Raw genomic sequence first — 288,358 nt, 5'->3', positions numbered from 1 at the left:
TACTTGGGGCGAGTTAATGTGATTGATTTTGGTGATGTGCGGACACTAACTGATACATGCTAGTCGTTTGTATCAGCAGCTACTTGTAAAAGCAAATTTAAATTGCTGTTACTGAAGATGAGACTGATTTATTTTCATTTTTATTTTAGTATCATTCTACAAGTGTGGATGTCATGAGCAGCTAAATAAAGTCAGCAAATCACACGGACTCTGACATCGCCATTTCGGAGTTTAGCTTGCTGTTAGGGTTGCGTGAGCAAGGAGGGGATCCCAAAGCAGTCAGCCAGTTGTGAGGAAGGATATTTTATTGGTGAACACAAATATTGATGACACGAGCGTCGAGGCAGAAGGCGGGTGACGTCAGGCTTGGAGGGGTTAGCAGGGAGGCGAAGCGGGGGCTCGGGAAGAGGCAGGCGTGGAATCCGACAATCGGCGCGCATAAGACAAGTCCTGGGGCAAGAGCAAAAATGTCAGCAACGAGTAATCAAAAAACGATGAATCAAGGAAATGCGAGATGCAACTGACGGAAGTAACCAGACGAGTTGATCGGGCGACGAGGTGGTGGCGTCCACTGGCTTTTAAGGAAGGCTGATTGTTAGTTGCCCTCACCTGTGGCCACTCCACCCGTCTCAACCTGTAATCAGATAAAACATGTGCACCTGCCCAAGGTGGGTTAGGTGTCAGGAGGGAGGGGCGGAGGCCCTAACAGGACCCCCCCGCCTACGGGCGCCACCCGGCGCACGACGAACAGCCCCGGGATGGGCACGGTGGAAATCTCGGATGAGCGCACGAGACAACACCCACCGGGCCGGGATCCAGGACCGCTCCTCCGGGCCATAGCCCTCCCAGTCGACCAGGTACTGGAGCCCCCGGCCACGGCGGCGAACATCCAGAAGCCGCTCCACCCTGTAGGCCGGATGCCCGTCGACCGACAGAGGCGGCGGAGGGGGCGGAACAGGGGGGGCCAAGGGACTTGTGGAAACCGGCTTGACGTGGGAGACATGGAACGTGGGGTGCACCCGGTAATGAGCAGGGAGCCGAAGATGCACGGCGTTGGGGTTCACCACCTTGATGACCTCAAATGGGCCGACGAACCGGGGGGCAAGCTTCGCCGACTCAGTCTTCAAAGGCAGGGATCGGGAGGAGAGCCATACCTTTTGGCCGACGTTGTAAACCGGCGCGGGCGCACGGTGACGATCGGACTGCGCACGGGACTTCTCAGAGGCACGGAGGAGCGCCGAGCGCGCCTGCTCCCAGACCTTGGAGCAACGCTCGATGTGACCCTGGACCGAGGGGACTGCTATATCCCGTTCCTGCGTGGGGAACAACGGGGGCTGGTAACCCAACGAACAAAGGAACGGGGACATACCTGACGAGGCATTCGGCAGAGTGTTGTTGGCATATTCCACCCAAGGTAGGTGATCGCTCCAGGTGTTGGGGTGAGCTTGCGTGATGCAACGGAGGGCTGCCTCCAGCTGTTGATTTGCGTGCTAACACTGGCCGTTGGACTGCGGGTGGTAACCGGAGGAGAGGCTCACACCCACCCCAAGGGCTGTGCAGAATGCCCTCCAGACCTGCGAGGTGAATTGAGGTCCTCTGTCGGAGACTATGTCCGCCGGAATGCCGTGTAGACGAAAAACGTGGTCAGTGAGCAGGGTTGCGGTTTCCGTGGCTGATGGGAGCTTGCGAAGAGGGATGAAATGGGCGGCCTTGGAGAATCTGTCCACTACAGTGAGGATCACGGAGTTTCTTTTGGAAGGGGGTAGACCAGTGACGAAGTCCAGGGCTATGTGGGACCAGGGCCGGCTCGGGATGGGTAGCGGGCAAAGGAGTCCACTGCTGGGCCTGGTGGATGTCTTGCTGCGAGCACATACGGTACAGGCCTGGACATAGGATCGTGTGTCCTCTTGCATGGTTGGCCACCAGAATCGTTGGCGCAAGACATTCAGAGTCCTCCGGATGCCGGGGTGGCAGAAGAGGCGGGATGAGTGAGCCCACTCTAACACTTGTGCACGAAGCCCCTGGGGTACAAATAGGTCAGATTGGGGACTGTCTCGAGGATCTGGGTGCTCACCCTGGGCGTCTATTACTTTACGCTCGATATCCCACTCCACGGAGGCAAGGAAGCGGGTTTGTGGGAGTATCGGGGCAGGTTCTTCCTTATGTTCGACAGTCTGGAATTGACGTGAAAGGGCGTCGGGCTTGATGTTTTTGGATCCTGGAATGTAGGACAGGGTGAAGTCAAAGCGGCAGAAAAACATTGCCCACCTGGCTTGTCGTGGATTTAATGTCCGCGCTGACTTGAGGTACTCTAGATTCTTGTGGTCAGTGAGCACGACAAAGGGTTGTGGGGTGCCTTCCAGGAGGTGGCGCCATTCCTCCAGAGCTAGTTTGACTGCCAGGAGTTCTCTGTCCGCGATGCTGTAATTCTGTTCCGCGGGTGAGAGTCTGCGGGAAAAAAAAGCACACGGGTGGACCTTGCCATCGGCAGGCTGGCGTTGGGAGAGCACAGCGCCCACCCCCGTTTCTGAGGCATCAACCTCCACGATGAACTGCAAAGATGAGCTGGGGTGGACCAGCACCGGGGCGGAGGTGAACCGGCTCTTAAGGTAACTGAAAGCGGCGTCCGCAGCGTCTGACCAGAGGAAGGATTTGGCAGTGGAGGTGAGAGCCGTGAGGGGGGCAGCTATCCGGCTGTAATTGCGGATGAACCTTCGGTAAAAGTTGGCAAACCCGAGGAAGCGCTGCAGTTGCTTCCTGTTGGAGGGGCGAGGCCAGTCCAGAACCGCCGTTACTTTTGCCGGGTCCATGCGTAGCTCCCCCTTTCCTACGATGTAACCAAGAAAAGTAGTCTCCGGAACATGGAATTCACACTTTTCAGCTTTTACATACAGCCGGTTCTCGAGGAGCCTCTGAAGGACTTGACGGACATGGATCTCATGTTCTGATTGCGTGTTTGAGAACACTAGGATGTCATCCAAATATACTACCACGAACCTGTTGATCATATCACCCAGGACGTCATTAACCAAGTTTTGGAATACCGCAGGGGCGTTAGTGAGCCCAAAGGGCATCACTAGATACTCGAAATGGCCCAGGGGTGTGTTAAAAGCAGTCTTCCACTCGTCACCCTCCTTAATACGGACGAGGTGGTAGGCGCTACGTAGGTCTAATTTTGTAAAGAGGGTAGCCCCGTGGAGGGGGGTGAAGGCAGAATCCATAAGAGGAAGAGGGTATTTGTTTTTAATTGTGACGTTGTTCAGGCCTCGGAAGTCGATGCAGGGTCTTCGGCCACCATCTTTTTTACTCACAAAAAAGAACCCCGCACCGACTGGGGAGGAAGAAGGACGTATAATACCTGAGGCCAGGGACTCCGTGATGTAAGCTTTCATTGCCTCCCTCTCTGGTAGCGAGATGTTGTAAAGCCGTCCTTTCGGGAGAGTCGCACCAGGAAGCAGAGTGATGGCACAGTCGTATGGACGGTGAGGAGGGAGTGACATTGCCTGGTCCTTACTAAAAACTTGCCCCAGGTCGTGGTAGCATTCTGGTACCGCAGAGAGGTCAGGCTGCTCCAGTTCGCGGACCGATCGGGTAGGCACTAGGGCAGATTTCAGACAGTGAGTATGACAATATTCACTCCATGCCGTTAACTTGGGGTGTCTCCAGTCTATGGTGGGGTTATGAGTTCTCAACCAAGGCAAACCAAGGACCAAGGGTGTACAAGGACTACGGAAAACGAAAAAGGAGCTCACCTCTCTGTGGTTGCCAGATAAAAGGACGTCGAAGGCTTCAGTCTGTCGGCTCACGCTGAAAAGGGGCTGTCCATCAAGCGCAGTCGTCTTTAACGGGGCAGGAAGTGGGTGTGTCTCCAGCCCCAACTGGTTCACCAGGCTCTGATCTATGAAATTTTCGTCTGACCCACAGTCTACTAGGGCTGTGACTGTGCGGGAGTGACCCCTCCAAGAGAGTGTAGCGGTGAGCTGGAGCCGACGTGAGGAATTTTGGGAAACGTGGCTCACCAGTAGTCCCTCTTCTATTGGTGAGTCTAGCAGTTTCCCGGACGCACCGGGCAGCTGCGTATAAAGTGCCCCCCCGACCACAGTAAATGCACAACTGAGCAGCATACCTGCGTGTGCGCTCCTCTTGGGAGAGCCTGGTGCGACCCAATTGCATGGGCTCGGGCTGGTCAGCAGGGGGCGGGGTCGCCGGCGCAGCGTCTGTGACCTGTACAGGAAGTGGAGGCGGGGACGGAAGGGCCGTGAAGCGAGTGCGCGGAGCGCCCGGCTGCTCCTTGCGTTGTCGTCGTCTCTCCCTCTGGCAATTATCGATTTGAATCGATAATCGAATCAGACTGTCCAATGAATCCGGCTCGTCCCTCGTAGCCAATTCGTCTTTAAGAGATTCGTTCAACGCGCCGGTGAAAATCTCCTGGAGCGCCGCGTCGTTGAAACGGCTTTCAGCGGCTAGTGTCCGGAACTCGATCGAGAATTCTGCGACGCTCCGAGACCCTTGACGCACGGACATAATTCGCTTAGCGGCCTCTCTGCCGCGAACGGGATGGTCAAAGATTTTGCGCATCTCCTCTGTGAAGCGGGAGTATGACGTGCACAGCGGGGAACCCTGCTCCCATATGGAGGAAGCCCAATCCAACGCGGTCCCTCGCATGCTACCAATAAGGTAAGCTATCTTTGCTCTGTCCCCCTGATACATGGACGGCTGTTGCTAAAAAACAAGGCTGCACTGGACTAAGAAAGCCCGACACGTCCCAAGGTTACCATCGTAAGGAGCCGGTGCGGGAACGTGGGGTTCTCGACCTGTAGCCGATGACGCTGGGTTAGCAACGGGCATGTGGCTTGGCGAGGCGGTGGGGTGATGTAGGGGTGACGGGGCCGTGCGCGCCTGAGGTAGTGGTGTGAGTTGCGCCTGGATGGATTGGAATGCATGAGTTATGTCCGTTACCTTACTGAAGAGATAGTCTATAGCTTGGTGGTGGTCGGCGAGTGACGTGGGTGAGCCGGCTGTGTTGTCCGCGGGATCCATGGTGGCCCGATCAATCTGTTAGGGTTGCGTGAGCAAGGAGGGGATCCCAAAGCAGTCAGCCGGTTGTGAGGAAGGATATTTTATTGGTGAACACAAATATTGATGACACGAGCGTCGAGGCAGAAGGCGGGTGACGTCAGGCTTGGAGGGGTTAGCAGGGAGGCGAAGCGGGGGCTCGGGAAGAGGCAGGCGTGGAATCCGACAATCGGCGTGCATAAGACAAGTCCTGGGGCAAGAGCAAAAATGTCAGCAACGAGTAATCACAAAACGATGAATCAAGGAAATGCGAGATGCAACTGACGGAAGTAACCAGACGAGTTGATCGGGCGACGAGGTGGTGGCGTCCACTGGCTTTTAAGGAAGGCTGATTGTTAGTTGCCCTCACCTGTGGCCGCTCCACCCGTCTCAACCTGTAATCAGATAAAACATGTGCACCTGCCCAAGGTGGGTTAGGTGTCCGGAGGGAGGGGCGGAGGCCCTAACAGCTTGCTGTCTAGCGAGGATTCCAACGTCTTGGCGAGGACAGTACATTCATTCATTCATTTTACATGCCGCTTTTCCTCACGAGGGTCGCGGAGGTGCTGGAGCCTATAATGATGTATAATACATGTTTTTGGATAGTTTTTTTTTTTTTTTTAACTCAGAGGGTGTTTAGAGGTATGTAAAGGGTTAATTCTAATTTACGCAGAAATCCGGGTTACATCGCCTGCGCAGGAACGGAACTCATTCGTAAACTGGGGACTAACTGTATTGCATTATTTTATTTTTTTTCTTCTTTTAATGGTACTTAACCATTAGTTTAGGTTCTGCCTGGTTAGGCATTAACTTAATTAAATTAATTAATATATAAATAAATGTTACATAAGGGATTATATGAATTATCAAATCTCTCACTATAGAAATTATCGCCAAAAACTGATTTACACTACAGTGATATTTTTGACATTTTTTGTGTATACAGTTTTCTGTAATACAATTAATAATGCAGTAATTTGAGCTTTGCTGTTTTTGTGCAGGCAAATACGGTGAAGCAGCCAGTGAAACATTTTCTTAACGCACGCGAGAAACTAAATGAGGACAAAAAAAGATGTGGGAGAATTTAGTATGACTTTGCACATGCACACACACACAGTGTCACACACAGAGTTGCTCCCTTCCACCCTCAGACGAGGGCCCTCTTTAAAAATTCATTCAGTCAATAATGACCTTTCACCCTCCCAGCCTCTCCTAGGAGCTCGCATCGCTGCCTCCTCCCACACACCCTCTGTGTCTCTCTCCATCTCAGAGTACTCTCTCACTAACCCATGCATGCAATCTCTCTCTTCGTCCTTTCGGCCCAAAACCCTGAAAATGCACAAATGACTTTTCTTGGCAGTGGAACATCCTCATTATTTGGGTGAGCAATTCAGTCTCAAATCCTTGTAACAGAAAAAAAAAAATCCATTCACTTGCCAGTTTATCAGTTAGAACATAAACTAAAACATTTTGTGGCATTGATTCGACATGGTGCTGGAAAAGGGTACAAGTTATACCATGGATTTTTCAAAGGATTTCTACAAATGTAAGGGTTCTTTCATAATATATACGGTATTAATTTATTTATTTTGCTGTATGCTAATTAAAGTATGTTTTAGAATGTATGAATAATGTAATGCAGTGATTCCCGAGTACTACTGGTGGTACACGAGCTCCCTCTAGTGCAGGTTTTGGCAACCTTAGACCCTCAATACTTTACACTTAATATTTTTGTAGGATATATATTTTTTTTAAACAATGGTATTTTTTTTCCTAAGCACAAAGTTATCTATATGGACTGTTGTTACAATGATACTGTACAATAATACATTACAAAACCACATCAAGCCAAAGGAGAAAAAAAAAATCATTGAATTCCGACGAAAGAAAAAAAAAAACATAAATGAAGCATTATTCGTCCAAAAAGCATGAGTGACCTCTGGTGGAGGAAATAGTTCCTAGTTTGAATAGTGAAGAGTTCCTTCATAATTACCGTATTGGCCCGAATATAAGACAGTGTTTTTTGCATTGAAAAAAGACTGAAAAAGAGGGGGTCGTCTTATATTCGCAGTGTAGACATTATAACCATTCATGAAGCTAGATGGCGCCAGATATCATTGAAGTGATGTTCTGTCATGACAAATCCCAGCTACTCTCCCCATTCACGATGCTAGATGGTGCCAGATATCATTGAAGCGATGTTCTGTCATGACAGATCTCAGCTACTTCTTTTAGTTTAACCAGTTTGCATTATTGTATTGCAATGTTTTTCCTTATTCAGACTTGTTTCAAAACTACAGTTACAGTTAGACTTCACTTTGATGGTTGATGCAGTTATTGCAATTTTGTTGTTTTATCACAACAGATTGGTTTATTTACATTTCAAAAACCAGAAGCCATTCATTTACAAATGTGATTGCACTTTAGTTTACATATTTAAATGTTCAGATATTAAGATTTGAATGAGGCAAAATAACATGCTTTTTCTCTCAAATATATTGTTATAATCATTTGTTTCGGATGTACTGTAATTATTTTCTGTATAAAAATTGATTTGGTGTTCAAAAAGTATTTTTTCAAACTTGTGTCTTGAAAAAAAGGAGGTCGTCTTATAATCAGGGCCATCTTATATTCGGGCCAATACGGCTAGAAAAGGATCATAGCTCTGGTTTTCCGTTGTCAGTTGGTGCCAAATAAAAACTTGGAGAGAGGTTAAAATCCGCACTTTCGAGTCATGTTGAGGGCAACGCTCTATGTAACATACTTCTTTTTTTACGGTGCTTTAAAGAAACCACATGATTGAAGGTTGGCGTGAAGATAGAACGGCAAGCTTGCGTCTGATTGGTATAATGGAGTCATGTGATTATTGTTGCGACGTTTCATTGGTGAAATCCGCAGAGCTCCCCCGGTAATACACCAGGCACGTCTCTACTCTTGGCAACGCTGGCAAAAAAAAAAGGCATTAAAAAAAAAAAAAAAAAAAGTAAATTTAATATGTAGAATCAAGAGGAAAAATGTAATGACTCTTGTGTAGCCTAAAGTAGCGGAGTAAGAGTAGCGTTTTTTATTCACAAATCTACTCAAATAAAAGTAAAAAGTATAGCTTAGAAAACTACTCTTAGAAGTACATTTTTCTTAAAAAGTTACTCAAGTAAATGTAACGGAGTACATGTAACGCGTTACTACCAAATTTTGGTCGTTCTTAACATACAGGTGTACATATGTGTGCTACACTTTATAAATTTTCAAAAGTGAAGGAAATAAAAAGATTCAAACAGCGCAATTGCCTTGTTTGCTGTCTGTAAAGCTGAACAACATGTTTAGTGAGGACAGAACATGTCATATTAAAGCAACACTTCAACTTTTCAATTTGGTCGAAGACTGCATTTTTCATGAGGACCTATGCACATCCGAATAGTGTCGTAAAATCATCAATGAATTAAAAATCTATCTCCCGGTCGCCTGTAGATAGATTAAACAACATTTCTGTTTCCAACGGCTGTGTGAAGGACGAATAGTAATAAGGTAATAAATCCAAACAATACCATATCACGGTTAGCAACTGTGTGGCTTAATGTGGCTAACCCCCCCACCCCATCCCGAACTTGTCAGCGCTGTCACGCCAGCGAGTGAAAGCCAGGCCAATGTTTATTCTGTATAGACAAGTTTCCGAGGTACTTCCACTTTGCTTCTGTATGTCTGCTCGCAACTTCCGTTTTAGAATTTCTCCATCCAAAACAACAGTGGAGATGGAGTAACATTACTCATCAAAATCCCTTAAAAAAAACAATTCGGAAATACCGCATCCATCTGCCATCATCACGACAGGGGCGGACAACATACTCATGAAAGTAGATGTGGAACCAAGCTCGTGCCACCACAAAGACTGGGTGTTTTTGTAGCCATGTTGCCGCTGTATTATGGAAGGTATGTTCTTCTTATCCCCACATTTTCATGTGTCCGGTGCTCAAAAAATACTAAAGCCAAAATCTTGCGCATGAAACGACTTGTTACCTTCGATATTGTTATTACGATGATGTAATTATGTTGATCTTTAATATTATTTATTACAGCCACTGTACTGCTGTGGCTGCAGCACATGCAGGCTGCTAGCCTGTTGCTAATGCATAAATGCAAGTGTTACAAGTTTTTTATTCGTTTGTTTACAAGTGGAAAATGTTGGTAGTCAAGGGAAGACAAGTTGATGTGCCTCACAACAACACTTACTGTACGTTGATGGACATATATTGAAACTACGCGCGTTCTACTTTGATGACAGAAGGCTCGACTTATGCTCCACCTTCGTTAATAATTTCATAAATTGTGATTTAATGATCTGTTTTGCACATGCACCAATCGTTTTAAATAAAACAAGAAATGGAATCATGTTGTCGAAATGATTTATTGTGATCAATATCTGCAATAAAAAGAATGACATACTATTTTTGTTTATATGTACAAACTGTACCTTGTAGTATTTACTTGTAACAACAAAATACGTGTCTGCCCTTCAGCATTCGTTAATGTAATAAATGTAATATTACATTACAATATAAGCAATATACAATTACAATATAAGCCGACATATCAATCTTCACGTCAACACAGGCTGACAGGTTGGTTTAATTTTGTCCACGAATTATCAATTAAGTAATAAGAACAATCATACAATCTTTTAGGTATATCTTTAGGTTTAAATCACATCCTTAACTTCTTGTCTGCAGCTGGTTTCGATTTAAGGCGTATGGCGAGGGAGATCCACATTGCCACTTTAAAGCTTGCCGCTGATCAGAACTTTCCACTTATATATGGCGCTTCCAGGAGCACAGCACAGAATGTCTCGGAGTGTAATTTACATTGTGCTGAATCAGTTTTTGGAGATTTCGTGGGTTCCTCTGGTTTCATTTTGCAGTTTTAACTTTGTCAACACACTGCTTACTTCTACCGCAATTCATGTTGTTCTTTCTAAACGGAAGTTCGGAGCAGACTTTTTCCATGATGGCGCCCATGTTTCACTCAGGAAACTTGTCTATATCCTGGTAGCCTCTCTTTTTTTTCCCTTCTCAGACTAAACTTTTTGTATCTTGTTGCTCTGCCATCTTTGCAGGATTTGCGCGAAAGCGTTTGTATCGACTTTTGTTTTTAAAATGAATGAGGAAAAAGGGGAAGTGACATATGCTGTAAAGCAGTCAGCACATGTGTAGGTTTTTGGGGGGCAGGGTTCCTGCCACCCTCCTCAAAGTTAATAAGTGCCGGTGAAAATGATACACTCCCTCAAGCTATAAAAGAGGTGTCATTCAACTAGCTGTCAGTTGACATATTATAACAAATGTTATGAAAATATTTTACAAAGGTTCAAAAGTTACTTAGTGTTGCTTTAATAAAGTAAATTAAAAAATAAGATACCGTGAGGTACAATAATTGACTGTTTATCACCTTAATATAAGAAGAAAAAAACGGTAACACTTTATAATAACTATCCATTTTACTAGTTAATAGATCATTACTGTACTGTTGATAAATAATTTATTGTTGATTTGTGAAGTATTTGTTAATAGTTTGTTAAGCATTTACAGGGTGTTCCAATATGGTTGACCCCATTCTAAATGCCCATGCTAGTTGATGGATCTCAATAAAACTATATACACTTAATGTTGAAGGTCATATGTTTTATTGGTTAAATATACAAAGAAAAGTACAAATATTTGTTGGTTGTATGGCAGATTTTCATAAATGTGCAACATGAGTGCTGCCTGCAAAATGCCTTATCAAAATGCCTCTTTTGAAGTGAACGGCATTTCTTAACCTGAAAAGATAGAAATGCCACACGTTACACACAAAAGCTTGAAACGTTTCTACACACTGTGTTTCAGGTTAAGAACAATGCTGTAAATGCTTAACAAACTGTTAACAAATACTTCACAAATCAACAATAAATCATTTATCAACAGTTTACTAATGATCTATTAACTAGTAAAACGGATAGTTATTATAAAGTGTTACCAAAAAAACGACAGGATACAAAATGGCGGACGAGACTTTGGCGTTGCCAAGTCCAAATCACGTAAGTACGTCGTAACCCGGGGACTACTTACTGGACTGTCTCAGAAAATTAGAATACACAATATTCTAATTTTTTGAGACAGTCCTGTATATATACACAGGACTGTCTCAAAAAATTAGACAGTCCTGTATATATACACAGGACTGTCTCAAAAAATTAGAATATTGTGTATTCTAATTTTCTGAGACAGTCCAGTATATATGAAATATATTTAAAATTGAAAGAAAAATGTATCCTAAACCAAACTCTGCTGACATTCTTCACGATTAAGATTTGACAAGCATTATATTTAATGTCAATATTCAACAGTATTTTCTAACCATTTAATTGAATTTCCTCTTCATTCATGTTGACACAAAGCCTCATAAAAGCAAATTCATTTGAAGCCAGAAAGCACAGGGGAGTTTTGACTTAAAACACATTATTCACCTTTGACTCTGCCTGTGTCTGTTCCCATTACCACCCATTACTACTGCTCATATCGCCAAGAGGAGGTCCCCAGGTGGAACCCTGTTCCCAATACGCACAGCAGGACGCCATTCTCCTCAACATCCCTGCCTTCTTCCATTCATCCATCATGAGTCGGCTGCTAAATGAAGCAAAGCACCTCGCCTTTGACCCCTTTCAATGAGCCATTAGGTCTTCCATGGGTGCAACGCTCCTGCAGTCCAGACGGGAGCGATTTGGAGTAACCCACTCGCATCAGTAATGTCCCAGAGCATTCAGGGTGCATTAAGCCTGTGGACATCCCCTCCATCTCGACTGCTCCCTCTTCCCCTTTGCCTTGAGGCATCATCTTTCTCTGCATTCATTTATTCTCTTCTTTTCACAACTGTGACTGTTAGGTGAGAATAGGAGAGCAAAAACAGATGAGTTAAAAGCTGCTGTCACGATCCAAACCATTTATTTGCTTTGCGGCGGCCAGAAGAAAACACTGCAAGCATGTAATAGCTGTATTAAATCAATTTTACCTAACTCCAAATGCTAATGCATCAAATAAATGAAAACAGAGAACGATAATGGTTACATAGGGGTTATTTTAAATCAATTAGAATTCAATTTATAGGTTCTCGACTTAAATTGGAGGAAGCATTGGCAATAAAGTTTGTTGACAAGATAACGTAACAGTGATAATATTTCAGTAATATGTTTAGGAAAGAAGATGTCGGTGAAATCATAGCTGTATTTTATATGGGATTAAACCCTTGGCTGTTGTTTATGAGATGCAATGTACTGCTTATAAAAACATGTTCTTTTGGTCAACTAATCAATTTACTCTTCTCTGGTAAATACACTAGTATGTGTTGAAACTGCTAAAAATAGCACCAAGGGACATTGAATTGTCCCCTGGGGTATTCTTCTATTACCCACAAAGCATCACTGCATCGTTGCTTACCACTTACTCGACCACCTGTCCATCCTATCAACATATTGTCCTCCTGCCGTCCATCCGTTCGCTTGTCTTGCTTCATCCATCAGTGAATGTCTTCTTTAATCTCAGCCCTAAGTCAATCCTATTTTCCCTGGGTCTATTTATCTTCTCCATCCTTTTATGCATCCTCGTTCCATTCCTCATCCTGTCGCCTCGTCCGTTCCTCTTGTTAAGTTCTCAGGCTCATTTGGGATTTGACAAACCAGAGATGAAACCAGACAAACGGAAGAGGGCACGATTTAAATAGATGGCGAAATTACCGTATTAGCCCGAATATAAGACGATGTTTTTTTGCATTGAAATAAGACTGAAAAAGTGGGGGTCGTCTTATATACGTGATCTAGACGCTATACCCATTCACGATGCAAGATGGCGCCAGATATCATTGAAGTGATGTTCTGTCATGACATATCTCAGATACTCTCAAGTTTAACCAGTTTGCATTACTTTATTGCAGTGTTTTTTCTTATTCAGATTAGTTTCAAGACTACAGTTACAGTTAGACTTCACTTTGATGGTTAATGCACAATAGATTGGTTTATTTACATTTCAAAAACCAGAAGCCATTCATTTACGAATGTGATTGCACTTTAGTTTACATATTTAAATGTTCAAATATTAAGATCTGAATGAGGCAAAATAACATGCTTTTTCTCTCAAATATATTGTTATAATCATTTTTTTCAGATGTACTGTAGTTATTTTCTGTATAAAAATGAATTTGGTGTTCAAAAAGTCTTTTTTCAAACTTGAGTCTTGAAAAAGAGGGGGTCGTCCTATAATCAGGGCCGTCTTATATTCGGGCCAATACGGTATTTAAACACAGATTAGGACAAAGGGGGTCTCTAAGGAGCTATGTTAAACAAATTTGAGGTCACATGATATTTTAGTTGCTTCAGTGGACAGTATCCTTACAATACTTGAAAAATGTCAGAAATATTCATTCATTCATTTTCCATGCCACTTTTCCTCACAAGGGTGCGGAGGTCAGAAATATTAAAATGGTTAATTTTCAGTTTACCTATTCAATTATACATTATTTTGAATTAATACAGTTAAATAGGTTAGTTTTGTTATTTATTAAGCATGAAGAATGCAAATTACTGAACTTATACACAGTATGATAATGATGGTTATTATCATTGTTGTTGTTGGATTTAAATGCAAAATCATTATCATATACATTCAGTTAATTAATTTTCATCCATGAAGCTGAAGTAATGTAAAAAGAATTGACATCACATCAAGATGGTGGCAGTGGTGCAGGAAAATGGCTCATGGTTGTCAGCCAAGGCTGCCAGATCAATCACACTGTGAAACCCCAGTTTAAAAAAAGAAAAAGACAGTGATGCTTCCCTCATAGAACTCTATGTATAATATATTTTCGTCTTTCCATAACTAGTAAAACATTAACCCTTTAACAACAGATGTGTCACCGGCGACACATTTCCGAATGTGTACTTTGAGCTACCGTAACTCCTAAACGGTTTGTGCTATTGAAAAAATTTCAACGGATCCTGAAAGCTGAGAAGTTGCGCTTGACAGTCAAGCAGGTATCGTTGCTGTGATCTCACTCTCCTACCGCCAGAAAACCAGTGAATCAGCTTCTTTATTCTCTGACGTGCTGTCATTGGCGCATTTACGCACGTGACCCTTTGAACTTATGCAATGGACACACAGATAAAGAAATCAGGACAGTGGCAAAAACAAAACAAAAAAAATGCGAAGAACGGCAGGTTTTATTTTCATTTTTTTTTGCAAGAAAATGCCCGCAAGACAGTCATCGAGAACAATTAAACCTCCATAGAGGTTCAGTGAAGAGTTTGGGAGCAAAGGCGCAACGGAAGGAGCAACTTTTGGTCAAGAGAGGTATTGATTGTTTGTCTGTCTGTAGTTGAATCTCTCTGTACTTTTCTCAAGCTCATTTTTACTTTGTTCACTGTATTTTATGTATAAAACATGTTTGTATTGTGCGTTGACTTACAGTTCAACAGTGTAAATGTGCAAATGTGCACATGGCAATCTACTATATATGAAGCATGCCTCATTGGCTTAGCAACCATATTTGAACAGTGTAACATTGTCAAAGTCTTGTTTAAAGTATATGGCGGAAAACACTCAGGTGACTTGAAGTTCCGCTCTGAGACCCCCAGTTTGGCCAACTTTCAAAATTGTCCGATATGCATGTGTGATACATCATTGGAGAGCTTAAAATCTCAAATTTCTGGGGTAATAAAATTTTTGGACAGGAGGGCATTTTTTAAAAAACACAAAAAACAAAAAAAAACATTTTTTAAACAGCAAAACCCTATCTGGAGGTGAGAGCACGCAAGAGCAGAATTACAGACGCCATGACTTTAACGAGATATTATCGCATACTTACCTTGTTTCGATCCAAAAACTCCATGTAGCATGTATCGCTGAGTGTCAAGACACAGCTGTGGATGGCCACAGCAGGATTTTTGGGGGATTTTATGGGTGAAATATGGTAATATAACAAGGGTCGCGATGCAGAAATCGCAGACATCAAGGAGTGGTCGAGATTTTCTTTTTCATATATTTACCCTTTTAAACGTTTTTTCAATTTTTCTTTGTTTGGATCGATTATTTATCATCTAACATATCGGAGAAAATGCGACAGTACCAAAAAAAATACAATTAAGCGAAAGTTATGAGGTCAATAACCGTGAGTCTTTTTACACACGCCATTTTTTTTCACGGTGACATTATTTCTTTAAAAGTTTAAAAAATGTGAGTGAATAATTTTTTGAAGTCGTTTTTTTTTTTTTTTAACGAAATATGAGACATCAATTAATGATTCTAAGCTAAAAACGACAGACATTTTGAATAATAAATATAATTAATTACCTTCGTTTCATGGCTGGGTTGAAACAAAAGCGGTTGCGTGATGTCTGTAAACGGGGGTTTTCAGGGTAAAACGGACAAATTAAAAATAGTTCGGGGGGCTTAATGTGCCATGAATCTGCGATGGCAGCATATAGACATATTGTTGTATGAAACATAACAGTTGTTTTGGCTTACAATATCGCAGTTTCGTTTATAAAGAAGAGAGTAAGAGCAGAAACTGCTATTTCAGTCTTGTCTGTGTTTTCCGCCATATATAAAATTATTGTGTTCATGTATGAGCAGTAATCCATACATTGTTAGTACTATACAGACTACTACCCCAATCTGCTAGAGTTTGGGTTGTGATGAGGAACAGCTATACTGTGTATGTGCTATGAAATGACAATAAAATAAGTGCAGTGGTACCTCTACGTACGAAGTTAATTCATTCCAGGACCTTGTTCGTAAGTCAAAATGGTTTTATGTCGAGCAGGATTTCCCTATAAGAATACATTATAATTCCATTCGTTCCACAGCCCAAAAACCTACACTAAATCCTTAATATTGCACATAACAAAACAAATAAATCATAAATAAAAATTAAAATAATAACATAATAATACTAATAATTCCTGTAATAATATAATGAATCGGGTTTTAATGTGGTGGACATGTTTTACTTAACCTGAACAACGCATGGCTGACATGACAGAGCGAGGGAGCGGTGCGGTTGAGAGTTTACTTTCACTTAATGTTTTGTTGAGAACACCGTTAACGCCTACTGTCCGCCGCAGCTTTGTGTTGTACAAGTTCATAAATTAATGAAGAAACCTGACGAAGCTGGCGATTTCTTTGGCAATGTTACCACAATAATAATTGTCACCTTAACTTATAAAGACTGGCGAACGGTGGTCGGAGGAGGACCGTGGAGATCGTAGACATTCTACGGCCTTACTTTTGAGCCAGTTCACAGATGCACACCCCACGCTCATATTTTTCTACCATTTGCATCTTCATTTCATGGCAAGCGTCACTTTTTTCCTTGTTTCACCACATGTACCAACCTTTTTGAAACCTGCGTTGATTTCTCTCAAAAGAAAGTGTGTCCGTCTGCAAGCTGTCATGTCATCGAATTTTGAGCATGTCGTTGGATTTATAAACAAATGGCAAGTCAAATTTTACGTCGGATGTCGAGAAGATTGTGTGTCCAAGCGATCGTATGTCGAGGTACCACTGTACTCATCTTCTTCCTCAAGTGACCTATGTCCTGAAGAGGGCTGTGGAGAGGCTTGAGCTGGAGATTCCGGTGTGGTCATCGATCAGAATCGCAGAGAGCCAGCATAGGGCAGAAACGCTGCAAACTCTGTCAAAGGAGTACTGCCTGGATGTGTGAGACATGCAATGTGCGCCCGTGTCTCCAGCTGGAGAGGAACTGCTCCTGGCAGTTCCACCAAGGCCTCTGAGGAATCAAAGACTTAAAAAAAGTATATAGTTTTCATTTTTTGGTCTGTTTTGCACATTTAGAGGAAAAGTATCTCATGAAGGTTTTTGTAAATAGTTTTCATATATATATATATATATATATATATATATATATATATATATATATATATATATATATATATATATATATATATATATATATATATACACACTATTTTTGCACTGTTGGTCTCCTGTAAATAACCATATGTAGAAAGGACAAAACGCTTCTGACCACACCTGCGGTTTTCTTTGAATTATCAAACATAAAACTAGTCTAATTTTTTTAACTGATGAAAACTGTCAAAACCGCCATTTTTTTTTTTTTTTTCAAAATTTGTGCAATTTTTTTTAAATCCGCACAATGCATTTCTATCCCAACTATAGTGCTGGAAAAAAGGCCTATTGGGAGGGAACCCACCTAATCGAGCAACACTGCTTTCGGCTACCCCTGCATTTCTGTGCTCTTAGTACTAATTTAGCTATTATGCTTTGTGAATACATCTTATCCATGTACTTTTGTGAAGGATTCATAGCATAACACAAGACAGTTATCTTAAAATATAATTGACAAATTCATTAAATTGAAATATCCCATTTACATTATGCGGAAATGAGATTAAACGCCATTTGAGTTGGCTGCAGGTTTTGTAAAAGCTAAATAAGATTGTGTGTGAAGAACAATCAGACCCACCCAAATACAATTATCAGACAAGCACACAATCAGCGAGCTTGCTGCAAAGCTCTTGGTCCACAGCACAGTAAGAGTAGCAAACACAGTGTCTGTGTCTCCAGAATGTAATTGAATCCTCTATTGTAATTTGCCAGGTTTTAATCAAGGCACATAATTGCTGCTTATAACTCTGCATTAGCACTCATAGTCTAAATTATGATTGCACAGGAAAATTATGATTATTTGCCTTGATCTTACCTCTCGCTGCTGGGTTCATCAGAGCTACTTATGGATGCAAGGAATGGCAAGACAACAGCCCTCACATCAGGCCATTTTCTACCTTGTTCCACAGGTTTCTACGTTCTTTGTACAAATGTGCCAGAGCAGCACCACACAGAGTGACGGTAGCGGTGGATGAATGTGGCAATCAGCGCTTGGTGACTACGAAAGAGTCATAGAGGCTGATTGCACGGTGGGGAGCGGCGAAGCAGAGCTCTTCAGACTCTCTCCATGCTTCGAATAACAAGCTCCATCGCCCACAGTGTGAAACAACAGACTGCTAATTGGAATCAGCGTGGCTCTGCCTTAGCTTATTTCGACATCTTCTGGCTGCCTACTTTATGCTATTATAGGTAAGGTGTGGGAGTGTACAGCTGTTTTGGTGTATGACGCAGATTTCCACAGCGGCATATTTATTAATGATGCATGTGATGATCTCTCATTGAACTGATAAGGAAATCCCATGCATTGTAGTCTCGACAACCACACCCATGCACCCTGCCTTAATTTGCTTCTCATAAATTTTGGAAGGGATTTTCCTCAACAATGCAATTTCCACCATTTACAGTGATCTCTCGCTACTTCGTGCTTTAAACTTCGCGCCCTCAGTCCATCGCGGTTTTTTTTTTCAATTAAAAACAATAAATAAATAAATGCAGATGAGCCGTCCCAATCTGATTACGTAGTCTCCCTCTCCCTCCTGCTGCTTTTCTTGGTCTAGCAGTGCACTCGAGTTGCTAATTAAAGTTAACGATGATTGACCGACGTTTAGGTTTGATCTTGCCAGAGACACTTGGAAGCCGAAACTTCAAAGCACCACATGCGTCAATCATCGTTGAGCTTGTTAAACTGTTGCTGGGTTGTGTGTAAGTGAGCAGCTTGATCAGACTTGAGTGGACTCACTCAATGAAGCATTTAATAAAGACAAGCATTTTTTTTACTTTATTCTTATTTAAAAATAATTTGGTGGGACAGTAACATGTTTAAAACTTATCATAATTATTACATTTGCGTTTATTTACATTTACTGTAATCTGATTACTTTTTCCAATAACGAGCAATCTAACGCATTCCTTTATCCAAACCAGTAATCTGATTAAAGTTAGTTTCCTTAGTGCCTTTGCGTTACTACTTTGTTTTGCCTCATAATGTATGTAGAATGAAGAATACTGTAGTCTATGTGTAGTCACATACGAAGAACTTTTCGAATAGAAAATGTTGCTAGGAAGTGACATCACATGTCACGTTTTCTAATCGGAGGACGAAAAAAACGGGTCATGTGTATTACCATGCCGTGTGAGTGCTGAGAGTTTGTGGCCAAAACAACATAGCCTAGCTCCCTTGTCATGACGCCACAAAAGAGGCCGAAGAGATACTACAACAGGCTTCATTTGCTCACTGGAAATACAGCCATTACATCACATTTTTATCCAGTAAAGATGACAAAAACATCTCAGTGCGTTGCAAACTTTGCGCTGGCTCAAAAAGACTGCTGATTGCTAAAAACACCCAATTCATGGAACCACTTGGAATTATAGCACAGAACAACTCGAAGCACAGCCTGCAGGTAACGAGAGCACATCTACAGTTTGTAACCAGCCTTTAGGTACATTTTATTGTCACTGTTTGTAACCATAGGTGGAGTTTGACTTTTGTGAGGGGGGTGTTGGGAGTCGGTAGTTGGGAGTCGGGACCATCATTCGTATTGCATTGAATGAGGTGCGTCCAAACCTTTGGCCTGTACTGTATATACAGTAGGCCTATATGGCCTGTACTGTATATACCAGGGTTCCCCAACCGCCGGGCAGTGGACCGGTACCGGTCCATTAGCCTCGTACTCCAGACTCACCGCTGTTCCAGCTATTGAGTCTGGCCACCATTAAGCGGATAAAATTTCCAGGGCTGAGCAAGTCACAGCAAACAGACAGCGGAGTGGACCAATTAGCGACGGGCGGATGTGACGTTTGAAACACGACGAGGGACTTGCGCGCGGAAGTAAACATACGAGGAGAGCGGAGTTTATTCAACATGGCTAGCACGAGACAGACTGTTGTCAATGACTTGTGTCGATGTGTTTTTGGTCATTTAAAACTGATTTTACCGTGGATTGGAACATATTCTCGGCTCTCCCGTTCGCCATCTGTGTTGTTGTGGAGACGACTTCCGAAGTTCCGACGCAGAAGAGTGACGTTGCTCGTTAAGAACACGTCACGTAAATAAACTAATCTGATTTGACGATTGATTTTGTACTTGCTCGAGAGGCCGTTAATGGGCTGGGTCCCAGACTATTCTCTCAGTGTTTGAAAAATACAGGGAGAACAGTTTGGCCGTGCCAGGCAACCGGCCCATGGCGCATTTGCTACCGGGCTGCACAGAAATAATAGCTTATTAACGACTACATTCTGGCCAAATCAACTTTGGCGTGTGCCCCTTAACACACCAATATCCCTGTCTACTCTAAATATATTAGTACAGGATAGAATGTCGTCATAGAAATCCATTGAGTGGACTGCTAGCAGTACATCTTGTTTTGTATATCTATGTGCGCTTGTCCTCGATAATGATGTATGACGTAGGGCGGGCGCATCACATTTGTTCCCGGAAATAATTAGCCCCCGCACTAAAATGACTGGAAAACAAAAACTGTCTTTGGACAGATTTTTTACAAGAAAAGGGAACCTGACAAGCCAGAAGATGAGCCTACAACCTCGAAGAAAACAAAATCTATGCTACTTCTTTATCACAAAAGGCCCACGAATTGCGAAGGAGTGGATTCGTGACCTGTATGTGAATAAACCGAGTGATTCGAGCATGTCTGTGCAACAGGAATATCAGCTTGTAGAGATCGCAAATCACAGCAACCTTAAACGTACATTTGAGACAACACCTCTACCGAGGTCCTGGATTAATGTCATTTCGGAATATCCTGACATCGCTAGGAGAGCACTGAAAACTGTGCTACAATTTCCAACATCGTATCTTTGTGAAGCGGATTCTCTCACTCTCTCATCTCATCTCAACAAAACAAGCTCAGGCCTCCCACAGATTCAGCGGGTGAGTTGTATTTTCCCTGCACTGGCGGAGCTAAAAACAAATATTATTTTATATTTTCTGTATTTTTCTGCCACACATTGCCGGTGTTCTGACAAATTTAGCATGCGTGTAACGTTTAAAATGACCACGAATGCAGTGATTCCAAAGTACACACTACAAACTTTCTCTAAAGAAAGGAACTTGCGTTTGCCATGTTAGCTGCACACAACAACTGCTCGCAGCTCTCTCACTTTACGACTTCGCCTTGTCGTTAAGTATTAATTTACGCCATTTTCGTGTTGCACATGTATGTTTATGATGTACATATTTTTTAGCACCATTGGATATAATTGAGAGTCCAACTGAATATAAAAGAGGCCTTTTTTCACTGCCACAAAAGCTTTGGGAGCAAAATTTAATAAGGGTGCAAAATTCGACAGAACACCGGTTCAATGAAAAAAAGACCCAAATCACACCGGTCCGTGGCGCAAAAAAGGTTGGGGACCCCTGGTATATACAGTATATACTGTATGTATACACATAAAATGTTATTTTTTAATTATGCTTTGGGGAAAAAATCTATCTCGTTCCAATGCTAAATCTGAATAAATACATTGAACACACAATTTTTTTTTGGGTGCTACTTCGCGGTTTTTAAATTAATGCGGCGCGTTCTCGTCCCCATTAACCGCAAAAAACGAGGGATCACTACAATCGATTTTCTGTATCGATTTGCCATAATTAAGGAGCCACATGCGAGTCGGAGAGTCACTGATGAGTTTGGGCAAGCTGTGCGGTACAACCTTGGACTGATCACCAACCATTTGCTGAAGTAGCACACTGTAATTCCTAAAATTTTAGATTTCTAACAAATGTAACGTGTGTGCTTACCACGTTTTTAGCGTATCGCAGTAGGTGTTTGCACAGATACAGGGATACTCGTGAGAGAAAAATAGCCAGGTACGAATGTAATGTATTTCCAAAAACTTCTATTGATAATTAATAAATATGTGAGGTCATTGATGTGAACTTTGCAACTAGTTGTGGTGGAGCATACTATATTGGACACTGTGCTATGGCTAGGATAAGGTAGTTTAATAAATACTGTATGAAAGTAACCAAAGAACAAGTGATTATTATCTGATGGTCTCTAAAATTATATAAATTGTATTTATGCATTTACTGTTAACGGTTCTCTAATAAAATTCTATTTCTAATTGTAATACACTGACTGTCATTGCAGAGATGACACATGCATTCAATGCAATGGGGGTGATAGGTAATAGGAGATTGCTGGTGGGGGAAAAGTTTAAACTGTAGAGCATTTGAAAAATGGTTATATTGTCTGATGATTCCAGAGAGAGGGCACTGCAGTGTGCCCTTGGTAGTCTTGTTGTTCACACAGCTCACCGTTAGGCACAAAGTGTAGGCTCAACTCAAAGTGAATTATCTTTAAAGTCATTCAGTAAATTTCTGGTGATCAGATGAAATTGCAGCTGGATGTGTTTTGTATATGAATACACAGAGTAAATGGACTGACTGACGTTTACTTTAAATGTATGGACGTGGATAAGCAGATGTGTACATTATGCATTTAAAACTAAACAATTTGAAAGACTGATTTTGAAAGGAACAGTCAATTCTAATGTAGTTATACGTAAGATAAGGTAAGGAAGGTAAGGTAAGATTCAATTCTATTTTAACCAACATCGAGCAGCTGCACATATTTTGAGACTTGTAGGGACTCGCGTTAAACATAGGAAGCTTTATAACTAATTAATTAGTTGATCTAAATATTTTTACAGGATATTCTTTTTATCCAAGTATTTTTCCCCAATAGCTAAATAATGGCTTGAGAAGGACCAGTCAGCCCGTTGAGGGGGAATTCTTCAGAACGAGGAAAACGCGACGAAGGGAGCTGCAAAATGTCATTGTTTCAGTCTCTCTACTCCAATATTTTTACAGGATATTATTTTTATCCAAGTATTTTTCCCCTATAGCTAACTAAATGACATGGTCATGACAAATAACAGTCTTGTGCTAAATGGAATATGAAATAATAAAAATGCATTTATTCAAGACGACATGGCAACATTATTCCATTATGATCAAAACTGTCGACTTCACCTTTACTGTCGCATCTCCCTAACGATATCTTAGGCCACCTAAATCGGGCTTATGTCATTTCCCTTCCTCGGCTTCGGAGAATGTAAACAAACCAAGAGGCGTGACAGCTAGCCGACATGCTAACCCGAACTGAGTGATGTTTCAAAGTCTTCGAAGCGGAAAATCACGCATAACTAGCCCGGATAATTTCACATGACGACTGGGTTGTCGATTGCTTATGCTGATCGGCAAACCGCCCGGCGGAGAGATATTTACAGCTCGTTCCCCTACTACTACGGACAGGAGAGCTCGCCAGGGAAGCAGCTGGACAATGACCACTGAACAAACCGGCCGACGTAGAACGAGTGTGTAGCTGCCAAATGGTCAACACGAATATGGCAAAATAATGCTTTACTACACAGCGAAGACGTAAAAAGTCATACGAGAGCATCTGCGGTTGTTGTGCAGCTAACATGTGCAGCTAATGTGTATGAGGAGAGCTTTTAACATGCCTATCCATGATCAAATGAAAGTAATCCTTTATTTAAAGAAAGTTTGTAGTGTATACTTGGTAATTGCTGTATTCGCGGCTATTTTTAACACAAAGTTGCAATTTCTGATCGGTCGGAAAATTTGACAGAACACCGCGCACATGAAGAGTGCAATGAGCTGAGTATAGTGTTTTCCCGGCTGGGGGATGTGTGACAAGCCACAAGATCCCAGTATTTGACATAATACAAAACACAATGTTTACTCACTTCCTCGTAAGTCCAATGGTCCCACAGTAATAGGCCTTGTTTTGGCCAATATCCACTGTTGAATGGGAACCTTTTGAAACCCCAAAAAGGTGCACACGCCTCTCCCTCGTACAGCAAGATTTTTCTGCAGCCGTTTGGCTGGCGTGATGCGAAAAATAACGCATTAATCCGCAAAATCAGCTGAGTCCTTAGTCCTTCTCATACAACAGTACGGCTGTATAGTGAAGAGAACTCCTTCCTCCGTACAAGCCACAGCGCCCTCTTTCTCAACTCGAGACTGTTGCCGGAAGTCACTCATTTTCATGGCGCGGGATTAAAAAAAACTAAATAAATATAGCGATCGCTTCCACACACATCCAAGCAGTCCATTTCATACAGGAGCATAAAATACCACGTGTATTATGAAATAAACATGCTTTTTCGTGTCGCAGGCACTTTAAGCTCCTGCAGCTAAGTATCTCTCTTGCTTTCTGCCACTGGACCTACAGCCCCTCACTTTATCCATCTGACCTGTATCAAGGTTGAGACCTTCAAGTCCCTGGGAATTACAATCTCTTAGGACCTGGAGTTGGCAACACCAACTCCATCACCAGACAGGCTCAACAGATGATGTACAGTACTTCTCACGACTGTTAAGGAAGCTGGATCTGCCACGAGAGCTGTTGAGCCACTTCCGTACTTCCATTCTTGGAACAAATGCCAACTGAGCACTTCTTTTTCAGAGCCCTTGAATGCACCACTCTTCGCACACGTAGAGTACGGAGCTAGAACAGTCTTAAAATGAGCACACATTTTCGATTTACATACACATCTGACACGAAACACACACAGATTTTCGATTTAAACACACATCTGACACGAAACACACACTTCCGATGCACACACACATCTGACACGAAACACACATTTTAGGATTTAGAACCGCATCTGACACGAAATACACACATTCATCAAATGTGTGTGTGAGTTATCTTACACGCATTTATAATGTGCTTTTAAGTTGAAATTTGCTCTCACAAGTGTGCAGATCTCATTTCACACAACCGATAAACACACATACATTTTTTTCAAAACGGAGCCTATCTGCAGCCAATCGGATGTCTCCTTCCTTTACAGCCAATCACACGGGCTGGGGTGTTGTGTAACGTCACTGCTGTGCGCCCTCAGAAGGGGAAATGGCGTCATTTCAACTTAAAAGGACATTATTAATGCACGTAAGACTTGCCTGGCACGGCCAGACTGCTCTCCCTGTATTTTTCAAACACCGTGAGAAGAGTCTGGGACCCAGTTCCTTATTGGCCTCTCGAGCCAGAACAAAATCATCCTTGCAATCAGATTCGTTTGTTTGCGTGACATATTCTTAACGAGCAATGTCACTCTTGCGCGTTGGAAGTCGTCTCCACAGCAACACAGATGGTGAACGATAGAGCCGAGAATATGTTCGAATCCACGGTAAATTCAGTTTCACATGACAAAAAAACACATCGCGTCGCTAAAACCAACACCCTGTCTCGCGCTAGCCATGTTGAATAAACTTCTCCGTTCTCCTCGTATGTCTATATTTCGATGTGCTAGAGTTTTTTTGTCGCTTTACCAACGTCACGTCTGTCCGTCGCTGATTGGTCCACTCCACTGTCTGTTTGCTGTGACTTGCTCCGCCCTGGAAATTTGATCCACAGAATGGTCGCCAGACTCTATTGCTGGAACAGTGGTGAGTCTGAAGTTCCAGGCAAACATAAGACAACTCACACACACATTTGTTGAATGTGTGTGTATTTCGTGTCAGATGTGGTTATGAATCCCAAAATGTGATTGTGTTTCATGTCAGATGTGTGTACATCGGAAATGTTTATGTGTTTGTTGTCCGATGTGTGTGTGCATCGAAAATATGTGTGTTTATTATGAGACATAATATGACATATGAGCCATAGGAAAGTTCTGGTATGGAGCTCAAAAGTAGCTTAGTGTAAAATAATTGACTTGACTTTATAAACGAAAACAGCTATCGATCAGTACTAAAATTTAGGAGTGACATTTGTCTATGGGCAGATTACAATAAGGAAGCAATCCACAAAAGTTGTAAAAGATGGTCAGGGCTTCTAATAGAGGTTGAGCCAGCAGAGAAGGCTCTGAAGACCATTGTAGGCCAGCTTGAGATTAGCAGAAATGGCGAATGGCACGTGTGTCTCATAGTTGAGGGTTTGTGACTTACCTCGTTAATACTTAACCCTTTAAGGTCTGGGCCTATTTTGTCAGATTTTGCATGCCTTTGAAGTTGCCTTTATATTTCAAAGAAAGAATTGTTTACGATGGCCTGGTTTGGTCCCTTTTTTTGTGACACCTTGAACTTCATGTCCAAACTGTTGTTTCCTTCACTGACCAATTATAAATCATCATTTTGGGCCCAAAAAGACCAAAAATTCCAAAATCGTTTTGTGAAAATTTTTAATATTGATGTCCAATTGACAACCAAACATGCGTAACGAACCGTTTCGAAACTTTATAATATTTATTCAACATGTTAGGATGAACATTCAACCAAAAAAATTTAGAATAAATAGTCTTATATTTGACAATTCAACATAAACAACAGGTATAGCCATAGGCGTTTTTTGCTTTTATACATGCTCTAGTCCAGGGGTTTTCAACCCAGTCCTCAAGGCACACTGTGGGTCCTGGTTTTTGTTCCAGCCGATCCAGCAGAGACAGTTGAACCAATGAGGCTTCTGCTAAAACAAGCCACACCTGACTGCAATCAACTGATTGCACTTGTAAAACACCAGATTGGGGAAAAAGTGTTGTCATCTTGTTTGGTAAGAATGAAATCCTGCACCCACAGTGTGCCTTAGTGGAATAGGTTGGGAACCCCTGCTCTAGTCAAAACAGGTTATATGCAGCAGACCAAACAGTGAAGAACAGTGAAAAATATATACCATCTAACACAAAAAGTGTTTAGAGGCCATCTCTTTATGAGTTTAGGTATTGCGGCCCATCACCTGATGAAAACTATGTACACACAATCAAGCTTCTTGAACACGCATTTATATACACAAATTGAGAAGACTGATTGTGGGGGGAAAAAATATATATAGCACTGGAAAAAAAAGTATTTTCAAAAATATTTACAATAAACAAGTTAAATTTTTTTCAGGCATGCCACTCCGAAAAGCTGTTTCGTCCTGGAATTCCTTGCCTTCCAATAATCTTGCACAGTTGGAAGTGAAACCAAAGACATGTACAAGAGGAGTCCAATAAATTTTTCAAGCTCCTCCGCTGTAGTGTCTGTCCACACAAACTTTTTCCCAATCTCTTTTCGGACTCTGCCATACTGGTTTGTGTGTTTGCACATATTCATCATTGTCGATGAGGTGAAGAACAGGTCAAAAAGTTCTTTTGGGGTGTATCCATTGTCACGATTCACCTGAGGTCCTGGTGGTCTCCAGGGTGTGAACCGGCTGCACTGTGGGGCAGTGTCTGTGTCTTGCTCTGTGCTCCATGGCACAGGTGCAGGCTGAGCCAGTGGTGATCGGCTTCTGCCGCGCTGACTTCTCCAGCCTCTCCTCCGCTGACATCTCATCGCTCTTCCGTGATGACCCCTTCTCCCTCGTCCTCTTTCCATTCGGGCAGTGAATGTAGATTTTTCATTGTCACTATAAATGTACATGAAAAAAAAGTCAGTACTTATGAAAATAATAAAGTATAAAATAAAAATATATACAGCAATAAATAATAATGGAAATCTATATGTATGACATTAGAAAGAATACCATAGCAATACCATAGCTGATGAATATGTGCTACATCCCTAATCTTCATATAGAAAGAAGAACACAAATTATAAATTCCTGCCTGGGATACACACAGTGCACATACGACTTTGATCTGATATGCACATTTTATTATTATATACACAAACACACACTTATATTGCATCAAAATTAACTTTGTCTTGCAATATCAGAAGAAACTTTCAAAAGAAACTTTTTCAGCATTAAAAAAAAAAGTGAGTTGTCTTACCTCTGCTCGTCGATGGCGTCACCCACGTGTTCAAATCCGTCACTATCTTCACTCGAGGACTCTTTCAAAGAAGACGATGATGACGAATTTAGACCATCCTCTTCCTCAAGTTGATCAAAAAGCACAATTGCTTGCGCTAAATTTAGTTCTCCGTTCATTCTCAAAGTCGCACAAAGTCGCTGCTTGATCCAAACGGCCGTCGCTCGACACCTCGCTGCTTCAGAACACTCCTCCCTCTCGTTCGGTGGAACCTCGCACGGCAGTTTTATTTATTTTTTTTTAAAAAACGCATTTTGTGCTTCCACTGTGACTTCGAAAGGGTTCGTTTGATTTGTGTTTTTTTCATGGAGCTTCCGTTTTGAAAAAGGACAAGAAATGATCGAAATATAGACAGAAACAAATGATCCATGCAGCGTTTTAATGTTTTTTTGAGAGGACAATAAAACGATCAAACTTAAATGACAATATCTCACGTTTTAGTTGGTCGATTGACTTCAAATAATAACGAGAGTAAACCGCAACTTCCGCACTTTAAAACGAGACCAACCCACGGCATGTGGGTGACGTAATTAAAACGTGAGGGCGCTTCAAAGACGACGTGCGCTGAGGACGCGCCGGCGCGTCCTTCGACTCTTAAGGGTTAAGGTGCGTATGCGGTGTGTAAGCGTTGCCGCCATGTCAACGCAGTGAAATGCGGCCGTTAAAGTCAGCAGCTAGTGCACACCAGTTGCAGAGCATCAGCGTTTCAGCGGCGTCCCAGAAGCAGTTTAACATTTCGCACCTGAAACGAATGGCAGAGTTTATGTTTTTTGTCACGAGACGCAATCTTCCTTCTTCAATCGAACTTGGTAGGGCAGACCGGGAGTCACTCGTGTGTAAAAATACGGTGGATCCGGAGGATTTTCATGATAATATGTAATTAATTTGATTAATTTCTGCGTGGCGCTTTAAAGAGAGAAAATTAATCAATAAAACCTTTTAAAGCCTTTCACAAGAAAAAAAACGATTCATTGAGGCATTTGATTTTGAAAATACATGTTAAAACTTTGTCATTGCAATTGTTTTTTTTCTTTAGCATAGGACTTCTTTTTTACTCTCTCAGACAGAAAGCTGACCAACACAAGGGGTCTGAAATGCAAATGGTTGTCGTATTGTTACCTTTAAATACTCGCTACTCTCGAACTCTCGCGCGAACCGATCGAGTCGATTCAGAGAAGCTGTGCTCTTAAAACGCATCCTGTTGAAATTTGAGGTAAGCGTCAGCGGTGCGTTGCTGAGGTGCCACGGACGCGCCTGCTGTTAAACAAGGATTAAGCCATAGTGTGAATGTGAGCCTAAATGTTATCTGTAATGAACTACTCAAAAAAGGATGGGTTAGATTGTAGCCCATCCCCTGCACTGATAAGGGTAAACAGTAGCTTTCAAATTGCCATATTGTTTCACCTTTTGGAATTTTTTTTTTTTTTTGCCTTTTTGTTTTTGAGAAACTGACGCACAAGACACAAACAACAACTCCAGTACACGTGAAACTTAATTCATATAAATTCATATTTCTATATTTACAGGAGATAATTAGCTGTCAGTGAATCTCATTACTTCTTGTCAACTGGATCTTCACAACACACATCCACACAACACAATTCTTCCCTGGCATAGCTTCATCATGTGTCGGCTCCCATTATACATTCTTCCTCTTCCATGAGTGCCAATGGTTTGAAAGCAGCAGCTGACATTTTATAAATGTGTGTTGCTCAGCCAGCATTATTTGCATGTAAAAGAGCAGTTTAAAGAACACAGTGTCCCTGCGCTGCAATCATAAACTGATCCCCCTTGTCCTCATAGCAAAGTAAATCGGCAAAGTTTTGTGTTTACAAATTGTTCTGTGTGTACACATCTTCACGTCCAAAAAAAGTCCTTTGTACTTTATCACAAGTGAAACAGGTTCCCTCCCAGTGTAGATGGACAATCAACTGAAGCTGTTAAAGCAACTAAATACATTTTTTTAATGGACAAGCCATTCAAGAGCTAAATCCGATTGAATATCAATTTAACTCACTGAAAATGAAATAAAAAGGAAAATACCCCCAGGAACGGGCATATATACAAACTGTTGCAATTTCTACACATTTCCCCTGATTCAGACATAAAATACAGGAAGTCCCCGGGTTACGAATGAGTTCCATTCATACGCTTCCGACGTAACCCAAATTTCCACGTACACCGGAATTAACCCTTTTAAAATTCAAAATAACTATCAAAAAAATCCAAAAGTATTGTATTTTGTTTAATGGTGGAGGATACTGCCCTCTGGTGGCCGTTGGGTCTGGCTGGACTGTCGTTCAATAATGCTTCCATACAGGAGCACTCAGACGTCTCACATGGATAAAGGACAGCTGCGCTCTGGTTTGGCCCACATAAGGCTGTCAGTTGCTTCAGCTAATATATGTTTGTGTATCCAATTTTAATTAAGTTTAGAGCTAGAGTTTGTGGAGATTATGTGTTAGCGATTTGTACATATGTTAGCATTCGGAGCATTTAGCATTTAAACTAGCGGACTTTTGTGAGGCAAATTAGGCTAATTTAATCTATTAAATATACATATTGATCAGACTAGATGGACATTTGAACAATCGTTTTGTGTCGACTGCTTTATTGTAAAATGTGTGTCGTTTTGAACAGACATACATATGTGTGCTACAGCTAGGAATGTGCCGGTATGATATTCTAATGGTATGATAACCTTAAGCCAAAATATCACAGTTTCACAGTATTTCTTTTGTTATTAATTTTATTATTAGTAGTAATAGTAGTGGAATAAATAGAATTTTTATTTTTCAAAACATATCAGCAAATTGGAACATAAGTATAATGTTGTCACTAGTGATGGGACGAAATGGGCCGAGGTTCCGAAGCTTGTGTCGAGTAATGGGAGGGGTGTTTCCACGAAGCTTGTAGCGAGGCGCGCGTCATTTCGGCAGAACCCGGAAATGGTGACGTGAGATGTATGCTAATGTACACTTCGGATGTGATCCGACGTTCGGCGCGCATTGCAAACACAGTAGGCTACAGACTACGGTATAAATTGGTTGCAAAACGCAATGGCGATCGCCTGTTATCTCACATTTTGTGCATTTCGGGCTCCTGTACTTGTTACATGATCTGTGCGCAACACTGCAACCAGTGCAATCTTTTTTCGAGCCTTGTTCTTTGCTTGCGATGGAAACTGCGCAAAAAAAGCGATCCTCCCCTGTATGGGAACATTTTCATTTGACTGCTTTCAATAAAGTAAGGGAGAAGAACTACATTAATATAAATGTGAGTGTGTGTACCTATCTGAACCAAACATCAACAGAATGAACAATCCATTAGTGTACTGGGAGGCACAAAAGAATACCTACCCAAATGTATATAAACTGGCACTCACATTTATCTGCACCCCAGCTTCATCTGTGCCTTGTGAAAGAATATTTTCTAAAGCTGGTGAAATATTGTCCAAAAAAAAGAAACCGTTTAAAGCCAGCCACTGTGGGAAAGCTATTATTTCTCAACAAAAATGAATAACAAATTATCCTTAGCACTTGTTGTATTTTGTTCACATACTAAATTACTAACATAAGCACATTCATATCTCTGTCATAATCAAATAACCATTGAATTCTTAACAATGTTGACCTCTTGGGCTTGTAGACCACTTGATGGCGCCATAGAGTAAATGAAGCACAATGAACCTTTGCTACATGTGCAAACCAATTGGCTGTAAAGCTTCATTGCTTCATGAGGCTTCATTTGGCCATCCCTACTTGTCACGAAGGGGCCAGTTGCGTATCGCAGACACAGGACTTTACAACAGCCAACAATCAGGTCAAGCGATAATGGACAGTTGACACGCCAGCGTGCTGGAACGCTGACGACCTGACACTGAATGCTATTTGTTTGTGCCTTATATACTTTTCTCAGTTGTTCTTTGTGAGATATTAAGGAGCGCACAGTCCTTATGATGGAAACCTTTGTGATGCATGAGTGATGCAATATGGTTGCACATGACAGAACAGACTTTGTGATGTAAGCCCGATGCAATATCAGGCAATATGCTAGCAAATGAGCGCACGTGACAGAACTCCCCTCTCAAGGGATGGCTCCAGAATTCCCAAGAATTGAGCCCACCAAGGGCTACTAATCCAGGATCAGAGTCAGATACAGGCATGGGGTTAGAGGGTCTATCGGCTCGATCTCCTCCTTTCCAGTGGAGGAATCAACTACCAATGGCACAGGATCGGGTTCAGAGTCAGATACAGGCATGGGCTGAGAGCAAGCTGTCAGATTATCAGAAACAAAGAGGCTATCAGTGGAGCAGGGCAATGGCTTCATCAAGGGTGCTGGGTAATTCATAGGCGACGAGTTCATCTTTGATGTAGTCCGCCAGGCTGTGATAGAATGCGTCGATCACGGCTTCCGTGTTCCAGTCGCTCCTTCTCACCGGAGTTCGGAAATAAATCGAATACTCAAACACTGACCGAGTGCCTTGATGGATGGTCATGAGGGCGCGGGATGTCTTGGGAGTTAGAAAAGCCTAAGTCGAACACTTTGATCATTACATCGGCGTAGGCACTGAAGTTGGTACAGGCTGGTGCTGGAGTTGTTGCTGGTGTTCATGGCCGATCTGGATTAACGATGCAAGGTCACTAGACATCCAGGAGACCTCCTTTTCTGTTTGGTGAAGATGGTCCAGACTAGAGGGTTGATACGCCGGTTCCATGTTGGTCAGGTCATACTGTCACGAAGGGGACGGAGGAATTAGTTGCATATCGCAGACATAGGACTTTATTGATGTTGACAGGAAAAGGAAACAATCAGGTCAAGTGATAATGGACAATTGACATGCTAGCGTATGCTGGACCGCTGACGATCTAACAATGATTGCTATTTGTTTTTGCCTTATATACTGTTCTCATTTGTTCTTTGTGACATATTAAGGAGCACACAGTCCTTATGATGGAAACCTTTGTGATGCATGAGTGATGCAATATGGTGGCAAATGACAGAACAGACTTTGTGATGGAAGCCTGATGCAATATCAGGCAATATGCTTGCAAATGAGCGCACGTTGAGCGCACGTGACAAATGTTTAGGTAAAATAAATAAATAAATAATACATTAAAAAAAAAAAATTCTAAATAAAATTTAAATAAATGCAGTCCTTTAGGTGAGCTTAAACCCACAGCCACACCTCAACATTATGATCATCAGAACAAAAATAATTGAATTATTTTCCATAAAAAGCACGTGCGTATGACTCATATCATGTTTACATTATACACACACTGTCTTTCTCAACACAGACAGTTGCCAGAGGGGAAAAAAAAAAAAAAAGCAGGTTTTACCAACGCTAGACACACTAGAAACGCTGGAGTTAACTTTCGTAGCTGGTGGGAAACGTTCCTGACAGTGTTTGCTAACCTTTAATTTTGTATAAATGCGAAATCATGTTGGAGGTATTACCTCTTTGGAAGCCACACTCTACAAACATGTTTTACATGTCGGTTGGCCCTCCTCCTCTAAGCCACGGCTGTCTGTAAATTTTCTGTAACCGAAGTATTGCCATACCAGCGACTTCTTTTTCTTTGATAGGGGGAAAAGTTCAGGAGTTTCACCTGATCCAGCCATCATGTAGCACAGCTGACCCATTGACACTGAGCCACAACCGGTGGGGGAGGGTTGTTGCCTGGTACACCAGACTCACCGCTGTTCCAGCTATTGAGTCTGGCTACCATTCAGCGGATACAATTTCCAGGGCGGAGCAAGCCACAGCAAACAGACAGCGGAGTGGACCAATCAGCGACGGGCAGACGTGACGTTAGTAAAACGACGAGGGCAGGACGAGGGACTTGCGCGCGGAAGTAAACATACAAGGAGAGCGGAGTTTATTCAACATGGCTAGCGCGAGACGGACTGTTGTCAATGACTCGTGTCGATGTGTTTATGGTAATTTAAAAAGGATTTTACCGTGGATTGGAACATATTCTCGGCTCTCCCGTTCACCATCTGTGTTGTTGTGGAGACGACTTCAGACGCGCAAGAGTGACGTTGCTCGTTAAGAACACGTCACGTAAATAAACGAATCTGATTTGTCGATTGATTTTGTACCTGCTCGAGAGGCCGTCAATGGGATGGTTCCCAGACTTTTCTCTCAGTGTTTGAAAAATACAGGGAGAACAGTCTGGCCGTGCAGGCAAGGAGGGTTGACCCTTGCAGCTGCAAGCGAGGGATGCCTCCATGCATTTTTGGGACATAAAAAATAGGTAATACCTTAAAGACGGTTTGACAAAATTTATGCGGTTTTGAAACCTTGACGTTTTCATACCACGGTATACCTTGAAACCGGTAATCGGCATTTGTCTAGTCACAGCTTTAAAAATTGTCAAAAGTGAAGGAAGTAAAAATCTTCAAAAAGCACAAATGGTTTCTTTGCTGTCTGTCAAGCTGAACAACGTCACATTTAGTGAGGACAAAGCAAGTCATGTTAATAAAGTAAAAAATAAGAGATTGTGAGGTACAATTAAGTACTGCTTGTTCAACTAAAAAAAGTAAATAAATAAACTGGAGACAAAATGGCGGATGAGACTCCGGCGTCGTAAAGTCGAAATTGCGTAAGTCGACGACGTCGTAACCCATAATACAGCTTGTTTGTTTCTTTACAATCCATTGATTTGCTTTTTGGTGTGAAAGAGGTAGGAATTGTGTCAGTGCTGCAATATTGATGGAACTGACTGTGTTTTGCCAAAGAATACTTTGATATGATAAAAGGCGCAGGCTATTGAGCCTGCAACAGCATGGTTAGGAGACCATCAGAATGGCTCAAAGGCTGACCTTGCAGAGTTATAGTGCATGTCTCATTGAGATCGCGTTTCGCCTCATGGACTAGTGACTGAGGATGATAAATTATCCGATTTTATGGTGTTTCACATTCACCATTTCATCGTTTCCCAAAAGCGTAAGAAAATCACATGCTGTCGTATTGTAAATGAATGAGGAGGGCAGGGAGTCATGGGGCAGGTTGTGCTTTGGAAATCGCAACTGTAGTTACATGCATGCGTCCTGTGGCATTTGCTTTCTGTGCATTCTCCGAATATGCATGGAATACTTGTTGAAGGGTAGACTGTATTTGTAAGGATATGTGTGAGTCACACTCCAGCTGCCAGTGGAGATGAAATCCAATCCAGTCGTGTGTCAGTGTGTGTGCGTGTGTCTGTTTGAGACTGCCCCTCACAACCATTATGATCCTATTGATTCCTCATTAAAGCCCCTGGCTAAAAATACAGGCGCATGTTGCCGTTGAGGGACGCTGTATGTGTGTCATCCACCTGAAGAGCGGAGATGTGAACTCTGCACGTGTTGCTGCGTACGCCTCCGCACTGCTTAAATTGCCAACCACACACCTGGCACACAACTACACGCGCATACCTGTAGGCACTCTTCGCGAGCATCTTTACAACGGCTGCACTTTGGCACTAAGTCCTCCCTTCTGTATGATGTGTGCATGTTCCCCTCCTTGTTTTTCCCGTGCCCCCCTCCCCTGCTTCACCCTTTTTTAATTAAAGCATGCAGCGGGTGTGAAATTAACTCTCTCCTACACCAGTCCTGACAGCTCTGAGTGGGAGGAGGGAGAATGAGACGCCTTTGTCTCTCCACATAATTACAAAGATGGAGGGAAAAAGGAAGGAAAGAAAGAGAAAAGAACAGCCCACAGATATAAAAGAAAGACAGGACAGAGACATAGAGATTGAGGGACTAAAAGGTGGGGGTTGTACATGAGCAAAGATGATGGCGAGGGTGAAGGAAAGAAATTGGATGTATGCAGAGGGGCACCGTGTCCACATTCACATTCCTTGGGAGAATTTTGAAAAACAACCAACTTCTCCGCTCGGCTTGTTTTGTAGTCAGCAAAGACAAGCTAGAGAACAAGGGAGAAACAGAGCTGAGGAGAGAGGGAGCAAGGGAAGAGGTGGCAGGAGTAGCGGTGACTTGCTTGATCGATGGTACAATTTGGAAAAGGAGAGAGGCGGGGAGTCTTATGAGTTTAAGAATTGATGAAGATAAAATGGGCCTGGGTAGCGGGGGTAATAACTAGCGAGGCTTTACGTTGCTCCTTATGGGCCGTGTCCCGATTCGGCCCGCCTCTGATAGACAGTTTCCCCCGCTCCCTCGGTCTGGCTGCACCTACCCTCTGCAGCTGAAATGAAAAAGGGGAGGAGCAAGATATTATTTTGAAGGGGAGAAATGGCTGGGTGCAGGGGAAAGTGAATCAAAAATGCAGCATGGAGAGTTCTCACCATTACAGCCTGGAGTGGGAACCACCAGGTGCCTCCTGATAGGATCATGATAACGATGATCTCAAAATATGGCCATACAACAATTACACATGTGTCAGGTATCAGTGTATCATTTGTTCATCCAATATCTGTTTTAGAATCCAAAATCGGAAAACGGATAACTACGTCTGTCGCGATATCGCATGGTAACTAAAAATCAGGGAGGAAATTTTCTCGGCTGCGATTTATTGCCACATGCGTGCGTGCATACATTCGTGCATGCGTGTGTTTGCATGTGCTGCGTGCACTCGGCACATGTGTGTTGACTGCATATGAGACTCCAGTTCCTTTCACAGATGTTTATTGGTCATCAACACGCCGTAAAATTAACGTTCAGACATACAAAACACGGAATCTATTAAACATTGTAAAACATTAGCATTGAGGCTAATGGTAAAAAGACGTTGTATTAACCACTTTAGCCTGCTACAAATCATAGGCAGTCTTCTTCAAAACGCAAAATGTCACTTAAAAGGTGACACTTCAAATATGAAAACTTGGTTTAGATGTTTAGATATGCGAACGATTCAGAAAAAAAAAACTATGACACCACACGCAAGACGAAAAGAGTGCACTTTTTTTTTTTTTAATGGAGTGTAAAGCTTACGGGTTAGCAGCTTAGCGGAAGTATTTCCGGTGAAATTTCAAAATAAAAGCATGACATGTTCAACATGTCAATAAACACTTCTAGAGTTAATCTCACATTTTTCAGATTCTAAACTAAGAATAGCTTTAAAATAACACCCCTAATAAAAATATAATTGCAGTGAATAATTTGGCATCAAATTTGCCAACACTTGACATTTTGGATCCAATAAACACTTTTGATGTGCTGTAATAGGCAGAGAACAAAAATGGGCGTTGGGTTTCTCACCTATTTCGTATTTTGCACTTAGCTAGCTTTCAAATGACTCGTTATACATTGTGTGTGTTTTATTTAATATTTTTACAGGCATGAAAATCTCTCACCTTTTGGCGAAATTCAGCGTTTTTAAGTCAAAAAGAGTGACCTACGTGAATTGTGTAGATCCGAGGACAACATTTTTAAGGGTGGGGCAAGAGATTTTTTTAATGTTGGACGTTTGGTATGCAAGCCGGGAAAGCAGCACAATGCCAAAAAAGCTCACCAGAGTGGCCAAAACATTGACTAATTTGAATGAAACGAAGGAGGATACATTGTCGTGTCTTGTCTCTTCAATGCCAAGCTCGGCTGTCACGCACCCAATGCGTCACGTTTTCAAAAGTTTAATGACAGGACCAGCAGGGCAGGTGAAAAGACAGCAGTAGTCAGGTTTCCTAAAGCAGAAGGCAGGTCGAGTTACCAGGGCAGGAGAGAAGGCGGCAGTCAGGCAGGTTCAGATTTGGCAGCGAGAGTCAGATTCCGAGAGGTAGGCAGGCAGGCAGGTAAAAGGCAGGCTTCGCAGATGGTGTGACAGAGTGGAACTGAAAAATCAAGGCTTTATATACACAGGTTGATTGCTGAATGAAGCAGTGCTATTGGCTGGGCTGTGAGTAGGTGAATTGAGGACAGGTGGGGATAATTGAAAGCAATTAGGCAATGCTGCAGCAGGGGCTGAGGCCATGACATTGGCTGCATGTCGGCCGTGAATGAACACCTAAAGCGCCGTCACCCAGTTGTAATTTTGGAAGTCGCCGACAGATCGTAAGTTCATCTAACTAACTAACGATATTTTTTATTGAAGTTGCTAAACCTGTCGCGATATGCAATAAGTCCATTTATCGTACGGTAAATAAAAATGAGGGTGGTAATTTCCACTGCTGCATTTTATCACCGAGTGCGTGCATGCTTGCATACATTCTTGCGTGCGTGTACACGTGCGTGTTGATGGCATATGAGACGCCAGTTCTTTTCACAGATGTTTATTGGTCATCAACACGGCGTAGAATTAAAGTTCAAGCATGCAAAATGATATATTAAACACTGTAAACGTTAGCATTGCTACATTGAGGCTAACGGGGAAAAAAGACAACCTACTTCAGCCTGCTATAAAACATTGGCAGTCTTCTCCAAAACGCAAACTTGCGGTTAAAAAGTGACACTTCAAACATGAAAAATCGCTGGTTAACAGCATTTGCACATGAAAAAATGGGGGGAAAATGATTACTGAGACCACAAACAATGACAAAAAAGCTTTTTTTTGCTGAGTGTAAAGGTTACGGTTAGCGGTTTAGCGCACGTACTTTCGGTGAACATTTCGAAATAAGAGCACGTCATGTTCGTCATATGAATAACAATTTCTGTAGTTAATCCCACATACTTCAGAATTCAGATTCTACACTAAAAATTTAAAGATAAGGTAGTCATAACATGCCCTAATAATCTCTGTCGCAAAGACAGAACATTCCAACTGCTGATATACGCGAATGCGAGCTTTGATTAAATATGCAACAATTGTGTACAATGGAGCTGCTAAACTGGTCACTAAGTACACTGGACAGGATTTTCTCAACAATGCGACCTACATCGAGCCAACGCCCATGTCCGGCCAACACTTTCACGTCTGGGTTAACAAATCGGACAAACTCACCCTAATCAATGAGCAAACAGATGACTGACAGCTTTACCCAAGTGTTACGTCGAATCAATGACTTTTGGGAAGAAAAGTAATGTGAAAAAAAGCAAAACGAAAAAAAAAAAAAAAAAACTGTACGTGTACCACAATGTGAAATGCCTAGTCTATCATGTAATGATGTGCGTCCTTGGTCTAATAGGGACGGGATTTGATAAACGCAGGCTTCTCCCGTCAGCTCGTCTTTTCTTCGGTTTTCTTCGAGTTAATCTGATCACAATGCTATCTTGTAACCGTCAATGATACCGATGATGATGACAGTAAACAATAGCTTTAAAATGACACCCTTTATGAAAAATCTAATTGGCAATGAATAATTATTATACTACTATTACGTATAGTAGTATACTAAAATATTAGTGCTAGATATTTATTTTTAATTATTTTGAATCATGTAGGAAAGGCAAAGTCAGTGTTCTGAATCTGTTTACATTCTATTCTTTTGCACGAGTTAATGCTTTCAGCATTTGACCTCATTGTTTATTTGTGATTTATTGTTGCTATTTACATGTTTATTTGTACTTTAATAAAGAATTTAAGTGTTCCAAAATACTTTTGTGAATTAGTAAGCGTCATCAAAAATGTCATTGCTAAATTAGTAAAACAAAAATTTAAAAAAAAAAAAAAAAAGGGGGGGGGGGTTATTAGATTAGTCGACTAATCGTAAACATAGTTGGCTGACTAATTGGGAGAAAATTAGTCGTTTGGGACAGCCCTAGTTGTACAGTGTACCGGAACATATTTCCTCCACACCTTTTTAACCCCTGACCCATTTTCATGCCTTTTTTTTAAACATAGTTTGTTTTTTATATAAGAATAGCAATTTATTGCATTTGAATGGGTGATTTATTAGGATGTATTGTTACTACATTAGTGGTTGAATTGGTTTAAAAAAATTATCGAATATCAGCAATAATTCATGAAAATTACTAAAATTTGTTATTGTGACAGGCCCTAGGATAATGACTTATTTCGTTTCTCGTTTTCAAGTCCAAAATATCAGTGTATCATACGTTCATACCATATATGTTGTAGAATCTAAAAATGACTTGTTATTGCATTTCTCGTTTTCAAATTAAAAAATCTGAAAACAAGTGACCGACTATTTTTTGTTGTTTTGATTTTGTTTTGAAATCAAAAATAGAATATGAGACAATGGAATTATCATGGTATTCATTTTTGGTTTGTATCATTTTCGATGTCTTGTGACCCGGATGTTTTTGGCCTTTTTGTTTTCTCAGCAAGGTCAGTCAGCCTTTACTGGGTGATTCCATTGATGGGTGAATCGAGCAGCACGATAGCTAACATTTTCGATAGGATTTTGTCAAGGATAGCGGACATGTACGTGCTTTTTAAAGAGGGGAAGCGTGTCACTTGTGTGGTGTTATTCTTTGCATAATTCACCTAGAGGAACTTGTGCGTGTGTTGTGTGTTCTGCCGGGACCTCATGTTTGAGTGTCATTGGCGGCCCAAGAGGACCAATTTATTTTGACTGGAATGGGTGAACCTTGAGGTCGAAATGAATTGGACATCTAGCACCGTCAATGGCAGCCAATGAGTGAACATAGACTATTTTAATGGAAACTATATGAAGCAACCTTTTAGTTCCTTTATCAAACAGTAACATCTTTTGAAAAAGTTATATTGATTCTTGGCGGGAGCATATCGATAACTTTGCAAAATCCATCCATCCATTTTTCAGTACTTTTCCTGGTCAAGTAACTACAGCCTATTCCAGATTGGCCGTCCACCAAAAAATGGCACATGAGACGATAAACACTTCAATTGCATTTTTACAAACTACACACAGGAAATATATGTCTGGGATTCAAATACAGAACGAAACTATAAGTGTGAGGTGGATGTGCCAACCATCACCCTTACAGTGCTGCCAAAAAAATAAAAAATAAATAGTATACAGTGACTTAAATGAGAAGAATTGGTAAATACTCTGTGGAGTGCAGGGTACATCTGTAAAAGTCTGTCTTTCCCCTGTCATAAAACTATAAATTGCACATTGTAAAACGGATTAGACATTTCCACCTCAATAGTCAAAAGATGGCAGTGAGTCACTGCACTGCAAGAGAGCAACTATCCAACCACCTTGTTTTATCGTCTTTATTTGCTTTGCTTTTTGTCACTACACAGAAGTAGTATGACCACCTCTGACCGTGTAAATGCACGTAAATTTCGCTTTGTTCCTTCTAAATAAATAATTCAATGCAGCTGTAATGCTTACAAAGGGCATGACTACACAAACTTTAGTAGGGATTGGCTGTAAGAGCAGTCTTGTCAGCTATCAACTACCATTTTTTTTTTTACATTATCAATTTTTAACTTATCAGCATTTAAATACGTTCTCATTCAGATGTGAGGAAAACCTATTCTTGAACTCAAGAATAGTTCACCTAAACCATCCGTTGCGTGTTGCTCTCTATTAGTATTTATATATTTTCTAAACTGCATGAGATGGAATACAGTGAATATTATCAGCTCAAATTATAACTTAAATTCATATTGATCTTATAATCACTGTTAATATTATCAAGAATATGTCCGTACATGCAGTAAGCTTGATGGAAAATATAATTTCTTAAATCTGATCAATAAAAATAAAGACTCAATTATGTTTTTTCACTAAAAAGTTATTTAAAGGGAAAAACATTTCTTGCATCAAATGCTTTTGTTTAGTAAAAAAATTACAAAGTCTGTGATATAGTTTATATATACATATAGTGGTACAATCGCTTCAACACATGATCTTTTTCGACATCCAACGTAAAATTTGCTGTTGTTCGCCATTTGTTTCTACCTACATTCGACAACATGCTTGGAATACTACGATTTATGACAGCGCGGCAGTTTCTTTGTTTCTCGGCAAGACTGACACACAGCGGATTTACTTGTGAGAGAAATCAACATAGGTTCCAAGAATGTTAGTGCAGGTGGTGAAAAAATGAATAAGATAAGGCTTACCATTGAAATGAAGATGGAAATTATAGGAAAAAAATTAGCGTGGCGTGCGCATCCATGAACCTGCTCGACAATACCGCCGTAGAATGTATACGATCTCGACGGTCCTCCTCCGACCTCTATTCGCCAGTCTTTATAAGTTAAGGTGATCATTATTGTAGTAACATCGCCCAAAAATTGCAAGCTTCGTCAGGTTTTAAATAATTTATTTCAGAACTTGTACAACACATCATGCCCTCCGTCTGCTGCAGCTGAACATGAAAATGGAAAGCAAAAAGTTCTCTCTCACTCTGGCACGTCAGCCACGCGGTGCGTTTAGATACACCACGCAAGACACAAACACCACATTAGAACCAGATTTGTTACATTATTATAGTTATTATTATAACTATTATTATTATTCCAATGTTCATTCATCATTTATTTGTTTTGCTCTGTGTAATTGCTATTTGCAACATTACAAACAGTATCTATCAAGTATTTAGTTTAGTTTTTCGGGCTATGGAACCAATTAATGGAATTATAATGTATTCTTATGGGAAAATCCTGGTCGACATAGGACCATCTCGACTTACAAATAAGGTCCTGGAACGAATTAACTTCGTATGTAGAGGTACCGCTGTACCTCGATATATCTAATATCTTCCATCCATCTTCTTCCGTTTATCTGAGGTTGGTTCGCAGGGGAAGCAGCTTCCCTCTCCCCAGGCAATTCATGCCAAATTGCTTTTGGTGTTTGCATTCTTAATTATTTTAATCATCCATTCATTCATCTCCTGAACCTAAAATCTCACGAGGGTCGCGAGGGACTAGAGCCCATACCAGCCAACAACGGGCAGGAGGCACGGTACACCCTGAACTGGCAGCCAGCCAGTTGCGGAACACAAAGAGAGACAACCATCCACGCACACTCTCACTCCTACGGACAATTTGGAATGTATTGTCGGCCTACCATGCATGTTTTTGGGATGTAACCATAAGCCAGAGCAACTGGAGGGAACCCACACAGGCACAGGGAGAACATACAAACTCCACACATTGATTGAACCAACAATATAAGAACTGTGAGGCAGACGTGTTAGCCACTCTTCCACCACACCACAATTATTTTATGTGTTAAAGATTTCTTGAAAAGATCATTAAAACAGAAACATTGTAGTAAAGACTGATCATTTCAGTTATAATCACAGTTTTTGAAATGTCATCTCAATGATGTGCAATGAGGTCTGTGGCTGGTGAAGCATTGAGAGTCAGATATACACATTCATGAGTCAAACATAGTAGTGCACTTATCAATAAATTAGCAGCCTGACATAAATACAGATAAACTGGTATTTACTGACCTGATATTCAAAACTACAATATTTAGCTCTCATTCATGACAAAAGATAAGAATGCAAAGACTGCAGCTGCCTCATGATCACAAAAACATGCTTACACCACCTTTGTGAAGAAAAATCTGCATGAGTGCTTTAAAAAGATTGCCTCACTCATTGTTGAGAAGGGAGTAAGGAGCAGTAGAAATGATAATGAATATGGGGGAAGATTCGTCTAAATATATGTAAATATGTATGTATGTATATGTCCAAATATACCCGTGAAAATCACGTTTAGTTTTTTTTTTTTTTTTTTTTTTTTTTTAAATAATGATGTGCATTTATCGTAACTTATCATTAGTAAGTACAGTCCCTGACAAAAGTCTTGTCGCTTATCCATTTTGTAGAAAAGATTGCTAATAACCTGACTTTTATTCAATTGGTTTCAGAAATGGCTCATATGAAAGCTAAAACCCTCCCAAATTGTGTTGAATGTACACAAATATATTTGTTTCACTGAAAAAAGATTTATTATTTAATGAAGAAATAAAGGTCAAATTTTGGCAAGACAAAAGTTTTGTCGCCTACAGAAAGCAGTGTGAAAATTGAACAAAAAATGTACTTCAAAGACAAAAATATGTTACATAACATAAGCGAATTAAGTTGTGGTACTGTGAGATTCAAATTTAATATTTTGTATGACTTCCATGGGCTTGAAGGACTGCATCCATGCGGTTCGACAAGGATTCATACAATTTATTGATGAAGTCATCAGGAACATCAAAGCAATCTTGCATGCCTCCCAGAGTTCATCAACATTCTTGGGTCTTCCATGCTTCCTCTTTCATCCTACCCCAGACATGCTCAATGATGTTCATGTCTGGTGACTGGGCTGTCCAGTCCTGGAGGATCTTGATTTTCTTTGCCTTGAGAAACTTTGATTGAAGTATGCGATGGAGCACCATCCTGCTGCAGAATTTGTCTCTCTTTATGTTTAGGAATGTAAGAGTAAGCTAAGATTTGTTGATATTTCAGACTATTTATGTTCCATTCCACCCTGCAGCTCTCTCAGGGTGCAGACAATTTAAAAAAATGTGTGGCATTTGCCAAAGGCCCACAGCCTGTCAAAAGGATGGATGCTGGAAAAGTGGCAAAAGGTGGATTTTTCCGATGAATCTTCCATTAAATTACACCACAGTCGCCGCAAATATTGCAAGAGACCTACTGGAGCCCGCATGGATCCAAGTTTTACTCAGAAAACAGTGAGGTTTGGTAGTGGCAAAATCATGATCTGGGGTTACATCCAGAATGGGGGTGTGCGAGAGATCTGCAGGGTGGAAGACTACATAAATAGTCTGAAATATCAACAAATCTGAGCTGCCTCTTACATTCCTAACCATAAAAAGGGAAAATTCTGCTGCAGGATGGTGTCCATTGCATACTTCAATCTCTACCTCAAAGTTCCTCAGGGCAAAGAAGCTCAAGATCCTCCAGGACAGGCCAGCCCAGTCACCAGACATGAACATCATTGAGCATGTCTGGGGTAGAATGAAAGAGGAAGCATGGAAGACTTAACCCAAGAATGTTGATGAACTCTGGGAGGCATGCAAGACTGCTTTCTTTGATGTTCCTGATGACTTCATCAATAAATGGCATGAATCCTTGCCGAACCGCATGGATGCAGTCCTTCAAGCCCATGAAAGTCATACATAATATTAAATTTGGATCTCACAGCACCACTACTTAATTCGCTTATGTTATGTAACATGTTTTTGTATTTGAAGTACATTTTTTGTTCAATTTTCACACTGCTTTCTGTAGGCGACAAACTTTTGTCTTGCCAAAATTTGAGCTTTATGTCTTCATTAAATGATAAATCTTTTTTCAGTTAAACAAATATAATTTTGTACTGTCAACATAATTTAGGAGGTTTTTAGCTTTTATATGAGCCATTTCTGAAACCAATTGAATAATTAAAAGTCAGGTTATTAGCAATTGTTTCTACAAAATGGATACGCGACAAGACTTTTGTCAGGGACTGTATATCCTTGTTTCTACCAAAGACGTGCCTGTTCAGTCAACAGTCTAATTTGGTTGCATGCAACCATAAGGTACAATATTCTAATGACATTCGATCGCAGTGCTGGCATATTACTGCAGCATTTAAAAAATAACACATTCAAATTGACAATCCAAACTTAATCAGGCACTTAAAGAGCATACGACACCAGAAAAAAAGTCTTAAATGGCATTATTATGTGAATTAGAATCATATTTTGAGACGATTCGACCATATACAACAATTTAGCAAAGCGCAGATGACGAGAAATTAGTCTTTTAATCTGCCGGTTAGCCACGCCTACAATTATAGGGCTTTAGCGTCCCCAACAGGTGGATGACGTCAGCGGTAGACTAGGCTCATCGGTTTTACTATTCAGCCCATTGAGGGGGAATTGTTCAGAACGAGGAAAACGAGACGAAGAGAGCTGCAAAATGTCATTGTTTCAGTCTCTCTACAACCAATATTTTTACAGGATATTCTTTTTATCCAAGTATTTTCCCCAATAGCTATATAAATGGCTTGAGAAGGACCAGTCAGCCCGTCGAGGGGGAACTATTCACAATGAGGAAAACGCGACGAAGAGAGCGGCAAAATGTCATTGTTTCTGTCTCTTTACTTCAATATTTTTACAGGATATTCTTTTTATCCAAGTACTTTCCCCAATTGCTAAATAAATGGCATGGTCATGACAAATAACTTGTGCTAAATGGAATATAAAATAATAAAAATCCATTTATTCAAGACGACATGGCAAAATTACTCCATAATGGTCAAAACAGTCGACTTTACCTTTACTGTCACACCTGCCGAACGATATTTTATGACACCTAAATCGGACATATGTCATTTCCCTTCCCCGGCTTCGGAGAATGTAAACAGACCAGAAGGAGTGACAGCTAGCCGACATGCTAACCCGAACCGAGGGATGTTTCAAAGTCTTCGAAGTGGAAAATCACACATAACTAGCCTGGATTATTTGACATGACGACCCGGTTGTCGAGTTTCTTTGCGGATCGGCAAACCGCCCAGCGGAGAGCAATTTACAGTTCGTTCCCTGGAGGAGGGTGGCTGGAATTGTTGTGTAGCTAACGTGCTAACAGCTAACTGCTAATGAGCGTGAGGATAGCTTTTTACATGCCTATCAATGATCAAACGTAAGTAGTCCTTTATTTAAAGGAATTTTATAGTGTTTACTTTGTAATCACTGTATTTGTATTTGACATAATACAAAACAAGATGTTTACTCACTTCCTTGTAAGTCCAGTGGTCCCACAGTAAATATCCACGGTGAATGGGAACCTTTTGAAACTCCAAAAAGGCGCATACGCCTCTCCCGCATACAGAATGATTTTTCTGCAGCCGTTTGGCTGGCGTGATGCAAAAAATAAAAGTATTAATCTGCAAAATCAGCTGAATCCTTCGTCCTCATACACAACAGTACACTGTAGCGTGAAGAGGACGTCTTCTACCGTACACGTCACAGCGCCCTCCTCCTCAATGCGAGACCGAAGCCGGAAGTCACTCATTTTCCTGGCGCGGGATTCAAAAAACTAAATAAATATAGCGATCGCTTCCACACACATCCAAGCGGTCAATATCATTCAGGAGCATAAAATACCGCGTGTATTATGAAATAAACATGCTTTTTCGTGTCACAAGCACTTTAAACTGTCCAAAGTGTAAAATGCCTGTCAGAGTTAAGTCAACTGGTCACTTGCCTTTTATTCTATGCCATTGATCTCGGCATCTATGGTCTTTTTGTCATGTTTGCAGCATTTCACAAGCTGTCATCCTCCTTCAATCCTTGCCAAAAGCCTCCTGTCCAGTGTGTCCATCTAAAAACATAACGTGCGCCACCCACTTTCCTGCATTACGATGTACTGTACACCGAAACCGAGGCGACCTCAGCAGAACCAGACAGCCAGCATCCACCCATGGCTCCGACTATCGATTGGTTCTTAATGGGCATCTGTCTCCTTATTGTCTAATTGGCTAAGTGATGAGATTGATCCTCAAATTGTTGGCTAAGTTCATTTGCTGTGGCTGCCATCGAGGCCAGAAAGTGGAATGTATCGCATGTTTAGAGCTGTTGGGAGCTGTGCAAGTCATTTTGTGTAATGGCTCCGCAAGTGAAAGCCACAGTGGGTGGGGCTGGATACATTAGTGGCAGAAGATGCAAAGAGAATCTTGATTAAAGCATGTAATGGGCATTCTTATGTGATAATCGATCACAGTGCATGTGTTTTTATGATCCGTTGTATGCTTTGGAAAAAAAATAACAACCTTTTAACATGTAATGTAACTCTTCACTATTTGCAGCAAGTATGTTGGCAAATTAATTCCCTTCCTCCCCTTTTTATTTTTTGAAAATGTCCTGTTTAGCTGCTTAGATATAGAGACCCAGCTTTAATTACATTTACCGTAATTTTCGGACTCTAAGCCGCTACTTTTTTCCTTCATGTTGAGTCCTGTGGATTATTGTGCTGTTTCTTTTTTGTTTTATTTGGGTTAATAGGTAACACTTTATTTGAAAGTGGCATCATAAGACTGTAATGAGACTGTCATACTTATGACATGACACTACCATGGGTATTACTGATTGCTTATGACAGATGTCATTAAGTGTCATCTGGCAAATTATGCCACTAATTCCATTGTGTCCAGCTCAGATCTTTTACAGCCAATCAAAAGTGAGATAATTTGCCAGATAACACCAAATGACATTTGTTATAAGCATTCATTAATGCTCATGGCAGTGTCATGTCAAAGTTATAATGGTCTTGTGACAGTCATATGGGCGCCACTGTCAAATAAAGTGTTATGAAATACTATAACTAGCAATTAATGAAACAACTAAAACAGTAACTGAAGAAATAATCAAGACAGAACATGAATTTTGATCGTAATTTACATCTGTAGTGTTACAATGCATGCTAGCAGGTAGGGCTGGGCGATATGGCCTTAAGTACGTATCACGGTAAATTGAGCAGATTTACCTCGATAACGATAAATGACGATAAATTCGCTCAAGCGGACTTATATAATTTGAAAATTTGAATGAATGCATGAAATACAAATTAACCGTTTCTCGTTATTTACCAGCTTTCATTTTAACAATTGCACACGCAGTCTAAACATTAAGTATATAAAAAAAAAATTGTAAACAATAAGAATTCTAGTGTGAACATTTATAACAGCTTGTATGACTTGAAAAATGTCCAACATTATAAAAATCAATCTGAGGACTGTGCAAACATGTCATTGTAACAGAAATGACTTGCGGTTTTAACAGTACACTTCAGACAACTTATTGGTAATGGCTGCTGTGACATAATTATTCAACACAAGTGTTTACGTCAAGGTTTCAGGTTTTTTTTTCCAAAACATTTTTTAATACGTGCACCCCCCACACAGACACAACCACATTAAAGCTTTATTGCTCTGATGCCAATGAAACATTTAAGATTTTATGATGGCAGAATAAAGCAAACACACACAGGAAAAATAGCTGTGGTCATTAAACTGTTATATTATATATAGGCTTCATTGTTGGATTATACTTTATGCTGAGTGCTTTACCATCATGAAAGCCTTCAGAGAAATCACACAGAGATACCAAATAACTCGACGTAATGATTGCGAGATGAAGCCCGTGCCCAGTCCACTCATTAATTTCAGCCGTTTCGACAAGGTTAGAGGCTTAGAGCCGCTATCCGACTCCATCACGTTCATTTGTAGCGTTAGCCTCTAGCGTTAACCGCTAGCGTTAGCCTGTGGCTTGGCTACCAGAAGAAAGCAATGAAAGCATCCTCTCCTGAAATCGTGAGAACCAGGGAGGACAGCGGGTGAAAGCCGGTCTGGAACCCGCCAAGAGTTTACTTAATGTCGGGTGAAAGTTTGGCGAAGCTCCCTTAAGCCCGACTCCATCACGTTTGCTTGTAGCGTTAGCCGCTAGCGTTAGCCTACCGGGCTTCTGTTTGTTTGGCTTCCTGAAAACCACGTGACTCCATACGTAAGCACACTGACTGCTTTCTTAAAGGGGAATGAACATAGCCGAACAACACAGAGTCAAAGCGGGATGAAAAGACTATATTTTCTTGTTTTATTAAATTACCGAATTTACCGACATGGTCAAAATTACGTCGGTCATCGTGAAGAATTTCGGTAACGGTAAATTTTCGGTTTACCGCCCTGCTCTACTAGGAGGCATGTTGAACGACAACAGTGTTGACAGCAGGTTGCAGCAGAGGTTGACTGCCTCCCACAAGGGAGCAGTAATGGCCAAATAATGCTTCCTGAAGCAATGAAGCTTTGAAGCCAATTGGTTCAAAGCTTGACGCCGCTGTCAAAGAAAGTGTTTTATCTTTTGGTGTAAATATGCCATAAGGACAGCTGCGGTTTATAGTCCAGTGCGACTTATCCATGGACAAATATCGTTTTCATGTCAAATTTGGTGGGAGGCGGCTTATAGTCAGGTGCGCCTTATAGTGCGAAAATTACGATAATAAGGCAGATTGTGATTTTCTACAGAAGTCAGATTTTATTGTCATACATTATGTAGTTCAATCTCGCCCCTCTTATAATGTCAGGATGACTGAGTGCTCATTCAGCTCGGTGTCTGAACAGGGACTAGAACACGCGTATCTCCACTTTTCTTCCGAAATGTGGCCAATTGCAGTGACAATTTTTTGATTGAAATCAATATTTGGTAAATAACAGCACAGTGATGTGAGAAGAGGAAGTGCTGAGTTTTTCGTGGCGAATGACTAACTGCCTCCAATTAATTCGTCAACACTTTTCTTTTGTCCCAGGCAATAGTAGGTGGTGTATTTACCTAACATGTTTTGGTGATCACTTCCGCCTTCGTCAGAGGGTCACTGATGTCAGAATGACAGGCGAGTCATGCCCTCTGCTGCCCATTCACTCTTCCAAGATGCTGTTCCAGGTCGTAGAGAGCATGTACGCCCCCTCGTCCCTGTTGATGGTCCTCGGGCTCCGCTCGCGGATCTCAATGGCCTCCCTGATCCAGCGCTGGTGATTGTTTTCTTCAGTGCGGATGACTCTGGCCTTTTCTCAGTCCATGATGTGATTTTCCCTTTTGCAGTGATTGGTGATGGCTGATTTGTGATGTTCTTGTTGTGATTGTTCTTTTATTGCCCTTGTTTGTCTTATTGTTGTCTCCTTTTCACATTCCTTCCTGTGTTCTGTTTTTCTTGTAATGAAGCTCCTCCCTGTCTCCCCGATGTATGATTTATTGCATGATTTTCAGGGTATTTCATATATTGAGGTGCATTTGTTTTCTGGATGGATTTTGTCCTTTGGGTGGACCAATATCTGGCGGAGTGTTGTGTGTGGTTTGACCGGTGTGTTCATGTTGTATTTTTTTCATGACCCTTTGGATACATTCCGTGACCCCCCTCACATACGGCAATGTTACCATATCTCTGTGTTCTTGTTTTGTTTGTTTTTTCCTTCCCCCCTGTGTTTTGTTGTTCTTTTTTTTTTACCTGTCCTGCACCTTTTTCTATTGCCCACTGTGGATACTGACACCTTTTTAATGTTTGTTGTATGTGTTTTTCTTCCTGTGTTCAGTCTTCCAGGTCCGTTATTATTGCCATACGTTCCTGTTGTGTTCTGACTACTGACAGTTTGTGGATAGTGGGGTGTTCCGATGTCCATAGGAGGTATTGGTCAGTGTGTGTGGGTTTCCTGTGCACTTTTATTTTGATGTCGCCGTTGTCTGTGTGATGTATGTTTATGTCCAGAAAGGCTATGGATGCAGAAAAGGCGTTTGTCTCCGTTAGGTGGGCCTTCTTATACAAGGTATTATACAAATTTAATTTCTGGAATATATAATAAACCATTTCCTGGAATAAAAATTGATGGGGACCTCACGGAGTCGATCATATTACACAGGGGAAACAGACAAGGATGTAATCTCTCTGCACTTCTCTTTGCGTTATTTATTGAACTTTTTGGTCAATGGATGAGGCAAAGAAGAGATATTAAAGGAATTAAAATAGCTGGTGAAGAACAAAAACGCTAACTATTTATTATTAACATGAACCCAACCTACACAAACATTACCAATAACGATTAGAGCACTAGAAGAATACGGAAACTCCTCTGGTTATAAAATTAATGTAAATACAACACAGATATAAACTCTGAACTACAATCCACCGCAACATGTTAAGAAGGAATATAAATAGAATTGGGATGTAGAAGTGGTCAAATATTTAGGTATTATATTACATAGAGATTTCTCACAGATGTATGAACTTAATTATGGACCTCTAAATGCCAAATTAAAAGCAGATCTCCTAAGATGGAATGTGGTGCCATTTCTAGATCTCAATTCCAGAATTGAATCAATAAGAATGAATGTCCTCTCTCAATTGCAGTATTTATTTCAATGTCTACCATTCTTAATACCACATAAACAATTTTTGGAATGGGATAAATTGATATCAAGGTTTATTTGGATGGGCAAAAAGCCTAGGGTAAAATATTTCACATTACAAATGAAGAAAGACAGGGGTGGTAGAAACCTGCCTCGTTTAGATGAATATTTTTTTGCTGCCCAGTTGAGAACACTTGTTTGTTTGTGCTCCCCGATTTACACATCAGGGTGGAATGATCTCGAGTAGAAGACGAGACAAAATACTCCATTGAAAGCTTTACTATTTGACGCAAAACTACAGCAGGAAACTAACTTTAAACAAAAACTTTCCAGTATGATGTTTGTAGCATTAAATGAAATTATTCAAACATGCAATTTGGAAAGGCAATCAAAAATGTACAGATGGTGTGCCTATGACTCTGAATTCACCCCCAATAAGTATGATAGCAGATTCAAATTGTGGATTACAAAAGGATTAACAGACTATAAATCATTCACCCACGAAGCGGCACTTCAACCGTTTGAAGTTTTAAAAAAAAAACATGGATTGGGCTCTGATGATTTTTTCAGGTATTTACAGGTCAGGTACTATATAAATCAAAACATTAAGAAACGATGTTACAGACATTTATATCTCTAACGAAATCAACTCACCCAACAAGGATACTGTCTAAATTATATAACGATCTACTGATGAGTAAAGGGGAGAGCACACATTATGTGAAGGAGAAATGGGAAAAAGAAGGGAGTAATATTATTACAGAAGAAGAATGGACTGATATGTGTAACACACAATGGATTACGACGAGGTCAAGAAACTGGCGTGAATTTTGTTGGTAGAACACAATGAGGTTTTTTGTTACACCGGTCCAGAATAAATATCAAGGAATGGGAGATGCATGTTGGAGATGCAGCAGTAGCAGAGCAAATCATTTTCATATATTCTGGGAATGTGCGGTTATTCAGGAATATTGGTTGGACATTCATTATCACCTACAAAAATTTTTTAATTTTGACATCCCCATGTCCTTTGCTACCATGTACCTATGTAAAATAAACGTGCAACAAATTAGCAATAATGAAAAGAAACTCATTGATATCTTATTAACTGCAAGCATAAAAGCATTGACAAGAAAGTGGCTCAAACCTGAAAGACCAACAACAGATGACTGGATTGAGGTCGTTAGAGAGATTTTTATTATGGAGAGGCTCTCCTATTAAGCTACAACTGGACATGTTTTATGTGATGTGGACAAAAGGGACAGAATATGTTAAGCCTGTACGAAGTGATTTTGACTAATATATGCTCATACATAATGATTTCTTGTATGTTAAAAGTATAGTGATGTAATAGGTTCCCTGCTCCTTGGTCTTTGTTTTTTCGTTTTGTTTTGTTTGTAAAAAGGAAAACCAACAGAAATCTGTAAAATCTCTTCGTATTGTACATTGAAAGAACAATATGCTTTTCAATGACAAAAAAACAGTCAATTAAAAAAAAAAAAAAGAAAGAAAGGCTATGGATTGATCTATTTCTTCTTCATGGGTGAATTTGATGCTGCTGATGGTGCCCATGGTGTTGAGGTGGTGAGTCGTTGTGTATGTCCTGTTTTTACTTTTTCCAGAATGTCATCTACGTAACGTTTCCATAGTGTGGGTCTGTATTCATCCGGAGCTGACGAGAGTGCTTTTTGTTCCAAATTCCTCCAAAAAAAACCACACATGATGGCAGACAGTGGGTCTCCCATGGCGAATCCTTCTTTTTGTCTGTAAATTGTGTTTCTGAATTGGAAGTATGTGGAAGTGGCGATGAAATGAAGTAGCTGAGTGATGTCCTGTACTGTTAAATTTGTGCGTTTTTTTGAGTGTTCTGTCTGCAATTAACCTGTTGTGCACTATATGTATGGTGGCCTGTGTGGGTGTTTTGGTGAAGAGGGAAATGACATCATGTGATATGAGCATTTCATCTTTCCGTACTTTTATGTTCGTGAGTTCGGTGGCAAGTTGTTTTGAGTTTTTGCAGTGTTGATCTGTCAGTCTCAGTAATGGTTTTTTTTATTTCTGCGAGTGCTTTCGAGAGGTTATATGTTACTGATCCTTTGCTGTCTACTATAGAGCGGAGAGGTGTACCTGGTTTATGGATTTTTGGTGTGCCGTAGATCCTGGGGATGATGTTTGCTGTGGTTAATAAGTAGTTGTACGACAGTTTGTCTATTTTATTTAGTAGTGGTTTGAGTAGCTCTTTAAGTTTGTTTTTCTTGTTTTCTGTTGGGTCCTTTTTTAACACCTCATAGGCATCATCCTGTAGTAACTGCTGCATCTGCTCTTCATATGTGTCCGTGTCCATAATCACTACTGTTCTGCCTTTATCTGCTAGGGGGATTGTGATATCTTTATTTTTTGATAGTGTTGATATCGCTCTTGCTTCCTGTTTAGCAATAAAGCTGGGTGGTGGTTTGGCCGTTTTTAGTATTCCTGCTATTTTATTGCGTAATGCTGCTTTTTGCCTTGGGTTGTGTATTTTTTCGCATGCTAGTTCCGTTGCTAAAATAAATTCCTCTAGCGATATCTTTTTGGGTGTGCCTCCAATTCATATAGTATTCATCAGGGGTGAAAGTGGCTAGAATTTCTGAGCAGAACTCCCTGATATGAAGGTCACCACGGAGCCAGAATACTTTTTGTTTTTTCTCTCCTGAAACCACTGAAATGCAGATAAAACTGCTTTTAACACAGTTATTCCTATAACACATCCAATCAATAAAAACTGATTTTCATTCAAAATTCTTTCAATGATTTGCAAACTAAAAGTTAAAAACAGAAGTAATCCCAACCTCCATCTTCTCATTTCTATTTACCCTCATTTCCTCACATCTATATGCAAAACCTCAATTTTAACTACTCAAGTACATTGAATGTACAGTGGTACATCTACATACAAAGTTAATTCGTTCCAGGACCTTGTTTTTTAAGTCGAAATGGCTGATGTCGAGCAGGATTTCCCCATAAGAATACAGTGCCTTGCAAAAGTATTCGGCCCCCTTGAACCTTGCAACCTTTCGCCACATTTCAGGCATCAAACATAAAGATATAAAATGTTAATTTTTTGTCAAGAATCAACAACAAGTGGGACACAATCGTGAAGTGGAACAAAATTTATTGGATAATTTAAACTTTTTTAACAAATAAAAAACTGAAAAGTGGGGCGTGCAATATTATTCGGCCCCCTTGCGTTAATACTTTGTAGCGCCACCTTTTGCTCCAATTACAGCTGCAAGTCGCTTGGGGTATGTTTCTATCAGTTTTGCACATCGAGAGACTGACATTCTTGCCCATTCTTCCTTGCAAAACAGCTCGAGCTCAGTGAGGTTGGATGGAGAGTGTTTGTGAACAGCAGTCTTCAGCTCTTTCCACAGATTCTCGATTGGATTCAGGTCTGGACTTTGACTTAGCCATTCTAACACCTGGATACGTTTATTTTTGAACCAATCCATTGTAGATTTGGCTTTATGTTTTGGATCATTGTCCTGTTGGAAGATAAATCTCCGTCCCAGTCTCAGGTCTTGTGCAGATACCAACAGGTTTTCTTCCAGAATGTTCCTGTATTTGGCTGCATCCATCTTCCCGTCAATTTCAACCATCTTCCTTGTCCCTGCTGAAGAAAAGCAGGCCCAAACCATGATGCTGCCACCACCATGTTTGACAGTGGGGATGGTGTGTTCAGAGTGATGAGCTGTGTTGCTTTTACGCCAAACATATCGTTTTGCATTGTGGCCAAAAAGTTCCATTTTGGTTTCATCTGACCAGAGCACCTTCTTCCACATGTTTGGTGTGTCTCCCAGGTGGCTTGTGGCAAACTTTAAACGAGACTTTTTATGGATATCTTTGAGAAATGGCTTTCTTCTTGCCACTCTTCCATAAAGGCCAGATTTGTGCAGTGTACGACTGATTGTTGTCCTATGGACAAACTCTCCCACCTCAGCTGTAGATCTCTGCAGTTCATCCAGAGTGATCATGGGCCTCTTGGCTGCATCTCTGATCAGTTTTCTCCTTGTTTGAGAAGAAAGTTTGGAAGGACGGCCGGGTCTTGGTAGATTTGCAGTGGTCTGATGCTCCTTCCATTTCAATATGATGGCTTGCACAGTGCTCCTTGAGATGTTTAAAGCTTGGGAAATCTTTTTGTATCCAAATCCGGCTTTAAACCTCTCCACAACAGTATCTCGGATCTGCCTGGTGTGTTCCTTGGTTTTCATAATGCTCTCTGCACTTTAAACAGAAGCCTGAGACTATCACAGAGCAGGTGCATTTATACGGAGACTTGATTACACACAGGTGGATTCTATTTATCATCATCGGTCATTTAGGACAACATTGGATCATTCAGAGATCCTCACTGAACTTCTGGAGTGAGTTTGCTGCACTGAAAGTAAAGGGGCCGAATAATATTGCACGCCCCACTTTTCAGTTTTTTATTTGTTAAAAAAGTTTAAATTATCCAATAAATGTTGTTCCTCTTCACGATTGTGTCCCACTTGTTGTTGATTCTTGACAAAAAAATTAAATTTCATATCTTTATGTTTGAAGCCTGAAATGTGGCGAAAGGTTGCAAGATTCAAGGGGGCCGAAAACTTTTGCAAGGCACTGTACATTATAATTCCATTAATTCGTTTATAGCCCGAAAACCTACACTAAATCCTTAATAAATGCTGCTGTTACTATTGCAAATAGCACATACACAGAGCAATACAAATAAATTATGAATAAAAATCGGAATAATAATATAATAATAGTTATAATAATAATAATAATACCTGTAATAATGTAACGAATCGGGTTCTAATGTGGCGGATATATTTTGCGTGGTGTACCTGAACGCAACGCGTGGTTGACTTAACAGAGTGAGAGAGGACTTTTTACTTTCACTTTTCATGTTCAGCTGCGGCAATAGGCATTAGAAATGTCCCGATCGATCGGCATCCTGATTGATCGGGTCCGATCACGTCATTTTAAAAGTATCGGAATCGGCAAAAAAATTTCGGCCATGCCTTTTTTTAATATATATATATATATTTTTTTTTTAATTAAATCGTTTTCTAATTGTATTTATCGTTACAGACATAATATGTTACACTCACCCAGAGTCTTTAGTTTAGGCTTAAGGTAGGGTTATCAAATTTATCCCAATAACGGCAGCACAGTCATGGTTCCACTTCTGATCATGCATTTGGCCATGGCTACAGTACCATTTACTGAAAGCTCAACAAATACTCTAGATGGCAATATTTAGTCACAATATACAAAGTCACAAGTCTTTCTATCCGTGGATCCCTCTCACAGAAAGAATGTTAATAATGTAAATACCGTCTTGAGGATTTATTGTTATAATAAAAAAATACAGTACTTATGTACTGTATGTTGAATGTATATATCCGTCTTGAGTTTTATTCATTTTTTCTTAATGCATTGCCAAAATGTATATGATCGGGAAAAATTATCGGGAATGATTGGAATTGAATTGGGAGCAAAAAAAAGCAATCGGATCGGGAAATATCGGGATCGGCTGATACTCAAACTAAAACGATTGGGATCGGATCGGGAGCAAAAAACATGATGGGAACAACCCTACAGTAATAGGCATGTTGTGTTGCACAAGCTGTGAAATAAATGATTAAAAACCTGACGATGCTGGCGATTTTTTGGCGATGTTACCACAACAATAATTGCCACCTATACTTATAAAGACTGGCGAATGGAGGTCAAAGGGGGACCGTCGAGTTCGTAGACATTTTACAGCAGTATTGTCGAGCCAGTTCACAGACACACACACCACGCTCATATTTCTCTATCATTTCCATCTTCATTTCAATGGTAAGCCTCACTGTTTTCCTGTTTTCGCCATCTGCACCAACATTCTTGGAACCCATCTCAATTTCTCTAACAAGGGGGAAAACAGCGAAACTGTGGCACTGTCGTAAATCGTCGTATTTCGAGCATGTCATCGGATGTAGACACAAATAGCGAGTCAAATTTTACGTCGGATGTCGAAAAGATCGTGTGTTGAGGTACCACTGTACATTAAAAAAACTTTTAATAAACAAATAAAATTTAATAAATAAATAATACATAATGGTGGAAACAGATGGTGCTACACAAGCACTATATTATGCGTGTCGTTAACACTTGTGCATGTAAATCCGACGTTGGTAGAGTGTTTTGTTCTTGTAGATGAGACGCGTGTGTAGCAGCCTGGCAGTTTTTGGTTGTTTTTTTTTACATAGGGTTTTGACAGTTGCCGTCATATGTTCGGGTTCAAAGCACCGTTCGCACGCTGCATTCGAGAAAGGTGGGAAGTCGGATTTATCCTGCTCGGAGGGGTACCAGTCGCGATCCCAAAGCGTTCCAAGTGAATGTAAACAGCAAAGATGGCTGATCGCGACAACTTGTTTTTTATTTTGCCCATCAAAAGGCATTTTGACCTCCAGCAAACCTGCCATTTCGTAAGCGACCAAATTTTTTCACTTTTTTTTTTTTTTTTTTTTTTTTTTTGCTTTTAACCAATAGAGACTGTTTTACGTATATATCTATAAAGAATTCAGGGATTTAAACATTTATGTGCAAGAATTTACAACATAAAAGCTCTTTTGTCTGTGTTTCCACTCGGTCAGCTTTGATAGGCACCCTATTAATCGGCCCTGCACCCCGTGTCCCGTCAATACCTTTATGAAGTCGATGCCTGAGAATAACAAATAACTAACAAACTACACGGAATTTGTTGAAATCGACTTCACCGACTAATTAAACCCTTGCTAACTCGAAGATTAAGCCTGATGTCAAAAATCCTGAACTTTCCCTTTCAGACTACCTCTTCGGTTGCTTATTAAAAGTGGAACTTTCTTCCACCAAACTGTCAGTTGCACAGGCATGTCCAGTGTGCTAAATTTCATGAGTGACGTGGCATATGAAAGAAGGGCCTATATGTTAGTATCCTAAAACTAACACAATGGTGTTTTTAGTAGGCCTGCGCAATATATCGTTTGAACATCGCCATCGCAATGTGCACATGCGCAATAGTCCCATTTTTAATTTAAAAAAAAAAAAACATTTTAATGTAAACTTTATTTTCCTCTTCATAAAAGCAGCAATCGTGCAGAGACATGGCTTCCTGGATCACTTTTATATACATAAAAGCAGCAATCGTGCATAGACATGGCTTCCTGGATCCCTATTATATACACCAGTCGTTCACAGATAAATCCCCTTTGTCTTGATAAAACGGTATTATATGAATGCTAGGGATGTCCCAATTTTGTCGGTCAGCTGATTTTGAGAATCTGCTGATACAGAGTCCCGATCCGATACCGATACCGATTTTTTTTTTTGCTTTGACGTTCACGCTGCCGAAAACAGCCTCTCTCTTAAACAAGGAATGAGCTGGCACACCACACTTCGGACTTTGTACCAAGATTAAAGATTATTAACACATTGGTGCCTTTGATTGTGGAGCTCCTGAAGCATCTCTGGCCAGATCAAAGTTACAAACCTGTCAACTATTGTCAACTTTAAGTACCAAATGCCAGCTGCAATGGTGACCAAGAAAAACAGTTTGGTCGCACTGCTTAGCAGGAGGCAGGGTGAGAGGCTTAACGAGCATGAAGCAGAAAAACAATAAAACCCAATCCTTTTCACCAGATTCCAAACCTCTGAAAAATGGGGTGATCAGCCTGATTTCCGATCATGTGATCGGATCGGGACATCTCTAATAAATACAATGAGGTCATAGTGAGTCAACCAAAGTCTTACCAAACAGGACTATTCAAGTCATCTGGAGAATATTTTTCTAGTTTTAATATCGCATAATATATCTCACTGTATCGCGAACCCCTCAAAAATCGCAATGTCATTTTTTTCCTAATATCATTCAGCCTTAGTTTGTCGTATAGTTTATCATTTTTCTGATAAGGAGGCAAAACTATTGTTTTAGAAAACAAGGACACCAAAAGGGCTATGCTTTCCTGACAATGTTTGTTTACCGATGGTTCACTCAAACATCTGTTAGCTGGATTAGATATGCCCTGTAGGAGTGTCCATCTGTCTGCGTCTGTGTTACACAAATCCTGCTAATTGCACAAAAGAGCTCCAGCAGTGTGTATTTTTCCATTTGATTTGATTTGATTTGTTTAATAGCCTGTTTGAAGTGATTTCATGCAAGTCATTGATTTGCTTGTATTAAAGGATGCCTGAAAATTGTATTATTGATATATATAAATGGTATTCTTAAGCCAAAGGGGAAGTTCAGAATTTTTGACATTAGGCTTATTCTTCGAGTTAGTGGGGGTTTAATTAGTCGGTGGAGTTGATTTCAACCATTTCTGTGCAGGAAGTTAATTATTTATTAGTTTCAGGGCTCCGGAATGGTTAAGCTAGCCTGAGTCAATGAGCCCGTCCCAGCATTCCAATAAAAAACAACTTATGCACGCATAAAAATCATCGATGACCCATGCAATCAATAGTGTTGGCTATGTTTCCAGCATGAAGTTATTAAAACTTACCGTTGCATGTAAATAACTGTAGTATGAATAGCAATATTTGTAATCCTGAGTGATATTTTTTCCACCGGTGTGTTTATGTCGCAGCCAGCAGCAAGTATCCACAGTTTGTATTATTCCTTGTTCTTCTGAAGGAATTTGTGGAAACTCTCATTTGCCCATTTCTTCTGTCTGTTTCCACAGCCTCTAAATGCACGTTTCACTATGTTGCCGTTCTTCAGTCAAGACTCCGTAGACTGATGCTGCATTCGAAGAAGGTGGGAAATCGAAGTTTTCCAACTTCCGACCAGGATAAATATCATTGAAACGCCACTCGAACTGGGTCGCAAAGTCAGAAAAAAAGTACCAGGACTTCACGAGTTACTTCAATCAGATGTCACTCTACAAAATGTGCTGCCTGAAAATCAGACCATCAATAGTAAAACTAAAGAAGGCAGTGTGGTCTATTTACCTTAGCTGTCGTTTTTCCTCCAATATTTGATCACTTACGAGAAGCTATTTTTGCTGCAGATCAACATGTCTTTTGATGGCCAAAATAAAAAACACTTGGAACACTTGGAGGTCGCAACTGGTACCATCCGAGTGGGATAAGTCCGACGTCCCACCTTTCTCGAATGCAGCATGAGCACGAGTGGCCGAAGGACTCCTCTCTATAGCAGTCGCATTACGCATCTAAAAAGAAATAGTCCTGCAGAAATAAATTATGGCAGTTTGGTGTGACATTGTTTTGGCTGCCTGGGTATTTTGAGCAACGATCTGCATTTAATTTATTTGACTATGTTAGATCTGTCAATATCGGTTTTATTGGCACGCTAGGAAGGGACCATTGACTCATGCTAGTTTAGCCATTCCGGACCCCTAAAATTAATAAATAACTAACAAACTGTACAGAATTTGTTGAAATCAACTTAAGCCTAAGTCAAAAATTCTGAACTTCCCCTTTAAGCCAAATTTAGCAGAGTGAGAAGACATTCATCATGTCTCAAACTCCAAATTCTGCAAGCACCTAGCTTCTCCTATAGTAATAACACAACCTTACTGTAACTCCATTTCCTTCCCTCGAGTAGTATGGGCAGCTATAGGGTGAGGTAGACAAGAAGGAATTCTATTGTTACACTTTTTCCTGCATAGTGGCATGCTTGCATACACACACATTGTGAGTTACAGTGATTATAATGCATGTACACATTGGCGTAAAGTGTGTGCGACACTCCTCTGCCACCTCAGTGCCTTATCTTCCTCCCATATGTGTACCTGAGGGCCGTCTACGGTCCCGGTAATAGACTCTCTCTGTCCCACAGAGTCTCAGTCATAGCTGGAGGGGCTCAAGGGAGGTGTGCATTTGTTGTGTGGGTGTGTGTGCGTTTGTGTGTACTTGTGTGTCAAGGCCACACTTTTCAATGCTTGCCTGTCTGTCATGTTCGCATTAAACAATTAAATCCCAACCCTTACTTTACTCTGCCGCAGTTTCCCGCAGTGACTGCGACAGACATGCGTTGCAGCTTATTCACATGTGCGTGCTTGTGAATATGTACAACGCTGTCTCCCACTGGTAAGCTCTGCTTTCACGCATAGTCGTCACCATTAGCTTTCTACACCATCCGCCTCATTATATATCGTGACTCATCGATGTGACGTGATGCTCTCTATGAATAATCTTGTGCTAATTTATATTCAGGTGAATGCTCTTCATCTATCTATGATCCTTTGCGCAGATGGCGGCTGTATCTGAAAGGGTTCAATGCCCCTGTCCGTGTTAACTCATTGGTTTCCTGTACACACAACAGCTGGGATGCCTAACATTGGCATTTAACACTACCATAACTTGCTATTGTTCACATATGGAATGATAAGCCTGGAGGGGGAACATTTCCACAAGGGAGAGGGGGTGTAGATGAGGACAACACAAAAAGAGTAAACATAGGAGGGTGAGACAAATAAAACACATCGATGGTGCAGTATCGTAGAGAAAGAAAGGTTAATCTGTTTAAAGTGTATATGACATGACAAAAAAATCTTAAATAGCATTATTATTGGAATTAAAATCATTTGAGACGATTCAACTGTATACAAAAAATTGGCAAAGTGCAGATGATGAGAAATGCGTCTTTAAATATGCCGTTTCGCTCCTCCTGTCATTATAGCGCTCTGGCGCCTCCATCTTGGAGATAACCAGGGGTGAAAGTGGGCGGGAACGGTCAGGAACGCACTTCCGGTATAAGATTCAGGGCCGGAACGCAGTTCCGGTATAAGATTCAGGGATGGAACGCTGTTCCGGTATACGGTGTTTTGATTCCGAAAATATGACGGCAACTGTCAAAACGCTATGTAAAAAAATACAAAGCTGCCACACATGCATTTCATCACCAAGAAGAAAACAACCTACCAACATCAGATTTACATACACAAGTGTTAACAACAAGCATAATAAAGTACTTGTGTAGCGTAATCTGTTTCCACCGATATTTATTATTTATTTTATTCCACGGACGGCATGGAGGTTTCCCCAGCTGCTGCAGTTATCTGAGTCTGACGATGACGAGTCACTTCAATGTGCAAATGCAAGCAAAATGCCTGGGCTCATTTATCCGTTTAATTGGCTAACATACTGATATGTGGTCACCAGATAATTAGCTCTGATTGGTTCAAATGTGCATGTTTTCTGAAACAGCCAAAAAAAAAAAAAAAAGAAGGGCAATGCAACAGAAAATGGATCAAATCTTTAAGGGCAGGGAAAGAGTTAAGGTGGCTTATTTATCATATTTAGCTTTATTTGCTCTGATGGGGAGGTTCAGAACATCTTGGATGTTAATGTGCACTTTGGGTATATTTGTTCATTTATGTTAGGCTACTTATTCATTTCCTTATGATTTAAAAAAGTCAATGTTTGCGCGATCTTCAAAATATATTCTATGTCACTCTGCATAATATGTCATTTGTACTTTTTTTTCTGAATGTATGTTCCTTATATCTTTTTTATTAAAAAACACAACAAAACATGTTTACATTATCTTCAATTTTAATATACATCCTATGTTATTAAGTAGTTAAAATTGAGATTTGGCATTTAGTATGTGAGGAAATGCGGGAAAATAAAAATTAGGAGATGGAGGTTGGGGTTATAGCTGTTTTTGTTAACTTTTATTTTGCAAATCATTGAAAAAATAGAATTTTGAATGAAAATCAGTTTTTGTATGTGTTATAGAAATAACTGACCAAAACAGTTTTCTTTGCATTTCAGTAGTTTTTACCCCCACCCCTCAAAAAATAAAAAATAAAATAAAATTTCTGGCTCCGTGGCGTCCTTCATGCCAGGGAGTCAGAGAATGAGCAATTTCAGGGGATTTAGCGTTAAGCCCAATAGAGGAGGAAGCGTTTTTAAGTGATTCAAGTTCAAGTGTGACTCTTTCAAGTGATATTGTCCATCCAGAGGAAGCCTGTAGCATACAGCCATATACTGTATGTTCGAGTTGTATTTGGAGGAGGAGGAAGATTCAGAACAAGAAAAAGGCGACAAAGACAACAAACATGAGGCTGATGACTACAGCAGACTGCATGGGCAACACAAAATGTCAACATTGTTTTATCTCTCTACTCCAATATTTTACAGGATATTCTTTTTATCGAAGTATTTTTCCCCAGTCTTGTGCTAAATGGAATATGAAATATTCAAAATGCATTTATTCAGTACGACAGGGCTAAATTACTGCATAATGGTCAAAACTGCCGACTTCTTAAACCTCCCGAACAGTATTTTATGCCACCAAAGTTAGTCCGGCTCTTGTCATTTCCCTGCCGGCTACTCGGAGGCAGAGGAAAGAGCGTAAACAAAGGAGGAAGCGTGAGAGCTAGGCTACATGCTAACCCGAATCGAACAGCTCTTCCAAGTCTCTTCCTTGCCTTTCAAGCACGAAAAATCACACAAAACTACCCCGACTCATGTCACACATGGGAGTGATTGCTTGGGAGTAATTGCTTTCACCGATCTGGCAGCCGCCGGCAGTGAGAAAGTTTCAGGTCATCGTTTCCCCGCTGCGGCCCCGGCAGGCAGTCCCGCCAGACCCAGGGTAATGTCAGCGGGCGTGCGGGAGGAGTGCTCATCGCCGAGGACGCAGCAGGGGAATGAATGCTGAAAATGGCGCATTCTCGGTGGACATACCGGCCAACGTTGAAGCGCGTGGCTGCCCGAGCCCGAGCCAAGTATGGTGCCCTCTAGGCGGGCACACGAAGAGGGCCGAGTTGGGGTGGAAGTATCACCACAATCGAGAACCGTAGACGAGAGCAGGGGGCTCCCCCGGTCCCAAACTGACGATAGTGCTGTCTAGGCAGGCACGCGAGCAGGGCCGATGGGGGTGGAAGTCTTGACACAATCAAGTACCGGAGGCGGGAGCGCGTGGCTGCCCGAGCACGGGTGCTCCCACTCTCATTAGCAGGCGACCATGGTATTCGACAAGCCACCGGTCATCAGCCAAGGGAGTCGGGCATTCCAACCTTCTCGGTGGACAAACCGGCGGCTTGTCACATGACGTGGTCGCCGGCCGATGAAGAGAGGCATTCCCGCCTTCACTGTTTGACAAGGAGAATTGTTATCCATAAAATGCAAACCATCTCCTGATTAAAACATGTGCCATAATCCCAATATTTGACATAATATAAGGCACGTAGCTTACTCACTCCCTCGTCCGTCCATTGGTCCCTCAATTGTTTTTCCCATTCTTTGCGGTGAACAGGATATTTTGGAACTCCAAAAAGGCTCACACCACTCTCCCTGGTGTAGCAACAAAAGCCTGCAGAACATTGGGCTGGCATATCAGCATTTTTCCTCAACCTGAAACTCTAGCTGGAAGTCACTTATTTTCATGGCGCGGGATTCAAAAAGTTGAAAAAAATACATCGATCGCTTTCACACATTTCCAAGCGGTCTATTTCATTTAGGAGCATAAAGTAACACATGTAATATGAAATAAACATGCTCTCTGGTGTCATATGCACTTTAACTCAACGAGTGACATTGACAGCGAAGTAGGCCCAATCCATTTGAAGGGGGAGATCTGGCAGCAAATGAATGCATGGATTGGATGTCTACTAGAGATAAACTCATTTAAATTCTTCCACAATGCTGCTTTACCCTTTCTGCAATGTTGTGTTTACTGCACTCAATTATCCTCAGAGTCAATGAGGGGCTCTCATTGTGTCTACATGTAATGATTCACATCCTGACACTATGGACAATGCTGTACAGTATGTAGGTCATTGTGACATTAGCACATATGAAGCATCTTGACAATTAGACACTGATTTAATAGCTCCATAATGGCCATTGTTCAAATAGCAATGAATACCACATAATGGTATCAAATCATGTTTAGCTTGAATGTGTACAGATTACAGGGACAAAGTGGGATATTGGATGTTAACCTGCAAGGATGTCCCTAATGCTTTGTAGGAGCCAATATTTATGCTTCCATAAGGGAAACAATGTTGAAATAATTTAGCAAATACATTTGGCAAGCCCACATCTGATCATGAATGCAATATTCACTATTCGGTGGGTGAATTGGTTTCTTTTGAACAACTGCCATAAGACATTGATGTCAGAAAGTCTGCTTCATTATCCCAACACCAGCCAACACACCTTAAAGCAAGCAAAACATGGGAAAACAAAACAAAATTTCAGGGTTTCATCAAACATTGGACAATGAAAAGAACCCCACTGAGTTCCAACAACTTCATGAAATTTGGAGAGCTAGCTGATTTCGCAAAATCAACGGTTACAGCGCTGAACAACGTCCAAAAGTCTGTTTTCACACTCTTATGTCTTCCACTGAAAAGCTCTAGAATATAGCCAATAGCCAAATCCACAATGGGCACCACAGCCTCCTTGCTTTTAAAGCCTCAACAAAATCCTGTCTGTAACTGGCTGAAGTGTGTTTCAACCTGAAAATTCTCTTCAACCAGCCGTGGTAAAAAGAAGTAACCACATATTTGGTTATAGACACTCACAGCTGAGCCACACACCAATGTGGACTGGTTTGGTCCGTGCCGAGCCATTCAACAGTCATCACCAAGGGGAAGTGGGTATTTACCATCCCAATTCTTAATATACCAAAAGGCTTGTGTGTATTATAGCTCCTTAGAAACAGCCATTTAGAGGTCTTTTAACAGCCATGGCACATGCCAAGAGTTCAGATTGCTTCCGTGCCCATGCAATCATGTGGAGCAAAGTCTCATTCATCGCCAAATGGACCAAGCTCTGTACTTTGTCATGGTGATGCTGGCTCATTTCTTTGGGTGTGATGTAAAAGTACATTGTGATTTCATCAGCTTCAGGAGAAGGTCAGACGAATTGCCAAGAAAGCAAAGTTTTGATGGCATTCAAACAAGGAGATTTGCTGGGAATTTGGATCCTGTTGAAATACATTTAAAATGGTGGATCATTTTATCTAATTTGACATTCTATCGTCACCTTAATTAGCCACACTTTGAATTTTTTCCACAGAAAATGAAATGGATATATATCCGTTGCATAATATTGCAAAACCACTCCCCCAAATCAAAAAAGTCGGACACCAGCTGTAGTGCTGCATAGGAATGTACTCTGTGGTTGTGACTTAAAACATATTTTTTCAAATTTTAAATTGCAAAAACCCGATGGTTTAACGCTGTGCGTGGGGAACCTGTAATTCCGACACCAGGTACCCTAAAATGATTGCGAGGATGAATTTTTGTGTTCCTTTTTCAAAGCCTAAAAGAAAGCTCCCCAAATGCAAGCTATGGATAAGGCTGTCGTCCCCCACTTAAACAACTGAATGTCAACACAGTCACTCAGTGACACTTATGCTTGCTCAAAGGTAAGCTAATGATCACTTTGTAAAGAAAAAAATTATATACGTATTTGATAGCATGTAGTTGAAACGTAGACTTTACTATTAACGTTAGTCTGCTAACATTTGACTGCCTAGTTGTTTACTAGCCTGTCACTACACAAATAGGATAAAATATGACTAAGCTGTCAAGAGCCAAGCACTGACAGTCCAAAATAAACACCACAAACCTCCAATGAAAAAAAAAAAAAAAAAGAATATGTACTTACGTTTGGTCACGGACGCACACCAAGGAAAGTTCTCCTTTACGTCATATTCACGTTGCACATGTATGGTTATGATGTAAGTTGTTTATTTCGCACCTCAGGATAATATTAAGAATCCAACTGAATGTAAAAGACTGCTTATTCATCGCTACAAAAGCATCAGGAGAAAAATCTGACAACACATGACAAAGTTACTTAGTAGCTAACGTTATACAGTGAAGAAAATACTGTAAGTATTTGAATACCCAGCTATTTTGCAATTTCTCCCAATTAGAAATCATGGATACGTCTGAAATTTTCAGTGTAGGTACATGTCCACTGTGAGAGAGATAATCTAAGAAGAAAAATCCAGAAATCATAATGCATGATTTTTTTAACAATTTATTTGTGTGATGCAGCTGCAAATAAGTATTTGAACACCTGTCTATCAGCTAGAATTCTGACCCTGCATGACTTGTTAGTCCACCTATTGAAAGTCCACCTCCACTCCATGTATTATCGTGAATCAGATGCACTTGTTTGTGGTCGATAGGCAAGGCAAGGCAAGGCAAATTTATTTATATAGCACAATTCAACACAAGGCAATTCAAAGTGCTTTACATCACATGAAGATCATAAAAATCACATTTAAATCAATACAACGTAAAAAACATAAAAATCGCATTTAATCACAAATAGAATAAAAATAAATAAATAAAAATAAAACAAAAACTACTACTACTAATAATAATTGAAATCAGCAATGGCGATAAGCACAAGAGGAATAGAAAGCAAGTAGATTGAAATATATAGACAGTTATGGATATGCAGTGCTAAACAAAACCGTTTTTAGCCCTGATTTAAAAGAGCTAACAGTTTGAGCATACTTCAGACGTTCAGGTAACTTGTTCCAGAGGTGAGGAGCATAATAACTAAATGCTGCCTCACCCTGCTTGGTTTTTGTTCTTTGAACATGCAGGAGACCGGTTCCAGATGACCTTAGGGGTCTAGATGTCTTATAGGAATCTAACAAATCAAGCATGTATTTTGGCAGCATAAAGCAGGGGTTTTCAACCCAGTCCTCAAGGCACACTGTGGGTCCTGGTTTTTGTTCCAGCCGATCCAGCAGAGACAGTTGAACCAATGAGGCTTCTGCTAAAACAAGCCACACCTGACTGCAATCAACTGATTGCACTTGTAAAACACCAGATTGGGGAAAAAGTGTTGTCATCTTGTTTGGTAAGAATGAAATCCTGCACCCACAGTGTGCCTTAGTGGAATAGGTTGGGGACCCCTGGCATAAAGACACCTGTCCAGCCCATACAATCAGTAAGACTAAAACTTGTTACATGGTCGAGACCAAAGAGCTGTCCAAAGACACCAGAGACAAAATTGTTCACCTCACAAGGCTGGAAAGGGCTACTGAGCAGTTGCCAAGCAGCTTGGTGAAAAAAGGTCCACTGTAGGAGCAATCATTAGAAAACGGAAGAAGCTAAACATGACGGAGTGTCTCAATCGGAGTGGAGCTTCATGTAAGATATTACCTCGTTGGGTCTCAGTGATGCTAAGAAAGATGAGGAATCAGCACAGAACTACACGAAAGGAGTTGGTCAATGACCTGAAAAAAGCTGAGACCACCGTTTCCAGGGTTACTGTTGGTAATACACTAAGGCGTCATGGTTTGAAATCATGCATGGCATGGAAGGTTCCCCTGCTTAAACCAGCACATCTCAAGGCCCGTCTTAAGTTTGCCTTTGACCATTTGGATGTTGCAGAGGAGTCATGGGAGCAAGTTTTGTGGTCAGGTAAGAGTAAAATAGAACTTTTTGGTCAAAATTCCACTAACCGTGTTTGGAGGAAAAAGAATGAGTAGTCTTAAGAACACTATCCCTACTGTGAAGCATGCGGGTGGTAGCATCATGCTTTGGGAGAGTTTTTCTGCGCATGCGGTAAGAGGAATGCACTGTATTAAAGAGAATATGACTGGGGCCCTATATTCTGAGATTTTGGGGAAGAACCTCCTTCTTTCAGTCAGAGCATTGAAGATGGGTCGTGTCTGGGTCTTTTAACAAGACAACGACCTAAGCACACAGCCAGGAAAACCGAGGAAGCACAACAAGGTTCTAGCATGGCCAAGCCGGTCTCCAGACCAAAACCCAGTAGAAAATCTTTTGGAGGGAGCTAAAACAGCCCAGAAACCTCACTGATGAGTGGGGCAAGATCCCTCCTGCAGTGTGTGCAAACCTGGTGATAAACTCCAGGCAACGTTTGACCTCTGTAATTACAAACAAAGGCTACTGTACCAAATATTAACATTCGTTTTCTCAGGTGTTTCAATACATATTTACAGTTGTCTCACACAAATAATTTTAAAAAAAAAATCCTACATTGTGATTTCTGGATTTTTTTTAGATTATTTCTCTCACAGAGGACTTGCACCTACGATGAAAATTTCCGACCCTTCCATGATTTCTAAGGAGGAGAACTTGCAAAATAACAGGGCGTTCAAATACTTATTTTCTTCACTATAGCTAGATAGATATTCAGCCTGTGGGGTTTCTCTTTTTTAAGTTGCGAGTGGTAGTGCAAATTCAGAAATTTGTCCTCCCACCATCATTCATGAATTGTTAGCTCACTCAGTCACTGTAAATGAGAGAATTAGACAGAGCCTTGGGTTGTCCGAGTTTTCCAAGGGGTAGGTCTTTGCAATAGGTCCATTGATATCTGCAATGTAGAAGATGGGACCATAGTGGATTGTGAGTCTGAGGTGGGAACAACCATTATCGGGGTGACAATGAACCACGGAGTTGGTCCAGCTGCCGTGTTTGTGCCTGTGTGTACGTGCATAAGGTCATAACCATTAATGTGTCTATGTTTGCTTGTCTGGATTCCAATTACAGAGAGGACCGAGAGCAGCAGCAGTCGCTATTGGTCATTACTGTTATACGGACTGTGGCTGGTTCCTATGTACATACACTGTTTAATGGAAATCAGCATGTTTACACCATTAGGCTTCTGTTCTTTAGCCATGCGGTCATCATGCCAAGAGACGAATCCTGAACTATCTGGACATAAGACATCGTTATGGTCTTTTCTAGATGAAGCAGTTGAGTATACGCGTGTGTGTGTGTGTGGTGGGAGGGGGGGGTTTGACAAGCGGAGGGTAACACTTGGTCGATGATAAAATCTGCAAATGGATGCCACCTTTAGCAGCAAGAGGACAAGCCGGCTAATGGAATTTTACAGCACGGGAATACAGTATAGAAGAGACTACCTTATACAGCAGGATCTGTACTGCAATGTGGTGGATTCAGATAATTTTATGTGTTCCTACATGGCAGCAGACAATACAGTACTAAATGCCAACTAAGGTTAGCATTGATGAGAATTAAAATCACTCTGGTCAGCCCACTGGATGAAAGACATTATATTTTCATTTATTAAATACGTTATATATTTTTAAAGACCAGTAGGACACTTTATACTTACAAAGATAGGGCTCAGACCAGAAATACACTAATACTCTCACTGTCTTACATTTTAACAATTCATATTTCAGCTGAATCTCAGATTTGTTGACGTCACCACACGACAATGTTCATTGAGAGCGATTGAGAGCTTCATAGGGCAGTGCAGTGGCGTAGCGCAAGTAACACATCGGTTTTGCTCGTTAATATTCATGACGTTAGCAACTGTTGCTAGGCAGGTCAACCTCCCGTTTGTTCTTAATAGTAAAAGAATGGCAATAGTGTACGAACGAGATGTTTACCTACCAATTCTGTCCAAAAATGATGTCCCTGATGCCAAATTAACTGGTAAAGATGTGGAAGAACATAAAAATGTTCAGTTAAAGAGATGGTTTGAGTGTCGAGGGCTGAAAAACATAGGAAAAGGAGCCGACCTGATCCAAAGTTAGCCTATATATCATCACCTTTTTCTTGTGTGCATTGCCGTACGCCACTGACAATGACATTGTCCTGTTTCAACAATCTATCCTTTACAACCAAATGCCCTGTCTTTCATATATTTTATATCCTCTAGTTGTCTTACGTCTCTGACCGTTCTTTGGGGCAATTTACATTGCTATTTTTGTGTATTGTGTATTATTGTATTGTGTATTGATCCCAAATGCTACTCAGTGACAGCCAACGAGCATTTTTAATTTTTTCATTTATAACAAATCTGAATTCTATAATTTATTTACACTTCCACCTTACTGAAGTTGCTTTTTACAACAGAAAACGTAACAACAGTGGCAGTCAGATACCATTTTAATTTTTTTCAGGTCATTCATTGTCAGACAGAAGCAGCATGGCAAAACCCCACGCTAAAAAATAATTAAAAATATCAAAACGGCTTACCTCTTCATCCTCTGTAGGACCATGGTCCCCCAAAAAATGTTTACTGTATTTGAAATTTGAATGGCTTCTCCTTGCCGGCGTTAAACTGGTCATTTGGACGTCCGCGCAAGTTTATCCATTCTTCATATTTTTTCCTCCGAATTTTTGGTTTCGGGAAACGTATGAAGAAAACCTCCTCCATATGTTGTAATGTCTGGAGTCGTTTCTGCACGTTCCATTGCAGCAGTGTTTGCTCGACATGTTCATTTTTGAAAGATTACCAGAGATAACAAGCAGAAATAACATAGATTGAGGCGAGGGCGTCTATAATGTCCCACTTCCGCGTTACAATGACGACGTCACGGTCTAAAAATAACAATCGTCCGGTACGCTATTGTAACTACCAAGCTCATGGAGTTAGGAGGGACTACTTTAACTCATTTGCTCCTAAAAATGTATAAATATGTTCTATTTTTAATTGTTTCAGTGTCCCAAAAACGTATTTATACGTCTTTTACGATTTTTTTGACAAGAGGCATATCTAGGTACTGTTGCACCTAAACTGCAATGCACAATGCTCAAAACTCATTTTAAAACAATAAAACTGGTCAATGGAGGGCATTAGCGCATTTTGTAAGAACTTATCTCAGGCCAAGAAAGGAAGTGAAGAAAAATAGTCAGGAAACGGAAGTTGGAGGGAGCTTGTGAAGACGCATGAGAATTTGAGAAAAATGTGGAGAAAGATCGGGAAAAAAAAGGCAAACGACACTGGAGGAGTGTTTTGAAAAGAAAACGAAACCATCGTCAAAGAAGGATTAAAAAAAATTATCTTGATGAGACAGACGTTGATGGCCACAACAGCATCAGGTTCCACACGCGAGCTCACGTTGCGTTACTCCTGAGCCCGAGGTTGAAACCAACGATGAAGATGATGAAGATGATGAAAGAAGTGAGACCGATCTTGATCCGGACTCATCAGATTACTGGGAGCCACCTCATTTAACCGGGAGCAGTCAAGAGCCTTCCCCTTTTATATGTGCGCAAATAGTTCAACAGCTCAATAGACCCTACTCACATGACGTCACAACCACGCCTCCGCGCCATGTTGTCCGTCTACTTGTCGTGTATACGCATTACCGCTTCGTAAATTCCTCCTATTATGGCGTGTTTTTCTGCTCGTTAACATTAATAGTCATAGTGGTGAAGGCGTGTGTGGCGGTTGGTTGCAGTAACAGAGAAGATAGACGGAGAGACTTGAAGTTTTACCGTATTCCGAGAGACCCGGAGAGGAGAGCGAGATGGACTGCTGCAATTCGACGAGAAAACTGGGCTCCAAACGATTACCACGGATTATGTAGTAGTCATTTTATGTCTGGTAAGATGCATTTATTATATATTTAGAGGGTATTGGGCTGACAACCACAATTAAGATCATTGCGAGGCTAATCGCCGACAACATACAGTTTCAAATTCAAGATGCTTATTTCTTCCACCATCATTACATTTTGAATAATATTTAGCTGGTACCAAGTGAAAGAAGCTGGCCTCGTCTACGGATCATCAGTTAAACAGGTGTGTCCAAACCTTTTGCAAAGGGGGCCAGATTTGGTGTGGTAAAAATGCGGGGGCTACCTTGGCTGATTTACATAGAACAATATATTTACATTATACATTACATTATATTTACGGATACAGCGACACGTCATTCTGTGACGTCGGTGAGTAGGGTCTATAGTTTAGGTATGTGTAAATAAATTGTTACATTGCGATCAAAATCTCTATTTGTCTTGTTGCTTATGTTATTTTGTAGAACGAAAACATTATTCAGATGTTTGGGATGTCACAAAAGCGAAAAATAGCTGTGGTGAAGTCAAAGTTATGTTTGAAATGTATGCTTTTACAAAAAGCTCAATTTCTTTGTTTTTTCATCAGAAATTGGAAAATTGCTCAAACTATTTGCAAACTAATTGCTCAAGCTATTTTCTAATGCTGATTTCTAAAGAATGGAAAACTATATGAACTAACTTTGTTTTTTGCTGAAAGAAGAGAGTCTAATCTTTCTTTTGGTGGGTTCCATGTTTATATAGCATTAGAACAAAATTTTCTATGGGCCTTGCAAAATCAGTCAGAATCTTGTAAATCAGCCAGGAGCGAATGGCCTTGCTCCGGTGAAAATGGCTGGGAGTGAATTAGTTAACAGCAATACTAAATTCATCAATGAGCCCAGATTGAATGACCTGGTCAGAAAGTGATGCACGTTCTGAGGATGGAAATACAGCCTCTATTCAGACTTCATGTCAGCCAAAGATAACAATACTGTAGCATACAAAAAAATAACGACAAAGTAGTTTTCTCAAGCTTTAAAAGTAACACAGCATAGAACACGGCGACGGGCTGTAGCGATGACAAAAGAATCTAACTAGCTAACGTGTTTATGAGTGCCAGAGGATGCGTTAAGGGATGACACTGAAAATGCAGTCTTAAAAAAAAAATTCAGTAACCCACAGAACACATGCAACCTGATTTGTTACAACTTAAGTTAACATAGTCCAATCCATACCGCTGCTACTGACGTTTGTATGCTCATGTGATGTCCTTAGCCTAGATAGCTGCAAGACCCGCGATCATAAGTTGCGACACTTTTCACCATTCCGTTAAATGAGAAAGAGTCTCAAAAGATTAGACTAAGGATGTAATTATAAACACAATTTCAGGCCAGCTACATTAGTTGTCAACATTGATAGGTTTCAGAAACAGTGTTGCTGGAAAACAGCACCACTCTACTCAAGCGTTTCTTACACTGGCATGGATCGGAGCCCTCTATTAATGGGAGTGTAAAAGGCCCATCATTTTGTGCAACAGAACAGACTGGACTAGTCCCATAAAAAATAATAATTTCTACTTATGAGGAAAATCAAATCATTCTACTTACTGTATGTAAAAGGTTCCTGATGATCTTACTGCTGGTCAGTGCACTCCATTTACTGATGTGTGACATCAAAACTGATGGGGTCAGCAGGCTCAATAAGGTGGTGTGGAAGACGTGGAGAGCTATAAGAGTTTGAAAGGAGGACAAAGAAGAAAATCAGTGCCATCTTGAGCCACTCTTTTAGATCTCTACACAAAGAGCTGTGACTCCTTTAACCAGTGCATCATGCCACAAAGGCGCAAAACTGCGCACCATTGTGCCCACTGACATCAGACTTGACAAAAGCAATGGGGGCAACAATTTGTCAGGACACTCACCTCAGCTCTAACCTCTAACAAAAAGGCCTGCCAGAAACTGACTCAATGTTTGCCTTTAATTTGCTGCAACCATAATAACGTTCATTTTTTTCATCTACCCATCCGTCTCCATCCATCCATACATCCATACATCCATCGATTTTACACACCACTTATCTTGTTCAGAGTTACTGAGAGCTGAAGCCTGCCCAAGCTTACTTCAGATAAAATGTAGACTTAAAAAGAACAAGCTCCAAACTGGCATTCTAATCTACAGAGATGTATAGAGTTGCCAATTAGTCTCATGTTTTTTGAATGTGCGAGAAAGTTAAAGTGTCTGGGTAACATTGATAGAAGCCTGCTAAATGAAAAGGTAAACTATATAAGTAAGGTTGGCGCATAAATTCGGACAGTAGCACTGAGAAGCAGATGCACCTTACACTCCTGCAAATATGCATTCAGAACATACAATTTAATACAAAACTGTAAATGTTTTTTGTCGTTTCTTATTCATCATTTCATGTGTCAGACACGTGTTTTTGTAGCTTCAAACTAGTGGCATCAGTACTTTTCAAACTGGAGCCTTATTATGGTCAAAAGTAAAATAATGTCAACAGCCGGTGTACCGAGTGTACAGTCCTGTTAGCCCGGAACTCCAGACTCACCGCTGTTCCAGCGATTGGGTCTTGCGACAGTCCGACGGATCAAATTCACAGGGCGTGGCAAACCACAGCAAACAGACAGCGGAGTGGACCAATCAGCGATGGGCGGACGTGACGTTGGTAAAGCAATAAGAAACTAGCGCGAGCGGAGAATGAAGTTTATTCACCATGGCTAGCGCGAGACAGACTGTTGTCAATGCCTAGTGTCAATGTATTTTTGGTAATTTAAAACTGATTTTACCGCGGATTGGAACATATACTTGGTTCTCCCGTTCGCCATCTGTTTGTTGTGGAGACGACTTCCGACGCCCAAGAGTGACGTGGTTCCTTAAGAACACGTCAAGCAAATAATCGAATCTGATTGGACGGATGATTTCGTTCGCCTCGAGAGGCCATTAAGGAGCTGGGTCCCAGACTATTCTCACAGTGTTTGAAAAATACAGGGAGAACAGTCTGGCCGTGCCAGGCAACAGTCCTGTATCCAGTGAAGTGCAGTGGTTAATGAGTAGAAGTTTTGTCTTGACGTGGACCCAATGGAATTGAACAAGAATAAATAGCGAGTTCCACTTCTCAGATCCAAGTTCGTTTATTTGCAGGCGGTGACTACCATCTTTAACCCATAACACTTATCTAATAAAATAACAAACCAGAAGACTCACAAATCATATTCACGTTGTAGATAGCACACAAAATTCTCCACCGCAGTCAACACTGGTACAGTCAAAAATGGTTTTGCCTCCTAAATCGCAACAAATTTGTCTTGATTAGCTGTCATTATAAAGCCTACCGGGCTGACCCTAGGTCAGAGGAAAAATACAATTTACTGCCCTTAGTGGCAAGGAGTAAAATTACATAAAATAAAACAAACAGGAATATGGCTCTTACAACCATATCTGATGCAGAGTTGGGTAGAGTAGCCAAAATTTTTACTCAAGTAAGAGTAGCTTTACTTCGAAATAATATTACTCAAGTAAAAGTAGTCATCCAAAAATGTATTCAAGTACAAGTAAAAAAGTGTCCAGTGAAAATAATACTGAAGTAATGAGTAACATTTTGAGTACCTGCTATTTTTTTTCTAAACAATAGTATATTTTTTTCTCTCAGCACAAGCTTATCTATATGAACTGTTGCTATAATGATACTGTACAATAACCCATTACATAACCTCACTAAGCCCAAAAAAATTAAAAAATATACTGTATATATTGAATTCTGGCAAGTGAGAAAAAAAAACACAGAAATGAAGCATTATTCATCCTAAGAGCATGAGTGGCCTGCCCTCTAGTGGAGAAACTAGTTCCTAGTTTGAATTGTGAATACTGTAGTTCCTTAATATATTTACTATTATGAAATTAAAAGAATCATATCCAGGTTTTCCGTGGTGAATGCCAAATAAAAACTTGGCGCTTTAGATTCATGTTGAAGGCAGTGCTCTATGTCAAATAATTCATTTTTTATGGTGCCGTAAAGACACCACGTGATTGAACAGCCTGGCGTGATCATAGAACGACAAGTTTGTCTGATTGGTCTAATGGAGTCATGTGGTTATTGTTGCAATGTTTCATTGGTGAAATTAGTAGCGCTCCTCTTGGCAATGGCATCGTTAGCAAAAATAAAAATAAAATAAATCTAATATGCAGAATAAAAACGGAAAATGTAACGACTCTCATGGAGCCCAAAGTAGCGGAGGAAGAGAAGCGTTTTTTCTTCACAAATCTACTCAGGTAAAAGTAATAAGTATGGCTTAGTAAAACTACTCTTAGAAGTACCTTTTTTCTGAAAAAGTTACTGAAGTAAATGTAACGGAGTACATGTAACGCGTTACGACCCACCTCTGATCTGATGTGAGACAAAATTCGATTTTTTACATTCAGATCAGAAATGTGAATAAATAGAAATCGCTAATGTTACTAGAAAAACAAACACAAATTTTACAATTGAGTCATTATTCAACAATGTCTGGCAAAATGAGCACTGTCTGGCAAAAAGATAGTTTCAAGTGTTATTTGTGCTGCACTTAAGTATGGATGCCAGCCTTCCGGACATCTAATTTATGGCTGCCATTGCCTCTAAGTTGCCTTTTAATAAGCAAAACAGAGAGTCATAAATAACTCGAAGATCCACTAAATCATTAGATGCTAACCACCTTGTGTGTGTCTTGTCAGATGACATTTATAAGTGTTTATTGTGCCCCATAAAAGGCTACTGAGAGTGCCACGGAGATCAATATCTTTTCTGTATACAAGTTCAGCAATAAATCATTTTAAAGAAGGCAAAGGATTCAGATTCTTAACCCTTTCATAATGGAATTAGCAAGAGTCACTATATTGAAAACCTCATTTCAATGATGAATGGAACTTTGAAACTGACAAAGGGCAACATTCATGGGAAATTAATATGTTTGCAGTCTGTTTAGAGTAATTAAGGTACATGTTTTTTAGAACCCCAGAGGGAGGGCTCAAGGTCTCACTCGCTTTGTTCTTCTTCAGCTTGGTGAGGACACTAAGGCTAGGTTCATACCGCAGGTCTTAATGCACAATTTGCACATTTTTTGTCCTATCTGTCTTTTTGGCGTGCTCGTTCAGACTGCCTTTTCCATTGAGCCCGTTCAAATATCACGCATGTGCACTAGGGTGAGCATATTCTGATTTCCAAAAAGAGGACACAAATAACACAAATAAATAATCCCCGTTTGGTCTCATATTTAAAGTTTATATTGACTGATAGCATGCACGTACTGTGCATGCATGACGCACAAATAATCGGACAGTTTGCCCCGACTGTCGGCCGTGTAAGCGATCTTGAAATATTGTTAATTCGGAGCACAGATCCTCCCCACCCCCATTCAATTTTTTTATGACCTTAAAGCCTTTAAAGCCGCATTCAAGATAGGCGCTAACGCTGATGCACAGGTCCATCACTAACGTAGCACCCTCACCCTCGTAGTCTCTCTTGCTCTTTGCTGACGTGATTGCTGCATGAATTCCAATTTGGGAGACTTTACAGTTCAGACTGCAGCCACATTCTGGATAAATGTGGCCCAGATCCGATTTTAACCACATACAAAGTGACCTAGTAGATCGGATTTGAAATCCACTTTTATGCGACCTGTCCCGTTCAGACGGTCACGGTAATGCCTGACTCGAGTCGGAAAAACATGAAAAAAATCTGATTTGTGCATTAAGACCTGCGATATTAACCTAGCCTAATTAAAATGGCTCCTCCATTATTTGTTGACAAATCAGAATGAAATTTAATAGGTATATTGTTGGGAATACTCATCGATCATGGCGTCTGATTGTTTAATTTTGTCTCCGGGCTGATTAATTTGATTAATTCACTGAGGACGTATTGTTGTCTGTAGATTCCAACTTAACCAGTAGATGTCATTCGCACTCTTCAGGTGTGTTTATTACCTCACTGGGCTGATCAGAAGTTTAGGGTGCGAGCCGGGCAGTCATAGACTTTAGCTTTTCATTCAAGTTTTTGTTTGTTTGTATGTTTGTTTTATTTCTATTTCCTGTTTGAATTGTTTTGTTTTTTGATGATATGTTTTTTATGTATTCTTGTATTTGTGTTTGGGGATTTTTATGTGATCAACAAACAAAAACAAAAAATTACCTTGGCTTGAATTCTGCTATACAAATAAATTTGCCTTGCCTTGTGTTGCACTGCCTTAACTCAAATCACTTGTATCTCATTCATCCATTTTCTCATTCACCCATCTAAGCTCCCCCCAAAATGTAACCTATTATTAATAAGAAAAGAATCACACAAGAAGACAGCAAATTACATTGTATAGGAAACCTAACATAGAAAGCAAAAACTTCCTTACCTAGGTCTTGTAGAATACCTACAATTTGGATACAGAAATTGAGAAATTAGGCAAATTTAATTCCTGGACACTTAGGGATTTATCTACTGAATTCATGAATTGGAATGGATCTTGTCTATATACAGTATATCTTGGCTATTAAAATCCTTGGGACCTCTGAAGGTATGTTCATTTATTTTAAGAAGATCTTGAGAAGCAAAATAAACCCTATAAGAACAGTTTCATTTTCTCTGCTGCTGACCATCATCTTCCTTTCCTTCTATGTAGGTTGAGCAGCAGAAAGATATGAAATCATTTTCAATCTCAAACTCATTTCCACCCAAAATGTGTCTTACAGCCCCCTGACCTGGAGTGTTGTGTATCTCGGTCCATCTGCCGACGACATCGCCGCAATGGCGGGTGTTTTTTACGCAGTCACAGATGACCCTGAAGACACTGAGCCAGCAGCAGATGTAGGGGCCGTGGCTGGCCGCTGGTGGCCCAGCCCAAACAGCTGTGACACTAAAGGTGGGTAGACTGGCTCTCAATGATGGATGACTTTGGCCAAGTTGCCCCAAACCAGCCAGCTCAACAACTTTCTGCAATATTCAGTAACAATTTCAGTTTGGCACAAGGTTGAATTTAAAATAGGCATGTCGGTTTTGTTGAAAAAAATCCACTCAACCAGCCATGGCCTATACAGTACTAACTTCTGCTTTGTGGTCACAGTTTAGTACTCGCACAGGCAAAAGCGCACACACACAAATGCATGAGCACACACAAACAAATCAGATAAAGAACATCTACAGATGTTTTGAGTATCTGTCATCTGTTAGACTTGTACTAGAGTACCTGTGTGACACGAATTGATTGTTCATGATAAATATTAAGAAAGTATAAAAAGATAATAATACATACTCTATATGGGAGGCATAATAAGACGATTTTTTTTTTTTTTTTTTTTTACATCATGTTTACATTGCTTACGTTGCATCATGGCAATACAGTGGTATGAAAAAGTATCCGAACCAAAATGCTGCTTTAACTAAAACCACCCAAACATTTATAGGTTTTCACATTTTAATGAGAATAGCATGCAAACAATGACAGAAAGGGGAAAAATAAGTAAATGAACCATCCGCCTAAGGAGACTTAAAGAGCAATTGAAACCAATTTTTACCAAATAATTTAAGTCAGGTGTGTGCCCAATCCTAACCCTGCCCAATGATGAGTGGTTTAAAGCTGCCCTACCCACTATAAAACATACACCTGGTAAGAACTGTCTTGATGGGAAGCATGGGAAGCATTGTCAGATGTGCATCATGGCTCGGTCAAAAGAGATATATGAAGACTCGCGATTGTCACGTATTAATGTTTCTGCCATTAATGTCTCATCTTCTTGCATGTGTAATATTTCAACTAGTAATGTTCACGTATTAATGTTTCTGCCATTAATGTCTCATCTTCTTGCATGTGTAATATTTTAGCTAGTAATGTTTCATCATATTGCTTCACACTCATACATCACAAAACCCTTTATTATGTCGCTCCACACTCATGCATCACAAGGTCCTTTATTATGTCATAAAGAATAACTGAGAAAACTATAAAAGCCTCGAGCAGACAACATCCAGTGTCAGGTCGTTAGCGATTAAACATAGACCTGCATGTCCACTTGCCATTATCACTTGACCTGATAGTTTTCCCTTGCCTGTCAACATTAATAAAATCCTGTGTCTGCGATACGCAACTGGGTCCTCCGTCTCGTACATGACAGTACGACCTGACCAGAATGGAAACAGCGTATCGACCCTCTGTTCTGGACCGTCTTCACCAAACGGAAAAGAAGGTCTTCCGGATGTCTGGTGACCTCGCATCGTTAATCCAGATCGGCCACGAACATCATCAGCAACTCCAGCAACATCAAGAACAACTGATTCAGGTGATCCAAACTCTCACCAAACTTGCAACTCCATCGTCGCCACAATCCAATGATCTGGTTCCAGAAGCCCCAGTTCCGGTAAACCCAGCCTTGGCTATTGACGCTCCTGAGCCCAATATTGGAAACCCCGAACGCTTTAACGGCGATCCAACTCAGGTACGAGCCTTTCTGACAAGTTGCAAAATCCAATTTTCCCTGCAACCCCGGACCTTTTCAACCGAAGGGGCTAAGGTTGGATACGTCATCACCCACTTGACTGGTTGAGCTCGGCTTTGGGGAACAGCGGAGTATGAGAGACAAACACCAGCTTGTAACAACTTTAATGCCTTTGCCGATGAAATGATCAAAGTGTTCGACCCGGGCTTTGCTAACACTGAGACATCCCGCGCACTTATGACAATCCGTCAAGGCAGTCAGTCAGTGTCGGAGTATTCGATTGAATTCCGAACTCTGGTGAGGCAAAGCGAGTGGAACATGGAAGCTGTGATCGACGCATTCTATCACAGCCTGGCGGATTACATCAAGGATGAGCTCGTCTCCTATGATTTACCCAGAACCCTTGATGAAGCCATTGCCCTTGTAAACCGCATTGACCGTCGGATTCAGACTCGACGGCGAGAGAGGGGAGGTCGGAACGCACCCGCTGCCTCTCAGCCTGTTCCAGTAGCTGCATCTCAGCCTGTTCCAGTTGCTACTCCCAGTCATTTAAACCAGCCTGTGCCCATGGAGATCGGTCGCGTTGCCCTAACTCCTGAAGAGCGCCAGCGACGTTTCTCCTCTAACCTGTGTCTGTACTGCGGAGGTGAGGGTCATCGAATCGCAACCTGCCCAGCAAAAGCCAGAGCTCACCAGAACCTGTGTCTGTACTGCGGAGGTGAGGGTCATCGAATCGCAGCCTGCCCAGCAAAAGCCAGAGCTCATCAGTCATCGAATCGCAACCTGCCCAGCAAAGGCCAGAGCTCACCGGACGTCGGGGAGATTCGGGTGAGCTCAACGTGTCTTCTGTCTCCCCCCATTCGTAAACCCTTGCTCCAAATTCGCCTCCTGCTGACTGACACCATCCATACCTTGACCGCTCTCGTCGACTCTGGAGCGGAGGTCAACATCATGGATGTGGATCTGGCCCAGCAGCTCGACATTCGACGTCACCAACTTTCTCCACCTGTTCCTGCACAAGCTCTGGATGGACATCTACTCGGCACAGTGACCCACATCTCAGCCCCGGTGACCATGCTTCTGTCCGGAAACCACCACGAGTCCATTCAGTTCCATCTGCTCCGCTCACCAGGTCAGCTCTCATCCTTGGTTATCCTTGACTGCGCCAGCACAACCCTAACATAGATTGGGAAACTGGAGTAGTACAAGAATGGGGCAGGGGATGCCACCAGACCTGCCTGAAGGAGGCGGTCATACCCACCAACCCTGAACCTATCGGTCCTGTTAACCCTGAACCTGTCAGTTCTGTGTCAGATATCTCCAACGTGCCTGCCTGCTATCATGGACTCAGTGAGGTCTTTAACAAGACCAAGGCCACGTCGCTACCCCCGCACCGACCGTATGACTGCGCCATAGACCTCCTGCCCGGCACGGTGCCACCAAAGAGCCGTCTGTATTCCTTATCTGCACCAGAAAGAAGCGCCATGGAGAAGTACATTAATGAATCACTAGCTGCCGGGTTAATCCGTCCATCGTCCTCGCCTGCTGGAGCTGGATTCTTCTTTGTACTGAAGAAGGATGGCTCTCTCCGCCCATGCATAGATTATCGTGGACTCAATGACATAACCATCAAGAACCGTTACCCCTTGCCACTCATGTCATCTGCTTTTGAACTTCTCCAAGGTGCCACTGTGTTCACTAAACTGGATTTGAGGAGCGCTTATCACCTGGTTCGAATGAAAGAAGGCGATGAGTGGAAGACGGCATTCAACACGCCCTCAGGACACTATGAGTACCTAGTCATGCCCTTTGGCTTAACCAACGCACCTGCAGTATTTCAGGCCCTGGTAAATGATATCCTGCGAGACATGCTCAATATATTTGTGTTTGTGTATTTAGATGACATACTGATATTTTCCAAAACCATGTCTGACCATATTAATCACGTCCAGCAAGTTTTGCGCCGTCTCCTGGAAAACTCCCTGTTTGTCAAAGCAGAGAAATGTGAATTCCACGCCAGATCGGTATCATTTCTGGGGCAGATAGTGGCAGAGGGAAGGCTTCAGATGGACCCTGCAAAAGTGACGGCAGTTACATCCTGGCCTGTACCGGAGAACCGCAAGAAGCTGCAGCAATTCCTGGGCTTTGCCAACTTCTACAGACGATTCATCCGGAATTACAGCACAGTGGCATCTCCCCTCACTTCGCTTACCAGCACAAAGGTTCCGTTCAAATGGACTCCAGCAGCTGACAAGGCCTTCGAGACGCTTCACTTCTGCCCCGATCCTCCAAATGCCCGACCAAGAGCGACAATTTGTGGTAGAGGTGGATGCGTCCGACGTGGGGGTCGGGGCAGTGCTTTCACAGCGCGCAGTATCGGACGGCAAGTTACATCCGTGCGCCTTCTACTCTCGCCGACTGTCCCCGGCAGAGCGGAATTATGACATTGGGAATTGCGAGCTGCTGGCTGTAAAACTCGCTCTGGAAGAATGGCGACATTGGCTAGAAGGATCAGCCGTGCCGTTTCTGGTGTGGACCGACCACAAGAACCTTGAATACATAAGAACAGCTCGGCGGTTGAACTCGCGGCAGGCCCGTTGGTCCCTATTCTTCACACGTTTCAATTTCACCCTCTCTTACCGCCCTGGTTCCCGAAATGCAAAGCCCGATGCCCTCTCTCGAGTATTCCAGAAGGATGAAACACCAGTGGGGGATTTTGAGTCCATTCTCCCGGATTCTTGCCTAGTTTCCACGCTGGCTGACCCTCCTCGCCAAACCTGTGCCATCGGTAGTTGATTCCTCCACTGGCGAAGAGGAGATTGAGCCAATGCCCTCAGAGGATGAGACCATGGACTCTGATTAGTAGCCCTCGGTGGGCTCATTCCTTGGGACTTCTGGAGCCGTCCCTTGAGAGGGGGGTTCTGTCACGTATTAATGTTTCTGCCATTAATGTCTCATCTTCTTGCATGTGTAATATTTCAGCTAGTAATGTTCACGTATTAATGTTTCTGCCATTAATGTCTCATCTTCTTGCATGTGTAATATTTCAGCTAGTAATGTTTCATCATATTGCTTCACACTCATACATCACAAAACCCTTTATTATGTCGCTCCACACTCATGCATCACAAGGTCCTTTATTATGTCATAAAGAATAACTGAGAAAACTATAAAAGCCTCGAGCAGACAACATCCAGTGTCAGGTCGTTAGCGATTAAACATAGACCTGCATGTCCACTTGCCATTATCACTTGACCTGATAGTTTTCCCTTGCCTGTCAACATTAATAAAATCCTGTGTCTGCGATACGCAACTGGGTCCTCCGTCTCGTACATGACAGCGATCTAGGATTGTTGATTTGTATAAAGCTGGGAAAGGATACAAAACCATCTCTAAAAGTCTGGGTGTTCATCAATCGACAGTCAGAGAAATTGTCAACAAATGGAGAGAGTTTTGGGCACAGTTGCTTCTCTCCCATGGAGAGGCCGTCCACCAAAAATGACTCCAAGAGTTTAGCGCAGAATGCTCCGGAGAGAGGTATAAAAGAACCCTAGAGTGTCTCTTAGAGACTTATAAAAATCACTGGCACAGTCCAACATCTCTGTGCACACATCAACTATATGTACAACTGTGGCCAAGAATGGTGTTCATGGGAGGACTCAACGGAGGAAGCCACTGCTGTCTAAAAAAAAAAAAAAAAAAAAAAAAACATTGTTGCTCGTTTAATGTTACTCAAAAAGGCACCTGGGCACTCCACAGAAGTTGTGGCAAAATATTTGTGGACTGATGAAACTAAAGTTGAATTGTTTGAGAGTGGCCAAGTCAAAGTCCAGACTTGAACCCCATTGAGATTCTGTAGCATGACCTAAAGTCAGCGATTCATGCCAGACATCCAAGGAATCTGACTGAACTATAGCGGTTTTGTAGAGAAGAATGGGCCTGGATTAGTCCTGATTGATGTGCCAAATTGATCTGCAGCTACAGGAAGCATCTGGTTGAAGTTATTGCTGCCAAAGCGGGACCACAAAAGCGGGACTGTATGTGATGAGAACCACAGAAGCAATTTTTAATTAATTATTTTTTTTTGCCAATACATATTTTAAGCTTCACTCTACCTTCTCTGGTCTTCAGACATTAAAGTGATTAGATAGCGGCGCCTTCACCTGCTAACTGTTCGTTGCGTCTTCCCTGGCTTCCATTATGTTTGTGACTTCTTGCCACCCAACCAACTGTGCATGCCTTGAAGATAAAGCTGTTCCTACATTTTTAAAATACCACAGACAATGGATATGTTTCCAACGTACTGTCTAGTCCAATTAGATCATATTTTAAGAATCAAGAGTGGAAAATAGATGGGGCAGTTACACCCCTCCCCAAACCATCACTGGAATAAAGAAAGTTTCAGAAACCGAAGCATTTAAAATGGCTTAAGAGTGACATTCAAAGCAATTGTAGATTAAATGTTGCATCGAAATGTGTGAAATGTGTCACAATAAATACAGTAAGTAAAGTAAGCATATTCAAACAAAGAGTGCATTAGTGGGGTGACAAAGCTGTCAGTGTGGGTGGAACAAAATTGGAGGAAATTCAGTAAACAGAGAAAAAAGTAGGGGGAAAAAAGTAGGAAGGAAGTCATTTTAGAGTTCAAGCCCAGAAACAAGCTGATGGGAGGGAAGGATGCTGCGGCTGCCTCTTGCTCCACCCTATCCAGCTTCTCCTCTCACCTCCCCTGCTGAGAAGTCAGCTTTCATGTTCTTTTCAAAGTCTCAGGTAATATTACCCCGGGCAACCTTGACAGAGCCTGGGGCAAAGGCAGAGGCTCGGTTCGGCACCTGTGCAAACACTCACCCATGTGGCGGGAAGACGCACACTGCAAAGCTGTTTGCGCGCAGACACATTAGCATTCATACAATCACTTCCCTAGGCCAACCCGCACACACTGCATGAGCACACACACACACTCTTCGATTGTCTCCACGCCGTCGCTGTCATTAAGACTCATTAAGGCGGATGGTTTTATTGAAGGCGGTTGTGTTGAGGCATCCTCTGAATTATTCATATCTCTTCTCTCTCATACACCGCATACACACATATTCATAGACACACTTATTACACATGCAGGAAGCTGTAGCAGAGAAAAGAGCTGCAAAGCCTATATAGGTCACTTCCTTCTCCACCCACATCACACCGAAAGTGGAACTGGAAGGCTTGAGGGAGGGAGCAATGGAGACAGGGAGCTTATTATAGCACACACACACACGCAAGCACACCCCTACATACATATATAGAGCCCCGCCATTAAAGGTGTGTGTCAACCTGTCATTACTATGAATAAAGCTCATTGATAGCAGTACTATTTATATGCTGAAACTGTACATTGTGAGAGAAACAACAAGTGTGATAAGTTAACACACCTGATGTTCGGTGTGGTATTGAGTCTGTCCGCCAATTCAAATGAACAGGCCATTGCATATGATTGTACCTATTAGAACACTTTAAGTGTACATCTAAGAAATAAAATAGATAGCCATCTGGATTCATATATTCCATGCAATATTAATCACATATGATTGGGTTAAATATTCACAATTATGGGGAGACAATAGGATGGAGGAATGCTTTGGTTAAATACACACAGAGATTATGACAATTAGAGTGAACGGCTAAGAGTGTTATTCCATTTTACGACTGGTGATTTTTAGAGTAATTCTGGGAAATTTTTCTCTCATATACAATATATCATAGTGAGCTATGCACAGTCGAAAACTATGAATATTTAAGAACTGATGAGATATGTTAATATTACATACATATGTATATGTCAGTATTAACGTTAAAGTAATTGTAAAATGACTGGATAAAATATTGAAAAACTGCGACTTTACCAAGAAGTGGACATCTATCCATATTCCTTCCATTGATGAATTGACAAGAAGAAATCTGGTAAAGGAGGCTGCCAAGGGAAACAGCAACATCGATGGAGCTGCAGAAAATTTATTTATAAGGTATGTAACCTGAATGCCCCCTGAATAAGATGTTGTCATAACAATAAAATATAATCTTAAAAAATCCTACATTGAGCAGTGTTGGGATTGAAGCCACCATTTATTTAAGCACACTAACTAGTTAGGGAGTGTTGAGCAGTAGCATCACTATTTTTAACATAGAGTAAGGGAAATAAGTATTTGAACACCATGCGATTTTGCAAGATCTCCCTCTTAGAATTGATGGGTGGGTTTGAAATTTTCATGGTAGGTGCTTGTCCACTGTGAGAGACAATCTAAAAAAAACATCCTGAAGTCATAGTATATGATTTTTTAAACAATTTATTTGTATTATACTGCTGCAAATAAGTATTTGAACACCTGGGAAAATCGATGTTAAAATTTGGTACATTAGCTTTTGATTACAATTACATAGTTCAACCGTTTCCTGTAACTTTTCACCAGGTTTGCACAGACTAGCCTGGTACTCCAGACTCACCGCGGTTCCAGCTATTGAGTCTGGCCACCATTAAGCGGATAAAATTTCCAGGGCGGAGCAAGTCACAGCAAACAGACAGCGGAGTGGACCAATCAGCGACGGGCGGGACGAGGGACTTGCGCGCGGAAGTAAACATACGAGGAGAGCGGAGTTTATTCAACATGGCTAGCGCGAGACAAACTGTTGTCAAAGACTTGTGTCGATGTGTTTTTGGTAATTTAAAACTGATTTTACCCTGGATTGGAACATATTCTCAGCTCTCCTGTTCACCATCTGTGTTGTTGTGGAGACGACTTCCGACGCGGAAGAGTGACGTTGCTCGTTAAGAACACATCACGCAAATAAACGAATCTGATTCGTCGATTGAATTTGTACTTGCTCGAGAGGCCGTTAATGGGCTGGGTCCCAGACTATTCTCTCAGTGTTTGAAAAACACAGGGAGAACAGTCTGGCCGTGCCAGGCAATGCACAGACTGCAGCAGGGATTTTGCACCAATGCTCCACACAGACCTTCTCTAGATCAATCAGCTTTCTGGGCTGTCAATGAGAAACACGGAGTTAGAGCTTCCTATAAATATTTTCTATTGGGTTTGGGTCAGGAGGCTGGCTAGGCCCCTCCAGAACCTTGATATGCTTTTTACAAAGCCACTCCTTGGTAATTCTGGCTGTCTGCTTCAGGCCATTGTTGTGTTAGAAGACCCAGTCACGACCCATTTTCAGTGCTCTAAAGGTTATGCCCCAAAATCTCACAGTACATAGCCCTGGTCATCCTCTCCTTAATATAGTGCAGTCGTCCAGTCCCATGTGCAGAAAAACACCCCAGAAGCATGATGCTACCACCACCATGCTTCACAGCAGGGATGGTGTTCTTGGGATGGTACTCATCATGCATCTTCCTCCAAACACTATGAGTGCAATTAAGACCAAAATGTTCCATTTTAATCTCATATGACCACATGACTTTCTCCCATGACTCCTCTGGATCATCCAAATGGACATTGGCAAACTTAAAACGGGCCAGGACATGTGCTGGTTTAAGCAGGGGAACCTTCCGTTCCATGCATGATTTTGAACTATAATGTCTTAGTGTAATACCATGAGTAACCTTGGAAATAGTGGTCCCGACTCCTTTCAGATCATTCAACAGCTCCTCCTGTGTAGTTCTTGACTGATTCCTCACCATTCTTAGAATAATTGAGACCTTACAAGTTACATCTTGAGTGGAGCACCAGTCCAGGGGAGATTGACAGTCATGTTTGGCTTCTTCCATTTTCTAGTAATTGCTCCAACAGTGGATCTTATACCACCAAGCTGCTTGGCAATTGCTCCGTAGCCCTTTCCAGCTTTGTAGAGGTTTACAATTCTGTCTCTGGTGTCTTTGGACAGCTCTTTGGTCTTGACCATGTTAGTAATTGGTGTCTTTCTTATTGTATGGGGTGGACAGGTGTTTATATGCAGCTAACCGCCCCCAACAGGTCAAAAAGTCAGACTCAAAAAGTCGACCTCCACTCCACTTATTAGTTTGACTTTTTAAAGGAAACTAACAGGTCTGACAGGTCCTGTCTAATAGACAGGTGTTCAAATACTTATTTGCAGCAGTATAATACAAAGAAATTGTTAAAAATAAAAAATCATACACTGTGATTTCTGGACATTTTTTTCTTTAGATTGTATCTCACAGTGGACAAGCACCTACCATGAAAATTTCAAACCTACCCATCATTTCTAAGTGGAAGAACTTGCAAAATCACAGGGTGTTCAAATACTTAGTTTCCTCAGTGTACGCAAAATAGCTGATTAAAATGATTACAACTCACTAATATCAACAGAATAAATATTAACCCTTTCAGGGACAATGGGCACTACAATACACCATTCAAAAGTTATCATTAATTTAATTAATTTACCGCCAGCACAGGTCACAGAGTGTGTGTTGTGGTAGTTATAGGAAAGGATAGGAAGTTAAATAGGAAAATTAACAACTTTACAAATTAATGCTATTTACAATATCCTTACAGTCTGAGAATACATACAGACATTCTGGTGAATAGCTTAGGACACACATTCAGGTCATTTTTCTATTATGGCATGAATGCATTTGTTCATTTAGTTAGGAAAGGACCATTTTTGCTGAGCTGTTTGTTTGTTTACTTGTTTTTCTTTGTTGTAGGTTGTCCATTGTGGTTTACAAAGTTTTACTTAAAAACATTGATGCTTGCCCTCTTAAAAAACAAACCATGACTCTCTAAACACTAAAAGGAAAAAGCCTGTGTGGTTTCCACTGTTAGTTCTCCAAGGTCATTTTAAAATGTATTTCATGATCAAAAGCAGTCAAACAACCTTTATTGTTTGGCTAGCTACCCTATTGGCTGCTCCAGTTCCATGTGATCTTGTGATGAGAACAAGGGCTCCTTCCAGCGAGAAAATAACACACCTTGAGCACTGAACAGTTCTGAATAGCAAGGCCTTCACAGGTTTTCAAGAAGAGACACAAGTGAGAGAATATCCCAGCTTGACAGGTAAACTGTGAGTTGTGTGCATGCGTGTGTAAGTGTGTGTTGTTGTGCTCACAGGGCCAATATCAAAGCAAAGGTTCAGTGGTTCTCCTTGTCACCTGGGTTCCTTTATCCTCACCTGATGTCTTGTCAGTGACCCAAATGTCAAGTGCATCTGTGTTCAAATATGTGTGTGCGTATCTGGGTGTGTGTGTGTGTTGGGGGTGTGCAACCGCATGTGCGTGTGTGTGGTCAACCTAGCAATGGAGAAGACAGATCTGGGTCAGGCAGCTCCCATGAGAGTGTCAGAGCGCTACACGGCGGATGACATGTCTGATGTGAGCGAGTGAGCAAGGAGCAGAGGGAGAGAGAGCATGAGCATGCAGCCAGACAGTGGAACAGGCAGGGGTCACAGGAGGACGACATCATCACATGATCTCACACACATTCGCAAACACACACAATCCCGTATTACGTTAAGGCACAGTGAATCAGTGAAAAAATGCAGCAACACTAATGAACGGGAGGTCTGCGTCAGGGGCATAAAAAGCCAATAACAATGACACAACAGCAGGATTTACTTTATCATCGTCATAAAAAAAAGACTAAACTTGGGCATTCCAGTGAGGGTTGGACTCTGGCAAGGCTGCATTTTGTCACAGTCTATTCATAACTTTCATGGACATAATATCTATCTGGAGCCAAGGTGTTGAGGGGGGTCTGGATTGGTGGCCTCAGTATTGCATCTATCCTTTTCGCAGACAATGTTTTTCAGTAAGCTTCATCATCAAGCCATGAGTTTTAACTCTCACCGGAGCAGTTCGTAGCCGAGTGTGAAGTGGTTGGGTGAGAATCAGCACCTCCATTGCAGAGGGTATGCAAGTCAGAGATGAGGCCCTTCAACGAAGAATAGGAATTTACGCAGTTTGGGCTCTTGTTCACGAGTAAGGGAAGGATGTAGACATATCGGTGCAGAATCTGCAGTGATGCAGTCTCTGTATCGGTCTGCTGTGGTAAAGGTGCTGAGCCGAAAAACAAAGCTCTCGATTTAATGGTCGATCCACATTCCTACCCTCACTGCAGGACTATCTGAGAAAATAGGAACTAGGTGGTTGACCAGTTCAATGCATTTCGGTATTGACATTAATTATTATGCAGGTAGGGGTAAGGCTCTGTGTTATCTGTGCTGTGTATATAAATCTTAATGGGTCGGCACTCGGCAGTAAAACCGGGGGAAAAAAAAGAAAGTACAAATGAAAGCGACATTTTATTTATAGGTTGAACCAAGGATACACTTGTGACTTGAAGTACTTGAAATCACACTCTGTAATTAAGTTTAGATAAAAAAAATAGACGCACATTTGTGGGATGGGGAGTGAGGGGGTAGAGTGGTCATGGAGTTGTGAGCGCTGCAATTGCGGCTAAATTGCTTTTAATGGATTTCATGGGGAGTCATTCTTGTGCCGTTTGATTGACAAATATGTTTGTGGGTTTGTGCAATGCACCATCGATCAAACGCATACAAACCGTCACTCGGTGTTGCTGAGAATTCTTGACGGACTTTAATTATTAGTCAGTTATGGTCACACACAGAAGTTACAGCCAAAACTCATTTTGTATCAGTTAAATACAAATATCATGGGCTAAACACATTCTGGTTATTTCTAATTCACTTGAGTATAAAGGGGATATTTCAAGAAAAAGATATTATCAATCTTACACAACAATTGCCATGCACATTTGATGATGAATCGTCTTCCACTGGTGTCATATAAACATCTTTAGTTTCCTTATAGCAGCCTCTCACACATTAACGTCGATGTCAAAATCAGACATGAGAAATGAGTGTAATTACATCTTTTGAGAGGTACGTATGGGTGCATCAGTGGCAGGCACCATGAATAATGCTGGACCTACACAATGCGTTTGCTCATTAATTAAGGTACAATGACTTCAGTTCAAGGAACTAGAGCTATGTTGCATTGTAATAATGCCACCATTTTGTTCTCTTTGACCCTAAACAAATGGGAGATTGGTCTGGCATGTATGACCCCCACACGTCTGTTTACATGAATGTTGTGACATTTTTAAAAATATGTAATGAAAGTAAAGAAGCCCTTATAAATTCTTCAATTGAACAGGATTTATATTTTTCAAAATAACATATTAGCATATTGGAACATACAGTAACTATAATGTTAAATTAAAAAATATCAAAAATAAATAAATAAATGACTGATATATTCTGCAGCCCTGCAGCTGCAAGCGAGGAATTTCTATCTGCAATTTCGGGACATAAAAAATACAAATACCGTCGGAACAGTACAGTATATGACGGAAAATTTTAGTGGTTTTGAGAGCATGACGTTTTCATACCTTGAAACCGGTAACCGGCACATGTCTAGGAAGCATCAAGTCATTGATACCTATTTGATTTACTAACACATAAAGGAGATAGTACCTTTTCTCGTAGGCACCGTCTAATTCAGACATGTCCAAAGTCCGGCCCGGGGGCCAAATGCGGCCCATGGTCAAAGTTCATCCGGCCCCCAGCCTCTGTCATAAAATCAATAACGTCTGGCCCGCACACAGACTTAATAAATTGGTCAGCAGTACTGCTACCAGCATATGAAGTAGCTTACAAACTAAATGCTGCTCTTCATTTACCCAGTAAAAGGCAACAGCACTCTAAGCAACATTACCCCGTGTGACACTTCCAATTTTCTAAAATGGCGACAAAAAAAAAAAAAAAAAAAAAAAAAAAAAAAAAACAGAAAGTTGACTGTGACGGCCGACACTTCAAGGATAGGTGGAAATTTGACTATTTCTTCACTGAAATACGCGACAACTGTGCCTGCCTCATTTGCAGAGACAGTCGCTGTTTTCAAAGAGTTCAATGTGAGGCGATACTACCTAACAAGACATGACATGTACGACAAGATTAGTACTGCAACGATTAATCGATTAACTCGAGTATCCGATTACAAAAAAAAAATATTCAAATTAAATTTTGTTGCTTCAAGTATTCATTTAATTAAAGTGCCATTTTAATGGTTTATTTTGAAACTGTTTGCAATGAGTTTTATTGATGAGGGTGGATACACTGCCCTCTGGTCTGCCTTTTTTCACATGGCTGAATCCAACTGCTCCCTGTTAAGACCAACGTAAGCTAAGTTTTTGTTTGAGCTAATGTTTTTTAATGCATTCTTAATTTAGTTTGTAGGTATATTTAGCCGTTTTTGTGGGAATTTGTGTCTGAGCCATTTGTTAAGAGCATTGTAAAAAAAAAATAAAAAAATAAATAGCATTTAAGCTAGCGGAATTGTTCTATGTCAGTTAGCCAGTTATTCTTTTGTTGTACATTGATCCTCATTTAAAAATATATATATACAGTGGGGAGAGCAAGTATTTGATACACTGTCAATGGGTTTTCCCATTGGCAGTGTATCAAATACTTGTTCTCCCCACTGTATATACACCGTTTGAGGCTCAGCTCAGGTATTTTAATTTTTCATGTTCCTTATCCGATTACTCCATTATTCGAATTAAGTAAACCATTGATTAATCGACTAGTAAAATAGTCGATAGCTGCAGCCCTAGACAAGATTACAGGGAGATACGCAACGAGAAATTGAAGAAATTGAAGCAACTTGAAGCTAGTTAAATTTCACAGCAGTAGTATTTTGCAAGAGCCCGTGAGTCAAAAGAGAACGCCACAAAGGCTAGTTGCGAGATTGTTGAAATTATCAAGTAAAAACAATAGTAAAGCAAATGTGACACACAGAATGGCTTGCTAAAATTTGCCCTAAATATATTGTTCTACGTAAAGGACGTCAGCCAGGTTCGCCCCCCCACACATTTTTACCACACCAAATCTGGCCCCCTTTGCAAAAAGTTTGGACAGCCCTGGTCTAACTGTTTGCATTATTCTAACACACTTAATATAATCAATCAGGGAATACTGTAGTATCGTTTCTCGCATTTACCGATCCACTGTTTATATGACTCTAACACACCCAATATAAAATAAATACCACTTACACCATAGTTTAAGGAAAACAAGCAGAATATAGGGCATAAGACATATATGACGCCTTCTTATCATGGAAGCCCAACGTGTGCGTCATGCAACTGACTGACCAGGATTGACGCTGACATCTACAAGCCCATGTCTGCACTACCAACTCTCGCATGGCAATCAGTTATTCCGGACAATCCAGAAAAAATGGCGGGACATCTTGTCCCAACACAGGGAACACCGAAGAACACCGACATTCAAGAGATTACACAACTGACAAGACTCCAAGAACCCCTTTGACGCTGAGGTGGCAAAATCCACAACCCTCGTTACCCTGACAACAGTAACTCCCGAATCCTCTTGTCCAATCCACAAAGAGACAATAATCCTACACAACGCCCAAACACACCCTTCTTCCTGCCCACGGCCCGCCCAGCGAGAGCCTTCAAAAGACTGAATGTTTAACTAAGCATTGTCATTTTTTCTCGGGAACCTTTTGTTGACTTGTGATATGATGACCCTGAATCCTCGCCTGGATCCCTCTGTGCTGTATGATCGCTGTCGACCTGAATAAATTGTCAACTTGTGCTTCGATGCCTTTTTCCAGCTTTCAAAATGGAGTCAGTACAAGGGGTTAAGACTAAGGTGAACGTGCAGAGTTTGTCGGGATCTCGCCGGACCGGGTCGTTGGAGCCGCGCCGCCTGGGTCAGGGGGTTTTGCTGGCATGATTCCCACAATCTAGCTAAAAGGTCAGATTCCTTCAAACAAAAGAGATTATATAGTGGTTTCTATATGTAGCAGCAATTAAGGCATCATGCATTTGATTTACTGGCAGTTGGCATCAACGGGAAGGGGTACATTTTATTTAAACAGCGGATGATTTGATTATTGCCTAATTGATCTGCAGAAGTGTGGAAAATTTGCATAGTTTCAAATGTATATTAATAATGTTTATTGTAAGTATTGTATGTATGTTAAGCAAAATGTTCTGTTTGCTGTTCCTCAACAAGAATCATTTGGCTGGAGTAAGTAATTACGTTTGGCTTGTACGTGTACATTTTTTAGATGAGTTTTATGTTTGTTTTTTCATATTTTTCCATCTGTTAATTCTAAATTCTTGGGATAGTTGTTTTAATTTAGAACAATGTCACGATTTCAAATTTAAAGAAAGAATTACTAACTTGAAACAAACGATTTAATAAAAAAAAGTCACAAAACACACACTGTAATGCAACAGTGCTTTGTTTTCTGTGGAAAAAAAAAAGTGGGATTAACACATGACAATTACACACCTGTCAACTCGAGGCCGTTGGCAATTTTACAAATAGTGACGTGTGCCTTAAAAATTGGTGACTAATCTTACGTTGAATAAAGCGTGCAATATGAAACAAAAATAAAACTCAATTTTTAAAATAATATGAATTTATTGGTAATATTGTAACATACAGTATAACCTGGTGCAACCAAAGAACAATCAATATCTTCAGCTACATCATGATTACTAAAATTTAACAGTGACTTTTGTTATAATTGTATGTAGCACTTTTGGACATTTCTATCATGTCTTGATGGCTGCACTTCATGACACTTCAGCTCGCAATTCAGTTTGACTTGAAGGTAGTTCGTTAGTGTGTCCAATTATAAATTAAAAAGGTCAATTGATAAAACTAACTTACCGATGCAATCTTTAAGTAAGGGAACATTTCTTTTGCTAATCCTGAGAAGTGATCAGCAATAGTTACCGGCAAATTGTGTTCGGCAACAAATTGGCAGAATAAAATCTCAGTTTTCATCACTTTTCATATTTATGACCAGTGTTGTTAATCCTACTTTTAAAAAGTAATTAATTACAGTTACAAATGACTTCTCCCAAAACGTAATTAAGTTAGTAACTCAGTTACCTGAATGTAAGAGTAACTGGCAAAGTAACTGGTGTTACCTTTCATGTTTTTTTTCCTTTCATTTAAAAAAAAACAAAAAACAAAAAACAAAAACAAAAAAAAACATAGTAACCTTTGCTATGTTTGGAAGTCATTTAATATTGTGAATCAACTGTTTAAGTTGTTAAAATTGCTCCCGTTTTTGCATTAGTTCCCTTCTGTCTACTTTCGACATGTGAAACAGGTCAAGATTTTGCCAACTTAGGAGTATTTCAGATAAAAAGTTACTTAGGTTCGCTAGGAAGGTTCACTACAACAGAGCCTTTCTGCGAAGTCTACTGCTTTAAGATGGCGGCTGTTTACTAACGCTGCCGAGTCCGTCATTTCGCTTGTAGTTCTATGTGCATGTGATATCTAGGCGTAGATTGTAGGCTGTCGGCTACAGTGAGGAAATATTGGAGCCAGCTAGCCTGGCATCGCGTTTGCTACAGCGTCACAACAAAAACTCTTCTCTCTCCGTGTCTCTTGACTTTTCTCGCGTCATTCAACCAACGTAGTAACGCATAGTAATGCACATTGTCTCGTTGCCGAAACGGTGACAAAATCCGAAAGGAGAAAAAAAAACGTATTGCATGAAAATTGTACAGATTTTGAACGTACGGCGTACACATTTAAAAATCAGTGCTCACTTGTACAAATTACGCCGAAACCGAACAACTTGATAGGTGTGCAATTAGACACATTCAAGAAGAGAAACTCTGTGTCATGATTAGCGATCAGGCAGCATAGAATAGGATGCCAACATATCCACACTCACAACGGTTTCACACAAATACTGGATTCTACTCTTCACATGGCTGATTTGTGTACACTTCACCCTTCCCAATTATCTTTCTGAACCCCCCCCCACCTTCTTTCTCCTTGGCCATTTGCCCCCCCACATGGCTAGCACCAACATATTCATAGTTAGTGTGGTATTTCTTGTAGTTGTTTGTGGTTCTTCCGCCTCTTTGTCCTATTCTCTTTTCTTCTCCTTCCTGTTCACTGCCTTCTCCTAATAAATGAGGCACGTTGCATGATCACATTGGGAGTATGACATACCCATGTGATATATTAAAACTGTTCAGACCAATCGGACACTCCGATTTCCATTCTCTGTGTCAAGCAGCAGAACAGGACAGGTTAAAAAAAAAATTGTGGCAAACCAAAAGCCATATAAATTCTGTGCCTCATGACTGAGTCATGTGGGTAATAGAAATGACCAATTAACTCATTCACCAATTAACGATCGCCAGCAGCCCTTGCAGTCAAAATTGGATTGGATGTCTACCACTGTCAGTGGTAGCAAATTAGTTAAACAGATGCTACTTTGTCTAAGGGTGAATAAGGAAACATTTAAACTAAAATCAGTGGTTTCTACTAAGAGTGCTGTGCAAAATTACTTCCTTCGATATCAAATATAAAATATGGCTCAATAAACCATATTTGTCCCTTCCATGTGCCGTTTATCTTCCACAAATACGATAAAACCATAAATAAGTAGCTTAGGGGCACACAGAAGCTTTTCCTCTGACTACAGGGTGCTTGTCAGTGTTAAGCACGCTTCCAACTAATATCAAAAGCGATGAGACTGTGTTTTATATAGGGACTGCAGTGTGTCGGCGCAAAGAGAAAGGGAAAAATACCCTGGCAAACAGAACATCTGCTGCTCATGTGCAAGTAAGTTAAAAAAAAAAAAAAAAAGTGTAGTTTTTCACTAAGAATATCTTTCCACATTAAAATATTATATTGTGTTACAGTACAATGGTTTGTTTTTTCCACTCCTTCATAGCCTCTATGCTGTGGGTGGAATAAAGTCTTCAGGCTTATGTTGGCAACTTTCTGGCAAAGCACCGGCCCAGGAGTCAGATTTTAACAAATAAATAATAAAACAACAAAATACAAGAATATAAGTGCTAGATCTACATTGCTGGAATTTATGAAGTTCGCATTCAACTCAGGAGAGAACATCACTCCGCAGAATATGGTTCCTTCCTCTCCTTCATGCACACATGCAACTTAACCATGGTGCACTCATCACTCCCCTTAGGTGCTCACGGCAGACCTCTTAACTCCCAGTCTCTGGCTGTCAGAAATTCTCTTCTCTTGGTCTTTCCACCCTCCAACCACCATGCAGGCAAGCATGTTAAAGCATCATCTACATTTCCAGGAGACCAAAAATCTCCTCCATGCAAATGAGTCAAACAGACACCATAGCAATTATCACCTGAAACCCCATACTTATCCTCACATGCAGCCAGGGAAAGTGGCTCCAAGTTGTTATCATGAATAGATAACTAAATGAAAGTCCAAATAGTTTTAACTTTATTTCTATTGCTGCTCAATCCATTTCCACTTCTACGTTAGAAGGAAACATTTCTGAGAAAAAACAAGATTTATTTCCCCCTAAAAACTACAAGAAAAAAGTAATCATAATTTGATTTCTTGTCATATGTCTGTGTATATTTTCAACCATTCGGATCATGATTATTTGAAAAAAACTGAAAGTCCATTTGCCTTGATTAATTCAACCTTGGGAAATGTTCTGTATTTATTATTATTATTTATTCTTCTAAGGCTCATGGGGGCGCTAAAGCCTATCCTAGCTGAAGCGGGGTACACTATATTGTAGTGTAGATTGATCAGCTGTAAATAAGTAAAACTAAATACATGAAATGAAATAAAAACATATACACTCACATTTAAACAAGCAGACTTTTTATGCATTCTTGAAATAACCTTTCATATCCAGTAGCTACCCTTAGGTGAAAAATAAAACAAATGACAGAACCATAGAACTTACTTTGTCATGTTGTACATTATGTTCATACTTTATTGAGCTAACTTAGCAGAGAATTTTGTAGCACTTTACGCACTGCATTTGAATTAAATTTACTTAATCGTGGCATAAACAGGAGAGACCCATAGATAAAGCATCCTCCTGAATCTGATGAAATCCTCATTAATCAGTGTTTTCTGAACATGCCGTGTGAAGCCAATTTGCATGGACAACAAGAAGAAGAAAAAAAAAAAAAAAAAAAAAAAACCTCATTGAGTTTAGTTTAAAAAATCATTTGTATCATTTTTCACTCATCTTGTTCCTAGTAAAATGGCTCACTTGGTTGAATCAAGTCAAATGGGCTCTATTTGATTATTGTACAAGTGTACACTGAGGCATGGGCCACTCAAACTCCCATTAAAAACTTTTTTTTTTTTTTAAATATAGGACATATAGGGCATTTTGGACATACAGGGCTATCACTACTGCTTTTTTTTGCCAATGAAAATGACCCAAAGTATCAATGTTAATGTATCCCAGTAATCAAGGGCGTAGGTTTGGTATCTACATTGATGGGGACGATATAACAGAATAACCTGTATGTAAAGTTTCTGCTGGGGACGGGACCTTAATAAGACCAAACAGATTGGGTGAATGGGGGGCAGGGCTACATAATATATAACTACGGTAATTAATTGATTGGCTAAATGATCAATGCAAAAATAAATCTGTATTGACTTATACTAACTTTCATGTGTATTAGGTCAGGTGATACACCCTTAGATTAAAACAATTGTTTTCAAAAACGACAAAAACATTTTGAAAACTTCCAGAATAAATGTCCGGCTTTTATTAGCAAATTGCAGTATTTGAACATAACTTATATTAACAGTATACACAAAAATTTAAACTTGTTAATAATCTCTTAACTATCCTGGAATGCAAAAAATAAACATTTGTCTTAAGACCACTCAACATTTTCTGTCCAAATAAATACAGTGCATCACAAAAGTGAGCACACCCCTCGCATTTCTGCAGATATTTAAGTATATCTTTTCATGTAACAACACTGAGAAAATGACACTTTGACACAATGAAAATTAGTCTGTGTGCAGCTTTTAGAATAGAGTTAATTTATTTCCCCCTCAAAATATAGCCATTAATAACTAAACCCCTGGCAACAAAAGTGAGTACACCCCTTAGAAACTACGTACATCCCTAAACGTCCAAATTGAGTACTGCTTGTCATTTTCTCTCCAAAATGTCATGTGACTCGTTACAGGAGTGCTGTCAGCATTGCTGCAGAGACTGAAGAGGTGGGGGGGGTCAGCCTGTCAGTGCTCAGACTATATGCCGCATTCTACATCAAATTGGTGTGCATGGCTGTCACCCCAGGAGGAAGCCTCTTCTGAAGATGGTACACAAGAAAGACCGCAAACAGTTTGCTGAAGACATGTCAACAAAGCACATGGATTACTGGAACCATGTCCTATTGTCTGATGAGACGGGCAGGCTTTCTTGTGTATCGGAGGGGAAAATAAATTATATAAGCTGTACACAGACTACTTTTCATTGTGTCAAAGTGTCATTTTGTCACTGTTGTCCCATGAAAAGATATACTTAAATATCTGCAGAAATGCGAGGGGTGTACTTCCTTTTGTGAAACACTGTAACTGAAATTTTTTTTAGTCTGGGAATAACAAAAATAATTAAAAATGGAGCCTTCCTTCAGGTAAAACACTTATGCTTTTGTCCACAAGCACAGCCAAACTCAACATAAAAATGAAAGCTCCTTTGGGCTGCTTTAAGACCACATAAATAAAATAAAAGTGAAAATTAGGGAGAAGGGGGTAAACCTCAGTTCACTACATTTCAATTTTAATTAATGTTAATAGGAAAAAACATACAGGAGGACACCTCTCTAAGAGGCTGATTACTCGAGTTTTGCAGGTTAGCAAATGGACACATTTTAATGTTACGCTAACTATGATGCAGGTCGGATTTTCAGTAGCAAAATTAGTGGTGTGTTTCCCACCTCCACAACAATGATGTCTTTTTACATTACTTACAGTGGCTGCTGCTGCTGGCCGAAAATACACTTGCAATATCCCTCCTCTTCGGAGGGGGAGGAGGCTGCATGTCGTCGACATGTAATTCTGTCGGGGCTGTGTGGGTGTGTGTGCAGGAGGGTTGAGGGGTCAAGTCATCAGCCAACCAAATGTGCATTTGAGGGGGGAAAAAATGGACCGCCACATTCAGCAAGTCAAAAGGGGAAAATGAAAGTCTGAACATATTGATAATAATTCCCTTAATAAAGGTAGCGTTATTTCTATACTTACAACATACTAAATTACCTACAGTACATAATTGAAGTCATTATATAATGCATATAAGGTCGCGAAAAAGTTGGTGGGGATAATTTGAGCATCCTGAAAATTTTGTAGTGTTATGTCCCTACCCTATGCAAACCTACGCCCTTGCCAGTAATGTCCACATATCGCTCAGTCTGCTGCGCAGTCATTAAATCCACAGCGGCTGATTTCATTGCTATTTTTTCATTGCAGTTGTAAAATGACAAACAAAATATGACCACAGCTTTTAACCCATTGCGGCAGCAACATGCAAACACACAGCAAGAGTGACTTACATCAGATTTACAGAAACTGGTGATCCATTTGTTTCATACTTTGCCAGTTTCCAGTTAAATAAGTGATCAACTCTGTACCACTCTACTTTGCATACACGTTCAACCCTCTCCTCATTTTTCATCACAGTGGGGCAAATAAGTATTTAGTCAACCACTAATTGTGCTCCTACTTGATAATATTAGAGAGGCCTGTAATTGTCAACATGGGTAAACCTCAACCATGAGAGACATAATGTGGAAAAAAAAAACAGAAAATCACATTGTTTGATTTTTAAAGAATTTATTTGCAAATCATGGTGGAAAATAAGTATTTGGTCAATACCAAAAGTTCATCTCAATACTTTGTTATAGACCCATTGTTGGCTCCTCTAGTGCAGTGATGTTTTGGGGCTGTCGTTGGGCAACACTGACTTTGAACTCCCTCCACAGATTTTCTATGGGGTTGAGATCTGGAGGTCTCTGTAGGTCATTCACTAGGTCCCCCCGTGTGGTTCTGGGATTTTTGCTCACCGTTATTGTTATCATTTTGACGCCACGGGGTGAGATATTGCATGGAGCCCCAGATCGAGGGAGATTATCAGTGGTCTTGTATGTCTTCCATTTTCTAATAATTGCTCACACAGTTGATTTCTTTACACCAAGCATTTTACCTATTGCAGATTCAGTCTTCCCAGCCTGGTGCAGGTCTACAATTTTGTCTCTGGTGTCCTTCGACAGCTCTTTAGTCTTGGCCATTGTGGAGTTTGGCGTGTGACTGACTGAGGTTGTGGACACGTGTCTTTTATACCGATGATGAGTTAAAACAGGTGCCATTAATACAGGTAACGAGTGGAGCCTCGTTAGACCTCTGACAGCCAGAAATCTTGCTTGTTTGTAGGTGACCAAATACTTATTTTCCACTCTAATTTGGAAAAATTCTTTAAAAATCAAACAGGGTGATTTTGTTTTTTTTCCACATTCTGTCTCATGGTTGAGGTTTACCCATGTTGACAATTACAGGCCTCTCTAATCTTTTCAAGTAGGAGAACTTGCACAATTGGTGGTTGACTAAATACATATTTGCCTCACTGTATGTTTCGGAGCAGAATCTCTTGTTTAGACATCTGAATTTGCTTTACATGCAACAGCCACCAAATTGGGCACAGCTGCAAACAGTGTATATCCCACAAAATACAACTCCTCAGAACACTGAGCAGTACTGTATCTGGGAGGCATATTCTTACAGTTATTGAGTTGGAACTCATTTTACAATGCAGGTCTACCAAATGGTTAATAATAACACACCCATTGTATATGGCCTTGGTGATGACGTCCACAAGGTCTGGACTGTACCTGCATCACTATCCCCTCACACACAATAACATACCCTAAATACTCGCGTACAGGTCACTTTAAGCTGTCCTTGCTCTGACCTTTGACCAATTTAGACCGTCGTAAATCTGAAAAAGCATATAACTTAGCATTAGCTTGGTATTTCGGCCCAACAAATGTATGCATTGTACTTAAGACAAACAGTACTTACGAACAAAACTTGCCCAAGGAATGAATGAAGACTATGATCACAACCGAATCAGCAACTGTGTATGTCGTGCAGCCATCTTGGCTTTCACACAACAAACATGTCGCCAAGCCAGGAGCATGATCTAGGAAAGCGCAAAACAACTGCTCCTTTCAGAACTTTAACAAAGGAAGAATACCCACAATGATGAGGAAGAGTTAAGACAGTTAAAATCTAAATAAAAATATAGCCATGTGATGAAAATATTGTCTTTAAATCACAATAAAATGTTCCTTGTTTTATTTGTTTCAGTCATATCGGTATTGAAAATTGTCATTGCTATTTCACCAAAAATCTCCTATATTGTGGTGCAACCTAAACGAGGGTCAACCTAAAATACCTACAGTACTTTTGAACCACAAACTAGGGGTACAACCTATCTGCTGGAGCGACCTATAAGCGAGTATATACAGTAGAATGCAGAGGTGTAAGTTTTAACTTGTGCGAAGTCTTTTGGGGAAGACATAATTTTAGGAGTAGGGTGGGGATAACAACGACAAAAGAAAGCACATTTATTCCCTCCTTTCCCCCAAAACAAGCAAACACTGTAAAATCAGGTAAGAACAAAAAAAGTATTGCACAACTTGTACTCACCGCAGGGTCTGTTTTGCTTTAACTTGACCAATGTGATTTCAGTTTGTGTTGCTAAAAATAAACAGCACAAGCAACATTTTACTGCCCATATACCATACCTTGCATAAGATATGAATAGCCTACTTCATAACTCCAAATCAATCACACTTATGGGATTTCAACCTGTAACTTTAGGAAGTAATAAGGATTTTTAATCAATTTCACAGGCCAATTTTGGAAACATTTAAGCAAGATAACCATATAAAGGAATTGTTCTGCAGGTGGCGACTACATACCATTTCCCTGCTCTCAACATCAATTCATTCATTTTACAGCCAGCTTATCCTGGTCAGTGTTGGGGATGCTAAAACCTATACTAGGTGACTTCATGCAAAGGGCCTGAAAACCTGTCATGAAGAGAAAGATTGGTGACCAACCAGGAAAGGTGGGAGTTTTTTTTGGTTTGTTGATCACATGGACACACCGTTTTATTTGTACAGAGAAAATTGAAATGCTCAAATTTACAACATAATTCTCATTCTGATTACCCAACTAAACATGGTGAAAAGTATGCAAAATATCAGATGGGTGAGCGAGGGGACAAGGAAATCCCAATCTTGTTCCAATTCTGAACTATTAATAATAACTATTAAAAAGACTATTAAAATTGCGAAAACTATTTATATTGCGAAAATTATTTCAACTTTTTTTTTTAAATACCTGAAACCATTTTTAGTGGAATACTAATGCATCCTAGACTTTCCTAGGCTCTCTCTCTCTGGGGCTCTCAAATAAGTTGAGTATGACAACTTGGCTTTATTTATCCTTACATGATTGTTACAGCAAAATGACAAATATGAGACAGCACAAGATGGCTCATAAATGTAGAATGGCGTTCTGAGGTAAATAAAATTGCTGTGTGATGAAAAGTAAGCACTGAAACAGCACATAAATAAAAAATTAAAAAAATAACATAAAAAAAAAAATTGGTAAGGAATGTTTAATTCACAGTGGTAAGTCACAAAATGTCTACTGTATTTACAGTTTTAGTGACAACATTATGTAGTTTTTTTTTTTTTTTTACACAAGTATTCGGATGCTCTGTCTAATACATAATGCATATGTCCCCCTCATAATAGGATCTGATATTTGAGGTTGCGGGGAACCCTGTTGATGACGAGGCGGCCATCATAGCTGAGTGACGCGAAGAGCCACGGATCGGCTGATGACCACTCAGCTGCATATACACTGTCTTCATGCTCCTCATAGGTGGAGACCACACTGTCCTTCAGAGGCTCCTTGCCCCTGCAGCCCAGGCAAACATGACATTTTTCCCTTAAAATTGTATATCACAAGAAAACCTTTTGGGTTTTATGAGTAGTTTTAAGATGCAAAACACACACAAAACAAAACAATAATACTAATCATAATTAAATAATGATACTTTAGAAATAGACATGGCATCAAAACAAGTGAACTCTGTTACAGGAGCTCAAACCACCAATGTTTTGTCACTGTGTGGATCCAGCACTAACTGGTCAGTAAATCGGTAACCATTGTAATGTTACAGGCAGTGATCTACAAAGCAGCAAACATTCCTATTGGCATAGGACACCAAGGAAGTGTTGGTACCTACTATATAATACTGCTTTGCAGTCAAATATTCATTAAATAGGGAGTTGGAACAATACAGATTTAGTAAAGTAGCTGATTTTTAAAAACAAGATAAAATATATGTTTTGATAGGTGTACTAAGAAAAATAGTATAACCACGTAATCATCCTGGATGTAGATTAAGGCCTATAATCTGTTGTTAAAATATACCGTATTTTTCGGACAATAAGTCACAGTTTTTTTTTTCTTATAGTTTGGCAGAGGGTACGTCTTATACTCTGGAGCGACTTATGTGTGATTATTTACGGTCGGGTCGGGTCGGGTCGGGCCGACTTCTCTCGCCAACTTTTTAAAAAATAAATATATATTCATATATTTATATTAAAACGATGTATGGATGTTAAATAAAATAAATAATTTGGATAAAACAGAGAAGGCACTGTGCATGCCTGCGCACGTGAACGCAGTGGCCCCGCTCTCTTTTCTATCTTCCCCTACAGCCCTCATGGCGCCCTCTGCGAGCATCCGGGTATTTCCTTTTCGATATGGAGCAGCATAGGAGTGAAAAACAAACTAAAGACAGGGGAATTGAAAAGCAAAAAACTGCGGTAGGAGTGGGATATGGAAAAGATTCAAATTGCTATACGGAAATCTGTGTCGGCTTGGCTGAATGTAAACGAATGTGGCGCTTTGGTCTCATACGAGAAATATATTTAACAAACTTTTCCAGCGTTATTTCGTTGTGCAAATGCATTTATAATGATCATAAAAATATGTAGGCTATTTAAACATTGAGAAACTTGCGTTTTTTTTCTGCCAACTCGAGGAGATTAAAATAAATGTCAAATCCACTAGCTGCCTGTTAGAACAGGCACACAAATAGAAAAGATATAAATGTTTATTGAATATCCATCTTACAGTCTTGTTTAACTGGGAGAATTCGTTACAAAAGACAGTCTTCACTTTGTTATCGTTATGCAGCGGCATCGTCACAAACGTCATCACACAAAATGCAACCACGCATTGCATACCCGCATTTCCTCCTTCTCCTGAGTAATCACAAATAAAACACTAAAATTTAGGGTTTTTTTTCAGGCTCGTGCCTACAAATAAAACGTAAAATTTCGGGGGGTTTTGGCCTCGGCCAAGTAAGTCAAGTTAACTGATCGGGCTCGGGCCGCGTCGGGCTTTAATAACCGCAGGCCGGTCGGGTCGGGCTGGATTTTTTAGGCCCGATCTAACTTCTAGCGTCATTTAATGTTATCATACCGTACACCTATTCAGCCTGTTGTTCTCTATTGTATTTTAAATTGCCTTTCAAGATGACATGTCTGTTCTTGGTGCTGGATTCTATCAAATAAATTTCCCCCCAAAAATGCGACTTATACTCCGGTGCGACTAATATCAGTTTTTTTCCTTTTCATTGCGCATTTTTTGGCTGGTGCCACTTATCCTCAGGTGGGACGTATAGTCCGAAAAATACGGTACTTGTTCTGTATATCCTGGCATTCAAGGTTGCTGTTTATTGACATTACAGTAGGATAAAACATGCATTACAGTAGTGTGTTGAACAGGATAATAAGAAAATAAGTATATTAAGTGTTTTGACTAAGTGTTTTGATTAAGTGACTTGACAGAATGAGAGAGGGACTTTTTACTTTCACTTTGTACAGCTGTGGCGGACAGTCGGCATGTTGTGTTGCACAAGTTCTGAAATAAATGATTAAAAACCTGACGAAGCTGGCAATTTTTTGGCAATCTTGACACAATAATAAATGTTACCTTAACTTATAAAGACTGAGGTCGGAGGAGAACCGTCGAGATCGTAGACATTCCACAGCCATATTGTCAAGCCAGTTCACGGACACGTGCACCACGCTCATATTATTCTATCATTTCCATCTTCATTTCAATGGTAAGCCACACCTTTTTCCTTTTTTCACCACCTGCACTAACATTCTTGGAACCCATGTTGATTTTTCTCACAAGAAAATCTGCTGTGCGTCCGCCTTGACGGAAAACAAAGAAACTGCGGCACTGTCATAAATCATCGTATTTCGAGCATGTCGTCTGATGTAGAAACAAATCGCGAGTCAAATTTTACGTCGGATGTCGAAAAGATCGTGTGTCGAAGCGATCGTTGAGGTACCACTGTGTATATATATATATATATATATATATATATATATATATATATATATTTTTTTTTTTTTTTCAATTTGGCACTCTGCTCTTTTGTTCCTCCAGTTAATCATGAAAAATCACTGTTTAAACTTGACAGTTTAATTTCTCATAAATTGCAAAAAAAAAAAAAATAAAAAGATCTTTCAATATGATTTCTTACTTATCATCCTGAGGGTTTTCTTCCCCCTCACTGAGATCCTCATCATCCACCAAATGGCCAAAAGGCTCTGAGGAGATCGACACCATGTTGGACAGGATGAGGCGGCTGTCACTGCTGGCCGTCAGCACCAGCTGGTCATGGCTATGGTTGTAACGGACACTCCACACCCTAAGACCAAGCACAAGTGTGCAAAAAAGAACAAAACATACAGTATGAGGAAAAAGCCCAATTATGTGCTACAATGCATGGAAAAATGATTAGGACAGCAGGTCATAATCCAAGGTCTATAATTAATAGACAGATGCCTTTCCATATTCACTTTAAACTATTGTGTGAATTGTTGGCAAAAGGTTAAGAGACCTGGAAACTGTTGAATAGAAAAGATCTATTTGGAGTAGGTAGCGCTAATGGTTTACTTAGGATGCTTTTACACCTGAGGTCCATTTGCCTTTTTTCCCCGATTCAGAGGCTACATCGATGTACAACGTTAACAGAAAATCAGTTATGGCCTTGCTATACCCCGTGCTCCCCTGATCTGCTACTTTTACAAAACCCGTAGAAACGCAGAAACCTTTTCCTGCTTGTGCACCAAACCTAAAAGACAATGCATAAGGAATGCTAGTATACACATATGTACAAACACACATACAGCAAATGTGGAGAGATATTTACACATTCACAGGTGAGTTAGTATAGAAAAAAAAGATAAAAGATGTGGTAGAGCACAATAGACACACACTCGCATGCTAATACAGGCTTATCACCGATCAGAAGTAGATGAAATCTGCAGTAATTTCGCTAGGGATAGGTTTACCAAGTTTATCTTCCTCATGAGAAGATGTGTCTTCTTTGTGTGTGTGTTTTTTGCCTTAATAAGGCAGCAGTTGTGTGCTGCAGGAGAAGCCTGGTATAGTTCCAGATATGCACACACATTTTTCAATCTTACCCAGGAGAGGGTCTCTCTCTCTTTCACTCCCTCTCATGCACACTGCTGCAGTACACTATGTTCAGCTCTTGGCACTGCCTGCAGCTTCACAGAGCAGAGGAGAGCTGGAGCAGAACTGAGGCGCATTGGGCCGAGAGTGGTTAAACCCTTACTGTCAAAAGGAGTAACTGCCTATTTAAAATGTAATTAGCGTATAACTACATTTTATTGCACCAGAAGTACTTAGGGCATTCAATTATTTAGGAGATAAAGCCATTAATAAAATCAAACACCAATCAACAGTGGCGCAGAGGAGTTTTCATCGTCTTCAGCATAGTTCTGTCTTTTCCAGAAAAAAAAAAGCAACAACAAAAAAAGGAAAAAAAAAATCAACAATAAATCACAGCATTGTGTGCCTTTTTGCTCTGTTGAAATTTTTATCAAAATATATATTATTCATACTATCAACCTAATGCTCTGTAACAATAATCATTGCCCACTATTTCAGTGTCAATGCCGTGGTGCTCTGTTTTCACCTTTGAATTTGAAAATCAGGAGAGCTCCCCTAGTTTGAAGTGATGGAATTGGAAATGATAGTGGAAGAGGCAAGTAAACATAGGTGAGATATCGCTCGGATAAATTTGGGCAAGCTAGCAACTGCAAAAAAGCTGCTTTATGTTTTGTTAAAAAAAAATAAAAAAATCTTCTTAAAAGCAAAAAGTTATTTTTTTCCCATCAAAACTAATGACATTCAATTCTGTATTGCTCGAGAGCAAATGTCCAGAACTGGTCTGATTTGTATACAAGCTACATACTGGTATACTGGTTTGATGTGTATACAAGTAAGCATCTTTCTTACCTGTATACACGCAGCCGTGGGTTATGAGATTTTTTCACTATTCGGTTGAATGCAAAAGAGTCTGAAAACCTTTGACCAAGGGTGTACTTATGCGTGATCTACTACAATATTAAATATTCAAAGTATTACAAAAAAAAAAAGGAACTTGAGTTGTACGTTAATCAGTAATTTGTAAAGTAGAAGTCAGAAGATATGTCATTTATTTGACTTGGCGCTGAAACGATTAATTAACTGGAGTAATTCGATTAGAAAAAAGTTCGAATCAAATTTAGCTCCTTCAAAGATTCGTTTAATTAGAGTGCCGTTTTAATGGTTTGTATGGAAGTGGCATTTAGTTTTATTGATTCGGGTGGATATACTTCCCTCCAGTGGCTCCAGTGAATATGACATAACTCATCTAACATGGCTGAATCCAGCTGCTCCCTGTTAAAACCAACATATAGTAAGTTTTTGTTCTAGCTAATATGTTTGTTTATGTATTTGTTATTTAGTTTAGATGTATATTTTGAAATTTCTTTGTGAGAACATGTGTTTCAACGATTTGTTAATAGCCGTGTAAAAAAATAACGTTAGCATTTTATAGCATTTAAGCTAGCGCAATTTTGCTGTTTAATTTGGCCAATTTTTAAAAAAAAATTTTTTATATACTTTTTGTACCTTTTGAGGCTAAGCTCAGGCATTTTTTTTAATGAAAGTGCAATTCTGCAAAGTTTGAAGAAACACTCAGGAATTTTATTTTGAATTCGCATTTAATGCTTTTTTGAAAGTGCAATCTCAGTAAGCCATTTACATCTTGTAAAATTTATTCTGCAAGGCATTACATTATTGTAATCCGATTACTGGATCATTCGAACTAAGTAGACTGTAGATTAACTGATGACTTAAATAATTAATAGCTGCAGCCCTAATTTGACTACATACCAACTTTTTGATGGAACATTCAGCTAAAAAACATGTTAGGAATGTTAGGGCCACTTATACTGTAAGTAATACTTAAAAAGGTACCTAGTATTTTTTTTTAAATCATGCTCATAAATTGGAAAGACCTATTTTGTCCCAATGGGACTAATTCAACAAAATGAGATCACAAAATGTGCTCCAAATGACATTAAACAGCGACTTTACCTGATTACGTTGGCTTTTCAGAGCTTAATACTTGGAAAGTCCATCAAAATTGTTAGGCATGCAAAACGGGAGGTTGAGGAAAAAGTGTGTGAGTCACTATGACTCTCAGGGCAACACTGACCATTACACAGTTCAAGGACAAAACCTTTTAAAACACATTCCCGCGCACACCAACCCATACACACAGACAGGCGGACACACACTACCCACCAATGTGAGTGCTCCTCCAGTGTTTTGATGGGCTCCTGGACATTGCGGACATCCCAGAATTTGACCTTGCAGTCGTCTCCGCAGCTAGCCAAATAATACTGCCTGTTTGGGTTGAAGTCAAGGTCACGTACCAGCTGGCCATGAGCGTTCTCGATACAGTAAATCTGACTGTTGAGGAGAGAGAAAAGACAAACTCAAGAAATACGTACGTTTTTAACTCATTTGCTCCCAAAAACATATAAATACGTTCTATTTTTAATTGTTTCAGTGTCCCAAAGACGTATTTATACGTCTTTTACGTTTTTTTTTTTTTTTTTACAACAGACATCTCTGGGTTCTGATTCAATTTAGCTCCAAAGCACAAAGCTGAAAATCCATTTTACAGCAATAAAACTGGCCACTGGAGGGCAGGAGCGCATTTGGTACAACCCGCAACCCGATTCAACGGCAACGAACGGCCGGGCCGCATGGCCAGGGCGCTGGCGGAAGACAACTGAATGGCATCCAGGATGCCAGGCGGCGGACAACCGAGCAGAACAACCTAGAGGACGCCCGGGATGCCAGGCGCTGGACGACCGAGCAGAATGACCGGGACCGCCAGTGCAGCGGACGATGCCATTGAGAAAAATCCATCTTTATGAGACACGCGGCAATGAGGGAAAGGTTTACCCGGCTGTCGCGGCCAGCGTCATCTCTCAGTTAGTTATGTGTAAATAAATTACTTATTACTTTATAGTTACTTTGCTATCAAAAGCTCTATTTGTCTTGTTGTTTATGTTATTTTGTAAAAGGAAAACATTATTCAGATGTTTGGGATGTAACTAAAGCAAAAAATAGCTGCGTTAAAGTCAAAGTTATGTTTAAAATGTATGCTTTCACAAAAAGCTCAAGTTCTCTGTTTTTTCATCAGAAATGGGAAAATTGCTTAAACTAAGCTATTTTCTAATGCTGATTTCTAAAGAATGGAAAAAGATATCAACTTACTTTTTTTTCCTGCTGAAAGAAGAGAGTCTAATCTTTCTTTTGGTGGGTTCCATGTTTATATATAGCAATAGAACAGAATTTTCTGTGGGCCATGCAAAATCAGTCAAAATCCAGTAAAAGGGCCTGGAGCGAAGGGGGTTGCACCAGTGAAAATGGCTGGGAGTGAATGAGTTAAAATATGGGAGAAGTTTGCGTAAGATGATAGTTGAGAAACATCACGATAACATAGGTAAGTGTGAAGAAGAACTAAGAAAATGAGTGGGGAAAAAGAGGAAATGTAACAGCTTTGCAAGAACAATAGCGCGAGAGTGATGGAAAGAATGATTCACATGGTCCAGACATTACCAAGTGTGCGTCTGTCAGCCAAGGCCAAGCTCAATAAAGAAGCTGACACCACGTGCTGGTTTATTATAAAGGCAACTGCACAACTTTGAGTTCAAGCTAGTCTGAGGTTGATATAATGACATGACAGTAGAACAGGGACGCTCTGTACTGTATCTACTTCCATCTTTTTGTCCAAATGCACAATCCACTTATTTTCTGCTACTGTGCACGCAAATCAGTCTAAAATGTCACAGTGGGAATGTTTTGCTTTTCAAGCTATTTTTGAATCAGCTTACTATTTGAAACTGTTATGTTCTTAATTAGATCATTGATGAATAGATAAAATAACTATCAAAAATATTTAATGACTCTGTACTGCAAATAATAAGGGAGGACTCTGGCATTCTTTGTACACAAGTTTTATAATAATTCCCTAACCCTAGCTGGTGCACTAATGAATGAATGCATGAGTGAATGAATGAATGAATGACCCCTAAAATATTTGTGGAATATCAAAAGTGGAATATCCCTGCCATAAACAATGTATAGTATTAATATTAAGAGTGTGACAATATCTCGATACAGTGATATATCGCGATATTTTGCAACCCGAATGGTTATCGATATGCTCCCGCCAAGTATCGATACTTTTCTTTGACATATTTGCCATACAAAGGAGTATGGATGCTGTAAACTGCTCAATGTTTGTTGAGCAATTCCTTGGCAGTCCACTAGGGGCGCTCAATAGTGGCGGTGAACGTAAAGTGCGCACAAGTCGTCTAGAGAAGAAGAGAGGAAGCTCCAAGTGGGTAGAAAAAAATAAAAAAGCGTCATGAGAATGGTGGAGGAAAAAGTGAGAAAAATATTGCTACAAATCACACATGTGATCACACTTTAGATTTTACACCAACAAGAAAGGAAGTAAGGTGAACAAGGACTTTGCTGTATGCAAGAATTGTCTGACAAAAATAAGGTTCACTGGCAGCTGGTGACGAAGTGGACACCGGATTTCTTCACTGCTTCGCTTTTATCACTTGAGGTAAGAAAGTTTTGCAATGTAATTGATTTTTTAATTTACATGTATTATTTTGGATTACATTTGGTGTTGAATGATATAAAATAAACCAGGACCCTAAACTGGGTGAAAATGAATATCGAACAAGCCTACATGAATTTACTGATTTATTTGATATTATTTGAGAACCACTTTCCATCTAGTTTACTACATAAAATGTTATTACTGTCATTTTGATACAATAAGCTATAAAAATGGTTTGAATAGCTTCCAAGATATATAAGGTGATGTGCGTGATGTATGTATTAAAAATAGGTAATTATTGCATTTCTATACATTCAATTAATATTTTTTTAATTCACTCAATACTTCCAACACAAAAAAAGATCAGGATTTCAACTCAAAAGCTATTAAGTAGTATTTTTTGTTTTATTTTGTTGTTTTTAAGGTGAGGAAGAATGTGACTGACTGAGTCCGACATCTTAAATGCTGAAGCAGATGGTGGAGGTGCTCAAACCAATGCTTTTGGCAGCAAAAGTCATATACGAAGAAAAGACCCACCAATTTTATCATTTCCCCACTCAAAGCTCAACTGCTGACTACACCTACAGCACTGTTGATTTTTTTTTTTTTTTCAAGATTTAAAACGTTAAAGAAATTAAGGGTGCCATTCATCATGATCTCGCCAAGAGATCATGATGAATGTTTCCTCTATATGTGCAAGTACACAATTTGCAATAAATTTATATTTTACAGCAATGTTGCACAGAAAAGGCGTCACTGTTTAATAAATGACTTAAACAGTATTTTTTCGATTTTGAAACATATTTTTTTTTTCGTTCCAACAGTTGTATCGTAGAATATCATGTATCACATTTCTGACCAATATATCGATAATCACTGTATCATTATATCGTGAGATAATCGTTATGGTGAGCCTTGTATCGCAAATTGCATCGTATCATGAGGTGCCCTGGGGTTCTCACTAGGGATGTCCCGATCCAGGTTTTTGCACTTCCGATCCGATACCGATATTGTTTTGCACTTCCGATCCGATACCAATACTGGCCGATACTGATACCGGCCTATCTGAGCATGTATTAAAGTTTAAAGTTATTTAGCCTCCTTACTTAGTTGTCAGACTCATATTGAAAAGGGTTTTAGTACTCTTGATAACAACGAGCCAGCTGAATTAGGTGAGTTTGAATAACACACAATGGTTGGTAACAAGAAACTGACCTGTTTATTCAGTGACAAACACAAAAGATTATAAACAACAAACTGAAATGGCATAGTCAGTCAGTAAAACGTGCAAATAATATTGTAAACTGTCAGTGGAAAATCCCACAAATCCCCCAAGCTATTAAATGCTTTTAATGTTTCGTGCATTAGTTACAAAAATTGTATAAAAAGCCTCTCCGGTTTAAATAAACGACTATTTCAGTTTCAAGTTAACCTTTAAATCAGTAAATAAACTACTCAAGTCCCCATTCTGTATCATCAATCAGATTCAATTAATTTAATTTTGCGAATCAACTGTTAAAGTTGTTAAAATTGCTCCCGTTATTCCATAATTTCCCTTCTGTCTACTTTTGAAGTCTCCTGCTTTAAGATGGCAGCTGTTTACTAACACACCTAGTTTTCAATGCATGTGTTGCTAACGCTGTCGAGTCTGTCATTGTGCATCTAGTTCTACATACATATGATATCTATTAGACAAGCATGATGTTTACTCTCGGGACGCAATGCGGTCCATTTCTCATTGCGTCCCGAAGACCCCGCTGTGAATTAGTTCCGCTTTACTTGACATATTTCAATAATCGGAATTTGGATGTTTGTGAATCGTTCAAGGATGTAATGACGTCTGGGCATGTTGTACCGTGGTTCTAATGCTGCGTTCCAGAAAAGTGGGATGTCGGACTTTTCCGACCTCCGACTAGGAAAATATCATTGGAACACTACTCGAACTCGGAGGTCCAAGTCGCAAAGTCGGAGAAAAAATAACTACCCCGACTTCCAAGTTGTTTCAATCTGACGTCACTGGACAAAATGGCGCTCATGAAAACGAATGATAACACAATAATGAAGTAAATCAAGTTTATTTGAGACGCCATGTATTTTTTTCCTCATACAGTGAATTATCTTTGTTGTGCTATGTTTTTATATTGACGATCAGCAAAGGATGTAACTAAAAAAAGGCAGTTTACAGTGTGGGCTATAACGCAGTCGTCGTTTTTCCTCTACTATTTGATCGCCTATAGGAAGGCAGGTTCACTGGAGGTCAAAATGTCTTTGGATGGCCAAAATAAAAAACACCTCGTCGCGATCAGCCATCTTTGTTGTTTACATTTGCTTCGAACGCTTTGAGGTCGGAACTGGTACCATCCGAGTGGGATAAATCAGACTTCCCACTTCTCTGGAATGCAACATAATGTGTTGGATGGTGCGTCTTTACTCATGAGAGATAATGGCTCGTCATCCAGAATGAATTCTTGATTCTTCTTCTTACAATGAATTCTTGCAATGACTCTTGTAATTCCCTGGGCTCTGGGACTGTCGAGTGCCAGTTTGTCACGCATAGCAAAAGTTTCTGCCAGTGTTAGTTGCATAGGACCTTTCTTTTTGTCTTCGGTTTTCTTAACATACTCCTTATATTGTTTGTAATGGTATGTCGCTAAATGCTTGATTAGGGTGGTTGTATTAAAACTTCTTACAGCTTTACCACCACGCTTGACTTTGTGGCATATGTTGCACTCTGCCTCTTCATCTTTGTCGTCCTTTAAGGTGAAATGATCCCACACAGCTGACATTTTTACCGATAAAGTCTCTCGGTAAATTGGGAGACGGTAATGTAGTGTGTTGAAGGTGTGCCGTAAAATGCGGACCACATTTTAAGGAAACCGAAGCAAAAACTGGAATGGATTACGTATATCGGTGCGCTGGAAAACATGGATCGGAAGTCTGGATCGGAATTTTTCCGTGTCGGCCGATCCGATACTGATGCGCATTTTTTTTGCCCATATCGGCATCCGATCCGACATCTCTAGTTCTCACTCCTAATTAATATTATATAACGTTCGTAGAGCATGACATCAGGCAATTTCAATAATAAATCGCTGATAGGATCTAACCAACTATTGTCAAAGGATTTCGCATTTTACTTTATAATAATACCTTACGGTCAGTCTTGGTTAAAGGTTACTGTTCACTTTCACTTAGTCTCTCTTCTAGTGTGTAGCTCTCTATGTTTTGGACATAGATGCTTTTACTTTATTTGTAGGTTGTTTCAAATGTTCAGCACACATCAATTACTTTCTCTGCAGTATTTGAAATAGCCAAATAGTTTAATTAAACGGTTGATGCTCACCACAACTATACGTCTTCCTTACATTCAGCATGGATGAATGAAACAAACAACCCACCACAACAGAAAAACGAACTTTATATCTTCAAAACCATTTTCTCTCCAGCCTCGCCCAATAAAGCTAAGCTCGGCTGGGTTATGTTCAGCAGAGTGGAAAGCCTCAAGTGTTATGGCCCAGCTGGATGCCAACAGCAGATAGCAAGCTAGCTCGTCACCCCTCTGATCACGTTAGGCAATTAACATGCTAATTAAAAATCTCATTAAAATAAGGGAGGTATAAGAGAATGACCCGGGGCAAACTGCTGGGCTTCAATTAGGTCAAGACAGCTAGAAGCTTTTGTGTGAATGTGCATGGAACCCGACAAAATGTCAGATAACAAGTAGAGGGTAAAGCGAATATACATTATGCAAACCATGGACCATGCAGCACACGTGCATAAATCAAGCATACACATGACGATTCCTTGCCATAAGCCCAGCTTTGTCATTTAGGTTTTAAAGATGTAAGACATGTGATTTTAAAACATGTGTTCTAATTCTTAGAACTTGTACATAATATGCTGAATATTCACTGTATTCAAATCAATGCACGGAGTATTTGATTTGCAATTTATCCTTTGTTCAATGCACTGAAAAAATGCAGCTTTATCAGTGGAACAAAAGAAAGCATTTGAACGCTTGGAAGCATAGCTTTGAGTGACACACAAACCAGATTAATTACAATGTGGAATCCTTAAATCGCTATAATCGCTTCTTTCTGTTTTAATGGTAATTTAAAATTAAAAAAAAAAAAAAAGTAAACTTGACCCATTATATTTAACACAAATATGAAGGAAATAAGAGAACTCATCAGTATGCTGAAATGAAAATTATCAAGAGAACCTCAATGGATAACAGAACTTAATTGGATTTTGATATAGAACAATACTGTATAGATAGAGAAGAAATAACAACAATCATTAAATAAACAGGGGAATAATAATTTTTACAGCAATAGATACCTGACTCGCTCAAAAAGAGCTCTTTTTCTGCTGGGTAAACCTGGATATTGTTTTTAAAGGGAAGTCATTGCTTTCATGTTGTGTCTTACTGTTTCATGTGTTCAATAAAGGCTTTTCTGTCAAATCACTGCCGTGTTCTTCTGAGGATAAATGTTCAGAGAGACTATTACGCTATAATGTCATGCCTAAACGGAGGTGCCGACAGGTGTGAGGGTAAATCTGCTGAGCATTATTTAAAAAAATATATATATATCCTTATGCGTGTTTGGAATTGTTTCGGAAGGTAATCTTGAAGGAAAGTGCCTGTGAAAATACTGTGTTGTGTTTTACCATATTTTAAGATGGCAACTGTCATTCAGTCTTATAGTTAAACCCTTTTATTTTTTTAATTATTATGTATTTTTTTCTTTTTTTTTTTCATAAAGGCATTTTTCAAGCAAATGTCAAACATTAAAGACTTGTCATATGTACATAGGCATTCACTCCATTTTTAACAAGTAATGCAACTATCAATAAAATAACTATCTCACATTGGTCACTAAGGAAATTGTAATGTACTGGAATGGTAAATCTAGCAAAAACCACACCATTTAGTGAATGAGTTTGCCACATTAGCAGCCACGCCCACTCAATTTGACACGAATTCTACAAATCAGGTGTGTTTTATATTTGAAGTGACTTGAAACTTCTGTTTTACTTTAAGTAACAATTTCATGTTTAATTTTAAAGCCGAAGAGCATGATTTATTCAAGGGTTCTCTCTCCTGTGTAAAAGCTGTGACCCGGGGCTCAAGGGTGGCTAGTGTTTAACCCGTTCCAGCGTGGAATGGGACGTGCCTGCCATGTGAAAAGGAAATGGAGCAGGAAATTGGGTTAGTTTCGCCTTTTCCCTCTCCGGTGTCACTAAGCAATCCCCACTACACACATATGAACACAAAGCAACACGCTCACACATCCACTCCCTAGGCTCCAGCTAATAGTGGAGAGACCTGGGACTTTTTTGTATGTGTGCGAGTGTGTGTTTGTATGAGTGTGGGGGATTATAGTTGTGTTCTGCCTAAGCCACCAAACACACTCAATCTACTGTCATTCACCCAGCAAGGCTGAGTATGTGTGATGGGGGTTGATGGGGGAACAGGGGACCTATTACACACACTGTTAGGCACTAGCAGATAAAAAAATAAATAAAACTGGGGAAACACACTCAAAAATACTGTTGTGTGTAAATGCAGAAAATACAAAAATAGAGCAGCAAACACGCAGTACTTTTTCCATCAAATCAGAGAACATTACACTGGCATTCATTATTTATTTAGAAACGCTTACCTCAAGGACCTAAATTAGGGGTCTTCAACCTTTTTTTCTTCTGAGAGCTACTTTGAAAAACGAAAAGGGCCAGGAGCTAGTCACTTTTGGAGCATTCATTTTCATATCTAATTTAACACAAACCAGAAAATTATCAAAATGTCAGCATCAACAATACAAATTTGGTATAAAACCAGAAATAATTTTAATAAATAATCCATTCATCCTTTTATCAAACAAATAATAAATAAGTAAAATAAATTTTTCTCTCATGACACAAAAATGAAAACGAGAATACTAAAAAAAAAATGGGTTAAATAATATATATATTGTTGCCATTTTTAATCTTTTTTTTAAGCTATAAAAACAAAACTGCATATGCTTGTATTGCCAGAGCTATCAACATGTTGGAATCAAAATACATCAAACTATAGTTTAAAAATTTTCAAAACTCTGCACTATGAACATAATACATTTTCCATTTGCTGTTGACATGTCGCGCCCACCATGTTTGCTGCTGGCCACGAGCACAACACCACTGTTTGACAAATGATTGACAAATAATCATTTAGTATAAGAATTTGGGGTTGGGGTACATTTAAAAATTTAGGTAGATCTGTTTACCCTTTGGAGAGCAATGTGGAAATGTGATGTGAGTGACCGGCCGCTAACGAGCGACGTCTGACCTAAATGACAGTGACCTATGTACAGTAACTATCTCCCACAGAATGTATCTATTGTTTACGATGGAAATTGTAAAGTACTGTATCAACAAATCTAGCAAACACGCACATACAACTTTCACAAGTCAACTTTTAAGTCTCCCTTTGTCTGTCCAAAGGACATGACAGTTCTCACAATGTGACTGGATAAACAAAATTTTGGAAAAATACCGGGTACACACAACCTTCTACTGACTTAGTCTAGCCGATAAATCTCTCTGCTAAGGGAATCGACTGGATAGTCACACAGACACACACACACAGCCTCTGTTTCTATGACAACTGCTGTGTGAAAGGATGGGGAGAAGGAAAAGAAATATCGAACGAGGAGAGCAATCATTTCGTTGCTGTTCAAAATTAAAGCCTTGCTTCAAGATTGGGCTGACAGACAACGATAAGATGGTGGCAGGTTTGGACGCAGTTTCATCAGATGGTGGGGAATAATTATGAAGAAAGATAAACAGGTGTGAAAACAGCTAGAGTTATAGAATAATCCATTGGTTTTTGAGAAATAATCAATAACCCAATCAAATCTGAAAGGATTGTTGGTGTCATACGGGATAAGAATCTAACTCCCCGAGAGGAAACAAAAGGCAATTGATAAAGTAGTATGATTAAACATCCTCTTTTCCATCCTTATTTTGAAAACATTTGTGTTCTCTGTTTTTAAAGTTCTTATTCGGGTATTTACTATACCGCGAAATTCAATTTACCATACCTCAGAATTCAATTCACCAATGGCAGATGCGCTGGCTCACCAGTGTCCCAAACATGTCCATTCATTCATTCATTCATTCATCTCCTGCACGGCTTATCCTCAAGAAGGTTGTGGGGCTGTTGGAATCTATCTCATCTAATGATGGGGAGTAGGCGGGGTACAACCTGACCTGGTTGCTAGCCGCTTGCCGAGCACACGTAGACCATCAGCTATTCACACTCACAACCACACCTATGCTGAATTTAGAGTGTTTAATCAGCCTACCATGTATGACTCCCAAACAAAAAAACAGCTCACAATATTGAATGCAGCACACAGGCAGGTCCTAGGTGATCAAAACGGTAACGGTGCTCTAATAAATTACCAATCAACCTTTGGGGGCAGAATAGACCAATAAGAAAGGTCACTACAAACAGTCGCTCCCAACAATGCATTGTGGTGCTCGGGATGTAACGTTTTAAGTTCCTGTTCAATGCTAATGATTTCTTCTGTTACTTATGTAGTTGTTTCATTATTTCCTAGTTATGCTTTTTAGTTTGTCGTTGACGCTGTGACTATGCATGACACTTGAGTTAGTGACCAACTAAGGCTGCTCGATTAATCGATTTTGAACTGAAACAGATTTTTCTGGTTAAAACAATGCTGAAAACGTTCAAATCGGAGCAAGCCATCTTAAACAATAAGAACAACAACAATCATGGCTACCGGCAATTCTGCTCCTTTGCCCAGCCAACTTTGGACATACATTTTATAATGCCATGAGAGTATAATCTCATTATGTACTTTAAGTAGGGCTGTCAAACAATTAAAATTTTTAATCGAGCCATATTTTTCTGTAAATTATTGTTAGAATGGAAAGATAAGACGGATATACATTCAACATACTGTATATAAGTACTGTATTTGTTTATTATAACAATAAATCCAGAAGATGGCAATAACATTATTAACATTCTTTCTGTTAAAGGGATCCACGGATAGAAAGACTTGTAGTTCTGAAAATATAAAAGTTAGTACAATTTATAGTAATTTTATATTAAAACCCCTCTTAATGTTTTCGTTTTAATAAAATATGTAAAATTTTCAATCAAAAAATAAACTAGTAAGCTCACCATTGTTGACGTCGCCGAGCGGTGACGTCACATGGGCTCCCTGTCGTTCTTCCACAGTGTCTTAAACTATATAAGGAAGTGATTGAAATACACCACAAGGTGTCAATGGCGAGTTTTAAATTACTTAGAAATCAAGTCAATGAGTGTGTTTTGTCCCTCGACTGACGCCGTAGTTCCCAGTTTACTGGGTCCATCCATCGCATTGTACTTCACGGTCATTTGAGTGCTGGCTTCACAACGTACGAAACCTCTGATAGTTTGTATATTGTGACTAAATATTGCCATCCAGTGTATTTGTTGAGCTAAACGAAATATTTGAATAGAGTTTGACCAAAGTCTGAGTAAGTTTTATGTGTATTTTGCATAACTATTTTGATTGGGAATGCCAGTTGAAGCACTTTTCTTTTTGTGAACATTATTTTTTTTTAGAGATAGGAATATAACTTTTGTTGTGCTTTCACTAAATGATACTTATGTTTGTTGTGAAGGAGTTGCCGAAGCTTATGCCAACAAACGGAGCGGTCTAATGAACACCTTTGTCCACTCACCTTTCTCTGCCTCTTAGCTCTCAATGTGCAAAAAACGGCGTCATTGTAATCTGTTTGAGGCAATGCATGAGCGGGTCATTCCGGGCATGCTTTAAATGCGTGAAATATTTTAACATAATTAATTAAATGTAAAGTTGCCCAACTCTTGTTTCTAATGAGGGCTTAATTTGAATTACTGTATGTAAGGTAAGCACATTGGTCAACTCCTGTATTAGTATGTGTAAACTTCAAATATATAATCATTGTTGCATTTAAAACAATGAAAAAAAAAATGCATTTGCTCGCGAGTTAACTATAGACTGCATACGATTAATTTTTTAGTCGCTTGACGGCATTAGCATTAAAGTTTAATAAAACAAAGGGACAGAAAGCCATGATTTTTTTTTAACATAAAAAAAGTTAACTATGCAAAAATGCGATGAACAGCTATCTAATAAGCTATTTATATAAATTTTAATTGCTTGACAGTACTAATATATATATAACATATATATATATTATATATACATATACACTTATTGAAATATATCTATATACAAATGTATTTTTAAGTTAAATGTTTAGAGTACAGTATAATATAGCAATTGCGATGAACAGCAATCTAATAAGGTATTTATATAAATTTTAATTGCTTGACAGTACTAATATATATATATATATATATAATATAATATAGAATATATATATATATATATATATATATATATATATATATATATATATATATATATATATATATATATATAATATATATTATACATATAAGTATACACTTATTGAAATATATTTATATACAAATTTATTTTTAAGGTAAATGTTTAGAGTACAATATAATATAGCAATTGTGATAAAACATCCGGTGGGAATTGATCCTGTACACCAACAATGCCTTCAGTGCTAAACACAGTTGTTCATTTTTTTTTTATGGTCTACCTCAGGTCATGCATACATCTCTAAATATATGTCTAATAGTCAAGGGAGCTGGGAATATATGAAAAGGTTAGATTTAATAATGTGACTGCAGCAAAGTTCAAAAGGTCACTCTAAAATCAAGAATAACATATGGAAAAGTACTGTATATTTGAAAACAAGTGAGATCTTTTGCAAAATAGTCTACTCTTTGAATGTTAACTGTGATAGCCCCAACGGAAAATAGTTTTTGCATAACAGTGCTGTCTACAGTATACCTATAACATAAAACTATAAAGTTCATGCTCTATGAACAATACCTTGGATCCAGGCATGTGGACATACTGTCATATTAAACGAACAATGGGACTGGAAAGTGTTATTTGGTTTGTGATGTACATTGTTGACAAAATATATCTTTTTCTGTCTGGGAGAGTTTTGATACCATCTACTTCTACAGGAGGTAAACCCAAGCCATACTTCACTGCAGCACGACGCTGCTTTTCAGTATGCATCCTGTCTAGTCAGTCGAGCACAGGGGTGGCCAAACTATTCCACAAAGGGCCGCAGGTTTTTGTTTCAACCCATCATGAGGACACTTTTTCACCAATCTGGTGTTTTACAGGTGCAATCAGTTGATTGCAGTCGGGTGCTTCTTGTTTCTGCTGAAACCTCATTGGTTAAACTGTCTGTGGTGAATCGGTTGGAACAAAGACCAGGACCTACTGTGGCCCTCGAGGACCGGTTTGCCCACCCCTAGTCTAGCATGACAAATGCAATACATTGTCGCACTCGTGCACCTTATGTAAGTAAATAGATTCATTCACTGATGGTGTGCCTTATAATCTGGTGAGTTTTATAGTCCAAAATATACAGGAGTAAAATCCAACATTTAACTACACACAAGCATTGAAGAACATACATGATTGCACCCTTTGATAGGATAGAATAGAATAGAATAGAATAGAATAGAATAGAATAGAATAGAATAGAATAGAATAGAAAGCCTCTATTGTCATTATACAGAGTACAACAAGATTTAAAGCTTCACCATAAAGTGCATCACATAAAACAAAAGTACAATATGGCTAATATAAAAACACAGGTTATGGGGTACACAGATTGGGAATAAAGTGAATACGTGACAAGCAGCAAGTGGTGAGATAGCAAAGAGACTGACACATTTTAGGATTTGAATAATGTACATTGAAAAGGAAAGTCACGGAATAACCTGAAAATGTGTCACATCCTGCCATTAACACTGCTTTTTTGTCCCCAATATACGAATGGGGTGTTCCATAATTTACATAAAGCTGCATATTACATTTGTACAAACTAGAACAGTATTCATGTTTATTTAATCAGTAGTGATAGCTTTATATTTTAAGTATTATGTGGGAGACATGGTGCAGTACTACTGGCTCCCGCTGCTTATATTTAGGCTAATATCCAAGAGTAGACATTTTAAAGGTGACAGAATAGGGGACAAATGCCAGGTCTTCTGAGGAATTCAGTTTGTACTTCAATATTCATAGACAACATACATACATACTGTACATACATACATATACATGGCTGCGCATGACAAATAGAAAAAAAAAGAACTATAGTTTATTGTCCAGCACGTTATTCGTCTTAAACCAGAACAAAGGTTATTCAATTGATGTAGTGACAAAAACTGGGATGGTCAAAATACATTGTGCTGGAACTCTTTAATTGGTTCCAAGGCAGAAATATATCAATGTTTCATCCATCCTATCTTGTAAATAAATTATCTCCTTGTCTATCTCTCCTTCCCCAACCAGCACTTGCAATCTAGTCTGCACTTTACAGTTATCATGTTGATCGATAGTAGAGTGATGATTATTCATACAGCAGGGCCCCCCACCTGCACACATGCTGACCGAACATATTATCACAAGCAAATAAGCGCACCAGATGCACACATATAAAGCCAGAGGTCACAAGGTGTGTCACCGATAACCTGCAGTTGCAAGGTTAATGTGTAGAGCTATGTATGTTCCATGTCAAACAGGTCGATTAGTGACTGACTAACGTACATCATGCACAGCGGAGGTCTACACATCATTTGATTCCATCAGTCAAATTCATTACAAACCTTAATTTAACAAAAGATCCACTTTGTCACTCGAAGTATTAATTTTCTTGTTTTTTGTTTCCCTAAACAATACACTAAACAGTGGATGGTTAATCAATTATTCCCTTCATGACCTGGGCCAGAAAACAAAGCAAACAAAAAAAACACAGATAAACAAAGATTAGAAAGATCTACAATCTACAATCAGTGCCCTTACTTTTTTTTTTAACATTTATTGAGTGTTCTTAAAAGAAAGGTGATCTAAAACTGTGGCAAACATACGAATCCCAACCTTTTTTGGAATGTTTTGCTACCGTCAAATTCAATATGAGCTAATATTCATATCAAACCACGTCAAATAAAATTAATTTGTTTGAACATAAATGCACAGTACTGTCTTTGAAGTGTATTCATTTTAATTTAAGTTCAAAAGGATGTCAAAATCTATGCATTTTGTTTTTATATCCATTTAACAATAGATCCTAAAATCATTGGAATTAGCAAATCAATAGCCATGCAAATGCACACTTCAGACATGAAATGTCCGGCTTCAAGTTTTGTCACGGATAGATCAATCTGTACCAGTACTGCTACGCATAGGATGTGCTAATTTAATAGTAATGAATTATGAAAGAGCCTTTTGTTTGCTATTGCTATTTGCAACTTCCAAGTTTCAGTGTCATTTTTTTTTTTTTTTTAACCAGAAGTGGGATTTTTAGGTTTGAATGCTCAATTTGCTTCTGGTTTGAGTGTTGTCGGAATGAAAAAGGATAGATTAGTGTATCATTAAACCAGATAATCCCTGAAAGAAAACTCACCTCATGGTGCGAAGGTCCCAGCCTCTTATGGCTGTGTCACTTGCAGTGGCAAGTTGACTGCAGTTATGGTGAGGGCTCCACTTGCCAGAAGTGAACTTAAGCTGTCCTTTACCCTCGAGCATTGCTGTACTGGAGACCTGAAGATCAAAACCCATCTAATTAGGCTCTGCCATTCAAAGTAAAATACTGTATCTTAGTCAATATAGTGTGATGACTTTTCTAATAAATGTAACTTTTTCTTTCACTCCCCAGGTGGTATCTAGGATGCATTAAAATTAAACAGTATTTGATGCATTCTTAGTTAGCAGGTCCCACTGACCGCTGCCTGTTCCATGTTCCCTGACTGAAATTACAATAGATTAAAGATAGAAAAATGTCTAATGACAGTTGAAAAATGATGCAGAAAGGAAATTTAACAGTATGAATTGTATTTAGATGCATGCATTATCAAAAAGTTCTGGCTAAAGCGGTAGGAGACAGATTGATGGATGGCAACATTCACAGGGCTCCAATTTGTGTTCCTCTCAAAATGTTGTCAGTTAACTTGAGACATGTTAATATGATGCAGAAGGAGGCTAAAATAATGATGAAAACTCCCACAAGCATGGTGAGAACATGCAAGCAATTTTTATGAACAACCGTAACTGAATGTAAGGTGAACACGAAGGCATTTTTCCACACAAGACAGTTTTGTCAATGGATATTTATCAAAACGGCTATCTGTGTCTCAGGGTAACAATGAAAAAGAAATGAATGGAAGACACTTCAAGGACTTCACACACACAGTATTTTATCATGGAAGTCTAAAAATGAAATGATACCGATTCTACAGGCTGGATTTTGGAAATTATTCCTTGACAAAATGTATGATATACCAGTCATAAAATAACAATAATTGTCATGTTTGTCCTTCTCTACAAATGTCTATCCTGATCTTTCTCCTTTTTGGTATATTGTGTATTTGCCCTAAAGTCCTGCTGTTAAGGTGGGATCATCACTGGAGCTGTCATGATACAACTCCTGTGGGGTCTGTCATCATTTCTTTAATAGCATATAGATAGATAATGGCAATGAGTGAATGAGTGATTGACTAAGTGAATGGGTGATAAATACATGCTGTCCAAAAAAAATCTGCATTAGGTATGAGGTGGAAACATAATCTTTTATAAGAAACTGGCCACCCCAAATAATTGTCACTAAAAATGATACTTAAAATTGAACGCATTTTGATATTCACATTCCTTCCGTTTTCACATCCGTCATAATTGTGTTGCTAACACCCTTTTAACGTATTCATTCTAAGCATTTTTCACAAGACATTTCCTTCTTTCAAGCGTCACAGAATACAGTGGTACCTCTACATACGAAGTTAATTCGTTCCAGGACCTTGTTTGTAAGTCGAAATGGTCGTATGTCGAGTAGGATTTTCCCATAAGAATACATTATAATTCCAATAATTTGTTCCACAGCCCGAAAACGTACACAAAATTCTTAATAAATACTGATGTTACTATTGCAAATATCAATTATGAAGAGCAAAAAAATAAATTATGAATAACAATAGGAATAATAATATAATAATAGTAATAATAATGCCTGTAATAATGTAACAAACCGGGTTCTAATGTGGCGAACGTGTTTACGTGGTGTAACTGAACGCATCGCGTGGCTGACTTGACGGAGGGAGCCAGTTTACTTTCATTTTGTTTAATTGTTGCACAAGTTGATGGAATAAATGATTAGAAACCTGACGAAGCTGGCGATTTCTTTTTCTTTTTTTCTTTTTCTTTTCTTTTCTTTTTTTCTTTGGTGATGTTACCACAATAATAATTGCCACCTTAACTTATAAAGACTGGCGAATGGAGGAGGACCGCCGAGATAGACAGTCTACGGCCGTATTGTTGAGCCATATCACGGATGCGCACCCCACGCTCATATTTTTCTATCATATCCATCTTCATGTCAATGGTAAGCATCACCTTTTTCTTTGTTTTCACCACCTGCACTAACATTGTTGGAACCCATGTTGATTTCTCACACAAGGAAATATGCCGTGCGTCTGTCTTGCGGGAAAACAAAGAAACTGCGGTGCTGTCATAGATCATCGTGTTTAGAGCATGTCATCGACTTTAGAAACAAATGCCGAGCTAAATTTTATGTCGGATGTCGAAAAGATCGTGTGTTGAAGCGATCGTATGTCGAGGTGCCACTGTATTGTGTTCTATGACTACATCAGTACTTCTCAAATATTGGGGCGCGCCCCCCCAGGGGGGCCCAGAGCGATGCCTGGGGTGGCGCGTGTGACCTCGGGGAACATGTTTTTTTTTTTTTTTTTTTTGCCGTATTAGAATAAAGTGTACTTGCACATCCACTCAGTTGGTGGCAGTGGCGCTCTCATTTTCAAAGTGCGCACAGTATTTTTGAAGTAAGCAAGAGCACACGGAAGAGACTCATGAAGAGCTGGAGAGTGGTGCGCCGTTTTCGAAAGCCGTTTTCCGGTGTAGGTTCACTATCCTAATCCCCTCACTATCCACTCACTCTCGCCCGCTCTCGCTATATGATTGGCTCAAGAGTCGAAATGCTGTCCCGTGTAATGCTTTCCCGTGAAATGCCTGTTTAAAAATGTTCCCGTTGTTACTTCTTGCGTTCGCTTAAAAGTGCCCATTTAAAAAGCAAAAGCGATGGATGATACTCCACACAGAGCGTATTATTAACAAATGTTAAAGTTGTATAAACATATAGCGAGAATAAGGAACGTCACTGACAAGCGCAGGCCCCCGCAAGTGGATAGTGAGGGGATTAGGATAGTGCACCTACACCGGCCGGACTCACGCAGCGACCCACTGTCTTCTCCGGTTCTCACGTGACCGCCCGAGAAGTGCCATTTTCGGCTTGGGATCGTCACCACGACCGCCCTCACCTACGGTTCTCCCTCGGCCGCCGAGAATGCGCTTTTTTCGGGCCGTTTGCCTTTTGGCTTTGACATTTAATACAGTGGTAGACGAGGAAAGACCACTGTTTACTGTGTCTAAAAATGATTATAGCGGACAGCCGGAAGCCAAATCAAGTAAGACGCCACTTAAAGACATTAGACCCCAATCTCATTGATAAGCCGCTTGGTTGTTTTTCAGCGAAAACGTGCCGAATATTGCCAACAATCGTCCCGCTTTGTCAGTGTTATATCAGTAAACCAGTGAGCACTGTTAGCATGCTCGGTGCAATATAACCCCACATCATTGCAAACTGGAAGTGACACTGGGAGCAGCGAAAATAAAAACTGTTCTTCTGTCCAATTACACTTTTTTTTCCTTCTTCTTCTATTCAGTTTTGTTTTTTCGGTCAAATTTTTTGGCATATTGTCCTCATGAGTTAATGTTTCTAATCAATTTGAATTTGTTATTTACTGATTTTATTTTTCAGTATCAAATGGTCAAAAATGTACCTTGAGTGTATTTTTACAGTTTGGATGTGACTTTTTTTTTTTTTTTTTTAATTCAGGCAAATTGATGCGCGCTGTCTTTTCTGTTACAAACAAAACTAGGCCTGCAAGCAGGACTGAACGGGCCCTCGCAATCTAGCGCAACTCGGACGTCATGCAACTCGGACTGTGTGCAGGTCAGGGTGGTGGCAGATCCTCCTCTCTAATCATCTCATTAGAACCTAACATGCACGAAAGTCGCCTATTTACATTCCCACACCCAAGAGATAAAAACCCCTATTGGAGAGAGTACTACAAAAAAGGAGCCACTACTGAGCTGTGCAGCCAAGCCCTTATTCAAAACCAAAATTAATCCTCTAACTGGGCCAATTCGACTAAGTTTGCCAAATATTGTGGCTCTATAAGCTGCCCGAGTCTCTGAAAAAAAATATTTCCTTTAAATGGCGAACAAAGAGTCGTCACGGCAACAGACAGAGACACGTGGACATGGGGCGTAAATAAGTATTTTAATAGGTCTTGAAACTACAATGACCAACCTGAAAAGAACTGGACATGTATTGGAAAAACGAGTGACTTTCTATTGCCACTAGTTGGCGCTGTAGGGTTGATGCAAATGACCCCAACAAGGCCCTTCAGGGTATGACTCTCAACAAGCACGGGAAGTTTGGCGCAGATATGTTGTATATCTGCCGAGTTATGACTGTTCAAAGTTTTTGGAGAGAAAAATTGTTGCCAGTCATTTTCACTTTCCTGTTTGGACCCCTCCGCTTCAACGAAACTTCAATATTTTTCATCAGGCACCTGAAGACAGGTCTTAAGGCTTCCCTTATGCAGGTTTGAGGTAGATTGATTTTTTCCCTTTAGAGGAGGAGTGTGTCCCGTAAAAAAGGGCATTTCCTGTTCCCACTAGGAGGCGCCAGGCAGAAATGGTAAATTTTCAATCCAGTCCTGCTCATGCTGGTATACCTCACACACATGCCAGATTTAAAATAGACTGAACGTTGTATGAGGGAGTTATCAGTAATTTTCCGAATTCGGTGTTTTGGCGAAAAAATGGCCGACTTTGGCACCCCGCCCAGGTCAGGCCCGTGAATGAAAACACACCATTTTGATAACTTAAGATTTCATATGCCTCATGAACAGTCTCGCCAATTTTGAGAATGATCAAACTAATTCCCTAGGTGCCAAGGTGTAAAATGTGCACACTGTAAATCGATAAAAATTTCACATTCAATCCAAAATACCCGATTTCCTGTTGGGTTTGGAATACGCATGCAAGAGACTTTTTGGAGCAGTTTTGTACAAGGTATCGACTCTCCGAATTTCATCCCTCTACGTTGAAAAAACCTAAATGGAGAGGCCTTTTTGAAAATTTCAAGGGGGCGCCACTGAGCCATTTTGTTACATGTTTTCATAACGTTGCAAGATTATTGAACGTTACGCAAAGCTGCATGAATGTCCAAATTTGTGTGAGTTTTCGTGTATGTTCAAGCCTCCAAATGTAAACTCCTACTGTGAACCGATAAAAATTTAACATTCGATCAAAAATACCCGATTTCCTGTTGGATTTGGAATACGGGTGCAAGAGACTTTTTGGAGCAGTTTTGCATAAGGTATCTACTCCCCAAATTTCCTCGCTCTATGTTGAAAAAACCCAATAGGAAAGGCCTTTTTTAAAACTTCTTTCTGTCGCCACTAGTTGGCACTGTAGAGTTGATGCAAATGACCCCTACAACAACATTCAGGGTATGACTCTCAACAAACACGGGAAGTTTGGCGCAGATATGTTGTATATCTACCGAGTTATGACTGTTCAAAGTTTTTGGCGAGACAAATTGTTGACGGTCATTTTCACTTCCAGTTTGGACCTCTCCGCTTCAACGAAACCTCAATATTTTTTATCAGGCACCTGAACACATGTCTTAAAGCTCCCCTGAAACAGGTTTGAGGTCAATAGATTTTTTTCCCTTGGAGGAGGAGCCTCTCTCGTAAAGAAGGCCATTTCCTGTTCCCACTAGGGGGCGCCAGGCCTAATGGGTAATATTTCAATGCAGTCGTGTTCAGGCTGGGATATCTCATATACATGCTAAAAATGAAAAAGATTGAACGTTGTATCACGGAGTTTTTAATCATTTTCTGAATTTGGTGTTTTGGCCAAAAATGGCAAACTTTGGGGCCACGCCCAGGCCAGACCCTTGGATGAAAACTCACCATTTTGAAAACTTAAGATCTCATATGTCTCCTGAATAGTCTGACCAATTTTGAAGACGATCCAACTATTTTCTTCAGCGACAAGGTTTCAAATGTAAATCGATAAAATTTCACATTTGATCTAAAATTTCCGACTTCCTGTTGGATTTGGAATATAGGTGCAAGAGACTTTTGGGAGCAGTTTTACACAATGTATCGACTCACCAAATTTCATCGTTCTACGTTGAAAAAACCTAATAGGAGAGGCCTTTTTGAAAATTTCAAGGGGGCGCCACTGAGCCTTTTTGTTAATTTTTTTCATAGATTATCAAAATTTACGCAAAGTTGAACATATGTGCAAATTTTGGTGAGTTTTCGTGCATGTTCAGGCCTCCAAATGTGAACTCCAACTGTGAACCGAAAAAATTTCACATTTGATCCAAAATACCCGATTTCCTGTTGGATTTGGAATATGGGTGCAAGAGGCTTTTTTGAGCAGTTCGGCATAAGGTATCTACTCCCCAAATTTCATTGCTCTACGTTGAAAACCTGAGAGGAGAGGCCTTTTTGAAAATTTTAAGGGTCAAGGGGGCGCCACTGAGCCATTTTTTGACATTTTTTCAAAACGACGCAAGATTATCGAAATTTACGCGAATCTGCACGTATGTGCAAATTTTGGTGACTTTTCGTGCATGTTCAGGCCTCCAAATTGGCCATTTTCATTTGCCCTGAAAAAAGAAGAATAATAATAATCCTTTGCAAAACAATAGGGCCTTCGCACGCCTAGTGCTCGGGCCCTAACAATGTTAATAAAGTTATACTTTATAAGTTGATCTGTTATTTTCCCTAATAGAAAAAAAAAGGATACAATGTGAGGCAGAGGCGTACTTATAATAGTAATATTATAGACAAATGATACTATTTACAATGACGGCAGAGTTTGGGGGGGGGGGGCGCGAAACATTTACGTCTTCCTATAATAACTGAGAAGCACTGGACTACATGAACACATGACTTACATAAAGAAATATTAGATTGCCATCTTTGATCATTAAAAAAAGTTTGTTTCTACTCTTTTTCGTGCTTTAGTTATGAGCAGTTGTGAGTTAACTGGGTGGTGTGGCAGTGTTCATAGTTGGCCAATAATATTCAGACTCATAAGAATTGAAATAAGACTGTGCTCTTATTTAAATCTAAAGCTAAGCTGTTTAAGTTAACTTTTCCTGGCACCCAACCTATTTGCTCTTTTCAAGCAGAAGCCTAATGGTTTTGTGCCTACACTGACTGTCATTTAGAACTTCAAAACTTTCTCCACTTTGATGATTGAAGTGATGCACAATTGGTTTAATGGATCATAAACAATTTTCTCAGATTGTATTTTTTTCCCCTTTACAATATGAGGCTTTTGTCTTGCAACCCTTCTCCATACCAGATGAATGAAGAACATTGGAGATTTTTTTCAGATGTACTCAATAGCCAGAAATTCATGCAGCTCCTTTATTATTGCAATTGGTGTCCTGGTACCCTCTTACCAGTTTTCTCCTCATCTTTTCAGTAATTTTGGAAAGAGGTCAAATAATGTCACTGTTATGCCATGTTTTCTTTATTTGATAATGACTGTCTTTTATGTGTTCCTTTACATATTTAATGCTTCAGAAATATTTTGTTAGCATGCTCCCGACTAATACTTTGGAAAAATGAAATCCCTTTGATGTTTTGGAAACTCTCTGTGGTTCATGACTTGTTTTGTATGACATTACCGCAGAAAGGGACAGCTAAACTTTATTTGGAATTGAGGCTCTTTAAAGGCATGTTTTCTAACTCTTCAAAGCTACAGGTGTGCGCTGACTCCCATTAAACAAGAGTTTAAAGTGAACCCCCTAGTTTTACGTTATCTTTTACCCCTTTCTCATTTTTACTAATTGAGATGTACAGTTTACAGGTCACATTCTTGTTACAAAGGCTTGGAAATTATTTATCTTAGTTTTTAAATTGCAAAACCTTTTTGACAGGGGTGTGTGGAGTTAAAACATCCAGTGTATGCTGATGATCCTCTTTCATATACATACATGCACATCCAAACACCCACATTGAAGACACATGATAATCTAGGCCAATGCCATATGTGAAGGAAATAGACACGTTGAGATGAACACATATCCCACTGACAGATAGAAGAAATGGGAAACCAGGATGGGTGTAGGGGGCACGGCAGAGGGGAGCGATATTAGCATTCTCATCAGTATGAGAGGAATTTGTCTTGACTGCAATTTTTTTCTCTTCTTTTTCATTCCCTTTCTCCTAATCAAGCACTCTCTCTTCCCACATCCATACATCCCGCTCTGCCTTCAAGCCTACATCTTTCCAATCAAGCTTGGCTGTCCGTTGCTCCCTCCATCTTCCTTTTCTCATTATACAGCATCCCCCGATTACTTTCCACATCTCCTCTTCTCCCTCGATACAGGATTTAATACCTCTGCTGTCCGGCGTTGGTGTCAGAAGATAGGATTAAGACCTCACACGCCCCTGTGGTTGTACTCGACCTCACATCGGGGTCAATACTTACTAGAGACACACTAGCGTGTTAATCTGAAAGCGGTTTTCTGAGTATAAGCTTTATAAATGATGGGGGTAAAAAAAACAGCAGTTATACATTATTTCTCTTCGAGGAAAAAAAACAATTTACAGATAAGGCAACTACCGGTATAAGAACAAATATTTTGGCACAAGACCCTTAAATCTTGACAATCTACCCAAATGATAGAACATTAGTGACTTTTGACTTATAAACTGGTTTCTGTGGTAGTCACATTTGAGCACTTGTAAAACATGAAATAGAACTTGAAGCTTATTCAAAACGTGTCATAACTAGAGTTTTGTAATGGTTATAATTTTTTAAATTTTATGTGATGATTTTGCTACATTCTTTTTTAATCACTGTGTATAAAGACCCTAATGAAACTGTACATCACTTGATTTTCTGTTTATGAAATAGATTTAAGTTTGCAATCATTTTTTTCCCCTGACTGATGCTTCAGTGTTTGTCAGTTTTATTTTCTACCACTTGCAGTCTTCAGCTGGAGCTGATAACTCATCTAAGCTAACTTGAGGTGTGAGGTGAGATAAAGCATTGACTAGTTGCCAGTCAACTGCAATTCACATACAGTCATGTGAAAAAAATTAGGACACCCATTAAATATTCAGTTCTTTATGTATGTATGTAAGAAATGTTCACATATCAATGCCTGATCTTGTTTTTTTCTTTATCTCTGGAAAAGACGGTGATTTAATTGCAGGTAAACAACAAAAGTTAAAATTGTTTTACTCATTAAACCAAACATATCAACAAAAATGCATATTCTACCTGAGGAAAAAGTTAGGACACCCAACCACTTAATAGCTAGTTACCCCTTTTGGCTGAAATAACTTCAGTGAGGTGCTTTTTGTAGCCATCTACCACCTACCTGTCTTTGACAGCGGTCTGAAGAAAGTTTGTCCCACTCCTCAACGCAAAATACTTTCAGCTGTGAGATGTTTGAAGGGTTTCTTGCATGTACAGCCCGTTACAAGTCACTCCACAGCATCGCAATGGGATTAAGATCTGGGCTTTGACTCAGCCATTCCAGGACTCTCCATTTCTTCCTTGTCAGCCAGTCATTGGTGGATTTGTTATGTTTTGGGTCATTGTCATGTTGCAGGGTCCAGTTTTGCTTCAGCTTTAACTTTTTTTAATCATGTTCCTTAAGCACCCTCTGATAAATGATAGACTTCATGGTGGATTCTATGATGGTGAGCTGGCCAGGCCCTGCTGCAGCAAAGCATCCACCAAACCATGACACTTCCACCTCCATGCTTCACAGTTGTATGAGGTTACTTTCCTGGAATGCTGTATTGGGTTTACGTCAAACATGTCCTCTGTTCTGGTGTCCAAATAATTCAATTTTAGATTCATCTGTCCAAAGAACATTATTCCAGAAGTCCTGGTCTTTGTCTACATTCACCCTGGCAAACTTCAGTCTGGCCTTTACGTTATTCTTGGAGAGCAAAGGTATCCTCCTTACACACCTCTCATGAAGGTTTAACTTGTGAAGTCTCTTTATAATTGTTGAGGCATGCAATTTCTCACCAACAGTAGCAAGCGCCTGCTGTAGGTCCCGTGATGACATCTTAGGGTTTTTGGAGACTTCTTTTAGCACCTGCGGGTCTGCTCTTGAGGTGAACTTGCTTGGACGGCCAGACCTGGGCATGTTGGCAGTTGTTTTGAATGTCCTCCACTTGTAGACTATTTTACCGGATAATAGAATGGCTGATTTTACATTCTTTTGAGATCTATTGAAATCCCTTACCAGACTCATAAGCGCCTACAATCTTCTTTCTGAAGTCCTCAGACAGATCTTTTGATGTCACCAAGGTGTTTTTTCTTACTCCAACAATCAATCACTGTTGAAAGAAGTCTGTGTTGTGGAGTGGGACAAGCTTTCTTCGGACCAATGTCAAAGACTGGTAGATTGCTACAAAAAGCGTTTCATTGATGTTATTTCAGTCAAAGGGGGTAACACTAGCTATTAGGTGGTAGGGTGTCCTAACTTTTTCCTCAGTTCAAATATGCATTTTTGTTGCTATATTTGGTTTAATGAGTAAAACAATTTTAATTTTTGTTTTTACCTGAAATTAAATCACTTTCTTTTCCATAGATAAAGAAAAACAAGATCAGATATTAATATGTGAACATTTCTTAATAAAGAATTGAATATTTAATGAGGTGTCCTAATTTTTTCCACATGACTGTACAGTACATGTAAATGCAAAGAAAAAAAAAAAAGCAATTTTTCACTACAGAGGGCAGTGTGCGTTATGGTGGACTGAGTGTGAGAGGGAATGATTAGTGGACACTGCTGGTGACACAGGGAAAGAGGACTTGTGTGTGTCTGATAGTGTTGAGACAATATGGTGGTTATCAAATAATTAGTTTACTATTGTGAGATGTAGTGTGTGTTTATGTATGTTATGCAGTTTATAGTGGACTTTGTTCATGTGTGTGTGTGTCTTACTGTGGCTTGTGTGCAGCTCTCCTGCAGGTCCCAGAGAAGAACATAGTTATCAGCCAATGAAATCACACGCTTGCCATCCCCCATTGGTTCCCACAGTACGCTGTAGATTGATTCAAGACACGCACACACACACGTAAATAACATATCTAAATTGTTTTTCAAGCACATTAACAAAATTTTGCAAGGCATCAACGAATGTAGTCACTGACAGAGAAGTACACAAAATATGACTGTATGATAAAAAGGGTGAAGTCTGCCTTCATGTGATAAATAGTAATAGGACTGCAATGCATCTTATAACAGACCCCCCACATCCCCCACATGCCAATACATAGGTGGACGAAAGCACAATTAAGGGTCTAGTTACACCACCTAGTGGGGAAGTAAGTAGAAAAAGAGCTTCATCAATTGTTCAGACATCCCAAAAAAATGCTAACACTGATGTACACTTGTATTTTTGGCCCACGGGATTTCAGGTACTTTTATACATAAAATGTGAGCAGGTGATTTTAATTACAGTTTATTGGTGAGTATTCTACTATTACTGCACACAAAAACACAATCAGGGTTTATTGCAGGGAGAACAAAGGACTCAATAATTAGTCATAAAAGTTGTGTGCTGGTTTGCCAATTCAGTGGCTTATTGAACTTAAGTTTTAGCGTTATTTATTGAACAGTATGGCTTATAAACTATGGTGTTTTATCGCATGGGTTTAAAGCAGTTGGTATAAGGACTATATAACAATAGAATGTCATAGCAGAGTAGCTTTGAATCATAGTTATTCTTGAGTAAATAAAAATTTCCACTCAAAAAATGCAGTTTATGCTTACTTGGGTTATCTCCCTCTGATATTTATGATGGGAACAATACTGAACACACAGCCAGGGGGTAGTTGTGTTAGTTAATAGGGGTGAAAGGAACATCAATATGGATCGATGTGTCGATTAGTTAAGCGCCGTCAAAGTCAAAGACAGTCAAAATGCAAAAACATTGATCAACATTGTTATCTTTTTTATATGCTATATGCAATTTTGTTAAAAACAACGGTTCTCATTCTAATGTCTGAAAAGGTACAGAAACAAAATTGTCAAAACATAAAAATACATTGCATTTTTTATTACTTTAGGTGAAATCTAACTGATTATGATAAATGTGTCCATAATACTTATTGTATTAAATAGATCAAAGGCACTTGAACCGAATGTTGCCAGACTGGAATATTGGCAAATATCATATCGTTGTCAAAAGAATCCTTATCGTATTGTATTGTCAGGAAATTGTTGATATAGACCAACTACATACAAATATTCTAAATGTTTATTAATAATGATGATGTGCAATTTTGGATAGTCCAGATGGCTGGAGTTCTGTTAGGTTAGTGCACAGCCACCATGTCCCAAAATGACTGCAACATCACCAAAGACGTGCCAAAAACAGGTATGTTATGTAGGGCTGCAGCTATCGAATAATTTAGAGTAATCGACTGAAAATTCACTCGATTAATCGAGTTATCGGATAAAACATTTTTTTTTTTTTTTTTTTTAAAGTAAAGAGCAATTATAAATATACATGAGGCAAAAAGACATTTAATTTAATATTGAACCATTTTCAGTCAAAGTCTTTATTTTCGATGTACATTGTTGAAAACAGCCAACAGTTGCATCTCAGATGTGACTAGAAAAAAAATTCACTGCTTTCACTCAAAAAACGTCTAGATCTTATAAAACAAACAAACAAACATATTTCTCACCTAAAAAAGTAATTATGCTTGATGACACACATCACTTGAAAGCTACGTGTTTTTCCCACGTATTTCAATTGAATTTCCATTTGTGTCAAGCTATTTTTAAGTTCTAGTTAAGTTTTAAGTTAGTCTAAACTGTAAGTACTGATAGGATTTTGAGTTTTTGCAGTGTTCAAAATAGATGTATGATACCTGCTGTATTGGAGCACATTAGAGGCCAGTGCTACTTGGTGTTTTATTCAGCAATGACTACTGAGCTAAAACTGACAGTTAGCTTTATTATGTTTTAATTTTACACCCTCATCCCTCTACAGCGCTGTGTTTTTACAGATTAAATAAAGCATGTATGTAAGACACGTTAGCCACGCATCGACAGTGGTCATAATCAATAGAAACCTAGCCTTTCGAAGGGCTAACGTTACGTTAGCGAGCGTTATATTTATTAGCGCTGAGAAGTCTACTGCTTAAAGATGGCGGCTGTTTACTAACGCTGCCCAGACGCGGCCGAGTCTGTCATTGCGCATCTAGTTCTAAATGCATGCTATATCTACTGTATGAGACGCCTCGGGCTTTACCTGCTACCACACTAGCATCATGCAGGCGTAGTTTTTAGCAATGTCGGCGTAGTTTGTAGCGGCTGTCGGCTGCAGTAGTTTTTTTTTTTTTTTACATAATTGCTTCTTCCTCTACGCACGTGACGTCAGCGCGTTGTACCGCATTAAAAGTAGTACGGGCAAAACGTGATGCTTAGAGCTGGCAAAATTAAACGATTCCTCGAGGTGAATAAAATTACTCGGATCAGTTTTTAAACTCGAGTTGCTCGAGTATTCGTTTCAGCTCTAATGTTATGTTAACTGTAGACAATTGAATGTAGGTATGTGTGAGCTTCAAAGAAACACACAAACAGCAACTATGGGAGAATTTTGCTTTCTCAATTGGGAGAAAGGCAAAAACTACCATTTCAATAAAAGAATAAGTTGTGGCAGTGGAAAAGTGAGTTGTGGAATACACAGAGGCAGGCATAGACTCGCATGTAAATAAATAACAATAAATAACATACCTGTATATGAACTGAAAACAGCACACCTCTACTCCAACAACTATATGGGTATTCAATGAGAAGGAGGGAAAGTGACCAAAGCCATTTATCCAGGGATGCCAATAATGCCCAGCGCAAGCTATAAGATACGCACGCGTGCACAAAACCATGCACACACACCTGATGTCCTTGTGCAAGTCACAGTTCTTGACTTAAAGGTATTGAGATGGTGGTGTACAAAGCTATCAATCTTTATACAGCCATCACTTGACCCAACCTCTGACATACACACACCCACATTCGCATGCACGCACACGTGTGTGCGCACACGCAAACACGCATGCACCAGCTATTTTAGTATTTCTCCTTTCTCCTTCTTTATCTCTGCCTCACAGACACTGTTACAGTATGCATCACTTTAACTGATTGGCATCTGAAAAAATGATAGCAATCGAGGGATACTGATGAACAGTAGACTAAAACGAGAAATGAGCATCGATTTCCTTTCTCATAGGTGGTGAGTTATGGGGAGGCATTGTGCACAGGAGCTCAAATTAAAAGACAAAAGACCAAGGCTGTGACAAAAATCGGATATGTGGGCCAGTCAATAGTCTGAGTCCCATAGAGTAAAACAATATTCAAATGTCAGGGGGGTAGAAACAAAGATACAATATACCCAATTTATATATATTTTTTGATTTTTCTACTGTTTTCAGATATGGTTAACAAATTCTACCAAACAAAACAAATAATACAAATCCACCAAAACACTTACCAGGCTGCGTTGCAATGGGCACTGTCTTCTAGGTGGCAAAGAAGTTCCAGGGTTTGAGGGTTGTGTGCTGAATCATCAGGACACTCATGGGTTCCTGTTTCCCAGTTGGAGGGCATTCGCCATACAGCTGCACAGGAAACCACTCGACTGTCACTGGCTGGATGGGATGAACAGATTTCATCATTCAGATGTGGTGAAAAATAGATTATTATTATTATTATTTTGTCATTCAAAATGGTAAACAGTCAGTAACACCCTGGACTGGTCCCCTGCCAGTGAGCTGCTTATGCAAAATTACAACACATTAGCGCTGTCAATATTAGTCAACTATTCAATTAGTAGAGAATCAAAAGACATGATAATTAATTTAATAGTTGACATCTTAAAAACAAACAAACAAACAAAAAGTATTTTGCTGTATTTTACTCGCAAATAGAACTGAAACGATTACTCGAATAATTTGAGTAACTCGGTTTTAAAAATTGATATAGGAATTTTCTCCTCCTCGAGGAATCGTTTAATTTTGCCAGCTCTAAGCATGACGTTTTGCCCGGACTACTTGTAATGCAGCACAACGCGCTGATGTCACGTGCGTATAGGAAGAAGAGAGAGGCGGCGGATACATTTGATTTCAACCACCCATGAATGTAGAGGTAATGATGAAGAAGCCAACGAAAGTGAAGAGAAACCACTAAGAAAAAGCAGAAAATGTCAAAAGTGTGGGAGCATTTCAAGCTGGAGATCAAGGCAAACACTGTTTCATGTATTCACTGTAAGACAGCGCTTGCATAACACTACCACCACTTGGCCACGACTACCCGCGGCCCCGCCGACGCTTCCGCACCCCCGGCTGGACCCTGCCACCGATGACCTCCACCGAAACCAGGGTCGTGCGCCGACGCCTAACCCACCCGCTTGGCCAGCGCTCCACCGAAGGCACCCCGTTTACTCCGAGAGCGGAGGAGCGATACCCAGGACAAGGTCAAATTAAGTTAACGTAGCGCTAATAAATAAGGTTAATGTTACCGTACCTTGCTAACGTAACGTTAGCCCTGCCCAGGTCTAGGTTTCTATTAATTACGACTACTGCCGATGCATGGCTAACGTGCCTGCTAACGCTGTAGAGTGATGAGGGTGTAAAATAAAACCATAATAAAACTAACTGTCGATTTTAGCTCAGTAGTCATTGATGGATAAAACATAAAGCAGCACTGGTGCCTAATGTGCTCCAATAGAGCAGGTACCATACATTTATTTTGAACAGTGTAAAAACTCAAAATCCCATCAGGACTTAAAATTTAGACTTAAAACTTAACTAGAACTTAAAAATAGCTTGACACAAATGGAAATTCAGTTGAAACACATGCGAAAAACACCTAACATTTAAGTGATGTGAGTGAAGCCAAAGCGATGTACATAATAACAGGAAAACAAGTTACAAAAAAAAACATGGGAACACAAACAAAAAAGTAAGTACTGAAGGAAATGGTATTGGCTATGATACTTTGCATCGTAGACATGCCTGCTTCTTTATTTTATTCTAAAACAATAGAAGCAGGCATGTCTACGATAATCGCCACTGCCTACAAGTGCAATCGGTCGATTGCAGTTAGATGCTTCTTGTATCCCTGAACCCCTTATTGGTTAAACTGCCTGTGCTGGATCAGTTGTAACAAAGACCAGGACCCAATGCGGCTCTTGAGGACCGGTTTGCCCACCTCTGATCTAGGCTTATTCCACGTTATTACTCTCAAATAAAATGCATGAAGTAAATTAATGAAGAAAAGTTAGTTAAAAGGCAAAAGGCGAAGGAAGGTCAAGAAAATGCCTCAACTGGAACGATGGTGAATGGAGGAAAGAGTGGCTCTTACTTTTGTTGTAGCAGGTGGTAAGTATTTCTTTATCTGCAGGACTGGCACCAATGTTCCATATCTCTCCAGCTTGGTGTAGGAGGACATTCTTATTAATAATGTTATTCTCATCATCAAAATCAATGATGTGCACCTTGAAAGAAAGACAACAGAAACAACCAAGTTTTGTAAAAGATAATAATAAAAAAAAAAAACTTTTTAGTTTTACCTCATGAACGACTTAAAAAAACACTTTGCATAACATTTTTGACATTTTATATGAGATTATGAGATTTTTTATAGCACCATAAAGACTCAAACTCAAACAAAGCTTAAAAGTTGTACTCCTCAGTTTAAAGAGGAGAACTGTGCACTTGAACAGCTGTGTAGAAAACTGGGCCGCAAAGGGAACTAAATTTGTGATTAAAGATAGGCATAACACAATAATCTTTTGAAATAGAAGTTCTTATTTTATCTTGAATGATATTTTAAATTTGTATATATATTTTAAAAGAACTATATGGAGTTTGTCACTTTTTTACCTACGACTGCCATCGCCGGCCTAAAGCATAACTGCAGCCTCTGTGTTAAGCTCTTGCATGGCATGCATGCTTGTGCGAAAATGAACATAATTCTTAGACTCTGAGCAACAGCCTAGTTTCTATAATTCCTGCCACTCAATTTTTTTCATCTTCCAGGCTCTCTCCAGCTCTTCCTTGAGCTCTTGGTATTTCTGTAGTTCCTCGTGTTCTTTTCCTGATATTGCCATAATTGGGGATGGTTACATTGATCACAACAGCTGTCCTTGCTGCTTATCCATGATCATGATGTCCAGTTGGTTCGCCACAACTATCTTATCAGTCTGTATCTGAAAGTCCCGCAGGTTCTTAACCCTGTCATTTTCCACTACCTCTATTGCTCTGGTCCTCAAAGCCTGCTCCTGTGCTGCCACGATAAGCACCTCTGTGCTGTCTTTCAGTCCAGCCCTCTCTAACCATTGGTAGGACTTGTTCAGATCTGCCACTTCAGTTATCTGTCGGTGGTACATCCCATGCAGAGGTTTTTCATCTCATGATGGTTCCTCCAACTTGTGTTTTTCCAGAGCGTGAGACATTCACTAAGTGCTTTATCTCTTGAGGCCATCTTCATGATGTATTCATGGAGCTTGGATGTTTCATCTTGGATAGTGGTCCTGATGCACACTAACCCTCGGCCTCCCTCCTTGCGCTTAGCGTATAGCCTCTAGATGCTGGATTTGGGGTGGAACCCTCCGTGCATGGTGAGCAGTTTTTGTGTTATCACATCTGTGGTTTGAACTTTCTCCTTTGGCCAACTTATTATCCTAGCAGGGTATCTGGTCACTAGGAGGGCATAGCTGTTAATTGCTCGGATCTTGTTCTTGCCATTGAGCTGACGTCTCAGGACCTGCCTTACTTGTTGCAGATACTTAACCGTTACAACTTTCCTTGTTGCCTCTTCGTGGTTACCATTTGCCTGTGGTATTCCAAGGTACTTGTAGCTCCCCTCAACATCTTCTATCCTGCCCTCTGGGAGTGCAATCCCCACTGTCCGGACTACCTTCCCTCTCTTAGTCAATATTCCGCCACATTTCTCCAGTTCAAATGACATTCCGATGTCGCCGCTGTAGATCCTGGTGGTGTGGATCAGTGAGTCAATGTCTCACTCACTCTTAGCGTACAGCTTGATGTCATCCATGTAGAGGAGGTGACCGACTCTGGCCCCATTCTTAAGTCTGTATCCATAGCCATTCGTGTTGATCAATTGGCTGAGGGGGTTCAGACCTATGCAGAACACCAGTGGTGATAAGACATCTCCTTGGTATATGCCACATTTGATGGAGACTTGCGCAACTGGCTCGAAGTTGGCCTCAAGGGTGGTCTACCCCAGCCTCATTGAGTTAGCAACGAAGGCTCTTAGTGTGGTGTTGACCTTGTACAGCTTCAGACATTCCAGGATCCATGTGTGCGTCATTGAGTCACAGGCTTTCTGGTAATCAATCCAAGCAGTGCACACGTTTGCAGTCTCGGGCGACAGTTCTGTCAACCAGTAGTTGGTCTTTGGTTTCTCTTGTGTTTCTACCTATGCTTTTCTTTGTCTCTGTCATGCATTGATCCATGTGCCCACTTATCTTAGCTGCTATGATGCCCGACAGGAGCTTCCATGTTGTGGAGAGAAAGGTTATCGGCCTGTGTTGGATGGGACTCGTCCCTTCTGGGAGTCTTTTTGGATCAGGACTGTTCTTCCCTTGTTTATTTTGATATACATTATATATATACATATACACTCACTGGCCACTTTATTAGGTACACCTGTCCAACTGCTCGTTAACACTTAATTTCTAATCAGCCAATCACATGGCACAACTCAGTACATTTAGGCATGTAGACATGGTTTAAGACAATCTCCTGCAGTTCAAACCGAGCATCAGTATGGAGGTGAAGAAAAGTGATTTGTAGAGCTGGGAATCTTTGAGCACCTAACGATTCGATTACAATTACGATTCAGAGGCTCCGATTCGATTATAAATCGATTATGGATGCACCCCACCACACTTTTAATGTTTTGTACACTAGTTCCAAAATTGTTCAAAAATCCTCTCAGGCTAAACCAAACTATTTTAGTATCAAGTTAACAGTTAAAAACAGTAAATAAAATACTCAAGTCCCCATTCTGTATCAAAAGCTTTAAATTACGTTCAGTTAATTTAATGTTGTGAATCAACCGTTAAAGTTGTTAAAATTGTTCCCGTTATTCCATAATTTTCCATCCGTCTACTTCCAACATGTCAAAGTTTTAAAACTGTTTCATCATTTAAAGATAGATTAAAGTCAAGATTTTGCAGATGTAGGTATATTTTAGATAAAAAGTAATTAGGTTCGCTACAACAGAGCCTTCTAGAGAAGTCTACTGCTTTAAGATGGCGGCAAGTCTGTCATTTCGCATCTAGTTCTTTGTATATGTTCCAACACTGTCATTACTGTCATTTCACATCTAGTTCTACAATATGTGATATATACCATAGCCATATGTTGCCGTATGTTTCTAGCAACTAGCAACCGGTCGCTGTTTGTAGCGGCTGTCGGCCGCAGCCAGGTATGATTGTTTTTTTTTTTTTTTTTTTTTTTTTTTTAAATCTAGCGGCATGAGTTGAACAAGATATTTACTCTCGGTCAGTTCCTCATTTCGTCCTGAAGACCGCTGCGTCTCAAAGACCGCGGCGTCCCAAAGACCGTGCTGGCTGTGTTTTATTTCCGCTTTACCTGGTATAATTCAATAATCGGAATTTGGATGTTTATGAATCGTTCTCGAATCTTCCACGGCCGAATCGCGAATAATCTATGAATCGGAAATTTCGCACGCCTCTAGTGATTTGAGTGACTTTGAACGTGGCATGGTTGTTGGTGCCAGAAGGGCTGGTCTGAGTATTTCATAAACTGCTGATCTACTGGAATTTTCACGCACAACCATCTCTAGGGTTTACAGAGAATGGTCCGAAGAAGAAAAAATATCCGGTGAGCGGCAGTTCTGTGGGCGGAAATGCGTTGTTGATGCCAGAGGTCAGAGGAGAATGGCCAGACTGGTACGAGCTGATAGAAAGGCAACAGTGACTCAAATCACCACCCATTACAACCAAGGTAGGCAGAAGAGCATCTCTAAACGCACAGTATGTCGAACTTTGAGGCAGATGGGCTACAGCAGCAGAAGACCATGCCAGGTGCCACTCCTTTCAGCTAGGAACAGGAAACTGAGGCTACAATCTGCACAAGCTCATTGAAATTGGACAATAGAAGATTGGAAAAATGTTGCCTGGTCTGATGAGTCTCGATTTCTGCTGCGACATTCGGATGGTAGGGTCAGAATTTGGCGTCAACAACATGAAAGCATGGATCCATCCTGCCTGTTATCAACGGTTCAGGCTGGTGGTGGTGGTGTGATGGTGTGGGGAATATTTTCTTGGCACTCTTTGGGCCCCTTGGTACCAATTCAGCATCGTTGGAACGCTACAGCCTACCTGAGTATTGTTGCTGACCATGTCAATCCCTTTATGACCACAATGTACCCAACTCCTGATGGCTACTTTCAGCAGGATAATGCGCCATGTCATAAAGCTGGAATAATCTCAGACTGGTTTCTTGAACATGACAATGAGTTCACTGTACTCAAATGGCCTCCACAGTCACCAGATCTCAATCCAATAGAGCATCTTTGGGATGTGGTGGAACGGGAGATTCGCATCATGGATGTGCAGCCGACAAATCTGCACCAACCGTGTGATGCCATCATGTTAATATGGACCAAACTCTCTGAGGAATGCTTCCAGCACCTTGTTGAATCTATGCCACAAAGAATTTAGGCAGTTCTGAAGGCAAAAGGGGGTCCAACCCATTACTAGCATGGTGTACCTAATAAAATGGCCGGTGAGTGTATATACACTGTACAAAGAGTGTACTGGTGCATGTGGATGTAGTGAACCGTTTTGGCTTTGCGTTTTTAGTTCAGTTCAGTTAACTTGCGTACCGTTTCGGTTTTGTTTCATGCATTTATGCTGTTTTCCTCAGAAGATTTATTATTAACGCGAACAAAGTCCTGTGGGAGTTTCCGCAAAGACACTTTACGTGTCAGACGATTGTAATGCCTTTATACTTTACAGTCTAATAAATTCCAGTAAATTATATGCATGACAAATGGAAACATTACAAATGTTAGTAGAAGTCTTGAACTAAAAGACCATCTTACTTCACTACTGTTGGGCCGGCCCGCTCAGGGCACGGTGACGGGTGCCCGGGACGTAAAGACACACCGTCGGTGCCAGCACTGTTGAACACTTTTTGGCTTCCTCGTTAAACTTATTAATGGACAAAGGCAAGTGGATAAATCGATAGATATGTCAACAATTGCTGCATCGATATGTTAACAAACTTAAAATGGCCCAAACAGAAAATGAATATTTAATCTATTTGTAAGAAAGTCGGCTAGATAGTGTCACTGCCATTTGTGCTATCTGCAGAAAATGTGGTTATATGGTCATCTCTCTAGCTAAAGACTTTAAATTTAGATAATTACATGTGCTGTTCAGGTTGTTGCTGCTGAGGATTCAAAGCTTAGTTTTGTTTGCTCATTCAAAATTTTAAGATTTTACAACTTGTTACAATTATGTTTTAATGTTATGAACTCAGTATAATTTATTTGAAATGTCACCTAAAATGGTCATTTTATTTGTTTACATAAGTTCTATTGTTTACATTTTTAAAAAATGTGTTTTTTTTCGTGCATTTTTTGTACTGCATTCTGCTCACTTCAAATAGATATGGCAGAAAACACTCAGGAGACATGAAGTTCCGCTCTGACACAGCCAATCTCGCCAAATTTTAAAATTGTCCGATATGCACATGTGATACATCATTGGAAAGCTTAAAATCTCAATTTTCTGGGTGAAGAAAAATTTTGAACAGGAGGGCATTTAAAAAAAATAATACCAATAATAAAATTCAAACAGCGACCCCCGATCTGGAGGTGAGAGCATGAAAGAGCAGAATTAAGGACACCATGTCTTTAACGAGATATTATCGCCACCTTGTTTCAATCCAAAAACTCCATGTAGCATGTATCACTAGCCACGTTTACATGCTGACTTTTATTCATACCAATTCAAATAATTCCGAATGGAAATTTCAGATCAGCTGTTTACATGTCACTTCATCTATTCTGATCCAGCGTTTACATGTGTCTGCCTTTATTCCGAAAGGACGTTTGACAACTGCCGTCTGACATGCGCAGATTAATCAAAACAAAGCGTCACGTTGCAAAACATGGAGATCGATCGTCAGATCAGCTGCTGTTTTAACTTTTCGAGTGGAAACAACACTTCAGAATGACACGCCGTTCATTTAAAAAGTTGTGTGGACTGGTGGAGGGATTCATGGATATAAACTTTCCGCCGGACTCCAATTAGGTGCGCTGTGCGTGTGCTTGGAAGCCATGTTGCAAGTGACGTTACTTACGTCACCAAGTGACGTCACCACGTCAGTACGGAGCATGTGCAGAAAGAACGCAACCAGACACCATTCCGCTTCCCTGTTTACATGATATAATTTTACTTCTAATCGGTTTGGGAAAAGGAATATTCCACCCCTGTGAATCGGAATGAAATTCCATTCGGTTTGGGCCTGTTCATTCCGAATGAGGTGTTTATATGGAACACATTTATTCGGTTTGAACATCTAAACCGATTGTAATTGGAATATTTGGCTCCATGTAAACGTGGCAACTGAGTGTCAAGCCACAGCTGTGAAAGGTCACAGCCAGATTTTCTTGGGAGTTTTATGGGTGAAACATGGTAATATAACATGGGTCGCGACGCAAAAATCGCAGACATCAAGGAGTGGTCGAGATTTTCTTTTTCATTTATTTACCCTTTTAATCGTTTTTTTCCCCCAATTTTTCTTTGTTTGGATTGCTTATTTATCATCTAACACAGGGGTTTTCAACCCAGTCCTCAAGGCACACTGTGGGTCCTGGTTTTTGTTCCAGCCGATCCAGCAGAGACAGTTGAACCAATGAGGCTTCTGCTAAAACAAGCCACACCTGACTGCAATCAACTGATTGCACTTGTAAAACACCAGATTGGGGAAAAAGTGTTGTCATCTTGTTTGGTAAGAATGAAATCCTGCACCCACAGTGTGCCTTAGTGGAATAGGTTGGGAACCCCTGATCTAACATATCGGAGAAAATGCGACAGTAACAAAAAAAAATACAATGAAGCGATCGTTAAGAGGTAGATATGCGTGACTTTTTTACAGATGCCATTTTTTCATTGTGACGTAATTTGTTAAAAAGTGTAAAATCTGTGAGTGAATAATTTGTTAAAGTTTTTTTTTTTTTAAAGAATTATTAGACATCAATTAATGATTCTAAGCTAAAAATGACAGACATTTTGAATAATAAATATAATTAATTACCTTCGTTTTATGGCTGGGTTGAAACAAAAGTGGTTGTGCGACGTCTGTAAACAGGGGTTTCCAGGGTAAAAGGGACAAATTAAAAATAGTTTGTGGGCTTAATGCGCCATGAATCTGCTATGGGAGCAAATAGGCATATTGTTCTATCAAACACAACTGTTATTTTGGCTTAAAATACAGCAGTTTATTTTAAAGAGGAGTGCAAGAGAATAAACTGCTTTTTCAGTCTTGTCTGTGTTTTCTGCTATATACATTTTTGCCCCTAAGCAGTGCAGTTAAGATTCATTTTGCAATTTGCATTGGGTTCCCAGCACCAGCAGCACCATGCAGCCAAAGTTTGTGTAAGAAACATGCCAGTCAGGTTTCTTGTACTGCAGTTACACCATATGTTAGAGTTCATCTGTATATCGCTGCAGTTATATTGGGCCAGTAAAATTTACAAGCAACCTTTTCAACTACTTTCTTAATATTCACCTGTAATATTTACTTGAGCCTTGGTATAGGCTGGATGTTACAAACAATAAACAGCTGTCCAGTCTAACAAGGTAAACTTATTTTATAACTTTTATCATTTTACCATTTTCCTGAGGTGCTTTCATTACGTCTAATTCTGTCAACTATTCAACATGAGACCTCAGTTGGTTTCAGTTCAGGGCCCAAAATGTAGTAAAAAGTGAGGTGTCTTGGTTTGATCGGACAAATAAAGGCAGCTCCCCTCATTGGAGAGACAAGAGTCTCAGAAGACTTAACAGGGACGCCCTGGACAGTAACTCCTTTTTGACACTCCCACTTATCTTGTCTGTTTGCCATTTACTGGCTGCAAGAGGATTAAAAAGAAAGGGGCATGGAGAAAGGAAGGAATATAAGAGCATCATAGCCACCTCAAAGTCAGCAAGGCAGCTATTAACCTTGGGTTGGACTGCATCAGGCAAAAAAAAAATATTACGCAAAGTTATAATTTAATGGTGGTGGGGGAGTGGTACAAATAAATTCAGGCCGACAGGATGGGGTAATTGGAGGGCCTAGTAATGGGGTCCTCCCGAATAAACCCAGGTGTGAGGGGAGAAAGAACCTCCCAACAGTCCCTCCCCCCCCAGGTGATTTATGCCTCACTCATCCAGGCCTGGGGAGTGACTCATAACTTTGAACCACTTGGGCACCAAGCCCAGTGCTTTTAATTATGTGCTGGAATGGAGGATGGGAGAGGAAGAGGAAGGAGGAGGTGAGGGAGGGATAAAAACCAAGCTGGCTTGTGGACCCCACTTCAGGGGCCTCTGTTCTAAAGCTCTTTAGCTGCACAGATGACAGTAAGCGGTACGGAGGAGTAGCATGCGGGTGAGAGGTGCCAAGCTTGGGCACTTTATCTCGTTAGCAGCCTTAAATGCCATGCCGACACACACTCCGATCTGTCATTCTAGCTATTGGTCTCCAAGGGATTTGAGAGGTGCTCTGCGAGTTAAGAGAGACATTTCCACCCTGCATTATGCTTAATGGGAGGTGGAGAGGCCAGAAGGCTTATGGATACAGAAGGAGCTCTCTGGGCTGAAATGCCAATCGTAAAAACATTTTTCTTCCCGTTAGTTCAAACTCAACCAAACAGAGCAGAAATTACATGCTCGCAAACATGCAAAAAGTAAGGAATACAATTATTTTTCTAATAACACATATTGCAAAACTGATATCAAAACCCCAGGTACAGTATTTCAAAGACACAAGTGCCGCCCTAAACAAACAAACACAAAAAAAAACTTCAGGGAAAGGCCTAAAACCTCCAACCCATTCCCATGCACAGTATGTTGATTTATTGAAATGGAGAGTTCAAACTTGTTTCAAGGAATCTGGAATAAGAACTATCTGCTATGACAAAGTAAATAAGGGATAAATAAAGACACTTCAATGTTAGGGATTAAAAATGTGTGAAAATTAATTTCAAATCGTCCACTTTATTTGACTTAGTCTACTTGTAAATAGAGGTGCACAATAATTAACGGTCCGATAATTATCGGTCCGATAATAGGAATTTTGACGTCATCCCAATAACTCCAATAACATTATATATTATCGGGCCTATTAATAATATTTTTGGCACGGTGTCGGATTGGGATGTGAGCGTTTGTTTCCACTCCTGTTTTGCCAGTATGCAGTTTCGTTACTGTTCTAGAGGCCGTATTTTTCCTTCACTGAATTATAAACCTTATTATGGCAATTAGCAAATGTTTGCATTTTACAATGTTATGTTTACAAGTTCTTGAGAGGCCTTTTGGTTATTGATAGGCTTGCTGTTCGATAATTGCCAAGTTAAGAAAGTTGTTTCATTGACCAAGACGACAAAAGTCTCCTCTCCTGTTGCACCAAATGTTTTATCTGCTGACAAAGCACAATACCTGTTGGGTTTATGTTTTAGTTTAGTGCTCATTGTTCAGGGGAACACATCGTCAATGATAATGAATGATTGTGATTGACTCAAATTATATTTATCTGAAAAAATAAATATAGGCACTTTTTTTAAGTCAAAACATTTTTGTATTTGTTTTGTTTATTATAATAATGCTCATGTCATCATGAAAATTCTGGTTTGGTAAAAGGCAAATCGATGCTCAATCAACCACTAGTATTTTTGACCTACAGGTGTTCAAAAACTCAGGTGAGTATACATTGAAAAATTATTTATATATTATCGGTTATAGTATCGGTATCGGCCTTGAGAAGCAGGAAGTTATCGATATCAGTTTCAAAAAATGGATATCGTGCACCCGTACTTGTAAAGGATGTTGATTAGTGCCCTGTAGACATCTGTCAAGTCAACAGTCTTCCTCATGATTGTGTGAGTCAGTTAAAGGAACCTTTGCAGGTGTTTTGTGTTATTTAGCTCAATGTTCCGACCGTTTCATATAAACGCATACATTCATGGAAAGAAAAAAATAAATCAAGATTGTAAAATCTTTTGGTTTGATTTTCTGCACTGATGCCTTGAATTTGTATGGATCTATTGCATTATTGCATGGTGGGGCCATAGTAATTAGGATAGTCAAAGCTCGATAGGCACTGGTTCATAGAATTTGTCTGGTTTCAGTGGAATGGCTCACAAATACTCATACAGAGAACCTGCTTCCTTGTCCTGTCTCCGCTCTTTATCTGCACCAAACCATACCATGCTGCACTATTATTTTTAAAAATATATTTTTTTTTCCAGGAATGTTTCAGTAAGATACATGTTAGTAATAGTATATTCAGTTATTGATAATGTTTGGTATTCATTTCAGTACATCAGTACATAGATCAAGTTGTCATTGGCGGTTTTCAACAAGCAGAATTTTTACTGTTTCCATACAAGACTTGGAATGAGCTAGGTTTGCATTTGGTGCCAGACCATTTTCACATTCAAGTCTGCCAGACAACCGACTCATTTTTCTCAAAGCAGACATTTCTCGCTCTCTCACAGTCATCCCTCTCTGTTTCTCAGAAAGCTAATTATTTCTCCCCCCGTTTAGCGCCAACTGTTTCTCTCATCTGTCTCTGTAATGACCTCTGCAAGATGTGCATGTAAGCATGCATCCACATTCTTATTTCTTCTCATTCACACATAGAAGCATACATACAATAGAACAAAAATACTTAAACAATAGTACTACTCACCAGTTTCAAACACTAAAAAGAGTGGACGTATAAGAAGGCTGAGGCCCTGTGAGTTGCTCCAAACGGTGCTGATAAAGGCTAATACAATTACACTGGAATTATATTGTTACAATTAAACTACACTAAACTAAACTAACCACAACATGTAGCACACAATACGGATATAGTAACACATAATAATATACTGTAATTGTGTTAAAATTGCTTTTACATAGAAAATTGTGACATGGTGGAATGTAGTGGGACGTTGCATCACTGCAATTCTCTCTAAATAAAAACAAAGGCATAATGAGTTTTTTTTACTTCTCAAGTTTCCTTTACTTGTATTATCATAATGTTGCTCAGTCTAGGCCATAGATCAGCAACCATTGCGACTGAAAAATTAATGTAAAAAGGTCTCCATTTAAAGATGACATACAAAAATAACTATGATAATGCTAGTTCTTGATGCTGTATTTTTTACCCATGCATAATTATATCCTCTTGGTTTAGGAATTATGATTTAAGCAGCCATGTTTTAAAACATTTCCCATAGGTTATTTTCTAATTTTAACAACATTTGGAAATTTAATTATTGAGGAATTAGTTAATTTGACCTAGGATATAAGTTTTGAAATTTTACTCAGTAATCACAAGGTGCATAATTTCCACAGTGAGATGAGATCCAACAAAAGTTATCCATACAACACTCTGCAAAAACTAAGTGGTTATCTTTTTACTGTGTGCTTTTTTTTAGTTAATGAATGTGTTGTGATTGTATACTGTATATCAGGGGTGCCCAATCCCGGTCCTCGAGAGCCCCTATCCAGCTTGTTTTCCGTGTCTCCCTCTTTTAACACATCTGAATCAAATGATCAGCTCATCAGCAAGCTCTGCAGCAGCCTGATAACGATCCAGATTAGTTGATTCAGGTGTGTTAGAGGAGGGAGACATGGAAAACAAGCTGGATAGACAAGCTGGATTTTTTCATTTTTACTGTTTAACTGCATAACTGCACAAAACATTAGAAACACCCCTCAGTATGACACCACTTCATTATATTCACCTGAACTTAAACAACAAAAACAAAGATAATGTTACACACTGGTGTCTGACAGTATCACCCAAAAATAAACTTTATATATTATTTAACCCTTTTATGCATAAATTATGATTTTTTGTCTTTGTTTTACACCCTTACAGGGCACTCAGTGGCTGGCATTGACAGGGTTTGATGTCAAGTCCATTTTGACTTGAAAGAGTAAATGAACTAACAAGTCAAAATGGATTGGTTGTCTAGCTCCGTCAATGCCATTGAAACATGAGCATTTCACAGCCAGTCTTCCTGGTTTGAATAAATATGACATCAGTCGTCATCATTTAAATGAAATGAGTTGAAAAGTATCAAAGAAAAAAGTACTTTAGAGTGCTACATAGGGCCAGAACCAGTGTGTATTTCTGTTTTTATTCTATTGAATTTTTATGAACTTTTGTTAAAAATGGCTAAAAATGGTGTCAATCATTTATGCTATATTTGTGCTGGTATCGAGATATTAATTTTGAGTGATGATGTCAATCACATCTCCTCTGTCGCGGCTGACGGAATGTACCAACTCTCTCAATAAACAGATGGGTGTCTCAACAACTAGCGCAAACATAGCACAAACGAATGGCACCCCTTCGGGTGCATTTTGCAGTAAATGGGGGGGGCTGCGAGTCATGTTATCACTCGCACTCGAAATTAATATCTCAAGCCCCCTATTTACTGCAAAACGGACTGAAAGGGGTGCCATTTCTTTGTGCTACGTATGTGCTAGTTGTTGGGACACCCTTCTGTTATTGACAGAGTTGGTAGGCTCAGTCAGCTGCGGGAGTTAGATACGGAAAAGGTGCGATTGACGTCATAATTCAAAATTAATATCTTAATATCTATAAAACAATAGAAACACAAACGAAAATGTTTACAGCACAAACGTAGCATAATCGAATGATACCATTTCGGGTCCATTTTGCAATCAATAGGGGGCTGCGTGACATCATCACTCGAAATTAATATTTCAAAAACGATAGCAGCAGCACAAACAAATGTTTTCACAGCACAAACCAAGCATTAACAATTAACACAATTTTAGTCATTTTTAATTGGGGGGCTGGTTGACCTCAGATTGACCGATAAAAATATGTATATACTAGAATATCGCAAAAACAATAGCAGCATAAACAATTGACATCATTTTTATTTAAATTTGCATCTAATTAGGGGCCGATTTTACGGAGGTTTGGTTGTCTCTTGGTTAAGTTTGTTAACATTTGTTTGTTTTTTGTTTTTCTTTTTCATTGTGTGGATTTAAAGTCGAACGACAGGATTATCCTACTAAATAATAAGAATTCTGGATGAAGAGATTAGGGGTGGGATTAAATGCATTTTTCTTCTTCCCACTCTTTTCGAGTGCAAATAATTATTCTGAATTATACTGTACTTCAGTGTATTTCAGTTTTCTTTGTGCATGTTAGAAATTAAAATGCTTCATCATCATTCATTTATAAGTTTATATAAAATTAACCCTTAAATACCTGCAACATGAAGCAATTATCAGAGAATCCCAACATTTGAAAAATAAGGTCCTAATGAAACCTTTTTTTCAAATTTGTAAAAAGAAAAAGTCATAATGAATATGTGTAATAAGCGCTCTAATATCTAAAACATTTGTTAAATCCTGTTTTTTTTTTCCTCATGGAACCTGCAGATGCATGTGTTGACTTGCATCCATCATTTTTTTTTTCAAAAAGAAACGTCAAAATTCTGAATTAGTCTCAAAATCATGAAGTTTTAGGTGTATCAAATGTGATATATTTGGCAATAAAGGTTTAAATTTAAAAAATACAATCATGATTATGACTTTTGTTTTTTGTTCTTTTTTTTTATTTCCTGTTTCAACTGTTTTTGTAAACTGTCTTGATGATTTAATGTGAATTTTATGTATAATTTTATTTGTTTTTGGGGAACTTCGATGCAATGTGAAGCACTTTTAATTACCTTGTGTTGAATTGTGCAATAAAAATACATTTGCCTTGCCTTAATAACAATTTACAGTAGAGCCGGGCGGTATACCGAAAATTTATCGTTACCGAAATTCTTCACGATGACCGATGTAACTATGAGCATGTCGGTAAATTCGGTAATTTAATAAAACAAGAAAACATAGTCTTTTCATCCCGCTTTGATTCAGTGTTGTTTGGCTATGTTCCTTCTCCTTTAAAGGGTATTACAACACCTGGGGAAATGCTAATATTCCATCATTTATCCATAAACGCATGCCTTTTGGATTCGTATCATGCAACTTCGTGTAATTACATACATCGCAACACCAAGAAAATGATAGAAATTTGGATCGATTGTCAAGCTAATACGACCGGCGCCCGAGATCCCAGAAATCTAGCATATTGTGTGCGTGACGTCACAAGAAGGAAACAACAGTGCTTAGTACTGAATGGCGGCGATGATGGCGGACAATTTTGTTTCTAGTTGCAACGACGAATCCGACGTAATGAACGTTCTTCTAATGGTTACGAGGAGAGTTATGAACCTTTCTTTGGTGTTTTGGGTTATCAATTTGAGCCCAAACGAAAGCCAATGCAGCCTAATGAAAGGATCATAGAGGGGAGCAATCACACTGATGAAACACCGGCAACAGGTCGTGTGGGAAACACCGAATGGTTTGTTTTGCATTCCTTTTTGTGAAGCTGATACACCGTGACCGCAAAATAAAGTAATGTATAATTATCATTTATTGTGCTATCATAGGTTTTCGCTCTGCCAACAGACACAAATATGAATGGGATTAGAGGATTTGTTCTATATTTTTTACGAGCGATAACTTATACATGTGTCCAGTCCTTTATCCAATGTGTGATATGTTTTTTATTATAAAAGAGTACTCACTCTGGCCATTTCGAGCTTGGCTGCTCCCCTCCTTTGGTTAGCCTGGGGTGGTGGGGTGGTCTCATCAGAGCCAGTCATCGTCCTCTTTCTTGATATCTTGGGACATTTAGGTGGCTGCGCGTGTATGGTGGGCACCGCATCTGCTTTCAGCAGCAATTTCTTAGCAAAACCTGATTTCATTATTCCATCGTTCGAATAGCTTTCAGGTTTAAAATGAGCACCATACAAAACCGTGCCAGAGGCTGGGTCTGCAAAATTAGCCCTCTTAGCACGGACGAACTTTACTCATTGTCTGCGTAGTCCAGCTCTTATTCTCGCGTTCGGGAACTCATGGGTACTATATTGCGACAAATGGCTATTTGTACACCACATAGCATGACTGGTTTGAACCATTTTGGTGATTTTTTTGATAAAACACGAACGCCACTCTCGTCGATAAACAACAATGGCACCTGCCTCGACCTTTTGTTTCCTTTCTATGACGTCAAAGCCCCATCCGGCTGTTTCCGGAATATTTTCGGAAATGTTCGTAATTTTCAATCTATTTTCGATAATTTCTCATGAATGTGATTTATTTTTTTGTTAACTTTATTAATATTTGTTATCTTGCCACATGACGGTTCTATTGATATCTCACAGCCCCTTAGTATTATAATACCCTTTAAGAAAGCAGTTAGAGTGCTTACGTATGAAGTCACGAGGTTATCAGGAAATCAAACAAACAGAAGCCCGGTAGGCTAACGCTACAAGCAAACATGATGGAGTCGGGCTTAAGGGAGTTTTGCCAAACCTTCACACGACATTAAGTTGACTCTTGGCAGCCTCCAGACGGCTTTCACCTGCTGTCCTCCCTGGTTCTCACGATTTCAGGAGAGGGTGCTTTCTACTGGTAGCCAGGCCACGGGCTAACGCTAGCGGATAACCCTATAAATGAACGTAATAGAGAAGGATAGCGGCTCTAACCTTGTCGAAACGGCTGAACTTAATGAGTGGATTGGGCACGGACTGCATCTAGCAATCAGTATGTTGCATTATTTTGTATCTGTGTGTGTGTGTGTGTGTGTGTGTGTGTGTGTGTGTGTGTGTGTGTGTGTGTGTGTGTGTGTGTGACTTCTCTGATAGCTTTTATAATGGTAAAGCATTCATCATAAAGTATAGTCCAACAGTAAAGCCTTTAATATGACCGTTTAATGGCCACAGCTATTTTTCTGTATGTGCTTGCTTTATTCTGTGTCATTACCGCCATCATAAAATCATAAATGTTTCATTGAAATAAGAGCAATACAGCTTTAATGTGGTTGTGTCCGTGTGGAGGGTGCATGTGTGCTTGCATGTATTAAAAAATGCTATGGAGGAAAAAAAAAAAAAAAATGAAACCTAGAGGTAAACACTAATGTTGAGTAATTATGTCACAGCAGCCATTAACAATAAGTTGTCTGTTTGAACTTAAGTGTACTGTTCAAGCTGTAAGTCATTTGTGTGACATGTTTGCACAGTCGTCGTATTGATTTTCATAATGTTGTACATTGTTCAAGTCATACAAGCTGTTATAAATGTTCATACTTCAATACTTATTGTTTACAATAAATTTTTATATACTTAATCTTTAGACTGCATCTATAATTGTTAAATTGAAAGCTGGTGAATAAATCAACGAAAAATGGTTAATTTGTATTATATGCATTGATTCAGATTTTCAAATTATATCACTGTCCGCTTTGGCAAATTTTTCGCCATTTATCGTTATTGAGGTAAATCTGCTCAATTTACCATGAAACGTACTTAAGGCCATATCGCCTAGTCCTAACGTACAGTATATAATTTCTAATACTGTATTAAATTTCTTTTAAATGACCAAAAATAGTCACTTGCCCTATAGAGGCTTTAGTGTTAATATAAAACAGTGCTTCTTAATTACTTTGTTACGCACTCCTCTGTAGATGCAAACGTTTCGCGCCCCCCCCCCCAACTCTCTGCCGCCACTGTAAATACTAAATAGGCCATATATTTGTCTAAAAAATTATTAAAAGAAATAATATAAAAAAATACATATATTATTATAAGTACACCCCCGCATAGCATCGTCTTTGTTCACATAAAAAAGTAATATAGATCAACTTACAATAAAGTTATAATTTAACATTTTTGTTTGTAACAGAAAAGACTTAAAGCGCATCTGCGCCAGAATAAAAAAAAAAAGCCACATCCAAACTAAACACACTCAAGGTACATTTTTTGACCATTTGATACTTAAAAATCAAATTCATTAAAATCAGAAAATAATAAGTCACATTGATTAGCAACAAAAACTCAACAGTACAATGTGTCAAAGAATTTGACCAAATAAACAAAAATTAATAGACAAAGAAAACAAAACTGTCACTGGACAGTGGAAATGTTTATTTCGGCTGCAGGCGGTGTCAGATGCTTTGCTATAGTGTAGGGTTATTTTGCACTGAGTAGCATGGTATGCCACCTTATATGATGCAAACAGTGCTCGTTTTTTTTACTGATGTAAAACTTACATAGCAGGACGATTGTTAGCAATATTCGGCACATTTTCGCTGTAAAAATCTATCGTAATATGATATCAATGTAATTGGGGTCTAATGTCTTTAGGTGAGGTCTTAATTGATTTGGCTTCATGCTATCCGCTGCCAACATTTTTAGACACAGTAAAGACTGGTCTTTCTTCATCTCCCACTGTATTAAAACTCAAAGCCAAACACTACATACTCTTTGTCATATTTCCTAGTCCTGAAGGGTGTATGACACAAAAAAGCATGTTTATTTCATATTTCTGTCAGGCCTAGGGCCGGGCAGGTGTGTGGGTGTGTTTGTCATCCAATCACAGGCCCAGCACCTGACGGGTGGAGCGACGGCAGCTGTCAGCAATCACCATCACCAGCCTACATAAGCCAGCCAGAGCTCCACCATGTCGCTGGATCATCTCTTTCAGTACACTGTTAGTGCTTTCTCGCGTTTTGAATATTTTGTGTGGACTCATCTGATCATAGACCTTTTGCTTTGTTCCAGGATCTCGTCCACGCCTCGTGTTTTTTGGTACCTTTGCCCAGACGCGCAACGCCACAGATTCAACAGCTGTTAACAATAAACTGCTTGAACTCAGAGCCTCACTATCTCACGTTCTCAGCCTATGACCGTAACAATTTCACGCTGTGTTTTATGCTCCTGAATGAAATGGACCGCTTGGATGTGAGTGGAAGCAATCGTTTTATATACTCCATTTTTGAATCCCGCGCCATGAAAATGCATAACGTCCGGCTCCAGTCTCGGGTTTAGGACGAATGCGAATGTGACGTCACCCATTTCAGCATTTCAAAATACAGCATTGCTTTATAGCATGCAGTTGGACTGGGGATTCAGCTGATTTTGTGGATTCATTCCTTTATTTTTCGCAACACGCCAGCCAAATGTGCTGCAGAAAATTGTTGCTGCACCAGGGAGTGGCGTGTGAGCTTTTTTGGGTTTCAAAAGGTTCCCATCCACCGTGGATTTTGTCCAAAACAAGCCCTACTGTAGGACCATTGGACTTACGAGGAAGTGAGTAAACATCGTATTTTGTATTATGTCAAATACTGGGATCATTGCACATGTTTTAATACGGAGGTGGCTTGCATTTTGTGGCTGATTGTCCACCAAGAATGGCAATCGGCCGCACACCCCCCTCTGTCCTTCACGTGCCCGCCGGGAAAGCACTGTACTCGGCTTATTGCCCTCTTTGTGTGCCCGGTGTTCCGTCAAATTTTCAACCCCATCAGAAATTGCGTTAAAAAATTTGTGAAACTTTGTGTTAAAAATGGCCGCCAATACAACGATTACAAAGTAAACACTACAAACTTTCTTTTATTAAGGAACATTTACTTACGTTTGATCATGGACAGACATGTAGAAAATTTCTCCTCAGACACATCCTGCCATGTTAGGTGCACAACAACTGCACGCCGCTCTCTCACTGTTTACGTCTTTGCCATGTTGTAAAGCATTATTTTACGCCATATTTGTATTGACAATGTGGGGGGCTACGCGCTCCTCCGACGTCGGCCGGTTTGTCCAGCTGTTTCCCCGGCAAAAAGGAGTTCTCCTGCCCGCAGCAGGGGAATGAGTCCGACGAGCTGTAACCTGCTCGCCCCCAGGCAGGTTGCTGATCGGCGAAGACAATTGACAACCCCGCCACCTTGTGACATGATCCTGGGTAGGTTTGTGTGATTTTTCACTTCGAAAGCCGAGAAAAAGACTTTGAAATATCACTCGGTTTGGGTTAGCATGTCGGCTAGCTGTCACGCCTCCTGGTTTGTTTACGTTCTCCGAAGCCGGGGCAGGGAATTTACAAAATCCGGATTAACTCCGGTGGTATAAAATGGGAGGAGCAAGAAGTGGACAGTTTTGACCATTATGGAGTAATGTTTCCATGTCATATTGAATTAATGCATTTTCAATATTTCATATTCTATTTAGCACAAGACTGTTATTTGTCATGACCATACCATTTATTTAGCAATTGGGGAAAAATACTTCGGATAAAAGAATATCCTGCAAAAATATTGGAGTAGAGAGACTGTAACAATGATATTTTGTGGCTCTTTTCGTCGCATTTTCCTCGTTCTGAATAATTCCCCCTCAATGAGCTGAATTCTAAATCAGATGAAACCATGACCCTGCCGAAGTCATCCTCCTTTTGGGGATGCTAGAGCCCAACAATGGTAGGCGTGGCTAAACGGCAGACTAAAAGACTCATTTCTCATCATCTGCGCTTTGCCAAATTGTTGTATATGGTCGAATCGTCTCAAAGTATGATTCTAATTCACATAATAATGCTATTTAAAACTTTTTTTTTATCCTGTCGTAGGCACTTTAACTCTTTATATCTCCACTGCTCTTTGCTGTGTGCACTTATTTGGTTAAAAAATACTGCGCACACTCTGAAAATGGGAGTGACACTACCATCAACTGCGTGGATGTACAATTGCACTTTATTCCAGTACTGCAAAAAAGGATGTTCCCCGAGGTTACATACACAGAGGCTTCGCATCCCATTAGGCAAACCAGGCAATTGCCTAGGGCACCCAGCCAGCAGGAGCCCCCTGAGGGCCAACAGATTTAGCACACGCAGCTTTAATGCATTGTTGCAGCGACAAGTGTAGGGAGTGTTTTAATACCATGGAATCATTTAGAAGATTAACTAACGATTCTGTTATCAATCCCAATCAGCACTAGCCATGTCACATAGATTATTACTGTTTAAGAAAGTCCAATCAACTATTAATACCACATGATTGTTTAAAGAGTGACTCACCAAGTACTCTCTGGAAAGTCCTTGCCGAGTTGTTTTACGTTGATTTTCACAGGCCACCTCATTATTCATGTGATTACTTAAAGAAATGGTGATTTTTCAAAAAAAGTCTATTAACTCATTTGCTCCCAGAAATGTATAAATACGTTCTATTTTTAAATGCTTCATTGTCCCAAAAATGTATTTATACGTCTTTTGCACTGTTTTTTTACAAGAAGAATCTATAGCTTCCGATCTATCTCCGAAACAAAAAACAAGCCTCAAAACCAATTTTAAAGCAATAAAACTGGCCACTGAAGGGCAGTAGCCCATTTGGTAAGACCCCCCCCCAACCCGATTCAACCAGTAGAACTTTGTATTAACCGTGCTAGTAAATTAGCAGAGCCCCTCCGCAGGCTTGCTGCTCAGGTCCCCCGCATGCTCGAGTGTCCTGCACGGAAACGTGCACGGCCAAACCAGTCCCCCCCCCAGGAACACAAGTTCCCCAGGCGAACGAGACAGTGGTCACAAAAAAAAAAAAAAAAAAAGACAAAAAAAAAAAAAAAAAATCCATCTTTACAAGACAGTCGGCAATGAGGGAAAAGTTTAACCGCTGTCGCACCCACCAAACGTCATCTCTCAGTTAGGTAAGTCTGAATAAATTGTTACTTTGCTATCAAAAGCTCTATTTGGCTGGTTGTTCATGTTATTTTGTAAAATGAAAACATCATTCAGATGTTTGGGATGTAACTGAGGCAATAAATAGCCGTGTTAAAGTCAAAGTTATGTTGAAATTTTTGCGTTTACAAAAAGCCCATTTTCTCCGTTTTTTTCATCAGAAATTGGAAAATTGCTGAAACTAAACTATTTTCTAATGCTGATTTCTAAAGAATGGAAAAAAGATATGAACTTACTTTTTTTTCTGCTGAAAGAAGAGAGTCTAATCTTTCTTTTGGCAGGTTCCATGTTCATATAGCAATAGAACAGAATTTTCTGTGGGCCTTGCAAAATCAGTCAAAATCCAGTAAAACGGCCGGAAGCGAAGGGCCTTGCTCCGGTGAAAATGGCTGGGAGTGAATGAGTTAATGGGTCTATCGTATTCCTCGTCGAATACTCTACAAGAAAAATATTACATATATGCATCTAAAATAATCCTAAATGATTTTATTAGCAATTATAATACTCCTTTTAGCAAGGTTCCTTGGGGATGCGTACGTCCCCATAGCAACCAGTCCTGTTATTGTCCTACGTCACAAGCGCTGTGTATTCTGGGAGCGAGAATAGGCGTAAGGTGCGCATTTCAAGCAGAGGACGGCCACCTGTTAAAATGTATGCTTCCATGAACAGTTGTAAGTACATCCATATGAGTCAGTGTAAAGTGCTTAGTTTTCGACACTTTCATGGCCAAGATGACCGCACGTGCACGCAGCGCGCACTCGCACCCCCCCACCTTTGTGTTCATTATACTGCGTGAGTATGTACAATATGTGTGTCACGTGACACAGTCAGAAGGGCCCCATGTTGCTTGTTGCCTGGGGCCCCCGGGGACCCTTGCTACGCCTCTGCACATACGCCCCCCTTGGCATCGCTTTGCGCCCCCCTTGGCATCGCTTTGCGCCCCCCTGGGGGAGCCCGCCCCACTATTTGAGAATAAAATCAAATAAATTGATTTTTATTCAGGGTCTATGTGTCAACTTTTATGTCCACTGCAGTGACCAGTGACCACTGTGCCTGAAAACGCTGTGTTTGTGTCTGACGAAACATGCAGCCAAATAGTAAATATGTGAACAAATTGTCATTAAAATCAATGTAATTGACAACGTCTGTGCCTCACCTGGTTGTCAAACTTCAGAGACTGTGTGCCCACAAGGAAGCGAATAGCATCTGTCTCAGCTGTCTGGGCAGTAAGCGATCGTGCCTGCAAACCATCCAGATGCAACATGCAAAAGACTGGACTTTACACTTTTATATACAAGACACCTACACAAATCACCTTTTTCTTACAGCAATAATTGTTCCAATGAAATGGAACATACGAATGTAACAAGATTTTTGCTCAGTAACTACAACAGATTACGTTAAAGGGAGATGATGCATACCTGGAATTCAAGACCATATATTACGGGTGCGTCATCTTCCATTTTGATTGCAATGTAGAATAGTATTACAGTATTTAATTCAAACTGCCAGAAACTAAAAACACTTGTGTTTTGCTACCACTTCCGCGATTGTAAAAAAATGCTAACTCCAAATCTTCGAAGAGAATGCGTAACCATGGGTATTCACCCAAAGAATACGATTTAAAATATGCGTAAATTCATACAAGAATATAACTTACGTTTAAAATCCATGAATTTTGACAACTTCGGTGTGCCGTACATAAAACTTCCGGGTAGCAAAGAAACAGCGCTTGCGCATTGGAGTTTTATGGTGATCCTTTGAGAGGTAAGAATTGTACATGTTTTGTATTTATGGTCCATCGTTTGACGTCTGTTATTAGATTTCGCAGTGTGTAAATTGGGACTAATGTATGTCTTTATACCTACTCGCAAGACATCTTGCAGCATTTAATGAACTGCTTGCGAAAAGCTACGTTTCCGACCGGTAAAGGAAGCGTTAGCAAAATTGCTAAATGCCATAAATATCTTTGCGACTTTTTGGTTACTTGCAGAAGTACTTAACCCATTAACTTTAGATAGCAGATGCGGTGCGGTATTTATTGCAAAGATAATTATGTAAATCGATTGCTGTAATGACTCATGCGTCCTGCTAAACTAGTGGGATTTGAATGTTGTTACTGTATTTTAGGTTTGTTTTTATTTGACTTGCATTTAAAAATGTATATCAATGACTTGCTAATTCGTTTCAATCTGGTTTAAGATTTGAAAAACAGTAAATGGATAGTGAGGAGGCGCCAGTCCAGCGGCCAGTCACGTTGGACATCATGGTGGAGGATGTCACCCAGGAGACTCCATCCCCAGATCCTCCAGCACCAACGAACAGTCAGACACCTGCCAGAGATGACATCCTGGCACAGGTAGAGAGCATTGACCTAGAAGGAGACTTTGCAACACCCCAGGGAGACAGCAGTGCTTCACCCTCAGAAAGTCCAATGGACAGGGTCAATGAGCAAATGATGGAGAGTGTCATTATTTCAGATTCACCTAATAACAGTGAGGAGGATGATGTTGCTCCCATTGATTTATTCCTCGATGGCGGAGATCATGAAGGAAGTGATGGCGAAGTACAAGAGGGGAATGAAAGCTTCATATCATGTGACACTGACAACCAAACTGACTCAATACAGATTGTGACTGAGACTGTAATTTCTGATGTCCACCAAGAAGAAGAGTCGGAGAAACAAGAGACAAACTCAACGGAGCAAACTCATTCATCTCACGTTGACACGCTGAGTCTATCAAGTCAAAAGTGTGAGGAAACATTGTTTGAAAAGGGGTCAAATCTTAAAGATGAACCAGTGCCAGTGTGTACTGTATTTAGCCAGGGTAAGCAGCCAAATTCACTGATACCTGATGGTTTCCAGCCCACCCTCATCAAGAGTCCCAGTTTTAGCATGGGGACTGGAGTGGTGAGTGATGAAGCAGTAACCCCCAGCAAGATGACCATTCCACTCGTATGCCAGCCCAGCCCAAGCCTGAGCAAATTCTTCAGTGACAATGGACAGGCCAATGCAGCCTCAGACTTTTTTGATTCCTTCATGGCCCCCTCCTCTTTCATCTCAGTTTCCAACCCCAATGCAGCGATCCATCCATGCTCAACAGCAGCACCTGGAGCTACGGACCCCCACCAGTTTTCTTCTACTGCCACCTCCAGCACTACCCAAGGTGCACCCACCCCTAATTCAGAACATATTTCTGCCGGTCCAGAATTAACAGCCAAGCCTCAACTTCCTCCATCGCAAACATTACCATCTCCAAGTCATCCACCTTCCTCAGCTCCTGTCACTCAGCCACAGCCTTTCAACCAGCTTCAGGCTGTATTTTCGGGAAGTGATGATGCATTCGCAACAGCATTGAACCTGAGCGAGGTGGACAGACGCCATGATGCATGGCTGCCATCTGAAGAAACAAGGAAGTCATTGCTTTCCATGGCCACACTGCAACATAGCCCATCGTATGCAGAGAGCAAAAGACTCACAATGCCAGGTCTCAAGTTTGACAACCTTCAGGTAAGACGATTCATAAAATAGTCATTCATGTCACGGAAATGAAATTGATTCGTCACCATTTATTAAGAGTGGGAACCTCTTGGTACCTCATGATACGATACGGTTTGTGATACAAAGCTCACGATAACGATGATCTGACGATATGCCGATACAACGATTATCGATACATTGGGTAGGAAATCATTTTTGGATATTCTAAAAACAACTAATACACAGAAAAACAAGGTTCTGCTGTGAATTGGAATGAGTTTATCACTAGTAGACGTCCAATCCATTGGTAGTGGGAGGGATGGCAGCGAATGAACGATTGTTCTTCTATGGCGGTCAGTAGCAGCCAATGCCAGGCAATGAGGTAATTTTGGCCCTTTTAAGGTCATTTACCTGTTGATTTTCAGTTACTCCCTCTTGATTTTGGGGTATTTTATGGGTCACTTCCTGTTCATTTTGCGTTACAGACCTGGGAATCACCCAAATGAATAGGCAGTGACTCAAACTCAACAGGAAATGACCTGGAAATGCCTTAAAATGAACAGCAAGTGACCTATAAATGCCCTGAAAATCTGACAGAATGACTGTGAATGCTCTGGTTTCGAATGAACCAACGTTCCCAGTCTAAACGGATTGCACTGTCAAGGCAGCCTTAGAGTTAACTTAGACACTATTGTGGTGGAAGATTTCGGTAGCGACTTGTTGGTTCCTTGTTTTTTTTTTTGTGACATTGACACCTTTTTAAAATCATATCTCGATTCTTGCAGGAGCATATCGATAACCTTTTGGGATACAAAGTATCACAATATATCACCATTTCGATATTTTGTCACAACCCTACCATTTATTATATTAAACCAAAAATATTGACATCATTCTACAAAGTGTTTCGCACCCACTCCTTACCTCAAATCATTTATTCATTCATCTTCTGTACTGCTTATCCTTAGGCTGGTGCTAATATTCATGTTTATTTATGAACTGAATTTAAAATAATTTAAAATGTATTTGTTTAAATTTATTTCTGAGGGTTGCACTTTATTTAAGTGCTTGTTATGACAATGTCCCACTGCCATCAGACTTAACAACAGCAGAGGTCTGTGCTCACAATTAAATGTACATGAAACAAAAGGACAATGACAGGTACTCTTTTAGTTTTTGATGTAGCGCGGATCTACATTCAATTTGGATTCCACAAACTCTGAATCGTAATCGAATCGTTAGGTGCCCTAAGATTCCCACCTGTAGTAATTTGTATACGCCTTTTATATAGTTTTTATAGTTTGTCGTAGATTTAATTCTACACTGTTTGATGCTGCTACAATGCCTAAATTTGCCCTTTGAGTGACCAATAAAGGATTATCTTATCAGACTGTTATTATCATAAAATGACACCTGTCATTAATATGAACGAATGCTTATGAAAGCTCTCATGAAGTCTCATTCAGTAAATTATTTCACTATTAATGCAAGGCGTCGTCATGATTATGACAGTCTTATGACACTGTCATAAGAGGCATTCAAATGAAGTGTCACCGCAGTACCCCTCACATTTCTTTTAATCCTGCTGTGTGTGCATGTATAGATTATCTGACAAAATAAGGAGTAATTAATATCGTCTGGTGTACCAGTTTTAAATGCCCAGATCATATTGTGGTTTCTTGTAGTTTGAACCATCATCGACCCATCACTACTGCCTAAGGTGCATCCACAAAGTATTCAGCAAAGTCTGTGAATACTTAAAGCATGTACAATTTTTTTCAATACGTACAAATTTAGAAAATGTTTTTTCCCACATTGTAAATACGTACAGGATGTTGTATATAAAGATTAGTGGGAAAAGGGGATTTATTGCATTTTAGAATGAGGCTGTAACAACAAAATGTAAAAGTCTTAATGCTGTGAAGACTTTCAGTATGCACAGTCAGCATTTTTTCATTGCTAGTCATTGGCGAGCTAACATGCTAGCTTACCGCTAACTGGCTTGCAGCCTGGTTTCAAGGCCATCCAGTTCATCACTGCACTTCGTTATACTGTACTTGCATTTGTCAACAGACTCCACAAAGCAAATGCAGTAGACCAAATAACACACAAAAATGCTTATTGGGAGTTCAGGTTGTAGTTGGTTAATGTAATTTGCAATTGCGCAGTACTCTCAGTACTCATATCATTTTAACTATTAATTAACTAAATAATTATCTTTACATCTTTGAAAGGTCCTTCAGTCTATGTAGTTATACGCGTCACCGCTTACTTGACACGTTAACTTTAAATTGGATTACAAACCAACAATAATATGCAATAAACTGCAATAGTTTTTACTCATTTTACATTTTCATAGGGTGACGCTGTAAAAGATTTAATGCTTCGATTCTTGGGCGAGCAAGCAGCCATGAAACGACAAGTTCTCACTGCCAGCTCTGTGGAACAGTCCTTCCTGGGTCTCAAACAACTGATTGTAAGTTTCTAAGAGTTTATGATGTTATGTGGAATATTATTTATTGATGCATTGCTAGACTGATACTTACTTTTCTGAAGAAATATATTCAACATTTGTGAGAAGGCGAGGTATTTCCATACACAGCACATGCTGACTTGTTGCCAAGAAAAGACCCTTGATGCCACTACAGAAGAAAATATATTTGCTAACAACAGGTGTTTACACAGATTTTAAAAGAAAGGTTATCCATAGTTTGCTATCAGTTTCTTGTGCCAAAGAAACTAGAAACTTTGTTGGGTTTTATCAAGCACTTTAGGGATTTGAATGAAGTTATGAAGAAACAAAGGATCACCTCGGAATAATTGCAGAGGTCCATTTTCTTAGTTGAAGGGCCTTTCCAGTGCTTCCAAAATAGGCAGCATTGTATAGTGCTGAACTTGAAACAAAAATGTCTGCTCAAAACGAGACAACCCACCCAAAAAAGACTCCGTATTATTTTTTTAGTTTTTGGTGAGGTTTTGGAACATCTACATTTCCTCCTGGAAATACGGGAAAGTGATGTAATTTACTACCAGAGCGAATGAGATTTTCTTCATTTCGCTTATACTCATGTATAATACCCTCTTAGTTGTGAAGTTTTTTTTTTTCCAGTATAAAAATGAATTGTACCCTACAATTACAATGTAAATTGGGACCCTTTGGTTTTAGTTACAGTTTTTGCAAAAATTACAGTAGCTTTTCCTATTCACATGTGTTCCTTATGTGTCTACCAAAAATAAACCACATCCATTTTGTCTGATTTGGTGCCTAATTTTTGAGCCATCAAGCATCTTCTCCTTATCAAACCTAGGAGACTGTAGTTATTTCAAACATGTTAATAACATGAATAAAGCTGTAAGCACAGCGGCTGAAAGATGGAGCAAAGGGTAGAGGCGGAAATCCACTGTGCTCACAAGTTATTTTCCTCCTGCTGTAGCCATGTATTATGCATAGAACTGCTGTGCATATTTTACAGGCCTTCTGGACTGGGCTATCTCACAAGCACATGCGCACACAAGAAGCTTGCAAATGCACACAAACAATACACAACTCAAGACGTACATAATGTAACTGTGTGTGCCAGTCACTGTCTGCCAACGGGTGTGGGTGGCTCCTGGAAGCCTAGGGCAAAGTAATGGAGTGCTACAGTAAGCCAGAAAAGGTAGCATTGGCCTGCAGCACAGATGTCAAGAAATGACAAGCAATTTAACCAGCAGTGCACATGCTTGTGTGTGTTTGGAGGCACTGCTTGTTTTGTAAAATGTAACAGTAAGTCCAAATTCAGGTGGTGCTTTGGTGCTACGAAAGTTTGTTAGCCTGAAGAACTTGTATATAAATAGTTTTTTTGTGGTATAATTGTGATATATGAATATCATTAAAGAGATGTTGAATTTTAGCTTTTCTTTTGGCGTTTTTCATATATCGTTTTTTCCTATCAATTAGATCAGGGCTGAATGATTTAGGAAAATACTTTAAATATGTACCTTCGTTCCGAGGTTGAAACTTAAACAGTGGAGAGACCGATCTTTTGCGGTTGCTGCACCCAGGTTGTGGAATAGCCTTCCCCTAAAATCTGCACCACTACGAATCTAGGTCTTTTTAAGTCTCTGTTAAAACTAAAGGCCCAAGTACACCGCATGCGTGATCGTTGCGTTTCCGGTCCGACTCCGGTAAAAAATAGCGCCGGAGTCGATCCGTTCCCATTATATCCTATTGTTCAACGTATACCGGCCGCGTCAGTGCTCCGGCCTGACTGCGAACCACCTCCGGCGTGCCGCATGCCCGCCGGATGGTATAGGCTATTTTCTATTTTTGCCGGACACGCATCCGGCAAAATGGGCGGAGCTGGGCCTGGACGTAACAACCCAGGTGCCTAATCACGCTTTAAACACGAGCGAAGATGGATGATGAGCGCTTCATCATGGAGGTGGAAACCCACAAAATCATTTATGATGCAGCAGATCGTTACTATAAGGACACCATTAAAAGTGAAACTGCAAAGTGTCCTATTATGTGTGTTTTTCTGGCAATGATATCAAACACGACGTGCTAAGCAAAAAAAAAAAAAAAAAAAAAAGCGTATCTGGAAGTGGTTCCACTGCAGAAATTCTCGTGCCCCCGCGCACAAACAATCTCGGTTTGTATACAGAGTCGAGGGGGAAAAGTACGAAAGAGAAAGAAGAGACACCCACAAGTTTCGACCTGGTGGTCTATTCAAGACATTTCTCTTTCTTTCCTACATTTCACTTGACTCTTCATAGAAAAAACAACAGTTTGCGCTGGCCACATGAATCTGCAGTGTTGAGACACCAATTCCAAGTACGCTGTTTTTTAGTTCGTGTCGAATATAATTCGCTATCCATTTTATAAATATGACAGATTATTTATCAGTTGTTTATAACAGCTCTATGAGATGTCATGTGCCATAAATTTTAAATGTGCACAAAGATATAAACGCACCGACACAACCAAGGGCATAATAGCCCCCCTTCCCTCCACACACGGAGCCCTGATCTCAACATGATGCAGTCAATCTGGAATTAAGAGACAGACACAACTAAAATATTGTAGCGTCGCCGGGGCTGTCATCGGTGGGTTAATTTATTTACCAACGCGGGGCTGTCATTGGTGTGCTGGTGCACCAGCGCGACGCTCCGATTGGTGGACTAGATAGCGTCAGTGTAAATACAGTGGGGAGAACAAGTATTTGATACACTGACAATGGGAAAACCCATTGGCAGTGTATCAAATACTTGTTCTCCCCACTGTAGTTGTTGTTTTTGCATTGGTGAGGTGGCGGGAAGTTAATAAAGAAAAAGAGGAAAAAGGCGTTGAAGCTCGTGTGTTGTTTTCGCGGCCAAACTTCCGCTTAGCAAACGTTACATTATCAATATGCAAGGAAAAAAATGTGCTCTCTCTCTGCTTCTCTGATGAGTACATACTACAGACTCCGTGTGTTTGTCGTTGATTTAAATGGCACATTATCGCGCGCGATCACACGAGAGCTCACGAGGGGACAGAGTTGGCGGACCGCAGCCGTGCAGCAGCCGGTATGATTTGCCTGTTTTTGACGGACTGCGTGGCACGCAGGCAACACTGAACCGGACCGGAACCGCAACGATCACGCATGCAGTGTACTTGGGCCTTTACACCTTTTTAAACTCGCCTTTTCTCCAGATTAGCTCCAGGTAGCTTGGTTTTATTTCTTAAGGGTTTTTAATGTTTTCAGATTTTATCTGTTTTTTTATTTGCTGTCTGACTTTTATCGCGATGCGCTGTCTTTGTTTCATTTTTTTTTTTTCTTAGTGTCATTGTATGATACATTCATGCCTTTTGTCTTGAGCCATGTTTGTCTTTGTTGTAAAGCACTTGATTGGTTGGTTGATTGATTGATTGATTGATTGATTGAGCAAAACACTGCACCCTAAATTTCTCCCGTCAACATGGCAGCGCTTTACATGACAACAGCATCGCCCACAGGTTGTCACAGGAATGTTTTTTGTTGTTGGAATCATTACATGAATGAGTGAAAGTGAACCAGTAATGCACCTCGGCGTAGATTTAGAATAGACACAAGTTCTATCTCTTTACCGTTGTGATTCAAAGTGCAAATATTTTCCATAAAGCGAAATCAATAATCATCATCATTATCTGTACCTTAAAAAACGTGTTATCATTAGAGGTCGATGTCTGCAGCCAATTTTTTAACTGATATTTGAGGCTGATGTACTTTTTCTCCCCAAAGCGTTTTAGTTATGAAAGGCAATTCAAACATTCATTCATATAAATTTATGTTTTAGAAATCAAACACACCAATATAATCCCAACCATTTATTACATTTTAGGTACTGTACACCCAAACACACCCAAGTAAAACAAATATAGAATAGGTAAGTAGTACAGTTTAAAAAAAAAAAAAAAAAAAAAGTCAAAACAGTAACCTATGTGACCATTGTTTCAGTGCAAGTAGTTACTTCAAAGTATTTAAAATACCGTATTTTCCACACTATAAGGCGCAACAGAGTATAAGGCGCACATTCAATGAATGGCCTATTTTAAAACTGTTTTCATATATAGGGCGCACTGCATTATAATGCGCTGTAGTAGTAGTGGTTTGGGTTGCGTTATACATCCACTAGATGGTGCTGCGTTAAAGGGAATGTCATGCCATGATTAATCAGTATTGATCCATATAGACCCTACCCACGTGACGTCACAACTCCGCTCTCCTGACTGGTGCCGCCCACTTGTCCGGCAACACATCGTGTTGACCTGTTACGGCTACGTACATTCCTCCTATTTACGACGTGTTTTTCTGCTCGTTAACATTAATAATCAAAATGGCGAAGGCGTGTGTGGCGGTCGGTTGCAATAATAGAGAAGATAGACGGAGAAACTTGAAGTTCTACCGGATTCCGAGAGACACGGAGAGGAGAGAGCAAGATGGGCTGCTGCAATTCGACGAGAAAACTGGGCTCCAAACGATTACCACAGATTATGTAGTAGTCATTTTATATCTGGTAAGATGCATTTAATATATATTTAAAGGGTTTTGGGCTGACAACCACAATTAAAATCATTGCTAGGCTAATCGCCGACAACATACACGTATGTATGTAGTGAGTGCTATCGCTAAACCATATAAACATTAAAAGCCCTAGCTCCATTGACAAATGACATGAAATACATTAGACTTGACAGTGGATGTTAGCAAGAACAAAAGATTTTGAATTAAAAATTTCGTAACTCACCTTCCGAGCACAAGATTCCTGCCGAATTTTCGTGTACGAGGACCTGTTTCACCCAACCAGCAACGTAGCATTTTTAAGCCTCCAAGCTCTTAAAGTTTTTCAAACTTTCGTGAGAATAGGCTGATTTTGTGTGGACAAGATAGTTGTAAATATCAGGGTCAGGCAGAGACGGTGAAGGCAGCCGGTCAAAAATCATCGATTTAGGCATCAAATATGGATCTGGCGACTGTATAGAACGAAGCTTTTCCACATAACGCCTTTTATGCAACACATCCAGTGAGTTTACGGCATCAGAAAGCACCGGGTCTTCCATGAAATGCATTTTAAATTCCTCGATCAATTGAAACCAATGCTAATACAGAGACAAAATGACGGACAAGTGGGCGGAACCATACAGCGAGCACGTGGTTTTATGATGTCGGTGGGTAGGCTCTATACAGTGGGGAGAACAAGTATTTGATACACTGCCAATGGGAAAACCCATTGGCAGTGTATCAAATACTTGTTCTCCCCACTGTACAAGGCGCATCGGATTATAAGGCGCACTGTCTGCTTTTGAGAAAATTGAAGGCTTTTAGGTGCGCCTTATAGTGCGGAAAATACAATATTTCACCTGGCTTTTCTTGGCATTGCTCCCCTACTGGGTTCATTTTTTGTGCATCCTTTGCCTTCAAGAAATCAACATTCCTCCTTTTAATATTGATAAGAATCACAACAGTTTGCGCTATTATGGACAATAGTGCAAATTAATTAATGACCCAAAAATGTAGCTCTTTAACAATTGATGGATACAGACAGTGAGCTACACTGACCATAATAGATTTCCAATCCTGTGTCTTTGTCCATCCTTCTGCTGTGAATTTATGACGCTACCACTTGTAGAAATCCAATCCACTGAGCTGGGAGGGCTGGCGGCGTACAAAATCCTTTCAATCGCCATCAGCCCTCCCAGCTCAAATGGATTGAATGTCTAGCATTGTCAAATGCAGCCAATGAGTTAAATTGCCTTTGATTTGCTTTGCAAAAAAATTGACTTCAATAAAATATTTTTGCTTTTTCTTATTAACTAATTTACTCCCAGCCATTTGTCACAAGACATCACCTTCTTTCAAATGCCACAAAATATAGTGTTCTGTGGTTACATGTACACATAACTGACAAAAAGAATGATAAGGTTCTTTCATCATTAAAAAAGGCTTTGTTTGTTTTACTCTTTTTCATTCTTTAGTTACGTGCATTTGGACATCACAAACAACATTGTTTATAGGTAATATTAACAGCATACATTTTGAAAAATGTATGCACACTATTACAATCAAAACCAGGTTCATACCAGCACTAAATCAGGACCAGGTCTGTCTAAACCAGTGTTGTTTTTAGCAGCCCTTTTAATTTTCTTAAGTCTTTTGCTCGATAATATTTATTAGTCTTTGTCACATTTTAGTCATCTCAAAATGTGTTTGTCTCCGTCTAGTTTTTGTTGACGAAAACTCAGGACTAATTTTGTCGAGTTTTAATCAACGTTTACTAAAAATGTTTTTGTCTATAAAATCCTTTAAAAAATACCCCCCCCCAAAAAAAATAAATAAATAAAGGTTTCCAACGACCAACAGATCCAACACAGACAGTTGAACCAATAAGGATTCTGCTAAAACAACTGCAATCAAATGATTACATGTACTTGTAAAACACCAGATTAGTGAAAATGTATTTATCTCAAATCCAGCACCCACTGCGGCCCTTTGAGGACCGATTTGACACCCCTGGTCTACAAGGAAATGTGACAGAAACTATTGCGCATTTTCGTCTTGGCAGACGAAAACCGGCGTTAGGCTCGTTGTTTTAGTCTCCCAAAACATGTTTTTTGCTTGTTATCGTCTCGTCATCGTCATGAAAAAAATGTCTGTTGACGAAATATATTCGTTATAGTCATTGTTGACAAAAACACTGGTCTAAACTACTACCTTTACGATTCGATTTGATTATGATTCGGAGGGCCACGATTCAATTCGATTCAGGGGGTCACGATTCGATTCGGTTCGATTCGGCAATGCATCGCGATGCCTTAAAGCCTGGGATGCATTAAAATTCTAAAGCAAAGCATTTTTTTTTGTGAATCATGAGGTAACACAAGCGGTCAGACATTAAACAACTTTTTATTGGCTCTTGTGTCACTCCTGGTTGAAGTCAAATGAAAATACTTTCAGATATATATATTAAAAAAAAACAGATCACAGCATTTAATTGGTGCTTTGAATGAGACCAGGGCTTTCTCTTTTTTTCTACACACAATATAACGGGCTTTCTCTTTTTTTCTACACACAATACTTTCATACAGTGCAACATCTGAACTCCTGTGCAAAATCAGTAATAACAGTCACTGTATTTTAGTCACAACGACCCATCGAAAAAGAAAATATCTTAGTACAGCAGCATCTTTATCGCAATATCAATCCAGGGATCAGTTCAGTTGCAAACAAAACATCAACTAAATTGCAATGTAGAACAAAAGTAAAATGTAGGCCTAGCCCACTATATATGTGCAATCAACTTAGAAATGCAATCAGTAACTACCACATAACAATAAAAAATAATGAAATAAAATGAAGTGCAGCAGCATTTTAGCAGCCATAACAATCTGTTTCAACATGAGGAAATATCAGTTTTTTGCAATCGAGAGAGCAGAGAGATAGTAGAGGTTAGATCGGGCCTAAAAAAATCAAGCCCGACCCGACACGCCCCGCTGGTATTGAAGCCCGACCCGGCTTGGACTAAGTGACGCGAAAAAAAAAAAAAAACGCAGCAGCAGCAATTTATTTTCATTTCTTCGTGTTGGCAGAAAAAACGCAAGTTTTCTTAATGTTTAAATAGTCTACATATTTTTATGATCATTATAACACAACGTTATTACACAATGAAATAACGCTGGGAAAGTTTAATATAAAAAAAAAAAACATGCGATTTTGCAGACACACAGTGGAGAAGATTCAAAAGGATCACATTTGTGTTGCCTTTGTGTGCATAAAAAAAGTGTCTTTCTTAACGAATTCTCAGTTGGCAGAAAAAAAACCCGCAAGTTTTCTTAATGTTTAAATAGTCTACATATTTTTATGATCATTATAAAAGCATTTACACAACGAAATAACGCTGGGAAAGTTTAATATAAAAAAAAAAACATGCGATTTTGCAGACACACAGCGGAGAAGATTCAAAAGGATCACATGTGGTGCCTTTGTGTGCATAAAAAAAGTGTCTTTCGTAACGAATCGCAAGCGCCACAGCGGAGGAGAAGAAGAAATAGCGGGCGGCGGCGTGCACAAGCAAATGCACAATACAGAGAGCCTGCTCTCGGTTTTATCCCTTTTTTTTTTTTTTTCTTTTTTTTTTAATACTGCCCGTAGTTGGCTGGGATAGGCTGCAGCACCTCCACGACCCTCGTGAGGAAAAGCGGCATGGAAAATGAATGAATGAATAATTTATTAGTCCAGCACGCAGCCCGACCCGAACGTGAATGCTTAACATTTTGGGCCAGACCCGACCCGTTTGGGTTTGGGCACAAGATCTAACCTCTAAGAGATAGGACATAACATAACAATGGCTGAAGGGGAGAAAGAGGGAGCGAGAAAGATTATTGATGCACCTAAGACATTGAAAGCAGACATCTGGAGACATTTTGGCTTCTACGAGGTTGGTGGGAAACTTGACCAGAGTTATGCAGTGTGTAAAAATATGAAACATGAGAAGAATAATACAAATGGGGAAACCAAATCCGTTGTATCACCGGAATTGCGCAGGGAAGATTTTTGAACGTACTTATATATTTTAAAATGCGCTGAATCGATTCGGCTTGTTGCCCGCATCGAATCGAATCGTCCATGCCCCGCATCGGGATGCATCGATTATTGTTGACACCACTACGCCACGCTAAGGCTAACGTAAACGCTAACTCTAAACGTAACAACTCTAAACGAGTTACGTTTAGAGTGTAATGCTCACTCTGTGTAGACCTTTAAAGCCTAAAGCAACATTGCATTTTCTCTCTCTTGCCAAGATAAGAAAAAAAATCTTACCATGTGCTTCAAATCAAGCAAGCATGGATCACAGCCTGGTTTGCATTGGCTCTGAGTCTAGGGGGTCCATCCATCAGTCAGTCATTAGCTGCAGCTTGGCTGCAGGGGTGCCTTGTAGAGCAGGGGTGTCCAAACTTTTGGACTTTTCGATTATTGTTGACACCACTACGCCACACTAAGGCTAACGTAAACGCTAACTCTAAACGAGTTACATTTAGAGTGTAATGCTCACTCTGTGTAGACCTTTAAAGGCTAAAGCAACATTGCATTTTCTCTCTCTTGCCAAGATAAGAAAAAAAAATCCTACCATGTGCTTCAAATCAAGCAAGCATGGATCACAGCCTGGTTTGCAGTGGCTCTGAGTCTAGTGGGGTCCATCCATCAGTCAGTCATTAACTGCAGCTTGGCTGTAGGGGTGCCTTGTAGAGCAGGGGTGTCCAAACTTTTTGCAAAGAGGGCCAGATTTGGTGTGGTAAAAATGTGGGGGGGCCGACCTTGGCTGACGTCCTTTACGTAGAACAATATATTTAAGTAAATTTTAGTAAGCCATTCTGTGTGTCACATTTGCTTTATTATTTTTTTAATTAATAATTTCAACAATCTCACAACTAGCCTTTGTGGCATTCTCTTTCGACTCTCGGGCTCTTGCAAAATACTGCTGCTGTAAAATTAAACTAGCTTCAAGTTGCTTCAATTTCTCGCTGCGTATCTTCCCTGTAATCTTGTCGTACATGTCAGTGTGTCTTGTTTGGTGATATCGCCTCACATTGAACTCTTTAAAAACAGCGACTGTCTCTTTGCAAATGAGGCAGACACATTTGTTGCGTATTTTAGTGAAGAAATAGTCCAATTTCCACCTATCCTTCAAGCGTCGGCCGTCGCAGTCAAATTTTTTTTTTGTTGATTGTCGCCATTTTAGAAAATTGGAGGTAAAAGGTCACACGGGGTAATGTTGCTTAGAGTGCTGCTGTCTTTTTGTGGGTAAATGAGGAGCAGCATTTAGTGTGTAAGCTAATTCATATGCTGGTAGCAGTACTGCTGACCAATTTATTAAGTCTGTGTGCGGGCCAGACATTATTGATTTTATGACGGAGGCTGGGGGCCGAATGAGATTTGACGATGGGCCGTATCTGGCCCCCGGGCCGGACTTTGGACATGTCTGTTGTAGAGGCAAGATCTTAAGCCCAAACCCAGGGCCCAAAATGTCAATTATTATGTTCGGGTCGGGTCGGACTTCTCTCTTGCCAATTTTGTTTTTTAAACAAATACAGTGGGGAGAACAAGTATTTGATACACTGCCAAGTATCAAATACTTGTTCTCCCCACTGTATATGTTTATATATTATGTATACTAAAATGATGCATGGATTTTAAACTAAGGAATACTTGTTATAAAATAAATTGGATAAAACAGAGAAGGTGCTGTATGGTAAATGCAAACTGGAGCCGAAGAGCCAGAGCATGCCCTGTGCCTGAGAACGCCATGGCCCCGCCCTCTTTTTTAATCTTCCCCTCCGCATCCATTACATATTTTTCACCTGGTATTTCTATAAGGAGCAGCAAGAAGAAAACAAACTAAAGATGGGGGAACTGAAAAGACAAACACTCACCGGTAAGAGTGGGGTGTGGAAAGACTTCAAATTGATTGTTGAAGATGCTACAGAAACCTGTGTCGGCTTCGCTGAATGTAACGAATGTGGGGCTTTGCTCTCATACGAGAGCAGAAAGACTGGCACCTCGAGACTGATCAGGCATTTAAAAAACTATACGAGCAAAAATTATGATCGTCAAACATCTGTATTATCATTTGTTTTGAGGACCGCACAAATAAAACAGAAAATTTCGGGTTTGTTTCGGGCTCAGGCCTGCAAATCAAGTTAATTGATTTGGCTCGGGCTGGATTTTTTAGGCCCGATCTTACCTCGAGTGCCTCGTATATCCCTTACAGCCACCCCTACCCTGAAAATGACTTATCTAAGAGGCTAAGCAGGTTCGGGCCTGGTTAGTACTCCGCTGTGAAACGGCTTTTTAATTTCACTACCGGCCAGTCGACTGATATATCTGTTGACCTCCAATTATCATATGGGTCGTCGTCCTGTTACAAGATCTGTGACCTAAGATTGATACTAGTGCTGCAACGATTAATTGATTAACTCGAGTATTCGATTGGAAAAAAAGATTCGAATTAAATTTTGCTGCTTTAGTTAAAGTGCCGTTGTAATGGTTTATTTTGAAAGTGTTTGCATTTAGTTTTCTTGATTTGGATACATTGCCTTCTAGTCTGCCTCATTTCACATGGCTGAATCCAGGTGCTCCCTGTGAAGACCAACATAAGCTAAGTTTTTGTTTGAGCTAATGGTTTTTTTTTTTTTTTAATGCATTTGTAATTTAGTTTATAGGTATATTTAGCCTACTTTTTGGGAATATGTGTCATTTGTTAAGAGCATTGTTAAAAACTTAAAAAGCATTTTATAGCATTTGAACTAGCTGTTCATCGATTAATCGAGTGCTAAAATAATCGATAGCTGCAGCCCTAATTGATAAAGTTTGAGAAATACTATTCTTGTTCACAATGTGTGTTTGGTGTTCCGTTGCAGACGTGGTCATTGTCTGGTGTTTGTCGTGAATGTGCATATCCTATTTTTAATATAAAAATCGTTATTGTAAACGATACTTTGTTGTACAGTATCATAGCCCTCTGCCACTTTATTTTGATTCAAGTGGGACTTGAAAATCTAAATAATTTCTAAGCTTGGTACTCAGGGAAAAAAGTTTGAGAACCACTTGCCACGTTTACATGGAGCCAAATATTCCAATTACAATCGGAATATTTGTTCAAACCGAATAAATGTGTTCCATATAAACACCTCATTCGGAATGAACAGGCCCAAACCGAATGGAATTTCATTCCGATTCACAGGGGTGGAATATTCCTTTTTCCAAACCGATTAGAAGTAAAATTATATCATGTAAACAGGGAAGCGGAATGGTGTCTGGTTGCGTTCTTTCTGCGCATGCTCCGTACTGACGTGGTGACGTCACTTGGTGACGTAAGTAACGTCACTTGCAACATGGCTTCCAAGCACACGCACAGCACACCCACACAACTTTTTAAATGAACGGCGTATCATTCTGAAGTTTTGTTTCCACTCGAAAAGTTAAAACAGCAGCTGATCTGACGATCGATCTCCATGTTTTGCAACGTGACGCTTTGTTTTGATTAATCTGCGCATGTCAGACGGCAGTTGTCAAACGTCCTTTCGGAATAAAGGCAGTCACATGTAAACGCTGGATCGGAATAGATGAAGTGACATGTAAACAGCTGATGTGAAATTTCCATTCGGAATGATTTGAATCGGTATGAATAAAAGTCAGCATGTATACGTGGCTACTGTTTTAGTACAAAGATGTTTTGTCATGTTGTTTTGCATTGTTGGAAAACTACTGTTTTTGGGGAGTCAGAAGATATGGATGTAGACTGGTGACTTCAATGCTATCTTTAGCAATGCGCTAAAAGTTTCAGAGGCAAAAAAAAAAAAAAGAAGTGGGCCAAGCTGTTATTGTTGACAACCACACCATTAAAACTATCTAACAGCACACTAGTCAATCAGCGGTTCATATTACCCAGAGGAGTGTCACTTACAACTTGGACTCTGTGCTGAACCTTCTTAGGGAGTATTATGTCGAGTTCCCTTAAAAGCCACAAGCTAGTTTTCATAATAAATTATGCCAGTTTTTTGTCTCCGTCTCTCTCTGTGGTACCATTGGAAAAGTCCAGCCGTTACCGATGGGAGGAATGATGGCTGATGTGTGAAGTTCATCTTGGTAAAGTAGAGAACTATTCCCCAGTTTGAATGCAGTATTCTGTCCCCTTGGTTCAAGTGTCTGAACACCAATGCAAACTTCAAAGCAAAGCAGGCCTCAGTTGCAATCACTGGCCTGCAAGTGTCATATACTACAAGTAATACCCCTACTCTCCATCCTCTTTTAATAATGCTGGATCTTCATTAAAGTTGCAAGGATGCTCTGTATTAACCCAGGCTGGGTGGAGAAAGTCTTTGTAAGTTTGGCTTGCCTGGAGGCTTTCGGTCTGGTGGGAAGATAATGTGGGCGTTCATTTGTTCATCAAGCGTTGTAAAGCAGGGATTTTTCTCGTCACCCCCAATCATCAAAGTAAAGGCACGTTAAACATTCGACTTTTGAGCACAATTATGAAGCTTTATTCTGTTCTCATCGTGTGACAAGAATGTATATTTGTTTGTGTGCATTGCATATACTGAATGGCCAATCGTGCATGACAAGATCAACTGAAACACTTAACCAGCACTGTTATAGAATTTGGTTATTTTGGTCCATCATAATATAGTGGTTTTAAAATCCATTATTCATCACACGAAAATTTACCAATGATGTACCTTATCATGATTTAGGGCAATGTGTAACAAAATAAAGCTTTGTTTAGAGAAGATAGATTTTATTTAATGACAGTATTTTTATTCTGAGTGACAATACATCCCTCCTGCAAACTTCAGTGGCACAATGGGGAACATTTCTGGCTTCAAATGTGCAAACTAAATCCGCATAAACTTAAATAAATGCCAAAATATAAATCCCTGTTGTTAATACACCTTTTAATACGGTGGGGCAAATAATTATTTAGTCAACCACTAATTGTGCAAGTTCTCCCACTTGAAAATATTAGAGAGGCCTGTAATTGTCAACATGGGTAAACCTCAACCATGAGAGACAATGTGGAAAACAAAAACAGAAAATCACATTGTTTGATTTTTAAAGAATTTATTTGCAAATCATGGTGGAAAATAAGTATTTGGTCAATACCAAAAGTTCAGCTCAATACTTTGTTATGTACCCTTTGTTGGCAATAACGGAGGCCAAACGTTTTCTGTAACTCTTCACAAGCTTTTCACACACTGTTCCTGGTATTTTGGCCCATTCCTCCATGCAGATCTCCTCTAGAGCAGTGATGTTTTGGGGCTGCCGTTGGGCAACACAGACTTTCAACTCCCTCCACAGATTTTCGATGGGGTTGAGATCTGGAGACTGGCTAAGCCACTCCAGGACCTTGAAATGCTTCTTACGAAGCCTCTCCTTTGTTGCCTTTGCTGTGTGTTTGGGATCATTGTCATGCATCATTTCAAGGAGATTTTCGCTCAAAATCTCTCGATACATGGCCCCATTCATTCTGTCCTTTACACAGATAATCCATTCTGGTCCTTTTGCAGAAAAACGGCACCAAAACATGATGTTTCCACCCCCATGCTTCACAGTGGGTATGGTGTTCTTCGGATGCAATTCAGTATTCTTTCTCCTCCAAACACGAGAACCTATGTTTCTACCAAAAAGTTCTATTTTGGTTTCATCTGACCATAACACATTCTCCCGGTCCTCTTCTGAATCATCCAAATGCTTTCTAGCGAACCCCAGACGGGCCTGGACGTGTACCGGCTTGAGCAGGGGGACACGTCTGGCAGTGCAGGATTTGAGTCCCTGGCAGTGCATTGTGTTACTGATAGTAGCCTTAGTTACTGTGGTCCCAGTCCTCTGTAGGTCATTCACTAGGTCCATATCCGTGTGGTTCTGGGATTTTTGCTCACAGTTCTTGTTATCATTTTGACGCCACAGGGTGAAATCTTGCATGGAGCCCCAGATCGAGGGAGATTATCAGTGGTCCTGTATGTCTTCCATTTTCTAATAATTGCTCCCATAGTTGATTTCTTTACACCACGCGTTTTACCTATTGCGGATTCAGTCTTCCCAGCCTGGTGCAGGTCTATAATTTTGTTTCTGGTGTCCTTCGACAGCTCTTTGGTCTTGGCCATAGTGGAGTTTGGAGTGTGACTGACTGAGGTGTGGACAGCTGTCTTTTACACCGATAATGAGTTAAAACAGGTGCCATTAATACAGGTAACGAGTGGAGCCTCATTAGAAGAAGTTAGACCTCTTTGACAGCCAGAAATCTTGCTTGTTTGTAGGTGACCAAATACTTATTTTCCACTCTAATTTGGAAATAAATTCTTTAAAAATCAAACAATGTGATTTTCTTTTTTTTTTCTCCACATTCTGTCTCTCATGGTTGAGGTTTGCCCATGTTGGCAATTACAGGCCTCTCTAATATTTTCAAGTAGGAGAACTTGCACAATTGGTGGTTGACTAAATACTTATTGCCCCACTGTAAATTGTTAGTCTGGCAGTTAGGGAAAAACACCATGTAACAGTTGCATTTTAAAAAAGACAATGTTTCGAACAAAATGACACAGATGTGACACTTTTTTAATGCAGTATATTGAACGGAAAAATATTTCACGGCATTTACAATATTTTAAAAAACAAAGGAGTCCAGGACCAACAACTATACTGCCAAGTCTAACGTTGTAAGATTCTAACTGCTAGTGTGCTAACACAAACGACAACAACTGAATTACACTCGCCAATACGCTATTGTTAACCGTCGCACTGACAACAGAAAATCTGTGGCAGTGGTGGACACAATTCGACGGCATATCAGATGTTAAGATAAAATGGTACTTTCATAATTGCTTAACTTTGCCTACCTATTACTGCGCTTAATGCAGCAAGCACACCTGAGTATGTTATGTTCAGGTCCAACGTCAAAAGGGGGCAAATACAGCAGGATGGAGGACGAGGTATTTAAATGGAGGACCTTCCTGCTTAATGAAGGATGCATGAACACCCTAATTAACGTGTTCTAATATTCAATGACATCGATTTTTTTTTTTTTTCTTTCAACCGCCTGACAACACTGGTTTGGACATATTCAAAGAACTTGTGAGCATATTGGTAAAAGAGTGTTGGGGATGGAGCTACTAGGCAAGAGATGGAGAGGAAGGCCAAAGGAAAAATGGAGGAATGCGGATAAGGCAGACATGAGGGCAGTTGGTGTTAGAGAGGGGGATGCAAAAGACTGATAGGCCTATATGAAAAAGGATAACACGCTATAGCGACCACAATCAGGACCAAAAGAAAAAGATGTTTGTTGTTTGTTTGAGATTTGTGTTTGCATTGTCAGTAAAAATATTTTGCCTCTCCACTATTTTGTTGATGTTTGATTTAAATTGCTTTGCTCTTTGGATTGTACCCACGCTGAGCCTTTTTGCTCTTTTTGGCTTCACCTGATGCTACCCTTACCGTTCCTCAGACTTGCATCTTCACTTTGCCTGACACCAACCTCTTTGTGCTTCTGTCCCTCAACTTTTATGTTTTAGATTTTTATTCACGCGCTTCTAAATTCTGCAGTTCGCCACTGTCATTTGTTGTGCTTTCTTGCCAAGTACATTCTAGATTTTCTTCTTCTCCCAATTTAGCAATCCCCTCTGTCCATTTCACAGCATGCACAAACTCATCAGTGCTTTGCAGCATGGCAGTGGTGTACTCCAGCATACAGGAGGGGTGTGTATTATGTTTTTAGAGGTGCTGCAGCTGCTTTGACCAACCAGGCTGCTGTTATGTTTTCAGCTTCATTTCCCACTCTAATGAAGATTCAGAGGCAACCTAGTAGACTGGGCAGAAAAAGAGGGCGAGCAAAGAAAAAAACTACAATAATGCAGCAGTAAAATGAAAGATAGGATATAAGAAAGAGGACAAAAGTAATATGATGAAGACTAACATGAAGAGTGGCAAAACAAGTTTGAAATACACAAATGGTAATGTGAGGTATGACGAAATTAAAAGTCTGGGATTTAGAGAACCAGGTAAAGGGTGGGGTTGAACAAGGATAAGAGGAACTCTACCGGAGGAAAATGAGAAACATCATGTGGGAATGACTAGAAAGAAATCACTTTTGCACCCACGGTTTTCCATTGGGAAATGTATAACCGGCTACTAAGGAATGAGGGCGTTAAAGTGCCTGTGAGACGAAAAAGCATGTTTATTTCATAATACACGCGGTATTTTATGCTCCTGAATGAAATGGACCACTTGGATGTGTGAAAAATCGATCGATATATTTATTCAATTTTTTTATTCCCGCGCTACGAAAATGACATGGCTTCGGTCTTGCATTGAGGAAGAGGGCGCTGTGACATGTACGGGAGAAGGGGTCCTCTTCACTATACAGCCGTACTGTTGTATGAGAAGGACTAAGAATTCAGCTGATTTTGCGGGATAATTTGTTTGTTTTTCGCATCACGCCAGCCAAACGGCTGCAGAAAAATCTTGCCATACGAGGGAGAGGCGTTGTGAGCCTTTTTGGGGTTTCAAAAGGTTCTCATTTACCAGTGGATATTGTCCAAAACAAGCCCTACTACTGTGGGACCATGGGACTTACGAGGAAGTGAGTAAACATCGTGTTTTGTATTATATCAAATACTGGGATCATTTTAATATGTAGGTGGCTTGCATTTTGGGGCTGACATGATCCTTGTCCCCTCGGGCGACAGCTTGTCGCACATCCCCCTGCCGGGATGTGCACTATACTTAGCTTATTGCCCTCTTCATGTGCCTGGTGTTCTGTCAAATTTTCCAACCGATCAGAAATTGCAACTTTGTGTTAAAAATGGCCGCGAATACAGCGATAACAAAGTAAACACTACAAAGTTTCTATAAATAAAGGACTACTTACGTTTGATCATGGATGGGCATGTATAAAGCTCTCTTCATACACATATTGTCATGTTAGCTGCATAACAACTGCAGCTGCCCTCCTATGAGCATTATTTTGCCATATTCGTGTTAACCATTTGGCAGCTACACGCTCCGTCAGCAGGGGAGCGACGAGCTCTAACTTGTTCGCCGCAGGGCAGGTTGCCGATTGGCGAAGACAATCGAAAACCCAGTCGTCATGTGAAATGAGCCGGGCTAGTTATGTGTGATTTTCCGCTTTGAAGACTTTGAAACATCACTCGGTTCAGGTTATCATGCCGGCTAGCTGTCACGCCTCTTGGTTTGTTTACATTCAAAGCCAGGGAAGGGAAATGACATAAGCCCGACTTAGGTGGCATAAAATATCGTTCGGGAGGTGCGACAGTAATGGTGAAGTCGACAGTTTTGACCATTATGAAGTAATTTTGCCATGTCGTCCTGAATCAATGCATTTTTATTATTTCATATTCCATTTAGCACAAGACTGTTATTTGTCATGACCATGCCATAAAATACTTGGATAAAAAGAATATCCTGTAAAAATATTGGAGTAGAGAGACTGAAAAAATGACATTTTGCGGCTCTCTTGGTCGCGTTTTCCTCGTTCTGAATAATTCCCCCTCGATGGGCTGAATAGTAAAACCGATGAGCCCATTCTTCCGCTGACGTCATCCTCCTGTTGGGGACGCTAGAGCCCTATAATGGTAGGCATGGCTAACCAGCAGATTAAAAGACTAATTTCTCATCATCTGAGCTAGGCCTGAACGATATTGGAAAAAACTATTGTCGCGATTTTTTTTAGGTTTGCAATATATTGCGATATTATATTGCGATATTAAAAAAAAAAAGATCTATCTTTTTTAAAGAAATTTTCACTAAATGACTTGAATAGCTGTTTGGAAATACTTTACATAACACACCGTGACCACAGTGTATTCATATAATACCGTTTAATTTGTTAATGATGAAGATTTCTGTATGAAGGTATCCAGGAAGTCATGTCTGCACAAAATAGATCATTTATTGAATACAATATTTTACACTTCAACAGCAGCAAATACATTAAATGATAAATAAAAGAGCAGGTGCATTAGTCCCCTTAGTTTTTGACAAAATATAACAAATAAAAACTTCTGTAAAATAACAACAAAGTTGTCAACATATTTGAACAAAAATATTAAATCTGACTAATAAAAGTGCAAGTGCATTAGTCCCCTGAGTTGTTTACACAAAATATAACAATATAAAACTGCAAAACGGCAACAAAGTTGTAAAAATATTTCAACAAAAATATTAAGTATCAAAACTTTATGTGCAGCTGTACTATATATAGTTATTTGAAAAATACGGTTTACAATAAATTTAAATATAAAAGAAACAAACTCAATTGAACTTGTAAATAATTGAACTGAATAACTGCAAATAACTGTGATGAATAACAGAACCATTTTAACTCCCAAATTTCCTGCCTTCCTGATAGCTGTCACATTAAAAGAAGAAAAGACATTCCTTCAGCTGTGTTATGTATTTGTCTGCATATCGTCCACCTTCCTTGCTCAGCAATTCTCAACTGGGTCTCATAGGTTTTTGGCCAAGACTATTAGTTTATCCACTATAGCAGGCTTGAGACAATAACGTTGGCACGTAACAATGTTCCCACCTGTGCTAAAAAGCCTCTGATGGGGAGCTCGTAGCAGGAATGCATAGATACCTGCGTTTTAAATGGTCCCACATGTTTGACAGATTACTTCTTGTTGAGGCAACCATGGCGAGGCACTGTCGACAGGGCTGTTTTTTGTCCCTTATAGTCTTGTTCTTGCCAAAATACTTCCAAAACTCCTTTTGGATACAGTCTTCCTTGCTCCTCCAACGTGTTGATTGCTTGCTTTCACTTTGAGAACGGGCCCTCCTCCCTCCGCTCTGCTGTTCGGCCCCTCCTCCCTCCACTCCGCTGTTGCAGGGGGAGGGGGAGGAGCCGATGACTTGCTGGAGAGAAAGAGAAGCTGTGCGCTTTTTTTTCCCTCTCCTTCCTCAAAACAAACGTTTGTGGATTAAAAAAAATGAAATTAAAAAACTATCGCACGTCCTTGCGATGGGACTATTGCACATGCGCACATCGCGATGGCGATGTTTAAACGATATATCGTTCAGGCCTAATCTGAGCTTTGCTAAATTGTTGTATATAGTCGAATTGTCTCAAATATGATCCTAATTCACATAATAATGCTATTTAAGACTTTTTTTTTCTCCTGTCGTACGCACTTGAAGCTTTTCATGTGTTTTATTAAGAGCTTGTTGCAGATCAAGCACGACCACTAATATGTTTTTGTGTTTGGTGACTCCACAGGTCAGTGATCTGTGCAGACTAGTTACCAAATTTATTCATCCAGCCATGTTGATATGGACTGCATATTGTGCCCCGGGAAGGAAGAAACTGACTTCTTGAAAAATGGTTTCTCAAATTCGGAAGCATGAAATTGTTCACATAAAAAGAAACAAAAACCTTTCTCAAGTTTAGGTGACCATCAGGTTATATTTAAATACAGTGTGTATACTGCTCAAAAAATTAACAACAACGCTGAATTTTTCAAGTGTGCTGGACACAAAGGTAGAATGTACATCTATTGTGTATTAGGGGTGGGAACCTATCGATAACTCACAATGCGATCTGTGATGCAAAGTTCACAATAACGATGATCTCACGATATGGCGATACACCGATCATTGATAAATTGGTCAGAAAATCATTCTAGAAAACAACTAATAAACACTAAAACAAGCCACCTAAATTCCTTCTACTATTCTGTAGGTTATGGGATAAATTGCAGTCACTCATGGTTCCTGTCTCTCCTCCCCTACAGAGCAGTAAGAACTGGCGAGCTGCTGTTGATTTGACAGGCCGTCTTTTGACAAGTCATGGCCAGGGATATGGTAAAGCAGGACAGCTGACTTCCCATACCACGAACTCACTCCAGGTAGGATGCAAACAACGATTTTTGTTTGTCTGAATTAAGAAACATATTGGCTTAACAATAAACACATTTATTTTCTTCAAATTGTTTATAGTTTTCCTTAACAGGATTTGAGGAAGCCTTATGTATGTCATATTTTTAGAAACCTGCAAAATCCCATAATATTGCTTAAAAATAACTAGGGCTGCAGCTATCGAATATTTTAGTAGTCGATTAATCGATAGACTATTTAGTTCGAATAATCAGGTAATCGGATTAGAAACATGAAAAATTAAAATACCTTCAATTGAGCCTGAAGCAGAATGATTTTTTTTTTTTTTTTTTTTTTTTTTTTTTTTTTTAATGAGAATCAATGTACCAAAAAAAAAAAAAACAATTGGCTAACTTACATCGATAAAGTCCGCTAGCTTAGATGCTATAAAATGCTAACGTTTTTTTTTTTTTTTTTTTACAATCCTCTTAACAAATGGTTCGGACACATATTCCCGCAAAAAACGGCTAAATATACCTATAAACTAAATTATAAATGCATTAAAAAACATTAGCTCCAACAAAAACTTAGCTTATGTTGGTCTTAACTGGGAACTGTTGGATTCAGCCATGTGTAAAGAGGCAGACCAGAGGGCAGTGTATCACCCCTAATGAATAAAACTACATGCAAGCACTTTCAAAATTAACCATTACAACGCCACTTTAATTAAAAGAATACTCGAAGCAACAAAATTTAATTCGAATATTTTTTTCTAATCGAATACTCAAATTAATCGATTCATCGTTGCAGCACTAAAATTAACACAATATGTAAAGACGTGGTGACAGCACATTTATAATGACCTGCCACATTTTATATTGTCTTTTAATTAAAAAAAATACCCAGTTTGCAGCAATTGCAACATTACAGACCGTTGGCATTCTAGCTGTTAGTTTGTTGAGGTAATCTGGAGAAATTTTACCCCATGTTTCCAGAAGTACATCCCATTAATTGGATTGACTTGATAGGCACTTCTTGCCGAGCAAACGGTCAACTTTTTCCCTTAAAAGCTCAATGGGGTTGAGAACTGATGACTGCTGAGCACTCCATTACAGATAGAATAAAAGCAGTCTGCTCCCTAAAAAGTTCTTGCATGGTTTGGAGGTGTACTGTGGGTCATTGTCCTGTTGTACGAGGAAATTGGCTCCAATCAAGTGCTGTCCTCTGGGTAATGCATGATATGATTAATTTGGAGTGAGTTTTCCTCAATGGTGTTGAATATACGGCCCGCGGGCCGGAAGCTCCCTGCCAGGGTGTCCAATCCAGCCCACAGGGCTGTTCTGCCTGACAGGCACGTTGTAGCTCATTCATATTGTACATACAAAAATACTATGCCTTTTCTCTACATTGGCGCCATAAATCCGTAGATTTGTGATATGTGTGATCTACTGCGCTTGTCTCACTTTCATGTCCGCAGTTACATTAATTCGTGGACCTTCGTTCATTCACCCCTCCCATTCAAAATGGATTGGACGTCGAGCCCGGTCAATGGCAGCCAGTGAAAGTAGCTCGGCCCACATGACATCTATTTGCCATAAATATGGCCAGCTGACTAAAATGACTCCAAATCCCTTTTACCCAGTACAAATCTACCATTTTACTAGCACCAAAACCATCACATTATCTCCAGAATGCTTGACTGATAGAATCAGGCACTGTCTTCATGGTGCTCTTCAAGGTAGGAAGAATTCTGAATAAGGAAGTCTATAATTCCATTTTGCATCGTCATACCATACCTTGTGGACAGCGCTTGATTGGAGTCAATTTCACCAACAGCAGGACAATGACCCAAAGCACATATCCAAATTATGCAAGAAACATTTAGGGAGCAGGCGTCTGGTATTCTATCTGTAATGGAGTGGCCAGCAGCACAGTCATTAGATCTCAACTCCATTGAACTGTTGTGGGAGCAGCTTAGCCGTATGGTTCTCAGACTAATCCAATTCATGGGAGGGATATTTGGAAGTGTGGGATGAAATTTCTCCAGGTAAGCTAAAAAACAAAATAATAGTTAGAATGCCAAAGGTCTGCAATTCTCTAATTGCTGGAAAAGGAGCATTCTTTGACGAAAGCAAATTTTGAAGGGGAAAAAAAGCATTTTCAAATAAAAATCATTATTTCCATACTTGTCAATGTTTAAACTGTATGTTTTATACATTATGCAAAAAAAATTGATTTAAAAAAAAAAAAAAAAAAAAGACTTTTACATGCAAAACGCAAAATTGTCTGGGTGATCCCAAACTTTTGAACGATAGTGTATAAACAACTGTGTGTATGGTATGGTAAAACATGCACATACACAGACCTTGCAGCGATAACACTGTACAGTATGCATTGTACATAATATGTATTTATTTCAAATTTCTCAGTGATCTTTTTTTTGTGTGGAACTCTTCCAGCTTTGGTTTGTACGTTTGGCTCTTCTCACCAAGCTGAACCTCTTCCAAAATGCAGAGCTGGAATTTGAATCTTTTGGTGATCTGGATCAGCCAGACCTCTTTTACGAGTATTACCCAACTATATATCCCGGGAGAAGAGGTATATATACACACGCAGGCACAGACTTAAAACACAAACCCATGTCAGAGTACACCATCCTTCACCATTATTGTGCAATGCACGCCTCTTTTTTTGTTTGTTCAGGGTTCCTACATGTGGAATTTAAGACTTGTTACGGTGACTTAAAAACGATTTTATTGCAAATTCTGGGGCAAATTTCATAGGCAACGCCACAAAAATCGTAACTCCTCGAATGTCAGAACATGTTTGTTAAAGAACCACCCGGAGGGAGGCTCCAGTGGCCTATAGACCCTACTCACCTACGTCACAAAATGGGCGTGTCGCTGTTTCCGGCCGCCATATTGTACCTCTTTTTCAGACCTATTCTCATTGTTTTCAATTAGTCGAGCAAGTTATAGAGCAATTCATGGAAGCCCCGGTGTTATCTGACGCTGTAAACTCATTGGATCCGTTGCATAAAAGGCGTTACGTGGAAAAGCTTCAGTTTATCCATTTGCCAGATCCGTATTTGATGCCTAAATCGATGTTTTTCGTCCCGCTGGCTTCGCCTGACATCTGATATCCTGATATTTACAACTATCTTGTCCACACAAAATCAGCCTATTCTCACGAAAGTTTGAAAAACTTTAAGAGCTTGGAGGCTTATAAATGCTACGTTGCTGGTTGGGTAAAACAGGTCCTCGTACACGAAAATTCGGCAGGAATCTTTTGCTCGGAAGGTGAGTTACGAAATTTTCAATTCAAAATCTTTTGTTCTTGCTAACATCCACTGTCAAGTCTAATGTATTTCATATCATTTGTCAATGGAGCTAGGGCTTTTAATGTTTATATGGTTTAGCGATAGCACTCTCACTATATACATATATAATACGTAATAAATATGAAGTGCGATAGCACTACTCCAGATTGTCCCTAGTTGAATTTATTTTTTGGCTTTTGACCTCAATAGTGAAATTGTAAATTAATTGTATGACAACTGTCTGATTATCCCCTTATAATTATATATTTTCAGGTAGTTCATTCACAACGTCTGAGTGTATGTTGTCGGCGATTAGCCTAGCAATGATCTTAATTGTGGTTCTCAGCCCAAAACCCTCTAAATATATATTAAATGCATCTTACCAGATATAAAATGACTACTACGTAATCTGTGGTAGTCGTTTGGAGCCCAGTTTTCTCGTCGAATTGCAGCAGTCAATCTCGGTCTCCTCTTCGGGTCTCTCAGAATACGGTAAAAATTCAAGTCTCTCCGTCTATCTTCTCTGTTTTTGCAACCGACCGCCACACACGACTTCACCATTTTGATTATTAATGTTAACGAGCAGAAAAACACGCCATAATAGGAGGAATTTACGAAGCGCTAATGCATTAACATGACTAGTATCCGGACAACATGGCGCGCGGGCGTGGCTGTGACGTCACGTGAGTAGGGTCTATACTACGAACGGAGTTCAACCTCCCCAGAAGTAATCCTGCTTACCAGCGGGTAACCGGAGTTGACAAAACCTGGTTCCCTAGTTTGTGGTCAATCGGTGCTACGACGCTGATTATGAGGTTGATTAGTCGAACCTGTGTCAACCCAATCTGAGTTACTGCGCATTCACATAAAGGGGGCGGAGACACGAGTCAAACACTATTTGTGACGATTGCACGGGCACCATACTTCACAGAGGTGGAATGCACGATAATCATGCGGAGTTATGAGGAATTAAAATCCACCCTCACCGCGATATCCAACACTGCTTCAGCGAGTAGAGCGCGACTGGTCTGTTGCCAGCGAATTACAGATCGTGTGATTTGTGAATGCGTCAATATGCCACTTTACTTATGTCCATGAAAAGAAATAAAGCCTGCTGTCAGGACAATAAAATAAGATTTGGTACGTTAACTGTAAGAAATAATTTATCTATGTGCATCACCACATGAAGCAGGATAATTGTATGTTTAGTCCCATTGACTGTATGAATATGTATGTCCTTTGAACATCTTTAGAGCAGAGGTTAGATCGGGCCTAAAAAAAAAAATCCAGCCCGACCCGGCCCGATCAATTAACTTGATTTGCAGGCCCGATAATAATTATTATAGGGATGCATACACATCAATCCTCGAGCCCGATTTCAATTTTTTGCCTCGGGGCTGACTGATTGATTGATTATTGTAATTAATTGAGGACTTATTGTTGCCTGTAGATTCTAAGTTTGTCAGTATAGGGCATGCACACTCTTTTGAGTTTGCCGACAGAATCATGTCTCTGAGCTGATGAGACATTTAGAGAGCTATATGCAGGAAGCTTTTTACAAAGATTAACTTTAGGTTGCTTAATGAACTCTTTGCACATAATGTCGTGACATCATATCCATTGCGTTACAAAAAAAACCAAAAAAAAGGTTCTGTATTGAAAGTTGAAAACACGGCCAATTAGGAGCCTTAAAGGTAACCACGGGTGAAATGACGTGTTTCTCTTAAAGATAAATCTTGTTACGAGTTAGAATAATTTGATATTAAAACCCCTCTAAATCATTTCGTTACAATGAAATTTGTAAAATTATTTTAACCAGTAGGTCGCCATTGTTGTTGACGTTGCAGGGCGGTGACGTCACATGGCCACGCTGCTGGATTTCCACGTGTCACTGTTTAAAAAAAAAAAAAAACACGTTTCGCTCTTTAAGTATGTAAGGTAGTGATTTAAATACGCCACAAGGTGTCAATGGCAAGTTCTAAATTAATAAGGGATCAAGCTAATGAGTGTGTTTTGTCCCTTGACTGACTCTGTAGTTTTCCTTTAATCCACAGTGGGGTGTAAGACAGAAAGAAAGGAGAGTGGACACAGGCGTTCAGATTCGTAGCTCGCACCATTTACTGGCATAAGCTTCTGCAACTCCTTCACAAGAAATATAAGTATCATATAGTAAAAATACGACAAAAAATAATATATCTCTAAAAAAATAATGTTCACAAAAAGAAAAGTGCTTCAATCTGTATTAATGAGGCCCTATTCTCACACAGTTAAACAACAATGCAAAGACAACAGACAATCGGGAGTCTTGTTTGTTGTGAAGACGACACTCAAATGAACGTAACTCACAATGGACCCGCACTGAACAGCAAACTACTGCGTCAGTCGAGGGACAAAACGCACTCATTGGCTTGATCTCTTATTAATTTAAAACTTGCCATTGACACCTTGTGGTGTATTTAAATCACTACCTTACATTGTTAAACAGTGACACTGTGAAGTACGGCAGCGTGGCCATGTGACATCAGCGTCCTGCGAGGTCAACAAAAATAGCGAGCTACAAGTTTATTTTTTTTATTTAAAATTTTACAAATTTTGTTAAAATGAAAACATTAAGAAGGACTTTAATATCAAATAATTATAACTCGTACTAACATTTATCTTTTAAGAACTACATGTCTTTCTATCCGTGGTACCCTTTAAAAAAAACAATACAGTGATGCAACTCGACTTTGCGGTTCATGTTTCGGGGATTCAGTGCATTTGTTAATATTACAGTGATCCCTCCTTTTTAGGAGTTAATGGGGACCAGAACCCCCCGCGAAAAGTGGAAAAACCGAGAAGTAGGGTTGTATTCGTGTAGGTTAACGTACGAGCGAAGAGAGCGTGTAGTGGGGATACGATGCTTCATTTGCGGGTAAAAAAAGTTTGAATTAAGTTCGAGTTGGAGGTTTGCAGCAGGCTTTAGAGGTGCTCTCAAAGTGGGTACAAATGGTGAAAAGTAACACTGAAAATGACCCCGGAGGTCCAGGGTGTATTTGGAGGGGATAGTGTTTTGTTTTTTTTTGTTTTTTTGCCCACTAACACTCACTGCCAACGCCCAAGTGGGGTCTGTATGATATAAACACTTGACATCGACACACCCATTAGTCTGATGGCCAATCAGATCGAAGTGTATAATTTAAATATTTATAGTCCACCAAGTCAACCACATATTAATTAGAATCTAGTTGTTTGCAGAGGGAAGCAAAAATTACCCACTGAGATAACTTAAAAAAAGACATTCCTAGTATTTTCAACATGAATTGTCTCACCCAATAAAATTAAGTAAAAGGTAATGAAAAATAATGCATTAAAAAAATTTACAGTTGTAGTTCATGAGTCCGTACTTCATTTTTATTGTTGTTTGGCCGGAGATTAGTAAGTGAAGCTGTTAGTCTGCTAGCCAATCGCTGAACATTTCGTAGGCATCAATGAAGTAGAATCTTCATGTTCGTGGTTTGATCTCAAAGTGTCGCTTCTTTGCTCACAATAAAAAAAAGTGAAAAATTAATGGTGGAGACTACAGAAAAAGGCAAAAAATCCATTTAAGAAATGATTCTCCCGGGAGCGTACAGTGCCACGTCAGTAGAGCCGACAAGGACAGATCAAAGATGTACAGTAGATACATGCAAATTGAAGCTCATATCCGTTTTATGCCATCCCAAATATTTGCAGTCTAAAGAAAAAATAAAATATTAAGCCCCACTATTCCAATAATTTGGAGGAGAGTACAACATGGAGATGAGTGAAAGTGGCATCCAAAGATGGACAAGCTAGGTGAGCTTTAGATTTGATGATGGTATCAAAGAACCCACGATCAAAGCCCCGGTACTCGGCTGAATATACAGTCGGTTCTTCTGCAGTGTGTGTGAGAGCTGTTGAGACAGACAGAAAGATGAAGCATAGGAATGAGTGATGGCGCTGTGCAGCATTCAGAGAGAATGATGAGAGGGTTTAATAAGCAGCCATACATAGCTCAATGCCATCTGTAGGTTCTTGCCTCCAGGGCTCTGTGAGCAGTATGTGTGGGTGGAGGGATTTGTATTTTCATCATGCACCTTTGTTTCCTTTTCCCTCTCTCCTGCAATGTCCTCATAACACCCCATTTCTGATCTCTCCCATCCTCGAATACACCCCTCTCTCCCACCCCGTTTTCCGTCATTCCCCCCCAACAGGATCCATGGTGCCATTCTCCATGCGGTTACTGCATGCAGAGCTTCCCCAGCACCTGGCTAAGCCCCAGGAGGCTCTGGACCGCCTGCACAATCTCAAAACTGTCTGCCTCACAGTTAGTACATGCACAAACAATCACAACTTCCAGATGGACATAAAGCTCTGTATAATTTGTAGCGCTTGCACTTAAAAACTGCAAGCCCACAAAAGAGCAGACAAAAGCTTAAGTCAACTTGTGTAAACAAGGAAATATGGTCAGATTTCAGTCATTGAATATGTTGATTCTACTCTAAACATAGAAATCTGACAATGCTAGCAGTAAAACCGTTTCTCAAACAGATCGTGGAGAACTTGGAGAAAGGCTTGGCTGAGGATGGCAGCATGATCACCTTAACAGAGGAAAATAGGCAAGGTAAGTGCACACAAGCTCAATCAAGCAGACTTTAAGCTGCAGACCTGGCTGCAGACCCAGACTGCATCACACATTGAAGGAAAGTGAGGTCACAGACCCCGCTGGGAAATACACAGTACACACATGAGCACAAACAAGCAATGAAGCACACCAGCGCAGTGCTGCAGCATACCTTGACTACACACACACACTCATTGTCCACCACACAAACGCATCGATGTGGGCTCTTAAAAGTGTTTAGCACCTCACTGCGTTCGTACTCATGCTGAATATCAAGACCGTTTCTCCAGCTCAGCCACCAGAACAGATCAATACACATCAGTCTTTTCCAAGCTACTAGCATCTGCACATGTTGTGGAGAATCAGACAGGCATTATAGACTATAAGGACAATTTTCCCCCCACTAACATTACTCCAACGCAGACCCAGACTTGTCTTTCAAAGTTGCTCAACCTACCAATAAATCTCTGTGCAGGCTCTTGTCAATCTGTTTTATTTATTTAGCTTTGGAAGCGATCAAGTAAGGTGAATTTAAAGCCATGAAAAACAAGAATCCAGTTTCTAAATCTAAGCTAAATTTACCAAAGACACTTATTTGAGAGAAAAAAAAATGTTGACGCGTTGGGCATGAATATATGTGCATGTACACAAGTGCTGCCAGTTTGTGTAATAGCTCTGCCCTCTGTCTCTCCTCTCCCTGCCCACACAGACAGCCGACAGTCAAGTCAATAACACAGGGCCATGCCTTCGCACATCAGACCCCTACTGAGTGATTAGCTCCCCTCCCCAACACACACACAGGCGCACTCACAGGTGTGCTGCGATGAATAATAATAGGCCTGTACAGAAGCTCTTCCGCAGGGGGTACTGTCTGAGGCAAAGTGCCGCAGTGTCTTCCCTATTGCCTCCCCTTAATAAAAACCCTGGTCTGGAAGAGTTAAGCAAAGGAATTAAAAGAAAGTAGGATTTGTGAGAGTAATGGGTCTAAGAGCAGAGACCCATGAAGGTGTGCTAAAAACTGGAAGGCAACATCAAACAATAAAGCATCTGCCCTGTATCATTTCTTCATAATTTTAGAATCTCTGAAGCTGTGGAAATCTCGTCTCAGTCGAGTCCTCTACTCCATGGCCAACTGTCTACTGTTGATGAAGGTATGCATGTTTAATGTCCTTATACAAGTGTCTAGAGTTTTCCGGTGTCTGTATAGTGAGGGAGTTGCTGGTGTGTACAAGTGACACACACTAGTGCACACCAGCAACTCCCTGTGTGTGTATGAAAAAGAGAGAGAGAGACCGGGAGATCTCTGATGCTAGGCGAGTGGAGGATTCACAGTGAAATCCCTCCAGACTGACCACTAATTGGATTCTTGGTCAGGGAGAGGCAGAGAAGAAAGGGAAGGGTGGTGACGCGTTTATGAATTGTAAGAGAGACACACTGCCATCTAGTGGCTAGATATCTAATAACTCGTGCCCCATTTGAATGCTAGTGTAACTACTGTATTATCAAGAAATTAAACAAATATTGAACAAAGCCCTGTTTTCATGGTACTGTATTTGGTCTTTAATATTATCAAACACTGTAAAAATGATCAAAATAACTGATTAGTAGATGGCAGTTTGCCACTTTTAATACCTTTGTGGCTTACCAAGCAGACTGATTGGTTGCATCGTCAGCAAACACATGGGAACTAGGGTTGTTCCGATCATGTTTTTTGCTCCCGATCGGATCCCGATCGTTTTAGTTTGAGTATCTGCCGATCCGGATATTTCCCGATCCGATTGCTTTTTTTTTTTTGCTCCCTATTCAATTCCAATCATTCCCGATAATTTTTCCCATCATATACATTTTGGCAATGCATTAAGAAAAAAATGAATAAAACTCGGACGAATATATACATTCAACATACAGTACATAAGTACTGTATTTGTTTGATGACAATAAATCCTCAAGATGGCATTTACATTATTAACATTCTTTCTGTGAGAGGGATCACAGATAGAAAGACTTGTGACTTTGTCTATTGTGACTAAATATTGCCATCTAGTGTATTTGTTGAGCTTTCAGTAAATGATACTGCAGTCATGCCCCAGTGCATGATGGGAAGTGGAACCATATGGGAAGTAAAACCATGACTGTGCGTCGTGCTACCAATGGATATATCTCCTCTGCTTTGGGAAAGAACTTAGGTTGTTAAGACAAAGATCAATTGCCACCTTGCTTCCCCACATTGCTTTCCATGATATTCCTAATCATAGGGAGAGGGCTTGCAAAGTTATAACTTATTGAGGGAAGGCTCCAAAGGCTGCCAAATTTCACTCTACCCGTTTTACGCTGCCTTTTATTTCTCTATATAGGTAAAACGGCGGCATTACACATTGAGCGTGACAATGAGTGAGAGGGTCATGCAGCGCATATGTTAATAGCGAATAATATTATAACGTGACACATTTTTTAATAAATTAATTGACGCCATTATCGGGATATTTTTGATTACCCTACCTTAAACCTAAATTAAAGACTGGATGAGTGTAACATATTATGTCTGTAACGTTAAATACAATTAGAAAACAATTTAATTAAAATATATATATACATATATTAAAAAAGGGCATGGCCGATATTTTTTTGCCGATTCCGATACTTTGAAAATGACGTGATCGGACCCGATTGGGACATCTCTAATGGGAACCTTATGTAAAAAAACGTAATGTATAAAATCAGCCACATGCCAAGATAAAAGCTAAATCTATTGTTTGTTAATTGACAGTTCCTTGCGTAGGAGTTTTTGTACAATGGGGGAAAGTTGCTGTTGTTTTCCTAAAAAAATATTGCTGTAAAGCCTCACAATTCATAAGCATGCTCTTTAAAATACTAATACAACCCCTAGCAAAAAGTATGGAATCACCAGTCTCGGACGAGCACTCACTCAGACATTTAATCATGTAGAACAAACTTGGATAAAAAGCTTGAAAAAATAATGAATTAGTTCAAAAGTGCAACTCTTTAGCATTGAGAAACACTAAAAGAAATGAATAAAAAAACACTGTGGTGGTCAGTAAATGTTACTTTTATGGAGCAAGTGCAGGGAAATATATATGGAATCACTCAATTCTAAGAAAAACAATATGAAATCATGAGAAACAAACAAATAACAATCAAAACACATCTCTAGTATTTAGTAGCACCACCTCTGGCTTTTATGACTGCTTGCAGTCTCTGAGGCATGGACTTGATGAGTATTCTTCATCAATTTGGTGCCAACTCTCTTTGATTGCAGTTGCCAGATCATCCTTGGAGGTAGGCGCCTTGCTGTGGACAATTTTTTTCAATTTCCACCACAGCTTATCAATAGGGTTGAGGTTTAACAGTTTTAGCTCTGTGGTATGATACATTGTCATCTTGGAAAATAACAAACATATTTTCAATTGAAGGGATAAGAAAGCTGTCTAAAATTTCGATGTAAACTTGTGCATTCATTGAAGATTTAACCACAGCCATCTCCCCAGTGCCTTTGCCTGACATGCCTCATCAAGGACTTGAGGGAATTTTGATGTCTTCTTCAGGCAGTCATCTTTGTAAATCTCACTGGAACAGCATCAAACAAAAGTTACAGCATCATCACCTTGTCCAATGCAGATTCTTGATTCTTGACAAGGTGATGATGCTGGAAGATGATGCCAAGAGTTTAGCACAGAATACCCAGAGAGCTAAAAAAGAACCCTGGAGTGTCTGTTTAAGACTTACAGAAATCACTGGCACAGTCCAATGTCTCTTTGTACATATCAACTTTATATAAAACTATGGCCAAGAATGGTTGTTATGGGAGGACTCCACGAAGGAAGCCACTGCTGTCTAAAAAAACAAAAAAAATCATTGTTGCCCGTTTAACATTCCCTAAAAGGCACTTGGACACTCCACAGAAGCTTAGGCAAAAGATTTTGCGGACTGATGAAACCAAAGTTGAATTGTTCGGAAGAAACAAACAACGTCATGTGTGGAGGAAAAATGGAACAGCTCACCAACATAAACACCTCATCCCCACCTTGAAGCATGTTGGAGGTAGCATCATGATTTGGGGCTGTTTTGCTTCCTCAGGGCCCGGACAACTTCCAATCATTAATGGAAGAATGAATTCAAATGTTTGTCAGGATTTTTTGCAGGAAATCCTGAGGCCGTCTGTCAGACAGTTGAAGCTAAAAATAGAATGGATGCTGCAACAAGACAGTTATCCAAAACAGAAGTCAATCAACTTCAGAATGGTTTCAGAAGAACAAAGTACACATTCTGGAGTGGCCAAGTCAAAGTCCAGACTTGAACCTCATTGAGATGCTGTGGCATGACCTAAAGACAGGGATTCATGCCAGACATTCCCAGAACTGAACTACAGCAGTTTTGTAGAGAAAAATGGGCCAAGATTAGTCCTTATCAATGCACCAGACTGACCTGCAGCTACATTAACTGTTTGGTTGAAGTTATTGCTGCCAAAAGGGGGCGGGCACAAAATATTAAATTGTGATGGTTCACTTATTTTTCCCCCTTCTGTCATCGTTTGCATACTATCCTCATTAAAATTTGAAAATGTATAAATGTTTGGGTGGTTTTAGTTCAAGCAGTTTTTTTCATGTGTGATTTTGACAAAGATCAGATCACATTTGATAGTGGTTTTATGCAGAAATGTGAGAAACTCCAAAGGGTTCAGATACTTTTTCACATAGAGTTGCGACACTCTGATCTCGCCGCGGGTGGTCAAGTGGTTCACTTAGGCCTGAATAGTTCCAAGCACAAGCAGCGCTGTAATGGTTTTCGATGTAACTGACAGCGGTAATTGCGACATTTATGGTAAAAATTGATAAAATCACATATACTTGGGTATGGGTACTTGTTCGATTATCTCATTGGGGTCCTCCCTCATCGAAGCAATGTTTGGAACTATTCGAGGCTCCATGACTGAAAAGTAGCTCGAAGTAAAATTGTATAATGGATCCCTATGGGAGGGTCGCAACTCTCTTTCGACATGGATCTGGACTGTACTGAAAAAGACACACAAACTCCGATTTGGTTTTACGAACACTAACACACGCTGCGATGGCAACTGTGCATGCCAATGAGAATGGAGGCTTTTCGGGGTGGAAATACATTTTTAAAAATTTAAAACCGTTTAAATATATACACATAACTTTTTGCAAAGAAGTAACTATAACTCTTTCTTTAGGTTTCAAAAGTAACTTGAACAACATTGCCTGCAATATAAATATCCTGTATATGTTAGTTGTATTGAGTTCATTTTGTGTACACTTATAGATAAGTTGAATTTTTCTTTTATCCCAGACAATTGTTTTAGGTTGTTTTAATTACCTGACATGTTTTGGCGACTACTTCCGCCTTCATCAGAGAGTCACCGGTGTTGCTGATGATCAGCTGATAAAGACGTGTCACACCAACACCAGTAACTCTCTGATGAAGGCGGAAATAGTCGCCGAAACATGTCCGTTATTTATGATAATAATAATAATACATTTTATTTATAGAGCCATTAATAGAGCACTTTTACCAATGCTTAAAGACGGTTTACAGTTGAAACAATGAAAAGGCTCACACAACGTGAGCAATAGGAGTGGGAACCTCTTGGTACCTCACGATACGATACGATTTGCGATACAAAGCTCACGATAATGATGATCTGACGATATGGCGATACAACGATTATCGATAAATTGGTCGGAAAATCATTCTAGGATATGCTACAAACAACTAATAAACAGAAAAAACAAGCTTCTGCTGTGAATTGGATTGATTTTTATCGCTAGTAGACGTTCAATCCGTTGGAAGTGGGAGGGATGGCAGCGAATGAACATGTTCATTCGCTGCCATCCCTCCCACTTAAAATGGATTGAACGTCTATGGCCGGTAGTGGCAGCCAATGCAAGGCAATGAAGTAATTTTGGGCCATTTAAGGTAATTTACCTGTTAATTTTAGTTACTTCCTGTTGATTTTGGGGTATTTTATGGGTCACTTCCTGTTTATTTTGAGTTACAGAACAGGAAGTGACGTTGGAATCACCCAAATGAATAGGCAGTGACTCAAACTCAACAGGAAATGACCTGTAAATGCCCTAAAATGAAAAACAAGTGACCTGTAAATGCCCTGAATATCGGACAGAATGACTGTGAATGCTGTGATTTCGAAAGAACGAACGTTCTCAGTCTAAATGGATTGGGCGTCGAGCGCCGTCAATGCAGCCTTAGAGTTAACTGAGACACTATTATGGTGGAAGATTTTGGTAGCAACTCGTTGATTTTTTTTATTTATTTCTTTTTTTAGACATTGGCACCATTTTAAAACGATACCTCAGTTCTTGGCAGGAGCATATTGATAACCTTTTGGGATACAAAGTATCACAATATATCACCATTTCGATATTTTGTCACACCCATAATAAGCAAATTAATTAATAATTATAACAATCCAAAACAATTGTCTGGGATAAAAGAAAAATTCAACTGATCCTGTATATGTTGCTATACAGTATATGTTGCTATATACTTTTACCTCTGGATTATATTGTTGATTGTACCCCTTAAATCAATCACTTATGCTGTCAATCCAAAGTACCCTAATTTGCGCACGATAAGGCGCACCTGACTATATATTTATTTATTTATTTATTTATTTATTTATTTATATTTATATTTGGTGGGCCGCAGCCCACCAAATTTGGCCCGAAAACAGCATTTGTTCATAGATAAGCTGCACTGGACTATAAGCCACAGCTATCCTCACTGTTTTATGGGATATTTACACCAAAAGATAGTAACCGGTCACACTTAATTTGACAGCGGCATCATACGACTGTCATAAGACCAAATGAACCACCATGAATCTTTGAACCAATTGGCTGCAAAGCTTCATTCCTTCAAGAAGCTTCATTTGGCCATCACTGCTCCCTTGGTGGAGACAGGCAACCTCTGCTGCCACCTGCTGTAAACACTGCTGTCATCCAACATGCATCCTAGCATGCATTGCATTGTACAGATGTAAATTTTAATCAAAATTCATGTTCTGTGCTAATTATTTCTTCAGTTACTGTTCCAGTTGTTTCATCAATTGTTAGTTATGGTATTTGCTAACACTTAATTTGACAGTGGCGACATAAGACTGTCATTAGACAATCATAATTGTTGACATGACACTGTCCTGAGCATTAATGAATGCTTATTCCAAATGTCATTTAGTGTTATCTGGCAAAAGATTTCACTTTTGAATGGATGTAAAAATTCAAGCTGGAAATAAATGAAGCTAGTGACATAATTTCCCGGATGACACTTAATGACATAAGCATTTAGTAATGCTCATGATAGTATCATGTCATAATTATTATGACAGTTTTATGATGCCGCTGTCACATAAAGTGTTACCATTTAACTCAAATAAATCAACATATAAGCCGCACTGGACTATAAGCCACAGGTATCAAAATGAAGGAAAAAAGTAGCGGCTTATAGTCCTAAAATTACGGTAAATGTTGCAGAAATATGCACACTATAGTTCAGACCAATCCCCACTTTCAATTGGCGCACACACACACACCTACACCACCTTTCTGACCTCCTTCCCTGGCCGCACTCAGTAGTCGACTCACTGTGTGAGCAATGTAGAGGTGGGAGTTGGGTCACCTCGCCCTGCTATTATGCCATATGTTTGATTAATGCCCTCTCTCTCTTTCCAGTGCCTCCACTTGGCTTGCCCTCTACTTGTCTCTGCCTCCTGCTGCGTCTCTCTCCTTTACCTCATTGTCCCTAATTTCCCTAACTTTTAACTTTGTCTCGCGCTGCTTATTTTTCTCCGATCTTCCCACTTTCTCTTTGTACGTCTCTTACATGTCAAACATTATCCATCTCTCGATGCAGGACTATGTTTTGGCTGTAGAGGTTTATCACTCAATCATCCAGTATGAACCCCAGCAGAGAGCACAGCTGTTAAGTGGCATAGGACGCCTCTTCTTGCAGGTTGATACACTGACACACACTGGTACACATTGTCATGAATTAAGTATAGAACTTGTACATGTTGTTGTTAAAAAATATTAAAGCTAATCTCATTAGAAAACTCCACAACGATACACAGTATTTGGACTAACCATGCAAGGCATGTCTGTGTCATGTGTTTTCTCTCGCTGCTCCATTCAGATTGGAGACATTAAAACAGCTGAAATGTATTTCTGCGATGTTGAGAAAACATGCCAGATTCCGGACAGCGAGCCCAGCCTCACAACATGTGTGCTGATGAACAGGTATGTGTTATTGTGGTTTGTTTTTAGAGTCTTTGCAAAGTTGTACACTTTGTGATTCTTGGATTTTAGATAACTCGATCAAAAAAGCTCACATCTGATGAGCACAGATTAGTTTTCTTTTAACCAATCTATCCCAGCGCAAACACAATATGCCATCAAAAAATGGCAATCAGTGTTGTTTTTGGCAGCTATTTTAATTTTCGTCTTAGTCTTTTGGACGAAAATACTTATTAGTCTGAGCCATATTTTAGTCACTTGAAAATGTGTTCGTCTACATCTAGATTTAGTCAACGAAAACTCAAGACACATCTCGTCTAGTTTTAGTCGATAATTCTCCAAATCTTTTCGTCTATAAACTTCAAAAGTTTTAATCCATGAATAAATAAATAAATAAAAGGTTTCCAACTATTTCAAATAAACATTACAGACGAGCATATAACTGTACAGACTACAAGGATATCACCATTTTCATGATAATACACTCAGCAGGAAAACAGCACATTATTTGGAATTTATTAAACACACCTGGACGCTACAAACAGTTGGTAAAATGTTCTCCAAGAGTTTCAGAAGCGCAGAGTCACTGCGCTAAATGCTAATGCTAACGCAAACGCTATACTAACACTACAAGTTAGTTTAGTGTATGACGATCACGTACAAACGTATAATCCGCAAAATCAGCTGAATCCTTAGTCCTCATACACAACAGTAGGCTGTATATTGAAGAGGAGTCCTTCTCCCATACACGTCACAGCGCCCTCCTCCTCAATGCAAGACCGAAGCCGGAAGTCACTCATTTTCATGGCGCGGGATTCAAAAAACTAAATAAATATAGCGATCGCTTCCACACACATCCAAGCGATCCATATCATTCAGGAGCATAAAATAACGCGTGTATTATGAAATAAATATGCTTTTTCGTGTCACATGCACTTTAAAGGCTTAAGCAACATGGCATATCTAGCCAAGATAAGAAAGCAAAAGTTGCCAAGCAGTACCTGACAGAGATGCTTCGCAAAATGAGCCTGGAATATACACATGCTTACTCACGGCTGGTAAGCATGTGTGTGTGTGTGGGTCGGGGGGAGGTGCAGCACGTCACATGAGTACACGACCAAACACTGCTAAATGCGTTGTAACTACAAATACAATAAGATATACCGTATTTTTTCGGACTATAAGTCGCAGTTTTTTTCATAGTTTGGCAGAGGGTGCGTCTTATTTACGGTCGGGTCGGGCCGGGCCGACTTCTCTCTCGCTAACTTTTTAAAAAATAAATATATATTCATATATTGACACTAAAATGATGTATGGGTGTTAAATAAAATAAATAATTTGGATAAAACAGAAGGCGCACATGAACGCAGTGGCCCCGCTCTCTTTGTGCCTACAAATAAAACATCAAATTTCGGGCTTTTTCGGGCTCGGGCAAGAAAATCAAGTTAATTGATCGGGCTCAGGCCGCCTCGGGCTTTAATACCCATGGGTCGGGCTGGATTTTTTTAGGCCGATCTAACTTCTAGCCGAATGTAATGTTAGCATACCGTACACCTATTCAGCCTGTTGTTCTCTATTGTATTTTAAATTGGCTTTCAAGATGTCAGGTCTGTTCTTGGTGCTGGATTCTGTCAAATAAATTTTCCCCCAAAATGCGACTTATACTCCTGTGCGACTTAATGTGTTTTTTTCCTTTTCATTTTGCAATTTTTGGCCGGTGCGACTTATACTCAGGTGCGACGTATAGTCCGAAAAATACGGTAATCACATTGTGAATTTATGACAGAAACTTGGGTGAATTTTCATCTTGTTCTTGTGTCGTCAGATGACAACTGGTATCCATCTCGTTATGTTTTAGTCTCCCAAGACACGTTTTCAGCGCGTCATCGTGACGTCGACGTCATGAAAAAAATTGTTCGTTGACGAAATATTTTCGTTGTACTCATCGTTGACGAAAACAACACTGCTGGTAATAAGAAGTCAATTGCCCTGTAAATATCCTAACAATAATGTCAGGAAATTTGATGCGAACAAGAATAGAGATATATTTTGATTGATGAGAAAGCAGAACTGCTTTAAAGCAAAAGCCCATTTTACCACCAAAATAACGAACACCTGACACAGTTTCTCAAATTGTTGTTTCTTGTTGATGGTAGTCTTACTGACTATCACACAAGAACTACTGTATGTAGGACAATCATGTCACTGTGGCCTAAATATAGTTCATGAGGTTCGTAAAGTCACCTTGCACCAGTGAATATTTTTATATGTTCTTTTTGGAAAGCTGCCTGTTTGTAAAAAAAATGTGTATGGTGACTTTGGGAACAGTTAATCACTCATTATTCATATGAAATAGGGTCACTAATAGGGCTGCAGCTATCGATTATTTTAGCAGTCGATTAATCGATGAACTAGTTTGTTCGAATAATTGAGTAATCGGTTAAGGAACATGAAAAATTAACTCATTCACTCCCAGCCATTTTCACTGGCACAACCCCCTTCGCTCCCGTTTTACTGGATTTTTACTGATTTTGCAAGGCCCACAGAAAATTCTGTTCTATTGTTTTATAAACATGGAACCCACCAAAAGAAAGATTAGACTCTCTTCTTTCAGCAGGAAAAAAAAAGTAAGTTCATATCTTTTTCCATTCTTTAGATATCAGCATTAGAAAATAGCTTAGTTTGAGCATTTTTCCAATTTCTGATGAAAAAACAGAGAAATTGAGCTTTTTGTGAAAGCATACATTTCAAACATAACTTTGACTTAACACAGCTATTTTTTGCTTTTGTGACATCCCAAACATCTGAATAATGTTTTCCTTCTACAAAATAACAAACAAGACAAATAGAGCTTTTGATAGCAAAGTAACAATTTATTTACACATAACTAAACTATTGAACTGAGAGATGACGCTGTTGTGACCGCGGCTGTATCGGCAGATGGGGTAAATTTTTCCCTCATCATCGCCTGTCTGTCTCATCAAGATAGATTTTTTTTTTTAACTTTCTTTTGTAATGACCGCTACCTCATAACAGAATTCACCTAAGGAACTTGTGTGGGGCATGTGCCTTGTGTTTACATCATTCTTCACATTTTTCTACGCTTCTTACTTCTTCCAACTTCCGTTTCCTGACTATTTCTTTTCATTAATTTCTTTTCATGGTCTGATATGAGTTCTTACCAAATGCACTACTGCCCTCCAGTGGCCATTTTTATTGCTTTAAAATTGATTTTGAGTGTTGTGCGTTGGAGCGAACCTCTATCAGAACCTAGAGATGTCTCTTGTGGAAAAAAAAAAACGTAAAAGACGTATAAATACGTTTTTGGGACACTGAAACAAATTAAAATAGAACATATTTATACATTTTTGGGAGCAAATGAGTTAAAATACCTGAGCTCAGCCTCAAACAGTATAAAAAAAAAATAAATGAGGATCTATGTACAACAAAACACAATTGGCATAACTTGCAAAGTAAAAGTCCGCTAGCTTAAATGCTCATGTTTTTTATAACGCTCTTAAGAAATGGTTCAGACACATATTCCCACAAAAGACTTAGATATACCCATAAACTAAATTACGAATGCATTTCAAACAAAAACTTAGCTCATGTTGGTCTTAACAGGGAGCAGATGGATTCACCCTTGTGAAATGAGGAAGACCAGAGGGCAGTTTATCCACCCAAATCAACACTTTCCAAATAAACCATTACAACATCACTTTAAACGGATACTTGAAGCAGCAAAATTTAATTTGAATCTTTTTTTTCTCTCTAATCGATTACTCGAGTTAATCGATTAATCGTTGCAGCATTGGTCACTAATGGTGAAAAAATGCAACTGAATTTACAGTGGTAGCTTAATTTACAAGGATGCAGAGCAAAAAATAAACAATGAAATTTTCAGTGACTTTGAGAGGATAGGTTCCAAAGGAAATCTACAAATAGGGATTCCCTGCATTGAAAATCACAAATAGGCTGGGTGACTGAACTGCTTTATTTTGAATTGTGATTCGCATTACTGATCATTGGTCCTATAGAGCACGTTTATAGTTACTTTGGCACACATTTATGGTTACCAATACACATAAAGCCGTCCATGTTTGCTATTTCTAGGGCATTTGTCTACCTCAGTCAGAACAACTATGCTGAAGCACATGCATCCTTTATGGAAGTTTTAAAGATGGATCCAAAAAACCCTGTTGTAAGTATCGACCACACTGCTAATTGCATCTCACCAACCTTCTCTTAGCAGTTTCCCCCCTCTCATTTCATACCAAGGCCAACAACAACGCAGCAGTGTGCTTGCTGTACCTGGGCCGGCTCAAGGAGTCTCTGGGCAAACTTGAAGGCCTGGTGCAGCAGGACCCAGCCCTCTACCTCCACGAGAGCGTCCTCTTTAACCTGACCACTATGTATGAACTAGAATCTTCACGAAGCACCCAAAAGAAGCAGGCACTGCTGGAGGCTGTAGCCTGCCGGGAAGGGGACAGCTTCAACACGCAATGCCTCAAACTGGTTTGAAAAAACTAGAACTGGTGTATGAGCACATGTTCTACTGTACCCCTCCCAAATGGGCCTTGTTCCTACAAGAAAAGTGACTGTTCAGTGCTAGGATTGGGTTCTCAAAAGCATATGTACATCGTCAATGGCATTACTTTCTTTCTACCCTAAGACAGAACAGCATCTTTAGACAGAATTGTGACTTTACAGTCAACTAAGAGAAATGCTTTGTAAAATGGGAAATATGTTAGTTGACCTTTTCTGTATTTGAAGGCTTTTTTTCATATGGTGTTATACCTGTTAAAACCTAAATGTTCAAATCAGTTTTTCCAGTGACACCTTGAATTGACCTAGTTGGCAAATCAAGATTGGTTGGAAAATTCAGCAAAAATATCATTAAAGTATCTATGTATGTATGTTCTAATTCAATCAACTAGGCATTAAAGTAACACTTCAGCTCGACTAGGGGTGTGCCATCTTAGGCACCCCACGATTCGATTCCATTGCGATTCAGGGCGCTACGATTTGGTTACTGAACGAAGATCACGGTATTGACGATGATCGCGGTTATCGCGATTATCAAGACTGTCACGATTATCGATGCACCATACATTACTAATTAATACAGTAACAAATTCATGTCCATTATTTATTTAAAATATCCTAATGATTCAACAGGAACGATGGAAACATGCCCATACAACAAAAAGCTGCCCTTAAGCTGCTTTTTTATTTAATTTTTTTTTTTTTTTTTTTTTTTTTTTTTTTTTTTTACAAATAAGTACAAAAACAACCATTTTAAAGGGAGTACTTATTTCTCTCAACAATACAATCAAATTTACACAGGTGGAATCGTAATCAAATCGTCACGTGTCAAATCACGATGCATGTAATAATCGATTTTTTTGGAACTCCTCTAAGCTCTACCATATTTTGATAAAGTTGTGGAGCACAGCGCGCAAGACTTTGTGTGGAAGGTCTTGCCCCAGGATTCCACCATGTGCACAACGGCTCCGCTCCACTGCTGCGTGGCGTGCGGCTCAAAAAACAAAAGCATACAGCATCAACCAGATCTGATCCACATGATTGATTACGGATATTCCTCGCGTAACTGGACGAGATTTTGTGATACCTTGAATGAGATCAGGGTTGAAAATACCCTAAAAAGCCAAGCATTCACAAAACACATCCCAGTTTTGTTTCAGCGACATGCATTTCAGTTGAGCAAAATCTGTCAGTTCATTCCAAAGATTGAGGATAAATAAAGGAGAAGTAAAACGTTTAAATCATTTCTGCCGGACAGCTATTGCTGTACTTACACTGATGCTCTTTTCCCGTGAAGAATATTTTTATTTTAAAATCAACTGGAGCTTTTACTCTGTAGCTGCATCAATTTTCACTGTCACTCATGCTGCATTGCGCTGAATTGATGCGGTTTGGCTGCTGCGTGTCAAAAATGGAACCCTTCCGTAACTGATCCACCCACCGGAGCAGTTTCACAGCAAAGCCTCACGGCGAACCCATTGGGTGGAATCATGCACGTTGATTACTATAATGTTCATGTATTTCATCTGGCTACCACGTTGAGCTGTGTGTGCAGTGTAATTTAGCCTTTATAGTATGTTGCTAGTGGTTGGCCAAAAAGTACCATGTTCTTCAGTTAAAGATGTTCTTGGTTTTTATTTGGTCATTTAGCTGATGAATTTGTTTGAGTACATTTTTAGAAGGTTTATGAGTTTACTGTACATGGATGAGTTCCATGCATTACATGAAGGACAGAGTACAGTAATTGCACCACACTAGTTCAGACCATTGATGCTAAGCCAGCTGACTTCGTCCATAATTATGTCTATGGCTGGAGGCGGTGCTATGTTATAGCCCAGTGGTCATATGATCAGAAGCCTGAAAACAAGCACCAGCGTCAATTGTGATCAGTATATGGCGGAAAACACTCAATTGACTTGAACTTCCGCATAAGACCCCCAATTTGGCCAACTTTCAAAATTGTTTGATATGCATGTGTGGTACATCATTGGAAAGCTTAAAATCTCAATTTTCTGTGGGAAGAAATTTTTTTGAACAGGAGGGCATTTAAAAAAAAAAAAAAAAAAAAAAAATGTTTTTTAAACTACAAAACACTATCTGGAGGCGAGAGCACACGAGAGCAGAATTACAGACGCCATGACTTTAACGGGATATTATCGCGTACTTACCTTGTTTCGATCCAAAAACTCCATGTAGCATTGAGTGTCAAGACACAGCTGTGAATGGCCACAGCTAGATTTTTGGGGAATTTTATGGGTGAAACATGGTAATATAACAAGGGTCGCGATGCAGAAATCGCAGACATCAAGGAGTGGTCGAGATTTTCATATACAGTATTTACCCTTTTAATTTTTTTTTTTTTATCTCTGTTTGGATCAGTTATTTATCATCTAACATATCGGAGAAATGCGACAGTAACCAAAAAAAAAAAAAAAAAGCGAGTTTTTTTTTTAAACATGAAATATGATACATCAATGATTCTAAGCTAAAAACGACAGACATTTGAATAATATAATTACCTTCGTTTTATGGCTGGGTTGAAACAAAAGCGGTTGCGCGACGTCTGTAAACGGGGGTTTTCAGGGTAAAACGGTCAAATTAAAAATAGTTTGGGGGCTGAATGCGCCATGAATCTGCTATGGCAGCATATAGACATATTGTTCTATCAAATACAACAGTTCTTTTGGTTTAAATTACAGCAGTTTATTTTAAAGAGGGGCGCAAGACCAGAAACTGCTTTTTCAGCCTTGTCTGTGTTTTCCGCCATATATCAAAGACAGTCCAGGTTTTTTCCACCTTAAATTGGTTAATAAATATTAGCCTCAGTAGAGAGGCTATAGAAACCAACAAAGTGGCCCAATGTCTAGTTTCCTGTTCTCATGTATTTGATTTCCTCTTTATAATGTTTGAAGCAAACATTATTACATTTCAAGAAATACACCATCTTTAATAGGTCCAATACGAGGCCTCCATTTTTTTCAAAGTTTTAATAGCTGCCCTGCCTCCCCCAAGTTCTGGAACGCTGTCCCTACAAAATGTTAAAGGACTGCAACAAACAGATCGTTTTTCTTTTAGTCAGTTGTTGTTCAGTTTTCAAGACGGGCATTATACTGAGATGATACTCACTATGCTTCAAGTCTAATGAGCTTGCACTGCTTGGGTCCTTTTGAAACTTTTCCTCTAAGCACACACCCATAATACTGTACTGGATTAACTGTCTAATGGCACTCCAATTGTACAATATAAATAATCTACTGCAATTAATTGTAAAATACCCTGAGTGTAATCCTGCGGGTGAATGTGGTGGGAGTTGGGAGCAGACCTGAAAAATTATACACTCCTGTTCAAATGCCAGATTGTTATGATGCACAGTTGTATTCTGGTCCAGAACTCCTTTGTGGTGCTGTCTGTTGCTATTCAATATTTTTGGTGGTTATAACAAATACATAGTTTATTTTCAATGTGTGTCATCTATTGGCAAAAGAGGGGAAAACATGTACAGAATTTATCAAATGAAATCAGGATTCAAAATATTGATCTCTAAAATTTAACTTTTAACCTGTATACATTTTTTAAAATACATATGGTTAAGTGGTTAATCTTGGGATTTATCGGTGAAAAAAACCTGGCATTGTAACAGGGGTGTGTAGACTATATGCTGTTTGTATGTATATACATAAATTAAAAGATATCAAAATAATTTTATTATCATTATTGCATTCTGAAAAGAACATGATGATTCAATGTTACTGTTTCCACATTGTACTGATCATAATTAAGGAATGTCTTAACCTTTTAATTTAAAAAAAAAAAAAAAGTAAAGTAAACTAGACCTATGCAAACAATTCTTAGAGTGACTACAATGATTCGTGGGGGGGGAATATGCATTGCATGTACCGTACATATGAATATGTTGCTTCAATATTATGACAAACATGAAGTACATTATGAAACAAAACTACTGCAGGGTTGTGTTGGAAAGTTTCCAGTAAAAATTCTCTTGCATTAAGTTATGGCACAGATGCTTTGATTTCAACCTACATTGATTTTATTTATTTTTTAGCATTTCTGCAGGGAAGCCATATATTTCTTTCGAATCTCATAGTCATCTGCTGGCCTGTTGTAGGCTTTCCACACTGGTTCCCCGACGAACAGCCTCATAGCCTTAGTGTAATTCTATGGAGAAAAAAAAATACAATTAGTGATTGGGATTTTCTAGATGTGGTTTCACTTCAAGGTGTACTGGCACTCAAAGACAAAAAAATGAACCATTCAATTAGGGCTGCAGCTATCGATTATTTTAGTAGTCGATTAATCGATTAACTATTTAGTTCGAATAATCGAGTAATCGGGTAAGGACCATAAAAAATTCAAATACTTGAGCTGAGCTTGAGTTGGCTAACTTACATAGCAAAAGTCCGCTAGCTTAAATGCTATAAAATGCTAACGTTTTTTTACAATGCTCTTAACGAATGGTTCAGACACATATTCCCACAAAAAATGGTTAAATATACCAATAAACTAAATTACGAAATCATTAAAAAAAAACATTAGCTCAAACAAAAACTTAGCTTATGTCGGTCTTAATAGGGAGCAGATGGATTCAGCCACGTGAAATGAGGTAGACTAGAGGGCAGTGTATCCACCCAAATCAATCAAACTAAATGCATACACTTTCAAAACAAACCATTACAACGCCACTTTAATTAAACGAATACTCGAAGCAGCCAAATTTATTTTGAATCTTTTTTTTCTAATCGAATACTCGAGTTAATCGATTAATCGTTGCAGCCCTACTTCAATGCGGTATAAAGATTTTATTGAACCATGATTGCTGAAAGTAGGAAGGAAAAATTTATTGCATACTTGAAATGTTTATACCTCAATATACAGTGCTGGCCAAAAGTATTGGCACCCCTGCAATTCTGTCAGATAATGCTCAATTTCTGCCGGGACATGATTGCAATTACAAATGCTTTGGTAGTAATATCTTCATTTATTTTGCTTGCAATGAAAAAAAAAAAAAAAACGAGAGTCCAAAAAAAAAAAAAAAAAAAATCATTATCATTTTACACAAAACTCCAAAAATGGGCCGGACAAAAGTATGACACCCTTTGAAAAAACGTGATGCTTCTCTAATTTGCGTAATTGACAGCACCTGTTACTAACCTGTGGCACATAACAGGGGGTGGCAATAACAACTCTTGCAGCCAGTTAAAATGGATTAAAGTTGACTCAACCTCTGTCCTGTATCACATTGAGCATAGAGACAAGAAAGAAGACCAAAGAACTTGAGAAGCAAAACTGTGACGAAGCATGGGCACTCTCAAGGCTACAAGTCCATCTCCAAAGACCTGAATGTTCCTGTGTCTACCGTTCGAAGTGTCATCAATAAGTGTAAAGCCCATGGCACTGTGGCTAACCTCCCTAGATGTGGATGGAAAAGAAAAATTGATGAGAGATTTCGACGAAAGATTGTGTGGATGGTGGATAAAGAACCTTGACTAACATCCAAACAAGTTCAAGCTGTCCTGCAGTCCGAAGGCACAACAGTGTCAACCCGTACTATCTGTCTGTGTCTGAATGAAAAGGGACTCTATGGTAAGATACCCAGGAGGACCCCACTTCTGACCCAGAGACTTAAAAAGCCAGGCTTGAGTTTGCCTTAACCTGAGAAACGCAAAAACGTTTTGGAAGAATGTTCTCCGGTCAGATGAGACAAAAGTAGAGCTTTTTGGGAAAAGGCATCAACATAAAGTTTACAGGAAAAAAACGAGGCCTTCTAAGAAAAGAACACTGTCCCCACAGTCAAATGTTGCGGAGGTTACCTGATGTTTTGAGGTTGCTTTGCTGCCTCGGGTACTGGACCGCTTGACCGTATGCATGGCATTATGAAGTCTGAAGACTACCAACAAATTTTTGCAGCATTATGTAGAGCCCAGTTTGAGAAATCTGGGTCTCCCTCAGAGGTCATGGGTCTTCCAGCAGGACAATGACCCAAAACACACTTTTAAAAGCACTAGAAAATGTTTTGAGAGAAAGCACTGGAGACTTCTAAAGTGGCCAGCATTGAGTCCAGACCTGAATCACATAGAACACCTATGGAGAGATCTGAAGATGGCAGTTTGGTGAAGGCACCCATCAAATCTCAAGAGACCTGGAGCAGTTAGCCAAAGAATGGTTTAAAATTCCAGCAGAGCATTGTAAGAAACTCATTGATGGATACCGGAAGCTGTAATGTATGGAAATTCCCAGGTTACTTAAATGCACACTTGAGATCTCGTGAGGATCTACCTGAGTGAGAAAAGAGACTTTCATGAGATAATTTGGTTAATGTGACTGTGGCGTGTTATAGGAAAATAAAGCGTGTAGAGCTGTCCCGACTAGTCGACATAGTCGACGTCATTGATGACGTAAATCCGTCGACGAGCACAACATCCCGTCGACGGTTAATGAAGGGTTAAAAAAATATATGCGTGGAAAGTTAGAATGTCGGATGCTCCGTTTGCAAGCGGGGAAAGCGGCACAAAGCCAAAAAAAAGCGCACCAGAGTGTCCAAAACAATGCCTTATTTCAAAGAAACAAAGGAGAGTACACTCTTCTGTCCTGTCTCTTCAATGCCAAGCTTGGCTGCACGTCGGCCGTGAATAAAAACCTCAAGCGCCTTCACGCAGTTTGTAATTTTTTTTTTTCCATTTTTTGTACACCAGAGGGTGCTGTCGCTTTACTAAATAATAATGTTTCATTGACAATGGGCCTATAAGTGCTATTACTATTGTTCTTAATGCTAATTGAAAGGTTTATTTCATGTTATGGTTTATTTTATGGTATAGAAAATTATATAAGGTTAAAAGGTCATAAATATATACAGTATATACAGTGATTGCACTCAAGGGAGAGATTGTCAATGATAAGGTAATAAATTAAGGTAAATGCAATTCATATAAGCAATTCATTCATATATAAATAAGGTTTAAAAGGAAAAAGGTGAAAAGTTTTTGTTAATTTCCAATTATGTTGCTTTATTTGTGTGCACCGTAGCTCTTACAGTGTGTTTACATCCAAGGATGGAATAAAAGTTGTAAACCATCAGTTTAAGAGACCATCTTTTCAATCGGGAGGCTACACTAGTTAATTCTATCAGCATTTGAACTCATTGTTTATTTGTGATTTATTATTGTTATTTACGTGTTTATTTGTACATTAATAAATAATTTGTGTTCCAATATGTTTTTTGTGAATTGATAAGCGTCAACAAAAATTTCATTGCTAGATTAGTAAAAAAATAAAAAAATAAAAATAATTAATTATTAGATTAGTCGACTAATCGTAAAAATAGTCGGCTGACTAATCGGGAGAAAATTAGTCGTTTGGGACAGCCCTAAAAGCGTGTGTTCTTGTGAACCCAGAGTGTCTACTAAATGTTCAAAACATTACATGGTGTCAGACGTGACGCTGAGGGAAAGGAACGAGCAAAATGTCAAAGTTTAGTCCAACGGACGACTTCAAATTCACCAGCCCAGGAGAATGGCCGGAGTGGAAAACAAGATTTTCCCACTTCAGGACAGCAACGAAGCTGAACAAGGAGGACTGAGAGGTCCAGGTCTGTTCACTCATTTATGCCATGGGCAGTGATGCAGAAAAAATTTTCGTTTGAATTTGACAGTGAGGGTGTTAAAAATGTAATACATGAAAGAGCATGTTTTTATCAGTGGAGCCAACTTGTCGGGGAAAAGCCAGGGGCTTACATCCTAGCCCTGTTCGATTTGGCAGAAAACTGTGAGTTTGGTGATAAAAGGGATGAACACTTCCAAGATAGGCTTGTCGTCGGTATTTGAGACAAGGAATTATCCCAAAAATTCCAGCTCACAGCAGATCTTAAGCTGGCACAAGTCATCCAACAAGTACGCCAAGCCGAGGAGGTGGCGAAACAGACCAGCCTTCAAGCCCAATGCTAAGAGCTCTCCGTGAACAACGTAAATGATTGCAGCCAGAGAAGAGGGCAACGCGCAGTACATAAAAGACCACCAGGGGGAGCCACAGACCATAAAAGGGAAACAAGCTGCGGCCGGTGTGGAAATCAGCACAAACAGAAGGGCAAATGTCCTGCTTTCAAAGGTACGTGTAAAAACAAATGCAACCAAAGGGGACATTGGGCCCGAATGTGTCATTCTAAAATGGTGAGTGAAGTCACTGAAAGCATGGGGCAATTCCAATTCTTGGGAGACTGTCACACCGGAAAGAGAAAAACACACCGCTGGTCTTCAAGATTGATACCGGAGCGGACATGAGTCATAAATGAAAAGACATTCAAGAAACTTGCAAACCTGCATCTCATCATTTAAGTCCAGCAGAAAAACCTTTTATTGGCCCTGGAAGTAAACTCAAATGTTTGGGTTTCTTCACAGCCAACACCTGTGTTGTCACAGATTACTTAAAAAAGTAATCTAGTGACTTTACTGATTACTTTATTATCAAAGTAAGTTACTTTAAAAGTAACTTATCAGTTACTTTTTACAAATTTTTCTCCTTTTGGTGCCTCAACATAAAAATAACAGAAAAATGTCATCGCGTGTAATTGAGTTTTTCACATAAGGCTTAATCTTTGAGTTAGCGGGGGTTTAATTAGTCAATGGAATTGATTTCAACCACCATTGACCCGCCCTAACTTAGCCATTCCGGAGACCTAAAACTAAAAAATAACTGACAAACTGCACGAAATTTGTTTAAATAAACTCCAACGACTAATTAAACCCCCGCTATCTCCAAGATTAAACCTAATGTAAAAAATTCTCAACTTCCCCTTTGAAATAAAGACCTAGCCGTTAAAATGTTGTCTATAAAAGTTGTAAAGCAATAAAACAACAAAAATTAATGAAATGAACAGAAATCCTACAACGTAAAGTTTTAATAATGGGTCAAAATCATTTTTCGAACAGATCACATGACTAGCACCTTGGAGACTATGCTTTGCTTTGCTTAGCCAAAACTACCCCAGAGGAGGCAAGATGGATATTTAGAATTTCTTTAAACCTAAGCTTTCAAACGCTACCAACAACAACTTGAACAGTTGATTGAACTCGAACAGTGTTAAGATGTGTTCATATACATACAGTATTTGCCAAAAGTTTGGAGACACCTCAAAGGTGGATACTTTGAAGAATGTAGAATACAAAACCTGTTTTCAGTTATTGCACTCTTTTTGCCATTCCACATGTTCGTTCATATTTTTGATGTCTTCAGTGAGAATTTACAATAGTAGTGAAAATATATAAAACACAAAAATGATCAAGTATGTCCAAACTTTTGTTTCAGTCTTCAACATGCTTTTCCCCCAGTCCCACAAATGTAAAACTCCGCCTATGATTACAAACTCTAACTATAATATGTAAATAATTACACATATTATAAAGGCTGGTTACAAACTGTAGAGGTGCTGGCTGTCGAGTTTTTAGCGGTCGATAGTCTTTCTGAGCCAGCGCAGTGTTTGCAACGCACGGAGATATTTTTGTCATCTTTACTGGACTGATATGTGAAGTAATGGCTGTATCTCCAGTGAACAAATGTAGCCGTTTGTTGTATCTCTCCGGCTCCTTCACTGTTGGCATCCTGACAGCCAGGCTATGTGGCAGACGGCGCGCACACAGCATGGTAATACAGGTGACCCGTTTTTTTTCCGATGACAAAACGTGAGACGTGATGTCACTCCCAAACTCAAGAGCAGTATTTTCTATTCAAAGGCTCTTCGTACATGACTACAGTATTATTCATTCTACATACAGTATGAGGCAACAACAAAATAGCAACGCACAGGTACTGGGGAAACTAACTTTAATCATATTACTGGCTTGGAAAAATGAACACGTTAGATTGCTCGTTACGAAAGAAAGTAATCAGATTACAGTAACGCGTTATCTGGCCAACACAGAATACAAGGGCAAGAAATACACGTTCCTGGTGTATGTCATTAAAGGCAACTGCAGCCGTTTACTCAGCCGACCCGAAGCAATCGAAATGGGTCTTGTCCACAGAGTAGACCAGGTGAAAACTGTCTTCGGAACAAGCGGTCTCCTAAAGATTGAGCCAGTTAAAATCCTTCTCAGCGAAGGGGCTAGTCCGTATGCAGTACATAGTGCTAGACGAGTACCCCTCCCGCTGGTGCCGTTAGTGGAAAAAGTAGCTTCAACGGCTTGAAAGTGAAGGCATCATAGAGAAAGTAACACAGCCCACAGAATGGTGTGCTGCGATGGTTCCTGTGTTAAAGCCAAACCGAAAAGAGGTTTGATGCTGTACTGATTTAAGAAAACTGAATCGTGCTGTGAAACGTGAAAAGTACGTTCTACCAACCATTGATGAACCATGCCGAGACTCTCAGGTTCATTGGTGTTCACATCGCTGGATGCTGCAAGTGGATTCTACCAGATTCCATTGCATGAAGTCGCAAATTAACGACATTTATTACACCATTTGGGAGGTATGCCTTCCGACGACTCCCATTTGGGATAACCAGTGCACTGGAAATTTTCCAAAGGAAATGGCAGAGAACCTGCAGGGGTTGGAAGGAACCGAGGTCTACATGGATGACATTTTTGTTCATGGAGAAACAGAGGGGATCCATGACAAACACTTGGAGAAGGTGCTGAGTGTGATTGAGACTGCAGGACACAAATTAAACGAAGCCAAGTGCAAGTTCAAGCAGTGACAGATTTGTTTTCTGGGACACATTTTTGACGGAAATGGTTTCAAACCGGACCCAAAGAAAATAGTGGGCATAAAAGACTTTCCACAACCTCAAAATGTGCCTGAGCTCAAGAGGTTTCTTGGAATGGTGAATTATATGGCAAAGTTCATCTCTGACTTGTTCCCACCACAGGTCAACCATTGTTCGAGCTGCTACAAGTGACAGTGAAATGAATGTGGGGGCCTGCACGACAATCAGCTTTTGAAAGGATAAAGGCGGCCTTAATGTCATCACCTTGTACAACGCAAGCAGACCTACAGTGGTGTCGGAAGATGCCAGCAGTTATGGATTGGGAGCTTTCCTGCTTCAGCAACACGGTGAGGATTTGAAACCAGTGGCTTACTGTTCCAGAACATTGCGGGGTGCTGAGATGAGGTATGCCAAAATAGAAAAAGAATGTTTAGCCAGTGTATGGGCATGCGAACATTTTGAAAAGTACCTATTTGTCGGAGTGCCCTAAGTATGAGAAACAGATACCAGTGTCTGTTAAGGATTTATACCAAGTAAGAGGGGAGCTGTCCGTAGTAGATGGGTTGATTACCCGTGGAAATCGTACAGTCATCCCTATTTCAATGAGAAAGGAGATGATAGACAGAATTCATGATGGACACCAAGGGTTGATCAAATGCAGAGAAAGAGCCAATCAGTCCGTGTGGTGGCCGGGTATCTCGTGTGACTTTTGCAGATTGAACAGAAGTTCACAGAGAACCATGGCAAAAGGTAGGCATAGACCTGTGTGAATACCAGAAGCACTCATACCTAGTGGTGGGTGATTACTCTTCTAGGTATCTTGAAATTTTGCATGTACCAGATACCACAAGTAGGCAAGTCATTGAGAAACTAAAAGCCACATTCGCCCGTTATGGAATTCCGGAAGTAGTGGTGAGCGATAATGGACCTCAACTTGCTTCCAAGGAGTTTCAGCCTGCTTAGTAAAGAATTTGACCTTATCCACACAACATCGAGTCCATATTGTGCTCAAAGAAACAGACAGGCAGAGAGAGCGGTGCAAGTTGCAAAATAAATTCTAAAACATAAAGATCCTCTCCTTGCTTTGATGACATACAGAGCTACTCCAACATCATCTACAGAAGTGAGCCCACCAGAATTGTTGATGGGTTGAAAGATCAGAACAACTCTTCCCATGAGACCTTGAGAATCTGGATCCAAGATGGCCAGACATAGAAAAGGTTCAACAAGGGGATGCAGCTGCTAAACAAGCACAAGCCCATTACTACAATCGTAGGAATGGAGTGAGGAATCTTCCACCTTTGAATCCTGGTGACAAAGTTCTCATGAAATTGACCATGAGAAACAATGGGCAACATCTGGTACGGTTATAGGACCGGGTTCTACTCCAAGGTCCTATGTGGTGGAGTCTACTCAAGGAGGACTGTGGAGACTTAACATACGTCATCTGTTAAGCACGCTTTCTGCTATTGAAAAGGATTGCATGCTCCAGAAACAAGTCACCTCCGAAGACAAAGGAGAAATTGAGAAAAATGAAACTATAAATCAAAGCACTGAGGAGACACCGGGAGAATCAGGTGGTGTAACATCTCCAATGACAGTGACCGTTACTTAGGAAGAGTGAGTAAACCAGCAGCAAGGTTGAACTTGTAAAGGGTATGAAAAAAAAAAAAAACAATTTTGGAAATTTACGTTTTGGAATGTTAGGACAAGTGATTGAAATATTTTCTATTCTGAAGAAATACGTTGAGTAATACTAGTTTGTTTTGTCATAGCATTACACCAGTAAGAGTTTTTCAGTAAATGGTAACCTTTGTTATATTATTGGTCAATTGATTTTCAGTTAAATTTATTTGGGGTTTTCATTACGCCTGAACGATATTGGAAAAAACTATTGTTGCGATTTTTTGGGGGGTTTGCGATACTATATTGCAATATTAGGGAAAAAAAAAACATTTTTAAAGAATTTTTCACTAGATGACTTAAATAGCTGTTTGGAAATACTTTGGATGACACACCATGACCACAGAGTATTCATATAATACCGTTTCATTTGTGAATGATGAAGATTGCTGTATGAAGGGATCCAGGAAGCCATGTCTGCACAAAATACATCATTTATTGTAAAGATACACGATAATATCGGTCACCGATAATTATCGGCCGATAATGGCAATTATGACGTCACACAGATAATCCAGATAATAAAAAAATTCAACCGATAATGCAATCCGATAATTATATACTTGATTTGGCCTCCAAATGTGCGCAACCGAAGAATTCAGCACGCCGCCTCCTCAACCCCTCCCCTCTCTGAAGCCCCTGAAGGAGGAGGGGTTGAGGAGGCGGAGTTACACGACAAGAAGTAGTTGAATATTATGGCGGCTGTTACTAAAAAAACGACGCTCTCGCCATCTGCGAAATATGTACCGTAGAAGTTCCACGAGGCAGAAAGAAAGCGTCCTCATTCAAAACCACTAACCCAGCAGCCATTTAAACCTGCATCACAAAGATTTTTGGAACGAATACGAGGCTGCTGCTAGCGGGAATGCTAAAGCTATTGTAAACACTAAGATAAACTACAGGGCTTGTGACGATACAGAGTCGGGCTGTTTGGGAATGCAGCCCAAGGCGGGTGGTAAATTCGCATCTAAGGCTAAACACCGGCACAACTGGTACGACCGATAGTCTGCAAGTAGCCGTCTTCCGACGGAGCCCGCCGCTCTGGCTGGTCCGGCAGGCCGCCGCCGAGCCCGGTTCCCCGGCCTCGGGACCTCCAGCGAACACCCCGGTTTCGTGGTGCGTTCCCCCACGGCATGCGAGCAGAGCCAGGACCCGAATACGCCGCGGCGAACCGGCCGGGGCGGGCGGATTATCCGGTACGAACGTAGCTGCCGCCGCCGCCGAGACGAGACACGGTTTTTTTTGTTTTTTTTTTACCTAAATGACCCGAGAGCCAAAGCCCTGGATAAAAAAATAATGCAGTTTATACGACCACCATTCTTCATGAAAAAGTGATGTCCAGTAAGCAAGCTTATCATGACGGCACAGTGGTTAGATGATAATTTAAACATGGAGAAAACGAAGTCAGCCAGTCAATAATGCATTCAGTATGTAAAATGACGAGCGGTCAGATGACTTTGTAACGCTGCTTTTATTTTCGGCTTAACAAAACTCGGGCACAAAACAACACACACGCGGATGCGAGCTCCAACTCCGTCCAAATAGTACTGCCGTGTAGCAGTTTAGCTGCTGTAAAACAAATGTCGCGAAAGCCGCAAATGTAAACAAAGCGTTGCAGAATGGGTACATGACATCTAGCTCTTTTGAGTTAATCATTTTCACAGTGTGCAACAAAGCATATAACATTAGCAATCACTTTTCAAATTATTTAACTTATTTCTCTGCTCAATTACAGTCACAGTAGATAATCAAATTCTTAAATCAATATTCTGTAGCCACAAATATTATTCAAAATCTTTCCTTCTTCCGTTTTTTTTTTTTTTTTTTTTTTTTTTTAGGATTAAGTATAATAATGTATTGCTTAAAACAATGCTGTTAAGATTATTTTCAGCTAGCTATTTTTCTTCCAAGAAATCTGAGAGAAATACACTTGAAGCGATGGCAGATCATTTCACTTATTGCCAATAGATTTACACTTAAAACTGACTAGTTTTAAGGAAGTGTGTTTTGCAGTGTATTAATGTTATATATGTTAGGAATGGCTTACTTTTAAAGGCATTTTTGTGCAACTTGGGTATTTACTCTGTAAGTAATTGTTGCCAAAGGTTTACCATTACACAATGTCAGACAATCTGTCATTATTTAGATGTTTGAATTGACGACTTGCTCATATTTTATGTTGAAAAAGAGAGCAATAAATTATATTTTTGGACAGTAATATTTTTTTTTGTGTATACTTTAAAATTTTACATAAATCTTTTAATAGAATTATCGGCTTGACATTATCGGTTATCGGTTGGAATGAGGAGGAAATGATCGGTTATCGGTATCGGTTGAAAAATGTATTATCGTGCATCACTAATTTATTGAACACTGTATTTTACACTTCAACAGCAGCAAATACATTAAATGACAAATAAAAGAGCAGGTGCATTAGTCCCCTGAGTTTTTGTTATGTAAAGTAAAAACAAAGTTGTAAAGATATTTGTACAAAAATATTATGACAAATAAGAGTTGTTCACAAACTATTACAATAAATAAAAACCTCGGTAAAACAACAAAAAAAGTTGTCAACATATTTGAACTTAAACATTAAATCAAATAAACAAAAGTGCAAGTGCATTAGTCCCCGGAGTTGTTTACACAAAATATAACAATATAAAACTGCAAAACAGCAACAAAGTTGTAAATATTAAATATTAAAACTATATGTGCAGCTGTACTATATATAGTTATTTGAAAAATACAATTTACAATAAATTTAAATATCAAAGAAACAAACTCAATTGAACTTGTAAATAATTGAACTGAATAACTGCAAATAACTGTGATGAATAAAAACCATTTTAACTCCCAAATTTCCTGCCTTCCTGATAGCTGTCACAGAAATAAAAAGAAAAGACATTCGTGCAGCTGTGTTATGTATTTGTCTGCATATCGGCCACCTTCCTTGCTCAGCAATTCTCAACCGGGTCTCATAGGTTTTTGGCCAAGACTACAAGTTTATCCACCATTGCAGACTTGAGACAAGAACTTTGGCACGTAGCAATGTTCCCACTTGTATTAAAACGCCTCTCTGATGGGAAGCTCGTAGCAGGAATGCATAGATATTTGCGTTTCAAATTGTCCAACATGTTCGACGTATTACTTCTTGTTGAGGCAACCACGGCGAAGCACTGTCGACAGGCCTGTTTTTTGTTCCTTATCATTTTGTTGATAGCAAAAAATACTTCCAAAACTACTTTTGGAGACAGTCTTCCCTCGCTTCCTTCAATGTGTTGCTTGCTTGGTTTCAGTTTGAGACGGCCCCTCCTCCCTCCGCTCTGCTGTTCGGCCCCTCCTCCTTCCACTCCGTTGTAGAAGGGGGAGGGAGAGGAGCCAATGACTGCTGAGCTGGAGGGAAAGAGACTGTGCGCTCTCCTTCCCCAAAACAAATGTTTGTGGATTAAAAAATAACTATCGCACGTCCTTGCGATGGGACTATTGCGCAAGTGCACATCGCGATGGCGATGTTTAAACGATATATCGTTCAGGCCTAGTTTTCATTGAGAAAAAAGGGGAGATCATGTAATGTATATGGACATTCCTGGGTTACTTGAAATGCGCACTCGAGATCTCGTGAAAATCTACGTGAGTAAGAAAAGATACTTTCATGAGAGATAATTTGGTTAATGTGACTGTGGCGTGTTATATGAAACTAAAGCTTGTGTTCTTGTGAACCCAGAGTGTCTACTAAATGTTCAAAACATTACAGAAGCGGTTGTTCTCAGTTATTTTGTCTAGAGGTTGTGCTACCAAGTATTAGCCTGAGGGTGCCAATACTTTTGTCCGACCCATTTTTGGAGTTTTGTGTTAAATAATTGTTTTGGGTTTTTTTTCATTCTCTTTTGTGTTTTTTCATTGCAAGCAAAATAAATGAAGATATTAATACCCAAGCATTTGTAATTACAATAATTTTCTGGGAGAAATTAAGCATTATCTGACAGAATTGCAGGGGTGCCAATACTTTTGGCCAGCACTGTATGTAAAATACTTTGTAGATGGTAATAGCTATTTCACTCACAAAACAGCATTCATTATTCAGGATATTTCCAGCATATACCATTTTGAAATGATGAGAACTGCAATCGGGCCATCATTGCACTGGCTTTTTTTTTAACAATTGCGGTGTGCCAAGTTGGTCATCGATACCGGCAAAAAATTACAGTACACGATGCACTATTGGAGCAGTAACACGCATGCTGAGTTTTTCTTTGCGTAGTGTTTCCTACATTTAAAGAAGGCTTTCCGGGCCTCTTTGCATCTCACATCAAGTGTTTGGTTCAACAAGCCAAATTCAAGACTTTTAAGATTTTCAAGACCATAATACAGTTTATGACCCATTTCACATCGATACCGGCAAAAAATGTACGGAAGACTACGGAAAATGACCGACAGCTCAGGTAAATTCTACTTTATAGTTACGTTACAGCATCTCAAAATCAAAACACTTAAAAGTGAGACTGAAGTTAATGCAAATTCTAAATAAATGTACAATAGATTTTTAAGACCTTTCAAAATCGTCTTAAAGACCTTTTTGTGAGATTTTTAGAATTTTAACATTTTAAGGCCTTTAAGACCCCACCGACACTGTTTTAAGTAATGATTTGTCATTACGATTCCTTCTTACACAAACAATACGTATAACTAAAAGAAATGTTTGCTCTGTAATCTCGTAATCTGTAATCTATTTTAATTATCATTAGTGCTGGAACGATTAATCGATTAACTCGAGTATTCGATTAGAAAAAAAAAGATTCAAATTAAATTTTGCTGCTTCGAGTATTCGTTTAATTAAAGTGGCGTTGTAATGGTTTGTTTTGAAAGTGTTTGCATTTAGCTTTATTGATTTGGGTGGATACACTGCCCTCTAGTCTGCCTCATTTCACATGGCTGAATCCAGCTGCTCCCTGTTAAAACCAACCTAAACTAAGTTTCTGTTTGCACTAAAGTTTTTTTTTTTTTTTTTTTAAATACATTCGTAGTTTAGTTAATAGGTATATTTAGCCATTTTTGTGGGAATATGTGTCTGAACCATTTGTTAAGAGCACTGTAAAAAAAAAAAGTTAGCATTTTATAGCATTTAAGCTAGCGGACTTTTGTTATGTAAGTTAGCCAGTTGTTCTTTTGTTGTACATACAGTAGATCCTTATTTATTTATTTTTTTATACTGTTTGAGGCTCAGCTCAGGTATTTTAATTTTTTATCTTCCTTATCCGATTACTCGATTATTCGAACTAAATAGTTCATCGATTAATCGACTATTGAAATAATCGATACCTGCAGCCCTAGTTAACATACTTACAGACTCGTCCAATGTGAAGCGGTGATAAATCCCGGCTGGCAGGGTAATGAGGTCACCCTTCCTCATGGCAATTCTTATCCAGCGATCCTCTTTGTCTCTGACATCAAAGTAAGCCTGGCCATCAAGGATGTAGCGAATCTCATCGTCCAAATGCAAGTGTTCCTCAAAGAACATCTTTAACTGATAGGAGACAGATATTTTCACATTCATTTTTAACTCAGCAAGCTAAACAGTAGTTAGTGGTACAGACACATATTACAATTGGTAAAGTACTGTATGTGTGAAAGGTTTAGGGTTACAACATTAATATTTTTACCACGTTTCTGCCTCTTCCACAAAACACAAATTAATCCATGAAGCTTCTAGGGCGACGTCTAAGATTATTCCTGGCCATTTTTCTTTTTTACACAGGGTTCATGATTCTCCAGATTGACGATTCTCATGAAGCTAACTTAAACTGTCTTTGAAGATTTTAGGGATATAGTCATAAAGACCTGAAAAAGTTCATTTTTAGTCAAAAGATGGTTATGTCTATTATGTGGCCCAGTCCACGATTTGTTACCAAACTAGTATTTTTGACCGTTTTTTTTTTTTTCCCAAACTGATTTTAGAGTCGTAATACATTACTGTAATGCACAGGTGTCAAACCGATTCCAGAAAGGGCCAAGTGGGTGCTGGATTTTGTTCCAACGATACAACGCAGAGAGTTTAACCAATGAACGTCATGCTGAAACAAGCAGCACCTGACAAAGTTTAACTGATTACACATGTAAAAGATCTAATTGGTGAAAAGGTGTCCTCTTCATTGGTTGGAAAGCAAACCTGCACCCACCTGGCCCTTTGTGGAATCGGTTTGACACCTGTGCTGTAATGCGTCCAAGAAAAGCTTTGATATTTTCACTTCAATAAATTGAATAAAAAAATATTAATTTGTTTAAAAGTAAAGTGATCCCTCATTGTTCACGGTTAATGGGTTAATTGGGGACCCCCCGCCAAAATTGAAAATCTGCGAAGTAGAGACAGCGCTTATTTACATTTTTGGGTTTTTTTCGGATTTAACAGCATTGAAAAATATACAAATAAATGGTAATGGTAAATGGACAGTACTTACATAGCACATTTAAGACATGTTTTTCCCTTTTATCCCCCCCAAAGTAAAATAAAAAAAAACTTATCTGCATATTTTATAAATGGTTTTAAGTACTGCAAATGTAATAACTATAAAATAAGATATATAAAAGAAAACTATTTGTACACGTATCCATGCATAGAATCATTTTTTAAAATAAAATAATGTCTTTCATAGAGCAAAACTTTTGAACAAATTTCGTTCATATCGCTTTTATCTAGGGCTGCAGCTATCGAATATTTTAGTAATCGACTGAAAATTCTATCGATTAATCGAGTAATTGGATAAAACATATATTTTTAGGTGAAGAGCAATTATAAATATACATGAGAAAACAAGATATTTAATCTAATATTGAACCATTTTCAGTCAATGTCTTTATTTTCGATGTACATTGTTGAAAACAGCCAACAATTGCATCTCAGATGTAACTAGAATTAAAAAAAAAAAGACTGATTCACTGCTTTCACTCAAAAAACTTTTAGATCTTATAAAAAAATATATATATTTCTTACCTAAAAATGCCATTACACTTGATAACACACATCACTTAAAAGTTAGGTGGTTTTCCCACGTGTTTCAACTGAATTTCTATTTGTGTCAAGCTATTTCTAAGTTGTAGTTAAGTTTTAAGTTAGTCTAAACTGTAAGTCCAGATAGGATTTTGAGTTTTTGCAGTGTTCAAAATAAATGTATGATACCTGCTGTATTGGAGCACATTAGGCACCAGCGCTACTTGGTGTTTTATCCAGCAATGACTACTGAGCTAAAATTGACAGTTAGCATTATTAAGTTTTTATTTTACACCCTCATCACTCTACAGCGCTATGTTTTCACAGATTAAATAAAGCCTGTGTGTAAGACACGTTAGCCACGCATCGACAGTGGTCATAATTAATAGAAACCTAGCCCTCCGCAGGGCTAATGTTACGTGAGCGAGTGACAGTAACGTTAATCTCATTTATTAGCGCTTAGAAGTCTACTGCTTTAAGATGGCGGCCGTTTATTAACGCTGCTGACTCTGTCATTACGCATCTAGTTCAACATACATGTGATCTCTATGAGACGCATCAGACGCTACCATCGTAGCATCATGCGGGCTAGTTTTTTGCAACTTTGGCATCGTTTGTAGCGGCTGTTGGCTGCAGTAAGTTTTTTTTGTTTTTTTATTGCTTCTTCCTCTACGCACGTGACATCAGCGCGTTGTCCCGCATTAAAAGTAGTCCAGGCAAAACGTGATGCTTAGAGCTGTCAAAATTAAATGATTACTCGAGGTGAATAAAATTACTCGGATCAGTTTTTAAACTCGAGTTACTAGAGTATTCGTTTCAGCTCTACTTTTATCCATAAACAACACATATACTGCATATTAACAGGTTGTTATAGATGTAAAATACTTAGTTTCCAAGGCAGAAACGTCACACAAAGCAGCGTCAATGCAACGTACAGGCTGTGTACTGTGAAATTGAATGAGCATGTGCTCCGAACTGCGTCACACGGTGGATGCAGTGAATTATTGTCATCACAAGATGGCAGTAACATACTATAAAATTTTAACTGGCTCTAAACACTGGCGACTCCATCTAGCACAATAGTTCTTTTTAAATTATAAATAACATGAGTTAAAAACCCAATCCTTTTCACCCGATTCTGATCCTCTAAAGAATGGCCTGATCACCCCGATTTCCAATCACACGATCGGATGGGGACATCCCTAGTATTGACTAAATAATTTTACGTTTAAGCAATTACCCAACCTTGTATAGACATAGCCTGGGTTACCTTCTCCTCATAATTTGGTAGCGTGTTCTTCTCAATGGTGATGATGTCCATGTAGGAGAAGCCTTGCTCTTTCCTGATGAGCTGCAGTTCTGGATCTGTTTCATAGATGTCCGCATTCAGCTGCAACAACAATACAATAGAGCAGGGGTGTTCATTAAGTCGATCGCAATTCTAGTGTGGGTAGCATTATTTTTTTAAGGCCAAAAAGGCTTATTCAAGTTTTGTTGTGCAATATTGCTTTGTATTGTAGCCCCCCGACCCGCAAAAATGGCTTGGGACCTTAAGAGTTAACCATGTTTTGTTTTGCAATATTGCTGCTGACCTTTGTCGACGCTATACGAATAAAGTTGAATTGTATTGAATAAAAAAATAACGTAAACTTTGCTGCTAAGTACCAATAAGAAAAAGTCAGATGATCGCGGTATCTGAGGTATCACGAGCAGGTCACCTTTGAAACTTGCATCGCTACTGATCAAATCTGGAAATATTATTTCGGCCTTTAGATGTCATTTCTGAATTATAGTTGACTTGTTTGGGTGACCATGTATTTTCGGATTATATATTCCGGAGTCCACACGGTTTTGTTAGGTTTTTTTTTTTTTTTTTTTTTTTTTTTTCTTGACGTAATGCGGGTAAAACTGCAGTTAACAGTCCAGCAATACGGTCAAACTTCTCCAAATGGTCTCTAAAAAAATGTATAATTCTTCTAATTCGGGAGACATCGAGAAAAAAGTAATTCCTGGCGATTTTTCAAGCACAATGACATGATTTTAGTAACTGTTGCATACTGTTACCTTCCAATAAAAAACTCCAAGTTGTTTCAACTCCTCCAACGAAACGGGTTGATTCGGGTCGAGCTTGTGCGGTTTTCTTTGGTCTTCATCAGAGTTGTCCATGTACCAGGCTTCTATCGCCATGTTTACAACCCGGCCCGTATGACAGAAGACTTTAGCGTAAATCGGTGCCACTCCACTGACTGCAGATGTGATCTAGGTAACACTAGATTTAAGAAATGTGATGTTAGCCAACGAGGACGAGCCCAGTCACTTATCGGCCATTTTGCGTCAGAGTCATTCGATAAACAATAACATAGGTAATGGAGCGTGTATTTTGAAATACTGGTAAAATGTAACCCGATTTCTAAAATGCTTGGTTTTTCATAATGGAGTAACTTTGCTGCAAATAAATATAATAAATACAATGAGTAAAAAAAAAAATATATATATATATATATATATATATATATATATATATATATATATATATATTACCCATCTAATGCTATTCGTACAGTACATTTGTATCTATTCCTAAATCCTGAACCAGCACTTAAGTAAAAAAGATTTTTTTTTTTTTACATTTGAGCAACGTACAGCTTTCATAACATTTTCTCTTTTTTAGTGCGAACCTGCTTGAATGCAGGATTCTGAATACTGCATGCCTCCCGTAGTCAAAGCCAAAATCAGCCCAAATTTCAGATTTATAACAAGGACTAATCTGACCATCTCTAGTCTAGTTACTCTAATGTTGTGGTTACTTCAGCAGACTTCCAAGGCAATGCTGCTGCGCACTCCCAGCTACTGGATGGGTGTAGAAGTGCAGCCACTGAATGGTTTATTTCTACCAAAAACACGTGTAAGGATCGATAGATGGATTTTGAAAGGATACGAGAATTGCGTGACGTATATGGTGATATATCCCAGAATCAGTTTTATTTCAACACCCCTAGTTAATACGGTTATTACACCAGAAAATTCCTCCGACACAAGATGGTCACAAGCATACGCGGAGATTAAGGGGGAGTCGCGGTGGTGGCCGAAAATGTCATTGCATGTAATGACTTTCCTATATATATTTTAGGGCTGTCAAAATTATCGTGTTAACGCGCGGTAATTAATTTTTTAAATTAATCACGTTAAAATATTTGACGCAATTAACACACATGTCCCGCTCAGACAGTATTCTGCCTTTTGGTAAGTTTTACAGCAAGGTTTTTTGTGCTAACAGCGAACTCTTGTGGTCGCTTTGCGACATGGTTTATTGCTTTCTTGCCAGTTCAATATGGCTGCACGACGTCTCGGGCTGACGCCTACGTTGTAATGTTGTGCTTCTATGATCCTTGGACAAGATTTGTCCGTAAGTATGGTTGTCGTAAAGAATGTACATATTGTGTTAGTAAGAGAAATGTTATATTTTTTGAATGAGACGCTTTTTGTTTATGTTTAGTGAACCTGTATAGCGTGCTAAGCTAACGTTGTTGCTAATGCAATGCTTGTATACTTTTTTTTTTTGTAGTTTCACTACGGTCTAAAGAGGACAGTGGTTTGAGGCCATTTTATTAATAAATCAGATGAAAAAGGAAGAAGTCTGATTGTTAAGTCGTCGTTCACTAGCTGTCGAGCTTTGGAAAAAGTAGACGCTTCGGAGTGAGGACAGCATAGACAGATTTAATTGACAGTAGAGTGAAATGCCCACTACAGTCCTTATGTACCGTATGTTGAATGTATATATCCATCTTGTGTCTTATCTTTCCATTCCAACAAATTATTTTACAGTATATATAATTTACAGAAAAATATGGCATATTTTATAGATGGTTTGAATTGTGATTAATTACGGTTAATTTTTAAGCTGTAATTAACTCGATTAAAAATTTTAATCGTTTGACAGCCATAATATATATATATATATATATATATATATTTAAAATTAAGACTTTGCCGGTAAAATGTCATTAAAAGTTGTAAAGCAATAAAACAAAATGATTTGAAAAAGATTTTTTATAATGGGGCAAATTTTTTTTCCGAACAGATCATGTGACAAGCACCTGAGAGTCATTTGCTTTACTCCGCTTACCTGATCCAACGCAGCACGTGAGACGTACCAGTCCTAGTAAAACCAAAACATTGAGTTTACGTAAATGTAGATGGCTCTTTCATGATATATCCTCTCATCTTTTCAAAAATTTTAATTTGCAAGATTATTTTATGTTTGAATGATTATTATGCATTTCTGCTCAATGAAAATAAATTCGGAATAAAACAAGTAATAATAACATTAAGTCTATTCGTGGCTGAAATAAACAAAAACAAACGCTTATTTCACTGACGACATAGTAACACAAGAGATTTTTTTTGAAGGAATGTTTACTCATTATGTATAAAAAAAAAAAAAAAAAATTTAAATACAATTGAAAGTGTGCAAACAGGATGTCACTAACAAAGTCACAAATTTTGGTGACACCAACTACTACTGCAATTTTTTCTTCCAGTCGTCTATTGTCAGTCCTGAGGCAGGACAGTACCATCGCCCCTTCACCTGGGTGTGTCCAGTCCTTTTACTTTTGTCCTGGCCACACTGCTTGCATGTATAGGTATAATTTTCCTTTGACCGCCTTTTCTTTGGTGGTTCCCCATTTGACACAAGTTCTTCATCCTCAAGGGCAGCTTTATGCAGCCTCCATTTACGTTGCCTGGACTGGGATGGAAGGCATGCTTGAGGCGCACCAGGACATGACAGAGCTTGCTGTACTGGAGGAGGATGCTGCACTGGAGGAGCATGTGTAAATGGTGGATAATTGGCAAACTGAGAGTGAGGAAATGGGGAAGCATGATGACATGGAGGATACTGGTATGGAGGAGGTGGCTGCCCAGGAGGAGCTTGTGTGGATGGAGTATACTGGGCAAACTGAGAGTGCAGAGCTGGGGAAGCATGATAAAATGGAGGATACTCGAACTGAGGAGGTGGCCCGTACTGTGGAGGGTAGAACACAGGCTGAGAACACTCAGGTTCCACGCTGGCTGCCAGAGTGCGCTGGTGGGGGAAAGCTTCTTCCTCATGGTCTTCAAATGTCATTACTTCATCTGCATTTTCCACAGGGGCTGCCGGGATTGCGTTCACTGCCGGAACAGGCTCTTTGGGCAGGTGCAGCGGTTTTGGAGGTACAGTGCCTTGCTGCAGCATGTCCCTGTCCTTCCTCTTATCCCTTCTAAGCAGCCTACAGGACAAACACACATTCATAATTTTATAAAAAGTTTTACGTATTACGTTTTTCTAATTTTCTTACAGGTGTTTTTTTTTAGGTTAAATCATTATAAACCGTCATGACTGTTTGCAAATGAAATAACACATACCATGAAGAGACGGTGGTATTGTTTACTGGCACCAGAACTAAGTTTGTCTTGTTCCGCACAACCTTGCTGTCCTCGAGCAGCTGTCTGAGGTGGCTGTAGATGCTGACAATAGACTGAGGGATGGGCATGGTTTTCCCCTTTGTGTCCTTTGGCCTGTTGCGTGCTTGCTCGAACTCTTTGGCAAGCCTGAGGCAAACACACTCACTGACTCTGTCAACTTCAGGGTCTTGGGCTGCTTGGTCGTGAGTCATGTGGAGTCTGTCGAAGACAAAGATAAAATAATTTGAATTGAACACTTCACAGGGACATACACTCTTATTCGATGATTTTTATTGAATGAAGATGGTAGCAAATTGTGGTCAAGCACCTTGCTGCCGCCTGCTGTCCAGGAGCAGAGCCACTCGGCTTCCTTGGTGCTCTCCTTGGTCCTGCTGAAACCTGTGCCTTCTTTCTATCATTCTGGGTGTTTCTAATGAGTGAAACACACATTGAAAAGTTTTATTTGTCCCATGGAATGTGCATATAATTACATTGTACAAAATAGTGACTGTTTTGTACCTTGAAGGTGCCTTGTCCATGTCATGAAGAGCTGTGTACAGGCGGACTATGTCCATCTCCTCCCTGGTTGACAAAGCGGTCATTGTGCGGTTCAGGTTAACAAAGTAGGATGCCAGAGCGTCAACAGCCTCCCAGCCTACAACTCCTCTGGAGTCACATTGGCTGGTCTGTAACCACATTTATTTCAGATGAGTATTGTTTTATAGTAGGTTAAGGTGTTAGAATAAGTTTTATTGACCTCCGTGGCGAGGACCTCAGATTCAGTGTCACATCTTGACAACTGATCATTTGGAGCATTAGCCAGTATGGTGCAATTTGCCTCCTCCGCCTTCACCTCCACTTGTGTGGCGCAATCTTCCTCCTCATCTTCCTCCTTTAAACACCATTGCGGACATTTCGGGGACATGTGAAGCAAGCACAAGAAGTAAACATTACTTTTATGTTTTAACGAGACATGTTTTATACATTTTTATCATTGAAATGCTAACCTTCTTTGTTGAATCGATCTTAAATATCCGCCCATAAGTTGACGTGATGACGCCCTTCAATTCATCAAGATGGCTTATCTCATTAGAGTGGACTGTGTCAAACCATTGAGTACGTGGAAGGGGCCTGAAGGGAGGTGGAGGAAGATAAACAACAGCAGAGGGCAGGACTGCAGCCATTTTCTTATGGTGTTCACAGTCTGAAAAGTAGCTAATGGTCTGACGTGCCCACTCATCGCTGTGTGCTTCCTCAATTGCAGACTGGAAGTAGGAGCTGTTACCGTTGGTCCTCGGCTTCAGCAAAGTCATGCATTTTCTGTCGAGAGCCAGGTGTGCTGTGAAGACAGCAGGAAACTTACTCCTGTGCACAACATCAAGCTGGGAGAGCAGGTCCTGGCTCCAGGGGCAGACTGGCAGAGAGCATTTGTTGCAATATGGATAGTCGCCTCCCACCAGGTAGTAGCGACTGTCCACATCAATAACCTCTCTGACATTTCCATAAATCCCGGAATTGCTCATTTCGCAAGAACACCATGGGCATTTTAAAGGAATCCCCCACATCCTCATTGGTGCCCAGATAAACAGCCTTTGCCGGTAATACCACCCAGGCTCAGGAGGACATGGTTTGGGCTCCAGTGGGGGATGAAACCAGCTGGCTTGGATTTTTTGCTTCAGCTGTCCTGTAGGTTCATATAGGCACTTGGCAATCCACTCCTGATCTGCTTCCTGGATGGCTTTCCGACATTGCTCAGGAAGAAAACTTTTCCAGTTGATTGTTACCGATTCAAGTGGAGCTGCAGTTTGTGGTGGCTTTGCAGAGCTACATGAAAGATAGAGCAAAGATGGCGCTGTCTTTAGAAACAGTACTGCCGGCGTTGGTGACTGTGCTGTTGGTGAGCTGCGCAGCTCAGTGCTGACTTGGGCTCGCCCAGCCTCCATCTGATCTCCTCCTGGTGACTTACTGGACCCAGCGCCTAATGACTGGAGGGGAGGGGGTTAATTTTTGGGAGGTAACAAAAAGGGGTAATTAAAGAAAGACAAAAAAAATTCAACAGCATTCTAAAACACCAGGTATTCCAACAAAAACAATCATCAGTTGTAAAAACAACAAACTAGGAAATCATTTCACCTACCGCATGGAACCCACAGGTGCAGCGAAGGTTTCCCCCAATCAGATCCTTAGTGTGGCTGTTCTTCAGGGGGCATTCTTCAATTTTCGCCAAGGCCGTTTTCCATTTCTTGGCCCCTGGCCGTTTACCAGTTGAGAAATGGAATTGGCCCCTGGCATATTTGAAGCAGACATCCTTCCAATAGGTATCCGGCTTCCCTGTTTTTGTCATCTGCAAAAATGAAATATAGAGCAGGACAGGTTCATGTCAAATTTTGCATTCCAATTTTGAGAATCTTTTTTGTTTTAAGAAGTGTCTTTTTTACCACATGCTTATGCTTTATGGACACCCTAAGTACTTTATAATTATAGTACTATGAAGACAATCAACTTTAAAGTGTATGTGTTATTTTTTTAAATTGTAATATTCAAGATGAATGAATGAATATATTAGACCCAGAGCCATGGATAAAGAGTTGCGACACTCTCTGATCTCGCCGCGGGTGGTCACGTGGTTCATGTAGGGCGTGAGTGGTTCCAAGCACAAGCAGCGCTGTAATGGTTTTCAATGGAAATGACAGCGGTGATGGTGACACTTCTGGGAAAATTTATAAAATCACACATCTAAGTACTTTTTTGATCATGTCATTGCATTACAACATATGTGAATGCTAATTTTACATTTGGAGTGGTAGGATGACAACTGAAAACTATTAAATGTTACGCAGAAGGGAACTTTCCCATGTTGTGGAGGTAAAATTAAATGTTTGTGATAGCACTAGCACTGGAAATAGACTTCTTCATTGAAATGCATGATGATTTAGGTTTTTCCTTTTTCACGAATAGAATAGTTTCTCCTGAGAACGTCTAGATTTCCTTGAGTCACCGACATGTGGTAACATATTAAAGATAACAACATGTATAACATATTTTGTTCCCAAATTCTAAGTGGCAGTTCCTAGTTTGTTTCATCACATTGACTTCTAACAAAAAAAATACTTTTGTTTCCCAAAAGGTTAGGTTTGTTGTCACAACTTTTAAATTCTATTTTCCACTTTTATTTACTGTTGTACTTTCTAATGCTGATTCAGTATGTACTATGTGTGTGTGCACATTTACCTTATTTTATAGACTAAAACGTGAAACACAAAGAAATGACATTTAACAAATATTTCCTGCATAACTTGGATGTAAAATCGTAAATTTTGAATACAGCCTCTAATTTTAGCAAAAACCAAACCTGTACCTTTTTAGAGGCATTTTTCATTTAGTTTAGACCAAAGCAACACAAAATGATTACAAGACAGGAACAAAATTTAATTATTTTTGTAACATGGTTTAATGTATAACAATAAAAAACTATTACCCTTTGATAAAAAAAAATCATATTTTTTTATTTAAAAAATCGCTGTCATGATTCATTGTTTACACTTAACATTTTATAGATCAGTGGCCTGCGATGGTTGGTTGTGCAGCATGGATTCCCCAAGGACCAAGAGCAGCAGGAAAAAAATGGATGGCAATGGTCAGCCGTTAAAAATGAAATAAAAGGCTTTTTTGTTTGTTTTTTGCAATTTAAAAATGGGCTTAGTGCTCACAGCCAACAGTCACCAGCAGCTGTCCCCAGCACGAGCAGCAGCATGATGCGGATTATGAAAATGTAACCTAAAAAAATATATTCATTATTTTTTTTGTTATAAATTTTGTGTCTATTTTTTGTTGAGATCACCTTATATCCACATCTCTAAAATATAATAATGTCAAACATTTTGGTGTAAAGAATACAGGTTGTCATGCATTGACTTGGTAGTCTTCCATCAGGGTGAAACCTTCCTTCAAAGCTTACAAAATCGAGCTGATAAGCACATGGAAACCAGTGTTCTGCCAAAATCTGCTACATCGGCGAAACAGCTACATTAATCGAATTTGACACCCAAAGTACTACCGTGCGCAATAAACTTGGTTTGTTTAAATGCATACAGGCAGAATATACTTTAAAAAATGCCTTAAGAAAATACTTAAATGTAGTTATATCAAATAAGGACGGTTTAAAGGGTATGACAACACCTGGGGAAATGCTAATATTCCATCATTTATGCATCAACGCATGCCTTTTGAATACATATCATGCCACTTCGTGTAATTACACACATCGCAACACCAAGAAAATGATAGAAATGAGGTCGATTGTCAAGCTAAAAGGACCCGCCCCCGAGATGCCGGAAATCGAGCATATTGTGTGCGTGACGTCACTATAAGGAAACAACCGGCTCAGTGCTTAGTACTGAATGGCGGCGATGATAGCGGACAATTTTGTTTCTATTTGCAGCGACGAATCCGACGTAACTAACATTCTTCTAACGGTGACGAGGAGAGTTATGAACCTTTCTTTGTTGTTTTGGGTTATCAATTTGAGCCCAAACGAAAGCCAATGCAGCCTAATGAAAGGATCATTGAGGGGAGCAATCACACTGATGAAACACCGGCGGCAACAGAATCACCGAATGGTTTGTTTTGCATTTCTTTTTGTGAAGCTGATACACCGTGACCGCAAAATAAAGTAATGTATAGAATAATTATCATTTAATATGCTATCATCGGTTTCGCTCTGCCAACCGACACAAATATAAATGGGATTAGAGGATTTGTTCTATATATTTTACGAGCGATAATTTATACATGTGTCCAGTCCTATATCCAATGCGTGATATGTTTTTTATTTTAAAAGAGTACTCACTCTGGCCATTTCCCTCCTTTGCTTTGCCTGGGGTGAGGTGGTCTCATCAGAGCTAGTCATCGTCCTCTTTCACCGGGCACCGCATCTGCTTTCAGCAGCAATTTCTTAGCAAAACCTGATTTCATTTGCCCATAGTTCGTATAGCTTTCAGGTGTAAAATGCGCACCACACAAAACCGTGCCGGAGGCTGGGTCTGCAATATTAGCCCTCTTAGCACTGACGAACTTTACTCATTGTCTGCGTAGTCCAGCTCTTTTTCTCGCGTTCGGGAACTCATGGGTACTACATTGCGACAAATGGCTATTTGTAAACCACATAGCATGACAGGTTTGAACCATTTTAGCGATTTTTTGATAAAACACGAAAGCAACTCTCTCGTCGATAAACAACGATGGCACCTGCCTCAACCTTTTGTTTCCTTGTTATGACGTCTCCGCCCCATTCGGCTGTTTCCGGAACACTTTCGGAAATGTTTGTCATTTTCGATCTATTTTCGATAATTGCTCATTAATGTGATTGATTTTTTTGTTAACTTTATCAATATTCGTTATCTTGGCACATAACGGTTCTATTGATGTCTCACACCCCCTTTGCCTTTTCATACCCTTTGAGAAAATACTTAAATGTAGTTATATCAAATAAGGACGGTTTAAATACGCTACGTGACTAATGTGGTCAACTGCTTCAACGCTAACAAAATAACACAATGGTTAAAAGTATTTCCATGCAAAAAGTATCTTTGGGTCAATGAAAAGGTTCTAAAAACAAAAAAAATAGTGAGTACTCGCCGCTTCTAACCGAAGTGCGCATGCGTGCGGATGCTTGCGCAGGCGCACTTCGTTTCGCCGCGTAGTAAGGAATGGCCGAACACCAGTCGTCTACCAATACTCACAAAATATGGACGAGTGTATACGTCACAAAGGGCTTCTGAAAGAGTTTAAAAGTTGTAGCGAGTTTAATCAATTTATCCCTCGCGATACCTTCCCAGTTAGCAGAGTCATCTTAAAAAATCGTAGAAAATCGGTCGTCAAAATATACGAATAACTACGCCACGCACATACAAATAAATGTCAACATGTAAATCATCAAGTGCCTCTCATAGAATACAGACTGTTGAAAATTCAAAAGGGATCATTTATTTTACATCAACTTACCTCCGAATATACTTGACTGCCAGTCATTCATATGAATGCAGTCCGCCATCGTCGAAGCGATGTTTGGAACTACCAGATTCTCCACTACCCGGAAGTAAAAACGTATATTGGATCCCTATGGAAATATCGCTACACTCTTTCTCACGGCTCTGACTAGACTCCTTTAAGAACTTGGAGAAAGCACAAATACGAGTCGAGAGAATATATTTTTTCCTCGGACGAGCACGAAATAATATCGTTCTTAGTCGTCTAATCGTGTCGTGTCCATAGACGACAGGTCGGCAAAAAAGTCATTGTTTTATAACACTTTTTATATTCGTCTTATATGTTTTGTTGCCTTTTAATTTTCAGACTTACCCTTTTCCTATTGTTACCACTCGGGAGCTCAGCGGTTCGTACACACGTGTTCGCAGATTAACTCCAACAAAAAGTAATCAGTAACAGAAGAAGAAACCATTCAATATAAATGATGCAGCGCCACCATGTGGTGGATGTAGCAAGGAACACCATTTACAGAATGCGAAAATTTCCTCTCGGCTGCAGCCAGACTCCTCTCGAAAATTTGGTGACGCCCCCCCTTCCTCCTCCTCCTCCTCTTCCACGCGACTGCGTTCGCTTTTGCCCCGTCCGGTGTAGGTTCGCTGTCGTAATGACATTCACTATCCCGATCCCCTCACTATCCATTCGCGGGGCCTGCGCTTGACAGTGACGTCACGCTATTCTCGCTATATGATTGGCCGATGAGTCGAAATGCTCTCCCGTGAAATGCCTGTTTAAAAACGAAACATCGGTCATCATCACAACAACGCTTGTTGCACGAACTATTGTGTTCTTTCTTTGTATAACCATGGACGACTTTTATGAGGAAATTTTCCACTACTTAAAGACAGGAGAATACAGCAGCGGGACTCGCTCCTCGAAATGTCCCAAGGCCCGAAAGGCCCACATTCGTGGGGCAGCCAAAAAGTACTCAATCAAAAGTAAGTTTAACCAACAGTAAGAATTTGAAGTCATTTTTTTTTCCAAGACACGAGGCACCTGTGTTTTTGAGATGCATGTGTTAACACGGGCACTTTAAGTTAATGTTGTGTTTTCATGTTACATAGATGAGCGGTTGTTTTACAACCATCAAGGGTCACGGGAGAGCATTTCGACTCATCGGCCAATCATATAGCGAGAATAGCGTGACGTCACTGTCAAGCGCAGGCCCCGCGAATGGATAGTGAGGGGTGTCATTACCCGATCGTGACGGGTGCATCGATTGTGACGGTTTGCTACTGCGCACGCGCAGATCAACGCCATTTTCTCCCGAGGGATGACGGGAGATATAGATTTATGCGTTAGGCTCGGACATTGAGGGTTTTTTATGCGTGTGTGTACGCCGCTATCTTCGAGTAGCATGAAATGCTTGAATATGTCTTAATAGATACTTCGAGTGATCCGAGAAGATGAATGTGGATACCTAGCATCTTCCAAGGTACCTGGTCGACGGAACGCTTCCAACTACTCAAGTGGGCGCCGTAAGATTCGACGAATGGTGCGTGATTTCATTGTTAAAGGTAAGTAAAACTGATGTTATACTGGCAATTTGTGTTATAGGTCTGAAAAGAGGGTCATGAATATATGAGCCTCTACGTTTTTTTAATCCTTTATAGGCCAAGTAACTATTTTTTATGCCATTTAAAAAACGCAGCTCCATAAACTATTTATAAAGATATTGAAATCATTGAAAAAAAGAGGCACTTTTTCTATTTTTGTTTTTTAAGTAGAAAATGAGAAAGATATGAAATGTTATAATAAAAATAAGTGAAACTGTTGTGAATGTCAGGTGGGAGAAGGTCCAGAGCTGAGTTTTATTTATTTATTATTATTGATCTCTGTCAGGTGGTGGTCATTTTAATCTACTGAATTTTAAGAATCTCTTTGCTTTTTTAATTTTCGTCCAACAGATAAAAGACCCCCCAATGAAATATATGCGCCTGGTCATCAAGTCAAAGGGGAAGCAGACTATCCTCATGGAGTGTCAAAATACCTCTGGGAACTAGAGCGGCGTCGAGGCCATTTCTAGCTTCTATTGGCCAACAATGATTCAGGACATCAATGAATGGGTAAATGCCTTAATTGAGCAACTAAGTTAAATCAGAAGCGTTACATGAAATTTATTTCATCTAAAGTAATGATTTATATTGAAGCACAAATGGATTGTTTTCACTTCTCAACAGACATTACGATATTAGACCATCCTCCTTTTCAGAATTGTAGAAATATTGTAAATAATTTTTTTTTTTTTTTTAATTTCTGAAAAATTATCAAATATTGTCACATTTTTAAAGCCTTTTTGGTGGTCTGTTTTTCATTTTGTGACACTTATGTCAAAGAACATTGGGAGGTATTGGGCATGGATTTATTTGCATTTCTTTTTAAAGGCATGGGCACAGATTTGCCTTCTGGACAGAGAAAGCGTCCCCTCTTCTTCAGGGATCTCTACAGCCTGTCTTCAGGGTTCCAAAGGCAACCCCCTCTATATCTTACTAAACTTCAATCAGACAGGTAAAAGAAAACTACAAGATAATCAATCAATGTTGATAAGGGGAATGGTCATCACTGCAATTGATTGCTTACCTGGTCATAACGTTCACCTGCATGTCATGTGTAAATTATGTCTTCTTTGAAAGGTTGAGGATGACACTGACAGCTGCCTAATCCTGGACATAATTTCCTTTGATCTAAATTGAGGACATAACTGCTATACTAGTAATTATAATTAGAGACAGGGCCCAATGAGGCAGTATTGCGCAGGGAGTTTAGTAATTGTCATGAGAAGCCAATTACATTTTAAACGTTTGTTTTTTAATAAATTTGATACTTTTTCATTGTCGGCTCACCTATATTACAGTTGCCAGAAGTATTGACTGCCAACATACATGAAAAAGTTGTCCTTCGGGAAGGTGACCGTGCTATATGCACATTGGCGCTTGTGTGGTCCAGAATCAGAGACCTTGGTTCTCCAGACTCCTTCAGAAGACGGCCACATTTTAAATGGCTTAACAGTAAGTACTTCAGTAAAATGCAATGACATGTACTTTTTTTGTGCTGTTGTCACATTTGTCTACAAGCTATATATGTAAATGTGATTTTTTTTTTATCCCACAGGTGTCTGGACATGGAGCAGGTTCTGTGCAGAATTCAGGAGAGAGTATTACAACATGTACACCATTGAGATCTGCCATGGGTATGGGGAGCAGTTCAAACAATCCCCACGAGGTGAGTTGCACTGTGTAAGCTTATCTTGGTGTCATTAGAGACACTTAATATCTCAACAAAGCATAGACATGGTGGAAAAGCCACAGTGCTTGGAAACGGTATTTCTCAGTGTTTTTATGTTCTTTTATAGGATTTGTTGGAGAGGAGAAAAGGGGTAAAGTAACGGCGTTTTACTGCGAGGAGGAAACACCTACAGGATACTGCAGTTGTTCCTGCTGTCCAATGCATTAAACTGTAATGTTTTTGTTTGAGTTTGTTCTACACATGCACATTAAAACTGTTTCAGCTTAAGGCATTTTGTTTTCTTCAATCTACGGCATAATCATTGGATGCTTTCCTATGAAACTTTTTTTTTCCCCCTAAATTTAATACAGCAATAAATGTCACCTTACAGCTTTTATTTGTTTATTCACCTTCTCTACTGTTTATCCTCAAGAGTATTTCTAATTATATTTATGCATTTGTAGGTTTGTATTATGTATTTTGGACTAAAGAATGACTGCCACATAGTTTTCAGTGTTGTCATAAATTTTCTGTTGTTCTTCCCTAAAGCTGTCAGACTGTTGAACTCTTGCCATGCTCCGTAGACCCCCAATATTACTGGACTACTATGATCATGTCTATATACCTCACGCACATCTTAGCCCCTAACAAGCTCAAGTCAGCCAACTGCTAAATTGTTTTAGTAGTTACATATTTTTATACTTCTATCCAGCGTTTTTGTCTTTCTTGCTTGTTATTTTTGTATGCACCTTACAATTTTGCTCTTTTATACTCACTCTGCATTTATATTTGCTTTTAAAGCGGGACCTGAGTTCTAATTTCTCACCATTAACATGTAAATGTGAACTGATGAGACAATAAAAATCCTTGAATCCTTATAAAATGGTCGAAATATTACAACAATAAATTTGACAGTGATAATGTTTTGTTTTTTATAATCACAGCAAATTACATGAAACTACGAATATACCAAAATATATACAAAACAAAAACATTTTATTGTTGGATTTAGCTGCAGAATTAAAGCATGGGCTTTAACAAAATTTTGTATATATACTAAATATAAAAAAGTCAAAATAGAGGCTCTTTTCATTTGTTACTGTTAAGGACTAAACTATACTCACCATACAAATCTAGGACTCTGAAGCCTTCGTACATTATTACAATAACAATTTCTATTTGTAATACCATTGAGAAACGTATGTTATAACAAAGTCCGTAAGGTTTAAAGTTTTTCTTTTAAATTTAACCAGCGTGAATGGTCTCTGAAGGGGTTACTGGGGGTGAGGGGAGGGGAGGGGAAGACATTTAAGTATGTAAGGGAAGCACTTTTTCAATTCTTTTAAAGAGCATACGACACCAGAAAAAAAGTCTTAAATGGCATTATTATGTGAATTAGAATCATATTTTGAGACGATTCGACCATATACAACAATTTAGCAAAGCGCAGATGACGAGAAATTAGTCTTTTAATCTGCCGGTTAGCCACGCCTACAATTATAGGGCTTTAGCGTCCCCAACAGGTGGATGACGTCAGCGGTAGACTAGGCTCATCGGTTTTACTATTCAGCCCATTGAGGGGGAATTGTTCAGAACGAGGAAAACGAGACGAAGAGAGCTGCAAAATGTCATTGTTTCAGTCTCTCTACTCCCAATATTTTTACAGGATATTCTTTTTATCCAAGTATTTTCCCCAATAGCTATATAAATGGCTTGAGAAGGACCAGTCAGCCCGTCGAGGGGGAACTATTCACAATGAGGAAAACGCGACGAAGAGAGCGGCAAAATGTCATTGTTTCTGTCTCTTTACTTCAATATTTTTACAGGATATTCTTTTTATCCAAGTATTTTTCCCCAATAGCTATATAAATGGCTTGAGAAGGACCAGTCAGCCCGTCGAGGGGGAACTATTCACAATGAGGAAAACGCGACGAAGAGAGCGGCAAAATGTCATTGTTTCTGTCTCTTTACTTCAATATTTTTACAGGATATTCTTTTTACCCAAGTACTTTCCCCAATTGCTAAATAAATGGCATGGTCATGACAAATAACTTGTGCTAAATGGAATATAAAATCATAAAAATCCATTTATTCAAGACGACATGGCAAAATTACTCCATAATGGTCAAAACAGTCGACTTTACCTTTACTGTCACACCTGCCGAACGATATTTTATGACACCTAAATCGGACATATGTCATTTCCCTTCCCCGGCTTCGGAGAATGCAAACAGACCAGAAGGAGTGACAGCTAGCCGACATGCTAACCCGAACCGAGGGATGTTTCAAAGTCTTCGAAGTGGAAAATCACACATAACTAGCCTGGATTATTTGACATGACGACCCGGTTGTCGAGTTTCTTTGCGGATCGGCAAACCGCCCGGCGGAGAGCAATTTACAGTTCGTTCCCTGGAGGAGGGTGGCTGGAATTGTTGTGTAGCTAACGTGCTAACAGCTAACTGCTAATGAGCGTGAGGATAGCTTTTTACATGCCTATCAATGATCAAACGTAAGTAGTCCTTTATTTAAAGGAATTTTATAGTGTTTACTTTGTAATCACTGTATTCGTATTTGACATAATACAAAACAAGATGTTTACTCACTTCCTTGTAAGTCCAATGGTCCCACAGTAAATATCCACGGTGAATGGGAACCTTTTGAAACTCCAAAAAGGAGCATACGCCTCTCCCGCATACAGAATGATTTTTCTGCAGCCGTTTGGCTGGCGTGATGCAAAAAATAAAAGTATTAATCCGCAAAATCAGCTGAATCCTTCGTCCTCATACACAACAGTACACTGTAGCGTGAAGAGGACGTCTTCTACCGTACACGTCACAGCGCCCTCCTCCTCAATGCGAGACCGAAGCCGGAAGTCACTCATTTTCCTGGCGCGGGATTCAAAAAACTAAATAAATATAGCGATCGCTTCCACACACATCCAAGCGGTCCATATCATTCAGGAGCATAAAATACCGCGTGTATTATGAAATAAACATGCTTTTTCGTGTCACAAGCACTTTAAAGAATTATTATGACTATATTGATACACAGATAAGGGTGGAGGCAAACTGTAGATGATGTACATTTTTATACAGTAGATGGCAGTATGCACTAAAATTCGCGATTAATTAAAAAAAAAAAAAAAAACGAAGAACTTTAACGCGCATGCGCAGATAGCTACCAGAGCGCGACCGTCTCTCACGTGACTGCATCACGTCACTTCCTTCAAAGGCTTTACGCTTATAAACGCAAGAGATTCAGACATAAAAATTCACTATTCTTCGATGTCTTTAGGTTGATTAATATTTTTTTATGTCAGAATCTACCACATAAATCACTCTTGCGGCATCGTGACTCAAGTGGGGGCGGTGCTCTACGCGCATGCGCAGAACCAATCGCGGCTTGCCTAAGATTTATTCATGATTAAATAAAGTCTTAAGGTTTTCTTTTTGTGTACACATGAATTGCTTGGATCAGGGTGTACCTCAGATGCCCTACCGATTAAAAAAAATACATTTTAAATGTATTTCGATCATTGAGTCTCTCACATATATGTCTATATCTCCCGTCATCGCTCGGGAGAAAATGGCGTCGATCTGGGCGTGCGCAGTAGCAACCGTCACAATCGATGCACCCGTCACGATCGGGTAATGACAAGCACAAATACGAGTCGAGAGAATATATTTTTTCCTCGGACGAGCACGAAATAATATCGTTCTTAGTCGTCTAATCGTGTCGTGTCCATAGACGACAGGTCGGCAAAAAAGTCATTGTTTTATAACACTTTTTATATTCGTCTTATATGTTTTGTTGCCTTTTAATTTTCAGACTTACCCTTTTCCTATTGTTACCACTCGGGAGCTCAGCGGTTCGTACACACGTGTTCGCAGTAGTGTTGTATCGGTCGCGAACGATTCGTTCTTTTTGAACGAATTGTTTTGGTGAACGAGACCGAACTAATCATCATCTGCACTGATTCGTTCTATGAAGGTGGTGCTTGTTCGCTGCGTGGGAGGGCGTTGAGCAAGCGGCAGCGTCTTCTGACATCGCACACGACCAATCAGACGCCAGCCTCATCGCGGGCAGGGGAGGGACCGGAAACAGAATCAGGGCGTTTGTCACTCACGTCCACGTGTGGCCAATAAGCAGCCAGCGTGCAGGCAGGGGGGCAAGACTGAGTTTTGTCACTTCCCGTTCAGTGACTCGGTCCTCCGGTTCCTGACCTAGCTTGCTGCTAACTTGATTTTCCAGTAATGACTATGCGGTGAATGAATCAGAAAATGAAAGGAAATGACTTTGTCACATATTTGTTAACGTGGAGCCTATCAAATGCTGCTCAAACAGACAAAAACACCACACAAATCTAGCGAGCATTGTTTAGAGTAGTACTTTTCTCAACAAACTCGTGACTGCCTATGACGACATACTATCAAATTTACAGTAATTTAAAACACGGGTAGCTACGAGGCAAGCAAAAGCTGAGCTGCGGTCGCGTGACGGCAGTGAAGCGGGCAGAGAACTGTCACTATATGGAGGCTTCATGGCAGCGATATTTACCTCATATGTGCACAGAAAAAAATATTTAGTATGATCACCATAATACTGATTTGCAATGAAACTGTATATACATGTCAATTTTTCCCCGAGTGTTTTATTTTATTTTTTTCGTGTCAGCGTGTCGGGTGTTGGTTGGTTTGACAAATTATGTCAATCCGTCCATCATGTGCTACTCAAGCGCCCAAAACAACGCACGCAGACACGGGAAATGTCGCAATATGTCTACATTTTTCTTAACAGACTAATGAGAGTAGAAAGGCGACATCGTAAAGAGCTAACAATTATTTCTCGTCAGCATTTGACGATCTGAGATGCGGGGACGACAGGGGAGCTGACCGGATTATTTTATTTATTAATACCAGTGCAAAAAAACAATATGATCACCATAATACTGATTTGCAATGAAACTGTATATACATGTAATTTTTTTCCGAGTGTTTTTTTTTTTTTTCTTCGTGGCAGGTGTTGGTTGGTTTGACAAATTATGTCAATCCGTCCATCATGTGCTACTCAAGCGCCCAAAAACAAAGCACGCGGACACGGGAGATGTCGCAATATGTCTACATTTTTCTTAACAGACTAATGAGAGTAGAAAGGCGACATCGTAAAGAGCAAACAATTATTTCTCGTCAGCATTTGACGATCTGAGATGCGGGGACGACAGGGGAGCTGACCGGATTATTTTATTTATTAATACCAGTGCAAAAATGCAACACGATCATCTTAATACTAAAAAACAAAAATACAACAGAGCGAGATGTAAATATGATGTGTTGGTCGTTCCATATTCAGAAATTAAACTTTCGATGTATTTTTATTTTCGTGACAGCAAACATGCTGTATATGTATGTGTGATCAAGAACCTGCTAAAGAAAGTCCGTGCGCCCCCGCCCCCTACTCCCCTCACAAAAGGAAAATGTTTAACCGTGTCCTAAATCGAAATGCAAGCACGAGCCATGACTTTGAGCCCATAGAACTAGGACAGACGACGCGGAAGTTCTCCCTCGCTTTTGCAGCAGCAGGAGGGAGACGAGGCTGTCTGTGAAAGCAGAATGATACCGCCTGTCACTCATTTCTGAAACTACGACGAGTGGTCAATGTGGAAGAGAGGGAGGGACCAAGCAATGTCACTTCCCGTTCAGTTATACTGCGAAGCGGTCTTTGGTGATTCGTTCGGCAACGTCACTTCCCGTTCAGTAACCGAACGATTCGTTTGGGCGGGGAGGGAGATGAGGGGGGCGAACGATTCGTTGAACGATTTGTTTGAACGAATCTTTTTACTGAACGAACCGGAATGGATTCGTTTGCTCAAGTGAACGACAAATCTCGTCACTAGTTCGCAGATTAACTCCAACAAAAAGTAATCAGTAACAGAAGAAGAAACCATTCAATATAAATGATGCAGCGCCACCATGTGGTGGATGTAGCAAGGAACACCATTTACAGAATGCGAAAATTTCCTCTCGGCTGCAGCCAGACTCCTCTCGAAAATTTGGTGACGCCCCCCCTTCCTCCTCCTCCTCCTCTTCCACGCGACTGCGTTCGCTTTTGCCCCGTCCGGTGTAGGTTCACTATCCCGATCCCCTCACTATCCATTCGCGGGGCCTGCGCTTGACAGTGACGTCACGCTATTCTCGCTATATGATTGGCCGATGAGTCGAAATGCTCTCCCGTGAAATGCCTGTTTAAAAACGAAACATCGGTCATCATCACAACAACGCTTGTTGCACGAACTATTGTGTTCTTTCTTTGTATAACCATGGACGACTTTTATGAGGAAATTTTCCACTACTTAAAGACAGGAGAATACAGCAGCGGGACTCGCTCCTCGAAATGTCCCAAGGCCCGAAAGGCCCACATTCGTGGGGCAGCCAAAAAGTACTCAATCAAAAGTAAGTTTAACCAACAGTAAGAATTTGAAGTCATTTTTTTTCCAAGACACGAGGCACCTGTGTTTTTGAGATGCATGTGTTAACACGGGCACTTTAAGTTAATGTTGTGTTTTCATGTTACATAGATGAGCGGTTGTTTTACAACCATCAAGGGTCACGGGAGAGCATTTCGACTCATCGGCCAATCATATAGCGAGAATAGCGTGACGTCACTGTCAAGCGCAGGCCCCGCGAATGGATAGTGAGGGGATCGGGATAGTGAACCTACACCTGGACTCTCGTTAGGACTTACGTTCGGAAGTGTTCGGACCTACGTTCGGAAGTGTTCGGACCTACGTTCGGAAGTGTTCGGACCTACGTTCGGAAGTGTTCGGATCTTTTGTCAAGTGCCTTGTTCGGACCTTTTCTTATGTGCTCGGACTCAACTGCTAGCGGGTGCTGGCTAAAACTTCAAAGTGTAGGAGAAATGGGCAAAAGAGCCAATCGGCGGAGCGGCTGGGGTGAATGAAAATAAATGCTACCTTCATGTGTTCTACGAGTTTAAGACATTCAGATACTCCAACAAGACAAGACGATGCATCAAAATGCAAACGGTTAATTTTACTAAAATTATTGCAAACACTTGGTTGAAAAAATAAAAATTATGAAGAGAATGCCAACGGCCGCTAGGGGACAGTGTCTTCCTGTAATACCGTTGCTGCTTCTACAGTAAAAGGGGGAGAATGAGTAGTTGGAGGAGACGTTTATGCTGTTGCATTGTATTATTCGTGCGCCACACATATTTCTGTAAGTTTACTTTCTTTTAATGTCAACTATGTGTCTTGTTGTATTTTGGTTTGTACACATATAGTGATATGTATTTTATCAGCCTTGTCATTACTTTTTGTTCGGTTGTCTTTAATTTAGTCAAGTTAGTATGCAATGGCTAAGTAGTTGTGTTTTCTGTTCTTCAGGGTTCGCTCATCTTTTTCAATAAATAAGAATAATAAATTGACATTGAGGGGTATTTCTTCAAATTATGTAACTGTGTACACTGCTTTATTATACAGTTGTCAGAACGGGCAAATTGACACTCTTTAAAAACTTAGTTTCTTACCATTTAGAACTCTGTTCGCTGTCCACCATTTTGAAAAGTTGCGTCATAACGTAAACTTGGGTTTCAAAATATATTCCCAGTTCTCCAGTAGAAAATACGTTTTGAGGGGCCATTACTTGCAATTTTCGACTCGACATGTGCCATTAATTATGACACTACGTGAAGGCAGTAAAAGTTTGCACAAACACATAGTTGCAAGTCCCACTGTTCTGGCTCGCGCTGGTTCGATTCCAACTAGTGACGACCCAAACCCGTCTACCAAATGACTTCTTGTCGTCTCTTCTGTTGTTTGTGTAGTCATCCACACTATTTGTTCTCTTTCTCTGCCTTTTTTTTTCTTCTCTGGCGAACACTGGCTGTACAGTGAAAATTCAAAGTATCTTTAGCATTACCTGCTGCAGGGGCCTGTTAGCAATACTAAGATTTTTGTCCAGACTTTGTTAGGATTAGGGTAGGAATTCTTAGGATGTGGTTAGAATATGATAAGCGGGTCATCATGGTGAACAAAATGAGGGCGCATTTCTCATCCAACGAGAAAAAGCGACGTCCGACGAGGATGGGATTCGAACCCACGCGTGCAGAGCACAATGGATTAGCAGTCCATCGCCTTAACCACTCGGCCACCTCGTCGTGAGCACCCTAGTGGACAGTACGTAAAATACAACTTTAAGATATACACCACGATCAGGAAGAATTCTATTTGAAAGAGAACTATTTATTCTGCACGGAGAAGTGACATTTAACAAGGAAATGAATATTCAGTTTATGGCGTGTGAAAAAAAAAATCCGTAAACGAAAAAGGTAAATGCTGGCAACTGTTATATGTCCACAAGAGAGCGCCAAATACCAACGCATTCTTCGAGCTCATTATATATTAGCTTTATTCAGGCATCACACAGAGTGTCCATAACACACAAACCAACAAAAATGACATAACAGGACGAAACAGACACTAGGAGAAAAAAAAAAAAGAAAAAAAAAAAACATTAAATAGGCACAAACTATCAGTGCACAATAAACAGGCTTTAACACCAATGGCGCCACATGCTTGACCTTTAGAGAGGAAATGTAAGGTTTTTTAAAACAATTTATCTGTATTATACTGCTGCACATAAGTATTTGAACACCTGAGACAATCAATGTCAATATTTGCTACAATAGCCTTTGTTTGCAGTAACATAGGTCAAATGTTTCCTGCATCTTTACACCTGGTAACCAATAGACCCTACCCACGTGACGTCACAACTCCTTCCTCCTGACTGGTGCCGCCCAATTGTCCGTCAACACATCATGTTTACCTGTTACGGCTACATACATTCCTCCTATTTACGACGTGTTTTTCTGCTCGTTAACATTAATAATCAAAATGGTGAAGGCGTGTGTGGCGGTCGGTTGCAATAACAGAGAAGATAGACGGAGAAGACGGAGAGATTTGAAGTTCTACCGGATTCCGAGAGACCCGGAGAGAAGAGAGTGAGATGGGCTGCTGCAATTCGACGAGAAAACTGGGCTCCAAACGATTACCACAGATTATGTAGTAGTCATTTTATATCTGGTAAGATGCATTTAATATATATTTAGAGGGCTTTGGGCTGACAACCACAATTAAGATCATTGCTAGGCTAATCGCCGACAACATACACGTATGTATGTAGTGAGAGTGCTATCGCTAAACCATATAAACATTAAAAGCCCTAACTCCATTGACAAACGACATGAAATACATTAGACTTGACAGTGGATGTTAGCAATAACAAAAGATTTTGAATTGAAAATTTCGTAACTCACCTTTCCAAGCACAAGATAGATTCCTGCCGAATTTTCGTGGACGAGGACCTGTTTCACCCAACCAGCAACGAAGTATTTATAAGCCTCCAAGCTCTTAAAGTTTTTCAAACTTTCGTGAGAATAGGCTGATTTTGTGTGGACAAGATAGTTGTACATATCAGGGTAGCTAGCAGATGTCAGGCAAATACGGCGGAGACAGTGGGTCGAAAAACATCGATTTAGGCATCAAGGCTTTTCCACATAATGCCTTTTATGCAACGCATCAAGTGAGTTTACGGCATCCGAAAGCACCCGGTCTTCCATGAAATGCATTATCAATTGCTCGATCAATTGAGACCATTGATAATAACAGACACAAAATGACAGACAAGGGGGCGGAACCATACAGCGAGCACGTGATTTTGTGACGTCGGTGGGTAGGGTCTATATACTAAGCTTGAGAACGATAAACCGATACGACCAGCTATCTGGTTTTACAGGTGAGAGATACAGCTGTATCGATAGTAAAGTTACCATTCAACAGTAATTAACCATTAAATATTCAATGAACCTATGGTAGAGATAGAATTCGGCTATCGCGAGCACAAGAATCGGCTTCTAATGCATAGTTCTATGCATTGCTTAATATGATAATAATTTAGCTTTTACCTTACATGCTGCGCTTGTGTCATTCACCACACAGCACACTTACATTGTGACCGCCATCGTGGTTGCCTCAACTTCCCATTCATTTCGGCAGAACCGCTAGTAGTCGCTGTCATTACCCGATCGTCACTCGCGTGTCATAACAACGTGAGAGCTAGCAAAACCACTGTAACGCTCGCTCCGTAGTGTTTTCTTCACAGCCCAAAACAAAACTAGTAGTGGGAATGAAGCAACATGCTAAAACAATGGACAGTTTGCGCACCATGCCAGCGACGTTCAGCAATTGATTTTCAACGCACCCAGGAAAACAAAAGTCGGACTTTGAAGTGACGAAGCAGCCAGATCTGTTCGCATAGGACAGAGCCAGTGTGAAGTGTGAACTTGGGTTTCAAAATATATTCCCAGTTCTCCAGTAGAAAATACGTTTTGAGGGGCCATCACTTGCAACTTTTGACAGTGTGAAGTGTAAAGCGGCACAGAGATCGTGAGTTTTTCACCCTGAAAAATAACCCACTACAATGGTTGAAAGGGCCGCATATTGTTTCCATGAAATGCGGTCTACTTAAACATGAACATGTGGATCAGTTGATCTTCCTCAAGAAAAATCTGCCCTTCAAAAAAGATATAGACAGTGATGAGGAATAAAAAAAATGTGGAAGCACAGGCATAAGTGAATGACTTTGCTGTGTATAAGGTTAAAGTAATGATTATAGACCTGTCTGTCTAAAATGCCATGTTTTTATTCCCAGACACGGCGCTCCGCATACGCATAACACGCACTGCGCGTAGGGCACCAACTCTGCCTGTAGGGGCACAAAAAAAAAATCAAGTTTGTAAAAAATCCTAAAAAAATAGTAATTGTAATAATAACAACAATATATAGTATTTAAAATAAAACTTATAACTGATAAATGCAAGTAATACAATTATAAGTAACATGGGCTCATTATTTACACAAAAAAAGAATCTCCTGTGCGGCCCTCTCGTCAGTCTACCTTTGGTGCCCCCCCCCCCCCCCCCCCCCAATTCCCTAGTGGTTTGCTCCATTATGCTTCAGTCGCAAATTTGGCAGAAGTTTATTCTTGAAAGGAAATGTCATCGAAAAGACAACAAGAGTCGGGGGCGGAAAAAGGGAAGAGGAAAAAGCAGCGAGATTATGCCCGTGCATCACTTGCAGGTAAGAATGTTTTTTTTTTGTTTTTTTAACAATTGTTTATTTATTATCAGCTACGTTTACATGACTACAATAATCTGATAACTAGGAATAACCAGGTAATGACAATAATGACATTTGACGCATTTACGTGCACTTCAGTGATGTGATAATCAGGAAAAACTTGGTTTACATGTTAAGTCAATAGTTCGATTTCTTTCCAAGTACATGACGTAAAACTCTTGGTCTCAGCATAGGCCTTCCTCCATGTCTACCAAAAACCCATGCTTGCTTGAAGTTGTCCCACTGAACCTCTTCATATGCGAGTGTTGCGATTGCGTTACACAAGCTCGCTAACTGCAGAGTAGGCCCATAGGCTGAAAGCGAATCAGTTTGGTGTCCCTAAGGCCTCTCTAGCGACATCCGTTTTTCCATTTGTACACATGCTCAGAGATGTAAAATAGCGGTGTTTATCAGATAAAGGACAGCGGATCATGCTCTTTACATGACCACTTGAATAATCTGGTAACTCCAGAAATCGGGTTATGATCCGTTTATTAGTGTGCACAAACAAACAAAAATACACTCCAAAACGCTGTGGTGGAAATGATGTGACTTGCAAATTCATTGCACAATGAAAATTAAATGGAATGTTACGAGACATACCGGTAGTGGTTTTATACAGCGACTATGTTGATACCGACATTTTTCCATTAGTAAGAAGCCGTAGTCATTTTCGAGAGGTTCAGAGGCCAAGAGCGACATCTACTGGTGAAACTAATTAGGAAAAAAAAAAAAAAAAAAATTTAAAGCTATGTAGATTTCCCTTCATATTCATTGTTTCCACATTATGTCCAGAATGTTTATATAGTGCCCTATCAGTCCATGTCTATAAAGGTATAATATTAAAGTTTTCATGTATCTGTCTTTTAAATATGGGCCTGCATAACACTATAATTAAGTTAGAAAATGTCTGTACCATGGTTCAAAACAATATTTCACCATATAATCCCTGAATGTGTTTCTCTTGTATTGATGACACACCACACCACACCACAAAGCATTTATGCCTAGGGCACCAAAATAGCTAGCGCCGGCCCTGTTTATTCCCCCAGTATATCAGTGGTAAAGCAAAATTTAATATTTATTTATGATAAAACTAGCAGGTTTAATTCTTTTTTTTCTAGAGCTGCTGCATATAATTAATATTTTTTGCTTTTAAGATGTTTACGTTGAAAGTTTGCACTTAAATTACTTACCTATTGTGTTCAAAACACCAGGAAATACATTAATTAAATTACTGCACCTTATTGTTGTCCGTCACTGGAGTTTTATTTTATTATCAAACCCATCCAACAAAATGACGGTCGGTCATATAGTAAGCTTTTTTTTTTTTTTTTTTTCATAAAAAAATAAAACAGAACATTGGTATGAAATGTTGTTGTTTGATTTTTAATCGGTTTTTTATATGCTTAAAATACTGTAGGAACACACACAACAAATGTTTACTATCGTATCATTTTCACTCTGTATCGAACCGTATCGTTCTTAAAATGTATCGAATCACTCGGCCTTAAGAATGTATCGTTTTGTTGATCGAATCGTAACCTCTGTACCTAGATACATATCGAATCGGCTTCATGACAGAGATTCCCAACCCTACAATATACCTTCCATAACACAGCGCCAACGTGTCTTTGTGGTGGCACGAGTTTTTGCTCAGTTTTAAGAAGGTGAGGTTTTGCAGTGCACTTGTATTGGTTTAGGAGGTGGTACACCGTTCGATTCAAGCCTTTTTCAAAAACAATTAAAGAAACAATTTGAAAACTTCTACAATAAGTGTCTAGATTTTATGAGCAAATTTAAATCGCAATATTTGAATGCAAATTATATCAACATACACGATAAAAACGAGCTTGTTCATCGTCTCTTAACAATCCAGGAATGGAAAAAAAAACTGTTCTGCGAATGCACGTAATGTTAAAAATGGCTACGAATGCAGCGATTCCAAAGTAAATACAACAAACTTTCGATAAAGAAAGGAATATTTACTTAAGTTACATGTAGAAAAGTTCTCCTCTGACACATCCTGCCATGTGGTTGCAAACAACTGAACTACACGCCGCTCTATCTTTTAACCCTTGAGAGTCGAAGGACGCGCCGGCGCGTCCTCAGCGCACGTCGTCTTTGAAGCACCCTCGCGTTTTAATTACGTCTCCCACATGCCGTTGGTTGGTCTCGTTTTAAAGTGCGGAAGTTGCGGTTTACTCTCGTTGTTATTTGAAGTCAATCGACCAACTCAAACGTGAGATATTGTCATATAAGTTTTATAGTTTTATTGTCCTCTCAAAAAAAACATTAAAACGCTGCATGGATCATTTGTTTATGTCTATATTTCCATCATTTCTTGTCCTTTTTCAAAACGGAAGCTCCATGAAAAAAACACAAATCAAACGAACCCTTTCGAAGTCACAGTGGAAGCACAAAATGCGTTTTTTTTTTTTTTATAAATATAACTGCCGTGCGAGGTTCCACCGAACGAGAGGCAGGAGTGTTCTGACGCAGCGAGGGGGCGAGCGACGGCCGTTTGAATCAAGCAAGCGGGCGAGCGACTTTGTGTGACTTTGAGGATGAACGGAAAACTAAATTTAGCGCAAGCAATTGTGCTTTTTGATCAACTTGAGGAAGAGGGTGGTCCAAATTCGTCATCATCGTCTTCTTCGGAAGAGTCCTCGAGTGAAGATAGTGACGGATTTGAACACGTGGGTGACGCCATCGACGAGCAGAGGTAAGCCAACTCACTTTTTTTTTTTTTTTTTTTTTAAATGCTGTAAAAGTTTCTTTTGATATTGCAAGACAAAGTTAATTTTGATGCAATATAGGTGCGTGTTTGTGTATGTAATAATAAAATGTGCATATCAGATTTTTTTTTTTTTTTTTTTTAATGCTGTAAAAGTTTCTTTTGATATTGCAAGACAAAGTTAATTTTGATGCAATATAGGTGCGTGTTTGTGTATGTAATAATAAAATGTGCATATCAGATCAAAGTATAATAGGAGGGTTTCAGTTACGTCACTGTCATGACGCGCGAATTCAGACGGAGGGCAGGAAGTTAAAATGGAGAATGCGTCTATGGTGGAAACTGTTGCGGAGAGTCGGTATTGTAAGGATTTAGACCCAATTTCAAAACAAAGATATACAAAATTAATTAGCAAATATGTTGGAAGCGACCCGTATGTTATGAAAATGAGCGAGTTTTCGACAGAACTTCGAGATTTACCGGTGTTCTATTACGAACTATCTGGTGCTACATACCTCATACTACACCAGACAGCAGATGAAAGCCTACAAAAGTCTGGAGGCATATAATTTTTTTGTCAGCGGGTGGGTAAATCACCTCGGTACTAAACGGCTCCGCGATAATCATCGATTGGTCTTTGCCAGGGTGAGTATTTACTCATTTATTGTTTGATGTGTTAAGATGCTAGCAGTACCTGCTGTAATGTTAACAAACATGCATTACATCTTAACGATCATAGACGTGAGTCTGACAGTCGTTGTGGAGACGAGGTCGGGCCATAGTTAACACTATTAGTGTTACCTCTTTCCATACAACGGAGCAAAAAGGCACAAAATATCTGCTAATGTATTCACATTTTTCTCACTGTGATTTTAGTGCCCACACTCTCACCAAGATGAGACCAATCTGCGCTTGTGTGCTGGAGGAAAGGGCTTCTGCCTCATCAACGATGGGGGAAATGTCATACTGAACCGGAGTCATGACTACTATTACCAAGTTCAGGCACAGCTTCACATTGTAGATGCTGAGTACTGTGACTTTGTTGTGTGGAACCGCCATGATATTTTTGTTCAAAGGATTTTGCCTGATCCTGCATTTTGGGATAATGTGATTCCCAAAGCTGAGTTTTTGTTTGTTTTTGTTTTTTTAGAAAAAGTTTACTTCCAGAAATACTGGGACAGCAAGTTACAAACTTAGATGTGTAATTCAATTGTAAATATGTACATCCACACACTCTTGAAAGTGGGCAATATATTATTCAATCAATACTGTTTTATGAGACAAGATGACGTTTTGAATATAGTTCTGGCTGTTGTATAATGTTCCTTGACAATTAAATTCACATTACTTGTCAGAATTGGTTCACATTTTGTGAGAGCACTGTAATTGGGTTGTATATTGAATAGCACTGAAGATGTTTATTGAAAAGATTAAATGCCATTGAGACAGTAATACATGGTGGTTTATTTACAAGAGGATTTTTCAACAATTGTTATACAATAACATAGTGTGCAATAATAAATTGGAATCCATTTAACTACAAATAACATATTAATACAGTTGGACCATGAGTGAGAGCTCAGGTGCGGGAAAGATTAACAGCCCCCCCCCCCACACACACACACACACACAGCAGTGGGGACCATATTAGTTAATTCATGAGTATGCAACTTTGACAGTCTTAATCTGCTGTCAATCACATTTGTAATATTTGCTTTTAATGCTGTTTACACACCTTAGTAGGACTGCAATAATTTACCTAGATTATTTAATGTCCCATTCCCACTGATGTCCTCTGATAGTGAGTTGTCAGCTAGCTGCATCGGTTTTGAGTTCGCAGCTGTCTGCCTCAGGTCCGGGCTCATACTCCGGCTCTCAGCTGTCTGTTGTAGATCCAACATAGCCTCTGCACATTCCCACCGTCACTGTTGGTCTTCCTTGAGTTTCATCCTATGTTCTTGTTTCAGGGATGCCTCTGATTTGGACTTAGTTTTTTGGTAACCGAGGTTGACCGCCGGAGCCCAGTCTAGCGAGTCAACCTCACCCAAAGCGCTGCGGCAGCCTAAAAAGTCCCAAATAAGTCTATATTACACCACCGGTAATTAACAGATAACTTCTAACAACAACCTAATGTCTTATAAGCACAACCACAAAAAATAAGTCTGCTGGCTAACATACCTCTGACGAAGTGGTCGGAGCAGACTCGGGCATTAGCAGACTCAGCTCCCCCCGAGAGTAGACGTAAGTTTGAAATCCACTTTTTACGGCGTTGTTTTGTGAGTTTTTTTACATTTCTCACCTTTGTGGACGACAATCTTTGTCACTCTAAAAAACTTCTTTTCTTTTTCTCGGTTAGAACGATTGGAGCAACCGTAAACAACACAGAACATTGGCATTTTTCCAGACGACAAATCCTGTTTCTAAATAGCGGTACTTCACTTCCTGCCCTCCATCTGATTTTGGCGCTCTCACAAGGCAGCGCTGTGACGTCACGTGAAACCCTCCTATTTGTGGTCTTCTTTCTATATGAAGATTAGGGATGTAGCACATATTCAGCTACGGTATTCTTTCTATTGTCATACATATAGATTTCCATTATTATTTATTGCTGTATATATTTTTATTTTATACTTTATTATTTTCATAAATACTGACTTTTGTTTCATGTACATTTATAGTGACAATGAAAGTAAAGTGAAATGAAAATGGAAGGGTGGAAAGAGGACCGACACCCCATGGAAGTGTGGGCTGTGATGTAGCCCTGTGTCTAATTCCAGGACGAAACTGCTTTTCGGAGTGGCATGCCTGAAAAAAATTTAACTTGTTTATTGTAAATATTTTTGAAAATACTTTTTCTCCCAATGTTATATATATATATTTTTTTCCTACAATCAGTCTTCTCAATTTGTGTATATAAATGTGTGTTCAAGAAGCTTGATTGTGTGTACATAGTTTTCATCAGGTGATGGGCCGCAATACCTAAACTCATAAAGAGATGGCCTCTAAACACTTTTTGTGTTAGATGGTATATTTTTTCACTGTTCTTCACTGTTTGGTCTGCTGTATATAACCTGTTTTGACTAGAGCATGTATAAATGCAAAAAACGCCTATGGCTATACCTGTTGTTTATGTTGAATTGTCAAATAAAAGACTATTTAAATTTTTTTGGTTGAATGTTCATCCTAACATGTTGAATAAATATTACAAAGTTTCAAAACGGTTCGTTACGCATGTTTGGTTGTCAATTGGACATCAATATTAAAAATTTTGACAAAACGATTTTGGAATTTTTGGTCTTTTTGGGCCCAAAATTATGATTTATAATTGGTCAGTGAAGGAAACAACAGTTTGGACATGAAGTTCAAGGTGTCACAAAAAAAGGGACCAAACCAGGCCATCGTAAACAATTCTGTCTTTGAAATATAAAGGCAACTTCAAAGGCATGCAAAATCAGACAAAATAGGCCCAGACCTTAAAGGGTTAATGTCTTCACCGTGTCTTTAAGCATTTCTTTATGCCATATTCATGTTGCACGTGTATGTTTATGATGCAACTTGTTATTTAGCACCTTTGGATAACATTGAGAGTTCAACTGAATGTAAAAGAGGGCTTATATGGTGGTCCTTGCCCACACTCCCCTCTGCTGGCTTTTATTGGTATAACACTTCCTGTTTTTTATGTCTGGAATCACTCCAATCTTGGCTAACCTGGGAGCGCACCTGAAGCTCATCATCAATCAACACTGCTCATAAGGATCGGCCTGGACAGCAAGCAGGTGCCAGATGACTCTGCCAGTCACCATTGGTACATCGGCCAACTAAGCTAGTAGTTTGTGACTCTTGTCTTTGAACTTTTACTTATTCTGTTTTTTGCCATCAGGACACCCACCCATCAAAGCCCTCGCAGCCGCAGCCACAGCCACAGCCATTGATCATTCAACCCACCAGCCGCTCAGCACTTTGTCCTTGTACAATAAATACCACTTCACACTTCATCTGTTTCCGGTTCGCATTTTGGTCCAAATCAACTTTGCCTACCTTGCCTTAACATAATCATCTGGCCATCAAAAATGGACCAAGCGACCGCTGACACCCTCCAAGAGGCCCTCTGACACCAGGGAGTCATGCTGGACAAGCATGAGCTGACGCTATGTGGCCTTGGAGAGACTCTCCAGAGGATTTCCATGGACTTACAGCAGGTCAAGATGCAGCTCTCACTATCTCCCCCTTCCAGGGCCGATCCTTCCTCTTCCAGGGCCGGTCCTACTGTATCTGTAAGTAGTCCTACTGGTGGCCTACTGTCCCCCCTTCGGCCGGACGTTTTTATTCCAACTCCCGAATGTTACTCTGGGGCGTTGGGCTCTTGCAGACGTTTTTTACTCAATTGCAATCTCGTTTTTAATTCACAGCCATGTAGTTATGCCTCTGATGCTGCTAAAGTTGCTTTTTGTATTAACTTGTTGAGGGGGAAGGCTGGGCTGTGGGCAACAGCACTTTGGGAGAAAAAATCACCAGTGCTAAATTCTTTTGAGACATTTTCTGGGGAACTCCGCAGAGTGTTTGATCACCCCGTTCGTGGGAGAGAGGCCAGAAATCGCCTTTTTTCACTTCATCAGGGTTCTCAATCAGTGGCAGACTTTTCGATCGCTTTCCGTATTTTGGCCGCAGAGAGTGGCTGGGGTGAGCTGGCTCTAATATCGGTCTTTTCACGTAATTTGTCGGAAGAAATAAAAGACATACTAGCAACACGAGATGAACCTTCCACCCTCGAGGAAATGATTTCCCTTTCAATAAAGATCGATAACCGCATCAGAGAACGAAACAGGGAGAAAGCCATCAGGTCAAGTCTGTTCCGGCCACTCATGTCTCCTTCCGCCGATTCAGTCAAACCATCCCCCAGTGACACTAAGCAACCAACACCCCCCCTTCTGTTGGAAGAACCCATACAACCTGGGCCAACCGAACACTGTCCGATCACCTGCCATGCATGGCCAAAAGACCGGGCTCAACCGATAAGTGGGAGCACCATGGTGAGCCAAGCCTTCTCGGATTCCGGCTCTATGTCACGACTCATTCTCCCTGCTAGCATCTCCCATGGTTTAGACGCTATGCCACTGCAGGTATTCATTGATTCGGGCGCTGACGACAGTTTCATGGACGAAGGCTTTGCGGATCAAGCGAAAATCCCTCTCGAACCCCTCAAGGCCCCCAAGGTGGTGGAAGCAGTGGATGGCAGAAAACTGTTTTCAGTAACTCATCGCACCGTTCCCCTCATGCTTAAGGTCTCAGGAAATCATCATGAATCAATACAATTATTTATTATCCCCTCTCCCATGGCACATGTCATCCTTGGTCTCCCCTGGCTCAAGCTTCACAACCCAAACATTAACTGGACGGTGGGGAAGATTGTGGGGTGGAGCAATCGCTGCCACCTAGAGTGTCTTGGCGCAGCACACGCAATCGGGAGACCGGTCAAAGAGCCAGTCCATCCTCCAGAGCCACCTGACCTCTCCAACGTACCCCCCGAATACCATGACCTGGCGACAGTGTTCAGCAAGGACCTCGCCCACACTCTGCCTCCCCATCGCCCCTATGATTGTGCCATTAATCTCTTGCCAGGTGCACCCCTTCCAACAAGCAGACTCTACAACATATCCGGTCCTGAAAGAGCAGCTATGGAAGACTACATCAGAGATTCCTTGGCATCTGGTATCATCCGTCCCTCCTCATCTCCTGTCGGCGCAGGCTTCTTCTTCGTGGGCAAGAAGGATGGTGGCCTGCGGCCGTGCATCGATTACCACAGTCTAAACCAGATAACAATAAAGGATAAGTACCCGTTGCCTCTAATTGACCCTTCTTTTGAGCCCTTCAGTCATGCCAGGTTATTCACCAAGCTGGATCTCCGAACTGCATACCATCTTGTCCGAATCCGTGAGGGAGATGAGTGGAAGACGGCGTTCAACACTCCCCTTGGTCATTTTGAATACCTAGTAATGCCCTTTGGTCTAACAAATGCCCCCGCTGTCTTTCAGACTCATGAATGATCTGTTCCGAGACGTTCTGAATCGTTTTGTGTTTATCTTCCTTGACGATATACTTGTGTTTTCCCGTTCCCTAGAGGAGCACCGCCGTCACGTCAGGATGGTCTTGCAGCGGCTTCTGGAGAACAGGCTTTTTGTTAAACCAGAGAAGTGTGAGTTCCATGTGTCCTCAGTGAGCTTTTTGGGTTACATAATCGCCCAGGGGCACCTCAAACCAGACCCTGTAAAGATCCAAGCAGTTGTTGATTGGCCAACTCCCAGTACCCGGAAGGAGCTTCAGAGATTTCTGGGCTTCGCCAATTTCTACCGTCGCTTTATCCGGGACTACAGCAAGGTGGCCCTCCCCTTGACTCAACTACCTCCACCAAGCACCCTTTTGCCTGGTCTGAAGCTGCTGGTAAGGCGTTTTCACACTTAAAGTCACTCTTCACCTCTGCCCCCATTCTCAAACACCCCGACACATCGCAACAATTTGTTGTGGAGGTGGATGCGTCGGACACCGGAGTTGGGGCCATCTTGTCCCAGCGAGACCCCACTACCCACAAGCTGCACCCATGTGCCTTTTTCTCCCGACGGCTCAGCCCTGCTGAAAGGAACTATGATGTTGGAAACCGGGAATTGCTGGCGGTGGTTTTGGCCCTGCAGGAATGGCGTCACTGGCTGGAAGGCACCAAAATCCCATTCATCATCTGGACAGATCACAAAAACCTCTCCTACATACAATCCGCACAGCGCCTCAACCCCCGACAAGCCCGCTGGTCACTGTTCCTTACCCGGTTCAATTTTTCATTGTCATATCGCCCAGGTTCACGCAATGGCAAGGCTGATGCACTATCACGGCTACATTCACCATGTCCTAGCTCTGTAGATCCTGGAACCATTCTTCCCTCGTCCTGCGTGGTCGGCGCTGCCAGATGGGAGATTACATCTCTGGTCAGGGAAGCTCAGAAAGCCGATCCAGATCCAGGAAACGGTCCCTCAAATCGCCTATTTGTCCCATCTGTTGTACGCTCTCAAGTCCTGGAATGGAGCCATTCTACCAAATTAACCTGTCACCCTGGTATCCATAGGACCCTCTCTTTCCTCCGACAGTCGTTCTGGTGGCCTGGTATGGCCAAAGATACCCGCGAATTTGTCAATGCCTGCACGGTCTGCGCTCGAGGGAAGGCCTCCCATCAGCCACCCTCTGGTCTGCTATGCCCCCTCCCTGTTCCCAGTCGACCTTGGTCCCACATTGCAGTTGATTTCATAACCGGTCTGCCTCCTTCTGAAGGTAACACTGTTATTCTTACCGTTATTGATCGTTTCTCCAAGTCTGTTCACTATGTTCCCCTTCCCAAATTACCATCTGCTCTGGAAACCGCCAACCTGTTAGTTAAGCATGTGTTCAGGCTTCACGGCCTCCCTCTAGATATCGTTTCAGACCGTGGTCCCCAGTTCTCCTCGGTGGTGTGGAAAGAGTTCTGCAAGGTGGTTGGCGCAGCACCCAGTCTTTCCTCAGGATACCATCCCCAGACCAATGGCCAGACCGAAAGAGCCAACCAGGATCTAGAGGCCGCCCTGCGTTGTGTCACCGCCCATCATCCAGTTTCCTGGAGCACTTTCCTACCCTGGGTGGAGTACGCCCATAACTCGCTCATCTGCTCAGCCACCGGTATGTCCCCTTTCATGGCCTGTAACGGTTTCCAGCCTCCTTTGTTCCCCGAGCAGGAAAGGGAAGTAGCTGTCCCTTCCGTGAAGGACCACATTAGCAGGATTAAGGAGATCTGGCGGACTGTGAGGGCTTCCCTCACTCGCACAGCCGAAAAAAACAAGAAGCTGGCCGACCTCCACCGTTCACCAGCCCCGGAATACAAGGTGGGACAAGAGGTCTGGTTGTCTGCCCGGGACCTTCCCCTGCAGGTGGAGTCGCGCAAATTAGCCCCCCGGTTTGTTGGACCTTACAAGATCACGAAAATCATCAACCCTTCCGCTGTTCGGTTGGACCTCCCGGCATCCATGAACGTGCACCCCACCTTTCATGTTTCCCTGCTCAAGCCTGTTTCCTCCAGTGACCTCTGCCCTCCGGCTGTTACACCTCCTCCACCCCTTCTCATTGATGGTCACCCGGCATTTGCTGTCTCCAAAATTCTGGATGTCCGACCTCGCGGCCGTGGTTTTCAGTTTCTGGTGGATTGGGTGGGCTATGGCCCCGAGGAGAGATCATGGATCTCCCGTAGTCTGATTCTGGACCCGTCTCTCTTGCGGGATTTCTATGCTGCCAACCCCGGGAAGCCGGGCAGGCCGCCCGGTGGCGTCCGTTGAGTGGGGGGTACTGTGGTGGTCCTTGCCCACACTCCCCTCTGCTGGCTTTTATTGGTATAACACTTCCTGTTTTTTATGTCTGGAATCACTCCAATCTTGGCTAACCTGGGAGCGCACCTGAAGCTCATCATCAATCAACACTGCTCATAAGGATCGGCCTGGACAGCAAGCAGGTGCCAGATGACTCTGCCAGTCACCATTGGTACATCGGCCAACTAAGCTAGTAGTTTGTGACTCTTGTCTTTGAACTTTTACTTATTCTGTTTTTTGCCATCAGGACACCCACCCATCAAAGCCCTCGCAGCCGCAGCCACAGCCACAGCCATTGATCATTCAACCCACCAGCCGCTCAGCACTTTGTCCTTGTACAATAAATACCACTTCACACTTCATCTGTTTCCGGTTCGCATTTTGGTCCAAATCAACTTTGCCTACCTTGCCTTAACAGCTTATTCACCACCACAAAAGCTTCGGGAGCAAAATAGTATCAGGGTGAAAAATTTGGCAGAACACCGGCTGTGAACACGTGTGTGGGTGTGGGGTCAAGTCATCAGTCAATCAAACTTGCATTTGAGAGGGAAAAATGAACTAGCACATTCAGCAAGTGAAAGGGGGTCAATTTAAGTCTGAACATATTGAAAGTACTATAATTCACGCAATTATGGTAGGGTTAATTCCATCCTTACAAGATGGGAAGGCAATTTAAATTACCTACATTCATAGACTTCATAATACTTGACAGGACACGGGAAACGGAGCCGATCTGTAGGGGGCCTATTTTCAAAAACTTCAAATTCAAACATTTTCAAAACCAAAGCTGCTACCGACCTAAAACCTAAACAGGCACCTACCTTAGCCATATAGGAGTCTCCATGAGCAGTGGCATCAAAAAATTCAAAGTCGTTCCCTTATAAAATCTCGATTAATTATTTTTTTATATAAGTATAACAAAACTTAAAATGGCTATAATATTCTTAGATTTTACACTAGATGCACAAAAATCAAATGCCGAGATAATCACCTATATTTTCAGGAGCAATAGCAATATTAAACATATCATAAGTTTTTGCACAAAATAGCAACTTATTTTTTTATTTCCAGCAAGTTTTCAACAGATGATAAATCACTCAATATTCACATCAGAAACTTAATACTTGAGGAAAACATATAGAATCAACTATAAATAATATATAAATAGATTATTAATACATTGTATATACAATCACAATTTCTTATACAATAGAATAGAATAGAAAAAGCATTTCCCTTTACTGTGCATTATAAATGAAAATCTCAAAAGTGACTTGCAAGTATAAAATCTAAATAAACAAATATAAAATGCGTATGAGATGCGGCATCCCGATCATGTAAATTTCAAAGTATCGGAATCGGCAAAAAAATATCGGCCATGCCTTTTTTAATATATATATTTTTTTTAATTAAATCATTTTCTAATTATATTTAACGTTACAGACATAATATGTTACACTCATCCAGAGTCTTTAGTTTGGGCTTACGGTAGGGTTATCAAATTTATCCCGATAACGGCGGTAATTAATTTTTTTAAAAATGTATCACGTTAAAATATTTAACGCAATTAATGCATGCACTGCATGACCCACTCACGCATTGTCGCGCTCAATCTGTAATGGCGCCGTTTACCTATATAGAGAGATAAAAGGCAGCGTAAAATGAGTAGAGTGAATTTTGGAGCCTTTTTTTTTATTGGCTAAAGCCTTACAATCCCTCTCCCTACAATTAGAAATATCATGGGAAGCAATGTGGGGAAGCAAGGTAGCAATTGATCTTTTTCTTAACACCTTATGTTATTTCCCAACGCAGAGAAGATATATCAATTGGTAGCAATACGCACACTCATGGTTCCACTTCCCATCATGCATTTGGGCATGGCTACAGTATCATTTACTGAAAGCTCAAAAAATACACTAGATGGCAATATTTAGTCACAATATACAAAGTCACAAGTCTTTCTATCCGTTGATCCCTCTCACAGAAAGAATGTTAATAATGTAAATGCCATCCCGAGGATTTATTGTCATAATAAACAAATACAGTACTTATGTACTGTATGTTGAATGTCTATATCTGTCCGATTTTTTTTTTCTTTTTTTTTTTCTTAATGCATTGCCAAAATGTATATGATCGGGAAAAATTATCAGGAATGATTGGAATTGAATCGGGAGCAAAAAAAAAAAAGCAAACGGATTGGGAAATATTGGGATCGGCAGATACTCAAACTAAAACGATCCGGATCGGATCGGGAGCAAAAAAACATGATCGGAACAACCCAAGCTTTGAATATTGTTGGTGAGAAAGTATTGAACATAGAATATGCATGCAAATGAATATTGGACTATTGCTGCGTTTTCCGGTCAGCTTCCTCGACTTGTACAAGTCTGTTCCTCGCCATCTCCTTTCTGCCAGTTTGCCACTCTAAGGCCTTGTACGTCCTTGCTTCGGAAATCACATCCTTGGAGAAGTTCGCACGAAAAGAGGGACCTGCTGATGTGTGGCGAAATGGTGTTGACCAGCCTGTGCCCCTCCTGGCACCTGTACTCCTAAGAGGCCGCCCCTATCACCTCCTGCTCTTGGCCGCAGCACACATCGGTAGTTATCATTGCAGCGCACGTCCTGCGCCGGCCCGCGCACGTTTATCACAGAGATCATCCTCTGGAACATCTCCAGAACGTCAGCTGTGTTCCTGTGTTCCTCCTTACCCGTGGTCATGGCGAGGAGCCTTAGCCCGGCGACCATGTAGGGGGTTGACCACAGCCATGATGAGCCCAACGCTCTGCTTCTTGATCGAAAAGGACGCCAGCACCTTCTGGGTCAACTTGTAGCCTGTCTTGACAGACATGTTCTCCCAGCTGGCCAGCGCCTTCAAAGAGCACAAAAAAAGAGCAAAGAGCGCCTTCAGCGCAAAACAAAGAGGTTTTTATGTTGAAATTCTTGTCAATAAATGCTTAAATCCCTGAATTCCTTATAGATATGGACACAAAACAGTCTCGATTCTTGGTTAAAAGCAAAAGAAACCGTGCAGGTAGCATGTATTTTACGTAAATATGGCGAATGTGCGGCTCGTCTAAAAGCCGCCTCCATGTGTAAACAAAGAAAATTATTGCGAATAAATGCTTCAATCACTGAATTCTTTATAGATATGGACGTAAAACAGTCTCGATTCTTGGTTAAAAGCAAAAGAAACCGTGCAGGTAGCATACGCATTTCGCATAAATATTGCGAATGATGAGGTTATTCATTTACGCAAATATGGCAAATGTGCGGCTCGTCTTAACCCCTTCTTGCCAAATATATCACATTTGATACACTTAGAATTTCATGATTTTGAGACTAATTCAGAATTTTGAAATATCTTTCCTAAAAAAAAAAAGTAAAGGATGCAAGTCAACTCATGCATCTGCAGGCTCCATGAGAAGGAAAAAAACAGGATTTAGCATGGGTTATAGACGAGTTTCCTGAGCGAAATATGGGCAGCGCCATCTTGGACAATGTCTGTCTCGAACTTCCGGTTCAGAAAAAAACGACAGGAATTACGGTTGAAGTAAGCAGTGTTTTATCAAAGTTAAAACTGTAAAATTAAAGCAGAGGAACTCACAGAATCTCCATTAATGGATTCAGCATGACGTTGATGAGACGAAGATGAGATCGCATGATTGTTCTGATCACTTCGTTGATCATTCGTGGACAAAACTATAACAACCTGTCAGCCTGTGTTGACGTGAGGTATAGATTGATACACCGGCCACTTGAGTGACCAATATGAGATTAATTTTCACATTATATTAAATTTGCCGAATGCAGAAGGGCTGACACATTTTGTTGTTACAAGGAAATACTACAAGCTAAAAAAAATAGTATGTCATTCTCTTTTATTGCAGATAATGATCGCAATAAAAAACATTTGGACAACATGATTCCATTTCATGTTTTATTCAAAACGATTGATGCATGTGCAAAACAGGTCAACAAATCACAATTGATAAAATGATTAGAAAAATATTAACGAAGGTTAAGCATACGAGGAATGTGTTAGCAGACAGCAGAGCTTAATTAAGGGAGCCAAACTCACCCGACATTAAGAGACACTCGGCGGCATTCAATCGGGCTTTCTCTCTCTGTCCTCGATAATTCCACCTCCAATAGCATTTCTTAAAGATCCTGCAGTTAAAAAGTTCGTAGTTGGATCTAGGCGAGCTCGGCGACCCACCGTCTGTCCCAGCCTGTCTCTCGGCTGCCCCCGGGAGTCAAGCCGTCGATCATCAAAGTAGAACGCACGTATTCTCGATATTTGTCCATCAACGTGCAAGTCGTCTTCCCTTGCCTAACAGCATTTTCCAGCTGTAAACAAACAAACAAAAACTTGTAACACTTGGATTTATGCGGTGCCATCCAAAACGTACTGATTAGCAACAGGCTAGCAGCAGTAGTTGTAGTAAAAATTATTAAACTTCATAATAAACAATCATCATCGTAATTATCAATAGCAAAGGAAACAAGTCGTTCCATGCGCTAGATTTTAAGTTTCGTATTTTTGGAGCACATACCTTTCATTTGACAGCATCAGACACGAACAGTGTTGAAATTTTGACAGAACAACGGCCGTCACCCGCAGGACAGCCTGCAGTTGCAGTTTGGACGTCTCATTCCCTCCGGTCTATTACGAGCACCCATGGTTTGTGGTACCAAGGCACCGCCTTGGTTCTACACCCGCCTTCATGAAGAAAAAAATCCCGTGTTCGTGAATGAGGACATCCAACTTTTGAGTGTGCAACTAGTACTGGAATGCCTCGGAGCTTCCTGATTGCGTTTCCATCGACTGCCGTAGAGTCAATAAAATACGATAATATTTTACTTGTGGTCACCCTCGGCCACTTCTCGATGTTGTCTTCCCATGTCGAGATGGCAGAAGGATGCGGTATTTCCAAATCGTGGTTTTTAAGGGGTTTTAGTGAGTGGCGCGACTCTAATGCCACTGACTTCAATGGTAAAAAAAAAAAAAAAATCAGAAACGGAAGTGTAGGCAGGCATAAGGAAGTAAACCGGAAGTACCTCGGAAACTTGTCTATAGATATTAGAGCGCTTATTACACACATTAATCTTTTCTTTTTTACAAGTTTGAAAAAAAAAGGTTTTATTAAGACCTTATTTTTCTAATGTTGTGATTCTCTGACAACTGCTTCATATTGCAGGCATTAAAGGGTTAAAGCCGACCCCATCTGTAAACAAAGAAAATGATTGCGAATAAATGCTTCAATCACTGAATTCTTTATAGATATGGACGTACACCACTCTCGATTCTTGGTTAAAAGCAAAAGAAACCGTGCAGGTCGCATTTATTTCGCGTAAATATTGCGAACAATGAGGCTATTCATTTACGCAAATATGGTGAAAGTGCGGCTCGGTCTTTAAGTTGCCTCCATGTGTAAACAAAGAAGAAAATATTGCGAATAAATGCTTCAATCACTGAATTCTTTATAGATATGGACGTAAAACAGTCTCGATTCTTGGTTAAAAGCTAAAAAAAACGTGCAGGTAGCATTTATTTCGCGTAAATATGGCGAATGTGCGGCTCATCTTTGAGCCGCCTTGATGTGTAAACAAAGAAGAAATTTCTTGCGAATAAATGCTTCAATCACTGTATTCTTTATCGATATGGATGTAAAACAGTCTCGATTCTTGGTTAAAAGCAAAAACCGGGCAGTTGGCAGTTATTTTACATAAATTTGTCGAAGAATGACGCCAATGCCGTGGTGGCTCCCATTGATTTTTTTCACGATGTTTCAAAATGCATGCATTGTACAAAAAATAAAATAATTACCTTGAATCCTCGAGACAATCCTTGTTGTTAGTATGCGGTCCAGATTTCGTACATTTTGAAGGTAATTTCACAGTTCAGTTCAAAAGTATGTGTGAGAGTCATTCCCATTGACTTCTAATACTGTAAATGAAGTTGACTCACTCAGCCCCATACGGGCCCGGCCTTGCGCGGACAATACCTCTTCTGACTCGTCGAGTATCTTGTAGTCTATGCTACAGTATATAATTGAATTCACTATTTAATGCAAACAAGGTTGCTTAAAAGTTGGTGGGGACAATTTGAGCATCCTGAAAAGTGGGTAGTGTTATAGCATCCTGAAAAGTGGGTAGTGTTATGTCCCTTCCATCCCTTTGCAAACCTACGCCCTTGCGTACAGGCATATAACAACAGTTCTCTCACAAAGGCAGAGAGTCACAGTCGTTCGGGTAGTAAATAGTATAGTGCTGCAACGATTAATCGATTAACTCGAGTATTCGATTAGAAAAAAATATTCAAATTAAATTTTGTTGCTTCGAATATTCGTTTAATTAATGGTTTATTTTCGAAAGTTTGCATTTCATTTTATTGATTAGGGTGAATACACTGCCCTCACTGGTCTGCCTCATTTCATATAGCTGAATCCAACTGCTCCCTGTTAAGACCAACGTAAGCTAAGTTTTTGTTTGAGCTGCTTAATGCATTCGTAAATTAGTTTATAGGTATATTTAGCCGTTTTTTGTGGGAATGTCTGAACCATTTGTTAAGAGCATTGTAAAAAAAAAAAAAAAAAACCTTAGCATTTTATAGCATTTAAGCTAGCGGACTTTTGCAATGTAAGTTAGGCAGTTGTTCTTTTGTTCTACATAGATCATCATTTATTCTTTATACTGTTTGAGGCTCAGTTCAGGTATTTTAATTTTTCATGTTCCTTATCCGATTACCCGATTATTCGAAATAACTAGTTCATCGATTAATCGACTACTAAAATAATCGATAGCTGCAGCCCTAAAATAGTAATACTCTCAATTTTGTTTTGTAGGGGTTATGCTCGGCAGTAAGCGTAAGGACAGCACATGGTTTCACTAAAAAGTGATGGATTTGTTTGGCATCTACAGTAACTTATTTTCAACAACAAATGCAAGTTACCACTTGCCTGTTTTTTCCGGGAAGCTCAACACTTTTCTCCCACATCCGCTTGTGTTACTTATGCCACAGTATTCCCACAACCTAGTCACAACTGGTTAAATTCAGCCAAATACACATGCGATCATTACATACGACATTACATATGAGAAACACTGATACAGGTGAGCCTGAAATTGAAAACCTTCTGTGCACATTTATAGTTTTTTTTTCTCAGTCGGGTTGGTACATTTCTCTGATCATAATTGGAATTCTCAAAACTACTCGTCAATCTTCATAACATTGTGTCACTTGTGCACATCAAAAAAGCAGTCCCGTGTTTCATAGAACAAATTGAAAATGCATGGAAATGAGTATATTCAATTCAGATTTTTCCAACTTGCTTAGGTCGCATTGCTAAAAATGTATTCTTACAGGTCACTATCACCCCACACAATATTTAGTCGTTAGCAGAGGTGGGTAGAGTAGCCAAAAGCTTTACTCAAATACTTCAAAATAATATTACTGAAAAAATGTACTCAAGTAGAAGTAAAGTATTTGGTGAAAAGAATACTCAAGTAATGAGTTGTGAGAAACTGCTTCCATTTTTGTTAGATTTTTTTTTTTTTTAAACAATGGTATTTTTTTTCTGAGCACAAATTTATCTGTATAGTACTGTACAATAACCCATTACCAATAACCAATAACCACATTACGCCAAAGAAATACAAAAACAAAGCATTGAATTCCGGCTAAGGAAAAAAATGAAAAAATGACAGAAATGAAGCATTATTCGTCCAAAAAGCATGAGTGCTCTCAAGTGGAGAAAATAGTTCCTAGTTTGAATAGTGATTACTTCCTTCATAGTTACTATTACAAAATTAAAAGAATCATATCTCCGGTTTTCCAAGGTCAATCGGTGCCAATTATAAACTGAGAGAGAGGTTAAAATCAGCGCTTTCAAATCACATTGAGGGCAGAGCTCTATGTCAAATACTTCATTTTTTACGGTGTTTTAAAAACACCATGTGATTAAACAGGCTGGCATGCTCATAGAACGGCAAGCTTGCGTCTGATTGGTATAATGGAGTCATGTGATTATTGCTGCGATGTCTCATTGGTGAAATTGGTAGAGCTACTCTTGGTATCGCTGGCAAAAAAAATCTAATATGTGGAATGAAGAGAGAAAATGAAACGAATTTTGTGTCGCCCAAAGTACCGGAGTAAGAGTAGCGTTTTTTCTTCACAAGTATACTCAAGTAAAAGTAAAAAGTATGGCTTAGTAAAACTACTGTTAGGAGTAATTTTTTCTCAAAAGGTTACTCAAGTAAATGTAACGGAGTACATGTAACGCGTTAGTACCACCCGCTGGTCGTTGATTCATTGTGTAAGTCTTTACTGTACATGCAAAATGAATGAAAATGTTTTCATGATATGTTAAACAAAATTGACATTTCCATTACTATTTTCTAAATCTGTCCCGAAGAGGTAATCTTCTCCCAGATGGATCTTCACTTCCTCTACTGAAGAAACCTCAAAGAGACAATTGTTATATTTATATTCATTCATTCATTTATTTTACGTATTAGTGTTAAAATTTCAGGTGATTTGTTCCATAAAATGTTAGTCTTAATGTAATTTCAATAAAATATGTTTCACTTTTTTTTTGTTTCGAACCATGGGTCAAGAATTGTATCGTGAGTTTTTATATCGTTACAGCCCTAATCAGCCAGGTAAGCTGTTGCACTTTCATTTAGCTAGAGCATTCCGATGTTTACGTACTGTACATTAATAATGATTTAGGTTGACGATTTAATTAACCCTCAGATGCATGAATGATAAAATCCTTTGTCAAGATTTTTTTCTGATGTTTTTATTCTTCTTAGGACATGAAAATAGTGTTCAATATCTTATTTGTTTTTTTTAATTATGATTTTTTTTAATGACGTTACAGACTTGTCCAATAAATTGGACTCCATGCACCTGCACACTCAACATAAAACAATGTAAATTTACTATCAAAAATGAATTGTGTTCTATTATGAATATGAAATTCCTTAATCCCCTTTATGCTTTAAATGAATTGTGTTCTATTATGAATATCGAATTCCTTCATCCCCTTTATGCTTTGGTAACCATTTCAAGAATTTTTGAGAAATTTCAACACTATAGGCACAATGTATAGGCCTGAATAAGAAAACCTATTAAACTTCCAGTTGTGACTCTTACCCAATGTCTCTATTGCTGTCTGGCAGCCACTCATCATCACTGTTGTCATTACAGTCATCATTATTGAAGCTGTATGGAATTTCCTTGGCTATTTTGTAAACAGCCTTATTCTTTGCTTCTTTTCAAGTCTACAAAATGAGATAATATGCATAAAGTAATGCAAACTACAACTAAGATAAAATGCACATGATGTAGTAATGCAAACTTCAGCTAATCTGCGCCAAAAATATTTAATTATTAATTGATATTTATTATTTTAAGTTAACCGCTTATAAATATAACAATTACATAGCAACTTATAACCATAACAGTCTTAAAACAGCGACACAATTATGTAACGTTGTGCTGTACTCTCAACACGTGACATGTGCTGCTATACAGCCATTTTATACAGCTATAAACTCTCGAGAGACAAGGCGTACTTTTCTTGGGTTTATGGAGGTCTCAAATTGTTTGTTGGTAACTAAAATACAATACAAATAGAAATTAATACATTCAAAATGTTATAAAATAATATCTTCAACGCGTGAGTAGCTCAGTACAAACACAACAGAATGCCTAGGTCATATCAATTGATAATGAAAAAGTTCGCCAAAAACAAAATATACATTTTTCTTTCAAACTCAATATACAAACTAACTAAAAACTTACAAAGACGAAGGTTAGCCGAGGCTTAGCTGTCAGAGAAAGTTCGTCGAGGTTTTAAGCCTCAAAGGCGCTGAGAAACGTGCTTGTAAACAGGAAAAAAAAAATGATAGCGTTAAAGATCGCTTATTGCAACAGATGCTCTTGCCCTCAGCATAAATGCACGTTCGCTGGAAAAGGAAAGGTCTTACTCTCAATGTTTGTAGATGGAAACTTTTGGACACCAATGTTTTCATTTTAACTAATTTATACATTGTTTAACTAACTTATTAACTTATGAATTCTTTATGCCATTTTAATACAAAGACATGGCAAAGGTGTTCAAAAATATACTGGAATTAACCATGTGTCCACTTCATTGGACACATGGTTAACCATATATTTCTCTATATAATACACAAATATTTCATATTTCAAACAGATATCTTATCATAGATGTTACTGTATATCCTTTTTTTTTTTTCAACCACTGTAGCTCTTCGGGCATATAAGTATTAACAGGATATGCCAGTTGTAGTAGACACGGCGGTTATCTTGAATTCAGAGGATATTTACTTGCGGTTACACCAACTGACCACTGAATTGACCTCAATAGAGTATGGCAGCAGAGAATACTCGTGAGGTTGCTATGCCATAAACCATAGACATTTGCATTAAAGAGAAAAGTTTCAGTAGCTGTCCACTGTAGTGAACCCTATGCACCAAAGGGTTAAAAGGCATTGTTTTTTCCATTCAGGTTCTGTTTTACCTGGAGAAATGTTCTCAAATGTAACAAATTAACTGCAAGAAATGGTGAATCAGTTGAATGTGTTTCGGGGGTGGATGGGGTTAATGTGGGAAAAATTACACTGCAACACAGTTATATACAAAGTTACAGGACTGGAGTAACAAAAATATACTGTAATTCAAACTCGTAGGTTTTTGCCTTTACCTGATGATCAGATCTCTTAGTTCCTCCTCAAGAACCAACCCCCAAGCCCGGACTCATATGACTTGGCCCCGTCAGAATTTTCCCCATTTCCCTGAGCCATAGCAGTCATCAAGAGGACATTTTGAAGATGCGATTGACATCAAGAGGACCATGACAAGAGCCACGTAAGATACAGGAAGATTACTTACGTTAACTTCATGAGAAGCCTGGGAAAGTTTGACTCCAGAGGGATTTCAGTAAAGGTAAACAGGATCCAAAATGTAGCCTTTGTGATGCCAGTCTTTGCCCTTTTCTTCCATATCTTGTTTATTCATGAATAGATTTGGAAGTGATTTGTTTTGCACAAAAATCAATGTATTTATTCCAATGAAATTATTGCAACTTTTTGCTACGAAATTATAAATTATTTACAACAGTATTTCAATGTGATTAGTCAGCCCAATCCAAGTTTTCCTTTGGATTAATTGCTGAAAATGTGTAACAACGCAAACTATCCATGTAGCAAACAAATCGGTAGCAGTGCAAATAAGGCAAAACACAGCCAAGAGGGGATCAAACATTTATTTTACCCTTATTAAAAGTTACAATAAAACCATTAACATCTTCAAAAGATAGCAAAATAAAGAGAACCAAAAACATTGGCCAAAATATATTTACAGAGAAAGTTTGCAGATAAAAAGCTCACATTTTGTACACGATCCCAACCCCTGCATCATAAACTCTGAAATGTGAACACTGCAATACTCAAGAAGCTTGAATGGGAATTTTAGCCTGAAAACAAACGCATAAGACTATCTTCACCCACCTCTCCCCATGTTTTTCTTTTATACATGAAAAACCGAAATGTAGTTAAAACATAGAAATGTAGAATTCAAAAAATTAAGTTGATTTGAATGGTTGTACGCATCCATTTAACAGTCATTTGGAGTGAAGGAGATGCTATGCCCCGCTACGCAGCGACGGCAATCGTTAGATCCCAAAAATATGCTAGAGGGCTGCCACGCTGAAGGATGCTTCTCAGAGAATTGGGGTGGGGGGGAAAGTCTTGTACTACATTCCTGATTCCTCCACGTCCAGTTCATTACCTTCTCCAAATGCCAGTCCCTGTATGTACCATAAGGGGACGACACTTTCATCAATTTGAGGGCTCGGTGAGATTCCGTCTGTCAAAGTACTGATAAACTTTAAAAAAAAAAAAAAAAAAAAAAAAAAAGGCAAGTGATCTGGTGGTTGAATCAGCAAATGTGATATATCCTTTGTCTTCGTTGTAGTTTTGTTGTATAACTTTTAAGAACGTGGCATGAGTCTCTCATATATATTTATATACTTTAATCTTGGAAAATTAGTTCAGTTGGTGGGGTGCAATCACTCCGCACTGGCGTCGCCCTCAGGGGCCGCAGGTGTCGTTTCCTCAGCAGAGGCGGCGGCAGGTGCGGCGGCTTCCTCGGCCGGAGTAGCCTCCGTGGCCGGAGCGGCCTCCTCGGTGTCCTTGGTCTCTCCCTCTGGAGGGGCGGCCTCGCCCTCCTTAGACTCGGCGGCTGGCGTCTCTTCTTTGACTTCCTTAGCCGTGTGGCCATTCTCCTCAGGCTTCTCCTCGCCCGCGGGGGAGGCGGCCTCCTCCTTGGCCTCTTCGCTGCCCTTCTTGTTTTTCTTTAGTGAGATGCCCTTGAACTTGAAGGAGTTCTTCAGAGAGAACTTCTTTTTCTTCTTTCCATCCTTGGGCGCCTCACCCTCTGTCTTGGCCTCGCCCTCTCCCGCGGGAGCGGGTTCAATGGCATCCCCGGCACCGGCCTCTCCCTCCTTAGCTGGCTCGGCTGTGCCGTTGCCATCTGCGGCAGCCGCATCCCCTTCTGGCTTAGCAGAGACATCACCGTTGGTCTTGACGTGGCCGTTTTCCTGCACAACACACGACTTATTAGTAAAGCAGGCATTTTTCAAAAATGGCATACGCTGTAATGCTCAGATTCCAAGCAAAACTTGAGGAAAGCTGTAGATCTTAATTGACATTTTCAAAAGGGGAGGGGCGCTTTACAGCTGTTTGCACCATTTTAATCGGCCGCACGGAGGCAGTAGTGTTGCGTCTGCAGTTCAACGTCAGAGAACAAAGGAATTCCCTGGTCACAACTGTTCTCTCCATCAGTGTGAGTGTGGGCATAATCATGCTTTGCTCTCATGCTCATTTATATTGCATTAGATATCACTTAAAAACTACGTTTTTTTTTTTTTTTTTAATTTAATAAATCATCACAATTCGAAATTATTACATTTAGTGGTTTCGCGTTTTTACATTCAACATTCCACGCCCCAAAGATAATTCACTGCGTTTTAATCAAGCCAAATCTCTCGTGGTTTAGCGAGCAGGCGCATATCCGCGCTTTTGTTTGCAGCTCCGCAAAATGTGGCACCAGCAGAGTACATTTGCATCCTTTTCCACTGTGCGTCCTTTGTTTGACGAGTGAACCAATATTTCACACGACTAAAGCCAAATCGTGGGATGAAATGTACTTCAAATAGCCTACAAACAAACGTTTCGGTGATCATGCTTTTTGTCTCATCGTGGGACCAGCTGTCGTAACGAACAAAGGCACGCTCGATGCTCGATTTACCATACAAAAGCTCACGTTTTCGTCCATTCATACCAAAGAGGGAATATTCTGAGATTTCTAAATCAATTTGAAGCGTAACCGAGCAACAGCTTGGTACCGCCGCTCCAAGCACGCTAGTAGTGGGCGTTGGGTGCCATGTGACTCCCCGCCGGTACTCAACTCTCAGTTTGATCCAATTGACTCACCTGGCCGTTGGCTTTGGCGGCAGCAGGGTCGGCGGCTACATTCCCCTCAACAGCTACATCTCCCTTGGACATGTGGGCTCCCATTTTATCACCGGAAGTTCTAAACCCAAAAAATTAAATGGAAAAGAAAAACTACAAAGTGGCTTTGCTTTTAAATCGAAAAGTCCAGTTTTGGAATGAATTAGATCTCGCCAAAGAGTGAAGAATCCTTCCTTAGCCCTGACTACAGAGACACCGAGAACGTCCTCCCACGGTGAATGTAGAACCCACGGCGGCTGAGCTCAAATTAAAGGATGTATGAGACACGACTGTGAGTATTTCAACCTCGCCTCAAAATCTATTGGAGACTCCTCCCATGGGCGTGTCAACAGGGGCGCATCCAATGTGTTTCCGGGGGATGTCCTTCATCCACCCCTGTCGCTACAACAGCATGTCATTCTGCAGTACTACTTCAAACTGACTGAATTTTAGATGATTTTGAAAGGCTCACTTGTTGATATTTGTTCTTAAATTAAAGGTTGTATCCCAGTGATAAATTCTAATAGTACATTAATCATGTGTCTCAACCAAATCGATAATTTGAAAATTCTATTTTGCTCTTGGGACAATGAACCCAAATAACGCTAATTAATCAATTCGACTCATTGGCCTCCATTGACTGCGATAGACGTCCAAATTCATTTGAAGTGGGAGGGCTGAAAGTGAATAAACGCTGCCACCCTCACAGTTCTAATGGATTTGACGTCTACTAGTGATACTCATTGAATTTTGAATTTTAATGAATTTTAAGTATTGTTATGTAACAAAATTGTCAAAAAAAATGAAAGCTTCACTTGACACATGTTAAGTGGACCATCTGCCAATGGACATACAGTCATGTGAAAAAAATTAGGACAGTCCATTAAATATTCAGTTCTTTATTAAGAAATGTACACATATCAATGTCTGATCTTGTTTTTCTTTATCTCAGGAAAAGAAATATTTAATTGCAGGTAAACAACTAAAATTAACAGTGTTTTACTCATTAAACCAAATATATCAACAAAAATGCATATTCTAACTGAGGAAAAAGTTAGGACACCTTACCACCTAGTAGCTAGTGTTACCCCCTTTAGCTGAAATAAATTCAGTGAGACACTTCATCTAGTCATCTAGCAGTCTTTGACATCGGTTTGAAGAAAGTTTGCCCAACTCCTCAACGCAGAATACTTTCAGCTGTGAGATGTTTGAGGGGTTTCTAGCATGTCCAGCCCGTTTCAAGTCACCCCACAGCAGCTCAGTTGGATTAAGATCTGGGCTTTTACCCGGCCATTCCAGAACTCTCCATTTCTTCCTTTTCAGCCAGTCCTTGTTGAATTTACTGGTATGTTTTGGGTCACTGTCATGTTGCAGGGTCCAGTTTCGCTTCAGCTTTGATTTATTCACAGATGATCTCACATGTTCTTCAAGCACCCTCTGATACACAACAGAATCCATGTTGGATTCTATGATGGTGAGCTGGCCAGGTCCTGCTGAAGCAAAGCATCCCCAAACCACTTCCACCTCCATGTTTCACAGTTGGTATGAGGTTCTTTACCTGTAATGCTGTATTGGGTTTACACCACAGGTCTCAAACCGGTCCTCAAAGGGCCGCAGGGGGTACTGGATTTCATTCCAACCAAACGAGACAAATACCTTTTCACCAATCTGGTTTCTTACAAGTGTAATCAGTTGATTGCAATCAGGTGCTGCTTATGTTAGTAGAAACCTCATTGGTTGAACTGTTTGTGCTGGATCTGTTGGAACAAAAACCAGGACCCACTGCGGCCCTTTGTGGAGTCGGTTTGAGACCGCTGGTTTACACCAAACATGTACTCTGTTCTGGTGTCCAAATAATTAAATTTTAGGTTCATCTGTCCAAAGAACATTATTCCTGAAGTCCTTCAAACTTCAGTCTGGCCTTCATGTTCTTCTTGGAGAGTAAATGTTTCCTCCTTGTTAACCTCCCATGAAGATTAAACTTGTAAAGTCTCTTTCTGATTTTAGAGGCATGCGCTTTCACATCAACAGTAGCAAAAGTAGGTCCCGTGATGACATTTTAGGGTTTTTGGAGACTTCTTTTAGCATGTTGCGGTCTGCTCTCGGGATGAACTTGCTTGGACGGCCAGATCTGAGCATGTTGGCGGTCGTTTTGAATGTCCTCCACTTGTAGACTATTATTCCGGACAGTGGAATGGCTGATTTTATATTCTTTTGAGATCCCTTACCAGACTCATAATTGTCTACAATCTTCTTTTGGAAGGTCTCAGACAGCTCCCTTGATCTCACCATGGTGTTTTCTCTTACTTCAACAGTCAAGGGCACACCAAACTAAATGTGAGTTTTAAATAAGGCAAGTCTTCTTCAAAACACTGGGTAATAATGTTCTAATCATGTGCACTTGATGTGATATACCTGTGTGTGATTTTAGCCAATTTAAGTGGGATTGAATGTGGGGGTGTCCTAATTTTTTGTCCAATTTGCATTTATTTAAAATTACATTTTACAGAAAGTTATTAAAAAAAAAAAAAAAAAAAAAAATTCAATTATTTAGTTCTATTGAATTCCTCAAGATTGTTAAAATTGATACTAAATATCCATATGACTAAATATGTTAGAAAACACACAGGCTTCCATAGGGTGTCCTAATTTTTTTCACATTACTGTATACAATAGCCCTCATTGGTCAACAAGAACACAACGCAAGGTACCACTTAAAACTTACAAAAATGCTAACTTGTTTACACATTTGTGGCATGGCAAATTACTTGAGCAAAACCCCAAACATTTTCTTAACTACGCATGTGTTATGTTCGTGGACAGAGAGCCCCAAAACCGGCACAGGAGATGACAGGAAGTCAAACAATTTATTTAATAATGGGTTGAAAGCCCGGGCGAAGTTAGCAATCGGTACAAGAGGCATAAGCGAGATCCAAGGACAAAGCAAAAAGGTTGATGTAAGATGAGTGTACTCAGAAATATTTGCAACGCGAGAAATCACTAACAGTGGACTTGAAGAGACAATCCGTGGTGGAGCTCTGGCTGCTCTGGCCGCTGCTCCACCCGTCAGGTGCTGGCCCTGTAATGAGATGACAGACACACCCACATACTTGCCCAGCTCGGGGCCTGACAGCATGTCCTACTTGCAATGACAGACCAGTAGGGTGACCAAACGGCCTCTGTCCACTTTTTATATCCTAAATTTTACAATTTTACAATCATATATATATATATATATATATATATATATATATATATATATATATATATATATATATATATATATATATATACAGTGATACCTCAGCTCACGAACATAATTGGTTCCCAGAAAGTGTGTGTAAGGCGAAAAGTTCGTCTTCCGAACATTTATTTCCCATAAGAAACCATTAAAATTTGAATAATCCATTCCCAGGTCCCCATAAAACATAATTTTCTACTAAATAAGCCTTAAAACTACACAAAAATATACCTTATTTTATGTATAATAAATGTGCTATTGTATTATAATTAGGGCTGTCAAAATTATCGCGTTAACTGGCGTTAATTAATTTTTTTAATTAATCACGTTAAAATATTTGAAGCAATTAACGCACTTGACCAGCTCAGACATATTTAAATGTCACTAGAGTGAAAGGCCCACCTGTTAATTGTGTTTTGCGGAGTTTTGCTGCCCTCTGCTGACGTTTGGGTGCGACTGATTTTATAGTGTAAGAAGTAATTATTGCCATCAACAATGGCGGGCTACTAGTTTATTTTTTGATTGAAAATTTAACAAATTTTATTAAAACGAAAACATTAAGAGGGGTTTTAATATAAAATTTCTATAACTGATTTAGAACTGATTTATTGTTATAATAAACAAATACAGTCCTTATGTACCGCATGTTGAAAATATATATCCATCTTGCGTCTTATCTTTCCATTCCAACAATAATTTAGAGAAAAATATGGCATATTATATAGATGGTTTGAATTGCGATTAAATGCGATTAATTACGATTAATTAATTTTTAAGCTGTAATTAACTCGATTAAAAATTTTAATCGTTTGACAGCCCTAATTATAATTAAAGAAATAAACTGTACTGTATAATAAAGTCGTTTTATTTACCTTTGTGATGGTAGTTGATGGCTTGATGGAATGGAGTGGGAGGAGGAGGGAGGGAGGGAGTTACTGTTTGGAAGGAGAGTGTTACCGGCAAAGTGCGCAGTTAGCGTAGACTCCAGTGCTGTGCCCCCCACATGCTTTTGGTTGTTCATAAAAGTGCCCACAAAAAGCCATCCGACGCCTCTGGGTGTTTGTATGCACGCCGCCACCTTTCTGGAGAGGAAATCGGGCGAACCGAAGACAACCGACGACAACGAGCCAACGTGACTCGCCGGTCCACTTCTCACTACGGTGGGAAGCTGAAAGCACCGCCAATTACCAGTCGAGGGCGAATTGGTAACACGAGTCACCTTCCATAAGGACTGTAGGTAACTCTTTTTCGGTCCCATAATAGCAAAAGTACACTCAATATGGTCCAAAATGTCTATCAAACACAAACCACGTCCGCACTCAACGAAAGTGAGGGGACAAACTGGGACGCCGTGAGCATGCGTCAGCTTCTCGTGGCGCTTTTCGACCGCGTGAATTGGTTCGTCCGCCGAAAACTAGTTCGTCAGCAGAGACTATATGCTCGCGAATTTAATGTTCTTGAGGCGAAAAGTTCGTGAGCTTAAGCGTTCGTGAGCTGAGGTATCACTGTATATATATTATAACTATAACAATTGTATGGGAGGTGATTTTTTTTTTTTTTGTACCTCAATCGTTAAGTCGTAACTACACTTAAAAAATGTCAAAATGTATTACTTTGTGGGCCATGCACCCCGTTGGTATAGAAGTCCAGCTGTCTACTTGTATTTTTATTTTTTATTGAAGAATGTTCACAATTTATCGGACTCCATCAGAAGTGGCAAACGGGCTTTTGAATTACACTTATTGAAAACATGGTTTAGCTGTGAGGCAGTAGATGAGCCTACCCAAATACACCGTATATGGGCTTTGCAAATGCAGAAGTTAAACATGGTGGCTGTCATGGTGGCACCATGAAGTTCGAAAAGAAGGGAGTAAATCACGGTCAGCTAACACAATGGGTGATGTCATAAATGATTTGTCCAGTTCTTTGGTACAGTTGATGCTCTTTTCTCTAGTTATGAATTTAAAAAAAACATCGTGGGGTTGTTATTGTGTAAATTAGCTCAACTGTGACATCACATTAAATGTTGTTCCATCAAGGAATTGTAATTCTCTCCTGATGGGTGAGCAGATACTTTATAGACCCAACTACCATCGCACAATTTTATGGCTGATGCTGACAAACGTTAACTCCCAGTGACCACGAACTCTTTTGCCCAATCTAACAATGATGTGACAACGCCCAATCAGCACATAATAGCCCCTTGCAAAAAGACTGAACACTTCCATCAGAGGTTGTCACTTCTCAGGATGCCTAGGGGCATGCTGCTAGAATGGGACCCTGGGCCCAGTTTTTCCCTCAGTTGCTTGCCATTTTTTGTTGCTTGGTACTTGGTATTTTTGACTGTACTCTACCTGGAATAACTTGTCAACATTTTGAATAGTCGTTAGAGGTTTTCTTCAGATTATCAAAGTTATTTTTCTTGGAGTCTGATAGTGGTCACAACAAAATGAATGTATGATGTTTGGCCTAGAGGTCAATCGCCAACATGTTATACAAGTACTAACCATATTTTACTCATCTTTTATTTTATCCCAAAGTTAGGCCACCGCCTAAAGATGGCTCTCATAGTCTTTAATTCAGGATTTCCTTCACTTTATCCAATGGATCACTGTCTGAGATTCCAAGAATTGAAAAGCACAAGAATCAACCCCCTCCACTCATACACACCCTCACACAAACATGTCACAACCGTGGAATGCGAAGTATGCATACGCCACCAGGAGAATTATCTCCATCCTTTCACTGGTCTAAACGTCTGTCGAATACACACTGAAGGGTTTTAAATCAGCGACCCCCCACCCCCACCCTTTCTTATCGCCCACAATACCACTACACATTCTACTAAAATGAGTCAAGAAATACAACAACATGCTTCAAAGCCTTCTTTTGCCCCATCACACCATCCAGTGTGCGTCTCATCATATCCTTGGAATTTCTCTGATGTGGCTATCTATGATTGGATTCAGTATCAGGATATGGTCAAAATTTTGAAAATGATGAATTTCAGTGTTATTTTTCAGGTTTTATGATCACAAACAAGAAATGTTTTCACATCTGGGCATCAAGAAACCCAAACTATGTGTTCTTAGTTTGGCTAGACATGTTTTAATGAAGAAAAAATGTTGGCTAACAAGCACACAAATGTTTTCTTGTCAAAGGACGTTTTGATTTTGTTATTGTTTTGTTATTATCTTATTTTTACGACTGCTTTTTTTACCTTTAACAGTGAATGCAGTAAAGTAATTAGTGTAGGAATAAAAAAAAAAAAAAAAAAAGAAATAATTTATTGCAATAACAAACAAAAATAAAAATGGTGTTAACTTACACACTCAAGAATAGGGCTGCAGCTATCGAATATTTTAGTAATCGAGTATTCTGCTGAAAATTTAATCAAGTAATCGGATAAAACATTTTTTTTCTGTAAAGAGCAGCTATAAATATACAGTGCATGACACAACAAGACATTTCACCTATTATTCAACCATTTTTAGACCATCAATGACTTTATTTTAGATGTACATTGTTGAAAACAGCCAACAATTGCATCTCAGATGTGACTGGAAAAATAAAAACAAATTCACTGCTTTCACTCAAAACTTATAGATCCTCTATAGAAAAAAAAAAAAAAAAAGATTATTTCTTACCAAAAATGTCATTACGCTTGATAACATACATCACTTAAAAGTAAGGTGTTTTTCCCACATTTTTCAATTGAATTTTTCTACAAGCTATTTTTAAGTTCTAGTTAAGTTTAAGTCTAAATTGTAAGTCCTGATAGCATTATGAGTTTTTGTAGTCTTCTAAATAAATGTATGATATCTGCTGTATTGGAGCACATCAGGCACCAGTGCTACTCGGTGTCATGACTACAGCTAAAATTGACAGTTAGCTTTATCATGTTTTTATTTTACACCCTCATCACTCTACAGCGCTGTTTTTACAGATTAAATAAAGCCTGTATTAAAGACATGTTAGCCATGCATTGACAGTAGTCATAATTAAGAGAAACCTAGCCCTCCGCAGGGCTAACATTACGTTAGCAAAGTACAGTAACTTTTATCTTATTCATTAGCGCTACGTTAACTTGATTTTACCTTGCCCGCAGTATCGCTCTCAGAGTAAACGTGATGCCTTCGGTGGAGCGGGGGATAGGCGAGCAGGTCGCGCGGTGGTGCCCGGCCCGGGTTTCGGGGGCAGTCATCGGTCGTGGGGTTAAGCCGAGGGTGCGGAAGCGTCAGCGGGGCTGCGGGTAGCTGGGGCCAGGCAAGGGCAGTGTTACGCAAACGCTGTCTTACATTGAATACATAAAACGGTGTTCGCCTTGGTCTCCAGCTTGAAATACTCCCAAACTTTTGGCATTTTGTGCCTTTTCTTGGTTAATTTCTCTTGGCTTTCATCGGCCTTTTTGTAATTATCTTTAAATCCATGCATAGTTGAAATCAAATATATCCGCCGCCGCTGTTTTCTTCCGTAACTTACGTGACATCAGCGTGTGGTGCCGCATTCAAAGTAGTCCGGGCAAAACGTGATGCTTAGAGCTGGAAAAATTAAACGATTCTTCGAGGCACTCAATCAATTTTTAAACTAGAGTTACTCGAGTTATTCAAGTAATCATTTCAGGAATACAAAAACCTCTTACTGAGAATCTTGATAAAGGCTCAGAATTGTTTTTATGTGACATTTGAGTTTTATTAGGTCATTATTGCAGAAACAATCTTAAAAGAAAGTATCCCTTTTTATATATACCGTATTTTTCGGACGACAAGTCGCACCGGAGTATAAGTCGCATTTTGGGGGGAAATTTACTTGATAAAATCCAACACATAGAACAGATATCTCATCTTGAAAGGCAATTTGATATAAAAATTAGGGCTGTCAAAATTATCGCGTTAACGCGCGGTAATTAATTTTTTAAATTAATCACGTTAAAATATTTGACGCAATTAACACACATGTCCCGCTCAGACAGTATTCTGCCTTTTGGGAAGTTTTACAGCAAGGCTTTTTGTGCTGTCTAACAGCGAACTCTTGTGGTCGCTTTGCGACATGGTTTATTGTTGTCTTGCCAGTTCAATATGGCTGCACGGCGTCTCGGGCTGACGCCTACGTTGGAATGTTGTGCTTATATGATCCTTGGACAAGATTTGTCCGTAAGTATGGTTGTTGTAAATAATGTACATATTATGTTAGTAAGCGAAATGCTATATTTTTTGTATGAGACACTTTTTGTTTATGTTTAGTGAACCTGTATAGCGTGCTAAGCTAACGTTGTTGCTAATGCAATGCTTGTGTACTTTTTTTTGTAGTTTTACGACGGTCTAAAGAGGACAATGGCTTGAGGCCATTTTATTAATTAATCAGATGAAAAAGGAAGAAGTCTGATTATTATGGCGTCGTTCACTAGCTGTCTAGCTTTGGAAAAAGTAGACGCTTCGGAGTGAGGACAGCATAGACAGATTTAAATGACAGTAGAGTGAAATGCCCACTACAGTCCTTATGTACCGTATGTTGAATGTATATATCCATCTTGTGTCTTATCTTTCCATTCCTACAATTTATTTTACAGAATGTATATATAATTTACAGAAAAATATGGCATATTTTATAGATGGTTTGAATTGCGATTAATTGCGATTAATTACGATTAATTAATTTTTAAGCTGTAATTAACTCGATTAAAATTTTTAATCGTTTGACAGCCCTAATAAAACTACAATAGAGAACAACATGCTGAATAAGTGTATAGTGCATGAACAATGAAACGC

The 288,358-nt window shown here is 39.9% G+C and overlaps 5 protein-coding genes, 1 long non-coding RNA gene and 1 other non-coding gene across 16 annotated transcripts; 2 read left to right on the top strand and 5 right to left on the bottom strand.

Annotated features, from left to right (window-relative positions):
• Positions 1–99,543: 99,543 nt before the first annotated feature.
• Positions 99,544–163,855, bottom strand: eipr1 (EARP complex and GARP complex interacting protein 1). 2 transcript variants are annotated; one of them, XM_057858796.1, is made up of 9 exons: positions 163,695–163,855; positions 163,430–163,513; positions 141,786–141,918; positions 139,915–140,071; positions 136,356–136,455; positions 125,676–125,812; positions 110,759–110,926; positions 107,640–107,807; positions 99,549–104,986 (listed from the first exon to the last, which is right to left on the bottom strand). In XM_057858796.1, the coding sequence occupies exons 1-9, from the start codon at positions 163,734–163,736 to the stop codon at positions 104,812–104,814; spliced, it is 1,164 nt and encodes a 387-aa protein (XP_057714779.1). In that variant the 5' UTR covers positions 163,737–163,855; the 3' UTR covers positions 99,549–104,811. The 2 variants fall into 2 exon arrangements, with proteins under 2 accessions (XP_057714778.1, XP_057714779.1); XM_057858795.1 differs by lacking the exons at positions 163,430–163,513; positions 163,695–163,855 and adding an exon at positions 156,303–156,513 and having other exon boundaries at positions 99,544–104,986.
• Positions 163,469–215,230, top strand: trappc12 (trafficking protein particle complex subunit 12). 4 transcript variants are annotated; one of them, XM_057858793.1, is made up of 12 exons: positions 163,469–163,720; positions 164,476–165,784; positions 168,114–168,230; positions 188,553–188,666; positions 191,094–191,232; positions 196,168–196,280; positions 196,505–196,577; positions 197,655–197,728; positions 204,486–204,584; positions 204,765–204,868; positions 208,979–209,066; positions 209,144–215,230. In XM_057858793.1, exons 2-12 carry the CDS (start codon positions 164,492–164,494, stop codon positions 209,384–209,386), a joined length of 2,457 nt encoding a protein of 818 aa, XP_057714776.1. In that variant the 5' UTR covers positions 163,469–163,720; positions 164,476–164,491; the 3' UTR covers positions 209,387–215,230. The 4 variants fall into 4 exon arrangements, with proteins under 4 accessions (XP_057714776.1, XP_057714774.1, XP_057714777.1 ...); XM_057858791.1 differs by lacking the exon at positions 163,469–163,720 and adding an exon at positions 163,798–164,040 and having other exon boundaries at positions 209,144–215,229; XM_057858794.1 differs by lacking the exon at positions 163,469–163,720 and adding an exon at positions 164,069–164,123.
• Positions 211,476–231,126, bottom strand: adi1 (acireductone dioxygenase 1). The gene is made up of 4 exons (XM_057858797.1): positions 230,854–231,126; positions 230,060–230,179; positions 227,149–227,328; positions 211,476–213,586 (listed from the first exon to the last, which is right to left on the bottom strand). Exons 1-4 carry the CDS (start codon positions 230,974–230,976, stop codon positions 213,470–213,472), a joined length of 540 nt encoding a protein of 179 aa, XP_057714780.1. The 5' UTR covers positions 230,977–231,126; the 3' UTR covers positions 211,476–213,469.
• A 1,770-nt stretch (positions 231,127–232,896) lies between these two features.
• LOC130931029 (uncharacterized) lies at positions 232,897–275,716 on the bottom strand. 6 transcript variants are annotated; one of them, XM_057859476.1, is made up of 9 exons: positions 240,592–241,346; positions 239,081–239,165; positions 236,369–236,575; positions 235,239–236,216; positions 234,989–235,123; positions 234,751–234,917; positions 234,560–234,661; positions 234,193–234,450; positions 232,897–234,056 (listed from the first exon to the last, which is right to left on the bottom strand). In XM_057859476.1, the coding sequence occupies exons 2-9, from the start codon at positions 239,138–239,140 to the stop codon at positions 233,309–233,311; spliced, it is 2,655 nt and encodes an 884-aa protein (XP_057715459.1). In that variant the 5' UTR covers positions 239,141–239,165; positions 240,592–241,346; the 3' UTR covers positions 232,897–233,308. The 6 variants fall into 6 exon arrangements, with proteins under 6 accessions (XP_057715459.1, XP_057715460.1, XP_057715463.1 ...); XM_057859477.1 differs by lacking the exon at positions 240,592–241,346 and adding an exon at positions 240,235–240,574; XM_057859480.1 differs by lacking the exons at positions 239,081–239,165; positions 240,592–241,346 and adding exons at positions 274,965–275,092; positions 275,616–275,716 and having other exon boundaries at positions 232,898–234,056.
• Positions 241,518–243,789, top strand: LOC130931030 (uncharacterized). The gene is made up of 6 exons (XR_009067152.1): positions 241,518–241,793; positions 242,184–242,342; positions 242,661–242,784; positions 243,131–243,284; positions 243,388–243,498; positions 243,629–243,789. It is a non-coding gene; the product is annotated as an uncharacterized LOC130931030 (long non-coding RNA).
• On the bottom strand, positions 251,595–251,676 carry trnas-gcu (transfer RNA serine (anticodon GCU)). Its single transcript has one exon. It is a non-coding gene; the product is annotated as a tRNA-Ser (tRNA).
• Positions 275,717–277,085: 1,369 nt separating the features above from the next.
• marcksl1a (MARCKS-like 1a) lies at positions 277,086–279,644 on the bottom strand. The gene is made up of 2 exons (XM_057859610.1): positions 279,332–279,644; positions 277,086–278,436 (listed from the first exon to the last, which is right to left on the bottom strand). Exons 1-2 carry the CDS (start codon positions 279,413–279,415, stop codon positions 277,906–277,908), a joined length of 615 nt encoding a protein of 204 aa, XP_057715593.1. The 5' UTR covers positions 279,416–279,644; the 3' UTR covers positions 277,086–277,905.
• Positions 279,645–288,358: the final 8,714 nt, after the last annotated feature.

Source organism: Corythoichthys intestinalis, chromosome 15 (genome assembly GCF_030265065.1).
Source record: "Corythoichthys intestinalis isolate RoL2023-P3 chromosome 15, ASM3026506v1, whole genome shotgun sequence".
Lineage (NCBI taxonomy): Eukaryota > Metazoa > Chordata > Actinopteri > Syngnathiformes > Syngnathidae > Corythoichthys > Corythoichthys intestinalis.
This window is presented reverse-complemented; position numbering and strand designations above follow the sequence as displayed.

What these genes read in the sequence shown, in the direction of transcription:
- eipr1 (XM_057858795.1), bottom strand. Translation starts at nt 156,482, where the DNA reads ATGAAATCAGGTTTTGCTAAGAAATTGCTGCTGAAAGCAGATGCGGTG. An exon ending in TACCACCTGCTACAACAAAA is followed by an intron (nt 140,072 to 141,785) that starts GTAAGAGCCACT and finishes CATCCCATCCAG; the next exon opens with CCAGTGACAGTCGAGTGGTT. An exon ending in TGGGACCTTCGCACCATGAG is followed by an intron (nt 110,927 to 125,675) that starts GTGAGTTTTCTT and finishes TCTCCTCAACAG; the next exon opens with TCAGATTTACTGTATCGAGA.
- trappc12 (XM_057858793.1), top strand. Translation starts at nt 164,492, where the DNA reads ATGGATAGTGAGGAGGCGCCAGTCCAGCGGCCAGTCACGTTGGACATC. An exon ending in TGGGTCTCAAACAACTGATT is followed by an intron (nt 168,231 to 188,552) that starts GTAAGTTTCTAA and finishes CCTCCCCTACAG; the next exon opens with AGCAGTAAGAACTGGCGAGC. An exon ending in ATACCACGAACTCACTCCAG is followed by an intron (nt 188,667 to 191,093) that starts GTAGGATGCAAA and finishes GAACTCTTCCAG; the next exon opens with CTTTGGTTTGTACGTTTGGC.
- adi1 (XM_057858797.1), bottom strand. Translation starts at nt 230,976, where the DNA reads ATGGCGATAGAAGCCTGGTACATGGACAACTCTGATGAAGACCAAAGA. An exon ending in TTGGAGTTTTTTATTGGAAG is followed by an intron (nt 230,180 to 230,853) that starts GTAACAGTATGC and finishes TTGTTGTTGCAG; the next exon opens with CTGAATGCGGACATCTATGA. An exon ending in GCTTCACATTGGACGAGTCT is followed by an intron (nt 213,587 to 227,148) that starts GTAAGTATGTTA and finishes TTTTCTCCATAG; the next exon opens with AATTACACTAAGGCTATGAG.
- LOC130931029 (XM_057859476.1), bottom strand. Translation starts at nt 239,140, where the DNA reads ATGACTAGCTCTGATGAGACCACCTCACCCCAGGCAAAGCAAAGGAGG. An exon ending in GCACCTGTGGGTTCCATGCG is followed by an intron (nt 236,217 to 236,368) that starts GTAGGTGAAATG and finishes CCTCCCCTCCAG; the next exon opens with TCATTAGGCGCTGGGTCCAG. An exon ending in AATACCACCGTCTCTTCATG is followed by an intron (nt 234,057 to 234,192) that starts GTATGTGTTATT and finishes TTTGTCCTGTAG; the next exon opens with GCTGCTTAGAAGGGATAAGA.
- marcksl1a (XM_057859610.1), bottom strand. Translation starts at nt 279,415, where the DNA reads ATGGGAGCCCACATGTCCAAGGGAGATGTAGCTGTTGAGGGGAATGTA. An exon ending in CCGCCAAAGCCAACGGCCAG is followed by an intron (nt 278,437 to 279,331) that starts GTGAGTCAATTG and finishes TGTGTTGTGCAG; the next exon opens with GAAAACGGCCACGTCAAGAC.